Here is a 205031-nt window from a genome sequence, read left to right as displayed (position 1 = left end):
ACATCAACGCAAGGAAACTGCTTTAGTCTTGGGATTTTCACACTATCATTAAGAAGATTCTGACATCTCTTTCTTGGAATTAAAGGAACCAAGATTTTGTGTTTATGCAGTTACCCAGTTCCCACAACTTACGAAGCTTTACCTTCATGACCGTACCATAGAAATTGTGCATGTGTACAGTCATTTTAGAGCTTGCTGCGTTTTCAATATGTTTTCATGGGAATGCTCTGGTGTATTGTGGTAAGCATGTCTATGAAACATTTATCATGGCAAAATATATTGATATATTCCTACAATTCAGTGTAGTAAAGCACAGTGTGGACAAGCGGACTGACAGGTGGTGTCCACAGGGTTTCTGTGAGAGCTGGGACTCGCATCAGCATCATGAGCACTATCGCCTCTGGCTCCCAGGATATTTCTCCTCATGCCCTGCGGCTCGGCCTCTCCCACATCGAAGCTTCTGTTTCCTCACAGAGCTCCCACAACACACCCTTAGCTGGGGCCTAATAAACTACAGGAGGGAAGATAAATGCCACCCAGAGGGTTTTCTGTCCTCAGTGTCGTCCGCAGAGCCGAGACATTCTGGTGTTCTTCGGAGCCACAAGAAGCAGATGGCCTGGGCCCCAGTCCTCGCGTGCTGCTCGTGGGTGGGCTTCAAAGCGTGTCCACTAGTAAAGACAGGTGGCCGTATGTTTTTGTTTTTAACAATCAGGTCATCGGATTCACACAGCTCCGCTGCTTGGCTGGCCACGTTTCATAGATATTTACACCTGCCAGCGTTCTGAGTGCTGCTTTGTGTCCGATTCAGAATGCAAACATATGTGGGGTTTGATGCTGCCTCTAAATTGGGTCAAAGTTTATAATAATTGCAGCCAACTGTCACTACACTCACTTTACAGGCAAAATTCAAAACACCAACACAACAACACAAAATAATGAAGAAAATAGCCCTTTTGTTGAGATGATGCACACTGTCATCATGTTACCAAGTGATGTGCACAGAAGAAACCAAAGAAATAACTGGTAGACATACAGTAATTACACCTTTGACTCAAAGGGGCATACAGCCTAGTTCTTTTTGGAACAGTAGTTTGTATTCTCAGAGGTGTGGCAATTAAACAACGCTATCTGGTTTTCACACTTACTTCCCGGGCATTTGCTTCTGATTTAGGAGCTTCAATCACTTCGATAAACAACTTCAAACCCAAGCTCTGTCTGGATCTCTTCAGAAGCAGAATGTCTGCAGGTGTAAACATGGCGTGACATGATGGGATTGGAAGGGGAAATCACCACTTCTGTTCTGGGAAGTTTCTTTCCTGGAAAAAAGAATCAGAAAATCAGCTCTGAACCTTTTCACTCTTGAACAAAGAAGGCTACAAGGTAACCTGAAGCAAGTATTCAAAATCCTCAAACACACTGACAAAGCTGCTTCAGCAGACTTCTTCAGAATGAACAGTGAAACACGTACCAGGAGACAAAAGAAGAAACTTTATGGAAGTGCATTGAAAATTGAGAACAGGACGGGAGGCACTTCCTTGCTCAAAGGGTTGTGGGAGTGTTGAACAAGTTACACAGCCCCAGATTAGTTACTAAGTACCAAATAGGCTGGATGGGACAAGTGGCCTTTGCTCCTTTTCTTTGAACCCTTTTCAATGTTTTTATATCCTTGCTGGTGGGCTTGTCTTTACAGGTAAGCTGTTAACTTGGAAAAATGAAAAGGGTTTCTTTGCTGCATCATCTGCAAAACAGATTTCAAGTGAAAGTTTCCAGCACTAAAATAAATGTAATAAGTTAAATAATGACTTCTATGAAAGCCACACAAAGACAAGTCTGCCCGTTTCCTTTAAGTGGATGTCTTGTGTATGACAGCCATGAATAGCCCTGTTCTCATAGACCTCGAGGGCTAAATAAATAAAGTAAATAACCAAGTTTCCAGAGTGCTTGTATTTTAGAAATAGTGCCCTTGCTTTTGATAAGATTAAGCCACAATCTGTATCCTGTTAGAAACCCCAAATCATATCCATTTGAAATTCCTGGTATTCATTCATAGCTCTCTGCATGCCATGCGATTTGTATTCTGCTGAGCTTATTCCAGAGATCAATGACAATTCCACTAAAAATGCTTTGTTAAAGAGCTCTTCTGGCTCCCAGTCTTAGGTTTTAGAAGTAGGAACATGCATGAGTGATTCTAAGGTTTACAATACACAATGGGTTCCTTATAGAGATGCAGGATGTATCATCACTCTAATTTCTCTCACTGAAGAAGTCCCGCAAATTCAGCCTGTTTGCAATATAAACAGAATCAAAATCAGAGTAACTTCATAAGTGTCACAAGAATATAAAAAGCTGAATACAGTCTTATTTGGGAGCACATAAGGTGAAGTTTACTTTATAGAAAATATTCCAAGCAGTGATCTATTAATGTCACAGGCTACATTTTCTCCTACAGTGTATCCCCATTAAATATTTCAACGTTTTGCTGTGTTACTACTAATCTATAGGGCTGATGTTTTTAATCATCAGTACATTATGTTTTCCTTACGTACAAATCTTGTCTCTGTATCTATACAGCTAGGCTTTCCTGAAACACCAAGTCTCAGTATAGCAGCTTGAACAAACAAAGGAACGACCCCAACTCAAATTTAAACTCATCCTCTGGTCCACGCCGCCTCCTGAAGCAGAGGTGACCAGGTGTCTGGCACTCCCAGGGGGCTCGAGGGCTGAGCAGGTGGTCCTAGACTCAAAGGGCAAGCTCTCTTGCACGTGAAATCAGCACTCCTGAATAACACTTGCCTAGACCTCTGTGTCAATCTCTGGTTCTGCTTTTAAAACTTTGCTTATTTAAAGTAAGTAAAACTTGTGTCGATGCTGATATTTAAGTTTGGGGCAGTTATGGAGAGAGATTTCTGGAAAGTGGACTCTCCAGTTTGACTGGTGTAAGCCTCCCGTAAATAAAAGCGATTAATTGAAATGTGTTCCCCATCCTCATGAAAGACTCAACAAAACCAGCTCTACCAGCAGATCATACAGGTATGGAAACAGAAATTGAAAGCTGTCCGTTTTTCTTCTCCTCCTCATAAAATTAGATCGAGCTGATTTTTATTTAATTTTGCACGGAAACAAAAACAAGCTGTGAAAGTGGCTCTGTTCTGCCTGGTAGGGAGAGCAGTTGGAATCGGCTCCTTCTGCAGGAAGTCACTGCTGAACAGTGACAGGAGAGGACTGTGGGAAGAGAGAAGGGGCTTCTCAGCTCCACCCTGGGCAGCTGGTACAGTATCTCCCCGGCCGGCCATACCAAGGCTGAGGATGACAAAAATACCGTAGCAGTTGTAAGAGTGGGCATGATGGTTCATGGTCAGGGCTCAGAGTAGGAGGTACAGAAGCATATATTTAGTGAGTTTTACATGCTTTCTGTCAATAAACAGTAGCAACTTCTCTCCAACTAATTCTAAACTACACATATCATTTTGTTACCCTGAATGTTGCCAGTAGTTTCATAGCAATCCATGACATTAGGAGCAGGTTTTGCAGATTTTTCTAACAGTGAAGAAAGAACAAGTGAGTCCCTCACAGGATGAAAGATTATTCAACTAAATCTGTTTATGCATTTATATAATTAATACCATTTTTCAAATCTCCCATCAGTAATGGTAGATACTGCAAAAAAGTGTATGTTACAGTTAACTCTCAAAAAAGGTTAAAAAAAAGGATAATTCAGTTAGTATTTTGTATATTTGTGTAGAGATGCTAATGCACGTTTTCAGTTTAAAACCACATTCAATGCAGTTCCGTTATGCCAAAATGTAACACTAGGCGGCGATGTCGTACAGACACATAAATTAACAGATTGGATTGGCGTCTAGGTCAGGATCTAGCGAGCCCCGCTCCAGCTAGTCTTATGGGTCACCGGAATCGCCTATTTTAAAGATTAGGAACACTTGTAAGTTATTTATGAGCTAAACAAGTAATTTGTTCAAGGAAACTGGTCATTGAGGATTGAAGGGTCTTCATATTTCTGTCAAAGATTATCTCTTTGTCGCATGCGTAAAAAAAATGACCAGGTCTTTAGAAGTGATGATTTAATGTTTAATCTCCAGAAACAGAATTGGAGAAGCATCAATGATTAGTTCATAGAGAGTCATTTTGTTAAAATGACATTCTGGATTATATCATCCACTCATTTTCCAATAGCTTTATTTAGTTCAGGGCTGACACGCTGACACCATGGTCAGTTTTTCCAGAAGCCAATTAACATACCAGTGCTGTTGACTGTGGGAGGGAGCCCACGCAAACACAATGTGAACATACAAACTCCACACAGACAGCACCACAGTTCCACAGTTGAACGAAGCGCCAGTGGTTTTGATTCAAGAAGGCCATGAAAGTAAAACTATGAAATACCCATTTATATCATTGGAGTTCACAAACTTGTTCTAAGCACTGGAAAACATTTTTCTACAGTTTAAAAAACTAAAATAATCCAGGAGGACTGAAAGGCTACATTCTAAAATGTAAAAAATGTTATGAATAAATTTAACATTTCAAATGATATTAAATTATACTCTTGAACCACTGAGCGCGTCAGTGGAGGATTTTGGCTCATAAAATAGATCCCTGTGATTTAGAACATGTAAATTATGGAAGGTATTTTTTAAAGACATCAATACATAAATGTTTGTATTATTTATGAACCCAGGAATGATGCAATGCTTTATTGCACTAGAGGAATATGCTTTACATATTATTTAAATTACCTGATATTCTGAGCAAAATGTGCTTTTACTTAATAAATCTTTAAATAAACAGTCAAATAACTCTTATAATTTGGAATGCAATCAAAACTCAATGTAAAATTGTAATATACAATGACAGAAGGATATTAATTGAAGATATGCAGTGAAATTACATTGATTTCTACCTGAATTTAAATGAAACCAGAATTTTTATATATATTGATTAATAATATAAATGATTCAGGAAGTAAATGTAAAGTTAATTACTTTTCTATTAGGTTTTTATATATTATATTAAAATGCTGTTTTGGGGTTTTATAGGTTTCCTCCTACTGTCCAAAGACATACAGTAGCAGTAGGTTAATTGGCTTCTGGGAAAACTGGGCTTGGTCTGAGTGAATGTGGGACTGTGGGACTGCTCTGTGATGGACTGGCATCCCTGCTGGGATAGGCTCTGGCTGCCCAGCGACTCTGAATTGGATAAACAGTTAGAAAATGGATGGATACTTGGATATGTGAAAATCTTAAGGGGTTCACTTTTTCTTGATGCTGTAAGCGCAGTTTAAACAGTATGTGTTTTGTCACTGGACAGGCATGGTTATCTCAGAGTTATTTTCACAAACGGAAGGTTTTATGTGAACTTCACGTAGAAGGAATCAGTGGAGTGATGCTGTGGATTAGGGTTAGGGTTAAAGCTAACAGGAAAACCGTACTGTTGCAATGTAATCTTGGAAATCTTTGACAGTATATACTTAAGTAAAAGTGTAATAAAGTGTGGTGCAAAGAAAGTAAACAGGGCTAGGATAATGGAATACATCAATGCATTTAATGAGGCAGAGAAATGCAACTGAATGCTTTTTCTTGAATTGGGAAACCATAACAAAACTGCAAAAATGCCAGGCAAACCTGCCACAGTCAGCTCTCGTAAGTGTAGATCAGAAGCACTGTACAGAGACGATTCATCAGACAGTGAAGGAATTTACAGCAGAGATTTCATTTCCAAGTGTCTTCGTGCTCTGTATTTCATTTTATTTCTTTTTCCTTTCTTGTTACTTTGCCTGCTCTGGAAAGTGTTGCATGCTATCATTCTTTGAGACTTCTTACTAGGATAATACAACTACAGCTGTGACCTGCAATGACTTGCACTACTGCTCTCTATAAATCTACCTTCATTCATACTATTCTTCTCTGCTTACAACCTCATCATGGTTCCTACACATTTTGCTTAAACAAAATGTTAATGGGGGGGGGTTGGATGTCTTTTATATTCTGGGGAGCTGAAGGTAATTAAAAGCAATTACACTTGGCAGAGCTTCACCAGCTCTTTGAACATGGCGTGCTGTTATAACTGCTGTGCAGTTTCTTACATTCTCCCAAGAGATTAAGGATGTGCCTCCCCTTTCTCCACTCCAGGAACGTGGTCCTCTGGAAGACCCACAGAAGTTCAAAGCTGCAGAAGGAAGATCTCCGCATTAGGTTGCCCAGCCTAAGAACTGCCAAAGATATTTTAATCATTTAATTCCAAAGCATAATGTAAACCTTCTACTGCACATTACTGCTGTCACAGAGGCTCCTGAGGAGCCCCTCTGCTCACTCGGCCATTCTGTAGCCCAGGCCTGCCATTATGTTTATGCTTTATTATTAAGTGACCCATCAATCACTCTGCAGGCCGAGCTGGCGCAAAACCAGGGAGCGCTGCTTTGCTGACTGCAAAGCAACAAATCCTCTAGAATATTACACCGCAAGCCTCCTCCCCATTGCGCCTCAGACAAGCTAATCAGAAACATGTCATGCCACAGTCCCTTTCAATTAGAAGGTGGTTCACTGAACAGCAGACAGCACAGGAGCTGAAGCAAGGGACTGGCTTTCTGGCACTTGATTCTCCTGTGTTAGCTGTTCTAAGGAACCTTGTTCATATTCTTACTTTGTAACATGGTTTGTGACATAGGAGCATGCTACACAAAGTTGTGCAATCTGAGAGTCAATTTCCAGTTTTTGCAGTATAGTCAAAACTACTACTTTCTGAGTAGATGCAGAGGAATTGGAGAAGACTTCATCTTTATTGTAATAGTCTCCTTGTTTTAAATTGCCTTTCCAGAGTAAGAAATGGTTAGTATGAATATTGGAGAATCTAGCACGTTTCCTTCTTTTGACTCTTGAAATGTTCTACTGAAGTGGGATGGCATACAGTATGGGTGTTGATGCTTAAAAGTAATTGAAAATTCAAGAACGAATGTTGTGAATAAGAGGTTTGTCTATTCGGCTGCTAGGGACAGCTGGATCTTATCTACCCGTCTGCTGAACGATCACAGTATGAGCTCCCGAGCTTCAGGATCCTGGGAGTCGTTGGGTCTTTTCACACAAGCACATTCTCTGAGTATCGGAAGCGCTGATCTCATATGTCAGAGCAGTTAGGGAGAAAGCTTGCTCTTTGTGTCTGGGGTCACACCTGGACACCTAGACAGCCCTCCACAACCCCCAGGAGACCCTGCCCAGCAGGACACGTGGTTAAAAACCATCCTTCGAGCCTGGAAAGTGCTGGATCACGTGGGGGGAAAACAACATTTCTGAGAAGAGTATATGCTGCATAGAACCACTTGTGCAAAAATATATTTATTTTGGAGATCAAAGATCAAGGCTGATTGAACTGGACCCATACGGGGTGTTGGTTGCTTACTGTGGACTTCCTGACATGATCCAATGACCCCAAGTTTTGGCAATAGGGCACAAATGCAGACTATATGGGGGTGCATTTAAAATTGAGAAGAGGAGGCACTGCTCTGTCTAAAGGATTGTGGAGTTCGAAACAAGCTACCCAGCCCTATTGTGGAAGCCGACAGACGAGTGTCTTTTAAGAAACAGTCAGAAGAGATCCCTGGATCAGTTAACTACTGACCGCCAAGCTTTCTCATCTTCTTAAAGAAAACTAAAGATGGTGAAGGTAATATTGTGTGACAGAATTTTTCACTTGCCTGTCCGGAATTCAGGGTTATTTTAATTTCTTCCTTATCTGTTGATTGAATTCAGACCCACGTGTGAAACAGCAGAGTGCTCGGACGGGCTCTGTAAGAAGTCACTGTGTGACTGTGTAATAGCGGTAACCACAGTTTGCACCGTGCGGAAGGTATTACAAGAGAAATGTAAAACCACTGTGTGACTTCCCGTGTACGTTTAGAAAATAGTAAGCATCTAAAAATAACAGAAATAAACTTTGAAAAAGAAGTGTCCCTATTTTTTTCCTTACGAGGTCTTGATTCCCTTTGAAATATGTTGTTGATCTGTTGTTGTTGTTGTTGTTGTTGTTGTCTCAGTCCACACCAATCTATACTGAATGCATGGACATGGGGAAATAAAAACATTAGAAAACGGATACAATAAAAAAAATACATTGAACTAATTAACAAAATACCAAGGGAAGGAAGCGGCGGATTTCAAGCATGCAGTACTGGAAGGAAAAGCAAAGCTGTAATTGTCGTCCTATCCGCTAGAGGGCAGAAAAAAACATTTCGGCTGTTTTTAATCTTCCATCGGTTGATTGTATTAGCAATCAATGTGGCGTCTCAGGAGAGGGAGGGGGGTTACATTGGGTAGCGAAAAGGAGAGCTCTTATTGCGTTCTGGGTTTGATATTTCCGAGTCAGTTTATTCTAATTAAAACGAAAAAAAAAACAGGTGCCAACTTACAGGCAGGTACATACTGTATGCGACTATTTCTATCAGCGGGCGAATGTCTGCAGAGCTAGATATCTCACGTCAACATATCGTGGCTTGGTTTTCTGCTAGTCGGTGAAATGTGCATCAAACACATCCAGTCACGGGCTGGCGATTCTTAGGACGAAGTTTCGCAGAAATAGCGAGTGCGACACGAACAGCTCGAAGCGAGCGGTAAATAGACCCGGGGGTACCGTTATCTTCTTTACTCTTTAAACAGTACCGATCGACACGATGCAGACAGCTGGTTATTTTTCCACTGCGAAGAGGTAAAAAAAAGAGAAAGAGAGAGGTGTTTTGGTTTTGTTTGCTCACTCGTACTAAAAAGTCGTAAAAAAGAGGGGTGGTGATATTAATATTGGCAACTTTCGGCTTGTAGTTAACATCAAACGTTAAGTGGAACCAGATGTGAGCAGATGAGATACCTTTGTTTATTACGTTGTGTTTAATATATCTTCCTGGTGCTTTCTTTGCTGTTGCAAGAACGGAGCCGGAGCCCCGACCAATCACTAGTTTTGGATTTGGATTCTCATCAGTATTTTGCCAAACACTTCGGGACAGAGCTCGTCATTTTCGCAGTGCTTCGTGTGAAAGCAGTTCTAATCAGTACATCCGAAATGTATTCCAAGCGATACATTGTTATGCTTATTAATAACAACAATAATAACATCGAGAGCCTTTGAATAATAAGGTCTCGACGTATAATATCGATTCCTAATCCGAAATATGATTTCAGTTGATAGAATGTGCTATGTCCAGGCTTTCCCGAGACTTGTTATAGGTAAAAAAAAATTTAGAGCAAACAGCAGCTCATTTCTAAATGTTATCCCCTGTAAATGACACGCAGAGAGACTCCTCGATCTGGAGCAACAGCTTGCTGCTGTTCTCAACACTGAGCACATTTGAGAATCATTTATCTGTCGAGAGAAAGGGCCGTTTCCTCTCCTTTGAAGTGAGAGCCGCGGCGAGCACACTCCCCGTCTATCAAAATGAACATTTTGGAGAACGACATAGCAAGCCCGGGTGATGGGTTTATCCCAGTTGGCATTTCTATCCAGCTGTAGTGTGATCTTGGACTGAGCGTATCTAATATACTGTAGAGCTAGCGCCGGGCTTGCAGGACAGTAGTTCAGGAGCTGGAGCTGCTGTTTTTGAGGATCCGCCGTGATATACAGGTGTATCCCGACCTCCGTTTGTCTGTTCATGTGTACGGATTTTTAAGACGCTTTGGATGAAAGGACTACAGCGCTGGTTTCGTCTGTATTTGACAGACGCACAAAGGAAACAAGCACCCGAACCCTAGAGTGAGGGGAAAATCAAGACCGCGTACTGCACACGTTTGGAAAAATAATAACCGGAACATCTATTTTTTTTTCCTTTTTCTCCTGTGGATTAACGAGATTGCGAACTCGGATCATAACGACCTGGACTGTCAAATACTCCGAGATAGCGAGAGAAACGGAATCATTTCGGATGTCATCTATACATCGAATAACCCATTAAAAAAATCTCGGTGAATTAAAACACAGCAGAGGGAGGCGGGGAGACGAAAGAGCGAGCTCGGAGGACAACAGCGAAGTGAAGAAGTGTTATTGTAAGTGTGTTCCGTAGTCCTGTTATTCTGGATGATAATTATCCTTATGAATTATTTTTTCCTGTACATTAAAAATGCATTTTTCTACACTGTATGCAGTAACACCTGCAGGTATCATTATAGGGCAGCACACTGAAACCAGTCTGAGTGAAACAATAACCCGCATAATTTGATTGTCATCAGGATTGTAGGATTAATCGCGAATATGCCGTTTTAATTTTAGTCATCCTTCTCGAATTACTGTCTGTGCACGACGTAGTGCAATGTGTTTAAATGTTCTGTGTGGAGTAGTGCTCCAGATTCGGCCAGCGAGCAATATCAACAAATTGTAAAGGCTTGCTTTTCCCAAGATGAAGATTAAGGTACAGTCATTCGCGAATAATATTCCGTGTACATTGTGTACACATCTATATACTTCTGTATAATGACCGAGATCCCAGGGCGCGATGGCAAGCTTCAGGAATGATTGCACATTTTTATTTTTTAATATGAAGTAGCTCTCAGCAGGCTGAGTATTTCAGGGCTCACCTCTGTACTATTGCTTGCTGTCTGAGTGCAGGTTACTGTTTATGAGGTACATGTAGTCGTGTGGGCATATATTTGAACATTATATCGAATAATTGACATACACTGCATCTTACTCAACCTGATAGTGTTACTAAAGTTGTGAGATGCAGCAATTTAAGGTAGGTTGAAACAAGTTTTAGGTCCATTATCAAGACTCAAATATGGAATTTCTAGTTCAGTAGTTACTGGACAACACTGCAAGTCTTTTAGCACAGTATTGAACAAAAAGCTAATGTTCAAGGTTTTGTAAACAAGCATTTTGGAGACATTTTCTCATTATTTGATAAACCATTTTTTTTCAAGTTTGATTCTATAACCATACTTTTTTTGTTGTATTTTGCCAGGAAGAATTTGTGCTGCTCTAGACGTGGAATCTGTAGACGTGGCACCTAGTTCTTCAGTGGAAAAGCAAGATAACTTTTTCTTCACATAAAATGTGATTTTGCATACTTCTTGGGACATCCCCTGCAAACCATATCTCAGAAAGCCATCGATGAACAAAGCCTGCGATTGCTAAGGAGGCTGTGGTAACTGAACACTCTTCCCCAACACAGCGGGATTTGTATTGCGGGCGGGGGTTATTGGCAGAGAGGAGGGGGAACTTTAGTGTTGTTGTTTTTCTGTTGTGGATTCTCAAAACTGGAAATTACAGATCGACAAATCGCATCGGTGGCAGTTCATGTAGCAGGAACATGCCTTAAAGGCAGCATTGCGCCGCAGTCAACAACAATGTAGCATCTTGAATCAGAGCCCACATCATATGGATCCTGCCCATCTGAAAGTCTGTTAAACACATGGACCATGTTTTAGAGATCGTGCTCAGGTGGTGTACGATGAGATCCTGACTGATCCCAAGACTCTCTGGTGGAATAACCTGAGTGAAGCCGCTGGACTCGTTGGGTCGGGTGCCCTCAGGGGGCGTTTACGGGCCGGGAGGGCGAGGTTGACAGACCCGGGAAGATGGCGCGACCTGGCTCCGCTCTGATGATCCCCGTGAACGGACTGGGGTACGCTCCCCAGAACCTGGCGCGGGTGGTGGTGTGGGAGTGGCTGAACGAGCACGGGCGCTGGAGGCCATACAGCGCCGCAGTGTGCCACCACATCGAGAACGTGCTGAAGAGTGACTCCCGGGGCACAGTGGTGTTGGGACAAGTGGACCCCCAGCTGGTCCCCTACATCATAGACCTGCAGTCTATGCATCAGTTCCGCCAAGACACAGGTAAAACCAGGGGGTTTACACCTGCAGAGGTCACGGGGGGCCGGGTGATAAATGCAGCCAGCCTCCCAGAGTACAAATTGAAACATGCTGGCATTGGATTTAAGGCTCATGACTTAAGTGACTGTATTATGGGTTACTTAGGATTCTGGACTTCTGAACTGGGAGGTTGGGGGTTCAGATCCTGCGTTTCCCTCTACTGTTCCACCTGTGAGCAAGATCCTTAACTCTGATTGCCTCTGTGGAAATCTCTGGCTGTACTAATAGGTACAGTAAAACTCTTAAGTCATTTTGGACTAAATGAGTAATTTTGGTCTAGCGCGTGCGGATAGAGAAGTCTGAATGGAAACGAAGAAAGTGGGGAAAAAAAGAAAATGCTCTCTGGCTGTACAGTGGGTAATTTTACAAATGAGATATGCTTGTGCCTGTATTTTTATTTTATAGGCATAAGTGTCTGGTTTGTGTGGTATACATCTTTCAAAGGTTTCTTCAGGCATGTTGTGAATAGTCAGGAATCTAAAACTTGCCTTTTTGTGATTGAATCTCGTTGTTCAGTTCATCTCCTTCCTGCAAAGGCTGTTGCATACCTTGGGTTTTAGGTCCTGTATAATTCATAAAAACAATTCTTGAAGACTAGTTTGATGTGGAAGCTCGAGTTAGACTGTGTGCAGCACGATGGTGCAGACTCCTGTGGGCAAAGAGCTCCCTAGGTAATTGTTTAGTTTTGGGAAATGCCCTGTGGCTTGCACATGTTGTGTCAGCTTGATGAAAACGTCTCTTGCTGCTCTTCAAGGATATGTAAGGAATGTAAAATGTAGCACTGCCCACTGTTGGATCATCTGTCAATTTCTTCCTTTCACACTGAGAGTCTTCCTTGCGCTTTATTTGAAGAAGCAGTAATTGTGAACGGGCTGCAGGATGGTGCAGTGGTTAGCAGGGCAGTGGTTGGGGCCCTGGGGTCAGTTCCTGGGGTGCTCTCTCTGCATCTCCAAGTGCTCTGGTTTCCTCCCACAGTTAGAGACATGTTGGTGGGCTAGCTGGTTTCTGGGAAAACTGGCCCTGTTGTGAGTGCGAGTATATCTGTCTGTGTGCCCTGCGACAGTCTGGTTCCAGGGTGTACTAAACCTTGTGGGGTCGCTTGCTAGGAGCGGCTCCAGGACACAGTGACCCTGTGACCCTACCTTGGGTGAAGCAGTTAGTAAATGGATGGATAATGGTAAATGCACAATTTGCGATTGCTCTCTGCGAATTAGAGATAACATTTGTGTTTGTGGTAAGGGTGTGGTTAAAGATGTTATATATGGGACGCAAAACCCCTATGAATTGGGTGTCAAGTGTGGGGTCATGTGAAGATGCTGTGCTATGATGCTCAGGTCAGAAAAATACATAACAGCTTTGCAACATCAAACGCTCTGTGGGGGAAAAAAGAGTATCTCTCATGTTTTGAGAACTGCATTACAGAAAGGCAACAAAACCTGACAACGCAGCTGCTGGAAACTAGTAAAGATCAGAAACAGGGTTCACATTTTACAGCTGAAATAACTTATTCTCTCAACTCTTACCAGTTGGTTGAAAGTCTGTGAGCAAGGTTGTGGCATGCTTCAGCTTGGGTGCTGAAGTCAGGATATTGTTTTGGGATACTGGTTTTGCTTTGTATTCTCTTATTTCAAGTGTACTTGCCTTTTATTGGGTAGACACTGATCCACCTAACAAACCTATGTCCAAATACTCTATCTAGGTAAGTAGTGTAAAGATAAATAATACTCCGTAAGGAAAGAGAAATTAAACAAGTTGCTTTTGGCGAACTACTTTTTTTAGTACTGTAATGCTACTTTGTGGTTGGAACTAACGTTTTAAAGGGGGAACTGCAAAACTACTTTTATACTTCGGGGTTAGAAAGAATCGGCATTGATGAGTGCGTTTCACACCACAAAATTAAAATAAAACGTTCACCGTGATGTGAAAAACATCCACTTTACAACACAGAACAGCCGAAATTTCAGGTCTGTGTATTATAGCACCACGTTGTGGTCCTTGTCTCTGATTCAGAATGAGGCAACAAAACGTCTGGTGATGTGAACAGGCCATATTACGCTGAGAACATGCAATCCTGTGAATACGTCTCTTCTAATCCAATGGCAATATTTATCTTAGACATACAACTATATTTTATGCACATATTAACTTGGGTCTTAAATATAACTGATACAAAGTATCACTTAAATCGTGACGATATATTTATTTTTCTACCAAGCACAGATATCACCTCCCCCCTGCGTTCTCTTTTCTTCAGTTGCTCTTCATGGACAAAAAACATCAAAAGCAGAGACAATTTAAATAAACGTGCTAATCCCAAATTAACAATACTTGAACACAATCTATTTTCTGTTGGAATAAAGCGCGTGCTTTAGACCAAGCAAACGTTGCTGGTGTAATAATTCATGTTTAATGTTATGAAACCGACACATACTATACAAGGCGACACGTTTTTTTCCAGATACTTTAAATAGACTACGGATTCGAATGAGTGCAGTTGAACTGAATGTAACATATCAACTTCGAGACGGTTTTGCCGATAAATACTACTTACTTATTAACTCCAGAATGCAGATCAGGTTGGAACAATTCTGTTGTGAAATGTCTGCTGCACTACCTGTATTTATTTACTTGCACGTACATCGCATGACATTAATCGCTACAGCGACCAGGGCGCACGAAGGGGCGGTTCAAGTCACGCGAATTCTCGCCACGTTTTCCTTCGCCCATTCTTGAGTCGAGCGGCTCAAGATGAATGCACACGATGTGTCACTACGTTTGTGCGGGGATAAACGAGACGACGTTCAATTTCCTCAAACTGAGAGCGGAGATAGGAAAATTATATATTTTAAAATGGTCTGCCGACATGTACTGTACTTGACCATTGGAAAAGCAGCAGCAGAAAGGATTGTGGCCCACTGGAATACTCGCGCGCTTGAAGTCCACACTTCCGCCACGTCACTGAAGTGCGGCGGCATTTGGTACACAGCCCATGAAGCTCTTGCACAAAGGTAAAGATTTTTTTTTTTGCTTTATTCGGCATTTGTAACATTTTGTGATATCGTCAATTAATTTATTTTGTTACTGTGATTTTAATAATTAGTTGAGAATTTGGAACTGCAGTTCTTCTTTAAATCTCATCTGAATTATAAACCTGAATGTCTTCTGACAGGACATTTTGCTGCAATTATGGTATGTTTGATTTACAGTAACGTCATATTCATGTTATATTTAGACGATGTGCTCTGCCTTTTTTTGTATTTGTAAACTGCCGAAATTATCAGATGACTTTTGAGAATGACTCTTCATGTAATGAGGACTTTTGGAATTTGCATTATTACAAGAACTGATTACAACAACACATTTAAAAACTTGAAAATGGACACAAAACAGCTGTGTGTGGCCATGATTGTGCAAGAGGCAGTGCAGAATTGCTTGAATGTTGCTGGGTGAAGGAGTGAAGGTTTGGATTCACTGGGGCCTTAAGAGCTCTGGAGGAAACGATTTCTGCAACTTCCTGGGCATCTGCAGCCTTACAGTGATGTCACCGAGAGACATGCCGGTCCTCCAATCAGCATTAGCTCTCCTGTCAGGAGCTGTGAAGCTTGCTAATCTTAAATGATTATACAGGCATAACAGAGGAGCATGAAAACCACTCCTCATTCTGACAGTGATTTCTCCCAATATAGTGCTGAGAATCAAGTTGTAAATCATTAGCAACTATTAATTGTAGATGGAAAGCAATATTTTAAAAATAATTAGTAGGCACACAATGTACCTGAAGTCTTATCTCAAAGGTGCCTCATGCAGCAGAATGAACTCAAGGATATAACTAGAAATGTGAGCCTCAAATTTCAATTAGAAAACCCTTTTTTAAACCAACAATTATCAATTTATACAACAAATTCCCAAGTCTGTCAAGGCAGAGATGCTAGTGTCTTTTCAAAATTGGACATGATAGCGATGTATCACCATTTTCCTGTGTACTACTGTGATTCTAAGTGATGGAGTGGCCTGCCTTATTCTTTGTCATAACGCTTTCTGTTGTATGTTGAGTGTTTGATTTTCCTGTTTAAAATCCTGTAGTTTCTCTCCACATGTTGGAAACGTCTGATGAATGAGGCCCTTTGCCTTGATTTGACTAGATACTAAAATTAATAAGAAGTGTAGCATTGCTTTTGTCTTTTGCGATCAATTTGAATTTTTGGATCCCTGTCTATTAACCTTTATCTCAGGAGTTATAGAGGCTAATATGCAATTCATCAGCCAACACTAAGGCCCATATGCAAGTTGCCTACAATTAGCACATTTTGAAAAATGATATGCAGATTTATTCTTGAAGTTATTTGGTGAATTGCTGTCAGTTCTTAAGTAGTAAGAAGTACCTGAATTGAGGTTAAACAGACAGCCACTGGTAAAAAGTGTTGGAATATGTTTGGCGTTGCTTGTGTATTAACCTGTGAGATTGGATGAAGCCCCTTTGTGTCATACAGTTTGTGAGGGAAAAGCAGGTTTACTTTTTGACTTCCCCAAGCGCTGCACTTGAGACCCGTTTTGCTGCTTATCCTTGACGCTGTTATTCACTTTGGCATCGACACGGCAGGTCATTCTCTTGAGCTGCTTGTACTCTTGCATTATTTTCATTTTTACTTTTTCTGCCAGAGCAGGAAAAACAAACAAGAACTGGCTGCCAAGGTGAAAGAAATCTTTGGCTGATTAGGCGTGTAGTGGGCTGATGTACAGCTGTTCTTATCTCTGCTATATTTTTATATTATTCTGCTGTATTAGAGTCCATCACTTTATTCCAACTTCCAAGCTGTGGACTGGGCAGAATCTTGCATTCATAAGATGTTTGTAACCCCAAGCAGACTACCAAGAAAAGCCGTGCTGATTTTTTTTAATAAACAAGAAATCTTCTGATTTACAGTAAGGTGCAAATTCATAGAAAAGAAATGAATATATAAAATGAATATGTACTGTACAGTCTGAGGAGGCATGGTGGCACAGCGTTTAGCATTGCTGTCTCACAGTGCTGGGGCTCAGAGTTCAATTCTTGGTGTGCTGTCTGTGTGGAGTTTGTCTGTTACCCCTGTGTTTGCATAGGTTTCCTCTGTGTGCTCAGGTTTCCTTAAACAGTCCAATTACATAATAGGCTTCTGGGAAAACTGGCTCTGCTGTGAGTGTGTGCGTGTCTGTGTGTGTGTCCAGCAATGGACTGGTGTCCCTGCCCTGCGACTGTTGCTTGAAAGCCCCCCTCCATGACCCTATAATGGCTAAAGCAGTTAGAAAATGGATAAACAGTCTGAGAGAATCAACACTGTGATGCACAGTTCAGTGTACAAAAGACAGTGATCTGGTTGTGAAGGGCCTGGACACCAGTCCCTCAGTATTGACCGTGTGAATGCTTTCAGAGCTCTCTAATCTCATTTTCGGATCTGGTGACAGTGGAGGTAGCAATGTAGCAACACCTGCTGCTCTCTGTTGCCAAAGGTCTGCCAGAGGCACCATTCCAAGATCCAAGGTAAATCAATTAGCAAAATGTCTCCTTCAGACTGTAAACATAGCGGTTTTCAGGAGAAGCTGGCATCCCACATCTCCTGTCACTAATGAAGTGACACCTATTGCTCACACCAGGGCTGTGACAAGACCAGGAAGGGAGATGGCAGGACTGGCAGGCAATAAACTGATTTCTGCTTGAGGGGATTTTCATTGAACGAAGCTGCTTTCACGCAAATGTACTTGCCTCTGCACAGGGTTATTGGAATCAAGCACAGAATGCCAAACGGAGGCTGCAAATGAGCAGAACATAAAGGGTATATCACCTGGCATCAGTGGCACTCCTTCTGAATTTGTCTGACATTTTGGCTATCTGTTAGTTCTCCTTCTGCAGTGTTGCACCCTGTCTTTGAGAAGGGAATATTATGGGTGTTAATGCTGCCATTATATCACAGTCACTGCAGTTTTCCCCCATATTTAATTTTTACCTAGAGTTCCAGCTTTTCAAATTTGTAGTAAATTTAAAAAAATAAACCCAGTATGCAGCCCTAGTTTTGTGCTGAATTGAGCTTCTTCCACGTACCTCAGTGGAAATGCATCTCTAATGGGTTAATCTTGTGGTGACTTGTGGTGGGAAGGTAGATCTGTTTTACTCAGGTGACAGATTTCTAGAAAATTGAGAAGGGTCTTACTTCACAGCCTCCGGACTTTACACCACCAATACCTTTTGTTCACTGTGGAGACTTGTAAAGTCAGATTTAATGCTGCAAACCTTGCAGCTTCAGTGAGCTTAGGCAGTCAAGTTTTTTATTTCAGTGCGACTGCTCTGTCGCTGTATTGTCAGTGATGAAAGGCTGCCTGAGCAGACTGAAACAGGCATTTTGTTGTTTGTCTTTTACAGGCTTTGTGACATTTACAGACAAACCTAACACAAGGAATTGCTTCAGTTGCATCTCTTGAATGCAAAAATAGCGAGTGGTTTATGCATTAAGAGCCAGATACAAATACCATGTCAGCCTAGTTAAAGCTGTTTTTCTGGGGGGGGGGTTTAAGGCTTCTTTTCTTTGGACACAAGAAATGAAGGCTGTTGAAAAAGGAGATGAAGCATTTGTGTTGTGACATTTTGGCAGAACTCTGAAATTCCCTCGGCCTTTTGACCTGCTGGCCAGCTGTCTTACTGGAAATGACCAAGATGTTTAAGGCCCAGATCTGTTTATGAGTCACCTTGTCCTGCTTTTCCACTAAACTCAGCATTTTGTTCTTGTAAGATGTGTCATATTATTTTTGTGGTTTCAAATACCCCCTTCAATAAAACCCTGGACAGAGAGGACATGCCCAGATGCCACCTGTAACCTGGTACTATCCGAGCTTAGAGGCTTAGCTCAGCAAGGCTGGGCCTGGCCCGGTCTCCAAAGAAAACTGGGATACTGCTGCAAGAGAGGTTGAAGGAAGAGTAAGTGACTCTCTTCTCTCTTGACCAGAAGTAATGCCCCAGTGTGATGTGACTGAGGACACTATTAGGTGTGAGGACACTTAGTCATTAAAAATCCCGGGGCATTTCTCGAAAGGTGTAACGCTGGTGTCGTTAGGCATGTGAAGAAAAGAGGGACAGGGCAGGAGATAAAGAGGAAGAGGTGGGACAGGCAAACAAGGAAAAGGTGAAATTTGCTGTAAAGTAAAGGGTAACGGCAAGACCTTGCTGGCAGACAAAGACGAGAGACAGCAATCTGTGAATTGAAAGGATTTAGAAAAAGACTGGTATACAAGTGTGAGTGAAAAGGGGGTGCTCTTGACATGATCCTTTCCCAGTCCTCGACTAGCGTGTTCTTCTGTGGGAATGTGCGCTATGTGCTTTGCTTTGATTAATCTGACATCCACTGCTTGAGTTTTGTGTCCCCTTACCACAGTGGTTTCCCCCCCAGATTACTAGGGTTTTGACGAAGCTTTGCATTGTTTTTTGATGCATCATGATTTGTACCAGTCCATGCTTTGACCCAGATTTTGTTGTGCTTTATTGTTGCACATTGTTTATGATTTAAACTTTCCAAATGCTGTCTCTTGTATTTGTCTCGTTGCAGCTAGTGTCTTAGGCTAAGTGCGGCTTGATTTGTTGCCGTTGTTTTGTAAAGGAACCTTCAGCTACAGCTCTCTTTAAAGACTTTCTCACCAGAGGCACCACGTCATTACCAAGCTGCAGTTGCCTGCTTCTCTTCATGAGGCTCTTAAGTGCCCATTTGCTCATTGTGTTCTTCCATGGCACTTGTTCACAGTGGTGCAGTAAAGCACTAGTTCACCCTCCTATATGGCAGTTGTTAAACCTGCATCTGTAACTACAGCTAAAAGCAGGAAGGCTGGCTGTGTTGGTTTACAGCAGAAAGCAGGTTTTACCTATTTTACCTCAGGCCATATGCCTCAGTTCAACATAAGGAATCCCAGTTGGGATTTAAGAAGGACTGGTGCATTAAACAGTGTACGAAGTTTAAGATGAAGAAAACAACGTCAACAAGACAGACAGATTCTCTTTCCCTTGAAAATGACAAGGGGCAGGAAGGGTGTGATGAAAAAGCCAGCCACAGTGGTTCTGTTAGAGCTGTTTCTCAGATGAGGCTGTGTGAGGAGGCCAGGGACTTCGGCAGGAACTCGCACTGTTTTCCCGAAAGTGTGTTCCAGCTCCAGGTCCTGTTCTTTAAATCAAGCGACCTGATAATGGTCGGAAATTTCTTTCCATTTTGTCAAGGACCAATTTTTATAGTCCTGTAAATTGACTTAAAATGCATGAGGACAAGTACAGCTGTTTGTAAACATGTATGGTTTTATGTGTCTCTGTGTGGCAGATACTATTTCAGAGATTTTAGTGTCTGAAATTTTACTTTTACTTTGTATTTCGATAGAGATTTTCAAACACTTAAAAGTTTCATCTCCAAAAACAAGGTGTTCTGTAGCAGTGTCATGTGAATTTTAAATTCTGGGGAGTGAGCGGAGTGTCCTGAAAAGCACTATATAAGTGTAGGCAATTAATTATTATTATTATCTCCCTGCTTGTATTAAAGACAGAAATATGACTTTTCCACTGAACTGCATCCTGTTTCTTCAGACTGCCAAAAGAAGTGTTAAGATCAGTTTCTACAGTTATTACACTTCTTCAGATTAAACATTGGTTATGAACCAGGGGACATAGGAAGAATGTACATGGAAAATCTACATGAAAGTGCATTTAGACCCAAGAACAAGAGGCACTTTTTACCCAGAGGGTTGTGGGAGTATGGAACAATCTTTCGTTTGTTCTTATAATTTTAGGCTTTGTCTTCCAAAGTCATGTAGATTTCTGAAGTGTGTCTGCTTAATCTGTTAGGATATTTCACGTATTTCTGGGAACACAAGAGAACCTTTATGCAGAAATGTGTGAATTAACTTACTTTATTATCCCAGGAGGGAAATGTGTTCTGTAGGCAGTTGAAAAGATGTACATAATACATTTAACACATTCAATCCTCACTGTCCAAAACAGATAAAGTTGAATCTTCGAGTGAAACATACCTAAAATATATATTGGATATTCTGAAAATGAAATATCACAATCAATAAATTATTTGTGTAAATTGAGCATTTGAATAGGTGTGGGAATAAAGCATAACTGTGCACTATTGCACTAATATCTGGGCCGTCTGAATCGATGCACAGATGGAAGGAGCTCAGATTCACTGTGCAAGGGGTGGCCATGACCGTCAGTGATTATACTGGCCTTCTGCACTGCTTGTTTGCTGTAGATGTCTAGCAGCTGTGCCTGTTGTGCACCGATAACTTTGCTGGCTACCTTCACTATCTTGCAGTATATCATGCAATTCTGTTCTTATTGCATGTATTCAAGTTACCAAACCAGGGTCCCACAGTGAATATTGAAACAGATACAATAAGGTTTGCCTTATCAGATGACTTGCATGCAGAAAAAATTATATCCTTAAATATGTGTTTTGTAAAGGCATGCTGCCAAAGGTTCCCTGCAGGGTAGGGATTGGCTGGTAAATTTAATAACTGCTGAATCCAAATTGGATAGATATATGCTTAAAATAGTGGGTGACTCTAAAAGTTGTTGTCAGAGAAGTTGTAGCAGCAAGCTTGTACATGCAGTCAGTGCTATGCGGAGTGGAGAGGGTTAGCTTGTTATCCCCATGTAGGAAGCATTCTGCAGCTGGGCACAGTGTGCATCTGTGCCAGGATGGGTTGCTATGCTTGCCTGAATGACGGTGTATCTGCCTGCATAGGGTGACCTCACCGGCCCCACTCTCTAAACAAGCCCAGCATAGCCACAGCTGCAGTCTCGCTGTGCTTCAGGACCAGGCTTAGGCAAATCATTCCTCCCATAGAGTGACAAGATCGACCTGTCCTGTCTGCATGAGTTACGGTTGACACGTGTGCACCCACTGCTCCCCCATTTCTGGGCAGTGTCACAGAGAAGAGGGCTTTTAGAAACAGTACAGCTTGGAAGAAGCGTCTAATAAACACCATTCGAAAGACGTAAGCGTGGAGCACAATTCCACACAATTCCACATGGAGCTGGGGTGAATTCCTGGTTTTTGATTTCAGCATCTGTTTCATGTCCGTTTTTTGAAATCAGTTTTCATTTCCACATTCCCATTTCTGTTTTTTTCACCTTCGGCAGTATGACTGGGTAGTCCCTTCCAGCCAGTCGATGTAAGAAATTAAAGGACGAAACTTTTTTTCAAAAGAAAAGTGTTCACAACCTTCCAGGATGTTATCCACACAGAAACTGTCCAGTGATCATGAAAGCAGAAGTGTCTTCTAAACCACCCATGTAGAAAATCTGCTGAGCACATGAGAGCCAATAATTTCCCAGTCAATACAGAACATTTTTTGTTGTTTTAAGGTTTTTGATAGCCAAAAAGCTCAGTGATTAGTATTAGAAACTACTGTATGTTTATAGGAAGTGCATGTGGTTTCTGTGACAATGTTTATATTATTGTTAGTAAATTCTTTAATCAAATATAGAAGCTATTTAATTTTGAGCTGACCATGTTTCATCGTGCAGAGTCCAGGTGATGACCGTCCTGACTCTCCCAGTCAGGTTGTTTCAGAGCTCTGCTCCATATACTGTATCTGTGGAGGAGAATTTGCATTAGTATGCAACTTGAAGTCTTTCCTGGGAGATAAGTAGAAAACATATCTTGGCTGTAAATTCCTTTTTATTCTGCTGCCCAGCATTCAAAAGCAGTGGCTTTATCTCTTTGCTGTTTGTTCTTAATGCTAATTGTGTAAGAGCAAAAGAGCTTGTAAATTCTCCAGAGTATAACTAGTTCTAAAGACACAATAATGTAGCCTGTTCTATATGCAATGTAGTCTTTCATCCTCAAATCTGATACTTTTAATTACTGACATTGCTGGACCTGGACTTACAGTAGCCCCTGGTTTTCAAAAAAGAAACTTGGAAGGTTTCTTTCGGTTTTTTGAGATCACTGTGAGAGAGATTCTGTTAAAAATGAATAGGTCTTATGTTTGTATTTAGGCTCTCATTTTATTTTTTTAATTTTTGCTTTGCATTTGCTTGATTGCTGCTGTAAATGCAACTAAATGCTAAACCCAGTCAGTAGAAAGCTTGGAACAGGAAAGCCAGGTGGAATGTACTGGACCAGTACCCTTTGTATCCAATACTGCAGTGCGCTCCAGTGACATCTTCTCTGTGGGGTTTACAGTACAGTGTGTGTTTATAATGAAGCAGTGTGTTGTTTTTTTTGGCCATTTAACATGCAAGATTGAAAAAAAAACCTCATATTGCATGCTGTGATAAAGAACAATATCATCACCTTGCTCGTTTGTCAGCAGTTACTGTCGCAGTACAGTACTGGGAATCACATTGTTCTTCCTAATGCGTTTGTCATGTCACTTTGCCCTCTACAGGACTCTGTGCTGTACAGTGCTCCTGCCCACGGGCTCCCAGTGACTAATGTAATGTAGCCATATTCTTAATACGGCCTTTTCTTCGACTTTTTGTTTTTGATAAAACTTTGAAAGTAATGTCTTTGCCTAATGTGATGTGTTCTTTTTTAATTTTATTTGAGAAGTTATTACATAATAACACATATAGAGTACAGTATACAGTTTATGTAATTCTGTATACTATATAATACTTTCACGTACAGTAATATATCATTTAAGGTGGTGTTTTCAGTGACTCATGCCTGTGTTCATTCTCTGTTAAGGGGAATGGAGCAAGTACTAATTTTAATAGAAGATTTGAGTTAAATCTGTAAGTGATGCCTCTTTACCTCCAGCATATATGAACTCTGAAGAGGGTAAAAGGGCACTAACATCATTGGCTTTATACATAAAACTCCAGGAAACAATAAATAATTCTATTTCTGGTTACTTATTGTATACTGCAGGCAACTTGATAAAACCTGACACCCATCCTAGATATCCCCAGTTTGTTGTCTTACATTGAGTAAATCTTGAGTTATATACAGAGTTAAAAATAATAAATAAACACATTTTCCATTGTTTGAAAAGGCCTTTAGTTTGTTAAAAAACTGAATGACTACTGAGCATAGTTTACTTCGTGTTTTTAAGTATTTATACTTAAGCATCTGCTTTATATAAGGTCTGATCCAGCCTTTTCCTTAATAAAACTTGAAATTGGTTAATTGCAAAACGTCTTTCACTGTGTATTCTAGCCCTTTCTTTGAGTTCACTGGTCACTGATTTATAACATTTACAACAGCCTTTGTTCTTTCTTTTCAAAAATGTCTTTAAAGCGTGAAACAGACAATTATCTGGGAAACAAAAATACTACTTTAAAACTATATATAACAATGTTATAGTTTAAATAACAATGTTATAATAATACACATCAGTGCAGAAAACTATTGTAAATCTATTTTTTGGTGTTTTATCTATTATAGTAACAAATGTATATACACTGCAAATATGATAAAACGAGAACGTTGCCCTGTACAATACATCTTAGCAGAAAAAAAACAGAAAAAAGAAAACTCACCATTTTAAAAAATTGAGACTTCATGTACAGTAGGCATTTGGTGTTGTGTTGTGGCTTAATTAGAAACAGTGTTTTACAGGAAGTGCATGCGGTTTCTGTGACAATTAGTTTTTTTTTCCTGGGAATATTTTAAGCATGTCTTTGACAATGAGGACCAAAAAACCTTGAATTGATCTTGGATTTACCTGTGTACGTCTGTGTGTTTGTTATTGTGTTTAATCAGACGGAGCTGTCCTCATCCTGTTACAGCTTTGAAGGCAGAAAGTGAAAAGAATCCACACTGGAGCTGATTGATCCCACGGAATGACTGCAGGTCCTCAGAACAGCTGAACAGCCGCACTGACCTGAGAAGTGGCCTCTCCAAATTAAGTGTGGCTGACCCAGTTAAAAGGATAATTTATATCATTTTTAATCTATTTCTTAACTGTATTTAATTAAATATTCCAATTAAATGCAGAAAAGTTTAATTAAAGCAGTAGTGTGCACTTGATTGGAATAACCTGAAATTCTGAGTCTTAAATTCTCTAATCATGCTCCTAGTGAAATAAATCGGAGTCATGGAAGAACTGCATCTCCGGCTTTGGCTGTCAGTTCTGCCTTTTGAAGTACCAGTTGGCAATCTAGCTGTTCAAGAACCTCGTAGAGGAAAAAGAAGGCACACGAAATGCTGTATACCGTAGGCGCTGTAACAATGAGCTTCACTGGACAGTGCAACAAAAGTTTATTCCATGAATTTAAAAGCCTTTGAGAATTCCAGTTTGGGCCCTGTCCTCACTTCTGTTTTGATTATTTGCTGAAAGGGGAACTAAAGAATCGTACGTAACGGAATGGATAAAAGCTCAAAGTTCTCCAAAATCAGAAACGATTGAGATAAAATTGGGGGCATATCTTTAAGCAACTTTGGGAATGCTGCTCACTGCAGAAATCTTTAAAAATATTTTTTGCAAAGGTTTTTTGAGTTCACAAGAAGCCAGTTTTCGGAGAAAATCACCGACATAATCAAAGAGACAGTTCTGGTTGTCAGATATCACAGTATACAGTATGTACTGCAACAGGCTAAATGAGAAGTGATTATATAGTACAGAGAACTATTAAGTTGACGGTGCCAAATGTTTTTGTAATGCAGTTAAACCTTATGAAATAAGACAAGTGGCAATTCTCTTCTAAGAAGTTTATCACCATTAAACATAAAAAAGAAATGCAGAATGCTCAAGTCTTTATGCCTTTTTAATTCTTTTTGTAGCCAAAAGTCAATATGAATAATATGATAATGGCTGTATAATGTGGTTATATAGAAAAAAAACATGAATTTGAAGCACATGGGGCCCTGGGGTGCTGTCTGCTGGAGTTTGCATGTTTTCCCCGTGTTCACATGGTTTCCTCCAGCTGCTCTGGTTTCCTCCCACAGTCCAGTGACTTACTGGTGGGTTATGTGGCTTCTGGGAGAATGGGCCCTGGCGTGAGTGTGTTCCGTGCAATGGGCCGTCGTCCCATGCAGGTTGTGCCCAGTGCCTGCTGGGATAGGCTGCGGCTGCCCTGCGACCCTGGACTGATAAAGCAGTTTGAAGACGGATGGATGGTGCTTGTGTCTGTGCTGTCTCAGTGTGCTTCATCCTTCACCACAGAGCAGAACAGGAGAGAGACCAATTGTTCTATTCACATCTCTTTGTAGCAACACACCTGGTTGATGGTATTGAAACAGTTTCATTCAGTGTATATGTTTGAATCCTTCAAAATTGCAAGCTACGGCACAGTATTCTTGGATATACAAGCAAGCGAGATTTAACGTTGTAAAAAGTGGTCAATTATTATAACATTTAAAGAGAGAAAGCCAGAACAATTCAAACAGTTGCTTCAAAGCTGAACTTTTTGATTGGCTTGTGGTTGGAGAGTCGGCGCTGTGATTTTGGGGAAGCCTGAGGTTTCGCAGTTATGGGTTTCTCTGTTCTTCCTGTTTAGTCTTCCAGGAATCTGGGTACACTTTTCTGCGGCCTGGGGTAGCCCATTGCATAGCAGGCCTGGGGAGCAGAGGTTTTGTTTTGAGTCTTTAATTTGAAGGAGGATATGTTGAATTATGTGGAACCATTATAGTTTTGGAATAAGCCCTGGCTTGCTTAATTTTAAAACCCTGTTAGAATATGTCAATGCCAGGAATTCACCAGAATCGCATACCTTTAAATTGTAAGTTGGTCATGTTGGATTTCTGAAGTTCAACACAACATCTGTTCAGGATGCATTAATCTTTGTCAGCTTACAAATTTTCAACCTTTTTCAACTTTTAAAGCCATTCTTTTAAAACCATTACTTTATTCCCATTGTGCTCAAACCTCAGACATTGATGTTCGATGTTGACGTCTGCAAAAGCCCCTAAACATTCCTCCGTTTGTGTCGCCTCAACATCTGAAGCTTCCTTGCAGCCTGCCCACTTGCTGCTTCAGCCGTGTTTCTGTGAAGACTTTGTTTAAAAATGCAGTTGCTTATTTCTTCCTATACTCTCCGTCAATTTGAATCTCTATTGGTCAGTGGGGCTGACAGCTATGACTATCGCACCGGCCTGGGGTGAAATGAGGTCATTTATACTGGAGCACTAATGTGGCTCTTATTCACGACACGGCAAGTCTTTCACTGGCTGTCCCTCATCTTGGAATATTTCACTGATTTTTTAAAACTTACAGTGGCCTTTGATTCATAAGCTAATTATTTTAATGTAACATTTGTACCTGGTTAATTTCCAGCAGCTATATCACCCTGCAGATCTCAACTGGCAGCCCACTGAAGCTCAGCAGGGTTGAGCCTGGTCAGTACCTGGATGGGAGACCTCCTGGGAAGCTATGGTTGCTGCTGGAAGTGATGTTAATGGGACCAGTGGGGGGCGCCCACCCTGCGCTCTGTGTAGGTCCTAATGCCCCAGTATCTTTCAGATGAGACGTTAGACCGAGGTCCTGACTCAGTGGCCATTAAAGATCCCTGAGCATTTCTTGATAAGAGTAGGGTGTTATCCCGGTGTCCTGGGCCAAAATTCCCCCCTGCCCTTTACCGTAGCCTCCAAATTGTCCCCATGTATGATCGGCTTGCACTGGCCTTGCGATGGACTGGTGACCTGTCCGGCTTCCTGCAACACCAAGGCAGTTTGGTAAATGACATGACATGACCTGGGTTTATTGTATTTTCTGTATGTAACTGTATTTTTACGTCTAATTTCTATAAAATGCCATAAGAATGCTCTGGATTGAAAGAAAATCGATTTGTCGGTTTTCTTGAGATTGCATAGGAAATGATCCTCTGTTGATGTCTGTCCCTTCATGGGCGTTGAAGGAGTTTGTGGAAGGAACTCTCTGAGGTAGTGGCATGCAGTTCGGGCACAGTCCTCTCTCTCTAATCTGCGCCGAGATCAGGCGGCTGGGAAGACAGCCAGGGGGCCATTGATCTGTTTCTCCCCAGGGAGTGCTCCAGCCTCTCTGAGTATCACTCTGGGGCAATTTCCTCCCACCACTGCCCCCTCCCACCACGTGTATGTCATTTATTATTCAATATATTACATCTGTACGTGTTTTCTGAATAACTGCTTGGCTGCGCCACTCAATCATCCGTTTATTTGATCCGTTTTGTGGTGGCGATGGGTACGGCGATGTGAGTGAGCTCTTTCTCAGAGCCAGGGGCTGGGTCAGCTGGACAAGGAGGGGCTGTGAGGACAGACAGCAAGCCATCTTTGTGGTTAAAGGGGGCAGCTATCACAGCAAAGCAATTATCTTCACTACAGCCTGCCAATACTGCAATTACGTGTATTAATTCCTCAGACAATATTTAAAGTATGTATTAGTTACTCAGCAAATCCTGACTTCAACATCTGTTTTGTGTGGTTTTAGCATGAACTTTATGTTCATGTATCGTGCAAAGAAACTGTACAAAACAAAAGCAAATATGGAGAAGAATATGCACCTTGGAAATTAAGATGAAGTGTGAGATCTCCTGATTTCTGTTCTTTTCTGATTTTAATTTGGGCAGTACGATATGTACAAACCTTTACTATACTGCTTTATGATGTGCTATGGTCATCAAATAGGACCTGGAGCTGATTCACATCTTGTAGTATCCTAAACCTTTATTGCTAATAAATTTGAATGTCACTTGCGGAGTGGTACTATAATCACTTGCATTTCAGTTCCTCTGGTGTTTTTCCCCACAGACAATGTAAAATGCAGACGTGCAAGACAGGCTCCCCTCAGTGTTAACAGTAATTGCTCAGGTGTATTGGAATGCCTCAGCCATCTTGCTCAGCCGAAGGGTATTGCTCTGCTCATCGTGGTGCTAAAAGGTTTAATCCTTAATTAAAAGTTCACAGTAATGTGTGGGCTGGTTTGATGTACAGTTCTAAAGGCTGTGCTGTGCTCGAGACCTCCCAATCGCTACGTGAGTTGCTGAGAGCGAAAGAGTGACTCTGTAGACGAGTGGTTTTCTCTGGCAGTGGGGGGAATTTCATGTTTTTGTTCAGAGCCGTGAGAAACTTCATTTCCTTTTGCCCTGCTCTCTGATCTTGTGGTCTTCATTGACTATCGAAACTGTTTGCTTTGGAAAGGAGAACTGTTTGTAGCAGCGCTGTTGACATGGCCTGAAGCTGTCAGTTAAACAGATTGAGTTTTCCGAGTTGCAGAGGGGGAGTTGGAGAAGGTGCTTGAGAACTGCCTACGTGGAACTTAGATTGGGACTTTGTGGTTGGAGTGGTGTGCTGTGGGGGGTCGGAGTGGAAGTGCTAGGCTACATTTTGTTCAGTTGCCTAATATTGCAAAACTTGTCTGCATTGTCTTCAGTATCCTACTCGGAGGCTTAGTATTACAGTGCTGGGCTGCAGTGTGTTCAAAAGCTCATGGTTAAAGTGTTGGGCTGTAGTCCGTTTGGTAGCTCAGTGCTTAAATGTGGTGCTCTGCTAAATTCAGTGAGATCAATGTTTTGAATGTTTGGCTGAAGTACGATCGTGTGGTTACTTTTAGATTGCTGAGCTAACCTGTGTTCAGTGTATCATTATTTGAGTTCTAGGCTAAGTGCATTTAGTATTAATGACCATGTTCAGTATCTCAGTGTTAAGGTGCAGGGTTTTCAAGTAGGCAACGTGTGCAGTGATCTGATGAGTTTGTCCCTGAATGGAACTCTGTTGAATGGCTGAGCTAAACGTGTCACAACAGGTTATGCAGATAGCCTCCCAATAACACTGATAGTCTGTGTCAACCCCTACGTTCTCTAAGATAACTAGTTTATATCTCAATCTAGCACTTTGCTTGTCTAGACCTGATGATGTTGTAGATACTGTGCCTGATTAATCTGTCATGTTCACACTTTCTTTTTCAGTTTAGGCTTGTTTGTTGCTTGACTCTTCACAATGACAAGATTATATCTGGTGAATGCGGAAGACTGCAAAACATTTTCTGCTTAAGACCGTCACATTTATCACACATGATGCATTGAAAACATTGTTTGCTTTGGCGCATCTTTTAATATTCCAGGTTTTGCAGGGTGGATTAATGTCCTCGAAGGATAAAATCCAAGGTTCACCCAGAATGCAATGTCTTGCTTTATTTTTTCCGAAAAGAGGTAGAGAGCTGAATCTTACAATACCAAAAGTTTTGGTTTCCTGCAGAAATAATTTTCCTTGTTTGGCGTTGTTTCCTGTGCGACCCTCATGCTCTTGATGCACTTGAGGGGGAGAAGTGGCATTGTGCGGGCATGCCGAAATATTAAACAGAGAAAATCAGAAGGTGTGAAGTGAATATTGCTGTTAACTTTGATTAAATGGAAGTGGTGTGTTTCCAGTTGAAGGTCTGGGTGGCTGCATGCATGCTATCTTCGTGTTTGTGTGTCTTCATCTTCCTTTTTGGTATGAACTAGACATCTTTGTCTGAGAATAATATAACAATAAGCTTGCATGAGTGTACGACGGTATCATTTTCAGCCAGACGCAGCTCTTAGTTGGTCTTTTGTATCTGCAGGGCTTAGGCCTTGATTTTCAATGTCTGAATGTGTGTCCTTGAAAATGTTTTTCTACATGAAGTTAGGCATCCTAAATTAAACCCAGGAGAAATATAGCAATTGGAGTATCCACAACAAAAAATGACAAAGAAGTGACACAGTACTATAATAATAATATACATCCTACTAGTACTGTAAATTCTGTTCTGGAGTGAACTCTTACTAGGGTCCATGTGATGCACGTGGGCTCTAAAAGACACCCAGGCCTAAAACTGTAATGGCAGCATCCCACCTACTGTACTGCAGATGTTAGTTGGTAAATACACAACAGAAAGCTTGTTTCAGCTCAAGAAACAGCAGAAATGTGAAAACCGATCGTGCTTTTCACTAAGTAGACCACTGTTGGGATCAAATATGCAAAGATTAATGGCAGTCCAGCACATTACAGTATTTGTTTGACCTGAACATTTCATGATAATCATGGGTCTAATATTCATATGGGAAATAAAACTATAAAAATAGGATGTTATTGGCCTTTTGCCTTAATACACACCTACAAAACTGACTTTTACCATCTTTAAATCCCAGGTTCTGTTTTTTTTTCATGTGCAGAATTGCAAAATTCAGTAATTTGGAAATGGTAACTCAGGCCTTCTGTTCAGGCCATCCATCACCTTGCAATAACATTAAAATCATCACGGTAACAGAAATACTGGGGGTATAATGAGAGCGTACAGCACAGTGAACTGCACCACAAGCTGATCTGCTTCTTGCTGTATCTGCAGATCTGTTGCCAAGGCAACTCAAGGCGAGAGCTCTTAGCTGAAAGAACATTTCTCCAGTTCACATCATTCTGTGACACTTGCTCCTTTTCTTTCTTTCTTTTTATTCACATATTTATCTGTGCTTTGGCAAGGGCATTTACTGTATGTCCATGCAATCCTTTGAGTTTCTCTCCTCACACCTGAAGTCACACTAGTCTCTTGTGATGCAATTGTGGAAAAATTATTCATGTCGAAACTCTTGAGTTGATCTGTCAGAGTTTATTGCTAAACAAATGAGGACTTCATTAGAAATGGCCATTACCGAAGTCTTCTTATGCTGTATTATCTGCTGTATTATCTGTAGTTTGTTGGTATAGTCTCCTGGTAAAGTAGTGGAAAGCATAGGAGATATTCTTGAGACAAGGTTTGTTGCCTCCTTATTTAAGTAGGAGTTAATAATTGTCTCAAGCAATGTGAACACTGGCTAACCCAGCCTGGCAGAACGTAATGCCTGTATAATTTAGGTGAATTATACAGTACGAATGCTTGCATTATGCATTATGAAATATGCAGAATGCACACAGAGCATACACAGGTAGTGCTCTGAATGGATGCACTCCTAAAAACCGATATGGCAAAGGAATATTTACCTGACTATAAAGACACATTGCTACTGCTATTAATAGTTGACACTTTTAGACCAGCAGGGGGAAAAGGTTAAGGCGCACAATGTCTTGTGATTGATTCAGCGGCTACACATGGGAGAAGTGGAACCATTATATTTTAATTGAGTGCTAACAGTCCACCCATGTAAAAAAAAAAAATCAAAGTCCGTTCCATAGTCAATATGTTTGCAGGTCTTTTGAGCCTGTGTCACTCTGGATCAACAGAGACTCCTTCAATTAGCTACCAGCTCGTTATTTTTCAGGTTGTAACCTTTCTGGTTGCTGGGTAGCTTTAAGGGGTTGCTAAGGTAGGATCTTAAAGGTATTCCTCCCCATAGCAGCTGGTTTCAGAAGGCATACAGCACAACACGTGCCGTAGCAGACAGAGCAGACGGGGCCTTCTTTCAGATCGATGGGATTCGAGGTTGAGGGGCAATGATTTGGCATGAAAGAAAACATCACTGAACACTAGCTCTGAAGAGATGGTCATAGTATCTGTTTCGCTCGCTCCCTGCTAATTATCTGTCTTGCTTCAAGGTTAATTAATCATATTTAGTAATTTAGTTTAACTGGAAAGCTCAAAAAGATATTTAGCTTTTGCTGACTCGTCCTCAGAAAGTCAGCTTGCATGCCAGAAAAAGGATTCTGGAATCGAAAACGTGACGTTAAGGATTAACTTTGAAAAGCCTGTTTTGGAAGGAAGTAGGATGCTTATAAAGACTAATCATAAGCTTTTACTCCAGACATTTCTGTTAATGAAGAAAAACACTTAAAAAGGTTTTAAAATCTTGTTTTTAATTAGCAATAAGTCTCAATAGTTATTTTGCATCAAAAAGGTCAAATAATTGCAACCAATAGTTCTTACAGTGGCATATTTCTTTTGTCTACTCAGCTACATACTGGATACACATACACATACTGGACCCTTTAAAAGCATACCTGTTGTGCAGTTTGCCATTTTTGTACCCACCAAAAAACACATTTTGTGTAAATTTGTGTTAATGTTCAAATAACATAGACGGTCATATTGCCAGATGAATGAAACAGTTCACCTTCCCTATCTGGATTCCTGCTGGGTTTTACTTTAAATGATCCTGGAAAGTATGAAGGTTTGTTTTGCAGAGGATCTCATATTTTATGAATTCTATAAACTCTGCAAAATAGTAAAATGAGTAGATCACTATTTATAAGTAGTATTAGTAGACTAGACATTAGAGTATCTAGACTCTCCTTGGTGCCAGATATTTACAAATGTTTGTCTCTGTCTTTTGTAGCAAATTGGTGCCTACAATTAAATACTCCCCAGGAGGTGACTGTATCACTCTATAGTTCCTGGGACACTTTGAGACAGTACATGTTTTTAGGTTTTCCCATAAGCTGAATGAAATGAACACATGTAGTATTGCACATTTGACAAGACACTGGGGGTCTAATTACAGAAATCAGCTGTTTTACATCTCCTGCATCGGATCAGCTGCAGCACATCAATTTTATGACATAATGAAAAAAGAGATGTTAAACCACATTTAAAAAACAATATAAAAGAACAATATTTGTATTTTGGGGAAAAATGCCATGACTTTATTTTTGCAGTCTCAAATACACCAGTCACCATTTATCATCTGGTAATTAAACTGGTAAATTGTGGTTTCTCTTCTGATCACTTGCAGAAAATGTGAATGCACCATGCACTGCAAGCAGAACGTACTTGTCTTCATCGAAAAGCTTGATAATATGCATTTTTATTTTTTCAATTAAAGGGAAAACTCAAAACCGTGTCCTTCCTCAAAGTGTCCCAGGGTTAATGATGCAGGACAGTAACCCGTTTCCTTAAGAAGAAGGTTGAATAAGAGCCTAGGTCTGAGCAAGTCAAACTCTTCTGAGTCTCAGAGAAAAGCGAAGGATCCAATTGGACAGGATGGGAGGATGGGAGGGGCAGGGGCAGGCCCCTGTACACTATGTGACACACGGCCTGTCTGACATGACTGATGAGGTTATGTGCAGCACTGGATGTGTGAAGACAGAGAGAGAAATTCCATGGTTTCCAAGATCCTAGTTAAGTTGTTATGAAAACCTGCTGCATGTCCATCCTTCTTTACTCTCGGATCCTGTCTCACCAGAGCCACCACATCTAATTGTGCAGCATTATGGCGCCTGGATTTCTGTCCCACGTAGTGGAAGTTAAAAGCAAGCGCATTTAAGAAAACAGGAGGCAGTTGTCGCAAACTCTCGGATCCCTCAGAGTCTTAGCCTCCTGTTTTTAAGGTTAAGGAGTATGCCCTGAGTAACTGAGGTTCTTCAGTGTGAGACCAATGTGTTGTTCTGCAAGAGATTTCTTCATCGACCTCTGAAGAGCTCAAATAACTGTTACCTTTTTAAAGTTAATCGAATATTTGACATCAATCAACCAAATGAGATGATGCAATCAAAGATAATATTTTTTACTTTGCTACTTCGCCATATGAAGAGATCAGAAATGGAGTTGATTGGAAAAAATACAACCAGAAATTTGAAGCAGTAGTCTGTAGAGGCTTGTTCTGTTTAGGAGTTAGTATTAATTTGGCACAGGTCCATGCTGTACACAGGATGTGAAGTTAGCTGCTAGAAGAGATGGTTTTCTATCTGTTTTTTCTCCTTTTAGTTTGAAGAAGGATATGAACAGAAACAGATGTTGGAAATAAGAGTGTAATACTTCCCTCGAAAATTATTGCAGACTTTTGCCTGGTATTCTTTAATCTTTCCAAAAATCATTATTAAAACCAATAGCAGATGTCTTCTGTTCACCATGGCATTGAGAACGTGCGATCTCTGATATATGTACAGTACAAGTAAAAAAGCACACCTTACAAATAGAAAAAAGCTTTAATCTTCAAATGTAAAAATTACAGGATTTAAATAATGAAAAGAAGCAACTTAAACTGCAATGAAGAGATTCTGTAACACATGGATAAGTCTATTCATCCATTTTCAAATATCTGATTGTTTTTCTTTGGCTGAGAGTCTACATGCTGCTTTTCACTGCAGTTTCCCTTCAGCATAAAAAGTATTAGGATGCCCAACACCAGCCTGCACTGAATATGCTCTAGGTGCTTCTGCCTGACCTGTAATTGCATTACAGATAGACATTCTGCTTTTATACTGGTGTCCATCCATCCATTCTGTAACCCCTTTAATCAGCACAGGGTGATGGGGGAGCTGGAGACAAACCCGGTAAGCAGCGAGAGCAAGGCAGGGTACACCCAGTCCAGCACACGGACACGGACACACTCGCACCAGGCCCAGTTCTCCCGGAAGTCAATGAACCCAACAAGCTTGTCTTTGGACTGTGGGAGGAAACCAGTGCACCTGGAGAAAACCCTTCCAAACACAGGGAGAACACGCAAACTCCACACAGACTGCACCCCAGATCTGGAACTGAACCCAGGCTCCAGCACTGCTAGGCAGCAATGCTAACCACTGTGTCACTGTGCTGCCCACATGGATTAGTACTGTTTTTGTTACTTCACAGCTTGCATCTTTGTTACCTCTCAATAGCTTTTAGTGTAATCTGCCTGCTGTCTTTCATTCCCACTGCTTGTATTGGCAAACAGCAGCTTGACTGGATTTTACATTACTCAGAGAAAGTGTTGAGTTTCACAAGAAATGACCCTTAAAGTCAAAGGACTCAACAGCATATTTTTAAGCATCATCCCGGAGGAGCTGTCTCCTGCCTGTTTTATGTCTTTACTGCCTCAAGCGCTAATGATCTGTGTTGTTATTCCTCCTAATTGAGGAATTTCATCACTCATTTCCATCACCCTGATAAAACAAGTCAGAGTGATGCTTTGTTTGCTGAGGTGGTTGATGTGAAAAATGGAGGGAAAGCCAGACGTCACAGGTAGGGTTTGGAGATAATGATTAGTAATTAAAGGTAAACTGTTTAATAACTGACGTCTTATACTTCCGTGTCACATTTTTTCATATAATTTAATCAGGAATTCTTTCTAAGGACTGAAGTTTCACTGACAAGGACATGTTTTTCAGTTAATGTGCTTGAAAAACTACCCGTAATGTCAACACAGCTCTATGCACAACTGTGATCTTAACCCTAACTCTCCCAAGTGTTTTTCTCTATGTGTGTGTATATATATAGTCCAGAGTATTCCTCTGTGTGTATGTATAGCTGAACAGACTGAGTAAGCAAATTGCAGGCATTGTATGCTAACATCCAGTAATGAGGAACTTTACCTGTCCTGAGTGTGTTACAAACAGTAAGGTTTTTTGTAGACAGTCATGTAATTACCCGAAAAATAATGAAGTAATACTGTATCAGTTTTTTTGCTTTATTTTTCACGTTTTTAATGATGTTCAAGTCATATCACATTCACATCTTATAAGCATTAAAGTAGCAAAGAACATTAGACCATTTTGTTTTTGTGAATAAGATATCTACCCTGTATTTCTAATGGACTATATAAAAATGTTTTTTTTCCACATTGCATAATATCAAACTCCTTAAATCTGACATTTGCATTTAAATGGTTTAATGATAAATGTATGCAAGTTTATCCAAACAACATTGTTTATACACAGGAACAAGTAATAGGTTTATTCCATGCTTAAAATAGAAGAAAGAAAACACAATGTTTCGGCCGTGGAGCCTTCTTCAGGTGTGAGCACCTTGTTTATTCACAGGTGACATTGTCACAAGGGAATTTAACCCGAGCCTCCTGCATTGCCACTGAACTGCCAGTGTGTCTCTGATTGGATGCCTCAAAGTGTGGCAGAGTGGGGGCATTGGGGGATGTACATTCATTGTTTAAGGTGTAATGTATGTGTTCTGTTTTGAATTGATCAGTTTATACACAGTAATGTTAGAATGAAGCCCCTGAATCTTTATAAGCAACTGTGAGTTACTTCTCCTTTTCAGGCTGTTTCACCTGTACCTGTGTCCTTTGTCACCAAATTAGAGCACCAGGAAAACAGAATCTCCAAACTGCAAAGTCAGCCGAGTTTGAGTTAACCTGCCCCAGAGCAAGTTACAAATAGAGGATATGTTGCTTCGCACTGTAGAAATCTGATTAAATTGAATAAAAATGTTCTTCATTGTGTAATCTACATTTCCCAAAGTGCCACACATGATGAATAATCATATGAAGTCACATCCACAGATATCCATCCAGTACAGTACATTAATTACATTTTAGTGCTGATTAGCATCATTCTTGCAGATTGCCTTCAACTATCTACCATTACTAGCACCACTGTTTTGCAAGCAATCATTAAAATTATATTGCATAAATGTTTACATCTGTATACATATATAGCTGGAGCATTCTCCTAAACCTACAGCAAGGCTGCTGTTAACTTTAAAAATTGCAACATGCTCAGGTGGTCCTGAAAAGATTCTAAGTGATCAACTGCAGCCAACTTGTGATGTTCACTTTCAACTTTCTGTTTTAGGCCTTTTTTATAGAAATATCAATCACTGGTACTATACATGCGTGGACTCTAAATTTGAAAGTTTGTAAACACTTTCCTCAGATTTCATCATTTAATTTGATGATGAGATAGACAACACATTTATTTGGAATAGGCTATAGATTGCAAACAAGCAACTGCAACAATGATCATTTCTAAAGAAGTGGGTGTTTTCTTTGTAAAAGCCTGTAGTGATGTTTTTAATTAACTACATAATTAGACATTGGAACTGTAAATTACTCTAATAATAATACTAATCATGATGATGATGGATGATGCGACGGCAGCCAAAGTGCACTAGAACACTCACCATGTATCATCTATCAGCGGGGAGGAAAACAGAGTGATGAATACAAGTTCAGAGATGGGGATTATTAGGAGGCCATAATTGGTAAAGGTCAGGGGGAAATTTGGTCATGATGCCGGGGTAACAGCCTCCTTTTTTTCGAGTAATTCATAGAAGGGGGGTTATTATTGGGAGGCCATGCTTGTTATGATTGTAGGGCACCCATAACTATACTGTGACATTAAGAGCCGGGTGAGCACCCTGTATTGGTCCCACTAACATCTCTTCCAGCAGTAACCTCAGCTTTCCCAGGAGGTCTCCCATCCAGGTACTGACCAGGCTCATGCCTGCTGAGCTACAGTGGGCTCCCAGTTTTGAATTGCAGGGTGATATAGCTGCTGATCAAACACAATAATTTATAGTCTCACACACGGATTATAAATAAATATACAGTTTATTGATACACCACCTATGCATGCATAACAGACCTACAAGAGTAATATATTTGTGAATCGATTTGCTGAGGTATGAATGGTTGATCATTCGCTCAGAGATTACAAAGACAAGAATGAATAATGTCAGATTTAAAATATATTGACTGCAACGTGTTATTGTGTGCCTCATAGGTTATATCAATCTCTTATAGTGAATCACGTTCAGATTCTCAAAGACAAGTCAATATGGATTTGCTATTGTGAGCTACTTTACCGAACGCGTTTGGAATAATAATGTAGTTTAACTCTCGAGAATGATCATGTTTGATACTCTACTTTGATATCTGTTGGCCAAACGCTTCTTGAAGAAGTTTGAATTTTCCCTCTTAAAAAAATGGAGCTGCAGTGGGTGTTAATTTGGCCTTAAGGGTAGTTAAGGCTGTGGGCATTTCTGGGCTGTGCAAGCGTGTGTCCTTTTCAGGCCATGCTGATCTGAATATGGAGACAGCAGCAGCTGTCCATGTTCTTTAACAACTGGCAAATCCAAAGTATAGGTGTGGTGGGACAGGGGACTGCAAAGTAAGACGATGAATGCAAAAATGCAATTGCAGGGAAGTAAGTAATAATCAGCTGCAGACCTTCTTTTTCTGGGCGTGTCAGGATGCATGTCAGGGAGGAAGGGGAATGCAATCTGTGCAAAAGCAATCCTTGGTATTGTAACTCGGAAAAGAGAGTGAGCTGGTCCTCAAGCACTTGATATATACTTATATACTATATACTAGAATATCTTGATTTCATTATGGATGGCTGAGGGCTCCCTCTTGCACTTTCCAAAACTATTTTTTCTGTGACAAGAGCTGCTGAGACATCAGCGAGGCAAACGGGCGGAGGCAGCTCGGGGGCAGTCCTGTCAGGTGTCTTTCCCAGGCCCTCCGTCTGGGCTGCAGTCAAGTTTCCACGCGCAGGCCTCACTCCCAGAAATGAACTGCATCACCGGTGATAATAAAGCCATCACTGCTTTGAGCCTTTCACAGATCACTTCCTTTGGAAAGCACAGTGGCTGATGCAATGGAACGTTTCCATTTTCTCAAAAGCGGTGTGCGGAAGGGTTTTATTGCACAAGCTTTTGAATTCCCTGTCATGGCGTTTTACCGCCCGGTTGGAGCGGGCTGTCCAGGAGCTCCTGTCTGGCATCTGTTTTGTTTCCAGGCATTAAGGAACACGCTGCCTCTGAGCTGTGACACCAACTCAGATTTAATCCTGCAAGCAAACAGATTTCAGATTTCCTCTTTTAAGGAAAACGGCTCTGACTCTCAGCAAGGGCAGATTTCAATTAAACAGGTTCAGTGGTTTGTGTGTTCAGTTCACAAGCTGTAGTTTCAACATCATTTCCACTTTCCTTTGGTGTTCAGCAAACTCCCCAGAATATCATTCTGAGCAGGATGGGGGGTTGCAAGTCAAAGGTCACAAGGTAGCATAACGTGTGCATAACAGTGTCAATTGTTTGCTTTTGCCGACTAGTGTCTTCACAGACTGCTTTTAGTAGTCCATGACATGTACCATTTTCTAACGTCTTCCTCCAGATTCAGGGTTGCGGGGAGTCGGAGCCTATCTCAGGAAGAAACAAGCTCCAAGCAGGGCACGCCCTGGATGGGACAACTGTCCACTGGAAAGCACACACTCACACCAGGGCCATTTTTTCCAGAAGCCGTTTAACCTACCAGTATGCCTTTGGACTTTGGGAGGAAACCAGAGCACCTGGAGAAAACCCACAGGGACACAGGGAGAACATGGAAACTCCACGCAGACTTAGCATATACTAAATTATTGACTCCTTGAAACCATGAAAAACTGTTAAGCATATCTAGTTCAGTCATTAATTAGATCACAATGGTCCAACTCCAGTCTCTTAGGTGGGCCAGTGAGCCTCTAGGTTTTTATTCCAGCTCAGTTCTTAATAATTTGATCTATTTACCAACTACCAGGTCATCAGGTGAGGCCATTTAATGGAAGCCTAGAAAACCTGCAGATGTATTTCCCCACGAGGACTGGAGCTGAAACAGGCTCAATTAGATCAGTCAAGTTAACTGTGCTCTTAAATTGTAATGATAACCAGAAGACCCTGCAGATTCCTGGCAGCTGGTTTTGAAAATGTCTAGAGATGCTGCCTGTCAAAAATGCAGCTCATGTGGCTTTCAGAACAGAGAACAGACTCAGGAAGTCCATGTGGTTGTTTCTCCAAGAATAATGAGAACAGATATGAAATTATGTAGAAATTGATGTGAATGCATTTCGAACATAAAGAAAAACATACCAATCTGAGCAACCCAATAGGCTGATTAAAAATATAATTTTTGCCTCCTGGGACATAGTTCTACATTTTGGTCCTTCCATCAGAATGATTTCTATATCGACATTGATATGGGAGGATCTGGTGTGTGTAAGTAGTTCATTTTCGAGTGTGATCAGAGTCTTCAGGCAGATAATGCCATTCAAGGCCTTGCAGATTAATAGATATTTCAGATCGATCTGACGTGGGGTGTCCAGTGTAAGGAGTATAGGACAATGTCATTTAGATTTTGTCAATATCAGGCGGCTGTGTTTGTACAGTATACACTGTAACCTGTTTAGGCACCAGCTCACCCACTGTAGATTATATCAACAGCCAGCCAGCCCTACTCTGATGAGGAAATTGTAAAACAAATTCAGTTTCAGGCCATGCTTCTTTCTTCATGAAAACTGTGTCTTGGGAGGATCAATGTGTTTTAGTGTAAATTAAGTGGGTGCACGGGCGCATAGTGTATGTAAAGATAATGTTGCTTTCGGAATGTTGTTCTCTTAGGAGAACTCGGTGGCATTTGTGTGTTTGTATTCTTATTCAGACAAATGAGCTCGTCTTGTGAGGGGAAAGTAAGCGCAGAAGGAGTCATTTCTACTTCACAGAAAGTAGAAGATCTGGGGTGAGTGGAGGTGTGGGGCTTGACTGCCTTTTATCTATATGCCTTAACATTGTTTGTCCTTTTTTTGCTTTCCCACATTTTCTACATGATGTAAATGGAGTGTCAAAATAAATACCTAAATGTCTAATAAATAGCCTCTTCTGGGTCAGCATTTCCTGTTTTGTATTTGTAGTTAACCTTTTTACTACCTGTATGAAAGACCCTGCACTTGCATTAATTAAACATAATCTGGCAAGTATTTGTCTTGAATTTGATCTAAATTCAAATTCTTTTTGAATTTCGTGTCCTACTTCTACAGGGTTTTTTAATCCTCCTAATTGGGAATCATCTGCAGAACTTGACTAGTTTACTATTACGTGATCTAGATCTGTGATATAAATGAAGAAGAGCAGTAGTCCAAGTACAGATCCCTAATTACAAAACAGAGTCCACTAATTACAAAACACCAATTTGAGTATTCACTCCTTATCTGTATCTTCTGCTTTCTGTTTAATAATCAATTCTCAGTCTAAACAATCAGAGGTGTTCCCCTGAATGCCTACAGTGTGCAATTTGGGAATTCTTCATACATGACAGTGCACTTGCCTGGTCTCCGCAAATAGATTCCCAGATGTTCCATAATGACACTCGATGACAGTGTGAGCTACTGCAGAAGATATGCCAGGGGTTCTGCTGCAGTCTATCACCAGCAATGCCAGAGATGCAAAACAAATTATGGAAAAAAACAAAATATAGAGCCTCTCAGTGCTTGTCTTTCTATTATATCTAAGTCTATGCTTAGTACACTATCAGTGCTTGGGTTTAAAAGTCCAGCATCTCCACCTACAGCACATGTCCTTATGATCGATTCTCTGCATTATTCCATAGCCTTAGCTAGAATTGGTGTGTGACTCTGACTGACGGCACTGCAAATCCTTCATTGTCCATTTTAGTTTGCTGTTTGAACAAACTGTATTTGTGTTGTAAGCTATATTGTAACACAAAGATAATACAAGGCTAACAAGAATATGAATATTATAGGTTTTGTTAAACTTTTGTTCTGAAAGACCTCACCAGCAGGATACCCAAGAGCCCCTTTATATATTTTAATACTGCCTCATCTGTGTATATTTACAGCAAGTTGATGTAACAGGTATGAAATATGGAGCACCTGATGCTAATTTTGGTTAGAAGAAGATGGCACTCTGACAACATTATGTCCAATAACAATTACTTTCATCTTTGCCATTGACCCATTCTCTGCCCTTCATCATTAGTGGCCAGCTCGATTCCCTCTGACAACATGTTAATCAGCTTTAGTAAGTTTGTTTTCGTCTTTATTAGTCTCACCCCACATCGGCAGACTGTGTTGTGATCCTTATGTGTCTGATCTGTTTCATGCAATTTGTTGTTTTTCCTTTCAGTCTTGGGGTGCCATGCGGCAGAGTGGTGTGGGTAGATCTGAGTGTTTGTCTTTTGTCTGTGAGATGATGTTCACTATGTACTATCACTCAAGTGGAGTAAGAGTACAATCTGTCCCCGGCCTTTGGCAGTCAAGCATCTTTCTCAGCGTTTGCCTGAGACTAATGAAATTTACTGGGGGAAGCACAAAACTGAGGAGGGAATAAAGCTAGCGTTCTCCTAGCATAGGAAATAAAACGAAGCTTCCTGGGACTGCATCAATTACTGCTAGGATGTAGTGTCTCTAGAGACTCTCATGAATTATTTATATTGCTCACAGGGTGGATACCATTTTATCTGCAGATGATCTATAGGATTTTTCTTTGTTTTGGTGCCTTGAGCTTGTGGAAGACTGGCCTTTGTGGGGCAAGATGAACAACTCTTTAGCAGTTTGTAAGGTGATGAGTGCCTGTCATTGTGAGGTTTTACACTGGTGTCCTTGTGTGAAGTTTATTCCCAATCTCAGCAGGTGCAGTTGTTCTCATACCCACAACTTAAGGTGGAACTAGGCAGCGGCGGTGATTTGTAAGATGAACCCAGGTGTGGGATTAGAGAGCCTGAACAGGCTGGTAGAGCAGTGTGAATGTTAGGCAAGGGCAAGGGGCAGAGCAGAGATGAATAAATGTGGTGTAGGTAAACTCTCCAGAACCATAGTCGGGAACATAGCAAAGTGCATTGCCAAGTAGAACAAAAAGTTAAACCATAAAGGGGAATCCAATATCAATGTTGAGGCAAACAAGCTGAGTCCACAATTGAAAGAGCACTATAGTGTAGCACAAAGGACAAATCCAAGGCTAAGGTTAGAATGAAGTGGGGTTAGGTCCAAGAGAAAATGAAGGATGGAATGAAAGCTAAGGAGTTGAGCTGCAGCTCAAGGCTAATATACAGCTCAAAGCTGGTATAACTCTATACCAGGGCCCAGAGCAAAGTCAGGGCAGACCTTAACTATCCTGAGCCACCTGAGGCAGGTGTGGTTGTAATTGCCAACAGGTGGTACAGGTCTCCTGTCTGATTGGGTATCCATGGCTACTGGCATTGACAATACAGAGAGAAGAAAAAACAGCAGTATACTTCAGTCACTCTCAGGTCTATGACAACTTGAACCTTTACTAGATAGAATACAGAGATGGGCATAAAAATAAAAGTACCCACCTGAAAAATCCCACAGCTGTCATCATCTACTCTTTTTGGCATCAGAGGTTTTTAAGGGGCCACTTGAGCCAGGATGTTTGGTGTAGAAATGCAGGTGTTTTTCACAGTGAACAAGCCTTTATTTGGATTTGAACACTGCTGGAGCTTCCCGCCATCTTGCCCATCCCTCAGCCATGCAAAGTAAAGCCAGTGGAATGGAGAAGGCATAGCGGCACAGGGGAACTTGGTGTGTGTGTGTGTTTTTATTTGATTCATGCCTCCCCAAACAAGGTTCATTCCCGAACAGGTTTCGCTGAGAAATGGGCCTTTCCCAGGCAGGGAATTCTGAGGAAAGCAGACATAAAAAAGCTGAAGGCGGACGTGTTTCACATACCAATCAAAAGCGCTGGAAGGGCTGTGATTTGAACGCAGATAGTTCTTACCCATTTTAATATCCTTTAATGATGTGGCCCTGCCTGTGCCTGTCCCTCGCTCTGCTTTGATCTGTATTACACTTACCCCTTAGCTGTTTTACTCCCTTGCTTCTCCAAAATTTTAATACATTTAGCATGTCTAAATTTCATTTTACATTTTTTTAACAGCAAGATAGTTTTATTCTCATAAACCAAGGGCTTCATAATGAGCTCATCCATATCTTTTAGCACTGAAGAAGTTGATCAGAAGAGAAATAGATGATATGACATTTACCATTTCAGTTTGTTCTAGTGCCGTGAGAAATTGTGATGGAGATGATTAACAAGTACCCACAGCCTGAGGGTTTGGGTGTCCTGTCAATAGCATGCTTTCTGACTGTTTTATGTAGATAGAAGACAGAATTAAATTTGCAGACAGAAGTTTGATCCAGTTTCTCCATGAAGTTGAGTTGAAGACCTAAGTAATAAAATCAGACCTCACTTTCAAAATGCAGTTAATTCACAGTTAAGTTAACCCAAACTGATCAATGCCAATAGCATTGGTAATGTTTTAAGCACAATTTAATTATAACTTTGCAAAAAGGCATAATGAAGTGAATATATTACAGCATTCAAGAAAGCTTTCTAAGCATTGATAAAGTACTGCAGAGCAATGAAACTTTGTAGTACTTCATCTGTGTTATGTCATTACAGAATTCTGTTTCAAGAGACAGATCCACCATGTAGCAAGATGTTAGCTGTGCCATACATTTTTCAGGATCTTGTGGAATACTGTTGGCTTCTTTTTGAAAAACAGGACAGGAAATTGCATTTTTACTGTCATGTCTGTAAACTAGAATGTATTACTTTTTTGTTTGCAAAAATGCAAAGAGGCACAGCCATATGAATTCTGAAGCCCATTTTACGTGTAGTGTTCTTCAGACATTTTACAAACTACAGTGTTACACAGCAGAGTCGAATCAATTTACAGCCAGCAATCCAGCCTCATTTGTTTGACCTCACAAGTCATACTTTATTTTCCCTGAACTAAGATGATTAATGCTTGAAATGGTAGAAATAAGTAGTATTTGAATTTTCTATTCAGGGCTTAGCTATCCTATTTTGAGCAGCTCAGTTCCATTCCCGATGCCAAAAAGAATTTGGGCATTTAGGACTCCTTTGACAGTGGATTTGAAGTGCCAGCCACGTTCCACCTACCCTGCAGATAATCTGTAAAGAATCAGAACTCTGGGGGAGGAATACTGTATGTACCCTCCGGATAACTGACCCTGTGGTTTTTTGGCATTCAGAGTGCTCTGCAGCTGAATACTGAAGTGTGTCTTAGCCGCCCAGTCCTTATCAGGTAAATGTGTCAGCCATTTGTTCTTTTGCTTCTTGGTTAGAAAATTGCTATGCTGCAAAATTTGTTTTAAAAAAAAAGCAGCAAACATTTTGCACCTGATGCCCGATGAGCCAGGTTTCCTTAATCACAGCCCAACCCTGGCGTCTCTCTGCCAATTGTGCAATGCCATGTACCCAGCTGACTGTAACCAAGATTTCCTATGACCAGTAAGACTGAAGGAACTTGCTTTTTGCAATGGCTTCACCTTTTTAAAGCATACAGTAGTTATTACTGTAATTACTGCAGTATGCAGCGGTCTAGGAAGTTAAGGTAAGCTTGTTTGCACTGTCTGGAACATCTTATCAGAAGGTGATCAAGGAGCTTCAGTAACTTGCTCAGGGTGCAGCACAGGGAGCCAGTAATAAGGGCGCGGCTGGGAACAGTCCTCAATAAGCATTTTTGCTTGACTGCAAAGTTTCCTGTTCAGGAAGGGGAGCATTGCTAGGTCAGGCATCCATCCGTCTTTAGAGGATATTTCATGGACAGGCCTGCCTCGCTGATTTGTTTTTCTACAATTTATTAGCATTAAAAAAATACTGCAGTATTCAGGGTGGAAGCATAACGTACAGCAGGCATGGATCAAACTGTTAACAGAAACAAAATGTACCAGACTCAGAGAAGAGAACGCATATCCAGAAGGTCAAGGGGAGAGAGTGAGACTCAGCTGCTTCAAATCAGATAAGCACAGCTGCCAGGCAGAGTAAAAGTCCACTGAGCGATATGTTGTCTGGGACTGTGGATGCATCTACTGTATGAGACTGCAGGCTCTGCACACCTCCCTTGTACCACGTTCTGGTCTAGCCAGAAGAGTGCTGCCTGGTGCACCAGCACTACTGACGGCAGCAACCTGGTTTATCTTAGAGCGTATTCCCCAATCCTGGGCCTGGAGTGCCCCTGTCTCTTCTAATTTTCAATCCAATTGAGCTCTTAATCTGGCAACAGTACTGAAAATGAATTGACCCTGTTGTTGAGCTGTGTAGAGATGTGTAGACACTCTGGAAGTCCCACAGATCTCCTGTGTAACATTAAGTGTAACATTTCCAAGAAATATAGTGAGTGACTGTTTCAACTTGGTTTAAACTTTTTGCTGTCCTATAGTTTTTTAGATTCTTACTGTTTACTAATGATCTGCAGATGCTGATGGGAGTGACTTTATCAAACATTCTCATAATGACAGGTTATGGTAGGGAGCTGCGTCAGTGTACAAGCTGAAAAGAGGATAATTTCATGCGAAAAGGAGAAAGGAAGAAATAAATGCTTCTTGTTACTTATCAGTAGGGAATTTACATCTGCTTTTTCATTTTTATAGCCAACATTGTGCTGCATGTGGCCAGTGATGAAATTCAACAATGTCGTTGAAACTAGTGAAAAAAAAGCTTCTGGCACAGTTTTCATGCTAATTTCTAGCCTTGTCCTACCATGTAAGAACTGAAACGGTTTCAAAACTGCACGCAAACAATTTTGAATGTAAGGGATAAGGGTGTAGCTGGGGTTTGTCTGTTAACTCAGTCAGTATGAGTGAAAACCTAAAGACACAGGGCTACTCCAAGATCAGTCTGTGTTCTGAACAGGTGCAGCCTCGATCTCTTCTTCATAGATCTGTTGAGATCCAGTTTATACCTTTACTGTATCACACCAAAAGGTACTGATAATAGCAGCTGATCATTACATGAATTGTCATAAAAATATTTTAAATGCACCGTTTAAAATTGAGCCATCATTAGCCACAGCTTTAAATAGGTACAGTATGTAAACATTACATTATTTTAGCTTTAAAGAAAAAGTGAAGGGATTTAGCTTTACACATGGGATTGTGATAGAATTACACATGATTAAAATTATGTGCAATATTAAACTGACTGATTATATTCACAGAGAAGACGTCTGACCTCCATAAAAAAGATTACAATTTGAATTTTGAAAACCTCATATCAGCCAGTGCCATCCCCGAAGAGTCATCTCATAAATCCCTTGAGACCTACAAGGACATGAAGTTAATACAAGAGACATGGCCATCTGTTGTATCAGGATGTGGACAGGGTGTACAACAGTGCTTTCTCCCCACATGAATAAGTCAGAGTATGTGGCTTTTGTCCAGCTGTTGGTGACAACAAATAAATAGTCACTTTTTTGTGCGAACATAATTCTGTTCTGAGGATATTGTGCTCCGGAACAATATAAAATCCTCTTCATCACTAAATTCAATCCTCTGTCTGTTGACAAGCGTGCTGTGGTGTGAAGCATTTTGTGCACAAGGAAACTGACTTGTGATATTTCTTTCTTTTGGAGACAAATGTGGATTAGATGTCTATTTTTTTCTTGAATCTAGTTTTCTGGAGATTTTCTGGGTTGTTCTCCCATTTCCAGAGCTCTCTGTTGTTTTCCTATCGGTTTTTGTACAGTGCATATTTGCAGTCCTAGTAAGGGTTCTCTGCAACATGCAGCACTGTGGCTGTTGCTTGGCATGTGAAAAAAGTGTAAAATGTTTTTAGAATTAACCTGTCATTTTCTCAATTTTGTCATGTGCCATGCACTGTAGACACACTTGTTCTGCAGATGATCATGTTGCCTTTTTAGAGTCTCATCCTTTCAGTAAACCAGTTCTTGTATTTTGGAAGGCCACAGATGTGCAGTGTTCCAGAAATTTGTTTTGTGCTGATGCTCTTGCCTTTTAATAGATTTTAAACTGCCTTGGCTTCTTGATTTAAACCTAGAAGCTAGTAATTGCTCCTGAGGTTATTCATGGTCCGTAGCTTAATGAGTCTCTGATGGTGCACATGAATAGTCTGGGTCTGAACAATGTAATTTTGTCTTAAAATAAGCCATTCTCTCCATTCACAAGCGCTGTCCTTCTTTTTACGATCACCAGTTGTGATCGCATCCTGCCATCTCTTGAAAGATTCCAGGGTATCGGCTTCGGCAGGCAGCTTGTTCCAGACCCCACAAACCTCTTTGTAAGGAAGTGCCTCCTCATCCCGCTTATAAAAGTGCTTTTCAGTTCCCACTTGTGTCGTCTGGTTTGAGTTGCACTGTTGATTGTGAAGAAGTCCACTGGGTTGACTTCATCTGTGTAAGAGTTAAAAGATTCAGTTATTTTGAAACAGGTTTCAGTCATGCAGCTAGTGTATTCAAATGTCTCAACTATCATATTTTAATTAATTATAGTTAATAATGCTAAAAACCAGCCCAGACTTGTAGGATATTGAGTAAGCATTGCTTACTTGTCATCTAGATCTAGTAAAGGCACAATAACTGCTAATTGTAGTTCATAAGGAGGTATTTTGTTGTAAATACCAAAAAATGCACTACCCTTCAAATAATACTATTTACTGGTTATGCCTGGTATTTAAATAATTTCTGGTATGTATAGGCCACATGAAGTACAACTCTATCTGATCGGGCCTGCCATAGCCAATGAGTTTGACACCACTGCTTTAAAAGAGCAGATAGAGCTTCACAAAACAAAAGAAAGAAGATAAAAAAACACTTTTCTCCTCTGTGGGGCCTTCTTCAGGTGTGGGAAAACTGTTTTTTCTTTGACCCCTTCAGTATTAATGCCAGCTGGTCCTTCACAGCTCTCACACTGACACAGCTCTGCACTTAAGCTGGGCAGAGCAAATTAATCTCCATTTGTTTTTAAGTTGGTACGTTCAGTAAGTTTCAACTAGCTCAGTCCCCACATAACCTTCTTTGTTGAAAGGCTGGAAAAATGTACTGTAGTTCCCTTCATCTCTCCCAGTATGACACCTCATTCAGACACAGCAATGGAGCACCTCTTTGTTATCAGAGCAGCAATATCTTTCTTGTTGCACAATTTCCGATGTTGAAAATTAGGTCAAAATCTAGCAGTGTGTAGTTTTGACATTTCTTAACATTTCTATTCCCACACTATGAATTATGTGCAGTATCTGTGGTTGGCCGCATTGATGTATCATCCTGAAGGGTTTGATTTTACCAGCACCTCCAATTCCACTGTATCTCGACTGGCCTTCACTCATGGTTTGGCTTCATCTTCATCCTCTTTGTTACAGAGTCAGCTCATTATCCATTTGCTGCAGTGTAGGACGTCAGCCTGCATGAGACATTTGCTTTGGCAGCCTCCCACTGCTGCACAATTCAGACCTCTGAAATTTTGTTTTTGTCCTTAGCTAGGACTTGAAATGGATTTCTAGGATGTTCCCTCCTCTGCATTTTAAACTGTCATTTGGAAATAAAAAAACATGTATCTACTCCTCTAATAAATAAACAGCATGCTGGAATTGAAATTTGTAGGACGTTGGCTCTTTTCCCGGTATTAGTGCCGATCACAGGGGAATATTCCCTGGATCCGTGCTGTGCATTGATGCTGGAGGTTTGTGCTGTACAGTAAAGGGCAGGATCCGATTGGATAGCTTCTTTGGGAAGTCTGTGTCAAAGATACAAAGGCCAGTAAGTCCTAAAATGACTCTTGAGAGGTATGTTGTGACCTGATGGGCTAAAAAAAACACTGACTGCTTTTACGAAGATAAAGTGTTAGAGGTAGGGGGACAGCCTAAATAAATATAAAATGCAGCACTATGCATGTAAATGTAATGTGAAAGGTACAGTATAAAAGAGATCACAGACTCAAAATAGAGTTGATTTCTGCATCAATATGATCAGCAGCATTAGTACCCATAACTTTACTGTTCGTGCAAGTGTCTCCTTGTGACAGTATCTATTACTACATATAACAATGTTTGTGTTTTCTCTGTTTTGGGTCTTGTGTTGCATTGCATTTAATTTTTTTACAATGTAAAACGTGCACATTTTTTACAGCTTGTTTCTGTTTTGACATATAAATTACTCAACATAGTAGCTGCTTCTGTCAGAAGGGCTACAAAAGAGGGAGGCGGTGCTACTACCTGAAGACACTGTATAGCTGATTTTCTGACTCTGTGATACTTTGATACAGGAAAATAATCCTGGCTGTCAGCACTGATACAATATGGAATGGAAGACATGGAATGGCAGTCTAGAAGATTGTTTAAAAAGGGAATGTGAAATCTTTACAGCAAAGAAATTAAATACTTTTCATACAAAGTAAAAGGGAGTGACTTTATTTCACTGCAGATGACACCTGATGAACTATTATCTTTTTTACTACATCATTCACAATGACAGTGCTGTTAGTGTTCTGCAATACCGTTTCATGTTGTGCCATTAAAGTGAGCTTCACGTCCTTCATCATAAATTGTGACTCAAAATTTCTTCATTTCTTTTGTCTTATCTGTTTCCAGCCTCTTTTGATCAAAGTCTGTGCAGGTAGGAGGGATGTGCTGTTGTAATGTCTTTCTCAAGTGCTGAGTGTGTACTGATGTGACTGCAGTAGCTGTTGTCACTGAAAGTTAGTACTGCATCAGTGGGATCATAGTCTTGGCATTCTGATGCCGTGTGAAGAGAGTATTAAAACACACCACCCCAAATTAATTGCTCTTTAAACTAATGCTGTTTCCATTCATCTACGATAAAGATATGCAGTATGATGCACTGCCTACTTTATACTTTATTTGATGTGTTGAAAACAATAGGTATGGAATTCCTCTATCACATGGTTAGTGCTGTTTCTGTACACAGCCATCAGAATGATCTGTAAATTTCTGAAAATGTCAAATACTCAATTCAGCAGGCTGCCATACTGAGAAATGACTTAGCTTGTGCTGAGCAATCACTTAACTTCCAGACTGTTTAAACCCCTGAGTCCATGGACGGTGACTGTGAGTTGGTGAATTTCAGAAGGCAGAGAGTGGCGAGCTTCAAGTCTTTTAAAGGAGAAATCAGTGGCAGAACTGGCAGTAGCTCCGTGAAAACCGTCACTATTGAGTCTGTTTTTAGTTAAGAGTATTGCTGTGTTAAAAGGAGCAGGAGCTTTCTCGCCTTGGGTAGCACAGTTGTCAGTTTTCTGCATGAATGCGTAGATCAGGGCAAGCCACATGTATAGGGTCAGGCTTCTAGATACATGTTTTTCTGCTCCTTTTTGTGGCTTGTGTTTTATCTCATTGTCAATGCTGCACAATCCGAACTGGCTGGACCCATTACTAAAAAAAGGGTTTTGAACTGAAAACCTGAACTGAAATATTTTGAAACCAAAGATGAGACTTGTTTTTCTTTAGCTGCTTTGGCTTGTCATAAATTCCCTCCAGTTCTTAAGAATCCTGCAAACAGCAATACGGCACCTTTTACTCTTTGCCTTTTGTGAATTGAGAACAGCAGTGGAAACTTTTTCTCACAGAGATGGCCATGACAAAAACAACAACAAGCCGAAAGAGTTCTCACAATCTGGTTGTGCTGAGAAGTGCTGAAAAGTTTCCACAACAGCGGTGATTTCTTGCTCATCCTGTGCTGACAGCCCCCAGGCAGCCCAGAGAGACAGTGGACGCTATCAGTGGGGTCAGGCCTTGCTGAGGCTCCCACTCGCCCTGTTGTCCTCCCACAGTGCAAAGCCTGCCAGCTGGATCATCCTTCTCTCGCCTTCTTTGCAGAGACCTTGTGTAGTTTGATGGGCTGATGTGCATTTTTCTTTTTTGAACAATTCATTTTTGTACCTCTTATCCAGTATTGGCCACATTAGAATAAACTACTTACCATATCTTAAAAAATAAGATTTGGCTGATACAACGATGCATGGGAGCACAGCAAACAGGTCATGATTAGCGCCTTTCCTTAGGTGAGTTTGTTCCTGAGAGTCAGGAAAATCCTTTCTTTCGTCTTCATGGCCCTTCATGGCCCCCTGAAAACCACACAAGCTCTACACGCAAAGGCCAGTAACTAATATTTCTGTCTTATGTGGATACGTTAAAGAACTGTGTGTGTTTCTTTAGCTTTGACCACAGAAGTCTGAAGGAAGACCTTTCTAAATTTTTCGAGATTGTTGAATTTGACCTTGGCTCCGGTTGAGGAGGAACACTGGCAGAATTGTTGCCCCTGCTCTCACCCGTTCCAGTTTTCTTTCTTTATTTACTTTATGTGTTTATCTTCTTCCTTGTTTTGCCACCTCTAAATCTTTCCATTCACCGCTTACTGTAGGCGTTTTAATTACTGCTCTTTCTCTGCTCCTACTGTGAAGGGCTTTGAGAAGCTACATTTGGAGGCAATACGTACATGTATTATAAAATAAAGTTCATTATTATTTCATATCAAATAAGCCATTGAGTTCATGAAATGCTTTGCAGCATCCATGAATCTGCAGACAGTGTGTTATAGTTTGCCAGCTGTATGGCTTTTCACCGTTAAATTGTCTCATTCACTTTCAGAAAGCTTAGTTAAAGTTGTTTTTTATCTGGTGGAGAGGAGTACTGTAGCAGCATTCATGATCTAGTCCTAGTTCAAAGCGGTTACAGCAGCAGAGGGCTGGAGAGTGAACTTTTCATGCTCTCTTTGCATCCTCACTGTTTGTCTCCAGTTATTATGAAATTAGGGCCCAGGAGAGAGGGAGGATAAGGATCATGGATTTGTTTCATAAGGAAGGACCTTCACACTCCTGACACGGGGCAGTGTGAGCTCATGTGTCAGCTGGGTGCCTTGGGGAGACACACAGGACGTAAAGAGCTCCTGGCTGTAGGCACACACTCTCAGATGTACACGAGCACTCTCCCTCTCTGTTTCCTGACAGGAATCTGGGAAGCCACAGTGAGAGTGTCAATAATGCAGCTGTGTTCCTTTTTAAAAAAAAAAATAACCACTGCACCAAGCAGCAGGGCAGGGGCTACAGCAAGTCAGTGATTTTCTGACTTTCTGTAGCATCATCCTGTTTAGATTACTGTAATGTTCTTTAAAGCCTACCCCGGTAGGAACCTGACAAGCTGCAGCTGCTGTATAACACAGATATTACAGAGATCTGAGCTCCGTCACCACTCTTCCCCAGTACGGTCCTGTTGCAATCTCAATGATTGGTTCTATTTCTAGTATTCTGGCACAATGTTCACTTGAAGGTGGTGTCGAAACTCTAAGTAGTTTTATCACAAGAGAGAGTTTGATCTGCACTGCAACTCCAGTGAGAAGCTGAAGGAACAGAGCACCAAAAAAGGTCTCCCTGCTTTTTAAAATAGAAACTCCTTTTTCTTTTGGAAAAAAAACTGTCCTGCTCTTTTAATTACAATGGACGACCCCATCTCTTTGAAGATGAATACTTTGACTTTTTAAGGCCATAGCTGTAAAATTAATGAAATGAAAATACTGCCTGTAGCCACGATCCTTCAGAGCAGGTCACATGCATAAAAGATTATTGGGTAAACTACAGAAGCAACTGGTCTAAACTATTGCAGCAACCGGTCAGGGGTGATTAATGGAGACAGAACAAGCCAGCGCTGAGGTCAGAGTTCTCATTTTGCTAGAAAATGCAGTAACGTAAGCCCATGCAGTTCCTTTAACCTGCTCAGTCCTGTGACTTAACCTTTGGAGGCATTTCTATTGCATTTATTTAAAAATGGCCTTTTGTGATATGCTTTGCAATCATTTAATTCCTAGAGTTTTGTTTTGGAGATGTGAGAGAGCAGCAGTCTTTGCACGTCCTCAAGCAGTACACCATATAAGGTGGCTAATGAAATCGAAATAGATCTCAACGTGGCCACTCACGAGCCCCTAGTGTAGTCAACACAATGCAAGTTTACTGAGAGGATCTCAATTTTTGTGTTCACATAGCATATTAGTGTTTAGCTTTTAGCAGTAGCCAGATGTGATGTAGATCTGTTGCAGTGCGTTTCAGTTTTATCTTATCTGAAGAGTGTTATTACTGGCAGAGACACTTCAGTACTTATATTGTAGCAGTTTTTGTCAGTCTTCAGTAATACAGAAACTCCCTCTATCCTCATTTTTAATGTTTAAACTAAGTGACGAGTTTTGCCTACGACTGAAGAGAATGCTGGGTGGTCCATAGTTCAGGAAAAGAGCTTATTAGCAGAAAGTTCAAGCACTGACTGTTCGGATAACTCACTGACTCAAACTGTTTTGCCATGAGTAATTATACTGAGCCTCCTGGTCCTCGGTCCTGTTAGTGAGACAGAAGACTGAAGTCCTATTATAAATGACTGCAGTAGCAAATGTCTGTGTGTAGTTCACACATCCTAGCCTCTGGAAGTGCTCTGGAAATGCTGTAGATAATAGAGTTGACAAAATAGCTAATTAGAATCACTTATACAGTCCTTATACAAATCAGACATGAGGAACAAGTAATAGGTTTATTCCCTGCTGAAAAGAGAAGAAAGAAACACAACGTTTCGGCCGTGAAGCCTTCTTCAGGTGTGAGAAAGACAGGGCAGTAAGCACACCTTTCTAACACCTGAAGAAGGCTGAAACGTTGTGTTTTCTTTCTTCTCTTTTCAGCAGGGAATAAACCTATTACTTGTTTCTTTGCAGCCTACGCATGCTGACGCAGCTCCCCACCTGAACAAATCAGACATAGCTACGGTACTTTGTGGATGCTAAAAATCCTGCTTGGGCAAAGTTTGTGCCACAGTGAAATCACATTCTCTAGGTGCTGTTTATCATGTAGAAGAGCAGAGCAGGTCTTAAAAATCCCTACCAGTTTAGTGCCTGGGTATAAAATACTATATAGTAGGAGAATCTCACTCTGTAAGACATTTTTTCACAGAAGACTAAGCTGGTACTGTAGGTCCTGAGGATGTTTTTATTTTTCCGCATGTCAATGAAGTTTTGGTTTTCTGTTTTTGTTTCCCTTTTGTCAGCAATATTTAGGATAAAACAAGTTTATTAAAGCTTAATTTGGCTCCTGCAATTTGCATTTTTTTGATAGTTTTGGATTTCACTTTGTTTTAGCTTCCAAAATAAATAATGAGCTGATCAAAGGCAGTCATTAGTGAGGCAATATATTTAACAGTTAGAGGACAAAGTTAAAACTATTTTTTAAAAGTGTGTGTACAAAGGAAAGTTGCTAATAACTTACCAAGCTATGATCAACGTCACAGACATAACTGGCTAAATATCCACCATCCTTAGTGTAAAGAATTTTCGTATACAGTATGTGTCCTTTGGATCTTTGTTTCTTTGTTGAACTTAAAGAAATCCGTTCAACATTTTAAGTTTCCATACAACTTCCCACCTGCACAATTCAAGATAAAGTTTTTTTAAATTATCACTGTATGCTTTCAAAACATCATTATAGGATAAAACAAATGACACCTGACAGTGCTCATCTTAGCAGGAGCGTTTGCTTCAGATCAGGAGTGAACATTCATGTGTAGGTCATCTTGAAATTGGGTTTTGCGACTAATTGTGGTAGTTTGTTCATTTATGTAAGAGACCCAAGAGTTCACTTGGAAATTGAGTGTCCTGCAGCTCTTCAGTGATGCAGTTGACTGCTATTGGCTTTACAGAACAAATTGCTATTGATTAAAAACACACATTGGTTACTAGACTTTAAAATATTGATACCCTGTAAAAGCCTATTGGGTCACAGTTCATCCTGCTGTGTTGGCTGCCTTGGTGACAGAGCTCTCATAGACCAGCTTGTCACACAGCAACTGCTAGTGAAAATTCATAGCAAACTTTTGACCAGATTCATGGGTCTCTCAAAAGACATTCTAAGACATAAGTCCGCGATGCAGTAAGTCTTAGTTAGAATTAATTCTCAAATTCATTTTTATAAGCATCAAGAAGTAAAAGGCTCAGACTGAACCATTGGGTAGCTGGGGAAATGGCAGCGTGCTGCAGATTTATCCCCCTGAATTATTTTATGAGCAATCAAGTCCTTTAATGCGGTTGCAATTGTGCGTCAAGGTCAGCATATATAACGCCATTTTTTCTCTGCTAATGTGCTGTGACTGGGGTGCAAATGCTACATTGTGCTGTTGCTGGGCATGATTGCTCAGCTTTCACATGATTGCTTTCGGCTCTAGTTACATTCTCTCTTTTCTCTGTGGTGGAGGTGCACTTTTTTATATTAAACAGGGAATTTGTCATCTTCAGTAGTTTCTTGGTCATCGATGGCTAATTGCTCTCATCACGAACATCACGAGAACTATTGTAACTGCTAATTGCTGGCCCAGGTAACTGTAATTATCCTTAATTGATGTTTAAGCGGTGTGCACCTCTGGGTGTGCATGGTTCTTGTTACAGTGATACAATCAAGACTCTGATGTCAGGATATTCCTGTAACTTACATTTAGCTGTATTTTGCCAGTGTAGTGAATGAATGCACAGTCTGTACAATATTGCAAAGCATGTACCTATTGGTTATCTGGAAAATATTTAAAGTCCTTGATAAATAATTGCTACCTCCACCCTAATCTAAGCATGACAAATGTTTTTTTTTTACCTTTTATAAATTACAGGCTTCCTTGATATTTGCTTGCAGTTTCCTTAGTATGGAGTTGGATATAATAGCGATCATCATTCAGAATCGCCGCTTGCTCGACCTTTCTTACACTACAAGGTTGTTTTTGTAAATACAGATGAGAGATTTTCCAATTAACTGAACCAAATTGCTACCAATATAGGTAGCAGAGATGCAGGTAACTGTGCATTTTGATTGGGAGTAAAAGGTGTTCAATATGATTGATTGAAATCATTAACAATTTTATTACCAAGTGAAAATAATTTTTAATATAAAATTGCTTTGTGTTTGATCCAGTCCAACAATGAAATCCTTAAATAAAACAATTTCTGCTTGTAATGTGCTGATTAATCAATACGGACTATTGCAGCTGTTCTTCAGTTTTAAGTGTTAATCACCTCTGTCGGTTCTCCTCTCTAAAAAAATAAAAACATTAGAATAATTGCATAATCAATACATACAGTATAGCCCTAGCAGATGATCAAACGAGTCAATGGATTACCTACATTACAAAAAAGAAATCTACAACCCTTTCTAACCATTTCAATGTGTCTTTGCTCTGGAGGGAGTGTATTCAAAAAAGTGTATTCGCCAGATTTCAAAGGATAACATTAGTTTGCTCACTGTAATCAATACTGTTTAAGATGATGGTTTAATGAATTTATGATAAGAGAAAATATGGTTATGAAATAAGGTTTTGTTCCAGATAGGAATTATGAGGCCATACGGTAGCAAATAGTGACACTTTTTATATAGGAGAGCAAAACTGAAAGACTAAGATACTGTATGTTATAACTAAAGAAGGTCATAGGCCTCAGGTATGTCATTAAAAAGGATTTGTCTCAAGCTTTCCCATTTTGCAGAGTTTTCCTGTTTCCTGTAGCAGTGAAGTAGCTAACAGTCAGACCTGCTCAGCTTTGATGTTTTTCTTTTCAGCTGCTGCATACAATACAACACTCCACATATCTCCTTAAGCCTAATTCTTTTCCTGGAGTTGACTGAAGACCTTCATCAACTACAAATGTGGAGCAAATGACTCCCAGTAGTATCTGCCTCAAGTTTGTTTCCAGATGGGAACAAGGAGGAATTTTTTATGTCTCTTCAGAAATGCAAATTGTTGTGTTGCAAACCATAGAATGCTTTTTTGCACAGCCATCAATCATCTATCTGCGTCATCCAGTTCAGGGTCGCACGGGAGCAGGGTCCCATCCCAGCGAACAACGGGCTCATGGCAGGGGACGCTCTGGACAGGACGCCGGTCCACCGCAGGGCAGACACACAGACACAGACTTGCACACTCACACCAGTGGGAGGAGAGCAGAGCACCGAAGGAAACTCACGTGAACGTGGGGAGAACATACAAGCTCCACACAGACAGGGCTCCTGGTTCAGAACTGAACTCAGGGCCACAGTGCTGCGAGGCAGCAATGCTAATCACTGTGCCACACTTGCTGTACTATTTTCAAGTAAAATTCGAAGTAGTAAAACAGTTAACAAAAAGTTGTGATTTGCTTTGTCATTTCTGATGAACAGGTGGAGAAATTAAGAGAAGGCTCACCCGGCACATCAGGTTTTACAGATATATATATTTTACAGATATTTATATCTTTATCTGCCTTAGCTCTCTGAAAAGGGTTTAATAGCTTCAGTCATTATTACAGTAGGTACTGTCCTTTGCAGAGTTAAATATACAGGAGGAAGGATTAAACAGAAGAGCTTGTCGTTCTCATGAATAGGATATAAAACACCAAGAGCTGTTTGCCAGGCAAAGCCGTCTTCCGGTTTGCTTCCCTGTTCTGACCTGTTGTCTCTGCCCACCCAGGAACCATGCGCCCAGTGCAGAGGAACTTCTACGACCCGTCGTCCGCCCCTGGGAAGGGTGTGGTGTGGGAGTGGGAGAACGACAGCGGCTCCTGGACGCCCTACGACATGGAGATCTGCGTCACCATCCAGAACGCCTACGAGAAGCAGCACCCCTGGCTGGACCTGACCTCGCTGGGCTTCTGCTACCTCATCGACTTCAACAGCATGGCGCAGACCAACCGGCAGAGCCAGCGCAAGCGCCGGCTGCGGCGCCGCATGGACCTGGCCTACCCGCTGACCATGGGCTCCATCCCCAAGTCCCAGTCCTGGCCCGTGGGGGCCAGCTCGGGCCAGCCCTGCTCCTGCCAGCAGTGCATCCTGGTCAACAGCACCCGCGCCGCCTCCAACGCCATCCTGGCGTCCCAGCGCCGCAAAGTCTACGTGGGAGCCAACGGGGCTACGGGCACCCTCACCATGGTCCGTCAGAGCAACACCTTTGCCGGCACCTCTCTCTGGGCACCCCCTTCCTCTGGCACCGGTGTGGGGGGCCCAGCCAAACCCGAGCAGGTGCAGTCCCCCCCGCCTGCCGCCACCTTCCCCCGGCCCCCCGTCCTCCCGGCCCTGCCCGCCTCCGGCACCATATCCGGGCAGAACAACCTCAACCGGCCTGGCACTCAGCGCACGGCCATGGGCAGCGCCCGAGGGGCCATTCCACCGGGGTAAGAGCTGGCTACCGTCGCACGTTCCCGCTGGGTTCTGCCCTGCTCTGCAGCAGAACCAGTGATACTGAGTCACTGTGCCCGTAGGTCGAGCTGCGAACATTGAACGCGACTCTGACCGAATTATTAGGTCCACCAGCAAATGGCATGATGCAACCCTGCAAGCAGCAGGAAGAGCTCAGATGCCCTGTTTGTCTCGCAAGGTCTTCTTCAGCTGAGTCTGTGGCGAGGGTAGTGTGTGCTGTTCAAACTGTGCATTCTGCTAGGTTTCAGGAGGACTAAGGTCTGTGAGTGTTCTGGCTTGGGAAGATACAGTAAGTCTGCTTCTTGCTTCTCATGACAGCTAGACTTTGCCACTGAGGAAATCTATTCCTTTCACTGGGATCCCTAATATTTTGGCCAGTGAGTCTATATCTGATTATTTGAATAGTGTTTTTAGGGACAGGTTTAGAGTGGCTTTGGCTGAGATTATTAATATATGATTCGGTACACTGAAGAGAAACAGATTCACTGAGCACAGAAGACTAGGAATTCTTTGCTATTTCTTTTATTACTTCTAATCACATGCAAAACTGGTTTTAATTAGGATAGCATCTATGTTTCCTTAACAGACATAGTGCTTCAACCAATATGGAAACTCAATGCATGAGCTCTCCCCAGTCATTTTTACGCCTAGTAGACTTAATTCAAATTTTTTTTCCATGCAACTCTAATCTGTATGTTTCGTAATCACTTTACCCACAATTGAATAAAAAAATAAAGATGAAAACATTTAACTATGTTTTTAATCTGCTATCAAGAACATTTGCTTGTGTGTGACATCTGTTCTGTAAAATGAGGCAAATACAACAATGGAATTTCTGGCTTCTTATACGATAGCGCTTTGCAAATGTGTTTGCAGAGAAATCGGATCGTGTCCAATGAAAGATTTAATCTGCAGAACATCAGAGTTGTCAGTTACAGAAGTATTCCCAGGAGTATATTGCTCATTGTTTTCGGTTTCCTCTCTGATCTGAGCAAATGAACTGATACTAAGAAAAACAGATATGTATGCACTGTATGTGGTGCCATTTAGACATGAAAGACGAGCGTTCATGCACATATACACGCACGTTCAGAATTTCCCCCACCACATTCAGGCACACTCACAGATGCACGCACCTTCCAAAGGTCTGTGTCAAAAGTTCACTCTTACACAATCTGAGATCCGCAAAGCCAAAGCCCTTCCTGAAACAAACTGAGTAACACCTGTGCGTATTCACACTCTCTGTGACTCACAGGAATAGACATTTTGCTGCAACAGCACAAGTTGATACAAATCCAGTCTTGGACAGATTTAAGCCTTTACACATAAGATAACCCACTACCACGTACACATGTGCACTTTTGTCTTACAGTATATGCTCTTAATCACTCTTACCATCAGTTCCTATACCTGTGCATTTACACACCATGCAGAATTTTGAGTGTTTCCTGCTGCATGAATTAAAAAGGCATTAAATATTATACAGCGATTTCTCTTTTAACAGAGTTCTGCTGGTCCATAGCAGTATGAAATCCTATTCGGCTCCCATCATTTACTTTTACCTACAGTAAGCATTTCAAGGTTGCTGTGTAATGAAATTAGAAAAGTAGAATTTGGACTTTCCCAGGACATTTAAAATTGCTTCCACTTTTCTTTTCCAGTTACTCATGAAACAGAAGTGTCTATTTTATTTTCGATGTGCAAAAACATTTGTATGAATTTTAAGAAAGTACAAGTACGGTACGAGCAGTTTGTACAGATACTGTATGCTATGGACACTCATGGAACTGGATCACAGGGACTGACACGGGACTCTCTGGAAATTTGGTACAACAAATATAATGATTTATTTCAGTTTTGGTGGCTGTCTCAGGCATGGTTTCTTCAGAACATGGAAGGAAGGAAAATAGTGTATATCCTGCAGTTAGTTTATAATTAGAGTTTGAAGTTCTCATCACATATGGTGAAGTTGAAGTTTGGATCAAATGACACTCATCCAAACAAATTTACTGTAAACAAACTATACTGTTTTATCATTAAAAACCACAAAATGTTTTAATTCAGAAGCAAGGGTGGTTCCTCTTACATTTGTGTCTTTTTTGAGATAATTATTTCCATTTATTTGCAATTGAAACACATCTGAGAGGTAACTGGTTTGCAAACCTGCTAGTTTTCTCTTTCATTCTTCCAGTAACCCAATTTAGCCTCAAGTCTGGGAGCTTTATTTTCACCAGGCTGAGCTGATGTGTTCTGCAAGAGTTTTGATAACAAATATTATTTCAACATTAAATACAGTATGTATTTGTATGCTGTCTGACACAAAAAAAAATCCAGCTTTCAAAATCTTAATTATTTGTAAAAGCATCTAGAGTTCTTTTCTTAACTAAGATACGGAGATCTCTTAATAAGGCAGTCATTGTTGTTTAAAAACAAGAAAAATAAACGTAGAAAACATCAAACTATACTTTATAATATCCAGGGTAAAGGACGTTCACTTTGGCCAGCTGTACTCATTCTTTCTGGTGGTCATGTCATCTGATTGAGCTCAGGCATGTTGAACAGGAGCATCAGAATAGTTTCTGCAGGTCAAAAACAGCAGTGAGGCAACACTTCCCCGCAGTGTTGAGATAGGCATAAGTGCAGTCAGTCATTTATGCTGCTGTGAATGAGGAAACAGAGCTGGGCTTGACTAGCAGTTGCATCAGGCAAAGAGACTATTTAGCTATCCTGTCATTATAGTTGAAAAGCTTCTGTAAGGTATGTTGGTGAAGGAATTGAAGAAAATGAATTTCTAGTGGTCATTCAGCCTCTTGGAGGGGTGTGCATTCAGCGGAGTCTGGAGTCTGCAGCCCACAGCCCAATCTGTCTCACTATAGGACTTTAAAGTAACTGGGGGGTGAGATTTCAAGGAATTAGATTAGATCTAATTAATTAGATCACATTCTTCTCTAACGAGTCAAGGTCTTACTACAGCAGCAGCATCTTAGTATCTTGTCTTTTCTTCAGGGCTTCAAAAGGAGTGTCTGCTTTGACATGCATTGTGCTTAATCTCGTCTCCAAGGACCATCATCCTTACTATGAAACCGTTATTCCGCAAGTGCAGTGTGTGACTGTAACTGACAGAGAAGAGGTTATATACTGTAAGAGTTGGCTTATCTGGGAGAAAAGAGGGATTCAAAATCTCATTCATGTACCCTTCTTCTTTCATGTAAGTCATAGTACCTTGTTTTCCATTCTAGCTCATTAATTGCAAAGTCTGTTTAACACAATGCTATATTTAGTTTTTGCTCCAGCCTTATTACAACAGTGTGATTTTGCCCTTTACTCCATGTGCATTCTCTGTTTGACATGATTCCTGCAGGAGGGTGTATCGTATCCTCTGTGACTGAACATCATGATTGCAAATACAGTACCTTAAAAAGGAGAATGGGGCAGTCGCTTAGGAAAAGGGATTGCTGATAACATAGGAAAAAATCACGTCCAAAATTCTGCACATGTGCACGTCCTCCGCCTTTAACCCTGCTTATCGAGTTGACAGACGTGCACAAGTTAGCTTCAGAGTGAGGCAGAGGTGTCTCACCCTGGAGCAGCTGGGGTCATGCTTCATTGCAGTTGCAAGGCCCCTCATTGAGGGATGGAAACAGAGCTGGGTTGGATGCTGTCCAGTGGCCGGGAGTGGGGTGAGCGCTCTTCTTTTTGCATGTCTGCAGTAATTACCATCATGTGTCTGTCTCGCCCTTGCCAAGGCAGATTAACACATAAAGGGATTCTGGCACTTGTGGTGGCCTAAAATCCTGATGTTTCTTCTCGTTCAAACCCGAGTACAGAACCAGGACAACCCAGTACTGACGAGTGCCTGCTCATCTGGTGTAAATGCTCTGTAACTGATTTTGTGTGAAGGTCCTTTTTTGTGTGTAGCCGTTATTTTTTGCCTTTGTGGTTTTTCTTTTACATGCGATGGGATGGACTTAGAGAGGTTCTGCCGGACATCATGCAGACCAGACCAGGAAGCATATCAGATCCTGGATTTACGGCTGACGAGGCTAAGACTCTTAGAATATGAAAAGACGAAGGGGGTTTGAAAACAGTGAAGGTCAATTCTGTCCTTCTGTCTTAAATTACAATCAGAAAAGTTTAGTAACTGGCTAACCTGTATGAAATGTGTGTCCCCTCTAAGGCCCGATTTCCCTTTCTGAAGAAATGTGAAGTAATATTACACTACATTCTACAACGTACTATTGCAAAGTTCAAGAAAGGAATGTAAGAAGAAAGATAAATATTCCATTCATTGGCTTGTCTTGTAACCCCTTCTGTGATAAACGAGTTATCAAACAGTGAGTTTCGGCTGGAGATAATAGACTGGCTTTCGATAGGCGAGGACGGTGCCGCAGTGGTCAGTATTGCTGCCTCGCAGCACTGTGGCCCTGGTTCAGCTCCTGGGTTGCGATCAGAAAAGGCCTGTACAGTGTGTGACTTTTACAATTGTTCCCTGCCTCATCCCTCATATGCTGTGTTTCCAACACAGATGAATCAGCAGCTTTCTGTTCAACTGAGACTCTGTTTTGCTGGGTATTTTAAAATAGACGTCGAACTATAAGAAACAGTGTCATGCGCAAACTGCTGGGCGATTTGGGTGAGTCAGCATTCAGTGGGCAGGAGTCCTCTCTCCTCCTTTCTCTGTGTGGCTCAGTGCTGATTTACTGCACTCCTTCCAAGTGGATAGATTTGCCTGCAGAAAGTGAAACAGCCATCCGGCATCCATTGACAGCCCTGATATCCGTGCTTGTCTCAGGACTGGGACAGTGTTGTCCACCTGGAGGGAAGATTGTGGAGGGGATCCGATGTTTCCAGTTAGTTGCACTGTTTATTAAGAGTAAAATCTCTCTTTCATGTCATTAAGATGCACATTTCAACTTTGTCACTTCTATCGATCTGCAATTCACAGGAGCACATCCCATTCATATCCCATTGCTGGTGTAGCCTTTTCATTTACTTTTGTCACTTGTAGCATGGATTTATATGTTAAATTAGCGACTGGGATATGACTTCCAGCCTTACGTGCATTTTAACCATTACTAGAAAGAGGGTGACTCACTGATCTAAAATCCACCTAAAAATGTAAATGTCTTGATTGAGGGCTTATCCATTATGGTAGCTTTTATGATGCTCTGCAGTAAGATTGGTAACAGGAGTGTTGTTTTGCAGCCCTTTATTCACAATCTGGTGTTAATGAAAACACTATTATTGGAAACTAGAGTGCAATTGGCACAAGTAAGGTTACTTTTGACCCTTTAAGTATTTTACCCTAGGCACTAAATGCATCAAGATTTCTGTACAACAAACAGCATCATAGCAGATACAGTAGGTACTACCCAAACCTACTATATTCTATAATAACTATAGTCTTTTTATCCTACTATATTCTATAATTCCCTATAATGGGAATAACTACATTCCTATCAATGGAAATTTCCATCCATCTATTTTCTAATCAATTTATCCAATTCAGAGTCTGGGGGAGGCAGAGCCTGTCCTGGATAGCACTGACAAGGCAGGATACACATTGGGTGGGACACCAGTCCATAGCAGGGCACACACATACACAACGCCACTGTGCTGCCCCCAGGGAAAACTTTCCAGGTGACATTTCAACAATTCTTTTTCTTCTCCTATTCCACGATTTTGGAAACCAGGATGTGCGATTCAGATTGATTTACCACTACAACCTCTGTACCAGTTGCCAGAGAGACACAAGTAACATGCAGGCAGCTGCTGAACGTGTAGACACACTATTTCTTTCTGCAGCACTGTCAGCAGAGCTAAGGCTTGTAGGACCCAGGTTTCATCAAATTGCTTTAAAATTAATGCCATTTCTTTCCATCACTAACCGCTTGCTCCTGGTGAGGGTTGCGGTGGTAACTGGCAGAGCAGGGCAGGGTACCCAGCATGTCCTGGGTCGGCCTCTGGGTCTCTTCCCAGTGGACCGCCTCCCCAGAGAGGCTTCCTCACCACATGCCTAAGTCACCTCAACTGGCTCCTCTCGATCCCGACGAGCAGAGACCTCCCGGACTGCCAAGCCCTCATTTCCTTCCAATTCTTTTAAAGTTCTCTGGTGTGGGTCTAGCCTGCTCCCCCCGCCACAGTGCTTGATGGTCGATTGTCTGTTTGTACTGAAACCAGCTTCGCCTTCGGTCCAGCAACCAGCAGAGACGCTCGGGGACAGATTAATAATAGATCAAGGAAAGTGAGCTTGGAAAAGCTGTCTGATCTGAAAATGACTCGGTAATGTAGCAGGGAACATGGAGTGGAAATGCTAGCGATAGAGATCTTTTAGAGTTAAGGTTGTGGGTTTGAAAGCATCAAGGCTTCAAAGAGCACTTCATCTCATCTCCTCTTACCACTGATTTCCTTTCTGACTTGTTGAACGTCCTACTTGAAGCATTCTTTTGTTTTCTAGCTGTTCTGGGAAAAAAATCTCAAGGTTAACCTTCTAAAAAGTATTTTTTTTTCTTAGCTGTCCTAATGAGGGTGTGTTGAAAATGCCGAATCTGCCAACAGTGCTATTTTTGTGTAAACATCAGCCTGGGAGATACTCATCTTGATGAAAACAGTACCTGATAAAACCCCTCATCGCTGACATGGGACTGAGTGTGGTTGTGTTGTGTGGGCAGGTGGTGGCGGGAGTCTATCAGGAAGAAGAGCTTGAGTAAGCCGGCTGCAGGGCTGTGGTGGGTGTAAAGGGATGATGGGATAGGATTTTGGAAGGGGGGGTGCAGAGTGTGATGAGGGTATGAGGATTTGCTGAGCTTGTGTTTCCAGCCCTCTGGGAAAGAGTACACAGTTAGGTATGCTGGTGGGCAGAGGCAGGACGCTTCAGGTATGGAATTAGAAACAGGAAGTATTGAAAAGCTGCTCACCGTAAGCTGTTAGCAACGCCAGCTCATCCGAGTCCTGGAGAGACACAGCAGATGTCACCTGATTGCATGATAATCCCTGTGTTTGTGCTGTAAATTATGTGGTGAGCTCCCTGCTTTCCCCTAATTATTTTGAAGGGTGAGTCTTGCTCAATATTATTGTTAGCAGTAGGAGAATTTCTATTCTCTGTAATAATTAGGAAGACTTTCATGAAATGAACTAAAAATTAAACAGTTGTTAATGTGATATATGAACACAAAATTTGCTATGAACTACTATTTATGTAAAATACTATATGTATCTTAGATGTATTTACTATTATCCATAATATATAATTATATAAAACAGGTCATTCTATATTATCCTTTCAAACACAAACAGCCTTTACCGGAATATGAAGAGTAGTTTTAAATAAATTGCAGAATACAGCACAAAATATAATGCAGTAAGCTTCACACTGAAGAAAAAATAGATTGCAAAACTATACACTAAAGGCAAACACAGCAAATATGGTGCAGTATTGTAACACAGTGAGCTTAAACAGCAAAATGAGAAGATGAAGCAGATGATGCACTATTAGAGGGTGGAGAATGTGTTCAATCTGTTTCTTAACTCAATTTAATACGACGTTTTATCATTCACTTACCCAATGGTTTTAGTTAAGCATACAGTAAGTAAATTCTAAATAATGTGCAGTACTTTTAAAGTAATATTGTACCAAAATACAGAGTTACATCAGTTAGAATAATTGAATTATTAAACAGTTCATATATTCACAGCTTGTAATTGCCACGAATTCCCTGATCTCCCCTAAATGTATTTCATATAGCTGGTGGCATGGAGCCAATTCATTCCAAAGGGAAACTATTTTCTGGGCAGCAGTGTCACCCCCATGATCAATAGACCGATCTGGAAATGTATCAGGAGAGCGAAAATACTTATGTTTGACATTTAAAATGGAATATGACAAGTAACTGGACAGACTGGTACAGTTTCACAAACAAACCTACTTTTTCTAAAAAAGATCAAGCACTCCTTTCTTCAAATACATCTGTAAAAAAAATAATGTAATACCGAAACCGCCTAAGGAAAACAACTCGGAAAAACAAACATTTCACATGACAGACTTCGACACGTTTCATGTGACCCAAATAGAAAGACAGACAGGCTGTTGATACTGCGCGGCTGTCGAAGCTGATGTGTGTGTGTGAGAAAGAGAAAGAGACGTGTGAGGTGTTACGGTTCCCAGACGAGTGGGTCGGCACACAGGAAAAGTGTGGTTCTCACTCTGAAGCAGAAGCGCCGCCACAGAGGCTGAAGGCGCAGTGAGCAAACGTAGAGACAATCCTTCCGTCCTGAGCAAACTGAACCCACACGGCAGCTGACTGCCCCCCTGCACCCACCCACCCACACACTCACTCGCAAGCGCGCAGGCTGCCTCCCTGACACAGCCGTGCTCCACAGACACAGAGCCAGCCAGCACTGACCTCCGCAGGCAGAGCGCCACACGAGCCCAGGGACAACGATAACCAGACCGCCTTTCAGAGGACACGTGTGTGTGTGTGAATGTGCTGCCCACACGCACACTGGGCAAGCCCACCATGCCAGTGTGAAAATAAAGAAGAAACACGTCACATCCCCTTTTTCTCAGGACCAGAGACTGCGTCTAGTGCTTGGCTTAACCTTCGCAAGTTTCAGCTGATAGTTCTGGAGTGTTTTCTCGTCTCTACAGAGGTAAAACCATCTGAGGGTTCAAGAGTTGGAATGGGATGCTACTTTTGTACAGGTTAAAGGCTTTAAAGTTATTGCATCTGAATATAAATCGGTCTTAACTAGAGTAGTTAATATTGTAATATTACTATGAATTTACTGCATGTACTGAATCTTATTTTATATACATGTAAGTGGCTTTAAGAGCTGTTATACCAAAGCACTTTAGGATAAATACAAAACTGCTTACCCAGAATTAAAGATAGATAAATACAATTACTAAGCCAATAAAACAAACTGGATACAGTAGATAGAACACAGAAAAAAGAAAAGCCTTTCTGAAAAAGTCAGTTTTTGGGTTACACTTAAAAGCACCCAGGGTGTCTGAGTCCCTGATTTGTTTTAGTGTTCCCAGGGATTGAGGGCTCAGCAACAAAAGATCCCATTACTCACAGAGTGTGGATGAACAGTGGAAACAGGGGAAACCAGGATCTTAGCTTGTTTTGTTCCACAAGGATTTCAGGAGTAAGAGAGAGCAGTCAATGGACAGGGCAGCAACACCTTCTGCATGGGTAGCAGTAGGTTCCTGCTCACTGTATGTGGCGAAGTGAGAAATGATGTATTCTGTCAAAATAGTGGGAAGATGTATGTGTACCAGATTAAGAAACATATACTGTATGTGAAACTTATTTGGGGCATCCCCACTCTATTGAATAGAGCATCGAAGTCCTTACTGACCAAAAGTAGTCAGAATATTAATTAAAGAAGGTGTCATACTAAGGTCTGTGATTTCTTGTTCAGTGAGAAGAGTGCCACCTATGGTCTAACACCACCACTTCAAGCAACAGTCTGGATTAAGTTTTCTATGCCTCAGTTTTCCACTATGATGTAAACTGTGTGCACTGCAGCAGTTATGCATTTTATAATCGTGTAAATAGTGACTGAAGCTAGAAACAGCCAGCGTGAGACATTTACGTGAAATTATTTCCATGCTGCCAAACATGATCACTGCTAGCTGAAGTTAAGAGCAAACACAATAAATGTCTGAGGAGACAGGAGGATAAAACAGAAGCAAGAAAAGTTAAATTGACATATCTGAGATAGAAAGCAGCTATTTCCAGCTTATACAGTCTCATTCGGTGCTCTCATCAGAGACTTATTGATGGTCTTAGGTTTCCATTCCTCTAGTACAATAACCAAACCACTTGCCTCAACTCAGGACAATTCAGCACCATCTCCAGTTCGGCTCTCCACAGATCCTGAGAGGCCAAGTTTGCATTTGGGCCTACAGTCTTGAATCAGAAATGTGTGTACTGCATAAAGACATGAGGTCACATTGTCCAGTGGTCATTGTTTTTCTTTCCCTTGGAGTAATGAGTGGTCAGCGCATTACCCCTGTATGTCTTTCCATAAAAAATAACATTGTAACTCTAGAGAACTAGAAAACCTCTTGTTTTCTAAAAGATTCTCGAAGGAATTAGGGAAGAACTGTTTGGAAGGTTGTACACTTGTCAGTTCGGTTTCTTCTACTGTGTTATTGAGCTGAACTGTTTTCCTTCTTTTGTTGTTTTACTCCTGCCTCCGATAAACTGCCATCTTCCTGCAAGATGAAGAATGTGCCTGGAATATTTTTCTGAATTAAACTACCTTCTCCACAAACACAACAACTGAGCTCGCAGAGGGCTTGTTGTTCATGTGACAGCTACTTCTTCATTTCACTTCCCCTTCAAGCAGTTCACCGGTCAGATGCTGAGAGAGAACTCAACATCAGGAAATAGCTCTGATCGTGCAGCTGAGCAGAAATGGAGGAAGGGTAAGAGATTTTGATGTTCATGTCCCTCAAGGAGTAAAAACTTCAAAAAGTCTGAGTCCTACAGGTGATTCAAGGAGGTTCAGGTGTGACATTTCAGGGCTGTTTAAGTTTGTGCCCTCAGTGGACAGGGAAGAGAATTGTTTGTCTGGAGATTGAAGTGACTGTTGTGTGGTTTGTGAGGCAGGTGGACGTGTGATGGCATTTACTTTTGTAAACTTGTGAACCAGCATGTTTATGCTGCTGAGGCTATAGAGATGTAATTTTCTCATGCTATCAGTTAAGCTGGATATGTCATGATCATTATTGTATTCAGTATTTGTTGTGGTGTTTTTGTAGGTTTGTTATTCTGACCACAGACTGACCTTGCCACATTAATGCAAATGTATAATTAAGCTCTTTTGTTTTTTTCTTTTTATTTCCCATATAAATGCATGACAAGATAACTCTGGAGTCAGCAGTACTGTAACTAGGACAATTGTGTTTTGTATCTAGAGGAATTGTATTGCTTTCAGTTTAATTAATTTGCAGTCAGATTAGCTCTAGCCTGAGAGACAGAGCAATTGGTAGCAAGCACTGTTTTCTTTGAGCATTCAAGGTGCTATCCCTCTTGTACTTTGTTTGGTAAAGCCAGAGCACTAAACAGCAGCAACACTTTTTCAAGCTGGATTGAAGCCTTTTTTCTGTACATCACACAAGCTTCCTGTTACAAAATGATTCCTTTGTACAAGCACAGTCTGCAAAATACAACTGTTTCTGTGGTTCTAGCTCTGTTGGTAGAGCATGAGACTCATAATCTCAGGGTAGTGGGTTCGTGTCCCACGTTGGGCACCAGCTCCTCCATGTTGGAGGTTGGGCACAAGGCTCACAGTCCTGTTCTGTAAAAAACTAATGTTAGGGTAACAGCAACAGGATGTTGCTGCCCCTACATACCGAAAGGCATAACGGGCAAACATCCGTCCATCCTGTACTTTAAACTAGGTGTCATCAGTGTTAGGGGGCTAACAGGTTTTTTACATCTCTTTTATTCCTTTTTTCCTCAAGAACTTAGTACTCTTTGTATCCCTTTGAGAAGGGATAAACTGCTCCAGTTAAATCTCAGTTTGATCAATGTGAAATTGCTCTCAGGTGTGAAACTGTTTATAATATAAGGAGATACAACTTGTTTAATTTGCAGACCTTCAGGCTAAAAATTGGGAATCCCTGCTTTAAACCCTTACTTACAGGTAGTGGTCAAAATGTGGACACAAATGTGTAAATGAGGGGTGCCAGGTCTGTTGCAGGTGAGGCACACAGGTGTGGGTCATGCCTTCGTTAAGGAAATAATATCCCAGCATGCTTTGGGTTGTGTGTAAGAATGCTGGAGCTGCCTGATTGTCAGTAACTGTAGTTGCAAGAGGAGATCTCGGAAAGAGGGGTGATTGTTGGGACACGTTTGGCAGGAGCTTCAGTGATCAAGACAGCTTATCCTGATGATGTTTCAAGAGTTAAGGTGTCTAAGGTGATGTCAGCATGGAACACTGAGGGAAAGACATCAGCAAAGGACAATAGTGGGTGGAAGTGTAACCTCTAGGATGATATCTGTGCATGAATTTGAAGGACAAGGCAAAATAGGGAGTGAAGCTGCACATCAATTGACTGCAAATGTCAACCGATAGCACAGCTGACTTAAAAATGGGTGACTAATAACTACAGAGCTCTAATAGCTCTACATCGTTAAGGTTGCAGTGCACAAACTGCTCATCACACCTGTTAGTGCATGTTTGTGAGTCCAGTGGTGCAAAGAGCACAAGCAATGTGAGTACCAAACCATGGAAAGATGTGATACGGCTGGCTGAATCATCTTTCATCATCGTCATCATTTTCTAACTAGGTACTCCTCTTGAGGGTTGTGGTGGTAACAGGCTGAGCAGAGCAGATTCATCAAAAGGACAAATAAATATATGTCAACATCCCAGAGAGCTCTATGGTCCTGAGTACAGTACTTGATTCCAATAGTGAAGAGTTGTAGTAGTTATATAATGCTGCTAGGGTGCATAGTCTGTGTGCAATGCTAATTGCTACTTAATCATGCAGAGTGATCCATATTGCAGCACTTCTTTCTTGCTGGTTGGGCTGTCTTTCAGGACATCGATGGCTCCGTCCATGAAGCATGATTTGAAGAGCATGACACTGATGTCATCCATGTGCCACAGCCTTCTCAGTCACCTGATTTGATAAGACATGATAAGACAGTGTTTTACACCTCCAGCAACCAGAACATGAGTTGATGTTCTTGTTGGAGAATGGTTCTGCATCCCTCCTGCAGAATTCCAGAGGCTGGAAGGCTCTACGTCACAGCTCTCACAGACCACACTGGCCACACATTGTGACTTGTGACTTTATATAGGTATGTCCCTTGTTTATGTTCACTACTTGTAGAAGTGAAAGACATTTTTGGTTTCTGTAGCCTTCATTCAGCCTGGGCCAGGTCATATCTTTTTAATATGTAGGCTAATTTTCAGTTTTTTCAGGAATCGCTTCTGGTGAAGTGCACTATATTCCCCGAAGAGCTGGGTGATGGAAAAGGGCCTCTTTAAAGCAACCAGGTATTGTGAACACGGTACAGGATAACATTTCTCATGCTTACATAACCCAACAGCTGGCCTTATTTTTCCACAACAGGATTGCTATTCAGAGGGATATTAAAGGAAAAGCCATTAAAACCCTTGGCTTTGTTTATTCTTCACCAATAACTGCTGCCATTTATAACTGACCTGACAGATCGGTCTCTTGTTCTTCTGAAACCTGTCACCCTGCTGCTTCCTCTGCAGCCTTCCCGTGTCAGGAAGCAGGCGTCTGTATCGGTCTGATGTAGAGAGGCTGACGCCGTCACTGTCAGGGAGATCAGTGGAGTGGAGCTCCAGCTGCAGGAGCTGGATGAGTGTGCTGTATCTGCAGCCCGGTTTGGTACTGAAAGATCCTCAGGTGAAGAAAAGAAGCCTGCAGTGAACATTAAGCATTCAGATTGCTTCCTAGAGGTAATTCCACCCTTCTGACATTTGAGGGGTTAAAGCAGAGACATGTTTAACAACAAATTAATCTCTAAAACAACTCCAAGTCTAGGAAAATATAAGTTTAATGGAGAAATGAAGAAATAATTAAAGCGGAGGGAAAGCACTCTGCAGACTGCATAAAACGATCCAGGAATCTCCAGGAGAGAAAGTAAAAACAATGTGCAAAAAGGGCAAAAAATAAGTGTATAGTAGGTTACACTAAGTGTTAAAGGACCGTAAATACTGAATTTTGTATTTTGGATACTACTGTAGGTAATCCATCCATTTTCGACCCACTTCTTCTAACTCCAGGATGCGCCCTGGACTCCGCAATAGTCCATCACAGGGCAGACGGACACAGGCACACTCACACCAGGGCCCGTTTCCCAGGAGCTCATAAACCTGCCAGTAGGTCTTCGAACTGCAGGAGGAAACCGGAGCACCTGGAGGCCATCCACACAAATACAGGGAGAGCACACAATGCAAAAATTACTCCAGGTCTGGGATTAAACCCAGGACCCCAGCGCTGAGAGGCTCACTGTGCCTCCGGGTAGTAGGTAATATTAGGATTAATTATACAACTTGAAAAATAAACTTTTATTAATTATGGGCAATTAAAACATTCTTGGAGGTGTTCACAAGAGAAGACAGCAGTAGTGTTTCCCATGTTCCTATGAAGGAGAGCCACCAGTATTAGGTCATCTTAGCTTAACTGACAGTGGCACTGAGGTTTCACCAGATTTAGGAAAGCTTACATCTAATAAATCTCCAGGGCCTAATAGTATTTTTCCTCATTAACTATACTGTGTTCAGTTTTAATCACCTCATCCCAAAAAGGATCTTGTAGCTTTAGAATGGTCCCAGGTTTCATCTCATCCCATAAGGAGAGTTTAACGTTGCTAAATGAACAGGGCAATGAGAGATTTGATCCTGAATGGTATAATGTTAAACCATGGGACTGATTCACACTCTGCTTTAAAGACACAGATCACAACTGGAAATTAAAGGATTTGTATATGTCTGGAACAGTCTTCCCAGCCATGTGTTGGACTGTGATCTCCTTAAAGCAGGCGGAAGCAGTTTCAGATTCCCTTTGCATCTAATCCAGCAAACAAGCAAGGCTGACAGAATGAACTCCTCTTATTTCTCATTCTAGTGTACTATAAATCTATTAAAGGGAAAGAGAGAGTCAGCATAGTTATCATCAGCTTAAATAAAGGAAGGGGCTTCAGAAAAAGAATCTGGCGTGGGTCAAGTCTGCCAGATCTGTAACCACAGTGTCGTAGAATACAATTATATTTAGTGACCAGTACAAAGTTCTGAAAAAAAATTGTATGTGTTTTCTTAGAGATTGATCTCTTCTGCTCAAGTTTTGAAACTGAATGCTTGCAGACTAGTTTGCATTGTTCTTTTTACAGACTCATAAGTCACACTGCACATCAAGGTACATCAAGAGCTGCAAATCAAAAACGTTTTTTCTGATGTTTTATAAAATGATATGCCATAGTAACAAGGTGATAAAGAGAACCAAAATATTTTTTTGCAGGAAACGATAATACACTCCTATCCCTTCATTAAGCTCTGCAGGGTCTCATGATTGTTCTGCTTGACAGCTACTAGTTCTAGCAGTTTCACTTTTACCTGAGGTATCAAACAGGTTATGATTTGAAGACGTTGAAAATCTACTTTCCTTAGCACCACTAGGACTAGAGATGGTCACTGAAGCGCAGTGCCACATCTTCATGCTAAATGGATACTTTCATCTGTGTTAAAAATCTTTTAACGGCTTTTAAAGCTTTAAGTGACTAACAGGTGCTGAAATTATCAGGTTTCATCTTACAACCTTAAAACTAAAATTGCTTCAGGTGCAGTCAATCCCAGTTTTGCTGTTAACTACTGTTTATAATTCTTGCTCCAAGCATCTTTTTTTAGCTATCTTAGGGCGCCATGGCCAGAAAGAGGTAGAATAGAAATGAAGGCAGACGGTGAGTGGGATGAGTTCGAAGGGGGCTGGGGGGGCTGGTGACGGCCTCACGCTGTCCAGTTATGCGTGCAGACCTGACTGGCCCTCTCAGCATGAGCTGGTGTTTTTGCCTATGTCCGTATTTCCAATGTCAGATAATCCCTAGCCACGGGCTGCCTGATCTCTGCGAAAGCCTCTGTTACGCAGGAGTCATGCAGCCCTGATGTCACAGGATTTCTGGTGGTCCCGAGAGGATTAGGATCTCCCTAAATAGCTTCATTAGAGTCGAGCTGCACAAGCCGTGTTCCTTCCTGCAGAGAGGCACAAGCACAGACTCTGTGACAGGGAGGAAAAGCGCAGCAGAGCTCCATGAAGATTGTCTTGTATCGGGGGTAAGTGCCATCACTGCCGAGTCTTGTAGCTCTTAATTAAATCTTTTGGATGAAGTGATATCTGTGAAAATTTCACAGTGTTGTTGAGAGTTTATCCATTTCAAAGAACAGGTTGAAATGGCTAAAAGCACTTTGAAACACTTTACAATCAGGTGATACGTCTCCTTCAGGTTTTAGCATTGGGTGTGGAAACCGCTGCTTTGACATACAGTAGCCTTCAGCACTTTTAATTTCTAGCTCTTTACATACAAGATGTATTCTTTTATTTTTTTGTTTTTGCAAGGTTAGGTTATGAGAAACTGATACTATCATAGTTTGACACTATGATTTTCTTCTATAATGTTGTGTTTGAGATCTGGCACTCTGATGGGACACGATGCAGGTCTCAGGCAAGAGGAGTTGGGCCATTTCTGGGTTCTTTGCAGAAGCAAGACCTTTAATCTGCCGGTGTGCAGAGCTGCATTATTCAAACTGGAGTTCAAATTTGATCAACAGAGAAAGTTATTGCATCGGTGTCCCTGCGTGTCAGTCACTGTGCTATTCCAGTAATGTGATCAAGTGAAAATTACTATTTAATTAACCGATTTGCTTATGATTAGGACAAACCAATAAGGCCTAAAGCATGGCTATGCATAGAAGTGTCCTCTCTCGACAGGTAAAATAAGCTTTTTTCTTCCGATTTTGTAACCTGTTAATTACTACAAATTCTTACACCTGTACTTTAATATTGTGCTAAATCGCCTCAATATTATTATTCCCACTTCCCAGAAAACAGTTGGAATAACCCATCAGTGCTCTCACGCAGCTCCACTAGCAGATAAATAGCTAGCAGATAAATACAGACTTGATCATTGTTTTTTATGGAGTCATAAAATAATTTGATAGTGGTACGTTTTACCAAACACCTCTTTCCTCTTTTTGATGACAGTGGATTTTCCATGCTTATCCGAAGTGCCGGAAGTCATTAGTGGTGTGCCTAACAGCGCATTTCCATTGAGCACCTCACTGACCAGAGATTAACTTGTCCATTTCAATCTGCAGGGGTGCAAGTTATGCAATCCCTCTTTCCCAAAGTGCATACAGAGCAAAAGCTGTCCTGGGGCCATATTTGCTTGTTTACTCAGAACTTTTTGACTGCCAAATCATTCATATCATTATGTCCTTAACAAATACGCTTGCCAGGCAGGAAGACCTGTTGCTTCTTATGTCTGTGGACAGCTGGATGTACTGTATTAATGGAGAATAGTGTGCTGGTAAAATCAGGTTTGTCAATCTACTTAGCATTTCATACACATTAGAATTAGAACTTCTCCAGTCTATAAACAAACTGAAAGCCAATGTGCACCCTACAATCTTCAACATACTGAAGAATAATTTGTAGTTAATACATGATCATATACTTAGAATGGCTTCTTTTAAAGGGTTTGAAAATCACAGCCCTAATACACATCCTCCTCAGTAGAATTAGAATTCTTGAGAGATGTTTCAAATGATGAAGCTCTGTTCTGGATTATGAATGAATATGAGAACATGTAGCACGAGCATTCTCAGTTTTTATTCTTCATCACAAGACGCCTCTGTAAGCTTGACTTCAGCCAGTTCTGTTTCCCATTTAAAAACACTAAAACTATTTACTGTACATCACAGTCACTGACAGTTCTGCCTCATCTATTCCTGTGGTTACAGGTCACACTGATTGCCATTCCCAGAACCCATTTAATTCACATTTCAGTCCTCTGCTTTACTAACTTATATATGAAATAGCTGCACAGTTACCTTCTCCAATTGTTGAATGAGACAAGCATACAGAAATGTATTGAGAGTTTAGTAAGCAAGCTATGACATATGTAAAAAGAAAAGTTTAAAAATGATAAAACCAAATCCCATCACCATAGAAAGAGAAAAAAGGTTTTGATACATTTGGATCTGTTGAAGATGTAGTGAGCGCTAATTGCACATTCAAGGGAAGTGTGTCAATTTATAGTACGTCATAGAGTGCAGATTCACACCCTCTGACTAAAGCAAAGCTTCGAAAAGCCTTCAGCAGATATATGGTTTAAAGCCAAGTTCATACAGTATACAAAGTTCTGCTCCCTCATGAATCAGGCTGGAGACTGGAGAGCTCTTAACAGTGTTACCTGTTGACTTCCTTCTTATGGGCCACTGTGCAACACAGCACGTAGCCTGTTGAGTGATTCATTCATCAGGTTGATCTGAAGCATGTGAGACCTTAATCAGCGCTAAGACAGTCACAGAAGGACAAGCAGGTTATCTCCCTTTGGAGAGGCAGTGCTGTGATGTTGCCTTCATGATCCACTCCGTTATGGCAGTGAGTTTACCAAGGCCCACTTCTCTACTTTTGTAAAAGTAGTTTTACTTAAATGTACCAGGTGTTGAAATTGTGATGAAAAGCATTGTTGCATTTGTACTGGCGTTCCTTCTGAACAATGTGTCATTCCATAGTGCTGATAAATTGGCTTTACTGTCAGTTCACACTGTATTTTCATCCAGTGTATTCCAGGCACCAAAATATCACACACAGTGGTGTGTAGTGGAGTTGCCCACCAGCTGGTACAGGTGAATGAACACATGTGCAATACTTGTTCATGGAAAATAAATCCCCAAGGAAAGCTCATGTCAAGCACTGACCTTGTTTTCCAACACCAGATCTGCTCTCCTGGTGCGAATATTAGCTTTCTCCATGAACATCTGCATATGCCCCTGCACAGTGCAGAACACCGTGCTATCAGATCTGGCAGTGTTTGTGACTGCTGTGTTTTGTGCTTGGTATTTTGCCTTATACATTTTAACTTCTGTGTGCATTTGTTTTGCTGCGATGAGTCGAATGCCAGAACACATCGCAAAAGGTGAAAACACTGCCATGCATGTTACTAGACTCTCTTAAGCTTTTATTTGATGTAAACAGTAGTATTGTTTAACAGGCCTAGCTTACCTGCTGTCTTCTCAAAACTCTCTGCCTTTGCTGCTCTTCAGAGAACGAGACTGGAAAAATAGATAAGTGAGTCAAACACCCGATTAATGCTGTAATGGCCAGATTAATACCATTTTGGGCTGTGCTCGTGTGGGGCCATGTCACAGAGGCTAGGAGCACTTAATTGAATCAGCAGCTTGGTCTGTAATGGTGAAAGACTTGCAAAGCTCTGTGTTATCTATGCCGACTCTGCCAAGTCTGCAAATGTGCACAGACCTCGGCCTACAGTAGCTCTCTAATGTATAAGAGTACATTTGCTGCCCCCTTTTATGGACAACATTAAAAAGCAACAACCTTATCATATACATTATCATCAAAACCTGGTGTATCCACACCATGGCACACAGTTGGAGAAATCCGTTTAATGCATAGCTCTGTGATATGTGTAGTCAGCGTAGTCAGAGTCTCCGTCTCCTCTGCCTGCATTGGCGTAGTTCTGTGTGCTAGATGGACACAGAAAACTTAAAGCCGAACACCCTGCTGCTGGGCCAGTGGATGGAGGTGAGACACGTACAGTACAGTACCATATGGGTTAACACCTTCTTGGAAATGAAATCCCTACAGGCGCACTGCTGGGTGACATTAAGAAGGGGTAAAAAGCCAGGGCCGTTTTAAGGTCACCTTGCTGTTTCATGGGTACACTGTTCTCATTCTCAGGATGTTTTCCACGGCCCTGCTCTACAGTATGTGTACCTGATTATTTGTATGCCCCAAATTCCAGGAGTCTAAAGACATTTTGTTTTGTTAATGATTATGTTGTATTATTCAGAGTTTCTATCCAGGTTGTTAACAAAACAGATGTTCAATTATTTGGATTCAGTTGGCTGAGAGGGGCTGGAAATCACTCAGTGGGGAGAGTCGGCATGTTGACGGTCTCAGGTTGTTCCTGCTTGGCAGTGAAGTGGCAATTACTGCTTTAATTAAACACTGTTTTGTATTTGATTAGGAGCAGCAGCAAAAATATGGAAACATGGGTGCAAGGAAAAAAACAATTTTGTCTTTTTCCAGGTGACTCGGTTTGCTTTCAGTTCTTCATTTCCCTCTTCCATCCTCATATGCAAGCCAAGAGCACGAAATCTCTCCGTTGAGACTGCCTCCAAATTCTTGTTTTGCCGAGAGTCTGGGAAATTGAATTCAGAGTTCGGACTGATTGCTCTTGCCATTGTCATTAGCGTAGGTTTTATTTATTTTTATTGCTTGAAAGGCTTATGATCTGGCCAGCTTGGATTTGCAAAATTTAAAATTTTGACCTTTGTGCCCACGGTGCCAGCTCTTTTTTCTGGATCTTTTGAAATCACTTCCCAATTCTTAAACTGTGTTTTTTAAATGTCAATATATCTGAGTGTAGGAGTATCAGCTGGATCAGACTGTTAAACAGCAAGTGGAAAAATTCTACCTCGGCTGGAAAGATGTGTTACTGAAGCTGAACGTGCGAAGTATTCACTTTAATTTGGTCTTTTACTATGTTTAAATTTTCCAGTTTCTGAAAACGATAGCACTTTATTCACAACACAGGTCTGAGCTGCTTCAAGTTCCTTAGCTTGTCAGGTCATTCATCATGTTCCACTCTGTATCAGAACCAGACATCTGCCTTCATTCTGCGGTAAATAATGAAAAGTGTGTCTGCAGAAAAATCTTTCCTCTTGCAAATGCATGAGTTACAATACATTGTTACACATTATTCTGACTGACTGTAGGCCTCTCAAATATCAGACAAGTTTTTTTGTTAGCACATTATTGTTTCATGTCATTTAAACAGTATGCTGGCCTAAAATGCAGAACAGGATTTTTTTTTATTTTCTTATGAAATTAGGTTTTGCCTTTTTCAGGGAAGCACATGTTTGCATTTCATACAGACTACGCTTCCAATTTGTGCAGCAATTATACCTATAATTGAGTGTGCAGAATTTTCAAGTTGATGGCCTAACATTAGCCTGCCTTTTAAAAAGCACTATTTCTGATTTACTACCAGCACAGTTCACTCTTGTTTTCTCGTGAATGCAGATGTCAACAGTGCCCTATGCCTGAATCTCAAAAGACAGCACTTCTCAGCTGAAACCAACAGACTGTTTGCCATCCCTTCAACCTTGCCCTTCATTCTCAGACAGCTGACATTTCTATCACGCTGTAGTGTGTGGGTGGCATTGTGTAATACACACAAAAGACAGAGTAAAGATGACACACATCAGTGAAGTGGCCTTCTGAGCAAAAGCGTGTGGCTTTTGGTTTGCTAATAAAAAATGCTGAATGTTTTTTCCTTTTACACTAAAGAGGAAATGCTCAAACCTTGGCCTCTTTGTTTTGTTAACTTCACAGGTCTGGGTGCTAGCACAATGGCCTCTGGAAAGCTCAAAACATACAATCGCAATCTGCATTTAACATTTTTGTGGTTTATTTTTTTCTTGAATTGTGTTTATATTGATTTATCTATACAGCTTATTCAAAGCAGCTTCTATTTGTACCCATTTATACAGCTGGATTTCATACTGAAAATAGGTGACATATCTTGATCAGAAGTACTTCCTCAATGTCTTCACCTGGGACCTGAGTCCAGAGTTCTCACCACTCCTGCTGCCTCCGTTTACCCACACATCTCTCAAGAAACACTGGAACAGGGAGAGACAATCCTGTTGCTTTGTATAGAAATGTTGTTGTTTTTTGCTTCTAATGCTGTGACCGTGTTTACACTTGTTTTTTTTAATACATATCACATTGAAATCAACCAGCCTTTTCATTTCAGTAACCATCTGTTGACACATATTGGCAAAGGGATTTTTGGAAGGGTTCGGTGTGGTGTTCTAATGCATATAGCATTTCCTGGGAGACTGTTCAGTATAATAATGGCTGACTCCTCTCTCTGCTCACAGGGTTCCTGCCCTCCCAGTGAAGAACCTAACTGGCTCTGGGCCAGTTCACCCTGCACTGGCAGGTAGGAGTGAAAACACACCAATGCACACCTACCAGCGCCCTAGACCTAAAGAGCTTCTGACTTCTCGAAACTGTTGTTGTGCAATGGACTTGCAGATGGTGCAGAAACACTTCCACATGTTAACATTTGCTCATTAAATATTCTGCCAAAGGTCAGAGTGTCGTTCAGCCCATCTACATGTAGGTCATTTTGCTGCTTGCAACTAATTGATCCAATACTTGGGAAAAAACAGGGCATGAGCTTCAACAGCATATGTAGTTTGTTGCAGATTCCCACAACGCTATGTGTAACTGCCTCCGGTTTCACAATTTTAAATAGGCTTCCACATAATTTGCACTAGTGTCCTGTGGTTTGTGTTTCCTTGTTGATAGTGAAGACTCTGATGATTTGCTCATTATTCTACTTTACTTATTTTATTCTGTCAGCTTGGGACACTCCATTTGAGCCGAGGAATGTATCTGGTGGCTCTTCTCTGACCAATATCATCTTACTAGTACCTTATACTGTACAGTTTTAACAGAACATCCATTATAACTGCAAATCCTAACATCCTTTTTGATTTATTTGTTGCTTCCCTACACGGTGAAGGAGATTTTAAATGTGTCAAATTACACATACTGTAGTTTTTCATAAATATTTTCAGCGTCTTCAGTTTGTTTTCTGTCTGCATGTAATACTCCAGCATTCTTGTGCATTAAACCTCATCTGCCAGCTTGTTGCTTCTTCAATTGTATCTACAGTGACTGCAAACCTTTTGGTTTGGCATAATCAGCAAATGCCACTAGTTTACTAATTACACAATAATCTAGATCACTAATGTAAAGTAGGAAAACCTGTGATCCTCATACAGATCCCCATGGTATTTCACCAATTACATTAGTTTAAATGTTTACTGCTTGCAATTTGACAATTATATTTTTAGGAGGAGATTTATTAAAAGCTTTCTGAAAACATAGAGTGTTGTATGGTTTATGTGTTTTTCTTTCCTGTTGATGCTTGTTCAAAAAGCTGTAATATGTTAGTCAAGCTTTCCATCCATCCATTTTCTAACTGGGGCATCCAATATAGGGTTACAGGGGAGCTGGAGCCTCTCCTGGCAAGCAAAAGGTGCAAGGAAAGATACACCCTGTGGGGACACCAGTCCATTGCAGGGCACACACATACTGTACACAAGCACAAACCTGCACACACTCACACCAGGGACAGTTGTGATAGAAGCCTACCAGCATGTCTTTGGACTGCAGGAGGCAACCAGAACACCTGGAGGAAACCCATGCAAACCAGGGAGAACATGCAAACTCCACACAGACAGCACCCCAGGTCCCTGGGTCCCTGGTCCAAACCCTGAGCCACAGAGCTGTGAAGTAGCAATACTAACTTCTGTGCCACCTAGGCAAGCTCTTTTTTCTAGAACTATGTCGGCCTTTTCTTTTCTTGGGTTTACCATATATTGTACCCCTATTTTAGTTGCAATTCTCATTTCCAAAACCTGACACATTATAGAAGAAAGACTTATTGGTCTGTAGTTATGGGGCTCGTTTTTGTTCATCTTTCCACGGACAGGCATCACATCAGCAGTTCAGTAAAATCCCTGTAACTGAGTGTTTCTCCTTCAAGAAACCTCTTCCTGCCAGCTTTCCCTGCCCCTGCGGGAGCAGAGCTACAGCTCCGTGTGCCGTACCTCACCAGCCTGACCCTCTTGCGTCCGTGAACAGGCATGACCGGGATCCTGATGTGTGCCGCGGGGCTCCCCGTGTGTCTGACCCGCGCGCCCAAGCCCATCCTGCACCCACCGCCCATCAACAAGAGCGACATGAAGCCCGTCCCGGGGGTGAACGGCATCCGACGCAAGACCAAGAAGAAGCACCTGAAAAGAGGTGAGGGCGGCAGGTGACGGCTGGACTGTGACGTGCGCCCCCTCGTTCAGGGCTTGGGGATGCCCTGCGTGTCCTGTGGGAGTCTGGGTTCTTGGCTCGGCTGCTGTGTAGTAACATGATGTAGTTTTGTATCAGTGGAGTAGAGCCACCAGTAAAATTGCTTGATGTCTTGTATCTGGGGATCACTGGTATGGATCTGGCCATTGTCTTTATCTGACTGAGAGAGACCTTCATTTATTTAACATCTCATTGAGGCTTCCTGATCAAAAACATTGAAACTGTTTGGTTGTGGGTAACACTTGTGTCGTATCTGAATGCTCCTCTGTGTTCTGTATGGGAGATCAGCTCCCATCAAACAGATGGGAAATGTTCTGCCCAGTTTCCATCATATAAGCAGCGTATTTGTGCTGGGATTTCAAAGCTTTGGGTTAAACTACTGCAGATCAAGGCAGAATGCATCAGGTTGCTGTTAGGCAATTTAAGAGATTTTAACCTGCTTTGAAATAAAAGCAATCAGGAGCTGCTAGGTGCACAACATCCTGATAATGCAATTTCAAACTGGAGCCTGCTTTGTATTGTGATACCCCAACTGAATGAGACCATTAAAGGTTATTTGTATTCAGCACTCCCCTACTCCTTTTTCAAGTCCATTAAAAAAATGTGTTTATAACTCAAGATCCCCCAGAGAATTAAGGATGATGACTCTGTTTTAGCACTTGTTACAAAGTTGACAGTGTTAGTCAGCGAGAAAGGAGCATTTCAGTACAGTGAAGTTCAAATGAATTGCACTCATGCTAGATAATGATATTCCTATAAAATGCCTGTAAAAGGCAGCTCTAAATTAGATTTAAACTAGATTTAAAGGGGTTCATGCACTGTAAATGACTGCAGATCTTTTGTGCTGTGAAGAATATTTTCTGTGCTGTCCTGCACAAAAGAAAGATTCCTGATTGGCAGTGTTTGTGGGCAGAATGCAGATTGGGAATGTCCTATGTGTTTTATCGGGTCAGTATGCAAGCTAAACTCACATAAACAGAGGTGAATCCCCAGATGAAAAGCAGAAAGAAAATGTGTAACATTTAGACTTTTTTCCTTTCTGCCTTTCAGTGTGGACTTCACCTCTGCTTGCTTCTTATTTATTTTTCATGGTGAAGTGACAGGCTGTTCAATTCCTAAGGAGCAAGAAAGGCAATTTCAGAACTACACAGCAATGAGAAAGAGGGTATGCACTTATCCGCTGCCTGAAAGACTGCCAAAGAGTGCCTCCCAGCCACAAGCACCCTGAACGCTCTTCCTTCACAGCTGATTCCTGAGCCTCATTGCAGTCCTGAGGCAATCCTCATTCCTCAGAAACCTGGGATGCTCAGCCATGCCCAGGTGGCATGAAGGAAGGCACATTAATATGTTTGTCTACAAGGAGATCTGGATTGAAAAAAATTTCCCTGGAACAATATCTGGGACAATAAATTCCCACAAATCCTAACCACGTTTACCAAAGTGCCCTTGGGATGTCACAGTCCTCTAGGCATCTCAGAAGGAAGGGAGAGCAGTGGAGGGAGGGGAGGGAGGTAATTGTGGTTTGAAAAATCTAGAATTGTATTAAATTTGCTGAAAAAGAACAAAATGGCTCACCTGTGACAAAATATCTGCACCTTCCTGCGTGACTTCAGGCTAATGCTGAAAAGAGGATTATTATTTAAAAGTGGGACTGAGAGCCCCTGGGTTCTGCAGATGAAGCTATAAAACACGGAGGAATCATGCATAATTCAAAGCACTGCTCTGAAAAACCTCTTCTGTAATCTTATTACAACTTTAAGCTTAGACAACATCATCTGCTGTCTGTGCATTGTTCTAAAGCTCTGCAGTGAAGAACCCCAGTGACCCGGAGATTGTTTTTGATATACCATTTAACTTACTATCTAACGAGAGAGCAGCTGTTCAGTTGCTTTATATAAAAAAAATCACAAACCCCTTAATGGTAGCCCTCAAGGACAATTAAGTGCGTAATGAATTACATAATGCTTGCTCATTTCTCTGTGTAGTTTTACAGGTTGAATACAAACCGCTGTTATACACTGTATACTATAATGTCTAGAATACTGCAAAGCATATTTTCTGAAGGGGGCAAAAATAACAGAAGGAGGAAGTCTTGTGGTTAAAGGATGTTTACCTATAGTTGATAAACTGTGAAGGCCTCTGTGAAAGCTGAACAATTCTAGCTGAACAAGTGTGCCTTTTCTCCTGATGTGTGTGTGTGTGAAGCTATGGGCATTGCAGAGGAAGGTCAGACAGTGTCTGGATGTCATCAGCGCCATTGCACCTGGGAGTTAATTGCAGGTGCTGATAAGAAAAAAGGGTCAACTGGTTGGAGCAACGAGATAAAACATCCCCTCTGTATGACTTGCCAGTGCTGTGAAAGTCAATCGCTCTTTGCTTATTAAACCACCCAGTTTTAACAGAAATATGTACAACATACAGTAGGTATAATAGACAATTAGTCATGGAGCAGATAAAAGCAGAAAGTCAGTTGGTTCAGTTGAGATATTTGTTTTACAATGTCTGTCTGAGATTAATCTGATCTTTCTGGTGATTAGAAATCTGAGGGGAAGGTTGTTATGTTTTGTGCAGTTTGCTCTGTAATTATCAAATTAAAGGCAAAGACAAATTCTCCCCTGCTGTAGTAAACAGGTTGAGGTGGCACAGATGTGAGCAGATGTCCTGCCAGATAGTCTTTTATACTCTACAGCTTTGTTTTTTCCCTTTCCTCAGCATGTCCATTCACACTTCACTGAGTTTGGAAATGGTGCCCACTTTTCACAACCTTCCCTCTGACTCACTGACACCGACAAAATACCCAGCGGCTGACAGCACAGATCCCTTGACTTTAAAAACCGTCATTCTGATCCATTCCAAAGCTCCAGCTTATTTTCCAGGAGTTTTTAATAGTCTTGCTCTATAAAAATCAGGCTACACTTCATTGGTTTTATCATTCTGCATTTTGTTTTTGCAACGACTTTGAGATGATGCATTTTAAACCTCTTTTTAGTGATCTGGTGAAATTATTATTATCCAGCACCTGCGATGGTGTTCCTCTTTTAGTGGTTTTTAGTATGAATTACACAAAGGTACATTGCAGAATACAAGAGATGTTATGTTGTTTAAAGTTATACTCCTTCATTGCATTAAAGTTCCTTCAAACATTAACGTGTTTGAAGAAAGCCAACAGCACTTTCAAACAGGGGCTCCAAAGTAGTTCACCCACAAAAGCTGCCTTGGAGAACAGACTTGGTCCTATAATCCAGAGATTACTGCTTCCCAGTTTCCCATCCGGGCTACTTTAATAGGCTATTCCATGGTAATGGCTGATACTGATAATTTACTGTCACTGATAGTGATCATTCATGGCTGTCTGATCGGAACAGCCACTGCTGTTATTTCTTGGGGTTCCTTTTAGCCTGCAGCGTTCAGCGAGAGCTGCGCTGCCTTCGTGTTTGCCATGTCCTGCAATCCTACAGCATGGATAGATAAGCAGATGGGCTCGCCATGCTGGCTTGTGGAGACAGGGGGGTGCACGTATGTTTCACTATAACCTTTGCTGTGATGGTAGGAGAGTCGTACAGTAGCAGCGACTAGTTCATTCTTTGGATTAACTGCATACAGCACTTTTCACTGCAAAGGATCTCAAAGATCTTTGCAAACAGGAGGCGACCCACCTGAAAAACAGAACCCCTGAAAAGGGGTACCCCAAACTGGATGGTGAGCAGCAGCCCCTCCAGTATGTGCCAGCAGCCCCACTCTACTCTGCATTTCCAAACTGGAAGCTCTTGGAAAAGAAACTAACTGCTGATTCTATTCTAAATATTTTGCCAGAGGGCACCTCTCATACTTTAATGTCATTTTTCTTGCAGGAAAGAACCCAGAGGACGTAGTGCGGAGATACACCGAAAAAGTCAAAGTTGTCCCCGATGAGGTAAGGGACAGATATCCATAGCTGTTTTTTTTCCTGAAAGATTTATTTAATGTTTGCAATACTGCATAACAACATGCTCTTATACCACTGGTCTTAGCATAGAGCATCCCAACGTGCCTTATGTGAAAAACATAGCAGGAATGTTGCAGTACGTCTGATGCAGTAATCAGTTCTAAATCAGCAACTCACTTTCATGTACTGTGCGTGGTATGAAAGTCATCTGGCCCAGTAATCATCAATCTGGAACTGAATGGTGTTAAATTACATTTTCCAATTATTACAAGAAAGATGCATATATTGCTTCAAAACTGATGATAACCATGTTGCTATATTTAAGCCATAGTACACAGGTCATAAAAACTGAGTATGTAATTTAAGAAAAATCCACTAATGTATGGACACCCTTAGTTTCACAAGCATAGGTTGCTGGAGAATCCAGCAAAAAGCCTGATGCATTTCTTTCCAAATGGCTCCTGATTCAAGTCCTGCATACCGCATTCTTCACTTTCTTTTATCAAGGAGGTCCTTTTCTAATTAAATCTGCTTGAGGACTTTTTGATTTGTGCTCGCCGTGAGACACTTTGAATATCGGCATCCGCTCCGAGCCTTCAGAGCTCTTACCCAGCTATTGCAAAAGAAAAGATGCTCTCCTGGCAAACATCTGCTGTCATGTGAGGGCAGACATGATGTGGATAGCTGTTTGCACAGCATTATTTGGCAAACAATGTGGAATTTTGTCATACCGTGTCCCATTACAGGAAGCCTGGCATTTCTTTTAAGAGATCCTGTGTGTTTTTCTAATGGGCTTCTGTTTTATTTTTATTGATGGGTCGGTGAAGTTTTGACAGGCGTCGATATGTTAATGTATTTATGCATATTTATTCCTAGGATGTAAAACTCAACACAAAACTGCATACTAGCCCCCTCTCCTCATCATGGAGGTCGTGGGGATTTTACTGGGACTGAGATTATTCACTGTGACTGAAAGGCCCACTTTTGTGTAGTCCTGACGAATAAGGCCATATCCAGTCCTTTATCACAAGTAATGGTGAAGGTGATACCCTAGCAAGCTACTTATTTCCTTTTATCCTCTAACCCTAACCCTAGCTCTCCGTTCGTATCATCCAGGGCGCTGAAACCCACTCAGCTTGCACCTTGCCCTGCTGGTCAGGTCGCAGCTGACTGGTCAGTGCTGGGAGATGTATGATTCCGCTCAAACCATTTCAGCAGAATCCACTGCTCTTTTAACACCTTCCATCCTGGAACTATAATCTCCATCTCGCCATATCACTGTGTGAGCAGGCATAATATAGCAAGAAAAAAAATCACCCAGCTCAAAGAGGAGCAGGGACAGGAATTTCTCTGCATTTTGGTCTACCAGATCTGCAGAGCCTGACATAGACAGTCACATAGGTGTAGTAAATAATGTGTCATCAAGGCTGTCTCAGATTTCCTGCTATCATTGAAATAATCCTACTGTGGCTATTTGCAATCTTGTAAGATTTCCCTTGTCGTTTTGAAACGGCACAAATGGTCTTAAAAAAACCCATATTGTTTTCTAGTGGTCCATGTGCAGGGATTAGGGGCACAGTGGCATCAGAAATGGGATGAATGAGTGCAGCTGTGCAAATAATGAGCCGTACCTTCAATATCCTCCCCCAGCCTGGCATATCCGCCTAAGCGTGTGTATTTGCTTTCAATGCTACACTTTTTATTACCAAAAAACAAAATCTTACAAATATAATTGGTCTCCAGTATCCTCCAAACAGAGCCATTATGTTTTCACTGCAGTGAAACTATTTTGTAATAAACAAGTTAATAGTGTAATGCTGACAATAGCACTTCAGATAAAAGCTGCACGGCTGTTAAATAATATGTATTTTTACCTTCAAAATCAAAACACAAAATCACATACTGTACATCACAAAATAAAGCAAATGAGCCTTTTTTGATAGTTACAGTATATTCATCTCACGTTTCAGTTTAGAGAAGCAGGAAAAGTTATTTTTTGGAAAGCTGAGAAACCCAATTAATGTGCTGTCTTCATAAAACATATTTTTTATACTTGTTCAATCACTTTCAAACTTTTTTTAAATGGTAGTATACCTTTTATAGAAGACCTAGATAAAGACTAGGTCCAGCAATTGACCATTGAAGAAAGACGATAAAATGCATCTGTTTTTTTCCTGTTTTCTTTTTATATTTTTATATTTCTTTCTAAAGTATGTACTGAGAAAGACATATAAAACATCTTAAGATTCAAACAGGATGTCAAAGAGGTATCTTTTTAACTCAAAACCCCACCCAGGTCTGTAGTTTGTGTAGTTTCCAAGATAATTCAAGATTTTAAAAGGCCCATCCTTTCCAGGAGGGCATTGTCCTTGACTTCCATGTTTTTGGGGGGTGGGAGGTGGATAAGATTAAAAGCATGCTGAAGTAAGCACAGCAGGGTGGTGAGAGGTTGTAGATAAGGTCTTTGGGCAAAGGTACTTAAGAGGCACAAGTGATACTCTGCACAATAATTTTTTTTCTGGGAAAGTTAGCAATTTTATTATTAATAAACTATGATGCACAGTGTTGTAAAGTGTCATCTGAGCTGATGCAGCAGCGGGCAGTGAGACGGAGTGCCAATGTACCCGTTTGTCTTTGGTTCCTCCCTGCCAGGACTGCACCATCTGCATGGAGAGACTAGTCACCTCTTCTGGCTACGAGGGCGTGCTGAGTCACAAGGGGGTCAAGCCGGAGCTGGTGGGCAAGCTGGGCAAGTGTGGGCACATGTACCACCTACTCTGCCTGGTGGCCATGTACAACAATGGCAACAAGGTAAGAGCCCTTCTGAACGAATGCGTGACACTCATGGTTACATGTGCCAGGGGTGTGGTGATGTGTCTGCATTGCCGTGGTTATTTCTTTCAGAAGGGGCCAGGGAATTTTCTGATAGTCTCTTTCAGTGTTTCTAAAGTCCAGCTGTGAATTATTTTATTCACTCATTCAGTTTAAGTTGAGCTTGTACTGTATATGCAAAGTCTCCAACTTTATTCATTTTACTTTGGAATTTAAACAACTTTTTTTCAGTGCTTTTTGTAAAGCCTCTCAGAAGATTTCTTATACATCCATTTGCTGTGACTTTTCTCACCGAGTCCTTGAGGATGTTCTGATAGCTGTGACAGACGTTCCTCAGTGGTCAGTACCTCCAGGGTTTAGTGGGTCCGAAACTGGACCCAACTGTGACTTATCACTTAAAGTAAAGCAGTTTAAAAAGTAAAACTTAATCAATTCTCTGTCCAAACTCTGCTGTTTGTGCCTTTGCTTGCTGTGCAAAAAGCGTCAGACTTTGATGACAGTGCATGATTTACAGGCTGTTTGTGTAGCTGGCACCTCTCCCACATTGGCGCAAACTAAATCGATGAATGATTGGTGACCCCACATCTGGGAGAATGTAAAATGGAAAGAATGAAGCATTGCAGAACAGTATGACGTCTTCACTGGCCAAGGCGGTGTGCTTGTGCTCCCAGGATGGCAGCCTGCAGTGCCCCACATGCAAGGCCATCTATGGGGAGAAGACAGGGACACAGCCCCCTGGGAAGATGGAGTACCACGTGATCCCTCACTGCCTGCCTGGCTACCCCGAATCCAAGACCATCCGCATCGTGTATGACATTCCTGCTGGGATCCAGGTGAGTCTCCCCGCATTCAAACGCATCCAACTAAGCTAAGTCCCTTCAGCGTCATTCCTATGTGTGGCAGACCATTGCATTTTCCAGGAAGGTTATTTCTGTTAACGCTACACTTGAGGGCAGTATGTAATGGGTTGTCATCTGAATGGTCTGATAAGTAACAGTGAGCAGCTTTTCTGAATTTTCCCAGCGTTGTGCTAAATTAAGCCAGTTATATATTTTCTAATTATTCTGTATGTACGTCCTCTATGGATGTACTGTAAGTAGTCAATTATTGATATATCTATATTGTGCCTTCAAAAAGTATTCAGACCATTGTATGCTCCATTTTTCTTTTGTTGCTTGCAGTTCTGACACTTTGAAGTAGAAATTAATACAATGAAAAAGATGTACTGTATTAAGTGAAATTTGTCATTTTTGCTGTATGCTAAGGAAATGTATATTTCAAATAAAAAAGATAATAAGAGGCAAAGGTATACAATTTCAGCTTATGTTTCTGGGTGTTATTTTGCATAGATGTTTAGCCATGTTAGGACCATGAACCATTTAGCTATGTCATTTGTTGTGCTAAATTTCAGTTTCAGGTCAGCAGATGTATTCGAACAAATGACTGCCAAGTGTTTCTAATTGCTCAGGTGTTGCAGTAATTATGAAAACATGAAAGAGCTGTGAACGTTTGACCTGGGTTCCAGCCTTTGGAGTTTACTTTTTGGTTCTTCCTCTTGAGTTCCTCTTCTCGAGAAGGCATGAACCGAGATGAACACGCTCTTCATTTCAGACCCATCTCATACTCTGCGTGGAATTTGCAACAAAACATTTCCAGTAGGTGATACTGTAAAAATGTGGCAAAAGGTGAAGTGGTCAGGTGAGACCAAACAGGAATCTTCTGGTCTAAATGCAAAACATCGCATCTGACACAAACCCAACATAGTGCATCACTCAGTCAACACCATCCCTGTAGTCAACAGGTTGGTAGTGATTCAAAGAAAATTTATTCGGCTCCATCACCAGACTACTTTTACATTTTGAAAGCAAAGTAATTACTGTAAAGAGCTGAAGGTGACTTTCTGTTCTTTCTAAGAGTAATCTAGAGCTGGGGAAAAAATTCCTCTTATCAAATGTTCCATTTTATTCACTTTTATTTTGTATTCTAGAGATGTAATTATCTCTATATTTTAGGGAATCTAAGAAGCCAGCAATTACAAATGCGGTCACCGTTCCTAACAAAATGAAATTAGATATTGGTTCTTTAAAACTTTAAAACGTGCTGCTGGTATGCAGTATCTCTGTTGTTTCTTTGTTCTTGCATTTCAGACAGAAATAGCTTCTAAGACAAATTCCTGAATAGAATTGCCAATACAAGTGTGGGGAAGATAAATTGGCAGCACACACATATTGAAAAGTCTATTGTTATGGTTGCATAAAAGAAGACCTGTTTATAGTGCTCTGAACATTCTAGAGCAAAGGAGTACTCTCCAAGGAGCTCTTTCAAAAGCTGTTTCCAGTTGGAATCTGTAGATTGCACGACAAAGAGCAACCAAAGCTAAGGTATTGGAAAACCACAAAGGAGGAGAATAGCGGAATAATGAAGAAAGTAGAAAATGGTTGTATATGATACAGTATGAATGAGTTATTTAACTTAGCAATGACTGATGACATATTATACAAAACAACTCAACAAGTGAGGATAGATTTGAGTTTTGTGCACAGTTTGTCCAGATGTCTTGGAAATTCAGTTTTTAAATTTAGAATATTATATTAAAAATCATCAAATATTTTGGCATACATTTCTGGCCGATTTGAACCCCAGTCCCCCATGGCCTCAGCTTGCAGCTCCGAGTCGCGTGGTCTTACAGGGGGGAGAATGAGGAAGTGCAGACAGACTCGCCCTCCCCACCCACCTCTCAGCCATTCCACTTTCACCACGTCATGGGCTGGACAGCAAGGGCGCGGCGGTTGAGCCCCCCTTGCAGGAGAGGCGTGGCCCTCATCGACAGCACCGCAAGCCTGCGAGGGATAACTAGAGCAGAGAAAGCCCCGCCAGCTCATCCTGGCCCACTCAGAGAGGTGCTCAGCCACTTGGGAAGCCCCAGCGACTCACGGAGTGACGCTGACTCAGGCTCAGATCTGTGGCACCTGCATCACAGAGCTCCACCTCCCCTTGGGTGAGCACTTTAACTGGTTGAGCCTCTCAAGAGGCTACTTAAGGATCATTTTTTACACACTCCTGATGTTTTGAATTGAACTTGCACAGCAGTCCCAAGTTCCCACATTAACACATTAACAATGTGTTAGTGGTGTAATTATCAGTATTCTGTGCGCATCCTACGTGGTGAGCAATGCCAAGCTAACAGATAGCAGCAATGCTTTCTGCTGCCTGCTCCATCTATGCTTGGTGCTGTGTCACAGTTATGGGTGTCGATGCTGCACACTTTCAGCAGTCGAGCTTGATAAACGCACCTTCTTGAGATGGAACCCCTTAGCCAGAAGACAGGAATTCCCAAGGGCTGGCTGCACACCTGGTGTGGCTGTACATTTTCAGGGACATTAATCACAGCTGAAGCTGACAGATGTGCACACACCCAGTCAACGAAGTAGGCCAGATACAGAATCTAGGCTAGACGCTTCACCTGCCATCAATCTCCATTGGTGTTGTAGCGCCTGTCTGTAGCACCATCAACACTGTGGAATAAACCAGGCTTGGACTATGAGTGAAGGGTGTTTAACTATAAAAGGGTGAAATGTTGCTAAGTACAACCCTCTAAGAAGCAAACTGAGTGATTTAATGTTTCTTCTGTAAATACTTTTGTCTAGTCCTGCCTCTTCAACTCCGGGTTTTCAGGAAAGTATGAGATTGGGAAATAATAGATGGAATTTCAGCTCTAAAAAACAATGTCAACTAAGGAACTGAAGGATATTTCAAATATACAGTATACAGGATTTAGGTTTTATCTTACACGTCTTTTGTTTCCTCCTGATAAATAGTATTTTAGCATTTTGAATTGATCATGTGGGAAGAGTCCCAGAGCTGATGTGCTTAAATTTGATTAGTGTCCCTTTAAAATCTCATAGAGCACACATTGTAATTTAATAGCTCTTCTGTTTGTGTGGTGGGAATAAGGTTAGGCTCAGCCTGTGAGGCCAGTGGCCCTCTTTCTAAGTTTACCTGCTGTAAACTCTCATTTTTGATCTACTGATGAAATGAGGTCAATCTGTTCAGGCAGATCTCCTGATGTGGTGCTTGTTAACTTGCACTGTATGAAATCGGTCTGCATAAATAACCCAGACCATTGCTAATTAAATCCCTGGTGCAGTGTTAATCTAATCTATTTTTAAACAAATAAAGTGGATGAAAGTAGGCTTATGTATTGGAATGGAGTTCAGGAGCCAATGTAAATGAGGTCAGAAAAACATTGGCGTGGGTAAATAGTGTAAGATAGGGTCCTTCAAAAGCTTAAGTGCTTCATGCTGCTAGAATTTTAGCACCTTCAGGGCCAGATCTTGTGCAGATACTAGTCACTCTCAGCTACCAATTTATACAGTGGGGTGTATTGGTGCACTGATGTGAGGCGCCTCTTTTGAGGATGTAGCCATGTTGTCCATTTTTGGCTTGAGTCCACAAATCTCTGGTAATGGGAGCAATAGCCACTCAGTAGGCTGGATCAAGCAAAACACTTGTGCTTTGGAGAGCAAGCACTGTCTTGGAAATGATTACATTTAAAAGAAAAACTAAGGAATCTGAAATGCCATGCTGATCCAGCAGAGATAATTCAAAGCAGGCAGAGAGAACTCTTGAAGTCTCTGCTAACAACAAGAAACTGTTTTCTGTCATTTACTTTAGACAGGTATTGGCACAGTTCATAACTATTTCCCCACTGTAGAAAAGTCAAGTTTCACAAAATATGTTTATTGCACTTAACACTTATGATAAATTGGTGCCCTTTATCATATAAAGAATTCCATTACTCATGTCTGATTGTGCAGCGTAGCAGCTGTAATTTGAGCAGTTTACGAAAGGACTATTGCTCATACTTACTTTGTCGTGAACACTAGAGTAGATGCATCCAAAAACCACTCAAGCACAAAGTTGTCACATGTTCATCAGTGGGCTGCAAATTTAGCAAATACTTATGAATCAAAGGTCATAACTCTACATAAGCAAATAATGCAATCAATTAAATAATTGGGGTCAAGTTATGAAATTAAAACCAACTACTGGCTTATCTATAGTACTAAAGCGAGTAACATTTAGTTGCAGTATGATCTGAGTCTGTCTTTAGTTTTCCCAAGGTGGTTGTTGAGAAGTTTTTTAAGGGTTTTATGACTGTGACAGCAATGAAGTGCTGGAGGAGATAAATGTCTCCAAGATTAACTGAGCCTCTATATCTGAGACAAGCCAGTCTTACAAATATACTACTTCTGTTAGCTTTTAAGCAATGCGCCAAAAACCTTCTCATTCATAAGAGATTCAACTGATTATTTTATATTATTTATGGTTAACATCTTCAGCAGCTAAAAAGGATGGTGGTTGAAAGGCACTAGAATTTAATGTATTCATAGATTTTTCAGCAGTGTAAAAGGGGAATGTTTAAATTTAATTTCAAATTATATTAAAATGAAAACCTTTGTTCTTCCAAATTCTAGAATGCAGGGTTTCACTGTTGTCTCACTTTCTGTTTTCTGTAGTATTTATAGTACCTCTGCAACATACTGTTCTGTATGCCAAAGAAAACTCTCTTCTTGACAGTGATCCCAATAACTAATATAATGAACACATCTGTAATTGTTGGTTCTACGTAATCAGATGAAGTAAGAAGCATTATTAAAGATGAACCTGCAATCATTTGCAATCACTAATGTTATGCTCAAAAAACACCTGACAGACCCACTAACTCAGCCTTTAATGCTCCCGTCACACTGGCAGGTCTGGGCTTTACTGCGTGAATACGGGATGGAGTTCAATTCCAGAGAAGCTAGCAGGTGCCGACTGGCTCGTAAATAGCCATTTTATATAGCCTGTTGAAAGCCACAGGATACAGCTTTCCACAGAGCAACATCACTCATGTCAGCCTGCAAATAGACTGCTGTGTCTGCTTTGCAAAAGAATAAGGAAATATTTTCTTCTACCTCAGAAATAATTGTTTTAAAATTGTTGAGAATTGTTTGTTACAGTATTGTCTGCATTAATTTGCAAGTATTGTACAGTACACGGCACAGTTCCTTTTCTTAATGTATGTTATACTACTCTGTAATATTATACTAGTCTTTTAAGTTTGGTAAGATCGTATTCTTCCAAAAAAATCATGGGGGCTATCAGTTGGCTCAACCAGATCTATGGTCCAGCCGTTACAAGTAATGAGCTTTCTGTGGCCATATTTTCTTGGCCACACACCTGACAGCATCTGTGCATAGATTTGGTCATAGTGAACCAGACTAATGGGTCTTGGCTTTCTGGCAAACACCAGCGCCTGCAACCTCGCTGGCACCCACAGGCGCGCAGTGACATCACTGTGCTGCAAGATCCTCCACTCAGCACTAACTCTCCTGTCTGGCGCTGTGGAACGATGGGTCACACAGGCATCTACCCAACCTCACTGTTCCTGTGCAGTAGAGGAGTCATTGTTGGGAGTCAACTAGCAAAACAAGAATCTGTGATTTAGGTTTGGGTGAAAATGAAAAATGATATAGGATAAAAATAGGATGAGACAAACCTGCTTGCAGTTTTTTTTACAAGTTGGTAGCACTTTAGAATAGAGGTTTTAAATGCCGTTTATAAAATATTTGATGCAGTACATGGATAACAGTGAAGTATGAATAGTAATACCAGCACAACCAGTGATGATGACAAAACTTCTGCTGATGACTAATTCTACGTCTGTAAGAACATCCTGATCCTGATCTGTATCCCACACTCTGAGGTTATTCACAGATGGTATCGTATTCACAAAGAATACATCTGTATGCATGCTTTATGTCACAGTTTGAGCTTGCACAATGGGCATGACATGAAACAGGTCCATTTGTGTTTATCATGTTTTGTGAGCTTGAAGTTGAAGCTGGAGCCAGAATGCTGGACAGATCAGAAGGCTGAGTGGATTAATCCAGTGCAGGCACTGGCGCTGAAAGAACAATGTGTGATCTAACGATGTATAGAAATCTGCTTTTTTTTTCTGCCCCCAGACTAACGAGCACCCAAACCCTGGAAAGAAATTCAGTGCCAGGGGCTTCCCCCGACACTGCTACCTGCCAGATAACGAGAAAGGCAGAAAGGTAAGTCACAAATTTAGCTGCACCTGCTGCTAGGAATGACCAGGGGGGTTGATCTTAGAAGTAACAACGGGGTTTCTCATCAGTTAAAGTCTCCTCTTAGAATGCAGGAGGTCACTCTTTATCCCAGAGCATGTGTCAATAACCAGTTGTTCCCAGGCGCCAGGACTGGGAAGTGGGCAGCAGCTTATGGTGAAAATGTATAGCATCATTAAGGAAGCTGTGAGTTTCCTCCATCCAGGAGCTTGTACTCTGAGCTAGCAAAAGCATGTTTCAGGTGATGCATAGTGTATGTTTTGACTTCATACCTTATAGGCTGGAGCAGAAAATTGAGCTGGGTTGATTGCTGACTGTGATTTTAACTCCTTTATTTCAGTCCCATCTCCATGAGATGTAGGTTCTTACTGTAAAAGTACTAAATTAAATGACAAGGGTTAATTAATATGATAGTCTCAACCCATAAGGTGCTTAAAGTACGTTCAGCTTAGGACTCGTGGCTCATGAGTCCTTTAGCACTGTGATCATCATGTTTTCTCACACCATGTTGTGCTTTAGTGCTTGATTGTAAAAGCTGATTAAGACGGGGGACCAGGGTTGCCTTCTTCTGCATAGAAGAAAATACTAATACTGCTGCAGCATCATGACAACGTGACTAATGTTGCATTGCCAGCAAACCAAGATGTATAACTTTTTAGTTGCCATATTTTCACTATCAGCTATACCAAAAGATGCAGCACAGTTGGGACTGTATTGTTTCATCTTCCTCAGATTGGATTGTTGGCAACACGTAACCCAGCTGGCATACGCACGGGTGTCCTACTGCCGCTCTGGAAAACCCTACTGCTTTAGAAAATGTCATCTTTTACCCCCTTGTTCCCCTCCCTTCTCTCTGCTCAGGTCCTGAAGCTCCTGATTATTGCGTGGGACCGCCGGCTCATCTTCACCATCGGCACATCCAACACCACAGGGGAGTCGGATACAGTGGTCTGGAACGAGATCCATCACAAGACAGAATTTGGCTCTAACCTGACAGGACATGGCTATCCTGATCCCAACTACCTGGACAATGTCCTGACAGAGCTCTCGGCTCAAGGAGTGTGTGAGGACGCCCTGAAGGACTGAACATAGCCACTGACTTCTGAGAAGAACACACTCCATTAGGTTTTAGGAGAAAATTGTATTTTTCCCTCCCAACCTTTAATGCAAATGAGAGTGAGAACTTAAGAGAAAATTCTAATATTCTTTTAGCGTCTGGCTAAAAAAATTGCATAAACAGACACCTTGTATAAAAAATACTTTTATTTCTGACTGCTTTCACTCTCTTTGCCTTGGGCATGCATAATCTTGCCAAATATGGATATTGAAATAAGGTCTAAACCCGCCAACTAGGAAGAGCTAGGGGTGGGTCTGGAAGGTTGCTGCAAGCTGATAGGTCATCGTGCCCTTTGGGGGTGGTTCTGCAAGGTTCCTGCAAGCAGATAGGTCATTGTGCCCTTAGGGGGTGGGTCTGCAAGGTTGCTGCAAGTTGATGGGTCATCATGCCCTTAAGGGGTGGAGCTGGAGGGTTTCTGTAAGTTGATAGGTCATCATGCCCTTAGGGGGTTTTAAGTTTCTGCAAGTTGTTATGTGAGAGAGTCCATATTGGTGGAGCATAATTATGGCTTCAGGAGGATTGTAGGAAAATAGGTGGAAGTTTATACAGGAATGTACAAGATTCAGGTGTTCAGTAAACCTGATGAGCTTTTTGTAAAGGTACGCACAGACGTTCCTATGAATTGATGTCAGCTACTGCTAGAATGCTGACTGTTTATTAAATCAGAAACAAGGATAAAATTGCCTTGAGACCCAGAAAGGGCCAAACCAATGTCCTTTGTTTTAAGATTTGTATAAAAAATGTTACCTTAAAAAATTAGAAGTGGTAGAAAGCTTGGACTGTGTTCTCTTTCCATGGTATGCATATGTATACTTTAGGGATGCAAGTTTGTCATAATCATTTAGTTCACAATCGCTTCAGTTCTTATTAACCTTGGTGGCTGCTTTTCGAGTCTAAGATTGGTAGATTTCAGTATGACTTAAACAGATATTTAGGAGTGAAAAGCCAGACCATGTTTGTGCATGCCTGTATGAGACATCCCATTACTCATTTATACGCAATGATAAGCTGAATCCAGTTATTGCTTAATGCAAACAAATGTATCACACAAATCTACTGCAGAAGGAATTTAATTTCCTGCTAGGGTCAGCTGGAAGTAGCCCTCTGAGTATAACTGATTTGTTTGCATAAACAGTGGATGCCCCTTTCATTGAGCTCAGGCCATTTTACAGGTGTTTACCTTTTCAGGAATGTGGCTTAAACTTGGCGTGATGTTGACATCAACACACCTGGTATCACGTTTTTGACAGATATGCACTGTTACTCAGGCCTGGAAACCTGTGCTTAATGTTTGTAGATAGATGATGTAAAACACAAGCCACAGACGCTGATATGATGTCAATAACCCTGCTTTGATTAAGCAGAGAGGAGTGTCTTGCATGTGTGAAGCCACACTAATCCTTCTTGAGGGCTCCGACTTGATCATGTTCACCTTGATATAACCACTGATTTTACTTCCTATGCTAAGAATTAGGAATTCTGATTTTTAATGATAAGATAATTGCACAAGTGCTGCAAGCATAATGTTACAACTGACTGCTCATTTTCATTGTGTAAAAGTTGTTGTGATCCCCTTCTTCTGGCAGCGTTGCTTGCTTTAGAAATTGAAGGAGTTCTTAGTTTTAATCTTGGAAAGTCTTAATTGTTGCATCCCTAATATACATAGATACATTATCCTAACATTTGCATGAGGGGCCCAGTGGCTGATTACATAAATAATCTGATTAATACCATTTTCTTCACTAGTGCAGTGATGGGAGAGAAGGCTATTCTGATAGCTTTCAGTGTTTACTGCACGTGACAAAAATCTGTTTCTGGCACTTCAAGTCACAAAGTGTTCCCAGTTGGGTAGTGTTTGGCCCTATGCAAAGTTAGTACTCTACATATATTAGCGTGTGGAGATTTAACACCTTCTTTCTTGCTTTGCCTGCACAACAAAATCCAAAGTTTCAGCTCACTCTGGTTGAGGGTTAAGTACTGTATATCCCATCAGAGAGTAAACTGGAAGTGAAAATGTACTGTTGCATACCTTTTAGTGTAGGGATTGCAAATGACCATTTATAAATGTTTTAGAAACTAAAATCCTTCATTTCAACCTTCACAGACTACTGACGGTGAGTTGATATCACCATCAGTGATAGCGGTCCATAATGTATGCTTTTTAGAGCGTAGCGTAGATTGCTCACATTAATAAATGTGATGTTAACGTGTGATCTGATTTTAACGTAGCATGCGTGTTGTGCATTAATAAATGGTCATTCCCATCTCCCTGAATAAGGCTCTTACTAGTTTTTTTTTTCATGATTAAACTGTAGCATTCAAAAGAGCGTATTACAAACCCAGAAAGCCTGTGATTACTGCAAGGTTTTATGTATGTGGGATTATCACTTACTGTATATTAATGTGCAGCACAAAATAGAATGTGCATTTAATTTACTTTGTGCTGAGTTTTGTTTTGGAAGCATAATAAGCTCCCTTATCATCCTGGGCGCTGGGCTAGCCAAATCCTCGAAGTGAGCTGCGTCTGACACGATGAGGCTTCCCACACCAGGGATGGACGTACTTCATCCTCGTCTCAGAAGCAGTAACTTTGCTTGATTTTTGGGAAGACCCACCACAATCTTTATTCCTTTGACTGACTGGAACTATGTAAAAACATGTGAGCTTGAAGGGATTTGTGAACTCCATGACACGTCACTCCTTTGTTAACTGTTTTGCTGGTAATATCTTTTTAATAATGTTTATTTTTGACTGAATCATTTGTCTTCCTCAGCCTCGTCAGTCAGCAGAGCTTCCTTTAGCCAGTTGCTAGTGGAGGGAGATTTGTAAGTGTAATAATCCTTTGCTGGTTTTAATAATTTCCTTTTACATTATGTTAAAAGTGTCCTGTTTGGCTTCAACAAATTCGTATACAGGTATACAGTACATTTTAAGGAGTGGTTGACTTTTAACCCCCTAAGCTGAAATTAAAGCCTGTGAGGTTGATTTATTTTTTTACACATTTCTGTATGACAAAAAAATAAATAAAATCTGGCAACACTTTGTCAGTAAGTCAGGGACTGTTAAAATGTATGAAATTGTGTTACAACTGTAATGTCTGTTATACTAGTATACAGTAGTCTTAGATGCAGCAATTGCTACTGTTGTTATATTATGTTATATATACTGTTGAAATGTAGATATTTCCTGAAAGAAAGATATGCTGTTGTTAGCAGGAGAGTACAGCACCAGTTAAAAGGCAGTCATGTACTTTGTCCTTGTTTCATTTTTTAATCTGTAAAGAGCCTAATGGTATCATTAATAACCATCATGCAATGTAGATCTTAAATGGCTAGTTGGTTTGAAATATAGGGAGCTTGTAATGGTAAATTGATAAAAACTCAAAATTGTGAAGCTTTTCTTTTTGTTGGAAAGTTCGATGTTTATGCTGGGAAGACTATGTCCATCCAAATAAGGAAATATTATGTAAAGTAATTTAAAGAAAATTCCCGACCAACATTCATTTCTGTTGAGCAGATTCCACTGTTTGCTGTTGTTCAGTACTAATAGGTGAAGACAGTTATTGGACAAAATACTCGGTAGATAGTTGTATTGCTTTCATCTTCAAGCATCCCATCATTATTCAAGTCTGACTTTTTTGTTAAAGAGCTACAAAGCTTTTTACTTCTCATTCTGTAGTTGTGTTTTTTGGGGGGTATTTTCAAGCAAGAACATTTTTCACCCGCCACCGTAATGGCTGTTCAGTGGAGAGTAAGTGCACAAATAGATTGTAAAGATCTGGTATGGCAGCATGGTGCTGCCCTGGTGAGCATTGCTGCCTTGCAGCTCTGGGGCCTTGAGATCAGCTCCAGGTCTGTCCGTGTGGAGTTTGTATGTTGGTCCCGTGTTCCAGGTGCTCCAGTTTCCTCCCTAAATTGGATGGAGCAGTTAGAAAATGAATGGATGGAAAAAGGTCTGGTTCATCTTAGCTACTCAGATATGCTACTTAAGTAGCAGTGTTAACTCTTTGTAGCCTGATCCCTGAACCTCAGCCAGGCTTGACCTGGTCAGCATGAGGAAGGGAGTCCTGCAAGGAAATCTAGGTTCCTGCTGTAAGTGCTGTTGGTGGACCAGTAGGTGGCGCTCTTGACTAGAATTTCCAGTGCAATGCAAATCGGTGGTGACTGGGGACACTGTGCTGTAGGAAGGTGCTGCCCTTTGGAGGAATTAAAACCCAGTCCTGACAGTGGCATTAAAGAGCCCAGTGCACATTTTGCAGGGGCAGAGGAACTGCGCTAAATTTGTCGTTTCTCCCCTCTCTGTCAGATCTGCAGAGTAGCGAGGCTGCTGGCACAGCCTGGTCGCGCACGTTTCTGAACCAGCAGGAGAGGCAGAATCTCACTGCCTCATCCCTGTCTCTGTCAGAGGCATACAGCACATGGTATATTATTAAAATGGCACAATTATGGGTACCGTTAGAGAAGCATTGATTATTTTCTTATTGTATGCTTCAGTGTTGTAGAACAGGGTTTGTTCATCAGCTTGGCTCGATTGTACAATACTTAAGTTTAGTCAGGATCTTGACAGTAGGAGCAGGATCTCTGGAAACGTGGGTTTTCAGGAAATCAATGTTTTTCACCACCACAGGTCCCTCGGCTTCTGAGCAGTGTTAAACATCAGATGGAGAACTTAATGCAGCTCTTGTTGAGGTCTAGGCTTGGTGCTCCTACATTTCTGCTGCACACAGAATTGACAGAAAGCGTGAGCATTCAGTAATTGTCTCACCCTTAGATTTCCAAAGACTAAAAAAGATGCGTCTGCCCTGCTGTGACTAAATTAAGGGACTGGAGGTTGCTCTAATTTCATGATTAGTGTACGCTGTAAGAAAAAAAAAGAGCTCCTCAGCCTCTGGTGAGACTTAAGCAATTAGCAGGTATCAAAAGCCTCATTCAAAACACTTAATAAAGGTGAGTGGTTTGTGATGGTATTTTGTGTGTAGCACAAATATAAATGTCAACAATGAAAAGGCCTGTGTCTAACATGGATCATGCACATCTGGAAGGCAACAGTGCTGAGGTGCTGCGGTGTGACTCTGGCCAGTATCACTCCCGGTCGGCTAATGATGTAATTCAGTCATCTCTGCAATACAATGCCCGACACACACTTCAAATGAACCCTTTGCTGTTTGACCCACTTAGAAGTTCCCGTGCCAAACATAATCATTGCATTGCTTTACACTGCAGTGCTGCCATGTTTGATGGCATTAAAATATGGCCAGCATCATTTGATTTCCATTTCTCTGCCTTGTAGGAACTGAAAGCCAGTGGAAAATGAGAAGATGACTCAAGGGCGCCCGAGCCGCGGCTAGGTCTTGTGTCCCTTGTTTCCTGCATTTTGCAGAAACAGGCCAGCTGGCATGTAGAGAGTGTGACAGGGATTAAAAACCTGGTCCACTGCAGGACCAGTCCACAAGCGGTCTGATGGGTCCAGTTCACCAAGGTGCGTCTCCACCTGTCCCCATCAGTGCTCCCTGCTTCTGATCAGCTGAATCCTTTATGACATTCAATGCAACTTTGAAGTTGGAATTATTTCCATAATAATAGGTGCTCTTATGCTAGTTCACACTTAGCTCACACTCTGGTGGTCACTTCTTGTAAGTGTAGGAAGGGAAGGGATCATACTTGACAAAATCAACAGGGATGTAAAATACTGGTATCGGAAGCTCAGTTTGAACCCGAGCTCTTCACCTATCTTTAGGCAATGCTGATAATTCCAGTTTGAATCATAAATTATAACTTGGAACACTGTCACGCTTTGTACTGTCATTGTCACTGAGGTCATTTTCCTGCCCAGCTCTGCAAAACACTTTACCTTTCCTCATTCACAGAATAAAAATAAAAAACATTACTGCACTGAACAAGAAAAATATGAAAGTAATGCAATTAAGATCTCTTCCTCTTGGCTTTCTGCTGAGTTGCATGATGCAAACCGCACCATAGCTCACTTCAGAGATTTGGAGTAATTCACAAATGAAAAAAACACTGATTTTTAAATTAATTTCAATCTGAGGGAAACTCCAAAGCACCTTCTGTTATCTCTTGTAGTTAAATTATTTCAATTTCAAATGTCAATCATCCATGTGCAAACAGAATCCCATCTTAACAGCTTCTCTCCCACGTTTGTGATGTGCTTTCAGTGAGAAAGTTCTCAGAGAACATTTTCACCCATCTGCTTACATGAAGAAATTCTTCAGTCTCTCAAGTTAAGGAGTCCTGCAGGTCATAAAGTTAAGTCTAAAAGCATGGTGGAGGAAAGCTCAGAACCCATCACCAGGTCTCATTGGTTCATACCTGCAAGGTAGACCTCAGTCATATCCTTTACAATGTACCTAGTTGCTTCAGTCACACTCTCTTTATCATCAGATACTTGCTTGGCTTGGAGGTTAAGCTGCAATGGTCTAGTGTCCCATTCACAGAAGTGCTACTTTAAGTTTGCTTAATGCTACAAGTCTCTTCCAATCATTAAGGCATGACTTGTGTGAAATGTTCAATGCATAGAGAATGAAAACATGTTAACTTATACTAATGAAGTAAATTGTCCAATTAAGGCATTCAAGCCTGAACTGGAACAAAAACTAGAAAACACAGCAGTTCTCATGGGACCATGTCTATTCAAAATCGCATGCATTTCCAACAACAGTGGAACAATGTAATCATGGGGTTCCATATTTCTGCAAACACAACCACACAACTTTTCCTGATCACTCCAGTTGGCATCTTTCTATGCAAGTCTACCTGAAGTACTGTATATGGATCCACTGTCCTGTATGTTAAAGATTTTCAGCAGAAAGGCGGTGCAGTGCATCATTCCAAACATGTCACTGGGCCTGGAATTGGTTCAGCATTCTGTTTGTTAAAGTGCATGTAATTGTAAGGTCTGAAGATGATCAGACCCGTGGTAATCGGACAGTGCACTGTCAAATCTTCGAGGAACTGTGCTCGCAATGCTTTTCTTCCTACTTTGCTTTGAGGCACTGTGACCAGAACCCACTGTTTTTGGCTCTGTTTCATTTGCTCTTAAGACATCACAGACATAGGAAGAGATGAGCATTTTAATTTGTGCCGTTTCTCCATATTAGCATTGCAAAGGTGTTCTTTCATTGGCTCTGCTTTGGAACATTTAAAGTGCCCATTTTCTGCAAATGCCTACCAATGCTAATTTAAAGCCATGCAGATGTTTAACCTTCTTTTCCAATAATAAATTATAACTAAACTACAACAATAAAGGAATAATAAAAAGTATGGAAGATAAAACTGCAAGGCAAGATTTAGGAAATTGTTACAAACAATAAAGGGCTTCTTATTTTACTAGTCTTGATTGAAGTACAAACTTGATCTTGTTGCATGTTTGTGTGTTTCTTGTGAAAATAAATGTTCCCTTAACAGAGGGTTTGTTTCATTTATGTCCCTTCTCTTTGTTTTCTGCTTTTGAATTCTGTTGACGTCGTTGAGAATGAGAAGCTTCTTTGCCCAAAGGGTTGTTGGATTATGGGATAAGCTACCCAATCATGTTGTCGAAACCAATACCCTGGATCAGATCCGCGGATCGATTAGTTACAGTACTATCAAATGGGCTGGATAGGCCAGGTGGCTTCCTCTCATTCTTAACTGTTCTTATCAGCAACACTTTTTACTGTGAAAGCCTCCGGTAATCAAGGCCACTGCCAATACTGCACCACTCTGAGAATCAGAGAAACTGAGTTTCCACTTTTCCAGCGGTTGAAGAACCAGCCTTGTTTTTTCTTTTGTAACCAGAACAGGCTCAATGGCTCTGGCTCTGACTCAGACTGCGTGTGCTCCCCAGATCGAGGCACTTTAATGTCCTTCTGCTCTGTTGGAAGATATACTGTAGGAAAGTAACACCACCATCTTGCTTTAAATGATTTTGCTGGGGCCACTGCTGATGCTTAGATCACCCACAAGTCTAAAAATTTTAATTTTTTTTTAAAAGTAACTGTTAAACCACTAAGCATCAGGCCTGAACCCTGTCTGCTCTTCTGCCCTCTCTTGCAAAATCAGGCTGTACTGTAGTTCTGTAAAGAAGAGAACTTTAATTTGCTGAATGGATATACAAAAATGATATTTCGGGCATGTGATAACACAAAAATCCTCGTGAAGCACATGTTCTAGTTTTTCAATCTGCAGTAAAAGGGACTGTGAACAACCGAGGTGGTCAGGGAGGGATATCGGCCTGGGCTCACAGTCCGACCTGCTGAATGAAGTGTGCCTGTTCCAGACAAGCGAGGCCAGAGAAGACTTGCTAATGCTGCTGATACCATGGCATGGGAGACAGCTAGTGATGGTGGGTACAACACATCGGGAGAACGATTTTTTCCTGGTTTAAAAAAACCCTGATTTTTGTTTAATCTGGGGGACAATTCAAAGTCCTAAACAGTGACAAAAATATTGTCTGCAACATGTGCTGCATGTGAAAAAATGCTAGCAGTGGTCAGCAAGGATCAACGACTAGCGGCTCTTGCAAAATGGAAGCTATCCGTACCCTCTCCAGTGGTCTGGAGGTACTCTTCCACATCCACTGTGCCCTTAACTGAGATTGACATAGTGCTCAATCTCATAGTGAGATGTGTAGCTGCTTGTTGAGATGGGTTATTGAGATGTGTTTTTTAAAGATTAAAAATGCAATTATTCTGTCCAATCACTGAGCTACAGCAATTTGCAACACCCGTTTTTGGCCAGAACTTTTATTTCCTGGCCATAGTGTTCATTTTCCACATCATGAGCCAAGCTTGTCTTGTAACTGTAGTTTGCTGTTCCGGTTTGACAGTCATTTTTGTTGATTTTTCTTTTTTTTTATTCCTTTTGATTTAAGTTGTTTTTAAGAATTAAAATATTACTGCCCATAATTCCAATTTGACAATTTTCCAGAATGTTCTGTTACAGTGGTTTTATTTAATTTGTGCAGCAAATGTCAAACTAATAAATACATCCACTGCTACAAGACTAGAGCTTTTATGTGCAACAGAAGAATTCTAAGCAGTTATAACTTAAGTTTATGGCCATTCCTTGGTAATTCATACTAAATATCCACGATATAGGAGATAACATGTATCAGTTTAAATCTGTTGTGTACCTTGCCTTGAATATTAAATCCGTTTTTTTCTAATGATCAGTTTTTTGGCATTCAGAAGCTAAATAAAACTTCTAGTTCAGCAGAAACAGTACCCATTTCTCACATTAACTGGTAATTAGTTTAATTAGGAAGTCTCTGTTGCCCCAGGGCAGGTGGTTCTAATAAACATTTTAATTAAGAAGGAGAGAGAGACAGATAAGTTGATTTCTCAATGATTTGATCATTATTTATTTCTGCAAAAACATACAGTAGGGATAGGCAGGCACTTCTGTGGTCTTAGAGATGCTTTTTATATCTCCACACTTTTTCTGGAGTTTGGGCTGGCAAGATAAACCAGAATTTTCTATTTTCTTCTTTTACTTCATTCTCTGAATTGGAAACATACAAATGAGTGTGCAATGCGAGAAGTCATGGGCACTGAGCTCAGGCTCACACCGCAACAGTGTGCAGTAATGTGTGCTGGGAGGCGCCGCCCTCTGAAGAAAAAAGGCAAGACTTTACGAAATTGAACTCCCTCGATTCTCCCAGCTCCGTGGAAGAAGAGTGGGAGGGGCGGCCTGTCTCCACGGCTAGGACAAGGGAAGGACTTTGGCACAGGTGAGTACACATCATGCCGTCCGGCTTGTGTGAGAAGGGAAGAAAAAGAGGAAAGTGTGTCGTGAGAGAACAGAAACCAGATCGTAGTGTGTTCCCAGTGTTTGGATGCGAATGAAAGAAGACAAAACAAGGCATATAGAGAAAAGAATCATGGATAGATAGGCCCACAAGAGGCTCCCCTTGTGGGGTAGGGCTATTCTGGTACTGTACACTACATTTGTAAAATCATAATTGAAAAAGCCTTGTATTTAAAATACTGTAAGTATTTCTTATGCATCCCTTTTCATTAACGGCTTAATAGAATACGCAGGATTGATGAGTGGGAGTCTAACCTAGCAGACATTGGGCTAAAGGCAGGACACACCCTAAATGGGACACCAGTCTGTTATACAGTAAGGCACACACATGGGGGACAAGTTAGAGATGCCAATTAACAGATCCTGGAGAAACGTCATGTAGTCCGTAGGAAACATGCAAACTCCACATAGACACTGCTACTGGGCAGACTCCAAGCCTGAACTCAGGAGTTTTGATGCAAGAATACCATCTGTTCACTATGCCAATATGCCATCTGAACTGCTTATCCATTTTTCAAAGTAATATTTTGAAAGTAAGCTGTGCCGTATTAATTGTTCTTGCTTCTCGAATGCAAACTAATATAATCTTTGCTATTTCCATTTTTCAACATAACAGACTCAGTGTTGAAAATGAATAGCCAGGGACTATATTCTCAGCAACTGAGTTAATTTGAGTATCAGAACCAGAGTACTTTAGCTGCTGAAAGTGGAAACTTGAGAATGCAGCATTTGTAGCATGTTACCAAATACGCTAATGAAAGTTAAGGTGTGAATGATAAATCATTTGACTTATTTTTTATTGTATTTTATTTTATTGTGCAGCAGCTTTCAATGTCATTGTTAGTAATATCAGGGTTTTTTTCTGCTTTCAAACACCATAGCTATTGGTGTCATATCAGTATTAAACATCCTTTATAGAGTTAGGCAGACCAGCAAGTAGCTGTCACATCATTTTGGCAAATTAAAAGCTAACCTTGAGCTGTAAGGCTAACCTGTAAAGTGGAACCATCACTAAAGAGCAGTTGCTTCTTTGCAACAAACAAGAAAAGTTAAATCCATTTCTGTTTAATCTGAGTTATACAAAAGTGTTTAAAATAAATGTTCTGAATTTATATATTGCTAACACATACAATTTAACACTTAATTTTGCCACATGTAATACAGATTAATCAAATGATTTATATTTCCCCCTGTTTTCTACCCTCAAAATTACAAAACTGCACTACACTGCGCTGAACTCTCAGTTTCTCCTTCAAATAGGACAGATGGTTTCAACAGCCACAGAGGGGCTAGTCAACACCCAGTCAGCTGTGAAGAATGAGACAGAGGACATTAGTGGGAACTATGGGGAACTGCATTCTCAGTAGAGCTGCAAGCCTGCTTGCGCTTTTCTACAAAAAAGGTTGTGGGTGTCTGGAACAAGCTGCCCGGCTGTCCTATTTTACTCCTCTTCTTGGCAAACTGTATGTTCTTTGCCACATTCTGTTAGTGTGAGAGACTTTTCCCCCAGAAGTGTACAAGCTGCCTGCAACTCTTGTGAATTCTACAGGGCAAACGTGTCTGTCAATGCTTTTTGTAGACAGTCAAAATTAGAGTCTTGTCTTCTGTTTTTTGCCTCTGGATTTAAACATGTCTGATTTCTCTGCACTCCTACAGAACATCAATTGCACCAGTATTTACAGCATAGGGAGCTCCTGACATATTTTGTTTATAACCATCCTACACCAATCATGTCATATTCAATACCCCCTGGGGGGCTTGTTATGAGGGTTGTGCTTTCTGAATCATTACGAATGAGGACTAGAAGCCCATAGCTTTAGGCAGTCAAATGAATCTATTGATTGGTACAGTATGTTGGAGGTGAATGCTAATTGGCTGTTCTAACAGTCAGACGGCTTGGGAGACTGCTTAGAAAAATCTGAGACTTCTATTCATATTACTAGAGAAAATGACAAATACTGCAGAGTACAAGACATGTAATACATGACTTAATAGATCATCTTTAGATAATGTAAAGTATGGTGAAATGGATATCATTTGGTCTATATTGTTTATATGGGAGATAATTAATCATGAAATCACACACAGGTTTTTATTTTACAGGCTTTTTTCTTTAAGTGACATGGCTTTAAAACACAGCTGACAGGTAGCACAAATTCTATACGTATGGAATAGGCCCATATGACAGCTCATTGAATTAATCAACCACCTGTGTTGCTATAAATACAATCAAGCTGAGAGAGTGCACAGACCCTGTGGAGGAATATCACAGCTGAAGAACAGGAGTGAATGAGTTAATATCCTGGGAGGATTTCGCAGTGTGCGGCCTGAGAGGTAGATTCAATTTTAATTACATTACAGAGGAGATTTGTGTTTATGAAGCAGCATGTTACCAGCTGCAGCAACAGCTCAAGAGCCAGGCTTTCGGTGAGCACATGGGTTTTGTTGAATTGACTGGACAGGAAATAATACATCTTGAAGCTCTGTATACAGACTGTTAGTCAACTGTTTTTTTAATGATTAAGGGTTATTTCCTTAAGTCTTAAGAAACGCTTTCCCATAATCATTAATCTTTAAATGTCTGTTTATATAGTCTAAATTTAGATATTTTCCCCTCTTACTTTTAACTTAAACATACACACTATATGTTATTGAAAACAATTTACATCAAAAGACAGGTTTGATTACTTTTGTAATTAGATAACTAAAGTAAACTCTAGTAAGAAATGCTCTCTCCCTGAAAAAAATATGCAAATTGTATTTCAATTAGGGTTACTGGTCATCAGAAAATAGTATACAAGAATTTAAGCAAGCTCCATTGCTTTGGGGACAGATACAGTACTAAGTTCTTCATGAGTGCACACGTTTGCCTGAGACATGCAGATGTACATACATCATCGTCGCCAGGTTTCTCCCTATATCGAACCTGTCTTTTTCATATTTTCCTCAGGGAGTGACGGCAGTCATTTTCGACTCAGTAAAGTAAGGAGCAATTGTACCTGTAATCAATCTGTTGTTGGGCAGCCTACCCTTCCCTCCTTGGATACACCCACAGTGGCTTAAAGCATTGAAACACACAGCCCAGGTTGGTCATGGTTTGGCTTAGTGCAGTGAACAGAGCAGATGAAAAAATCAATAGTAAACAAAAAAGAGCTATTCCAGGAGCTAGTGTGACCTCGCATGTCCTGCGATTCAAATCGCTCCATTACATGCTCTGAAGCCTGACCATTGGCTGATAAATGCAGTACAGTACATCACTGGTTCATTGCATTCTAAAGCAGTGATTTGATTAATCCAAATCTCATGCAGCAGCTCTCCCCAGTTAGAAAATATGTTGCCTACTATTATTGTGGTCAAATTCTCTTAATCCCTACCGTGCTGAGACACTCTCAGAATTGTGAAGCATATTTCAGTGAAACGTCTAACTTCTCCCTTGAGCTGCGATGTTTCTGCTGGTTGTTTTTACTTCCCACTCCGGTGGCTTACGATGAGACTTCTCAAAGCAGAACAGCTGATAAGGAAGAAACGACATTTGGACACAGAGTGATTCGAAGAGATATATTCCCTCTAAATATTTTCTCCCACTGAAATGCATTGAAAAGCTGTACTTTTCAATAAAATCTACTAAATACACAGGACATAAACATAATACTCATTATTAATAAATAAGAAATGAAACATTAATGGCTTCAGTTATAAATCTTCATAAATTACATTCTAGCCGAGTGATGTCTCTGATACTAAGACGCGTTTCTTAGAGTTTATTGTAACACCTTACCAAATTTTCCTGAACACAGTCTAACTATGAAACCTTCCATATGCCACAGTCCTGTCCTGAAATGCATGCACTGACCCATTGAGAGCATACTGTAGGAGATTATTTCATTCCAAAACAACTGGCCACATCACTTACTGCTTTATGAGTAGGTAGTGTAAAAGTTGCTTATTTATTTTCTGTCATTTTTTAATCAAACTTAAATGCAGTGTTTTAGTTGACCTCAATTGAAAGCATTCCCACCGCATATACAGAATCTAGTTGTTGACTGTCAAGACAACATGCCTAAACCCATCTGCACAATGTAATAATTTTACTCGACAGAGCCAAATGATTAACTTTAAAAATGGACTTCTGGTTTGCACTAAGATGAGCTTGCTAAACTGAAAAGATATTAGACCCAAATTTTCCAGGTCTGACATGAAAAAAAAAAATTGATCAAAAAAGATATTTTTGTTTCTTTAAAGCCATATGTTTAATCACTTTATACATCAAGGCATACACAATCAGATGTTACCAGCTTTCACAGGAATACATTTTGGCAAATTTGTTTGGCATTAATCTCCCCTTCTGCTTCACAAGTGATAATATATACTGGCACACACAACAATAATCATAAAACATGTCTTCCAAATGTTATAGAAATATTCATAAAGATTTTTTTGTGAGATTCAACATCACCTCATTTTGTAAGAGACCTCACTACCATTAAATGTACAAAATACATTTTACTCTAAGACAAACTGTGTCAAAAGCTCAGTATTTGAAATGTCTTCAGTAAACCTTAAGAACGCAGATACTGACCTAGGCTAGATTTGATACACAATAATAAATAAGGGCACGTGAGAATTATCTAGTCAATGGGAAAACACAAATCAAACAGTTACAGGACATTTGAAAGATCGATTGAAAAGATGGAAGCAGCCTGGTTAATTACCACTGTAAAGGATTTGCTGTCAATTTAATCCATTGTTTTGGATTTTTCAAGGCTTTGTCTTTGAGCGCCATAACATACCAAGCTAGGGGGCACTTTGTTTCGTTTCGTTCGATTGCTAAATTCTTGCTCATCACTCTTCCAGTACTTCACTGTCACACATTCTGTCCCTACAAAGACCTGCTTTACTATTAAACCACAAAGAAACGTACTCCAGAGTCTACTCCTTATGTACCGTATATCAGACCGAATAATAAGAGGGAAATTTAGTATAGGGGAGATCATTTTTAGTGTAAATTCAGACACTTGGTTCTCTCAGTATTAACCAAAGCAATGTCCTGCCGCAGGGAAAAAGTGGAAAACAGAATGATTCTATGTCTGATTTTTCTCCAATACAGAGATCTGCTACGATAAGCAATTCTGTAAAAACCTGAATTGTCCTGTTTCACAACATTAGCTGCTCTTGTAATAAATATAAGCGACAGTATCTCCTTCAAATACAGTTTGATGTACAAGGACAGGCTATTTGACAAGAATGCAAGCACATCTGATCAGTCTAGTGCCCGATGTTTTGTTTCAGATATATTACCTGTGTGTCAAGGCTGCTCATTCTAACCTGACAAGGCACTGCATTAATCACAACTACATAAGTAAAAAGGTGCATTAAAATACATTATAGCAGACTTCTTGAGAAAAAAATGCTACAGCCAAGTGTCACTTTTTCATTACAAAACCAGTCTTTGACTGGTAATTCCCAAGAGCATGTAAAACCAAATTTCAGGGCACTTTTAAAACACTTAAAGAGACATCAGCACCAATGCAAGGGCTTTCTAAATTAGTGTCAAGTGTCTGCGGCACCAGCACAGTTTAACCGAAGCCTTTCTGGACAAAACCCATATAGAATAATAAAACTAGGTGGCATGCATTGTCACTAATATTATCTGCTGCAAGCTGAAAATGTTTAGCCTAAAGTGTTTCCCAGGTAGATGAGCAAATTGCAATATTGTACAAGAATCCCCAAAACACATTAAGTGAGGTAGACAAGGTCATGCTGCAACAACTGGAGTGCATTGTCAACAGTGCTTTTTAGCAAGGCGCTAGGTTTGCTCAGTTGCCCAATTAAGCAAATCAACTTACAAGCAACTTGTTGTGTTTATGACAGACAGGCTAGAAACAACTGAAGCTCAACTCTGTTTTGAATGGAAACCTATACATATATTAGAGGTGACTGAAGCAGATATTTTTTTTCCACAATGTGACCAGCTAATGGCTGATTCAAAAAGCCATTTCATTTTCACATAGTAAAATATATGTGTCTTTGCAGTTACAAAAGCACTCTAGCAGGGACAAAGTCTGCTATAAACCACCTACAAAGTACTTACACCATTCTTTTAATCGCACACATTGAACAATAAGGCAGCAAAACAAGACTAAATATTAGACATGCTCTTACGAGAATGTACCTTTATATTAACAAAAACGTATTGTACAACTGATTTCCCATAGACTTCTCTTGACTTGCAGGTTTTTAGACAGTAAGGTTTTGACCAACTATGACCCAGCTGTCATATAAGGATGAAAGTCTGGATTTATCCTTCTTCTGGTTGATCAAGTCCATTTAATTCAGGAAAAAGACATTGGAAAAGAGCAAACTCTGAGGAAGTGAGAGCTACAGTAGCATTCAAAAAGCCTTTGGTCCTATGTGAAGGTTTAGCCAGAGTCCCCAAAATGTTCTTTTCTCACTATGCATGGCCAATCCACAACACACGTGCCAGGTGAGAAAGTAGCAATGCACACATTCTCGTTTGCTCATTGCCAACATGGAGCCAGGGCACCACAATACACTTCCTCAACTATGAAGCCAGATGCTCCGAGACAGTTTGGTCAAATGAGGTGGCTCCAGCGTGGAGTTGCAAGTACAACATTCCTAATTGATGGATCAGCCACACTTTTGAGATGCGAAGACACAGAAGGTAGGTACTGCCTTTAGATCATGAATCATCACCTTTGGCTGCTTTGTCCCTCTTAAGACTATTTAGATTTATACAACAGCTGGAGATGGCCTCATCCATGACAATAGTTTTCATCCTGTTGTGACTGTTCAGAGCCCCGCTTGCTCATCCTTCTTTCATGGAAATGAATCACCACTGTCCTCCTGAGCACAGTTTCCATGGATAATTTCTGTTTAACTGTGAAACTAGTGCCCCCTAAAGCTTGATTTAGCAATTACACTTGAAATTCCCATCCGCAGCGGAGGGCAAACAGGCCAGGCAGTCACGAGTTCACATCCACTAGGGGCTGGATTCTTGGTTTTAGTTGGTTGTAGTTTGAAAAACTTAAAAACATTCCAAAGATTAATAATAAAAACAAACAATTCCCACCAACAGTCCATGAAATAAGAGATCAAGACGAATTTAAAGGATGACCTTTTTTAAAAAATAAGGAGAAAAACACCTATTTTCTGCATTTGCAAAGAAAAATTAAATGTTTTTCGCTGGACCATAGTTTTTGAAAGTGTGGAAAAAAATTGTAGTTGAGCAAAAGAGTTTTAAAGTCTTCTTTGTTAGATCAGGAGATGATAATTAGGAACATGCTGTTCAAACCAACAGGATATGAAGTTAAGCTCATTATAAACAAAAGTGCTGAGAGATACTTGCCAAAATGCCACTGATGTCAGAACAAAACTCCTTGAAGTTCTGTTGGTAATAAGATTTAAAGTGTAAAGCAATTATAAAGCAAATATCGTAAATACCTCAGCAACCAAAAGAGGGAAATTATAAAAAACATAAAGCAGACGTAAATAACGTAGCAGTCAATAGATGGAAAGCATCCATAATGTCTGCACAGTATTGTATAATATATATGACTACATTCACAGTAATATATATTATATGAAGTAGGTAGCTGCATCAGTATACATAGGTTGCAAAGAAACAGGTAAAAGTTTATTCCATGCAGAAAAAGAATAAGACGCAACGTTTCGGCTGTGGAGCCTTCTTCAGGTGTGAGGGAGAGAGGGAAACTGGCAGCTGCTAAAGCAGGAGAGAAGAGACAGAACGCCGGTTTAGTGAGAGACAGGGGCAAGTAGCCCCAGGAGGAGGAGAAGGAATGATGAAGAGATCTAGAAAAAGAGGTAAACACTTATGAAGAAATTGGACCAAAATGATCAAATTGCTTCCTTCAGACTTGAACACTAAAAATAAAAAACTGCTACATTAGGCTTTGCCATTGTGATACATCTTCAAGTGTAAAGGCAATAGCAGTTACAAAAGAGTTGTGTTGAAGAATGAAATGGATTTCCACACTGCACAGTCTATCAACTGGCCTTGAAGGCAGGGTAAATCTAGACACTAACATGAAAGACGTGCTGCATATTGTTTCCAGAATTCCCAAGGTTAATGTTTTGGTCAGAATGTATATTGAACTCGTATTGTCTGGCTTGCCTTTGAAATGCATTGTGGTATCAACTGTGTCAGAATACCTGAAAATACTAATCCAATAGCTAGAATCGGTTTGAAACAACCCTCTTCAGCTACAGTAGCTTCTGCCATAAAACAATCCATGTGTGTGCAAGGAAAGCTCAGATAAGTCCACACTGTTTAAGCTTTTGGACTATCCAGTGTATAACCTTTATGCTGCTTGTCAGTGTATAGTTTTTGATTTTAAAGTCTGGATCGAAAAAACAGTTCCAGCTGTGTGGACAGGCTCCGTGCTAGTTTGAGTGCAGTGCCAGACTTCTTTCGGTATTTCAATGTCTGATTCTGTTTAACTCCCACAGTGGCCATAGCTCATGTCTCAGGATGTACTCTTTTGCATTGAATTTAGGCACTAAGTTTTTTTTTTTGCTAGCCACCTGTAAAAAAAATCTCTGACCCTTGTGAGTCAGGTGCATTTCTAGCATCCCAGAGAGAGGGTTTTGCGCCTGCAACTCCCTCTTCCCTGTCTCTTTGCTTTTAAAAAGACTTGACAGCTGTCTGACAGGCAAGCCCACAATCTGAAGCATCAGTCTGGGACATGGCACCAAGGACACCTGGGATAGTCCTGCCCGCAGGGGCTGCTGGGAAACGGGTGTGGCTTCCCGTGAGTGATGTCATCACCACGGCCCCACCTCTTTTCCCAAGAGGGCAGAATTAGGGGGACAGGATTTCGTTGGCAGCTTCCTCCTTCTCTCGCCGCTCGAAGGCCAGGTGAGCGCGCTCCAGGTCCTGCACGACGTCCAGCAGTCGCGCGGCGGCCGCCATCCTGCGCTCGTGGAACTTGCGGCTCCGCTGCACCCCGTCTGAGGGAGAGAGATCCACGGCGCGAGGGTGAGCGAGGGAATTTTGTAGACGTGAGCTTGAGTTTTGGCCTTGGAACACATGGCAGGCCACTGGTTCCAGACTCTCACAAGCCCCTCCATAAAAATGTGCCTCCTGGTCACGGCTGTGAATGCCCGGGACGAAGGCATGTACACCTTGTCAGATTAATTAACCGGACAGGACAGCGATCTGACAGCACGGGAGGCAGGACAGCCGGTCCAGCCACTGACCGTTCTGGCAGTGTCAGAAGTCTGTCCTGGAATAAATGAGCGACGCTCCCCCAAATACATCTCATCTCATAATGTCTACGAGCACCTAGCCGTGCCAACAGTATGTGGTAATAGCACCGTGCTCACTGCTGCAGGCTTTTTAAAAATGTGTTGGATTTTCTTCATTGAAGTCATACAACTGCGAACTGTAATAGTGGCCAATGATGTCAATTTAATTCAGTGCGTCACTGATATCATTGCAACATATACAGTAGTTACACATACTGTATCAGCTGCCTGCTTCCTACTCACAGAAGCTGCCACCACCTGCGTGCTGCAATGAAAAAGTTAAGCATTCTCAGTGTAAACTAGGCTGCTAAACCCTTGTCCCAGCTGCTGGGCTGCCATGATGTCCTCCCGGCTGCGTCTGCCCTACCTGGAGGCATGCGGGGGCTGTGTCTGCGCTCCTCCTCGTCCATGGCCGTCTCCGCGTCCACACATTCCAGATACTGTTTCCTGCATGCAAATACGCAGAGAGCAGTCCGCAGAAAACTTGAGAACGTGCAAAGACAGGTTGCTTTTTCCGTATGGTTGTTTTGTTACGTGCGCAAGCAGGGAGAAGGATAATCCACCCATGCATCCACATTGTAACGGTTTCTATCCCAGCAAGCAACGGGTGCAAGGCAGGGCCACCCTGGTTGGGGCGGCAGTCCACACTCATACACAGGCTCGTACACTCACACCAGTGCCAGTTTCCCCAGTATCCAACCTGCTTACCAGTATGCCTTTGGACTGTGAGAGGAAAGCAAAGCACCTGGGGGAAACCCGTGCAAACGCGGGGAGAACATACAAACTCCACGCAGACAGCAGCCCAGGAATTAAACCCAGGGCCTCAGCGCTGGGAGGCAGAAATACAAACCACTGTGCAACCGTGCCACCCAGGGTGAGGATAATGACAAAGCTTTTGGAAAGAATGTTTTAAGAAATAAATCCATGGACCGGGAATTATTTATTGGACTGAATGATTGTCCTGTATAGCCTACAGCACTGTCACTTTGAAGGGGTTGTATCTAAACTTTCAAGACAGCCTCCTTGCTGTATGAATATTTCCCCATGTAAAACACGACTACTGAGCGATATGAGAAGCCGTGGCAGCTCAGACGACAAGGGCGTCTAGCTCCTGACTGGAAGCTCCCGGGTTCAATCCCAGGGAGGGGACAGCGATGGAGCTTGCTCTAATTCCTTCCAGACGGCTCCCAGGTCCACTCGGCCTGCTTTCCAGATGAGCACCGGGGGTTAATCCTTCCGGGGGTAATAGGCTGGCCGGAGCGTGATGCTGACCACATCGCCTCCACCTCCAGTGTCCAATGGTCAAAAAAAATGGTGGCCCTTGCCCCCCCATTCCCCCATGGGCCTTTGTGGCCTGAAAAGGGACCTACCTACCTACTGAGAGATATGTTGCAATCAAATGAATAATGCCTAGTCACTTGTTTTACTTACAGATTGTCTTTGTGAAATATGCTAGTAAAGGTTGTGATTGACTTGTGAGCACTCAATGGGGTATTAATTCTTTGAAAGTTGCCATTGGGTTACAGTACAGATAAAGAGTTCAGTGCCTGTGCCTGTCTGTTAGTCTGTCCATAACAGGCTACTGTCTGAGAAAAATCAGCAGCAGGAATTTTCTATCCAAATATAATACAGCATTTACACAAAACAAGTCAATTTAACTTCCCAGGAGTGTTTCACAAATCACTTGCTTCTTCTTGGCATGATTCCCGTTTTTGCTAAGACTTTTTTTCACGATCTTTTTGCCATCTGCTGGCAAATTCCTCCTTTACTGCATGAGGGGAAACATCTTCTCCGCTAGAGCTCTGACCTCCTCTGGTGGATTTTGGAATTGCACTGTTTAAATATTCTTGTTAGCTCTCCAACTCATCTGGAACAATAACCAGAGCCTAGCTACACTCAAGAGTAACTGCGTAGCAACAATTCAACCCTTATCTTTTCCATTGCTATCTGAGATCATCTTATTCCATCTTCCATTCTATTTCTGTTACAAAATGAGGAATTGTACATATTTAAACATTAGCTTTCTGCACAAGCATCTCCATCAGGCCCAGCATGATTATGCTGTAATTAGTAACATTACCAGATACTGCTAAATTCATAATTCATTTCACTGCCAGGGCACTGTGATACTATATTTTCTTTGCTTATCTATTCTATAACTTCATACAGTTAATTATAAAGCCTAAAGGCTGTAGAAAGACTCTTAGTGGTATAGTAATAACAGTTCATGTCTCCATGCCTTCATGACTCCAGTTTTCAGAAAAGTGCTTTGTTCACTTCCTTACCGTTGGGCATATATGTTAATTAAGCATTAAATGAATCAATCTTCATCAGTGTAATTGTATCACTTTATACGGATCTCTCTTGAGAAGACTTTCATATCTTGTGAAAACAGATCTCTTTTTGCCACTTTTTCTGCAAGTGAGATTAAGTTGAATGCTTCTTTTTCACCTTATCAAGTTTCCCTAATTTTCTTGGCCCTTTCTTTGCTGATGAATGTTCACAGCACAGGCTGTGGAAGGTCAATCATTAAAGTCAACACCAAAGATTGCTTGGCATGAAGCTCACTCGAGGACCAAATCACTTTGTTTTTGATGCACTTCACCTGGAGAAATACTGTATCATTGAACTTCTATTAGTCTGTGGTCCTGATTGGCTCATAAAGGTGCTGTGTCAGATTGCAGATGGTGACCCTGTGAACCAGATATTGCCAGTTTGATCCTGGGCCGTCAGTATTTGACGGTGAGTGGAATTTTCCAAAGCAGTTGTACACAACTGGTGAACTGAGCTGGGCATATGGCCTAGGGTCAACCTGAATGTGCTAAACTTGGCATGGTGGATTATTCCTGGGGAATTGATCTGGGTGTTAGTATTGTTGTCACTCTGATCAAAAACACTGTCATATTTCCTCATTCAGTCGATGCTCCGGTTTCCTCCCAAAGTCCAAAGACATACTGGTAGGGTAATTGGTCTCTGGAAGAGCTGGCCCTGTGTGAGTGCGTCCCCCTGTGATGGACTGGCGTCCTGTCCAATCCAGGGTGTCTTCACCTTGCACCTGCTGCCCGTTGGTCCGTACAGGATATGGATGCATGCTGACTGACCTGAGCATGTCTCTGCCCTGCAGCAGCTGCTTGTAAATGGTCTGTGTCTCTGCATCAGGGTCCAGAGGGTCACTCCAGTCACCCAGGGTCACAGCGGAGTGGGTGCGACTGCAGCCCAGCACTGAGAGAGAAGAAAGGGACAGATATTTAGCTGGAAGCCAGACCCCCATTGCTATCAGAAAAAAGTGTACTGCCAAGGACGAGGACCAAAAATACATTAACTCTGTCCGCCTAAGCTGACTACCTAAAAATAATGCCCTATACTGTAGGAAACTGTAACAAAGCAGCTGTGTCTCTGAGCAGCCTGTGTCAGCTGGCTCTGCAGTAGTCTGGTGTGGAAATATGTGCAGACAGGGAAAGCACAGTTTGCTTTCCTTTATGAATAGAGGTTAGAAGGAAGAATCCCAGATCATCCTGCATTAGGTTAAAAAGGTAACAGATTAAATCAGGATTGGAGGGTGGTGTATTTACTCCAGGGTTGGTCAGGCCTCAGATCCTTGTTCCACAATTTCCAACAGATTGTTTTTCAGGTTACTGAGACCTCATGTATTCAAGTATGTACTGTATGTACTGTAGGTCCTCCATTGCCACAATGCTAGGTTAAAGGGGACCATTTCACAGAAATACATACCTATACAATTTTGGCTTATATAATAAGGCAGCTTGGAAAAGTCAGTTGGTTTAAAGCTTCATCCTCTACTTTTGGAAAAGCAATCACACTCTTCATAGAACTAGAGCCCGTTCAAGAGCAAACTGACAATTCCGCCCCTTAAAGAGATCTTCCCTTTGTGAAGACCCTCATACCTCAACAAAATGCGCTGCTTATGAACGTCATCCCTGAAAAGTTAGATTTGTCTTCACCTGTAACTAGACTTTCCAGAATAGTCCCTACAGTCCTACAGAGCTACAGATGAGGTTCCTGCGCTCTGTGCCCAGACTGAGAGACACTGAGAGACAGGGAGCTGGTCCTTGCCTGTCCTGTCACTCTGCAGGCAGCAGGTCCACCGGCCACTGCGAAAGGCTCCTGGGTGAAAGGATGGCAGCATCCGCTCATTGTAGATGCTGGCCTTCCTAATGGCCGACAGCCACTGGTTCAGCTCATTCACATTCTGCAGAGAGGAACAGATGCTCACTGGGTTGGACTCAGACCAGGAGCCATTGTCACACAAGTTCTACCACAGCTGTGTGCTGAAACCTATGGTTTTCAAACTGCTGGTCACGCAGGCAAACTAACAAGTCACCTTGCACTGGATGTACATGGTGTGGAGCTGCCCGTCGTTGTCCTGAGTGATGACCTGCATCATGTTCTGCTGCTGGAAAGCATTTTCGTCCACCCGCTCCACAGCACAGATGCGCTGGATAGGGATGGAGGAGCGAACCTGGGAGAGACAGACAGGCTCACGCTAATTGTTCTTAACCGATTAGTCAGGAAACTGCCTAATCGATAGTACCTGTGGTACCTGGAGGTCAAAGAGAAGGCTAGGCTAGGTGGCCATCCTTATGATATGATGTTAAAAAGATGTTCTGACTATCTAGTCATTAATGGTCACATGGCACTTTCTCAAATCGTAGTAGTGCCCTGGTTTCCTGGCTAAATGCTGCTCTGGGCTTGTGCAATCTGGACAATTAAAAGTTCTTCTTTAATAGTTTCCCTCTGGTAGAGTAATTTCTCATTTCTCCACCGGATCTGCTGTATAATGGGGCTGCTGGTGTGTAAGTCCCTCAACTAGGTGCTGTGCTTCAGTGGTGGATGAAGTGGGTGCCCCTCCTGTAGGTAAAAAACCTGGGGATGAAAAGTGCTATATAAGCATAATTAAATGTCACCATAATGTTAAACAGATGATCTTCATTTTCTGTGGCCTTTCTTGAGGGATGTTAACATGTCTAGTGCAGTGAAGCATTCTGTGATGGGCTGAATTCCACAACCAAACTCCCATAACCACTGTGAATTCCACAGTTCACGCTGGCGTGTAATAATGTGGTGTGTGGATTCACATCTGTGGAAAACGTTCAGTCTTTTAAGTAAAGAGCACAAAGCCTGCGCCTAATGTACAAATCCTAAACTGAAGCATTCCACATCACTCAATGTTTCATTCACAGTGGTCTAGTAAAGGCGATGAGGAGTTGCTCAGACTACTGAAAAACTCAAAAGTACTGCCAGTGAAAGTCCAAAGCAGAAGGTGCAAGTGCAGCAATGCTTTAATGAGATGTGTCCCAGTATGCGCCTCAACATCAGGAGGAAATGCAGGGCACTTTAATGTGCAAATCGGGCTCACTTCCAGAGCAGGGGGAGGAGGGAGGCGATTGCTTTGAGGGTGCCGGGCTTGATTTACATCCCAGGAATATCTGCATGATTTATTGCATGTGAACATCCATTCCTTTATTCTGAGGCACAAAAGAACGCGCCCTGTGCAAAGCACCACCCTTATCATTCGGCACATCACTCCCCTTTGTCGAGGAAAAAGCTTCCTTGCAAATGAGCAGCTCGTTAACAAAAGGGGCTGCTATAGATAATTACCTCCTGCTACTGAGGTTCTGTTTTAAAGGAAATAAATTAATGAACCAACAGACTGAAAGAGGCCAAAGGTTTTGGCAAGTGTCTTGCTAGCCAGCCGAAATGTGATCGTTCCATGGGGAGCATTTTTGCTGGGTAAATTTGAGACTTTGTCTTTTTCTTGGTCAGGGGTGTGTTAAAGCCTCACAGCTCTGAAGCCTTGCTCACTAGCTAGGAGTTCAAAGGTACTGTAGCTCTAAACCTTCCGTGGAAGCTGTTAGACAGTAGAATTAGCATCAAGCATGGTTATATCAAGTTCTTTCACTAGGATCCCCTGACACAAGAAATGGCAATATCTGTCTCTACTGTTATTAAACTTGCTTCACATTCGTGTTTCTAGTGTCATAAATGGCATCAATTATGTGTGCATAATGTTTATTTAATCAAATATATTATCAAATGAATTTTCCCTGTTATGGGTGTAGTATATTTACACATTACATTAGTGTTTATTGCTGTGACTCTTGATGGGATTAAGTGGCTTTCTAGGGAGGGATGGATTGTTATCGATATTTATGGACTATAGCTGTGACATGAGGTGGTCTGGACAGGACAGTATGAAAATGGATCAATATTATTTGGCAGAAAGGGTGATACAAGGAGGCCTGAGAAAGCATGTTTCATTGGACCAGTGAAGTGTGTCATACCAATTGGTGTGAGAAGCTACCAGTCAGCATTTTGGACACGGTCCAGTGTGGGTAGGCGAGATGGAACATATTGGTAAGTGCTACAAACTGGTGTATCACGCAAACGGATGGACACTGTCCTCATCATTTGGACAACATTGTTGAGTCACTAACATTTTTACAAGCAAGTGTGGGGGATGTATCATCAGGCATTGGTGCCTTACGTCATCAACAAGGTGCTGTAAATGTACCCAGTTTTTAAAAGAACAGGTCCAGTGCAAGCTGACCAGTGTGAGGTTATTTCTAGGGAGTACATTTCATGTAACGACTGTGCCCCTGGGAAGATCATAGCAGAGGGAGGTGTGGCAAAATCATTCGGAATACCAAAGTGGAGTGTGAAATTCTCTTGCTCTGAAAATATGAAGGGAGGCATAGTGGTACAGTGGTTAGCATTGCTGCCCCACAGCGCTGGGGTCTTGGGTTCAATGCCAGACCTGGGGTCTGGCAGGTCTGCCAGGCTTGTCTGTGGAGTTGGAATGCTCTCATGTTTATGTGGGTTATATATTGGTAAATTAATTGGCCCTGGTGTGAGAGTGTACGTGCTTGTGTCTGTGTCTGTGTGTGCCCTGTGATGGACTGGCGTTATATCCAGGTGGTACCCTGCCGTGCACCTGTTACTTGCTGGGAAGGGCTCCAGCCACCATGACCCTGAAAGGCATAAAGTGATCAGGAAATGGGTGGATGGATGAACATGTGAAAGTGGGCGTCTCTTCCTCAGCCTGTTTGGCTGGGGTTTGTGACTTCTTGAAAGATGCATTTGTTCATACTGTAAGTGTGTAGTGTGCCGTACAATAACATTATTTTCAGTTCTCAGCAGACCACTTGAGACTGGAAAAAAATGATTAAGCTTGTGCAGAAGTTATCCCGGCCAGTGTGGGTTGAAGGCTGGAAAACGAAAGACCTGGGGGCAATAGAGGACTGTGGACTGATGCCAGCTACTGCACTACTGGAGATCAAGCCCCAAGATAACAAACAGAAACGGAGGCCGACCAACCTGCCAGTCCGGAGTCTTGGCGTAGGAGAGCGCCTCGCTGCTCAGCCAGAAGTAGCGCTTCTTGAAGGCGAAGCGGGGCAGGAGCTGCCCCCCCTCGGCCTTGCGCTTGTGCAGGTAACCCTCCTTCACCGTCGCCGAGGGCAAGAACACCGCTCGCTGGTGAGCCTCTGGCACTGCAGGGGGCAACAGAGAGCTCACATGCTGTGAACAACAGTGCTGTCCCAGTGCTTTGTGGGACAGGAGTCCAGGCCCTGTCAGGAACTTACCCTACCTGGTGAGCATTGTATCTTCCCAGGTATGTTTGTGTTGTGCCGTAACGCCAAAGCCAACTGTGCTTCTTTAGAGCAAATACTGTTGAATTAAAATACTAAATGCATGATAACCTTTAGCTTAACTTTGGGTGACATAGATATGAAATGGGAGGTCATATATTCAATGTACAAATTCTGCTTTAAAAGAATTACAAAGGACTGTGTTGTTCTTGTTCATGGTACACAAAACAAAAAGGGCAGGATAATGTGAATGGAAAATAATACAAGCCTAGGGATCAGTACATTATCATCACAGAAGATTTACTGGAATGCGGATACCCAGATGTGAAAGATGCTAATTTTCCCACAAAACGACACAATAAAAATTGTTTCCACAATAAAAATGTCACAGATTTTGGACATTGTTGGAAAAAGATTTTAACATTTGAGAGGTGTGGAATTTGCTCTCAATAGTTTTTAGATGTAAGAAACACAGAGGAGTACATAAGCATTATTGTAATAAGAATTCTTGATGTTTTATCAGAGGATAAGAAACTGTTTTGCAACCTTAAATTGCATCTCTGGGAAACTCCTAACACACTGTTTTAAACAATGTTTTACAGTAACTGATAATAGGACAGGTGAAGCCAGATTTCTTCCAGAGGTGTAACATACAGTAAGTTGATGTGCACATGTGAGAAATGTGTATGTTCCAAATGCAGTCATTACCAAGTGTACTTCTTCAAAACTAACACAAGGTGGAGCTACTCTGCCGTGTGAGCAGAACACAGTCCACAGAAACAAACACAAAACAAAACGACATTTAACACTTCTATATAGATGTACTTTATTGACACTGTTAATGTTTAAAGTGTAATTAACTGGCCGAGATCAAAGCCTGTGGAAAGACCTGCTACAGTCACTTTGCTTCGTCTTCTTGGTTAAACACAAAGATCTATGGGTAGATTTTGCTCTATGGCACGCAGAGAGCACTTTCTAAGCACCTTCAATATGAAACTAGTGTATCCCCTGTGTCGGATCTCTATGAATCTAGAACCTTTACCATTGCTCCAAACTGTTTCTTAATGACCGGGTTTTTTAACCCTGATCCACTAACAATTATAGCCCAAAACAGGAGAAGTAAATTATCCCGACACTGTTCCATGTTCATAGCATAAAGCTTTTGACATTTCTAAGCTCTTTTGAGAGGAACTGTTATTGTATGTACAGTATGCACCTTGTAAGGGTGGAGTCACCCTGCAGTCCTGGTCTTTGGTTGTGCTTCCAGATATACTCCTGCTTGAAATTACTTTCACCAGAAATAAGGGCTTTTCTGATAACAGATGGGGGGATTAATATATTGGTCAACTTAACACCTCTTTCATGGTTTTTAAACCATGGAGAATGTTTAAGATTTGAGCAACTATTCATGTAATCTGCTCATTAGACCAATCAATTAATAGAATCTGGGACAGCCTCCAGAACCTCCAGAAGTGAAGTTTAACACTCTTGTATATTTCAGGCCTGAAGACTTTCATCATCATCTTTCCAAATTAATGTTTCTGATCAATAAAAAAAGCTCCAACTAAAATCCTATCTATACCAAATGTAAAAAAAGTACACAGAAAGATAAAAAGTTTTCTCATACAGAAGCCCAGCCATGTTAAAATATGTCACTTTGGCAGGGAGATAATACATATGCAACACAAGAAGTCACACTTGTGACTCGTGATGCTTCTTAAGGAGCAGATACAAGCAGATAATCGTCTCACAGCTTGGCCTTGTACAGTATGCAGTGCCTTGATATAAGATGGTAGGAGTCTACACTTGAGTGGCATGGTGGTGCAGTGGTTAGGATTATTGCCTTACAGCACAGGAGCCCTGGGTCCAGTCCTGGAGCTGGAGTGTTACCTGTATGGAGTTTGTGTTCACTTAGGTTTCCCTCAGGTTACCTATGTAACCTCCAGTTTGGCTCGCTTTCTCTCTCTCTCACTGTCCAAAGACATACTGTTGGGTTAAGTCTTTCCTGGTGTGTGTCTGTGTGTGCCCTGCCATGGACTGGCGTCCCGTCCAGGGTGTATCCTGCCTGGAGCCTGTTGCTTGCTGAGGCTCTGGTTCCCCTGCAACTATGAACTGGATGAAGTGGTTAGAAAATGGATGGATTCTACAATTAGCACTCACAATTATTGTAACATTCAGCTGCTGAGTGGCTCAATTAGCAGCAAAGGCGCTGGATGTTCTTGTAAATTCCTGTGAGTGTCTTATCTTTTCACACTCCCCATTATTAAGAAAAGGGTGAATTGCTTTTCCCCCTCCATATCAGTTGTTAAATTATTTTTTTAAGGTTTAGCTCCTCTGGAGGAAATTGGCTTTGCAGATGAGAGGCAGGATTAGAAAGCGATATTTAATTAGGAGGACTAATTTGTACCTACATGGACACAATGGCTCTGCAGCAGCTACACCAAAAGACATGTAACACTAGTTGAGGCTGAATGGGCTCCCTCTTCTGTGTTGTTAGGATTGTTTCGGCTGCGCAGATGAGTGGCCTTCACCCTAGCATCTCGGAGGCAGAGTATCAGCTCCTAGCTTGACATTAATATTTCACAGGCAGCCTATTGTGGGGAATTCAATAATAACTTGGCACCAGCAAATGACACCAGTATTAGCAGCAGGGCATTCTGCCACAGACTCACTTTTTACAGCAACCTGATACTGGTTTTAATATGATTTGCCCAAAGACAAATGCCTCAGTGAGCTCTGCTCCTTGTGTTACTTTGACATTCGGACAGCCATAATGTCAGTCATGGATCATGGTTCTTCTTCACACTACCTCTTGTTACTGCAGGCCAGTGAGACCCAGAATCCAGGCTGGGTGTCTTCAGTACTTAAGAAATTGGAAAGAAAAACGGTCACTTTATCAAATACATCTTGAGATCAGGAAGCGAATAACAGGAAGAGTGCCGCAAAAGGCTACTGACTGACAGGCTGTTATTTGCCAGAGGCATTTCTGGCTTTCAGCTCGTCTGCTTTCTCCCGTTCTTAGCCCAGCTCAGCAAGTGAGCATTCAGCTGCGCTTCTTTCACATCTTCAACAGTTGGGGATTTAAAGATGGCTAGGACTGTCTCATTGACTGATGTACCATGAGGGTGCAAAGAGATACCAAAATGTGGCTGCTACCTATAATACATATTTCTAGAGGATAAAAATCATGAAATAAGAATAAGCAGAGCATCCCTCAATGACATCCTTGTTCGCAAAACCTACTAAAAATAAGCAGTCAAGAGCCTTATTTCGCCCTGTGAAGAGCATGCCTTTTTAGGTACTGTGACCAGAAGTGGGGGTGGGCTGTGATGTCTGTTTGTTTAACGTTAAGTCTAATTTGCTGTGAAGCTGAGACATTGATCAAAACACTCCTTATAAATACCACTTCCAGTTATCAGTTGCCTAGTGAAGGTGTTGATAGAGTCTACGATGCTTTTAGACTTAGATGGAAATTACAATGATAACAAGGTAACACAGAGGTGTTTAATGTACACAGAGCCCTCCCAGATTAAAACTTCACTGGCAAATTGATAAAGGATTTAAAATGCTGAAGGTTAAAAAAAAGTGTGTGACTGAGCAAATTGGTTCAATTAGGCAACATACAGCCATGATGGAAAATATCTCTAAATAAAATCCTGAGGAATGAGATCTTGGTACATTTGACACAGCTGGTACCTTTGATGATTTCTTAAATCCATTCTTCAGGTTAATGATGTCGCTCTTGGTTTTGAAACCGCTAATATGTACCTGGGTGCATTATAGTATCAGAGTATGACATGTATAGATTTAAGCTTTGGATTGGAATTCAGATGGAGTACATTTAGGTATTTCAGGCATTCCAGCTTTAATCCTGACCCTAAAGCAGACCAGGGCTAGGGTTAACTAGGGTTTCTCACAGGAAACAGTGACTCCTGCGACTTCCTCGTTGCTTGCAGTGACATCACAGAGAGGCCATGCTCCTCCAATCAGAACTAACTCTCCTATAAGATACGGTGGAGCTTGTGGAAGGATGACTGGCTCAGAGGGGTGGGTAGATTGCAGGAGCATGCCTGTCCTTTCCCATTCTCCCCGTGCTGTACTGTACAGGAGCTGTTGTCGTGACATAATGCCAAGACATAAAACTGAACTAAAACATACATGAAAAATACTGACACAGAAATGTTGCAGAACTATGGATCTGGAAAACCAGGCATGGACACCTGTTTCAGCTCAACCTTATTCTGACGGGAACAGTTCTTGTGCTGCTAAAGCCACCACAAGCATAATTCCGATATGCGAACCGGGCGGGGTGTGTGTGACTCACCGTTGTCATTGTCGATGTCGATGAGTTTGTCCAGGAAGTCCCTGACAGAACCCACACTGCGCAGGATGAAGGGGTGCAGGGGGGTCATCCACTGTTCCTTTCCATGGCCCAGCTGCAGCCCCAGATTCCCAATACTCTGAACTGCCTGCCGGAGCACAAGACTCATGTAGTTACAGCCCAGAGGACCAGGACGAAGAAGCTGACCAATGAGCATCCTTCATGATCTGTCCTGCTGCAACACTCACAGGAGAAGCGAAACACATCCCCTAGGATCCATTTTTGTGTGTCCTGTAAATCTCCCTTCTTTTGACCAGGTACAGAACTCACTTGTTTTGCTAAAAGGAAGATCACTTTGCACTGTAACACTATTTAATTACTTCAAGACTTCGACATCATAAACAGAAAGCCATTTCCACAGTTTGCATAAATGTCAAAATTAGTGGGCATGGAACTTGTATATAATACACTAATTCTTAAAACTAAAGCAAGTTTGATTAGTATTTATTCTATGTATAGTCTATGTATAAATGTGAGTTAAAGACTCATCTTACCTAAGGAAATTAATATTCGTCTTAAAAAGGCTGTGGCTCTTAAAATAGTACTTATGGGAATTCCCTTGTGATTTGATTTCTGTTTGACTTATTATGTGATCTTTTTATACTGCTATGTCTGATGGTGACCAACAGTACAGTAGATTAAGGAAATATATCACAATCATTAGCGCATTGGTGGATACATGGTGCGTAAATAGAAGACTGTATAGCAGTGCTTTATATCTCCAGCACCATTCTACACTTCCAGTTTTAGGGAACCATTTGAAAAGCCTCTGTAATTAAAGCAGAAACAAATCCAGTAATCCGAGAATAATTCAACAGGATGCATGAAATTTAAACACAGGAGAAGAAGACAGTGTAAATAATCCTTGCTGTATTATTGGATTAATTTGCAACTGTTTATCCCAAGACAAAAGACATGGAAAAAAAAAGCTTTTACATTTAAGGATTTATTTTTACAAAATCCCTTCCAGCTCCACACAGCAACCTGGTATTAATACACTCCTGGCTCTCTCAATAAATTATTTGTGCCTTCCATGTTGGGTGGTCCTGTTAAGATATGACTGTGTGTACCGTTAATAGCTGAGCCACAGAGCCATCCCCAGAGCTGCACTGTAAATAGATGTGCTGACAGTCACGCTTGTCACTTTAATCGTTTGTGTCATTTTTTATCTGAGCTGATAAACATATATATTGACCTATATCTCCTTATTTTGAAAGGCCTTTTAAAAACCCACAGCTACTGTATCTAAAAACAAAGCTGTTTTCTTGCCTAAGAAAAAAGCACAGAATATCCACAAGTTAGCAATGTATCTACAAAATCTCAGTTTTGTTGAAAACAGCACTGTCAAGTTTAACAACTAGCAAAACTAAAGTTATAACCATTTACATACTGTATGTCAGTTAGTACATTGAAATGTGACTAATGATCAGTGTTGCCTGTTAGCTATGCTCAAGAGTTTTTTTAACTGGAATGTTAAATGAAGCATCTCATCATATTTCATAAATGGAATACTGTTTATTTGTTATTTTAAGAGATAAAATTTGACATTATTTGAAGAGGAAACATGCATAAACACATCCAACACACTCGTCGAATTCTTATTTAATTAGCTTCCAAATTTCCGTCCCTTATCAATTGTTGTCATAGCACTTCTGCTGATAAGCAGTTTTTGCAAGTGCCTGAAAAAGTCCAACCTTTTGACTTTTTTGACGGGTTTCGAAAGAAGAGCACATGGACCATAGCTTTCATTTGAACCCATTTGTTCATTTAAATTCATATTTTAGCAAGTAATATGTGGGTGCTCAGCAGCACTGTGAATGACACATTTTGACCATTCACACAGCCATAAGCACCAGTTTCGAGAGCTTTATAAACATTTTCTGTACTGATTTAAGCTCAGAACAGTATAAGTATTGCTTTGTTAAACTCATGACCAAAACTTACAGTATGTATGTAAAGGTGTAATGTTGCTGTAACCGTAATTTAATAGGCATATAGTTTTATTTTCTATCTTTATGCTGCCAGTAACTTGTTTTATTTCAATTAGATATTTTTTCATATAATAGTATTTCCATATGGCCATTAAAAATGAAAATTTAAGATACAAGATCTTTAATTTTTGTATTTTATTTGTACATATGTAGTTTAAAAGCTGAAATGATTCTGATTAAAACTTGTCACTAAAATGTAGAAAATTCTTCTCCACCACACTGCAACTTGGATGACTGTGATGTGGTTTTCTGAAGAACTCTGAAGAATTTTTCACAAACCAAACACAAACTGGCACAAACCAAATAATCTCCTGTTTTCTGAAATAAGAATTGATTGTATTTTCTGTTAACTTTTCATTCTCTTTTTCTATCTGTTACCTCTTCTCCCCTCCACTCCCCCACCCCCCAACTCTCAGCGGATGAAAAAGATCCCCCACATGTCCCAGGAGACCAGGAGACGGACACGAGACCCCTTTGTCCTCCCCACACCTGGACGGCCAGCAGTTCGGGGAAGAACCCCATTTCCATTTCACACTCGCCGGCCGTGCTTTGAAATCCCAGGCGGATTGAGTAAAAATAGAACTTTTCTGTTTCAGACGCATAGCAACAGGATTTCAGAACCACAGACAGCTCCCGTCTGCAAGTGAGTGACATCTAACTGTCCCCCGCTCTGCAGAAGGGCTCTGGAATGAAATGACGCAGTGAAAGACGCGAGCTTTTACTCAGTGAGTCGAGGGGAAAACCTGTTCTTTCAACTGAAATGTCAAAAGATTGAAGAGGAATTATTTAAAAAACACACCAAACCCATTTCCAGCTCTTTTACAATATTGCCAGTTTTAAAATTTGCCCCTTTGTTGTTTTTAAATAACAGATTGAATAGTACCTCACGGAGGAAACTGGGAATATCAATTGATCAGAATTCATCTGCTTCAACTTTAGTATGTATTCCTTGTTTATCCCTTGTCTGAACTTAATGCTCTTGCCTGTATTTTGTTTTTCACATTTAAAAATAACAGTGATAACAATATTCATATCATGGAAACTGAGCACCTGAACCACCTTCAATATTAAATAATTGACCCTTACTTGAATAAGGATATCAACTACAATGATTTTTACTATGATTTTATTAATTAAATTTAAGATGCTTCATATAACTAATCAAGGATTCTAAAGAATAACATGCAAAAATCATGAAAATTGTCAGGATAAAACAGCACAGTTATAAATGGGAATATTTAGGTGGCTTCTAAAAGTCCTGTTCAAATTGCAAATGTGCTTAGCACAGGTACCCTATAAAATATGCAATACATCAAAACAATAAATCCAAATGTTCTCCATATTCTAGACTCATTTCAAGACGTATAGAACAGTCTTGAAATGATTGTAACGTAAAAATAAAAAATTCCTTACTTTTTTAGTAAACATCTTACCAACTTCAATTAGCAGGAAATAAAGTCCTTGGTGTATATACTAATGAGTTCTTCATCTGAAGATATATGTGCTAGAGGAGGAAAGCTGCCTTTGTTTCAACTGAATGTTTGAATTTTTATTTTATATATTTGTGGTGCAGTAATTAGCATAGCTGCCTCGAGTCGCAGTGCTGGGAGCCCTGGGTTCAATTCTAGACCCGGGGTGTTGTCTGCTTGGCATTTGTATGTTCTTCCGTCCGTCCGTCCTGAGATGGCTGGGCTCCAGCTATCCCGTGTCTGGGATGAAGTGAGTGGATATACTGTATTTATATTTGTTCAGACTGACAGGGCAGCAGGAATTCACCTGAGCCTGGCTGATACACGATATAACCACTGACTTTCGTATCTCTCTTTTCACACTGCAACAACATGTCAGGAAGGAGAATGTAATCGGGAGAAAGTTATGGGATGCTGGAAAACCCTGATTACTCCCCTGTGGACAGGGGTGCGTGTGCCTCTGTGGATGAGAAATGGACCAACTGAGGTGAAATGGACCAACTGGTGTGTATGTGGAAGCGAACACCAGCGTCTTCGCTGCTGGCATCAGTGCGTTAGAGTATGGGTGCGCTAGAGTATGGGTGCAGTGCCCGGGGCGAGTGGGCATACCTTGGCCAGGAGCAGCAGGGTGCGGCTAGTGCGTGTGTCCGCGTGGAGGTCCCTGAGGTTGAAGAGCTTGGGCGTCAGGATGGCAGGGGCAAAGAAGCGCAGGAAGAAGAACCCACTGATGGCGAGATACTTCACATCCTGAAACAAAGAGGGAGGGAGCAGACCTAATGCTTGAAGCAGCATTTACTTTCATACAGAGATCTGCTTCTTTGATTTAAAGCTGCAGGGATACTTCAACACCAGACACAAAACAAAGCAGATACTGTACAGCCATATATACTCATCAAGAGCAGCGCCCTGTACATGTATTTTTTAAAGGATGAACTCATTCTTGTCTTCAAGGGGTTGCTGTGACTCTATCATCTAAGCCCTGAAACTACTTTCTTCTAGGAAGGCAAATGCTTTGATCTCACGCACTGGTGATGTGCTGCGTGCGCTGAGGGAGAAGGATCACTCACTTTTTACTTTCTGTTCGGTGCAACTTAATTACTTGGCAAGTTGTAAAATATCCATGAGTCTCATCACACAAGCTCTTAGTAAATCCCGTTTGGTGTATCGGAGACCTGTGTGTTCACATGTGTATTTCTACACGTTTCTATATTTCACTGTTAGAGCAATACAGATTGATGACTAACAGGGGTTTTTTAAAGCTAAAACCTATGCCAAGCACAAGTCACGCACAGTGCTCCTGTGCTGACATTACTTAGGAACTACTACTGTGCAGAGAAGGCTAAGGACAAAAACTCCATCACTGCAGGGATATGTCAGTCAGATTACAGTTAGTTGAGCACTGTAAGTAGTTATGTTGCTGTAAAGGCAGATCTTGTAACATGAGTTTCAATTATACCTTTGATCAACATGTTTCTGCCCATTATTTGTAACTGGGCCTTATATGCATTTTAAATACTGCTACTACTAATAATAATATTTTGATCTATATTTCTGTATATAGTTTTATTGAACTACTGTAAGTATGGAAAGTATTTTTGCTAGAGATTTTCACTAATGTGGCAGTTGGTCTTAGCAGAAAGTGCAATGGACAGAACTGTTTTAAGCATGATAAAACCAAGCAGCAATTAGCAGAGACCTAAGGATCTAAGAGATTGGCTCTTTTACTTTGAAATCGTCATGGCATTTCCTACTGGTTGGCGATTCAAGCCAGGAGGCTTGTCAATGGAGTCCCAGACTAATGGAAATGCAGCTCATTCATATTCCACTGGCAATGAAGAATCATGGCGTGGAGCTTTTTCCTGAATGGGCTGAGGAGATAATGGGGACTTTTCATCTCTGAGCGCTCCTATTTAAAGGTGTCCTGACACCATTGTTTAAAACTGCCCACAGCCTTCTGTTGCCAGTTCAGTACACAATGAGTGGAGTTAATTATAGCCCTGGTGCTAGCATTTCCTCGTGTCGTGGTGTAACGCAGAGGTGTGTACGATGAATCAGGGAGGAAACATATGCAAGACAATGGGACAGATATTGTTTAACAGTGGCACAGATCCTCTTCTCTTGTACTCCTCTCCATTTACAGCATTTATTATAGTTTCTCATGACATCATTTATTTCTGCATAGAATTCTGCATGCACAACAGAATACATGAGTACAGAAATTAAATTCCAAGTGTTCAGTAATTTTCCAATCTTCTATTGCATAGAACTAACTCACAAATGTCTTTTATACGGTTAATATGACAGTTTGCCATTGACACCAGTAACCATTTGAGATCTTTCTTGCCCTGGTGTTAATGTGGTGTGCTCTCAAAATCTTTGGTGTAATTTGATTCTGTTTTCCTTGACATTTTAACATGACATCTTCAATGACTGCGAGACTGTGCATTTCAGAATCTGTGACTTCATGCTCTGTTTTAAATGGATGTGTGGCACATTAAAGTAATCAAGAAAAATATTCTTTCAGCAATTTTCTGGCTTTTACACAGCCAGAAACCTCTGGCTGTTCCAAAACATGCTGTTTTCTTGTTCTGATTTCATGCACACAATAAAATTACTAAATCAACTACAGAAGAACAAAATTGCAAAACACCTGTATGCCAGGTTTTATTTTATAGGGCAGTATATAGTGAAATAGAAGCCACTTCCATCAATATTCTAACAGCTTCTTCCAGTTCAGGATCCTAAGGAAGCTGGAGCCTGTCCCAGCGAGCAGCAGGCACAAGGCAGGATGAATCCTCCAAGAAGCGCCAGTCCGACACCGGACACGCAGAGACACACACACAGACAGCCTGGCCTGTCGTCCCAGAAGGAAGTTAACCTACCAGTATGTATTTGGTTTGTGGGAGGAAAGCAGAGCACCCAGAGGAAACCCACACGGACAGCGCCCCAGGTCCATAATAGAACCCAGGGCCCCAGTGCTGCAAGGCCATGATGCCGTACAACACTAGTTTCATTGATAATTATTCATCACGACCTGCTGACTCATTGCCCTAATGAAATTGAAATAGGACATGTTGACAGGCTGAGTACATGTAGGAAACAATATGGCTCGCTTCCCCATGTTGAATCGTACAGTGCAGAGTTAAGTCACTATGACCTCCTGGGGCAGATGGCAATGGACCGATGTCAGAGTCCATCTAACCGCTGCACCAGACTGCGCCAGTCCTGTGAGTTGACAGGAATATTCCCAATTGACCCAGACCCCCTTGAGTCCAGGTCACGACAACGGCTACAGTTGGCTATATCATGTGAGACCCATAAACTCAGAGCCTTCAGAATTTACTGCAGGCAGCCACTACTGTGGAAATGCCATAGATAGCAGGACTCAGGCTAATGGGGGCATGTTCTACTGTGGTAACATCAGGACACACACGACAAAAAGACAAAACCTTCATAAATACCTGGTGGCATCTGCTGGCCTGAGCTTGTGCATCCTACTATAAGAGCCTGACACAAACTGCAGTGGTGCTCACTTTAACATGGCAGAGGGCACTTTGAGATCATGCATTAGAGAAAGAGAACAAAAGCAAAGCAGGTCCCGTCTACGCGCAGTTCTCACCTCATTCTCTGGCTCTGGGAATTGCTCTTCCACTCTCTTGTGCAGCTGCTTGAAAGCCACCCTCATGACTGGAGGACACTGGGCTACTGAGCTCATGATGGAGGCCATGATGTCAGACAGGTAGGCCTGCAGGAGCTCCAGGCTGCTCTCCCGCACCTCGGCCTCCGACAGGGAGCCTTTGAAAGAGATGCGCCTGGATGGAGGACAGAGGCAAGCCCATGGCAGGTCAGGTAGAACTGCCTCTTTCCCATCAGGACACAAGTTTTAGGTGACGCAAATCTATTCCGCTCCTCCAAGCCATTTGCCACTTAACCATTCAAGGTCTCTCGTGGAGGTCCCCATTTTATTCCACCCTGACAGGTGAGAGGCATGGTGGTGCGGTGGTTGGCACTGCTGCCTCACAGTGCTGGGGCCCCTTTCTGTTGCAGATCTTGTGGATTTTGCTCACATGGGTTTCCCCTGGGTGCTACAGTTCCCTCCGACAGTCCAAAGACATACTGATCGGTTGACTGGCTTCCAGAGAAGCTGGCCCTTGTGTGAGTGTGTGTGCCTGCTGTGCGCGTGTGTCCTGCGATGGCGTCCCATCCAGGGTGTACCTGCCTTGTGCCCACTGCTTGTCGGGAGGGGCTCCGGCTCCCCCGCGACCATGAATTGGAAGAAATTATTAGAAAATGGATTTTTGTATTGTTTTCAAGGGAGAGTAGATGTGGCTTTAAATATTTTCTTAGTGGTGTTCTGTACCAGCTGGGCCCACCCAAGGTAGATGATCAAGCAGATGGATGTGGAAGAAAATGTGAATATGGAAAACTGGGAAGTCCATCATTTTTTGTATATTTTAAGGATAGAATGTGTTTATTAAGACTGGGTTGCACTTTGGTATAGAAAAGGTATCTAGTGTAACCTGTATATACAGTAGCCTATTGTAAAAAGACAGGAGAGGGATCCAATTGATTCTGACTAGGACCTCAAGTTCTTCAGAGAAGAAATGAACAGAAGAAGAGATTATATTAATTCTATTGATATCGTACCTTACATTATATCCTATTTTCAAAAAGGCAGTAACAAATACTGAAAGAGTTTATGAAAAATACAGTCAGGGATTGTGTTTTAGTGGATCATAGCATATGTTTCTTTGTGATTCAGGAGGGTGTAAAACATGTCAGGAGGGGTTAATTCAGCAGAAACAGGGAAGGGGGGCAACAGGGGTAGTGATACGTATCTCAGATAAAACACTGATATTCCCAAGAGGATAAGGTTCCTCCTGGTTGCTAAGCAACTACCTCCCACAATTTTTTTTCTTTCTCAGACGCGCAGTAACAAGGCTTCGGAACGCACAGTGACTTGAGCAAACCCACAGGAAGCCAGGGTGTCATTTACTTGCAAATTATCACTCTTTTGGCTTGCGTTTGAAATTAAGTTCAATCCCCAAGCAAGGCAAACAGTGCTCAGATGTTCAGTTAAAGCGTGGACATACGTAGCACTGTTTACACCTCAATCAGATGCCCTTCCCAAAGTACTGTCCCAGGTTTTTACCACAAAGGTTTGAGGGAGTTCTGAAACCGTACAAGGCTACACACCGGCAGGCCAAATTAATAGGAACCTATCCATACATTTTGTACCTTTTCTTCCAGTTCAGGGTCGCAGGGAAACTGGAGCCTATCCCAGCAAGCAACAGGAGCAAGGTAGGGTACACCCTGGGCAGGACACCAGTCCAATACAGGGCACACATAGACAGCATAAGAACATGTGGAGAACAATACTAACCACTGCGCCACTTTATTAGGAAGCACCAGCCCTGATCCTGGAGGACCTTAGCATCTTTTAATATTTCCTCAAGCAAAGTTCTTAATCACAGGTTAACTGACCTCAGTTTTCTGTCTGGGATATTTGCTTTCAGCTCTTGAAAGGTCAGACTGGACTTGTAATTGGTATCAATTCTGTACCAATTTTTGAGTTTCAGAGCTGCCCACCTTCAGGTGTGCTGCCTGAAATGTATCACCTGAAAAAACTCTCGTTGTGGGAGAGTCTGATACAGTGACATTCTGTTCACCGAATGTATCTGTTCATTGGCAGTGTAAAAATTAGGAAGAGCTGTTTATGTAAAAATAAGAGCCAGCACAGCCAGGAGAAGATGCAGAAAGGTTTAGATTCTGTAGCTGTTAGAAATTGTGCCCCTGACGAGAGCTATCTTTGACATTCAGGATTGACCAGGACTGAAGCAAGTTTAATAAAAATCTAAACAATGAAAGTATTCAATTAGGTTAGCAATTACCACTGGGGATTCAGAACCCAGCTGGGATGAAAACCAGCAATCAGTGTCCCACCTGGGCCAGAGCTGGGCACAGCGGAGACAGACGTCTTCCTGCAGGCCAACAGCCTCCTTCATATAGAGCTCAATCTTCTCATCACAGCTGTAAGCCAATGCTACTCTGCACAGTTACAACAGGTAATCCACAGCTGAGCAGCTCCCAGACAGCACTTGTGTGCAGGGTCCGTCAATATTTTTAAAGTGTGGTTTTTAACACATTGGCCAGTAATGCATGTATTGCATGCAGGTACAAAGACAAATAAGGATCGTGATGTATACCGACACCAGAGGAGCTGCACAGAACAAGAGCTTGCTGATTTGAGGTGGCAGCGTGTTTTCACAGTGTGTGGACGTCTCTCCGTTACAGTTTTCCTGTTGAAATTCAGATTTACCTCGTGCGGTTCAGCTCTATCTTGCAGGGGTCCAGCTCAATGTATTTCTTCTCCTCGAAGATGCGGTTCACAATGGGCTTCAGGACTTCGTGCAGGTAGAGCATCCCCACAGCCTGTGGCAGAAACCACGAAACAGGTTAGACGCCTCGGGAGAAACCTGCTTTCACAGGGTGTTTCACTGGCTCAGCTAAGCGAGGGAAAAGAAGGTGGAGCTACAGTATTTTGCCTTTTGAAAGATGGCAAGGAGGTACACAGGTTACATTCTGTACTGGGATTCAGCCATGCAAACACACCAAGCACAATGCCGTTTTCTCCCAGTCTGAATGGCTGGTGCACACAAACTGACATTTCTTACACAAACACACAAGGGGCTCCATTATCAACCAGGGGAGGACTACATCTGGTTGATTTCAATTCTTCTTAGATTTTCAAAGTGAATAAGCTATGCCTTTGATTTACAGAGAAAACCTTAGATAACACATGGAAGAGACACTTTGCTTTGTAGAGTCAAAACCCTACATATAGGTCATTGCCCACTTATTTCAAGAGGGTAGTACTGGCAAGGCAAAGAGAACATTCTATATATGCATATCACATAAAAAAATAGTATAACCATGTGATACAAAGTGAAGGATGATACTGATTAATTTGCATCTTAAACACTTGAAATGGTTCTTTGGGACCGCATAAGACAAGTGCAAGAGATGGAGAGCTGCTAATGGAGGCTTTGTCAACGGTGAGCACTTCTTGCATCTGACAATAGAATATTTTAACACAGCTCCTTTTTAACACCATGCTCCCAAAGAGAGAAAATGTGAGGCAAAGTTCCCCAGCAATGTGACAAGTGTCAGGACAGGTAATTTGAGAACAGAGAAGTTAAGAATCACAAATTCACTTCATATTTTATTACATATCTGGCCAAAACAAAAAGTCAGTTTCTAAATCCTGGGCCAGACTGACAGGAGTGCTTCTGCAGATATGACAGAGCTATTCCTAAAGATACCAGGATAACGGCCCACCTGGAAACAAGCATCAATTTCAGGCTGCCATTATAATCCAGGTCTCCCACCACTCAAGCAATGAAACAAGGATGCTCTCCTGCGAGGAAGATACACAAACTAACCTTCATAAACTGCTCCATCGCCTTTGAAGCTAAGGAATTAGACCGGAACAGGGTGTTGGGATCCGCTAGGAAACAGAGAACAGCAGGACAATCAGTCTTCATCACACAAATAAAAAACAAGCTCCCCAGATATGCTGTGTTTGCACAGCACCGCCCTGCCCATGGTAACAACAGCAGCCAGTACTCCTGGTGACCAGCAGGATGCAGAAGGCTACGCTGCCTGTCTTTTCTGCAAGGTTGCCGTTTACATGTATGTCTCCTCGGCGTTCACACTGACTATTTGAATTGGGCAGGGATCACTCCTGGGCAGCTTGGTGACACACCCTTGCAGCACTGGGGCCCGGGGTTCAATTCCAGATCTGTCTGTGTGGAGTTTGCATGTTCTCCCTGTGTTCCCGTGGGTTTCCTCTGGGGGCCTCGGTTGCCTCCTGCAGTCCAGAGGCATACAGTACTGGGCAGAAACTTATTATGAAAGCTCTGGAGAAAACATCTGGGCATATTATTTATAGAGCTTTACTATATCTGGTGAACTTGACCTCTTTGTACCGTGCCTCTCATGTCAAGCTCCTCAAGTCTCTTAAAACAACATCTGCTTCAGTTATGCTTTTCGAGGGTTAAATTGGTCTAGTTAAACCTTAACAGTGACAATTAAACCCCCTTTCTGAGGAAATATATAAAATTCTACAGTTTTCACTGTTTAATTGTAAGCAAGCAGCCCTACAAGCACCTTGTGAACTGAATCTGGAAAACCCTCCCTTAACGTCAGGCTAAACCACAGCAGCTAAATACAACAGGCTGCTTCAGGACTTGAAGGGGAATAAAGAAAAAATATCTTATTTTACCTCTTAATGTCACTTAGGCAGAGAACTAGGACCACTGGCTCAATGTTATGGAGAATCTACTTTAAAATGTCCACCCTGTGTTTCTATGGTAACTCAAGACCTACCATCTCCCTACTTCTCTGTTTTCTTTGCTTCAGATGCAAATCTGTGTTCCCATGGAAAACACGAGGGGAAATCTCCTCTCCCCATCCCAGCACCAACACCATCTCACTATCTGCTGCTGACATACTGTACTGCACGATGCGTAACTGAGACCCATTGACATCAGACATTTCTTCATTCATTACAGCGAGTTGCCATGGCCACCACCGTCTGCCGTATCCCTATAGCGATGGCAACCAAACCACTCTTCAGGAAAAAAAAGCTAAACCTGTCCAATTACACTGTGGCGAAGTGAACGGATTTCTTTTTTTGCTGGCATTAATAAAATATGTATTTAACATCAAATAAATAATGTGAAGCAAAAGAATAGAATTTCAACTTTTGTTCCTGGGTATTATTTGTGCATACTGTACTGTTGTTTATGTTAGAACCATTTTCTATGCCGTGTTCAATCTCCTGTGAGTATGAGTGTTGGGGTACATGGCTGGCAGGTGTTTCTAATTGCTCAGGTGTTCCATGTTGCAATAATTGTGAAAACATGAAACAGCTGTGGATGTACAGCTTTGTTGGCAGCCTTTAAAGTTTACTTTTGGGTCTATCTCTTTAGCTAGAAGATATAACCCAAAATGAAGATTATAGAGTTGTTTATGATGGACAGCAAGCAAATGTGAAAATGAGCACAAAGAATATTCCAATTAGAATCACTGCAGAGAGCCTGGGCATCTCAAAACCACCATCAATCCGAATAAACAAAAAATATTCCTTGAAAATGAAAGACACTACTGGAGGAGTAAGTAATCTGCAAAGACCAGGTTGTCCAAGCCAAGGACCACAACACTCTGATCATCACCACAAAATCAGTAGAACTCTGAAGAAAACCCCAAAATAACTGGCGGATGCACACCCAGATATCTGTCTGTCTGGAGGCTGCATGTTCTGTCCTGCGTTAGTGTGGGTTTGCTCAGTATCCTCCCAGACCCCACGGACATGCGGACTGTCTTTGACTGGGTGTACTAGATTGTGCATCTGGCATCCAGTTCAAGGTTTATCCTTGCTGGGATTGGCTCCAGCTCCCATTTTACCCTGTATTGGATAAAGCGATGGGAAATTATATTGTATTGTATTATATTTTCAGTAAACACTGAACTAGATGGACTTTTTCCACAGCACTCTATCTGATGAGAAATGGTTGCTGTTGAATGGCAGAAAAAAGATTCAATAAAGAGGACAATAACTACAGCAAATGATTCCTAAAGGGCTTCCTCACTTGGCAGGAAGCACTGAAATTAATATCATTTTACTTTTCTGTTCCTTGTAAAAAGATCTTTCACCCGAAAATAATAACAGCTATTATCAAGATATGATAAGCCCTCCTGGATAACTCCATTTTATTGTGTTTTCCAAGAGGCTGACAGCCTTACAGTGAGTAATTGATCTTCCCTGCTCAGTGACTGTAATGAAATGAATTTTACGGGCATTGTTGGACTAGATAAAAACATCATTGCTTTCAGCTTCTAAAATATCTAAGAATTGCAATCGCCTCATAAAATTTAAAAATTAGATATCTTGGTATCAGCTGAAGCACCAGTAACAATGAAATAGTTCATATTAAATAATTACTTCAATTAAGGGCTCAATTCAGCAACTAATAGTTGAGCTCTAATGAACGCCAAGAGACACTGGTGTTACAAAATCAAGAATGATTTTAACCTGAGGTAAACAGATCCAGCCCTGAAGCTAGACAATCCAGGATTCCAGGCTGTGTTGCAATCAGTGACAGTTTAAACCTTCTGAACAGAGTTAAACTGATTCAGCTACAAAGTGTGGCAATTGCTGTAGTAATTAATGTACTGTAGTAAGTGGACTGTAAGCTGACAGGCCTCGTACCTGGGATCCAACAACAGCTGGTTTTACTTTCCAAATGGACTAAGCATGGTCTGTCCCATTACTACTGTAAGTTTTCAATTTTATTGTGTTTTGTGTTCATTATGAACAAATTGAATAATTTCAACAGTCCCAGCACATGCAAATACTTAAAATGGAATGTAAAAAAATGTATATTTTAAATTTGAAATGGATCCCCAAGAAATTGCATACTTAATAATGTGGCAGTCTAAACTCTGTCCTTTACAGTCTTCCAGTGAATTAATTACCAATTAATCAAACCAGATGAATTAATTAACTAGCTAGTTGAGCTACATTGCTGCAGTGGAAAATGCATTTCAAATGTCAGTATTTGACAGCTTCTGGATGAAAATCATGACTCTGCCATCATTATAAATAATAAAATATCACATCAGTACAATGAAATATCAGTTTTGGATGAATAATGCAACTTAATTTTCCCGCTGAAGGAACAGTAAAAATTAAGTTGGCATAACAGTTGTTCTAATTTGAGCTTCCTTTGCCTCTAAGAAGAGGACCGTATTGTTTTTATGGAAACATTTTTCAGTTGCTAGGCCCAGCTGTATGTATTTTGATGGCAAGCCCTTAAAGAGTAACAGGATGGCTTTGTTGATGGGCAGAATCATGTTATTGCAAACACGACACAGAGTGTAGGTTAGTGCAGCACATACAGAGTTAAAGCACATTTCAAAGAGGAACAGCACAGAAGACCTAAGATTTTTTTTTCTCTTCAGTTCTGATCTCGTGATCTGAAAGCCTGCTCTTTAATCCAAGCTCTGTGGTGTCGCTATGGAAACAGAAACACGGGTTGCAGTACCAGCGTTAACAAAGTAGTACTGGTGGGAAGACCGTAGAAGGAGGAGAATTAAAAAAAAAAAAGGTTTTTATCAAATTATTTTGAAATTATGCGAATAATTGCTTCGCTGGTGGTAAATATAGCATCAGCAGGAGTGAATCGCCTACACACACATTATGTCTGTGTGCCGGAAAACTATGTTGATGAAAATTACAGTTCACTCCCCTGTGGGATACCGGTTTGTGATGTGAGCCCATTATATCTGTAAGCTACTCAGAGGCACTGCTTCTTAATATTAACAGGAACAGTACTAGAAGAACAGGCAGGGCTGAATATGGGGGAAGATAGAAACAAGAAAACCAATTACAAGAATGAAAAAGAAACGGTGCATTTTGATTTTTCTCTCTGCCGGATATGACCTAGAATATGTTTAAGTAAGTGTTACTTAGATGCACAAAAGAACATAAGACACTAAAGTCACAAAAGTAGGGGAGGCTTGGTTCAACAAAAAAGTGAAATATGAATATGCCTCCATTGCAGGGCACACACAGACACACACACTCACACCAAGATAGATAGATAAGATCACTTGACTGGCCCTATATGATTTCTTGGATTAGGAATGTGTCTTTTCGCAGACCCCAGCTTGCTCTCCATGAGACACACAGACAGGGAGAGAAGCTGGGGGTCAGAGCGCAGGGTCAGCCAATTATACAGCACCCCTGGAGCAGTTGGGGTTAAGGGCCTTGCTCAGGGGCCCAACGGAATAGGCTCTGCCGGCTGTGGGATATGAACCGGTAACCTTCCAGCCACAGGCGCAGATCCTGAGCCACAGAGACACTGCCCCACCCCTGGGCAAATTATCCTGCCACTAGGTTTTTGGAACTAATTCTCTTCAGGACAGGACAATGGAGATTGAGAGAGAGTTTCCACTGGATACTTATTGGAATTCATTTAGGATGAAGAATAGAAAACACCTCTAGACAAGTTGTAAAGACTTGCAGGTGTTTGGACAAGACTTCCCAGGCGCATGGGCCCAAATCCTAGACTCCCTCAAGTAGAGGCTGGATGAGCTTTTAGATTCACGGTGCTACTACACCACCGAATGAGCAAGGTGGAGCAAATGGCCTCTTCTCATTTGCAACCTTTGTCATAGTCCTACAGTATGATCTTCTCAGTTGACACTTGCACACTTCCTCCATGATTTCACTCACATGTTTGGTGCACCTCTCGAGTGTTGAGGTAGTCCAGGAAGGGAACCACCAGCCCTTGGCCCAGGTAGATCTTCACCAGAGTCATGGCAACATCCTGTCGGCTCTCGACTGTGGTCACCTCCTCCAGCATGGTCAAGGGAGTTGTGTCCTCCACCTGGAAAGAGAACAGAGGTCAGCGTTTTCTAGTCCCTGCTCCTGGGTCCACTCATGAATTGCGATTCAACATGCAAATCATTAAAGCCAACAAGGTGTCCATTGCATTGCCCCGGTCTAAAGACTAGATGGTAACCAACCTCCTTCCAGGCCACAAGATGGCGCTGTGAAGGCAGGCCAGTGACCATCAGGTTTATACTGTAGTTCACACTTCTCGTCAGCCAGTGCTCTTCCAGTCCCTTTCATGTACAGTGAGTCATGCAAAATATGAATTCAGAGTTATTTGTGTGTTTTATTTCACTTATGGTTATGGATTGTGATCCAGTTTGCAAATCGCTGAAGCCAACAAGATTTCCATTGCAAGACAGTGTGATCGGCATATTCTGTTGTGTAGTCTTGCACAGGTTTTATCCCTGAAGTGGAAATGCAATGCACAGGGACTCAAATACACCGTTTGATCCATTGCAGTTTTATAAATTTCAGAACAATCTTTAGATATGACTTTGACATGAAATTCCATTAGAAACAGCCTTTCTTTCACGCGGTCATTTTCTTTATATGAATCTGGAGCTTTTCTGAAAAACATGGAAAGGCTCAAACTGCAATATTGTGTAAATCCTATTTCTGTCCCCGAGTATACATTTTGATTTCCACATACCTGCCTCTGTGAAAAAAATAAAATAAAGAAAATGTCATTAAAAAACCTGGCACTAAATTCTCAGAGCATTAAATAAACATCACGATGTGTTATAACATATGCTAATGTTGTAATCAGTTGGATGAAATCCAAGCTTGGTACTGTCTTTCCATTTTAAACCGTGTTCAAAGCCCTCTTCATGTTGTACCAGGAAACAATTAAATTGCTTAATTTACTCCATTAATAAAACACAGAAAATGGGAAAAAGTCTAATGATCATAAAAGAAGGTTTGAGCTTGTACAGAAGCAACGTGCAATACTTCTGGAATTTTTTGATGAGATACTGTATTAAAAAAATATATGAGCAACTTGGATGTGACAAAGCAGTTTTTCCCTAACCCATTTACTGTATTTGTGCAGCAGAAAGACAAGTTTGCAGAGACTAAACTGCTTGCAGTACTCATGTCCAGTTACAGTATGTGCCTTTTTTTTTCCATGGGCTCTGGTGCAAAAGTTTCTCAAATGATCACACATATAAATATTCAAACATGGAACGGTGCTTTAACTGGCTCCCTGTCTGTGAGGAAGTCCTTCTCTTTCTTGTTTTTACTACTTTGTCCATCTGTCTTCACTGCACAGATTGTCTTCAGAAGGCCCCATCCCTACACTGACTCAGCGTGACTGAACCTCCGAGATCTCGGAAGACCAGAGTAGTTTCAATGTTGCAGTCCCAGAAAACACAGTTCTGAACTGGGAAAAGGAAGAAAACAAAATTGTACAAGTCATGTCTGATGTCACGGATATGCTCCAGTTGCTAGCAAGGTCTCATGGAATCTACTTTTTGTATCTGGACTTATTTTATAAAGATGGATTTAAAAGTCGGTTGCTGAAGACTAGAATAGCTGAAGCAATTTGTGTTATGGAGATAAATTCCTTGCCTGTCCTTTCCACGATGGCTGTGTAAAGACCTGCATGGATTTGTAATGTGGGCACACAAGCAATTGATCCCTCTGACACCAGCTGGAGTTGTGTTTGTATGTCTGATGTTCCCAGCATGTGTTAACACCCTGCCTGTAGAAGCTCTCGCTTAGAGGGCTAATGAGCACTATATTGCATAGAAACCTCATCACTCCATTTCCTACATATAATATTATTCCTACATGTATTATATTATGTGCCAAATGCTTGCTTTAACATATTCTTAAGCTTAATTTGTAATGATTAAATAATGTCCAAAGCCTAGAGTTGGCACCTTCAGGTTTGCCCCAGTGAAGAACAAACACAAAGGTCATGTTTGTGCAGCACTGATTCATTCAAATCTGTGATCAGTTTTGTAATTTATTCTAATTTTGTAAAAGGGTGGCCCATTTGCACATACAGTAGCAGCAATAAAGTTGAGCTGAAATAAAATGTTCAAGTTTCAATATAGCTCAACACCCCTTTAATCTCAGACATTTAAGGCCCACTATACAGTAGCTGAGGCAACATTTCGACAGAAGCTTCTTTAATCATTTGCAGCAAATAATTTTGAGGAATGCTTTCAATCAACATAAACAAAGCCATTTATACTGAATGGCACTATGTGAGCAGAAGACAGCAGAAATAAGCATCATTCCATTAAAAGGTGCCCTCTCTATAACTGCAGTGAAACAGTTCTGGCAAGTGTTGAACTGGGACACAGAGCACATGGATTTCATTTGCTTTCTTGTTTAAAAACACTTTAAGATGTTCATCTCCCTCACCACTGTTTCTAACCCAAATCAGGCTTCTTTAAATTCAAGAAGTCATTCATGGACATGGTAGTGCCCACAAAGAAGCTGTAATATCCGCATACCATACAAAGTGCTCATTTCCCTTTCCATTTGAAATCTAAATGCACTTGAAATTCCAATGACACTCAATGCTCACCAAGCCAGAGAACCAATTAAACACACTTTGGAGCTGGCCTTCTCTAACAGATACTCCAGCCCTTATCACCTCAAATTGAGTTTCTAAAAGAATATTGAATTTTCACAATCATACCATAAAAAACAGGACAAACATCAGCTTTTTTTCAAAATAAAGATTTGAAAAGTCTTTATTATACATCTTTTCTTTTTTCTTAAAAGTAGAAACATCTGTAGAAAAAGTATGGGAAGAATAAAAATGATTTCCTCCCCAGTCTGGAGACTAGATGGTAACCAACCTCCTTCTGGGCCAAAAGATGGCGCTGTGAAAGCAGGCCAGTGACCATCTGGTTTGTGCTTCACTGTTCTAGTTAAACATTGAATCTGCTTTTGGTGTGTAATGTCAGTGTGTCAATGTCTGACCTTAGCTTGTAATTAAAGCAAGCTTGTGAACAGTCCTTTTCAATTCCCTGTCATGTACTGTGGGCCCTGCATTGAGAGCTATGTGTGTGTTTTATTTCACCAGACAAAATGACAAAGTGACCTTCAGTTCACGTGAAGGTCCCCCTCATGTATTCAGTATCAGTCATATTTACCTTGTCAAAAATGTGACCTACTGTGGTATTCAGCTAGGGGTGTCTTCATCTATTCGATATCAGTCTTACACCCCCATTTCATTAAGATGTCTAATGATGCTAGAAATAGATTATACGACATCACAAGCTAATGCTACAAGAACAAGACCAGAAAGTTCTAACAGAAACATTGTTAAGGTGCTCAGAATATCCCTGGGAACAACACTTCCAGTAAAATGACAGTGGTAAGACACTGTAACATTGTCTGCCCTGTGCTCGACGTGCTGTTCCTGGAGATGCTTGATCGTGAATTTCAAGTAAAGACAGGTAGTAACTGTTCCACTACAGTGGTTAAACAAGTGTGGGTGGTTCGCTCCAGTTATTTTTAGTAGGATACAATGAGATGGTTGTTGCCTCAATCTGAGCGACCCATCTAAAATGCTGCATCACACCCTTGTGAGGAGATACGCACAGGGAGGAAGCAGCTGTTGGGCCAGTGAACCCACAGAAGCGTTAGGGTGGCACATACCTAATTAGAGCAGCACATTTCCACTCTTCATGCAAATCAGAATTACCTGGTGTGACATTTAAACATTGGCTATTTTCAGGCTTAGAGAGATGTTTAATCCATCAAGCTGAGCAGACCAGGAGTTTGATTCTAGTGAGGTGTTTAGTTCAGTCCTGAAAGAGCAGCATCTTGCACGTATTCTTAATATCTTCTTAATTACAGTATGTCTAGTTGAGACCCAGAATTGTTTTGCATTTTTGAATTTAGATGCAGCAATGTTTTCTTAGCTGTTTTATCTCCAATCAGTATGGAATCTCCAACTGTTAAACAGTTATTCTGTCACCTGCATGAGGACCAAAAGAGCCCATATGTGATTCAAACAGTAAGACACAGTCACAGCTTATTGACTGGCAAGTCAAGAACACCCTCCACGACTGAAGGCTGAGTGGAATTCCATTTGGAATATTAACAAGTTAAGTCAATAATTTAGATCAATTATACATTTCATTGTGCTCAAGTACATATGACAATAAACTTGATTTGACACAATTGAAAACATGGATTGGGGGTAAACTTCATGCCGTTTGGCATATTTATAACTTTTATGATGACATCACTTACTTGAAAATGTAAAAAATACAATATGATAAAAGTATAAATTAGATATATTAGCTAGGTTTTCATTCTAGCTGAGCTATCTGTGGTTAAAGTGGCCAACGTTATTTTCTGATTCTTCCAAGTCACTTTGGTGGCTGTGGTTTTGAGGGTAGCTGTAAAACCTTACAGAGCTGCAGTGCGGAAACATTTGCCTGGATCAGTCCCAGATGACATGCCCCAGGCCTCAACTGGTGAGACCTTGACCACCTGCATCCCGAATGGACACCCTTACTGTCTGAGCCACTCTAGGGCCTCTGGCTGGACAAGAAGAAACAGGGTCCTCACCTCAGCAGGGGAGATGACAGACTCCACCAGAAGGTCAATGAGAGGCTGGTAGTACATGGAGGGCAGGATGCGATCCTCCACCAATCGGATTTTTAGCCTCAGTGCTCCCAGTTTACCCCTGGAATCAATTGAAAACCATCACCACCATATAAGCAAGCACAATCACCAGAAATCCTGCATGAGACATTCCCTGCTACATCACTACTTTACAGTACACTACTGCACTGAGGTCATGGGTAGTCAAATATCAAACAGTAGCAGAATTCTTAAGTATTTTTTCATAAAGCAATCAAATGCTGAAACATTAAACTGACCCTTCCAGTAATTAAATTTGACATTTGTGATCAAAGGCAAACTGAAGACTAATTAGTTTACACACGGGTACTTTTGAGTGATGTGTTTTAAATAACCTTGCACTTGTAATTTCTTGTCACTTCACTGTCACTGCCTGTGTGGGTGAACCGATTGTCCCTGTTGTTGTGGGAAACTCTGGGGACTATGCAAAGAAATTTGACAATTAAAATGTGCACACAGTGCTGATTTTTGAGTAGAATGTCTACAGACCACAGGAGGATACTTAGCCCAACTAGTCCATTTGGTAGCAGGTAGTTGAATCAAGGATCTTTTTTCCAGCCATTTCTTGAAGGAAGCTAGGGTATTTTCTTCACCAACATGTCTGGCAGCTTGTTCCAGACTCCCATAATCCTTTGCATAAAGAAGTGACTCCTGCTCTCAGTTTAAAATACACTTCCATGTAGTATCCACTTGTTGTCCTCTAGTTTATTCTGAAACAGTCCACTGTTTCAGTGACTTTGAGGTGGTGTTTTACTCCATTTTGAACCATGTCTGGTTTGCAGAACTTTTATATTTAAAATGTTTTACTGACTTGTCATAGGCATCCATGTATAATGGAAACTATTTTAAGAACCATCTAATGCATTAGACAACAAGCGCAGCAAATTAAAATTTTGATAGTACAACACGTTTTCAGCTTGTGTCTAGAAGACATGTACTGAATTGACGGAATGTAAATAGAACTTTGAAGGGATACTGACCCATAACTATAGTCATGGTGATAAGTAACACCATGCCTATTCGTCTGCCATCTTTAATTTATTCAGCTGAAGGGGTGTTCTGTATTAAATGTGTCATACCCGCTCCCACCGGAGTGCTAGAGAAAGCTCTAGTATCACCATGACAACCAGCAGAGCCTCTGCTAGGCCTGTCAGTCAGCTAGTCGCTGTGACCACATGCTCTGTCAGGACATCTCTTCCACCTGCATGTGATTAATCACCTCACCCATTGGGAGCTGGCTATTTCAGATCAGATTAAGATTTGCAGCTCCGTAGCACTTAGTCTCAGAGTCTCTTCCTTATGTCTTGGTGATCTCTACGTCGTTAAACACTTGGATTTCCGACCCTGCCTCAGTTCAGCCCCAAGGGATTCCCCCTGTGCTTTGTTCTGTGGATGTCTTGCTTGCCTGTTTTTTCCAGCTACATTTCTGGAACGTCCCTGGCAGGGTGCTTGCCTGCCTGCTCTGCCTGCTCTTAGCTTCTTCTCACTGCCTCAGGAAGCTGCTTTCCCTCAGGTATAAGCAGCGCCATTACAAAACCAGCAACAGAAGAGCAATGAGATTCCATTTTTACACAAATGAAGCGCCAAAGTCATTACGTACCTGAAGGAATAATCCAAAATAACATGCCATAAGGGTGCAGAAAGTTTTGATACACTCCTGGCCACTGTAAAATCTTTGTATCTTTGATACAAACACCACTCAGATCACAAGGATAACAGCATTTCGCAGCATGTAGCAGCATTTTCTTGTTTTTAATCTATAACTCATTATGTTCTAAAGTTGTGAGGGGACTTAGAGCCCTCTTTTCAGTGATGTCATTCATTGTTTTCCTTTGATCATCTTTTATAATGGACCTGTAACTATTCATGAGGCAAAAATGGCAACAGAGTCAAGCAGTTTGTCTATCGATTGGCAGCTTTGTATACCTAACTTGTCTTAAGCTTCCTTGTGAAAAGATCTGGTCTCTCCACTCCAAAGACTGGTATAATATGTGACTGGAATTATTCAGTAACTCTAGTGAGTGATGTTAAGGTTCTGTGATTTTATTAGCGTACTGTACGCTGCTATTTGGAAATCAAATTTGGTTATATTTGAATTTAATTGTTAAACTTTAATTGTTGTTGTATGCTGTAATGGCTTCCTTAAAAAGAGAATAGGTACTGTATGGGAAGTCAAGGTGAGTGAAGCCCAGTCCTTTAGTTTGCAAATGAAATGAAAGCAAGAACAAAGACCTGACAAGGGCCTTTCCAAACTCTCACCCTGCGTCATCCTCAGTGTTTCCCAGGGGCAGCAACCGGAACCAGCCCTGCAAGAGTGGGGTCCTTTGCAAACAGGCCAGGGGGATCTCTACCTGCAAGCCATGGACATATGCACACACATGGTTATGACAGCGATCATCACATGGGCACAGTTTTGTTACTAGGCCCTTCCTGGGGGGCAAAGCATCACTCAGTCGTTCTCATTCTGGGTGAGGGGAGGTATGTTTAAAATGTAGGGACACGTTTAACCTCAGCTGGAACATTATATGCCAGCAATTGATAACTGAGAAACTGCCATTGCAAGGCACATAGTGTATCTGTATTTAGTGATTGATTTTCAGATTATTTGGTTATGCAAAAGGCCACCAGTGTCATACTGGGAGATAGGTTGGTAGTCTTATACCCTAAATAACACATATATACCCTGAAGTGGCTGTACATTGTGTAACAATTCAATTATATTATAATTATATATATACTCACAGATAAACACATGCAACATAGTCCTCACCATTCCCTTCCCTATGGAAGATTTTTAGTGGGCTTATGGAAACCAGGCTTATGGAAAAGAAGAGGGAGGTACAGGGGTGAACAGACAGTACAGTACCTTCCCTAAGAAGTCATTCTTCCCCACCATGTCCCAGTCCCACACTTCTAGCATGACGCAGTTCTCCTCTGTCAGCTCCTCTGACTCCAGCTCCAGCTCCAGCAGCTCGTCCCAGTGAGGGAAACGGGTCTTCTTAATAATCTGCATGTGGAAGAAATACTGGGAAAGCTAAACATTTGCAGTAAAACATTCTTTTCTTTCCATGAAGTCTCTGCTTTCATTCTGAAGTGTTTTAGGATAGACCTTAGCTTTGACAGACCACACCAGCTTCACTTTGAAGACCACCATTGTCCAGACAGACCTAGAATTACAGACGTTTAAATGCCAATCCCTCTCACTTGTATCTGTATTCGTGTTACAGTTGACAGCTTTTAACAGAATCAACTGGACTGCTGAGGAGCTCAACCAGTGCAGGCACACACGCAGAGAATGGGCCGAGCCCTATCAGCCGGGCATTGCCAGTTCAAGCAGGGCAATGTCAAAAAGAGCATGAGAAAGGGTAGAAAGAAGAAGAGGCCATTCAGACCAGGCCATTCAGCTTGGAAAGAGAAACAAATCTGAACAAAAGAAAATGAACTTGTCTGAATGAGACAAGTACCACTCCTCTCCTGTGAGGAACCAAGGACTGTGCAGTGTGTCAACGGTTGAATGGCTCTGATGAGAGGCATATCAGAGCAGGCCATCCTTCCTGTGCCGAGGAGGGCATGCAGCTACAGGACAATCAGAAACGAAGAAACAATTGGTGAATCTTGATGGGCTTATTCTAAACTTGAAAATAATTAATGACATTTTAAAAAGGGCTCTGTACATGAAGCTTTAAAAAGTCTGTTTGCCTTCACAGCACATGCTGCAATCCTTTCTCCGAGGTAATATGAAATTCCATGCACGTTTATGTCCCTGTTTGCTCTTTTTATGTATTTAACTAATGTCTATAAATTCAGGTCTCCTGTTCAGAGTCAAAGTCCTGCTATTGAAACGCTCTTATCCTAATGAAAGCCCTGACATCAACTCCCCAGATTCCTATCAAGTGAAATCACTGCAAGGTTATTGAAGTGGACAAGTGTTGCCTTTTTTCCATCTTTCTTTGCCTTGACAGGTTTTCTTCCCTATAGGAAAGATGACAGTGCAGTTCCATTAAAGGTTATATCCCAGGGAGTCATGAAAAAAGGACTTCATTTGTTAGTCACTTTGATTTGTGTTCTTGATTTCTTCAGAATGTTAAATTTTAAAAAATGGGCTATCATCTCTCAGACATAATGTACATCATTCATGCACATTTTTCAGTTCCTATCCTTTGTAATCCGGTAACTTGTATGAACCATAATACACAGCTCTGCGTAAGTGACTACTGTGACTTCAGATATTCTTTTACACTTGGAAGGAGTTTGTTTTGTAGCAATCACACATTAATAGTCCTTTCAATGTTACATTTTTTTAGATGAGTTGTAGTTTTAGCCAATTTGCACATTATGTTCATCTATTTCCTAACCGCATCATCCACTTCAGGGTCGAAGTGGAGCTGCAGTGTATCCCAGCGAGCAAATGGCACAAGGCAGGACACACCCTGGAAGGGACGCCAGTCCACTGCAGGGCACACACAGACACACACACGATCACACACATTTCACAATGCGCCTGGATGAGATCCTTGGATCAACTAGTTACCAATAGTTAGCTACTGATAAATTTCAAAGTTTACAAGATGGTGGATCTTGAATATCCTCTACCAGTGACAGGTACAGGATATTTTAAACATTTTACCCTGTACATTTTCAAATAAAAATATACAATTGATACTAAATATTCATCAACGTGCTGTGCAGTGGGAGCCCCTGTATTTCCTCATGGGTGATGACAGTGACTGCTCACCAGGATCTAAGGGTCCACACCCCCTGTGGCTACAGTGCTGTCTGTAAGAGGTGTCTCTGCTCTGGTTAATGCTGATTTTCTGTAGACACTGAAGGACTCAGTACCACTAATACACAACTGCAGTATCTTACGATATGACGGCTTCTGACAAAATATAAACTAAAAGTCAGGTCCAGGAAAGAGAAAAATAAATATTATTGGACTAAAAGACGCTTGAAAATATAGCCTCTTACCCATCATATACAGTAACAGACTCTTGATTTGTCTGTGCCCTAACTACAGGGAACAACTGACCCTAGGTAAAAAATAAAAAAAGGTAGAAACCTGTCTTTACATAAGACATTTGTTATTAATGACATTATTTGTCATTGTGTTGTGTTTGTCTGTGCCGTAGAACAAATTTCCCTGAGGGGACAATAAAGCTTGAATTGAATTGAAGACAATATTCAAATAAAAACCTGTGTGCTTTATGTTTTATTCATAACAACTGCATGTACACTATAAGACATTAATGAATAGTCAAATTATTTAACACGATCTGTTTGTCTTTATTTAAATAACATGTTGCCTGTTATGCAAATTTGTAACAATCTGTCTTTCCTCTCCTGCTGGCCAGGAGATTTTATTGCATTCAGGAGATAGTGTGGTTCAGGCTCCCAGGACAGAAGTATCTTAATGTTCTGAAATGTGTTTGTGAGTATTAAATGTTGTTCATGTTTAATTCCTGGGCTATGTGTGATATTAGATTCTCCAGATCTGTTACTGAGAGTGTTTTGACACTCTGCTTCACTGTGTGATAATGGCAACACTTCTGCCCAGGACAGGAAGCAGCCAGAGAGAGTAAAACTGCAGAGTCGCACTGTGTTCAGCAGCACGGTGTTTTGAGTCCTGAGCAGTAGTGTGCTCAGTATCTCAGTATTAAAGGATGCATTCCACTGCAATCAGTAGTGTTAGGTTGCTATGATGCAGTGTGTTCAGAATGGATGATGCTCAGTATGTTTGATTAGCTACAGGGCCTGTCTTTAATGAAGTGGGCCTTAAGAAGAATGGAAATAACATTTCTGGCCTGAATTCAATACGAGTTCCAGAATACTACCTTCAAAAAACCTTAACCTTCACACCTGTATCTGTCATGTCTGTACTTCCCAGGTTAGCACATGGTGATACAAAACAGCTCTTGTACTGCACACCAGAGAGGACCAGATCACAGCTGATGCTCACCGAGGTCTCTGCGCTGTGGTTGTTGAATATGATGCGAGCAAAGGGGTCTGAAGTACCTGAGATGTCTCGTGGTGCAAGATCTCTGTGGAGGCAAAGCAAACAGCTGACTTTAGTCACAGCACTTTCAGAAAACTATCAGGGTTTCAGGACCCTGGATAAACTCGTCAAGGATTATTGGAAAGAAAATATTAATAGAAATAAAGAGAATGCTGTTTTCAATGAAAGATATCGAAAATATAATGGAAATTGTACAAAAAGAAAAAAACTTTACTATAACATTGTAAGACCATAGTAAGTATCTCAAATTTGCAGAACTGTTCGGATTTGTATGCTTCTCACCTCAAACAAATTTATTGAGAATGTGTTGGCAAATTTATTGAGAAAGGATGCTACTTCAGATTTAACAGCCTTAAACATCTTTAGCATTTGAGTTAGATTCATAGGTCAAGCAGCTCACAGCCTGTGACACTTGGATAATCACTCAATATTAGTTTTCCTTGACACTTATTGATTGCAATTGTTTATTAAATATAGTAGAATACTATTTAGGCAGATTATCACATTACTACTCAAGGCCAAACATGCAACTGTTGCACAAAGCCATTCTCCCTTAAGAAATCTTTCCTGTCTACATAAAAGTTTTTCGTTTTTTGTTACTGAAAATGGTCTTTTCAACTTAGACAAAGCCTCTATGTGTTGCAGAGAATGCCAAGTTAAGTAGGCACAGATAGCTATAAATAAAACACTGAAATGTCATTGCAAATGAAGAAGTGAGCAAAGATGTATTTAACCACTGAGCTGTTTCAAATCAACCTACTCATTTGAACCACAAGGGGTGTGAGCTTTGGTGAATGTTGAGACACTGATTCAGCTTCAAACAAGAATCTCCAGAAAACACTCTTGAATGCATTTTACACTTGAGTCTCACCACATTTTTTTATGACACCATCCTAGAACCTAGCAGTGATCTCTAGTCTGCCGGTTTGTCCCTAAAACGAGCTGCTCAGGAATGCTCGGCTCTGGTTGCCCCCAACCCTACACTGAATGAAGCGATTAGAAAATGGCTGGATGGACGGACAGATAGTGAGTTCCACTCTGTTCTGGACAGCACGCTGGTGTTTAATGCCATTGCCTTAGCTGTAGGGCTTCCAGGCCAGGACACCTCTTGTGTGGAGAGTCCCTGATCTCCCTGTGTCTTCAGGTTTCTTTCCACCTCCCACAGACACGCAGGTCTGTTCTAATGGGATATTTTAGGTAATCCTCCTTAGGGTTCATAAGCTGGTAAGTTCCTTTTGTTAACCGTACAAACGTTCAGATCAGACTGCACAATATGTTGTCTCTCAGATACACACGGTGTGTGACAGAAGAGGAAGAAGACCTTTTGTTTTTGCACCTGGCAACGTTTTGTTCAAAATCACTCACTTAACACAAGCCAAACAGTGCCAGTGCTACCCTACTGCTCCTACTACTAGCAATACTGAACAGCATGATGGCAGTGACTTTGCATGAGTCCTCTGCCCTCATACCCTGTTTAGCAAAATCAGGCCCTGTTGTAGCTGCGACAACAATAAGGGAGGATATGGAGAGTAGAAACATTGCACAAGCACAATATGTTATGTACTTTTGCTTTCTTCTGGAAAGACAAACTCTAATTCCAGCCAATCACCAGCTGTAGAGCATACACACATGCCTCTAGAACACTGTTTCCCAGAATGCTTCATTTAAACACACCATGACCATTTCTACAGTAGCTGCACCAAAGTGCTGCTCCCTCTTGGTTTACTGGAGCGTGTTGAGGGCTGTGTTCTGGCTTTCTTGTTTATGTGGCCAGGCTGTGGACCCACTGACCAAGTGGGTTAAAGCCAAAAAAGGAAACAAAGTTTCAGCTGAGTCATATGAAGTCAGGCTATTAGTGCTTCTTTTCATATACAGTAGGCTGCAGAGATAAGCACATAGGATGGAAAGCTCACTTGCACTGCCTGATGCACAGAGGAGAATCAGGCCAGCTTTGTGCTCTCCCAACTCCAATCAGTGTTCAGCCAGGTGTGCGTGAGGCCTTAGGGAATCCCAGTACAGGACAGGAATCCCAGTACAGGCCTTTATTTCATTCCAGAACCACAAGCAATCCATTGCATTTGGATTGTTTTATGTGGCAGTATATTGGGCATACAGTGTCTGTTTGTTCACTGCAAATCAGTTCTCTTCTGATTATTGTATTACATGTCCCATCAGATGCAAGCTGACAATGAAATTACAATATTCCCTGGCATAGGTTTCATGCTTGAAGACATGTGAATGCTAAATTATGTTGTGGAGTTCTGTTATTCCTGACCTGCAGACCTTCAGTGATGAATAAATGCCAGACTTCAGGAAAGCTTTCATTTAATAAGAGTTCTGCATTAACAGTATACACAACAGCCTTTTTAGCCTTTAACCTAGCAACTGCTGCCAAACGTCTGTGTCTGGCTCTGTATTCATAGTACTTTGGGCTTTCATTTGTCTGTCCACAGATTTATATCAATTGCATTTCCTAATGCACCATTAACATACACCTGGGTGTGCTTATAATCACACGCTGCATTTTTACATTGATTTCACCCCATTTGATTGCAAAGTTTCAGCTGTAATACTGGGTAATTTAGTTCAGGGCTAAATTTGTCAAAGAACTGCATTTAAAAGAATCCCACACAAGCACATTAGGGAGCATTGAGCAGAACAGTCTCAACTCTTGATTTCTATTTAAAATGCAGATGATTGTTCATTATTTAAATTTCTTAAGAAAATTAAAAACTACCATTTAAGAAGACATTTGTGATGTTGTTGGGGAAGAAACTGAGATCTCTAAAGAAGATCTATTGCATAGCAATGGCTTGGAGCTTCTTCTGTCATAACCGAAATAGCTGTCAGTTCTGTCATTTATTAATGAAATATATTTAACAAGAACAGAACCCCAGTTGAGGTAGTGTGGTATGAAGAAGGACATGTAGTGGGGAAGATGGCCTTTAGGACACAGGAATGTGGAAATCCTTCACCTTTATTTACTGCAGCTTATAGTATAGGCAGCCAAACTGGCTGCCCCCCCAGGGAACCCAGAAACCTTCCTGCAAACCTGGAAGCTTCACAAAGCTTTGTAGCTACTGTAGCACAACAGCTATAGAGTGCCAGTTTTATGCATGTTACATGGACCAGTTTTTTAAGCCGTATTTCGTGAGGAGGCCAAGGGAATGAATGCTATATTTAGTCATCTTCCAATTTCTCTAACCTGACCTCAGTTTGTTCACACCAAGTTGCATTGTTTGATTCTTCTGTCTAGGTCTCACAAAACTCCTTTATTCTTTGCCTGACAAATCATAGGTTTAGTGACAGTGTTTATTTGGAGATTTATTTAAGCCACTTCACATAAAAAACACACATCTCACTTCCAGAAGTGCACTAATGTTAACAGATCGGTCCAGCTTCCACACAGCACAAGCTTTCACTGCCACCTCACACCGTTGCGGGGTTTCCACACAGGACCGCCCCCGTCTCCAAGTCAGTAGCAGTGGCAAACATCACAGTCATTTCCATTTTGCCATTCACACTCTTCTGTCTTGCTCTTGGCCAGCAAGCCGACACGAGCCAACACTGACTGAGCCTGGTGCCCTCTTTGTAAGTCCCCTTCCGGGGTTTGACCTTTGCTTTGCCCGGTTACTCTCCGCAACACGTTCAAGCGAGGGTCTGACTCCCCGTGTCGACCAGGTCTGCCGATTCCCTGCTCCATATGTGGAAACTACCCATGTGTGTATTCAGTCTTTACATGCTGCCCAGCTGCATGACAGTCTGGGCCACATAGCTGACATGAACCCTCCACCATTCGTGTCAGGCCGGAGGGGCCTGTGGGTCGCCCCACACTCTCACCTGGCCTCAATGACATGGCACCGCAGGGCCATCCTCGGGCCATCCCGCAACAGCTCCAGACCCAGGTGAATCTCCCCCTGCACCTCCTCGTCTGGGTCGACCCGCGTCAGGTTCATCCAGTTGTCCAACCCTGACAAAAACAAACACACTATAGCTTTTCTGAGAATGCCATTTACCAAGCAATGCAGCTGTTCATCCTTTGTTGCCTTTGAACATGGAACAGCTCTGGAAGAACCTGGTTGCTCCAGCCACAGTGATCTCAGACACAGAGGAGTGCACATTGTCCTCACAGGACCCTCTTAACAAGTAAGATGTGCTTACCTGAAGAGGCTTTTCCTGCTTCAATACATTTTAATAAATTACAGTGAAGCAGCAATACAGCAGCCAGCTGTCTGACTGGCTTAAGAGGCTTCTAATGTCTGTGATTAAACAAAAGCTTTGAAATTTAGCCCTATGAGCAGACATAAAAGCGAATCTACAAAACCTTCGTTTTTTTGTATTTGGTTTTCCATCTTCAATGCACAGGTTTACCCCTGAAACTCTCCCATAGTCAAAGACATGTCCCAGTGCTCGCTGCATAGCCCATTTAAAGCACTGGCCCAGTAAATGAGGAGAACTAACGAATACTCGCGATCTACACTTGACTTGGATGCTCTTATTCACGTGAGTCAAGACGACAGATTTTTACATTTTCTATGGTGTTACCGAAGGCTTCGACTTTCTAAAAAATATTTGGTATGGGTCAGTCACGGTGCATTTCCTAGACATGTTAGACTTTCAAGGTGTATGTAAGCATGTATACAGTAGACAAGTGAGGATGGTCCTTGTAGTTCTGGGGTTTTGAGAAATCTCATAATTGCAAGAAGCTATAACATAACGGAGTCTGATGTGTGTTAGAGAGAGGGAGTGTAACTACCAAAGACAATTCTTATTGGGTTTTATAAATCCAGATTTACTGCAGTTAATCGATTCAGGATGAATTTTAATGTGCTGGCCAGAAACCCTTCAAATACTGAATGGCATCCAGCTTCACATTTTTTGCTACTCATGAGAAAGCTGCATTGACCCCCTTTAACTGGCTCCAGCACAGTATGTTTCACTTAGCCTCCCTGTCACAGCCGAATCCCTGAGAGCTGCATAAATTTTACCGGGATGTCGGGATTCTGAAGGCAGGGAAAGTTCCATGTGGGAGGGGAAAAGGAGAATGACCCGCTGGTGACGTGCACTGGTGGAAGATTAATGTGAAATGCAACTAAATTTAGCAGAGATGGGGCTTTTCTGTCCATGCAAGGACTGTGTATCTGGGAACCATCCGTGCCCAGTGCTCCGGTCTAGGACTGCAGGGGTTCGAGTCACTCAAGTAAACTCGGGAGGAATCCAGTAAATGTGGTTAAAAGCTACTTTAAATTTAAAAATGACTAATATGTTTAAGGAAGTCAATGCTAAGATGATGGAAAATATATTTAAGGAGACCAACAAAAAATGTAATGTTTCAAGCATTTTAAGTGCAGTCAGATTTATTAAATTAATTTTAAATTGTAAACTGTAAATTAACAATATTCTGTGGCACGAGTTTATCCAGCACTAACTCACAAACAGTAAATGTGATCCTTTTTCATAGAGTGTCACACAAAATCTCTAATATGATAAAAACTTTTACCTTCATTATAAATTGTCTGACATTCAATAAAATAAAAAATATTTTTTTATAAAAATAAAAAATACCATTTACATACTCCATTCTAAAAATGGAAACAGTGTGTTTGAAAAGCACCTTTTATAAATGTATAGCAATATAAAGAAAAATTAATACCATAAGATGAAATTCATATATAAAAATAACATGAGTACAGTACAATAATATACAGTATTTCATCTGCCTAAAGATCTTACCCTTTTTCCCAAAACTAAGCATATCAAGGTTAATTCCCAGCCTTAATCTATTCGTTGCTCTCTAAAATAGAACTGTACAGGATCCAGGGCCAACCTGCTCTTGAAATATCAAGGCTGTGGAGCTCAGCTTGTGCTCTGGGTGAGTTTATGTACAGGCTGAGCAGCTCAAGCACCATCCAGTCGTCTCTTTTTTTCTCATGACAATTGCGAATGCCAGGGTCTCGAAATAGATGACTCCATACTTCTTCCTAAGTAACTTTTCCCATTGCAAGACATTTGATTTAAGTGGGTGCTCGCACTGAGCATGATTCATCAGAATGTTTGAACAGAGCTGATGGAAAAAATAAGCAGTAGGTGAAAAAATAAGTTCAGCGTAGGTGTCGCTGATGATGAATTGCTTTTTAAAATCCAATTACCTGAAGAGACTTTTTTGTTAACATTAAGAGGCTTTTTTAAAAAAGGACAATTGGTTGAAAAACACAAAAGTGAAAAAGTTTTTTTGAAGTCATGCATATTTTTAACCATCCTAATTACATGTAAAAATAAAGAAACGGAGCGGCCATCACCACTTCTGCTCATTGACTGAGGGCTACCGAGCAGCCTCTGGGGTGAACAGAATGTGCAAACCCCTGCAGACCTGATCGCTGTGGTGCCTGTCTGTACCTCCTGAGACATATTTGCTTATTTAATCCATCAACGCTACAGCCTACAATGCAATATTTGGAAAAAGAGAGATACTTGTATGTACGAATACTGAAATGTATATAGTGGGCAGTCATTTGATCTTTAAAGTGGGTTTATACACAGAAATTATTTTTAAATGTGATACAGAGGAAAGGTGGGACTGCTTGAAATCCTAAGATTACATATTCCATTTTGATAGCTTCGTTCAAGCACTTACTAGTTCAAAATACTTCACAAGAAATAAAATCTTAATTTCATAAACAGATGGCTACATTCCTCATTTCCCAAGAGCAAACACAAAAATACCAATAACTTCATATCATGCATGTAGTGAAAATAGTGGAAAGTAATCTGGTCTCTTAATGACCACATCTGTCTTTTACGTAAATACAGTACTAAGCTTGACAGCTGTTGATAAAAGACTTTGAGGAAGACAAAATTAGCAATGAAGGACAAAGTGATGGATAACAAGTTGTACACAATTCTACTGAGAAATTCAGCATTATGTTTTCTTCTGTAAATTTTTCTATTAAATTACAAATCATTCAAAGTACCAGTTACAGAAACAATAACCGTCTCACAGAATTCTTCATTTTTTAGAACAGTAAGACCCACTTTGCCTTTCATTTATAAAAAAAGATTTTCATATCACCGTCTCATTGATTTTCAAAATCTCTGCCGAGCTGCAGAGCGGATTTGTGCAAAGTGTATAATTTAAAATTGAACCATTAAGACTCTGGACTCCTTTCAAGACACCTAGGCTGGATGCAAGCCACCAGAACAGCACGTCCTCTTGAAACCAGAAGGCTCTGTTTACATCAGCTTCCCATACACCCATACACCCTTGTGAAATGTAACAAGACAAGTGCCACCCACCGCTCAAACCACAAAGTACAAAGTACCGATTCACTCCTCAATGTTTTCCATCCACTAACTTTCGCCCATATTGACACGTTTATTTCTATTCTGTTCAGTCTTCTGCCAGTTTACAGACTATACAACCTAGTGTGTGTCAGGTTACCGAAGTTATAAAAGTACAGAATGATCCCACAACCTGTAATGACTCACTCATTCCGGTCATTAAAAAATCTCAGGTGATTGGAATAACCTGGCTCCTTAAACCAGTTTGCCTTTATGCATAAAATCCAGGATCAGGCGGTTTGTAGCAGACTACCTTGATAAATAATGGGTTACCTACAATATGGAGCTATGGTGAAAATGAGCAGGAGTACCAGTATAATGATGAATCTCATTGACTTGGTTCCAGCTGCCTTTCATCTTGACCCATCCTTATCCAGCACACACAGGCACCTAACTCCAGTCTCCCGAATCACACGCTGCTGCTCTCTGTTGTGTGGAGGTGTCTGAATCTTGGGAATGTCGTGGGAATGTTGTGGCTTGGCGACCCAGTGTCACCACTGTCCTTTCTCCCCCCAGAGTCAATGATCCAGCCAGCGTTAAGGTGTACAGAGGGGGGATCCATGCTGTTTTACCCATCACAATGCACACTACTCCACACCTGTCACCCAGAGAATGAAAGAAAATCCCTATTTTCACTGCTATCCTTCTTAATTAAGCAGAAAATGACACGAAATAGCTTGTACTGTTTTTTTTCTATTTTTAAAACTGTCAGTTTCACTTTTTGTTTCAGAATAAAATGTGTCACACAATTCTAACAACAGTATAACTGAAAACCACAGCAGTCTATACTGAATTTTCACTGAAAGGATATGAGTATTAGGAGTATTCCGTGTGTTTACACAGTAGTATCTAAACACGTTGTAAGTTCCAGAATGAGCATCAATGCTGTCTAACATCTTAAATGATCCAAAGAAGCTTTGGACATTCAAGAAAGTCAGTCAAGAAAAAATCATTACCCTCCCATTTATCAGTTTTAGTTGCTTATGAAATAAATAAATGGTTAATGGATTCAATGAACATGTTATTAATGCTAGTTGTATAAAGGGTCAACTGAGTAATGCAGATCTAGTGGAGTTGATGTGGCCAAGCTCCAGAGTCGCATCAGTTTAATGAATAGCCAGTTACTGAATGAGACTGGCTGAGCTTTGCAAAAGTGACAATAACCAGGGTGCTGATCACAATCAAAAACGTTAATCTAAGATCTGCTCCACTGACCTGCTTATTCAAGCAGGAAGTCAACTCATCTTCAGAAAGGAGAAGCACAGCCTTTGAGCCTTGTTGAGCCTACCCCACACACCTTCCTATTTTTCAGCATGGAGTTCACCTTTATTTGATCCTTCCCAGCCAACACGAGGTGTATTTATTTTGTCTCACCTTCGATGCTATCAGGAGTAAATGATAAAAGAACTATTGAGCTCTTTAATAGGTAACAGCTATATTTTAACAAATATTCAGTCTGGGTTTGTGTGTGTGTATGTGTTGCAGCAGCCTTGAAAAATCTTAGCATTAAGATATTAAAAGAGCTCTAAACAAAAATCTGTTTAACCATCTTAACAAGATTTCTCTATAGATCACCCAATTTTTCAGAAAACGTTGCATAGTACTGGTTATGATATTAACTCCCTTGTATGGTTTCAATATAAAAAAGCATAAGCAGTGTTTAAAATCTGACACTTATTTCACAACCTCTTACAGTTACACAAGGTTCTATCCTGGGTCCTGTTCTTTAATGAATTAACAGTCTTGCTCAGGCAACAGGCCACTCTCATATCCTGCTCTACACAGACCACATCACCTCATATTCAGCTGGAACCACATCATCAATAAGGACCAATCTGCAGCTCAGTTTAGATGAAATTCTGCTGGCATTCTGTGAACTGCGCCTTCAACTGCACTCTGATCAAACAAAACGTGGGCTATTTCCTAAAAATACTTTGAACTACTTCCTTACTAATAATGTTTCTGATCTTTTACTTAAAGTGTGACTTCAAGTCCATGGAAACGTTGGTTCATACTGTAAATCTGGGTATTTAATTGGATAGCGTTTTAGCTTTTAAAACCCCTTAACACATTCCATGTCAAAGTCAAATCTGCTTGGTTTCCTTTATCACAACAAACTTTTTACACTTTGCACTAGATACAGTATGCACCACTTCAGACTTCTGTACTCTCCATCTTGAACAATGGTGCTGTTATAGTATTTTGATTAAAGAATGACCCTATAAAAGTGGATGCTTTATACCATTCTGCCATGAGGTTCATCAGTGGCACCCCATCACTCTCAGATCTGTCTTGATTCTTTCACCTCTGTGATGTTTCTTCTCTGCAGCTGGATAAATGCTTCCTTGGTTTAAATTAATAAATAGTACAGTTCTTTAATTGTAAAAGCGTTCCCATGTCAAATGGTGCACTGCTATTCTCTGAACCACCTGCGAATTTAAGATGTAACACCTTTATCAAACTGAACCTCCCAAGAGCACTAACCAGCATCAGGCACAAGTCATTTCAATTTGCCAAAGCCAACGACTGGAACAATCTGCAGATTAAGCTGAAACTGTCCACCTTCAGTTTTCTAATATTTTCAGTTGGGTGACTAAATATCTTCTGCCTGACTCTTGCGCTTGTCAGCACTGACGTACTGTAATTTTGGTTTGTGCTGATCTTTTCTTTCTTTCAATATTGTCTTCTGTTCAGCAAATGGAGTCAGCCTCTGTCATCTTTGTCAATGAGAATTTGTTCCAAATAACTTACCCGCTTAAATATATAAAATACGATGAGGATTATTATTATATTATCATCAAAGCTAGACCTACAGTACACCAAAAGACGCACTTAAAATACTATAAACACTGCCTTTATTTATTTCTCTGGGTCATCCTGCTTAGAGCAGAGTAGTCCTGTATATAACAAAACAGCTCCCTCTCTGTACAGCTCACGTTTCTGTTTTCCCTATCAACAGCAATTTGTCCATGAGACTGGAGGCTCTCACACAACAAATAAAGAGCAATCTGTAGAAGTCCAGCCTTTACTACTTCTTTTAATTTTGTACAACCTCACCAGTGCCTTCGCATGTAAGATGACATTTTGGTAAAAAAAAAAAGATTAATCTTTGGTGAGACATACAGTATCAAACTGTAATATAATTTGGTTTCCAGGGCAACAAAAACATTTTGAGACTGATTTGCGTTGGTAATAAGCGTGCACTGACAGGGACAGCTGAATCAATCACTTAACTCCCAGTCTGTTAGTAGTCTCTTGATGTTCAGCTTCTCTGCTTGTAAAACAAACTTTCCGCCAGTCAGCCTGACTGACAGCTTCAGCCTCAGCCCAATGGCTTTTGACACCGTCTCTGAGGGGAACTCATCGCTGAACAGAAGTGCAGGGTTTACAGTAACGTGTAAATAACAGGTCTCTCACTGTTTATAACTTTGCTCCACATACCAAGACGTGTTCAAACCAATGGGTCCATTGCCCGTTCTCTCAAGACATCAGCTCAAGTTGTGTGCAGAGGTGTCTACTCAGAGATTCTCAAAAAAAAAGGACAGGCTTCCTCTCTTCCCATTTTCCTGTCAGCAGCATTATGTTTAGCTATAGCAGTTACCATTTGGAAAAGGGATTTGAATGAGGACTTTGGGAATTATTCATAAAATCAAAAACATTTTGCTCATGACAAAAATCTAGCCTAATTAGCCATGACCAACTGTTCAAATGAACATAAAAATAAATCTCCTGCCAACTGTGTTTCTGAAACATGGTGAACAGTTGATACAGTATTTTCTGCCTGTGTGGATTCTCCAATCTTGAGCTCATCCGCAGGAGAAACACATTTGCATCTCTTTAGTGAGCAGCCTTTCAGAAATTCTTTAACAATCTGTGTTATGTGAAAATGAGATCTATTTCACCTACAGTACGTGACTTTGGCAGCAAACTTTCAAACAAACATGATCTGAGGTTCATCTTTGTCCCCACACCCGCAGATCCAGCTGCAAGCAGATATCACTGGATGCAGAACGGTCGCTTCAAACTTTCTCTCAACTGTTTTATTCTAGGAAATGAACAATTTGGCCATTCAAATCTGATTTAGATGTATACAAAGTTAATATATCTAACTTAGTATTAACATTACATAACTTAGTAAGCTTGTGGTTGAGGTAAAGCTAAATCTTGAGCCGGGTGTCTTTATTCCCTTGGTTTGCTGTCTCATTAAAGGAACTTGTGTTTTTAGTCCTAAATGCTGGTAATAAAGATCTTCATGCTTTCTGTATACAGTATCTAGAAAGGGTTCTAGTGGTCCTTTACTGGTAATTCTGCATAATCCCAGTTAAACACGTCCTACAGTTCAAGACATCCTGTATTACTGAAGGGGAGAAGGAGAACAACACAATGACTCACTTTTCATTCTTGATTCTTGGTTCTGTATGCCTGCAGGTTCCATCACTCAGTAAAGCCTGCGCTATGCATACAGTATATGGTGTACAAAACCAGAGTTACCTTTGGATTGGGCAGCAATAGTTTCTTTGCTCAAGGATACTTTCCCAATGACATCATCATGCCTAGAAAAAGGAAAGAAGGGTCAAATTCGCCATAATTCTTAATAAATAATCATTAACCAGCCACTCATAAAGTGCAAAGTGCTCATACAGATAGTTGACCAGCTCACATCACTGTACCTGGTATGACAATGAAATTTGATACACAGCCAAATGGTAGCAGAGGGAAGATGTTCAGATGAATTACACCAGTGTCCATCTGAGCATCACAAGGTGGTGGTCAATCTAAGACAATTCAATATAACACCCACTGCTGTGTAGTGTCATAGTACATACATACAGCCTGTTGAGCTTTTGAATGTGAACATAATTTTCTCTATAGTGCACAGTTCTCAAACAGATGTTTGATACCTCTACAAGTACCTTGGAGTATAGATCAGTAAGCTAATTGTAGTCATTAAAATAGTTATAATTGATGCAACACTTATTCCCCATTTTCTATTGACAAAAGCCAATTAATACAAATTTACAAAATGAAAGAAACTCATACTGTATGTGTACAGCTTCAGATTTCTGTAAGTGAACATTTGCTTCAGGGAGAGAATGAGTCCATGAGAGTTAAAGTGTATTGGGGGAATGGTGTTTCTTTATTCAATGTACCACCTGGATGCTGATCATGTTTTCTTTATTCTGGAACGTTTTCCCCCTGACAGATGCCATAGTATTTAGTCTAGCTTAGTGATGAGCAAATTACTCAGAGAATCACTGCGGATGCATGTGTAGGTGATAGCCTTTTTCCCCAATATGACTGTCACATATGGACAGCAGACAGGCAGGGCTATTAGCTCTCTGATTCGTACAAAGGGAGCAAGGGAACACCGAATCTTGAGGGAGTTCCATTATGAGATGCTGGCAGGGTTGCAGGTGGGGGTTACTGTACTACACAGGATCTGATTTTCACCAGCTGGATATGTACCTTTGATTCTATACAGCTGATATATTTTTGAAAGCAGGAAACTGCTTGTCTTTTGCGTGTTCAGACTGTTGTGAGCAGGTAGCAGGATTCCCTGTAAACATCTCCTGTTCATTCAATGTCTGAGGTGGCAGCTCTGTTTCAGTGACGTGTGTCTTTAGATACAGCATTCCTTCTGATGACGCAGTAGCTCCTACAGCAAATGTCTCCAACCCCGATCAGATGGAACAGCTGGCGATCTTCCAGCTGTCAGAGCCTGAATGATGGCAAGAGGGCTGCAGCCTTACAGACAGCCCCACACCAGACGCAAGCTGACATTTTGACATTTAGAGCAGAGGATTTATACCTTACAAATGCAATGCTTGATAATATCTTGAAAACAAAAATGGCACACAGAATATTTTAACAGCTGTAACAACCTTTAGTGTTATACAGTATAGTACAGAATCTCAAGGCTTTCCCTCTAGTGTAACTTTAAGAAAATTATTTGTCCGAGGACTTGAGTCTCTAATAATTTAGGAAAATCTTTACTAAAGACTTGAGTAATTTTTGTGAATAAGTTAAGCACACAGATTGACTAGAGGTGTAAAGCATTTTTAAAGAGCAAAACCACTCTAGTGACTTCTATGACTCTGCCTATCTTTTTCTGTCTATAGATTGATTTCCATTAACAATGGAATATGTAATAAAACATCACGTCTCAACAGACCAAAAAATAATTTGAGGGACACATTGCTGGTGTGAGCTGTTAAAATGACTTTGAATAATTGGAATAATGGGCTAGCCAGGTCTACAGAGACATGGGGCACAAACCAGAGTTTTGGAGGAGAAGGTTTGGATTACTTTGGGCTTTAAATGCAAAAACAAGTGTCCCTGGAATGGAGTAAGAAAAAGGATAAATAACCGCTGTTTACCGTAGGTGCTATAAATTGTTAGTACATGTTACAACTAGTTTTCTGTCTGTGTGTATAAAACCATTGAAAATGATCATCATACCATACTGGCTGCTAACTGGAGTAAGCCAACTGTTCAAAGTATGATTGATTCTATAGGCAGAGAGGAAGAAGCAGAGTGGAATTCCTAAGTGGGCTAACAAGTAAAGACCTGTACTTGCAGCGCAGGCTGGGCCCTACCGTCCTGTGGTCACTGTTTCATTTCTTGGTTATTTGAGTCATCTGTGACAGGGATCCCTTAAGATTCTATGTATAGATAGGTGTGTAGTGTCACCATAGCTTAATTCACTCGCTAATAACAGTGTTTGCAGTGTAATCAGTATGGGTTTAATCAATCCTACATCTAACACATGAGCCTGCAAAACGGTTTTTGAAATCAAAGTTGACACAATAATGCTGACTAGTGGTTTAGGCACTGAAGTCTTAAATTAAAACCTCTCCCCTAGATTCTTAATAGAATTGATTTTCACTATTCCGATGGAGTGATGTCTTGTTAAAGGGTGTTTATATGGGCCTCTTGTCACACCTTGTGACTTGATATCTCCAGGTCTCAGAAACTGAGGAAGGCTGGCTGTGGTCACTGACAGGACAGGAAACCTCTGAGGGGAACCTGGTTGCTGCTGGGTGATTCTCTGCCATTGGGATCACACTTCGCAGTACAGGGAACACTGTGATCCCACAGCAGCTTTTTAAAAAAATCATGTTCAGAAAATGCTGAACTGAAAATGGCAGATGAAGAAGCTATGAAATATCACATAGTGAAAGAGACTAGAAATGCTTAAGGATGATTGCACTTTGCCTGTTTTGACTTTGTCTGAGCAAGGCTGCAGAGCTACTGGGATGTTTTGAAATGGTTGAGCGATTTCTATATTCGGAGTCTCTAGATTATAGTCATCTAGATTTCATCGAAAGAGTGGATAGCAAATAATTAATAATTCAGGGACCTGCAATTTGAAGCCTTACATATCTCTCACTACATCTTAAGCGAAGTGTATACTGGCATAAACAAACACACCTGAAACATTTCATGCTCTTTGTGTGTATCTGAGAGATGTCAAACTGCAGCTGTAGGGAAATGTGCCCCAATTTCAATTTCACTGCAGGCTTAATGAGATTAAAGCACATGTTTAAGCCAACTCAAGATACTGGGTTCCTAATGATATATTTCACTTAATTTTGTTTAGGCAGGGAACAAACCTTTACTTGTTCCTTAACTGTACTACTACTTTTGTATCTTTTAATCACAATCTTAACAAGATCCTGTTGCTCAGAAAACATGCAGGATAAAAACACAGCTTCCTGCACATACTTTAAAAAACAACTTGCTCCAGGTCATAATGGAACTGTCCACCAGTCTTTTCCTTCAGTGTCCTCCCCTCAATTTTCACCTCCTTAATGTTGGTTTTTAAAGAAAAAGAAATGAACCACCCTATAAACTCAAATGTTTGTTCATTTTATGAGTGAAGCACCAGATTTTATGAGTGAAGCACCAGATTTTATTTGATTTGACTGGGAAAATAATATCGTATGACACCTCCTAGATTTAGGGGTAACTTCACCTGTATCATACGTTCCTTGGGTAAGTACAAAAAATATCAGTAAATGCAATTGTTTCTAAGAGTGATGTCAGAAAGTGCACTAATCTAGGAAAGGACTGTGCTATCAGTTTCCTAGCTGAGGTCAACTTGTTCTGACGTTTTACAGCCCAGTGAGTTCAATCAGTGCAACTCTTTATGTGATGAACTATCCAGCAATGCTGTGCGATATGCAGGCTCTTACCCAATGGTGTCCTCATCTATGACATAGAAGGACAAAGTGTGGAAGCCCATGGGCAGGTGCAGGGTATACTCCTCTCCCCAGAATGGGTTCAGGTTCTTCCACACAGTTGCTGTCCTGCAGACAGATGGAGTGATAATGCTGTATTATAATTCTGCAAGGTTGTTAGAGCAATATGAGCATGAGAACAAAGGTTTAGAAATGCAGGGAACCAGTTAAAATCATTTTAGACTTTGCAATTCTGACATACTGTAACCTACCCACAGGTGTGGGATATATTTTACTTTGAGCAAGCTTGCTTGGGCCTTGCCCAAGCACATGTTGTGATCTATGATGCTGACATCTTAGGTCTGAAGCCTGGATCATATCACAAACGGACCTTGACTGGGGGGTTCGCCCATGTGACCTCATACAAGTGGCATGTTGAGCCTAGATAAAGCTAGAAAGCTAATTAGCCATGGCTTTCTCAGCTTACAGCAGAACAGCCACCACAACAGCGTGGGACCTGCAGGTTTGCAGTGTGGTTGTTAAAGGGTTGTGCCTCTTCATATTTGGTCCAGAACCTTTTGTACCTCTTGATGTGTCAAAGAAAAAGTGTACATTTGTCCTTTCTTCCCATGTGGGGCTGATTGCAGTTGGCACGAACGTATAGTTGGCGATTTCAATTCAAACTGGATGGCTATAGAACATGAAAATGCCTGGCGATTCAGTTTGACAGTATTAGGACGTGAAATGCAGATCCCTCTGGTTCCACTGGCCAGGGACATGATGGGAATCTTCTGCTCCACAGACCAACCGTACATTGCTGACCTCTGAGAACTTCTGTGCAATTGACTGGGGTTCCTGATACTTTGACCAGTAAGTCTATTAGAAAATGTTGACATTTTTGAAAGTTTCAAAAGCAGGAAACCATTATCAACTAACAACAGCAACAACACAGAGGAAACCACAAGGGAAAAGCGGACTCTAATTGCAGGGCGACGCATTTGGTCTGTATTTGTTACCACTTCCACTGTGGCCATCATCCACCTTCATGTGATAAGTCAGTGTGGGGTGGTTTTCTTTCCTTCTGTTTTTTTTTGCTGCCCAAACTCCATATAAATCAGTGAGTCATGGTTTCAGAACAACAACAGCAACACTGGGCTACAGGCACAACGCAGGAAGTGGCATTAGCAATTGCAGGAAATGTTCTTGCAACAATTATTCATACAGCCTGAAAAGGGCACTGCCAGCGACCGAGGAGCTTCTTATCATGCCCACTATGACCTTCTTCAGACAGTGCAGCCTGGTGAACATCGCAGCAAAGCCTTTATTTTAAATGTGGGTTTCCCAGTTCCTTTTTCCTACCCCCTCTATTTGGAAGCAACTCAGTTTCATGCCTGCAAACGTTGTCCCAGTGCAGGATGGGAATCAGTGCAGTGAGCAGACCCCTCTGGGTGGTGCACTGCCCAGGCCCCCTGCCACAAGCTATTGCACAGCTCACAGCAAGAGCTGACAGCAGCTGAAGGACAGATGCAGCCCGCACCGGGCACACACGCGTTGGCCCAGCAAGCCCAACTACCATCCAACGATCCGGACTGACTCAAGCCCACTCATCCCTGGACTGAAGAATCATGGTCATCCACAGCTAAATCCGTGACCAGACACAAAAATAAACATTTACATCTACAGTCACTTATTCGTTTCCGGTAGACGTAAGAGGGATTTCATCGAACAGAAACCAGGCTATCGGCTTCAACAGTAATTGAAGAGTAGCTTGTTCCAGGCTCCCTGTAGGGTTCAGAGTTTGCTTAGAACATAAGCCTTTACTTTAAAGCCCCTGTACTCAAGCTGTTTATGTTATTATTGTTGTTTTTGTTATACACTATAATATACAACATATTATGTATTATATTACTGTATTACAAGTAAGCGAGGTAACTCTACTCTCCTATCATCTTTAGTGGAATATTCTCTTCTTTGAAATTCCCCTGAACTGTTGCATCAGATTCTATGAAACTACACGTGGAAATAAAGTCTCCCTTAGCTGGACGCTCCCTATGGGGAGATCAGAATGCACAGAAATCCAGGTCAGCCTGGCACAGGAACATGGCAAGAGGTACTTGTACTTAGACTACTAAAAAATAGACGTGACCAAAAATGTAAAGATCACAAGAAAGTTGTGAACTCGGACCCAACTGAGTGTATGGGGTACTGTGAGCAAACTATAAAATCTGGGCAAATTCACTTTGGTAAACTGCTGACGTAAACATATCCTCTGTTCATTCCAGTAATTTGATTGTCTGTGTATATTTTCAAATACCTGCTCAGTCCAGTACAGGGTGGCAATGAGCAAGAGCCTCACCAGGCACACAGGATGCCAGTCTATTGTACAGCACACATGCATGCTGTATGATTATGGGAAAGAATTTTAAAATAACATTGTGTATGCTACAAAAACAACGTGGTATATGAAGTGGGTTTGAAATATTCTAACATCCAAGAAAACCTAAAATTCCACTGCCATTGCAAATATTTACAGCCCAGGCTGTGACTTACAGTAGTTAGCAAACACACTATGTACTTTCCCCGTCTCTGTGCAGGTAGAACTTAATCCATGAAGGGTTCTTTCATCACAGTTTGGAATCAAACACACTAGATCGATGTACACATATGAACATGATGGAGGTACTCTGATGGCTCCCAAGAACCATTTGAGGCATGATAGAATTTTAAAATTGCCCTTAAATTGAAAGACCTGAATGTATAAATTCAATATTAAGTCTTTGCTGAAGGGATCACAGGAAACGTATTAGTGAACACGTATTAGTGAACTGCATCTTTGCTGTAATGCCCCTCAGTGTTTCACTATGATTTAACAATGACTTCCATGAGTAGTGCAGTAACACACTTTGGACTTGCATAGGAAAGTATTATAAGGCTTAGACAGAGGCTTATGCAAATTCCAATTCTTTCTGCATTGTGTGGATAGTATTATGAGCCTTCAGTGTTTATTATATAACCCTCTACTTCCCTTTAAGAGACATTTTCACTAGACACTTGTTGCTGGAAAGCAACAGGTACAAGGCAGGATACACCCTGGATGGGACACCCATTCATTGCAGGGCAGACAGACACACGCACAGACCAGGGCCAATTTTCCCAGAAGCCAATTAACCTACCAGTATGTCTTTGGACTGTGGGAGAAAACCAGAGCACCCTGAGAAACCCATGTAAGGAAAGAGAAAATACAAACTGCCCAGAGACAGCACCACAGGAACTGAACCAGGGCCCCAACACTGCCAGACAGCCATGCTAATTTCTGTGCCACTGTACTGCTGTTAATAAATACCACATTTTAGCAAACATTATTCACTGTCTTCTGGATATAGACAGGTATTTTTTATAATTATTAGCCAATATTATTTTACCCATTGCAGCTGTGATCCTACACTATATACATTGCCTACAGCACTACAACATCTAGTGAAAGTACACAATAATGGACACATATCAAACTGGAACGGAATGTTTTTAATCAGAAGAATCGGCCAATGGAAGCTGAAGGATAGATCACGTGATAGGAACAAACACTAAAAACATAGTACACTACATGCTGGTAACTCCATGTACATGAGAGCCCATTGCCCAGAGAAGCAATGGAAGAATTACAGTCTAGAAGGTGATGAAGTGCTACAGTATATGACTGAAATACTGAAAGATGTTTTAGGGTTACGTGCAGCAAAAACTCCTTCTAGTCCCTCACCTTCGCAGGTGCTCGCTGGTACTCACTCCCTCTGTCGGCTATCAGGAAGCACCTGGAACCCACCTCTCTCACCACTTGCCCAGCCCCACCCCCACCTCCCCCGGCGGTCCTGAGAATAATTTATGCACTTCGCCATGGTTACCTGCTCAGGACTGAAAGGCCAGTGTTAGATCAGATTCCCCCCTCTCGCCCCACGCTGCTGCTTCTGTGATCTCCGCAAGCTGCCTGATCGCACAGAGCTCATCCGCACAGCAAGGACTGTCAGCAATGTCAGCTACATCCACCCTCTCCCAGCTACACACAGCGTCACACTGTCTGTTCTCCGCAGGAGTGTGAACTGGGGACCAGTGTAGGGAGCTGCTATAGGGGAGTGGAGGTTTGCTACACCGGGACTGTAATCTATCACATTCATTCCTTTGCTCATCCATTTAACAGGGAAACTGGCCCAGTGAGAAAGAGGCCTCGTTTACGAGGGTCTTGGGATAGATACAGTACAACTGAAAGCAATCTAAAAACTAAATGAGTGGTCAGAATAGGACCATAACAGCCTCACTCGAGGTGGAATAATTAAAAAGTGTACATGTGACTCTACAGTCAATGACAGGCAGTGGCTACTTTGAAACATCTGAATTGTCAGGGCCCAGTAAAAGAAGACAATTTTCGCATTTTTCCCCCCCAAGAATTATTTGGAAGTTTCTCTTCTTTCTAAACATTCAAAGCTCTGTTTCACCCTGTAATGCACGCTGCTTGCAGGAAGTGCCTGACAACGCGCCATTTGGATGTTGTGACCTTGCTCAGTGCACAGTCTCATGGCTGGGCATCTGCTGGAAAGTGGAGGGAGAGTCCGGGAACGCAGGTAAAGAAAAACGTGCTGTGCGTGTTAAGACGGTTGCCAATTACGATTGTCTGCTTGAGTGAGAAATCCATTTCGATCAGTTTTACTCATGTTGCAGTGCTCCGTCACTGAAATGAGCAAATTGCTATCAGTCCAGATTGTTTTGTACTGGGCTTCACCATCGTCTTCACACAGAAGCAAATCAAGCTCAGAGGTCAGGGTTGTAATAGTCAAAATCCTGGCTTCATTTAAGAAAACAGTCATGACTCTGCCCTGAGGCCCGAAGTGTGCCAGGGTGAGCATCAAGGATCCAGAGTGTGTTTCTCACTCCATGATGAAATAGTATTATTTATATAACAAGGGAGTACTGGACCCGACAGCCTTTATGATTTGTTTCGTCTATGAGCACCTACCTATATTAAATGTCATTTTTGTCTGGTCTTTTCCCAGTTTTGTATTTTGTAGTTTCCAGTTTGGCATTGATTGCCAGTTGCATTATTTTGGTATTATCTCCAAACGCAATTTCTAACTATATTCGTATCTGAATTGTTAATACAAATTAGGAACAACAGTGGCCCTGATACAGACCCCTGTGGTACTCCACTACTTATGCTTCACAATTATCTGTACTCTGAGTTTCCTATCCAACAACCAACTTTTAGTGCAAATGCATGCGTCACCTTAAATGCCTCCTAACTGCGATTTAAAAACTAGTCTTTTATAAGAAACTTTCCTAAAAGCCTTCTCAAAAACAAAATATACTATGTAATATTATCTTTTTGCTTCCATTACTGCTTTTGAATGTTCAGAGAACTCTAACAAAATCCAATAGACTTTCCCAGTTTCCTACAGTCTACATTAAACTTTACTGGTGCTCCCTGATGCTGCATCATGCTTTTACTATAATTTCACTGTGCTTTACTACACTTTAATCTATTTCCCAATAGTGAGCCATAGTAGACTTTCACCAAGAAAGTTATGAATATAGTGATGCATTATACGAACCATATAAATGAGCCCACACACAATTATCAGAGCACATGCTTGGTGTGTTTGCTCTAGTATGAGGGAATCTCAAGCCACTGGGGCACAGCTGATCTGTAGTTGCCTGCCTTTGGGGTGATATCATGATGACAGTACACAAAGATACAAACAAGAGTACCAACATAGGTCGGGTTACAGGAAACACCGTCCCATAGCCTAAGAGAATATTATAGCAATTATAAAAAGGTGGATTCTTTATGGAAGTACCAAACCATAGAAAAAGCTTTATTATTGTAAGTTATGAAGAATGGGACCATACAGTATGTCTCAGCTGGGACACTGGTAGGGTCTGGGCTTCACGTCCTGACTGAAGGAGAGAGCTGGGTACCCTGCCCATTATCTGCCTGAAAGACGCAGGGTTGCTATGGTACTGTATCTCTTTGCCAGTGACATTTTTGTACCAAACATGAATTTATTTGGCACATTATGAAAAACATATTGTAACGCTTACGGCCGTCAGTGGGGTGTAAGAGCCGGCTTACCAGAGCGGTGACGTCACCGCCCTTCCCTGTAACAGCAGGACTACAGCCACTGAGCTGTAGAGAGATCTCTCTTTAGCTCAACAAGCTGGGTCCCTGTTGAGCGACGCGGGAGTCCCGGGTTCGAGCCCCTGACGGTGCGGGGCCCACCTAATGCGGCAAGGGCGCCCACCTGAGCCCCCGTTGTGTTACAATATTGTAGCACCCTTTTCAGCTTGTTGGCTTTTCACACTAAAAGGATCATTCGAATTATCTTAAAATATAACCACTGTGACTGAAAGGCCTGGAAATAATTGCCTACTAATTAATATTTATTAACCTCTGAATACTTTGAAGGCTTTTGAATATATTCCTTGGTATACCTTGGTCTGAATACTTTTCAGGGCACTGTACATTTTCATGTAAATGCTTTTAATTTGTAGCTTAATTTGTCACTAAAAGTAACTCATAGATATGAAAATGCACAGGTCTTATTAAACTGTACTTTTAATTTTCAAAGTGTTTAGTTTAAAGTTTAGTTTTTTTCCTCTGCCCTAAAATTAGTTGCTGCTATATTTGCTCCTTTGAACTTTTTACACGTCCTTGCAGAAATCGTAGGGCAAATTGCGTTCCCGGAGCAAACACACGGAGATGCGGAGTGAAAACAGAATTCGCACTTACCTGGCTACAACTTCATTGTCAATTTTCACCAGACAGTAAGGATCACTCGTCCCAGAGCTACCAAGAAAAAAAGGGCACAAGTATTCGGTTTTAAATTTCTTGTGAGCTTCCACAACTCGGACTCGTGAACCGACATTAATCATACGCCTTTATGCGCACTATTAAATCATGAGCCGTTAAGCTTTCTAACCCTCTGCGTGATGTGCATCATATTAATTAAGTCAATGCATATCTGGGATTTTATAGCTTGAAGCCATTCATTAAATCACGTCATTCATCTCAGTTAGTTGACTGGATTTTTATATACCTGTATAAATCAATGTTTCAATAACTAGACGCGTCTTTCCAATCTAATAACGAAACCGATCTTTTCTGCATGGTAGCATTTGGGAAAGCCACTATGCTGGAGAAAAGATCCAAAGGAATGTACAGGTAGTTCATTTTGAAGTTTACAACCGATCTCTTATCGATTTGCTCCAACACCGTGAAAGACAAATATAAACATCAACGCAGTATTCCTACTTTTCAAGTGGTAGAAACAACCAAAACTTAATCTGTATACGTAAAACAGTGTAGTACACTGTATGTAAACTCTAGAAGCAAAACAATGTTTTAAACGTGGTAGTATTACAAAAGATTTAAAAGCTCCGGAGCAGTTATCCAGTTCTCTTTACCGCATTTTAGGGAAAAGAGCCGTCTTAAAAAAGTATTTTTATCATTATCATCATTTACATTCTAAACAGGTTAAAGGCTTCGTAAACTAATCTGCGGAATGAAAAAAAATCTCTCTTTTTCTGCAGACGAGCTGTTTTTGTCAACTTGGAGAGATCAATGCGATCTCAGTGGATTCTAGGGACCAGCTTATATCCTACACAGTAAAAAAAAAAACGACCGCCTCATTTCAGAGTAAAATCAGTGTGAATCAAACTTAAAGAATGCATATTCATTATTTATAAAACTGCTGTTGTTTCTATCGTCTATGTGCTGTGAATGGACTTGCCTATGCTGTTCTGTACGAACTGTTGAATGCTGGTTGCCCCTTGTACACGCTCACTTCTTTATCCTTATTACAAGACTCCTAAAACATCTTCTTCCGAATATATGTAACACAGCGGATATTAAATTAATGCAATGTTCAGCGAAATAACAAGAGAGATTCGTCCAAAAAGTTAGCTTTTAATTTATAATAGTTCCCGAAAGTAGAGGAAGAATATTTGATAACTTACACATCTTTTGCAGGTAGGTTTCTTCCTTCCACGATCCGAAAATACAGAGAAGTGTTTTTGGCCATGGTGGGCTCTGGAGCGGCCACTTGCTTGGGCAGGAATGCGCCTTCAGGGTAATCTTACGGGCGCCGGGGCTCTCCCTGCGTGCAGACGAGCCGGGGGGGATGCCGGCTGGATCCCATCCCTCCTCGCTCGCTCGCTTCACGGAGACAGACGGACGCACTTGCCTTCTGCAGAATTCGAGCACACGCCAAATCCAGGGGGAAAAGCGGATTTTAAACAGCCGTGGCGCTTTCAAATCTGACACCGGTTATCCAGATGCAGGCACGGAAAACAGTTCACAACACGCAGGGCGACAACTTCTGCAGTAAATTGAACGCTCATTGCCACACTAGTATAATCTGTACAGTGGGCTAGGTGTACCTTCCCGGTCGGATTTCTACACAAAGTGCTTCATTCTTTCATTTCCCCCTTGAGACTCTGCAATTGAACAGGTGTACAGCCTGCACGACGAACTTATGTTGCGAGCACCGGCGTGCTCGGATCACCCAGTGTAACTGAAATGACACAGGTAAAGCTGGAGTTTCGCGTAACCTGGAGAGGCAAGGCGGAGGATGGATTCCTTACCGGTGTTATCGCGCCCTCTATTGGGCGAAGTGTATTTCGACGCCTTTTACTGCCCGTAACGTAAAACACAACTGCAATGAGTTTCATCCTCCGTAAACTAGTGAAACGTAAAGAAGTCACCACATTTGTATGTATCGGGCTTATACATAAAGTGCTGATGCAGTGGTGAGGAAGATTGCTTTTAAATAATAATGCTAATTATTAAGTTAAATGAAGTTAATTGTGTAAGGGATTATTGTTATTGAGTGCAGCACTCATGACATTACTCAGGGCAGGGCGTCGTTGGCTTGAAATGAGCAATTAGTGAGGCTGACATTGTATTTGTTTCGTGTAGTCTGCCCTGGGATCCTAGAAATCTGTAGTGTTTATGTTAGACCGTAAATGAGCCTTAAGTAACATGACCTTTACCCAAACTAATAGGTGATGCGTACAAAACTATAACAGACAACACATTCCGATTAAATATCTATCGTGATTATTAGTTAACATGATTTCACAGGTCAGGGACACACACCTGCTATGTGCAAAATTTAGGAAGACAATGTATTTCTCGTTGCCAGCCTGCTAAATTTGCGGTACTGTAATCTCTGTAGTAAATGCGTACACAAAACAGTTTATTTATCTACCCCTCCATTTCTTCTTACATTGCTTTTAATTCTATCCTTGCACAATACCATCTGCGCTTCTCTTCGCCGTTATACGTCGCCAAATAAGGAAGCGACAACAGGCACTTGCGTGGACAGCTATGACGAGAGGGTCCTTCCACCCAGCTGATGTGCGAGGTGTTTTAAACCGAGATCACCTGAAACAAGCGTGGGGTATCGGCAAGAGGTCTTAAATTTCATCTGTGCATTAGGTATGAATGCGAAGAAGTTTTCATTGTGCATGCTCAGTGTGGCTAAGAAAATATGATGACTGGTGATTTCGATTATATCGCTGTCAATTCAGTTTACTGAAGGTTTGTTTTGCTTAGTTTGTGCTGAGAATAAAGCGCCGCTGTTACAGTATGTCCTATCGTAAATTTGTACGAGGTCAATTCTTGCCGCTGCGTTTCATGTTAAGAAAGGGTTTCTCATGTCTTCTTATCGGGGGGTACGTTTTTTTCTAATGCACTGCTGTCCTTTTGGAAAGGCCGAAAGGAAAATAAAGATTGGTTGCGTTAGTAAAAACATGAATAGTGCTAGACAACAATCATCCATAATTTTGTTTTTCTTGAATTCTAAGTTTCCCACTCGGCTTGTTTTGGGTGTCAAGGTTTTGATTTTCCTCCTTATATCCAGGCGTTAGAACGCAAGACATCTGAAATTATGGCAGACTACCCTGGCGTTTACGACGAACCGGCGGACTCGACCAGACAACAGGAAAGACATTACCACCTCCTGTCCCAGCTACAGAACCTCGTGAAAGACCTGCCGAGGTGTGCCGGTTACGCTGCCTATATCCAAACATATCGCTGTTGTTGCAGCTCGGAAAACGGTATTGCGAGATTTGGTTTGTAACTTTCACAGATGCTTCTGCTCCAAAACGCCTTATACAAGGCGAGTTCAAACTAAAATTAAATTGTCATCCCAGTCTGCAATTGCGGAGTTTGTAATCACGAATCAAGACCTGAATAACAAACATTGCTTTTTAAAAAAAAAGTTAATATGCTGTTTATGTGCTGATTTGTCAGAAAATGCTATGATTTTCTTTCCAATAAAAATTCTTTGGTTGTAACTTAAACGATGTGATTTTCAGAACATACCATATTTGAAGCCTGTAAAGGAAATTAATCATAAACGTGTTTTCATAACTACCGGCAGAAGACGTTTGCTTCTGATGGCTCTTATGAAAAGTATTAAACAGTTTATTTTTCCCACTTGGAAGGAGGACTTCCATATACATGAATGAATACGACCTGTGCATGAATCAATATACTGTGCTGCAGTTCAAGGCGTGTCACTAACATCTGTACGTCTGCCTTCCGCAATCAAACGTAGACTTCTGTGTGGTTCAGTTCATTCCAGCAGCGTCTGTCCTACACCATGCTGAGCGATCTGGCCTTGGCCCTGATTGACGGAACGGTGTTCGAGATCGTCCAAGGGCTGTTGGAGATCCAGCACCTGACGGAGAGGAACCTCTATAACCAGCGGCAGAAACTGCACAGTGAGCACAGAGGTAGGTCCGGCCAGGTGCTGCTTGCAGGGGTTGTGTTTCTGCAGCAAGCAAACATGCACGGAACCGATCGCATCTGCTTCTGTGCCTGGGGCATAAAAACAGCACACGCATTTGTGTCTGCTTCTGCAAGAAGCCAAATACTGTTCTCTCTGCTTACTTGATTGGTGCTGTGATGGATTTCATGGCATCTGTATGCCCCTGCTGATCATCTTACTAAGCAGTCGTTCTTTGTAGGTGTGTGGGCTGTTTAACCAGATTGATGCACCCTTTTCAGTTGGCTGATGTTAGATTAATTTATGGATTTATGGAAAGTCATGTACAGATCAAATAGTATATTATCTAAAAAAATATTGCTCTGTATCCCTGGGAATGAATCTAACTTTAAAGAAAGCATTTTACTTTAACATTCTTGTTTGATTTGTTCATCCACATGGACAATCACATCCTTGTTTTAATAGTGCGTATCTTGCTGTAGGTCTCAAACAGGAATTAGTCCGGAAGCATAAGGAAGCCCTGCAGTCCTGCAAATCCCACAACCTGGCTGTGCTCCGATCCAACCAGCAGGCGGAGATCGAGGTACAGGTCCATACGAGTTGCATTTTCTTAGTGTGGAGTTTTTGCCACTGGCAGAACACGCACACTTGTATGAAATATTCAGAGATGGTATACAGCATGGTCTTGACATCCGCAAAATTTAACATTTGCGAATCCCGCTGATTCGTGATTCGGTCGGGTCGATGGGGTCCTGGATGGAAGAGGAGCAGAGAGGGCAGAAAGCTAGCTGAAGGCTGTTAAGTGCAACTTTCAAATGAGCCTGCTCCCAGCCCAAATAGCCAGTACCCAGCACCTGCATCTCAGCCTGGTCTTGTTTCTGTAGGGTAATGAACGCTCCAGGTTCTGTGTCGGCAGTGTGGGGAGTGACAGGCTGGAGAGGACTTTACGTGCTCCCTGACAGTCTCAATAAAACTGGGGTGTCATGATCAGGGAGGCAGAGAGAGAGTGCAGGCTGGACACAGGAGGAAGTCATGTTTGTTTTAGTTAATTAACCAAACAGTTATCACAAGCTTACAGTAATCAATGTTATTTTACTTAGTCAATGCATTAGTACTTTAATAATCATATAAGGAGGGTTACTATATGCTGTTGTACATCACGTGATGGTGTAGGGGTGGGTTTGGTTATATGTGACTTTGGCTGTTCCGGACAGTTCTTGGTGTAGACGCCTCATGAATGTCGAGATCCTACTGTACTATCAGTTGTACTGGCGGTCAGAGAAGTATTTTGTTGGCCACGATGGTGGGTTTTGTTTTGTATACTTTATTTTTTTTAACATTTCACAACATTGAAGGAGGAAAATATATAAAATATTGTTTAAATCTGTTTTTAAGGCCTTGAAAATGTACCACTGGATGTTTTGGGTTTCTGTTTTTTACAGTAAAAAGATCAGCCAAACTGATACACTAGCTCCAACAAAGCTAGAATACACTGCACCTCTCACTGGCTGAAGTTATGCACCATTGCTTTTATGTATCAAGGATGTTTAATTATATCAAATTTTGCCTTAAGGTATTGAGTCTCATTTATTACCCTGATCCAGTTTGACCTTGCTGGTATTTTAAGTGCTGCAGTTCCTTATGTTTGGTCTGCCAGATGTGGACTTCATCAATTCCAGGTTCTGCAGTTCTCTTTGAAGTGGCCCTTCATGCAATGCTGCAGTTATTCATACCTTGTGGTATTAAACAGGCTCTGGAACAGCGTGTTAAAGATGAACAGAGAATGATGGATGAAAAGATAGTGGCCGAGATGGATCAGAAAGTGATTGACCAGCAGACTACCTTGGAAAAAGCAGGTGTTCCTGGATTTTACACCACGACAAGCCCTCAGGTATAGTATTGGCAACTGTTTAATTTGGCCGATTATAACAGATGATTCTGAAACCAAGAAAATGAACACTCCTCCAAAGATTGAGGAGGCAAATACTTTGTGTGAAGTCACCATAGATTCCTCTATTGGAAATAATTCTTCAGTTCCCTAGTAAATTGCTTGGAAAAAACCCTGTACTCTCACTATTTGGTTTTAAACCAATTCCTGACACCTTAATGGCAGTGCTGCAGATATTTGTTTCACTTTAAGTAAAGGGTGACAATGTATACAGTACATACAGATTTTAGGTTACTAACAACTGAGGTTCTGTAGAATTTTACTAGCACCTATAGGTGCTTATTAGTGATGAGGTAAGGTAAGGGTTAGAGCTAGTATCTATGGATGCTTTATTAACTTTCTATAGAATCTCAGTTGGTAGTAAACTGATCATTCACAAAATGTTGGATTCTTTGGTACTGAATGGTTCATGTAATCCATACCAGCATTAGCTGGAACAAAGAATTTCAGTGGAATAGGTACCTTTTTCCTGCCTTTTCACATCTGAATGAACATGCAGACGCTGCAAGGAAGTATTGGTTATTTCAAGGCAATGCGTGTTAAAAACACAGTTTGAAAACTTTAAAGAGATGCATAATATAATATAGAGCCCTTTAAAAAGGTTTCAATATAGTTTAATACAGTAGTTTTAACTATTTGCTTTAGAGCAGAATTGACCCGCTCTCTCTAGAAAGGGAAAGTATTTGGTCTGAATACTTCAGCTTTATATGATATGAACACCCTAAGTGCATCAAATGTGCTCTGGCACACTATTTTTCATAATAGCCAGTAGATGGTAGTATTGGATACTTTTCATGCATCCAAAGTAATGTGAAGTAAATCTGAGAATTCAGATCATATTCTTGATTGTTGTGTAGGAAGTGGATTTTTGCATTATTTAATGCTAATAAGTGTGAGCTTGAGGTTTTTTTTTTTAGTTTAGTTTGAGATTATTTTCTATATTTGCATATGCTCTTGTTTTATTTTTTTAATACTATGTACATAAATGGAATACCTTTTTTAAATGTATATGCAGGAGCTAAAGGTGTAGAATTCTGGGCATAGCAAGTTTTATTTATAATTATAATTTCTTTTATAAACTTTATTGTAACTGTGAAATGAGTTTTACTCAACAGCTTTTTGTAGACGTCTTTTCTTGATTTGGGTCATTTGTGTGTCACTGAAAAGCCAGAATAAGAGTATTTTGCCCTGTATGCAAAGGACCATATTTATTTTTGATGGACAGATTAACTGGTCTCAGATTAGCATTACTGGGTCAATACCCAGTAAAGCTGTATCCCACTGGCCACACATGCATAAGGTATTAAGTTTGAGTTTAATCAGACACATCTCATTTTTCAGGGTGAACACTCATCTGGTATATTTGTGTTGTAAAGATACCAAATATCACTGTTTATGAAGACCAATCATTTTCGTCAACAGGATAGTGTCTGGATACACACAAAAGGTTTAGGTACAGTAGTGTGGAATTTAAACCCAGGGAAGTCATGTTGAAATTGCACAATGCATTAGTTAGACTTCATTTGTAATATTGTGTTCAATTCTGGCCACCACATTACAAGAGGTGGCACGGAGGACAGCAACCAAAACTCCTTTCTGTCCTGAAGGGATTGTGTTACTGGGACAGATTAAGGCAACTGAGTCTTTTTAGAGTGAAACAAGAAATACTGGGGTCTTGAATTCAGATTTTCAAAATCGTGAACGGCATGGACCACATCGATTCGGTGAACTTCTTCAAGGTCAACAACATTACAAGGGCCAGAGGACACAAGCAGAAATTGGATTAAGGGCCATTCAGGGTTATAAAGACCTAGTCTTTTATGAAACAGTTATGTTCTTATTTTCCAGAAATGGTTTGCATAATGTCTAATCATTTATTTTAAACCAGGAGGTTTAAGCTTTTCTCAAGTTTGAAACCACATTTTTGTTTTTAGTCCACACAATATGTAGGCAATATGGGATTTAATTACCTTATACATTATGCATAATGTGGAATCACCAACAAAGATTCGGCTCCTAGCCAAGACCCCTGTCCCTCATGGGGAGACTGACGATCTGCAGACAAATTCTCTAACGGGCATTGCTTTTTCACCCATCGCCAAGAATACCCTTGTACCCTTTTATTTTCAATCAGAAATAATCTACCTCTTAAGCTGTTGCTTTTATCCAAAGTGACCTACATTTGCAACCACTTGTACAGCAGGGTGTTTTGCTAGAGCAGTCTGGGGAAAGTATCTTGCTCAGGGCACAACAGCAGGGCCCTTCCTGGGATGTGAATCCACAACCTTCCAGCTGTGGAAGTCCAGATCCCGAGTTGCTATTCCACATGGCATCCTTCACCACTAGCAAAGACTGACTTGTGCATGATTGTCACTTCATATTTTCTTTTCAGCAAGTGGTGTTTGTTGCGTGTTTATTACATTGCAGTAATGTCCATGCGTTTCTAATCCGTGTGTGGGGGTGGATAGAAACAAGCACAGTGGGCTAGATTAGCACATGACTGTAATTGCTTTACGGGCATTTAATTTGTTTATGCACAATATGGGATTCCATTACATTACATGCTTTTTTCCCCCATATATACTTAAGGCTGCTTTTATACCAAGAGTGTATTGTTTGGGATTCAGATCCACTTTTCTTGTTTGTTTCAGGAGCTAACATTACAAATGAACTTGCTGGAACTGATCCTCAAGCTCCAGCAGAAGGAGTCTCAGTCGGGAAGTTTGTTTTCTTGAGGGTTTCAGCAAGAAACAGGTGGGGGGATGTGTCTCAAGTGTGCCGGAGTATCCGCAAACTGCGCTTGCATGTTCAGCAGGCTATGGACCACCTGTTAATGCTGAATACTGGACGTTGGAAGATCACAGTGAGATGAGCTATATCTATATCTAGGGATTACCCAGATTGGACTTTGATCGATTAAGTTCATCCTACTAAGTGACAATATTGAGTGAAAATGAGTTGCTTTAAACGGATCTGTGGACATGAAGAGAGATCGCGTTGTTTTCTGAACTGAGCTATTGAAGATGTCGCAGGGAGGGTACTTAGCACCCAGTAGCAAAAGTGGTGGTTTATTTTGACTGTGCTCCCCACAAACCAACAAAAATTATATGTGCAAAATAAAACAAATTCACAAAAACTTACTGAGAGTTACGGTAGAAACCAGTAGTACCACCATGCTTAGGTCCGATCAGCTCACTTTCCGCTTGCCTACCTGAGGAGCTTCCTAAATAGGTATAGCCCTGCCCCCTCGGAACATACCATTGTCCCAGTAAAGTTATCCAGCTCCGTATCTAACAATAAACTTATCATTTGCCCACGTAACAATTCATTCATAATTTGTTAAATAATAAAATGTATTGAATGTAGAAAAACACGAACAAAACATTTTCTCTTTCCCCTCTGTTCACAAGAAAATGGTACTTGCCATCGCGGAAGATGTGCGCATGCGCCACTCAGCGCTGACGCCACGAAGTCCGGCCGAGGACGAGGTCAGGCTTGGACCCCTGAGGCCACCGTACCCGGAAGTGAGAACGCACGGCGATAACAGCAAGGCAGATAGAGCGCTGTTTTTCACACAAATTGGTTCAAATTAAAAAACGTTATCCTTGAGTGTGCGTGTCTAATTTGTCTACGGCTTAACATGAACTGATTTGGAAGTAAAATGTGTTTTTTTGCGTGCATGAAATTGGAAACTGGTAGTCGATCCGCAAGACAGCTAGCCGAAGGGCACATGGACGATTGGACGTGTGTGTGTGTAATTAAAGTGGGATGACGTCACGGTGTGGCGTATTGTACTGTCCGCGGACGATGACGGAGATCTGTCACAGATGATATTCAGATACTGGAAAAACAAGCTGGGAGACATGTGGACTGACCAAGTGCAACAAGGCTGTGGTCGGTCGTTTTGGTGTCTCGGAAATCTGCATCTACATAATTGACAGTTTCTCATGATGGTTGTACAGCACATCTCTTTGTGTGCAGCAGAACTTCAGAATGCCTCAGGAAACAGGAAAAAAGTCACACCGAAAACCACCCCTGCATATTCCTGTGTCCTGCTACTAGAACAGGTTTTTTCTGTGTATCTGTTCTGGTCATGTGGTGCTCAATACAGGCGTGCAGCCTGGTACCAGACAGATTTAACTTTAGTGAAGTTAAGTCTTTTCTTGTGACCTTACAGTTATTGCTGCTGCTGTTCAAGAGTTGTAATGGTATTAAAAGGGAAACTGCCTTCAGCTCTGCTGCTACACATCTACATTAAAGGGCTATGCAAATGGGTCAGACTTCATGGTAGAACGACGATAGTTTTTGTTTGTAGTGTTCTGTTCATCACTTTTGTGCGATAGATCACAGAATGAAATTCACAGGGTACACAAGTGCTTGGCCAAAAATGATGGAGGAAATAACTGAATAATAACTGAAAGTGCGGCATTCTGTGGTCAAACACAATATAAGCGGGGCTTGAATTTTCCCATGTACGTGTTTCTGCTGGTTTGACGTGCATTTCTCTTGTGCTTGATGAATTTTGGCTTCTGAGTGGGAGCAGGAGTGGGGTGAAGATGGGGTGATCAGGTCAGCAAGGTCAATCATCAGACTACGCCTCCGCTCTGTTGTAGACATTTTTACAACTCGCTCTCTCAGAAGGCTGGAGGTATCGCTAAGGATAACAGTCATCCTGGTTTCTCATCCCCCCCCTTCCCTCTGGTCAGCATTATAGGAGCGTAAAGGCACGAACTTCCAGATTCAGAGAGACGTTTCTTTCCCACAAACTGTCAGATTACTGAACTCTACCCCCACCGTTGGCTCACACTGATGTTTTTTTTTAATTGTGTTATTTAACTTGTTGTTCCTGCTGCTGTTTAGTGTTTATATTTTTGGCGCTTCATTTAACGTCTTTGTATTGGAGCGTACATGCAAATAAGCACTTCATTGCACTTGTGCGTATGACGAGAAACTGAACTGACACTGAACTGAAAGCTACTGTCTCTTTAAGGATTTAGAGCTCCGTGTTTGTACTCCACCTTCTCATTTAATCGGTCTGAAAGACAGAGTATCATTCTGCTCTTGTGACAAGTGAGCTCAAATAGAGTTGAACGTCATTGAAAACAGCGAAAAAGGTAACAACGTTATTTTACCTTCATCCTCTTTGCATAATACCTTATTATTACAGCAAACTCGTTTCGGCGGCGAAGGTAACGTTTGAGTCTGACCTGGAGATGTGACACACCGTTGGTAAAGAACAGGTTTTCATCTCATGAATCCAACGCGAAGCTAAGTAGGAGAAAAGGGAAGCAGAAAAACGCACAAGCGAATTTGTAGTGTCTTTGTTTTTACTGCGGTAAGCGGAGTGCGTTTCCATTTTCTTTTAAATTTTTAATGATGATGAACCTCCCCTCTCAGCACCACGCACACGTTTCCTAATCCCAGAAACCGAATCTGAGTAATGGGCACAAATGTTTTTAATGCGCTATACAAAAAATCCGGGGACTGCATGAATGTAATGTGCTGTAGCATCATCTTTTTGCCTTCTGTCCAGCGCGGCGTGGCAGTGTCACATTAGGGATCCTGCAAGGTGTGGGAGAGAAGGGCCAGGTGGCGCTCTTTGTCCAGTCCATGCTCATACACAGCGCGTCCTCTCTCCGGGCACGGTGCGCCGCCGAGTCTTGAGCTGCGAGTCCCGAAGAGAGCCTCAGGCCGCCCTGCGAGAAGAGCCGGTTAATGTCGTGACTACAGGTCGGCGTGGTCGCGCCGCCAGTTTTACTGTGCTCGCAGGCGTACTGTAGGGGAGTCATTTCATGCGCCCCGACGATCCTGTCGTTAGCCGGAAAAGAATGTCAGAATAATATTTGTATTTCGTCTTAGGAAAATCGGTAAATCATGAAATATAGTACAGAGTGCTGTACATTCGTGGTATTACATAATATTTTAGGTCAGCCAGGTAATGCCAGGTAAATTATTTTGACATAATCTTCACAATGGTGCAACTTGCTTCAGAGAAACTGTCCTTCCCATAGCATTCCGAAGGCCTTTTAATGGAAGTTTGCTGTCTTGGAAGATTTCCGCCTCAGGAGTGTGGAGTGTGATTCTCCCCAGGTTTCTGTGGGTTTCTTCCTGGTGCTCCGTGGGAGACCTGGCCCTGGTGTGAGAGTGTGTGTGTCTGTGTGCGCCCTGTGATGGACCTGCGTCCCAGTCGGGCTGTACCCTGCCTTGTGCCTGTCGCTCGCTGGGATAGCCTCCGGCTCCCCCACGACTCCAGACTGGAAGACTGTAGGAAACGGGTGGATGAGCAGTGGTGGTAACTGGTGTCTAATGGTTTGCATTATAGTGGGGCAGCAGGGTTTTTTCAGCTGCAGTGCATCTTGTGTTGCTTGAGCACTCCATGATGATTTGTGCAGTGACAGCTCTGTGATATCAAAATCTTTCTTGGAGAATAGCAGTGTTTCAAAGGCCGTGGTACATAAAGGTAAACGTGTTTTGTTTCAAGCAGAATAAGAAAAAAAGTGAGAAAGGAAATAGAGACATAGCTTGTGGTTTTGGGCATTAAACACAGGAATGTGACATACAATTTTCTAACATCTTCAATGACATTGTTGTTGCCTTGAAACTTTGCTCGGTGCCTTTTCAGGGTACAGTAGTTGTTTTCTTTTAGAAATGATGATGTGCAATGTGATAAGCACATTATAATCTCAGTTTTAAGGGAATGTAATAGTGACCCAATTCTAAAGCCTGATTTGACACACATTGTAGTGGACATTTATTAACTTTTTCATTCAACTGCAATAGTAGATAATGTAATTAATGAGTAATTTCCTGTGGTACTAATGGATTTCATTTAGAGAGCATACAGTATAATGTCTCTCCTGAGCTGGATGGAGCAGTTAGCAGATACATTATCCATCCATGAGTCTGTCTCACTGCTGTAGCCACAGGTGGCTGGTTATCAGCACAAATAGGACGAGCAGGTTCTAAGGTTTCTGTGAAGCAGCCAACTATGAATGCTTACCAACTGGATGCGTTAATATACTAGCTAATATCCTTCTAACCTTTAAGGTCTCTGGGTGACTCAGTCTGTAAAGGTCCCCACTCAAGTACAGGTTAAACTCTATATAGATGCTGGCAGACATGGTGCTGTTGGTGAGGGATGCGCCTCTCTGCCAATCAGCACTGCGCCTGTGGAACAGGGCGGGTCTGCCTGTGCCATGTTCAAAGATGGTTGACTGGAAGGTGGGTGGGTTGAAGTAGTCAGCATACACAGCTGTGAGCTCAGACACACTGAGATACTACGAAAGACACTCATTTGTTTCTTCCAAATTCAGTGTGTAAAGCAAAAATAATTGTCAATCCTCAATGTATTCTAAATGAAGAGCATGCTGATTACGAAGTGGTTCTTACATTTCCAGTGTGCCACCAGTGTGTTGACAGTGCAACACAGTGCGGTTTCTTCCTCCCACATTCCAGAAACATACTGGCAGCATAACTGGCCCTGGTTTGAGTGTGTGAGTGTCTGTGAGTGTCTGTGAGTGTGTGAGTGTGTGAGTGTGTGAGTGTGTGAGTGTCTGTGAGTGTGTGAGTGTTTGAGTGTCTGTGAGTGTCTGTGAGTGTCTGTGAGTGTCTGTGAGTCTGTGAGTCTGTGAGTCTGTGAGTCTGTGAGTCTGTGTGTCTCTGTGTGTCCTGCAATGGACTGGTGTCCCATCCAGAGTGCTCCCTGCCTTGTACCTGTCGCTTGCCACATAGGCTCCAGCTCTCCTGCAGCCCTGTATTGGATAACGCACTTAGGAAATGGATGGATGGTCCAGTGGGAACTGAGCCTGGTTCTCCAGTATTGGGGTTCCCATCCCTGTCCTGACCTATCCCCACCCTTCACCCTTCCTGATGACATCATACTACAATGTGGTCAGTGTGGTCACACAGCTGTCTGTAAGCGACCTGGATCTTCCTTAAACCCTTAGTGTGTCAGCAGAAGGGCCCTCTTGTTTTTTATATGGTTCTAGAAAATACATCGCAGTGGCTCAGCCCAATCTAAGAAATACCTGCTTAGCTCAGACTAAGTAATGCCAATATCTCTGCATTTGGAGGGAGTTTATGATTTGCATTTTTTATTGCCATTTGAAAGCTCAATACAGGTTTAACTTGCAACTTTAGATGTTGTTTTTAATAGGGACAGTGTACATTGTGGAAGCCAAAGACCCACCCCTGTTAATCACTCTATCAACAATTTTATTGATTAAGAGTCTCTTTCAGTAAAATATACTGCAGCGAAGCACTATTTTCTCTGCCTTTGCAGCAATGAGGGCACCAGGACAGGCTCTCTGCTGGCTCTCTGCCCTGATCTTTCTCCCTTTCTCCATCAAAGGGCTGGGCTACAAGAGAATACTGATACCATCAAAACACAAGAGAAGAGACAGATATCAGAATATCTCCAGTCTGCAGTCAAATTGCTGCAGATGTGCATGAAAACACTCTTTGTCCCAAAAGGCAGATCTGTATTGTGCAAATGACTCTGTTTGTTATCTTTTGATGTAAGGCTCTTCTCTGTGGTTTATTTCCTACAGACAAATGTCCTTATCCAAGTGTCCTTACCTTACTATATTGCAATAGTAATTACGTTTGGGGGGTTGTAGGTTGAGTAGACCCTGCCATTGCTGTTCCTGAACAAGGTGCTTTATTCAGATTCCTCCAGCTCTAACAGCTGTATTACTGGGAACCAACATCGCTGGTGTAACCCATCCGGTTAAAAAGGGGGGTGAGGTGGTATTCATGTACCCACATCCTTAATACTGCAGAAATAAAGGTCTGGTCTGGCCTGATAAGCCACCACATTCCAGCTTCACTTGAATTTTTCCTTGTTTCAATGTTGAGGAGCAGGCAGCAGGTGCTGTCAGTAACTCAGGTTCAAGTTCACATTCAGAGTTCATCTGCCATTTGTAACCAGTACTTCTGGAATTCTTGTTCACGCTTGTTCTCTTGGTGTACAGACAGGCAAAGACAACAGTAAATAAAGAAAGGTAGATAGATACTTTATTGTCCACTGCTTTGGACATTTGTCTTGGGCTTCTCCCACAGAAGTACAAAACACACAAGCTAAACATAAGAGTCACATACTGTAAAATCACTTGTAAGCAAGTAGTGCAAGAAATGTAGTAATGATGTGTGTTTCATCAGTAGACATTCCACAATGGAGTCAGATTTTCTTTGAAAAGCACTAACCCTAAAGCAGGAGAACGTGGCAGAGACCCATGGTTGTGTGAGCTCTCTGTGGAGTATACCGAAACACAGATCAATCATACAATCACAGTAGTCTAGACTGCTCTGAACCACAAACTCAGCTTGCTTTTCAAAGACTTCATTTTGTATTCTTTTCCAATCAGAATAGCAAACGTATACAAGCAAGAAACCATTAAAAAGAAACAAGCCTTTGGAATAATGCCTGTAAACATTGATATCAGTCAGCTGCATAGGCAAAAGGGGGAGACAAGTTATGATGATACTGTACATTTATTTTATTCTGGGAATGCAACTCCTATTAAGAGATAAGTGGTGAAGATTAAATATTTTATTTGCAAATGTGTATGTTCAATTTGAATGTTTCACTTCCTGCTCACCAGTTTCATTGATGTTCAGGAGGGATTATGTAGCTGGAGATAAGGTCCTGTGCTTCCCAGAGGGCCAGTTAGGATTATCATGTTCATGGCTTTTTTAGAAAAAATTCTCTAGCATGACCAGAGTACAGAAGCACAAATGGTTCTTCACTACGAGTGTATCCATGTAGCTTCATGACTGCAAAGCAGTGCTTTGACCCCGATCTTCTTCAGTGTTAGCTCTTTCTTGCCTACCTCCACTGCCTTCAGGGTGAGTGAGCGCAAAAGAAAACTCCAGGAAGCCTTTGGATTTAGTTAGTACCTAAAACTCACGTCTTGGGTCTCTGCAGTGAGATTCTCATGTGTTCCTTGTTTTTCTGTTTTGTGCCAGGTGAAGATCACGATGGCGTGGATCTGAGCCCAGAGTGTGGAAGTTCCCCTTGCCTGTGGGTTGGCGGATCTCCTTGGCCACTGCACGTCGCCCTGAGAAGCAGAACCATGGTGAGCCCATTCCGGATCTGCGCCCCGGCAGTACGCTTCTGTCAGAAGCTGAACCGGCTCAAGACCTTGGAGGATGACATGATGGAGACCTCCCTGAAGAGGTGCCTGTCCACTGTGGATCTGGCCCTGCTGGGGGTTGGGGGCATGGTAGGCTCGGGCCTGTACGTCCTGACTGGCACTGTGGCCAAAGATACTGCCGGGCCGGCTGTGGTCATCTCCTTCCTCATTGCTGGCATAGCCTCCTTGATGGCCGCCCTGTGCTATGCTGAGTTTGGTGCCCGGGTGCCAAAGACTGGGTCTGCTTACATGTTCACCTACGTGTCTGTGGGCGAGATATGGGCCTTTTTGATTGGCTGGAACGTGGTTTTAGAGTACATGATTGGAGGAGCCGCTGTGGCACGGGCCTGGAGTGGCTACCTGGACTCCATTTTCAATCACACCATTAAGAACTTCACAGAGACCCATATTGTGCACTGGAACGTCCCCTTCATTGCCCACTATCCCGACCTCTTGGCAGCTGGCATTCTCCTTGTGGCCACCTGCTTCATCTCCTTTGGCGCCAAAGTCTCCTCGTGGCTCAACCACATCTTCTCGGCTATCAGCATGGCCGTCATCGTTTTCATCCTCATCTTTGGCTTCATCCTGGCCGAGCCGGCCAACTGGAGCAAGAAGGAGGGTGGTTTTGCTCCTTTTGGCATTTCAGGGATCATGGCTGGCACGGCAACCTGCTTCTACGCCTTTGTTGGGTTTGACGTGATTGCCGCCTCGAGCGAAGAGGCGAGGAACCCGCAGAAGGCCATCCCCATAGCAACGGCGGTGTCACTGGTCCTGGCAGCTTCCGCCTACATCCTGGTCTCGATGGTTCTCACCCTGATGGTGCCCTGGCACTCCCTGAACGCCGACTCTGCCCTGTCTGACGCCTTCTACCGCCGGGGGTACAGCTGGGCGGGCTTCATTGTGGCCATCGGGTCAATCTGTGGTAAGTGTGGCAATGTGTGATACCACAGTGTCCTCTAGTTTCATTTCTGATTGGCTTAACAGGATTCGTTATTTGCTAAATTAGTGCAAAATGGCCTGAAATCTAGTTCTGTATGTGTCAGTTTTTTGTTGCTTCCAATCAGAGCGACAGGACAGTGAGTCTTTATTCAATCACTTACATCTTCAATGTTGAAGAGCATCCTGTACCTAAAGTATAGATTTTAATAAAAAAATCTTTCTCTAGCATTTTTGCTCTCGAGTATTGTCTTGAACTTGACAGGAAAGTAGGATTTACTCCACTGTCACATGACAGTAACATTCCAGAATTAAGGAATCCATTTGATTTTTGACTGTAGTTCTGATGATTTTATATCAACTTGTGTCGATGATGCTACAAACTCTTTACACCAGCTATCTGGCTTTATAGTGACTGAAAATAGTTCTTTGAATATTCAGGGCTATTAAAAGTTCTTGCAAAATGTCAGGGTGACATGGTGGTATACTGGTTAGCATTGCTACCTTGCAGCACTGGGGCCCTGGGTTCAGTTCCAGACCTGGGGTGCTGTCTGCATGGAGTTTGTATCTGTGTGTTCTCCCTGTGTTTATGTGGGTTTCCTCCTGGTGCTCCAGTTTCTTCCCACAGTCCAAAAACATACAGCACTGGTAGCATAACTGGCTTCTGAGGAATTTGGTCCTGGTGTCTGTGCCCAATGAACCCACTGGCGTCCTGTACAGCGCACACCCTGCCTTGCTCCCATTGCTTGCTGGGATAGATTCCGGCTCCCCTGTAACCTTGAATTGGGTGAGGCCGTTAGAAAATGAATGAATGGATGGATAAATGCAACACATGAAGTTAAACAAAAAGCATGATGTTGTAGTCACAGGTAACACCAGATCAGTTTTGTGCTCTTTTCATTGATACTGTATATCCTCTCCGAACTGATCCACTTTGACTCATGACATGGGGTAGCGCTAACTATGCACCTCTCCTTTCTCCACCTAGCCATGAACACAGTCCTTCTCAGCAATCTCTTCTCCCTCCCCCGCATCATCTACGCCATGGCAGAAGATGGCCTCTTCTTCCAGATCTTCTCCAGGGTCAACCCTGTGACGAAGGTGCCTGTGATCGCCATTGTGGTGTTTGGGATCCTCATGGCGTTGCTGGCACTCATCTTCGACCTGGAAGCACTAGTCCAGTTCCTGTCCATCGGGACTCTTTTGGCCTACACCTTTGTGGCAGCCAGCGTGATCGTGCTGAGGTTTCAGCCTGAGAAAACCAGCTCCTCTTCCACCTGCAGCTCAGGCACCAACCCAGAAGCCACAACGTCCGAGTCCCACCCCTCAGCCCAGGACAGCGGGGAGCTGAAAGAGTACGAATCCTTCTCTGACAAGCTGCAGCTGGTGGAAATACAGAAGAAGGCCAAGGAGCGCAAAGAACCTGGGCAGCTGAAGGCCGCCTTTGAGCCTTACCTGAAGTTCCTCAGCAACTTCGAACCGGGGGAGGTGGTGGCCTTCTCCGTCCTGGCTCTGATGGTGTGCACAGTGTGCCTATGTGCCGTTCTGGTTTTTGGCAACAGCCACCTGGATCTGCCCATCTGGAGCTTCTCCATGCTAGTCATCATCTTCGGAGTAGGTTTCCTCATCAGCCTGGCTCTAATCTGGGTCCACGAGCCACAACACAACACAAAGACGTTCCAGGTAGGCCTCAGCAGAATGGCAGCTATTTTATTATTTTAAAACTTGGGGAGAGATAGTGAAGTTACTAAAAACAAAGGTGTTTAGAATTCTTTCTGTGCTAGGCTTCTCATCATCTTTGAGGGATAGTGAGACTCTGCTCAGAGCTGATGCTTACATGTATTTGATTTAATTGAAGAGAGATTAAGCTGTTAATCTGCCCTTAATAAATTGATATACTTATGTATTTTTGTTTGAGGCAACACTTGCTGCAGGGACATCACTGATCCGCTCTGTCCCCTGTGGTTTTAGCAGATATGGTGGCACAGCTGCTGTTTCATAACCACAGCTCAAGGTTTACAGGGTTGGAGATTACCGCTGACCTGTGTTTCTTGTCTGTCTGCTTCAAGTAAGATTATTTTTAAGTCTCCACAGACATCTAGGCCTCCTCACAGTCCTTCATTCTGGAGCTCTGTTTCTTCAAGTCCAGCCATATGTGACTGTCGGTGTGGGAATTGTGCCATTCTCGTTTTAGATTCCATAGTGTGATTTATTGCAACAATTTACTTGTTTTTGGTGAGAAGAAAACAGAAACTGTTACTGAGATTATAACAAGGAAGCCAGATGGTCAATACAGGAGCCCAGAACTGGGTTTTTGAATTTGGGCCTTAGTATGCGATATCAAAGCTCGAGCTTTTTTCTGGTTATTCATGCAAGAATAAAATGTGGGTCATTTAAACTGAGGTGCAGAAATATTCAGCTCTCCTCTGAAATGCAGGAGTTTTGCTTGGTTTGGTTATGAGGGGGACCATGAGCAGTGCATTCTTCTGGACAATACCAACAAACGCCAGAAGGCAGTAACCCAGAGGGATGTCTAAGCCAAGTGCAGCGTGTTCTTTAAGGGACCCTGGCAGTGTGACCCCCAGTCTAGGGTTCTGTCACTCTGATCCTTGTGCTCCATGTCACGGTTTTCACAGAGCCTGCTCTTTAATTGTTTACTTGCAAGTGATAATAGCTATGTAGTTAACAAAGGTGCTGGCTTTAGGAGAGAGCTGGGCTGGACTGGTTGGAAGAGCTGGTTTTGGACTACCCCTGGTGTAGGGGTGTGCTGGACAACTCTTCAAACCCAGATCACAACGAGCCAGAATGACGTTGATTTGCACCAGTTATGAGAAATGGCTAATTAACTTCATACGTTTGTGACTTCTCAGGGCTGGGGTTGGTTCTCCCAAAGCTTCCACAATTTGACTAGCACTTTATTTTTCTAGCTTTTCCTTTTCACTGGAGTTGTAAAGTAAAATGTGTTGGCAGATAAAGAGATACGAATGTATTATTTGCATCTGGTGTGCTTTTTTCTTTCTGGGAGATACACAAGCACATTAAGTAGAGAGGAGATTCAGAAAGTAAAAAGCAGACATTAAAACATGTCAAGAGAAACATTGAGCAGGGTGATCGAGGACCAGTGTCTTCACAACTTTAACTCGCCACAGCCGGTTCGCAGTTAGCAGATGAAAGTGAAATGGAGAGATCACAGTGTAATAGTACGTCAAAGTAAACATAAGCAGGATTACAACACTTAGCATTTAGTGTTAGCATTAGTTACCATTGATTATTGTGGAGGTTCAAGTGGGGAGCTTTGCCAGTGTGTGCTGGCTGTATTTCAGCTTTTGACACCAGAGGAAGGCCCAACAGCCAAAAGGTTGTGTTTCATCTTTTAACTTTCCTCTACGCGAATGGCATTAAGCTTGTTCCACTGATTACTGTGAAATGCTGTCCAAGTCTTAAAATTGTTTTGCTGGCAACATGGTGGCTTTTGTAGTTTTTTTTGGCCTTCTTTAGTAGTCCTCAGATTGGAAGAATAATGGAGGTTTTAAAAATAGAATCGGTATTTGTTTCATAAACACCAGTAACTTGTCAGACTGTTTGAGAGATATAGTTCTGTGTATAGACTGATTAGATTAAAGTCTAGGAGCTTGTTCATGTGAGAATGAACAAATAAACTCCATAGTTAAACTACTGTAGGATGTCATAAAGACCTTGTGAAGATTTATCAATGAACCCAGCCCAGCTACTACTAAAGTACTTGCATCACAAGGCACATGTAATCAGGGCAAAGTCAACAGGCTCTTAGGCTGATCGTCTGTAACGCCTGTAGCTGTATGTTTATGGATGTCCGTCCTGCCTTTTCTCCTCAGGTGCCCTTAGTGCCCTTGATTCCTGGCTTGAGTATCTTGCTGAATGTGTTCCTCATGCTGAAGCTCAGCCCCATGACTTGGATCCGGTTCTCCATCTGGCTGGCTGTGGGTAAGAGTGACTCAGAGTCGGTTTTTTGAGCCCAGGCAGAAAAGTCAGGCTGTGCTGCGTGTAAGGCCACCTGGTCAGAATTGTTTTTTCCATAAATTTACATCAGGACTAACGAAGGTATCCTCTCTTGGTTATAAATGAATCCTCTTCTTGATATCTTCTCGACTTTCAAGGGCGACATGCCTGCTTATCCAAAAGGCAATAGAAAGCCCTCCGTTTGTATAGTAGAAGGTTAAATGGTGAAATGTAATATCATTGGAGAGGCAAGAGATAAGTGCGTGACTGATAGAGTGCTGTCTCTGCGGTTGTGCCAGTTTGCAAGCTGTTGAGCTTTATATGAATGGCAGCCCTGCAAACAGCCACATCCTTTAAAGCAATCAAGGTCAGGGGCTCAGTGAGAAAGAGGCGGCCAGGCCTCTGTGGACAAAGCTCAGTGGTGCTGGATCTGTGTTTCCTCTGCAGCACTGTCTGTGACTGCAGTGGAATGGACTAGTGCACTCTACTGGTAATATATACTACAGTATATAGTGCAATGTATAAGTAAGATATGTTTATAGTGCAATACACTAGTAACTAGCAACCAATGCACTTATTTTCCCACTGTTACCTTTTCTTTTTCAAAAGCGCATAAGAGAATTTTGCATAAAACAAAAATAGAAAATAATTTTAAAAATCTCACATTCACTCCAAAACCCTTGGCCTGTGGTAACCTTGCCACTTGTTGCTTGTTTTATGAGAACACAATAAATGTTTTTTGAACTTTCGAAAGGGCATTGCTCCTTTGGTGTCCACCGACAGCAAACAAGATCACACTAGAGGCGTGATTCGCCTTCAGTCCTCAGTACCAAGGGCAGAGTGGACAGGTGTCTCTGAGCTCTGAGCTCTTCCTCACCGGGTGTCCATGGTGATTTTGAGTTCAAAGTTGGCAAATCCATTTGTGCTTAAATATTGGTGCTTCAGCCAGTGTTGCTTTAGAAAGAGTAAACCACACAACAGATCTCAATGGGTTAGAAATCACACAGATCTCCCACATATTTTATTTTAACACATGTGGTGTTGTTGTTAATCCATATTGATTGTACTGTATATAGCTGTTGCGCCCACTGGTTGAAAATGATTTAACTGTAGTGAATACCTATGAAAATTATAACGGAACACCTTGACCTGAGGGCCTGCAGGAGTCACTGCGATTGTGCTGAAGGGGAAGCGAAGCCAGTCGTATGATGTCATTTTGTTATAGTCGCACAAGCTTGTCTATGGAAACGTATTCAAATTAAGGAACAAGTAATAGGTTTATTCCATGCTGAAAAAAAGAAGAAAGAGAACAACGTTTCAGCCGTGGGGCCTTCTTCAGGTATTCAGATGAAGTCGTGGGCTGGATGCAGTGCTGGTGAGGCGGGGGCCGAGCGGCGTGCAGGCGTGGGGGCTGCAGCAGCTGTCTGACTGTGTCTGTCCGCAGGGCTGGTGGTCTACTTCAGCTACGGCATCTGGCACAGCAAGGAGAACCTGCGGGAGTCCAAGCCGCGCGATGTCTGCGCCCGCTACGTGGTGCTGCCCAGCGGCAGCCTGGTAGAGACTGTGCAGGCCGTGCAGCCAGACCACCAGGACCCCAGCAGGCAGATATCCCCCTCGGAGGAGGAGCGGGGCAAGAGATGAAGCCCCCAGAGGCCCCTGACCCCCAGCTGCTGCCTTCGGGCACCTTCTTTCTCATCCTGTTCTGTACCAGTAGAGGACAGTGCTGTGCCTGTCCAGCTGGGCACGGGCACTGTTCTCGCTGAGTGCGCTGGGGTCGTGCGGCCTCATGCTTCTTGTGTGCTGGTGAGCTTGCCAGTCGTCTATATCATGGACAGGGCTTTATCTGTTGTTTTCTGTGCTTCATTGTTCTCTCATTTGCCTTTCCTGTATCTTCTTTGGGTCTCTTGCTCAATCCAGGTTTCGTAGATACTCTTTAGATTCCAGTGTCCTTTCTCTTTAAACCACGTCCTTGACTGTTTCAGCAGTGAAAGTGGGTGGGCTTTGTTAAATGATGGATTGTCCATCCTTGCTGGTCATATCTGGGACAAGGCGCCTTATTCTGTGTTGTCAGTAATACATTTTCAGCTGCTGGCCTGGCATCTTGGTCATAAGGGACAGGGTGTAAAAAAAGTTTTTTCTTATTGTGTGCAAACCTGATTACGCAGATATTCATATTTGATGTCCAAGGGATTTTGACTCTCTTCCAGGCCAGTTCACTTTCCACTTGGGCTCTGAAATGACATGGCAGACCTGGGCCTGAACCAGCACAGCAAAAGACGCTTATTGCTTTTGGGAAAATAAAATGAGACAAAGGTCAGTTTTAAGTGAATTAAACTGACTTTACTTTAAGGATTAAAGGATTGGACTTTAACGATTGGTATTTGTAAAAGTATCTTCGGAAAACTGGACTCCTGGACCCTGTTAATGTTTGTTTTTGACAATATTTTCACTTCAAAAGGTTGAAAAATGAATGATACAATTTAACAATGACTCAGATTGAGAAGGACTAGGTCCTCTCTTCGTGTTCCTGTGACAAAGGTACATGGTGTGTGAATCCCTTTTCACCTTCTCATCCTTAAACAATGCTCCGCCAGGCCTGTCCGCTTAAACCTGGTCTGGGGTTCTAGACACAGGTGTGAAGGTACCCTGTCTTTTAATGTAAGAATGTCATTGGTATAGTTTAACCAGGCTGGAAAAGACAGAAGTCTAGCTTTCCAGAGAAGGGTGAAAGATTGGAATGATTGCACACCAGTAGGAATCATGTGCCCAGGAATTGCAGGCAGGGGGATACTGCAGTAACATGCAAACTATTTTTCTTCTACTTTTTAAAGCAGATCTAGACATATTCTGTTTCTTCTGTCCTCTATCTTTGAACACAACTGCATGCTCACGATAAATCAATATAATTTTTGAGTCAAAAAGAAAATATTGCATAATTCACAGATGAGGTGCAGAATAGATCTTCTGTTATTAATGTACCCTTGTGATGTTGTTCACATTTTATTGTTTGCCTTGTGCTGTGTTGTGGTAAGACAGGCTGAAATACATGATTTTTGTCAATGTACATGAAGTATACTTTACCTGTCTGAGGATTTGCTTCAAGATTTAGTTCACTGTGTCATAAGAACAGAAGCCAAAAGCAGAAATAAATCTAGAGCAAAAAGTGCATTTTCTGCATAGTTCTTCAGAAGAAACCATGAGAATGAGTTTTCTGAACTTTCAACAGCAAGGCACATACTAACTGGCACAGAAACTCTCTTCACTGCACACAGTAACTGGTCACCAGCCTTCACTGTAATACAGTATGCCTGTTTTCCTGTTTTGGCCTCTTTCAATCCAGTCACAGAAGAAAGAATAATGCTACTGTTCCTATGGATATTATTGATTACATGTTTTTCTTGTTGCACACTGAAAGATCAGTTTGACAAAGTGGACATTTTGGTGTAATGGTGAATATTGGGGGATCTCCAGAAGGCTCACATACAACGAGAGCCCTATTTTTCTTTATTATGGTGGCATCACCCTTTCCATAGAGGATGAATATCTTTATTCTGTCAATCTGTATCTGTATCTATTGCAGAGCTTGGCTTTGAAAGTGTTGTTTACAGTACAAAAATCTACTTTTAAATCACTCTAACAAGCCATTTACAGCTTTTTATAATAACTATTTGTGAGGAACTCCATTTACTACAAAATCTAAAATTGTTTTGAGACATTTGTCACATTACTGTCGGAAATAGATATATAGATGCAATATGCAAATATTGATTGTAAATTAAATGAAATATAATAAAATTTCCACAAGAAATGACAGAACTAAATCACAGAACCAAGGACAGAATTCTTTCTTAGATTTGTGATTATCTATTGCAGATCAAGCTCCAGTATTCATGAACATGGCAACATATGAATAGTAGGTTCATATGTTGTGACTTTACAGAGCAGTTGGCAAAAGAGATGAACCAGCTTTGTTTAAAAATACAGAGCATATCCTGCTGAGTTACTAACCCTAATGAAGAACAAGGTGCCAGTTCTCACTTTCAGGTGGGGAGCTGTGTCAGCATGCGTAGGCCGCAAAGGAACAAGTAATGGGTTTATTCCCTGCTGAAAAGAGAAGAAAGAAAACACAACGTTTCGACCGTGGAGCCTTCTTCAGGTGTGTTCCTCACACCTTAGGAAGACTCCATGGCCGAAACTTTGTGAGTTCTCACTTTGTACCTTTCAAGCTTGATTGGTATTTCGCACAACTCTGGTCTTGGGCAGCTCTAATCCTTCAGGTTTTAAAGTGTCTTCAGTGAGCAGTTGAAAAACACTTTGAACTGATTAGGACAATGATTGGTTCCTTTAACTGTCCCTTTTGATCATGTGGGTTTTACTCCCACAGTCCAAAAACATACTGGCAGATGAATTGGCTTCTGGGTGCAGTGGCCCTGGTGTGAGTGTGTGTCTGTGTATCTGCCCTGGCTAGGGCGGAAGAGAGTCTGCCTTACGCCCGCTAGTTGCAGGGATGGGCTCCAGTTCCACCTGGATTGGAAGAAACAGTTAGAAAATGGATGGATAGTTGTATTAAGTACCTGAATGCTCCTGGAGTGAAAACCTGAAAGCTCTGTGGTTCTTCAGCTCAAGGGGAGGAGGTCCCCTTGTTAGACTATTTGGGAGAGCCTGTCCAGCCTGAATCAGGATTTGCATTTTGTTTCTTGGGAACTGTTGAAGTTTTACACTTGTGGTCTCAGGCTACGTCAGCTCTTTCCCTTGAAGCAGTTGTTCTTCCAGAATGTGTGGAGCTTGCAAAGAGGCCGAGGATGAATTAGGTTCCAGCGGTTGTGGTTGGTGACTCTTTGAACTGCTCGGGCTTTCTGTTTGATCCATGTGGCTTTACTGATATGCTCAGAACCAGCTTTTGCGAAGGCTGTGTTTCTGCTTTCACATTTTTTCTCATTCACTTGCTGCTTTACAGATAGAGTTCCATGTTTTCAGTTTTTACTGATAGATTGCTGGTTTTTATCATTGAAGGCTTTCCGGTTTCACCTAATTTTCATTTCACTCAATGCATATGAGGGTATTTTCTGTGGAACACTATCAGATGAAGTGCTTTTGCACGATTTCAGGCTAGAATAGCTGAACTGTAATGCTCACTGCAGAGCCAGTGTTCTGGCTGCCTCCTGTAATTTATCTGAGCCCATTGTAACGTGATGTGGTCCAGGACACAGGGTTAGGTTCTGCTCATTTTCTTTTTACACCAATGGATATAATGGAGTCTTGAAGATGGGTCTTATTAGAAATTAGACTTTTTGAAAATTAATCCTTGTTCGTGGATACAAGAAGGCCTGTCAATGCAGTTACTGCAGAGGCTGATGACCTGTTTTAAGAGGATACCTTTTATTTTTTTGTAATATGAAATCAGTTTAAGCGCTGTTACCTGAACAGGACTTTAGTGGTGCAAGAAGCAAGTTTCTTTCCTATATGTGAGGTGGGGATGAAAGGAGTTATATAAGCAATTGTCAGGATATTGCTAAAGAATGCATTTATATATATTTATTTAAACCATTTTCTTTAACTCCAGTTTCATTTTGGTGTTAGAAATGGAAAAATATGAATTCCCTATATTTTTTTAAATAACTGAAAATAGCAGAATACTATTTATAGACTGTAAAGGCTTGTATTTTCTGTCTTCTGTGCAGTGTCCTTTTCTCTCTTTTGTAACTACTGTATGCTTTTCTCATTGCCTCGATCAGCGAAAGAGGGCAACCTACTGGGAAGACACACTGGTGACTGAATGGAGGAATCTATCCTATCTGAAATATCTTACTTTATCTCAACTGTGCATGTCTGATATCATGGGTCAGGGGACTATTTTAGCTCTGTCATTAAAGATTTCCTGTGGAGGAGTGTGGGTGACCTCTTGTTTATAGGTGTTTTTTTGTGGATTTTGCAAATATTTTCAAAACTGGGAGACAGAGAACCTTCTTTCAAACTAGTGCATGAAAATGAAATGGTACAGACAGGAATGTCCTAGTGCTCTAATGTTCCTCCAGTGTGCCCTCCTCTTCTGTCTGCGTCACTGCTTTCCAAAGAGATCAATCTATCGTCACCACACGTTTGGCATTCCAATTGAAGAGATGACGTTCTAAAATTGTAGTATGTGTATATACATAAAATGATAACCAATGGCCTTAATGAAGTTGTAAAAACTACTAATGCATTCCTGTATCCAACTTCTCACTTTTAAAAGGCTGCATGAAATAATTTTTTGATCATTTGGACTGTTTCTAGGAGTTGGTTGGGATGACAT

At 41.5% G+C, this 205031-nt stretch overlaps 4 protein-coding genes across 7 annotated transcripts in view; 3 read left to right on the top strand and 1 right to left on the bottom strand.

Moving 5' to 3' along the window:
• The first annotated feature begins 8517 nt into the window (after positions 1–8517).
• Positions 8518–105258, top strand: dtx1 (deltex E3 ubiquitin ligase 1). Of its 2 annotated transcripts, XM_088935651.1 has the most exons (10): positions 8518–10037; positions 10949–11823; positions 58408–59107; positions 80817–80878; positions 82594–82755; positions 86664–86725; positions 89390–89548; positions 90241–90402; positions 96583–96672; positions 97567–105258. In XM_088935651.1, exons 2-10 carry the CDS (start codon positions 11565–11567, stop codon positions 97789–97791), a joined length of 1881 nt encoding a protein of 626 aa, XP_088791777.1. In that variant the 5' UTR covers positions 8518–10037; positions 10949–11564; the 3' UTR covers positions 97792–105258. The 2 variants fall into 2 exon arrangements, with proteins under 2 accessions (XP_088791777.1, XP_088791778.1); XM_088935652.1 differs by lacking the exons at positions 8518–10037; positions 10949–11823 and adding an exon at positions 40640–40891.
• Positions 105259–111850: 6592 nt separating this feature from the next.
• On the bottom strand, positions 111851–179507 carry rasal1a (RAS protein activator like 1a (GAP1 like)). Of its 3 annotated transcripts, XM_088936188.1 has the most exons (21): positions 178968–179507; positions 177742–177798; positions 170982–171095; positions 167278–167339; positions 159289–159418; positions 155392–155473; positions 152302–152442; positions 151695–151786; positions 149361–149478; positions 144660–144813; positions 139801–139865; positions 138678–138790; positions 135978–136170; positions 132968–133105; positions 128842–128986; positions 124246–124418; positions 121253–121390; positions 120985–121120; positions 120012–120132; positions 117278–117357; positions 111851–116613 (listed from the first exon to the last, which is right to left on the bottom strand). In XM_088936188.1, the coding sequence occupies exons 1-21, from the start codon at positions 179030–179032 to the stop codon at positions 116465–116467; spliced, it is 2466 nt and encodes an 821-aa protein (XP_088792314.1). In that variant the 5' UTR covers positions 179033–179507; the 3' UTR covers positions 111851–116464. The 3 variants fall into 3 exon arrangements, with proteins under 3 accessions (XP_088792314.1, XP_088792316.1, XP_088792317.1); XM_088936190.1 differs by lacking the exons at positions 167278–167339; positions 170982–171095; positions 178968–179507 and having other exon boundaries at positions 177742–177783; XM_088936191.1 differs by lacking the exons at positions 167278–167339; positions 170982–171095; positions 177742–177798; positions 178968–179507 and having other exon boundaries at positions 155448–155473; positions 159289–159411.
• An 853-nt stretch (positions 179508–180360) lies between these two features.
• Positions 180361–187294, top strand: dgcr6 (DiGeorge syndrome critical region gene 6). Its single transcript, XM_088935807.1, has 7 exons — positions 180361–180450; positions 180875–181011; positions 181591–181751; positions 182227–182327; positions 183495–183635; positions 186344–186446; positions 187103–187294. The coding sequence occupies exons 2-6, from the start codon at positions 180902–180904 to the stop codon at positions 186425–186427; spliced, it is 597 nt and encodes a 198-aa protein (XP_088791933.1). The 5' UTR covers positions 180361–180450; positions 180875–180901; the 3' UTR covers positions 186428–186446; positions 187103–187294.
• Positions 187295–188734: 1440 nt separating this feature from the next.
• slc7a4 (solute carrier family 7 member 4) overlaps positions 188735–205031 on the top strand; it is a 17163-nt gene continuing 866 nt past the window's right edge. Inside the window, exons 1-5 of the mRNA XM_088935972.1 lie at positions 188735–188806; positions 193659–194747; positions 195750–196444; positions 198616–198724; positions 200184–205031. The exon at positions 200184–205031 is cut by the window's right edge and continues 866 nt beyond it. Of these exons, the coding sequence (XP_088792098.1) occupies positions 193766–194747; positions 195750–196444; positions 198616–198724; positions 200184–200380 (1983 nt within the window). The 5' untranslated portion in view covers positions 188735–188806; positions 193659–193765 and the 3' untranslated portion in view covers positions 200381–205031. The remainder of the gene's footprint in view (positions 188807–193658; positions 194748–195749; positions 196445–198615; positions 198725–200183) is intronic.

The sequence above is a fragment of the Atractosteus spatula genome, chromosome 17 (genome assembly GCF_055471065.1).
Source record: "Atractosteus spatula isolate fAtrSpa1 chromosome 17, fAtrSpa1.hap1, whole genome shotgun sequence".
In the NCBI taxonomy this organism is placed as follows: Eukaryota; Metazoa; Chordata; class Actinopteri; order Semionotiformes; family Lepisosteidae; genus Atractosteus; species Atractosteus spatula.
The sequence above is the reverse complement of the archived record's forward strand: the minus strand, read 5'-3'. Positions and strand labels throughout refer to the sequence as shown.

Bases quoted from the DNA above. Each gene is read 5' to 3' on its own strand.
- dtx1 (XM_088935651.1), top strand. From the start codon at position 11,565: ATGGCGCGACCTGGCTCCGCTCTGATGATCCCCGTGAACGGACTGGGG. The intron at 82,756-86,663 runs GTGAGGGCGGCA...TTTTTCTTGCAG, and splicing joins GAAGAAGCACCTGAAAAGAG to GAAAGAACCCAGAGGACGTA. The intron at 86,726-89,389 runs GTAAGGGACAGA...CCTCCCTGCCAG, and splicing joins TCAAAGTTGTCCCCGATGAG to GACTGCACCATCTGCATGGA.
- rasal1a (XM_088936188.1), bottom strand. From the start codon at position 179,032: ATGGCCAAAAACACTTCTCTGTATTTTCGGATCGTGGAAGGAAGAAAC. The intron at 152,443-155,391 runs GTGAGCATCAGC...TTCCACATGCAG, and splicing joins ACCACAGCGCAGAGACCTCG to ATTATTAAGAAGACCCGTTT. The intron at 139,866-144,659 runs GTGAGTGAAATC...TCTGTTTCCTAG, and splicing joins TCGAGAGGTGCACCAAACAT to CGGATCCCAACACCCTGTTC.
- dgcr6 (XM_088935807.1), top strand. From the start codon at position 180,902: ATGGCAGACTACCCTGGCGTTTACGACGAACCGGCGGACTCGACCAGA. The intron at 181,012-181,590 runs GTGTGCCGGTTA...TGTGTGGTTCAG, and splicing joins CTCGTGAAAGACCTGCCGAG to TTCATTCCAGCAGCGTCTGT. The intron at 181,752-182,226 runs GTAGGTCCGGCC...ATCTTGCTGTAG, and splicing joins ACTGCACAGTGAGCACAGAG to GTCTCAAACAGGAATTAGTC.